The sequence below is a fragment of the Salvelinus namaycush genome, chromosome 2, assembly GCF_016432855.1.
Source record: "Salvelinus namaycush isolate Seneca chromosome 2, SaNama_1.0, whole genome shotgun sequence".
NCBI lineage: Eukaryota > Metazoa > Chordata > Actinopteri > Salmoniformes > Salmonidae > Salvelinus > Salvelinus namaycush.
In genome coordinates, this window is record NC_052308.1 from 28642259 (window position 1) to 28930616 (window position 288358).

At 43.2% G+C, this 288358-nt stretch overlaps 11 protein-coding genes, 1 long non-coding RNA gene and 1 pseudogene across 16 annotated transcripts; 5 read left to right on the forward strand and 8 right to left on the reverse strand.

The window, feature by feature from the left end:
• Positions 1 to 20443: 20443 nt before the first annotated feature.
• Positions 20444 to 29623, reverse strand: nbl1 (NBL1, DAN family BMP antagonist). Its single transcript, XM_038969632.1, has 4 exons — positions 29355 to 29623; positions 27331 to 27511; positions 22153 to 22264; positions 20444 to 21258 (listed from the first exon to the last, which is right to left on the reverse strand). Exons 2-4 carry the CDS (start codon positions 27501 to 27503, stop codon positions 21013 to 21015), a joined length of 531 nt encoding a protein of 176 aa, XP_038825560.1. The 5' UTR covers positions 27504 to 27511; positions 29355 to 29623; the 3' UTR covers positions 20444 to 21012.
• Positions 29624 to 36912: 7289 nt separating this feature from the next.
• On the reverse strand, positions 36913 to 42414 carry LOC120060973 (MICOS complex subunit MIC10-like). Its single transcript, XM_039010432.1, has 4 exons — positions 42332 to 42414; positions 37509 to 37556; positions 37281 to 37390; positions 36913 to 37154 (listed from the first exon to the last, which is right to left on the reverse strand). The coding sequence occupies exons 1-4, from the start codon at positions 42390 to 42392 to the stop codon at positions 37146 to 37148; spliced, it is 228 nt and encodes a 75-aa protein (XP_038866360.1). The 5' UTR covers positions 42393 to 42414; the 3' UTR covers positions 36913 to 37145.
• A 1488-nt stretch (positions 42415 to 43902) lies between these two features.
• On the forward strand, positions 43903 to 58502 carry LOC120060982 (F-actin-capping protein subunit beta-like). Its single transcript, XM_039010444.1, has 8 exons — positions 43903 to 44107; positions 49542 to 49631; positions 51052 to 51173; positions 51375 to 51488; positions 52034 to 52292; positions 53830 to 53895; positions 54141 to 54217; positions 57432 to 58502. Exons 1-8 carry the CDS (start codon positions 44105 to 44107, stop codon positions 57517 to 57519), a joined length of 819 nt encoding a protein of 272 aa, XP_038866372.1. The 5' UTR covers positions 43903 to 44104; the 3' UTR covers positions 57520 to 58502.
• A 1631-nt stretch (positions 58503 to 60133) lies between these two features.
• Positions 60134 to 142435, forward strand: LOC120020970 (cadherin EGF LAG seven-pass G-type receptor 2-like). The gene is made up of 33 exons (XM_038964646.1): positions 60134 to 63692; positions 96411 to 97115; positions 105462 to 105684; positions 111559 to 111674; positions 111827 to 111915; positions 117401 to 117558; positions 118307 to 118470; positions 118679 to 118804; positions 121851 to 122017; positions 123540 to 123719; positions 125314 to 125427; positions 125532 to 125706; positions 125835 to 125976; positions 126112 to 126232; positions 126387 to 126570; positions 126851 to 126952; positions 127085 to 127179; positions 131884 to 132093; positions 132530 to 132713; positions 133621 to 133945; positions 134865 to 135032; positions 135183 to 135306; positions 135501 to 135701; positions 135988 to 136162; positions 139171 to 139283; positions 139698 to 139780; positions 140078 to 140204; positions 140315 to 140425; positions 140634 to 140764; positions 141006 to 141094; positions 141266 to 141427; positions 141835 to 142083; positions 142209 to 142435. Exons 1-33 carry the CDS (start codon positions 60134 to 60136, stop codon positions 142433 to 142435), a joined length of 9099 nt encoding a protein of 3032 aa, XP_038820574.1.
• Positions 142436 to 145513: 3078 nt separating this feature from the next.
• On the reverse strand, positions 145514 to 191500 carry LOC120060990 (dual serine/threonine and tyrosine protein kinase-like). Its single transcript, XM_039010455.1, has 15 exons — positions 191133 to 191500; positions 190450 to 190666; positions 185557 to 185966; positions 174519 to 175004; positions 174172 to 174367; positions 173438 to 173676; positions 173197 to 173280; positions 172877 to 173053; positions 172218 to 172347; positions 157201 to 157357; positions 149928 to 150060; positions 149712 to 149825; positions 146457 to 146571; positions 146226 to 146360; positions 145514 to 146050 (listed from the first exon to the last, which is right to left on the reverse strand). The coding sequence occupies exons 2-15, from the start codon at positions 190652 to 190654 to the stop codon at positions 145863 to 145865; spliced, it is 2769 nt and encodes a 922-aa protein (XP_038866383.1). The 5' UTR covers positions 190655 to 190666; positions 191133 to 191500; the 3' UTR covers positions 145514 to 145862.
• A 12205-nt stretch (positions 191501 to 203705) lies between these two features.
• On the forward strand, positions 203706 to 212311 carry LOC120060998. 2 transcript variants are annotated; one of them, XR_005478295.1, is made up of 4 exons: positions 203706 to 204105; positions 207426 to 207640; positions 207785 to 208578; positions 211889 to 212311. It is a non-coding gene; the product is annotated as an uncharacterized LOC120060998 (long non-coding RNA). The 2 variants fall into 2 exon arrangements; XR_005478294.1 differs by lacking the exon at positions 203706 to 204105 and adding an exon at positions 204709 to 204831.
• Positions 212312 to 213504: 1193 nt separating this feature from the next.
• Positions 213505 to 215022, reverse strand: LOC120020981 (annotated as a pseudogene).
• A 2829-nt stretch (positions 215023 to 217851) lies between these two features.
• bysl (bystin-like) lies at positions 217852 to 221372 on the reverse strand. The gene is made up of 7 exons (XM_038969644.1): positions 220947 to 221372; positions 220560 to 220719; positions 220162 to 220300; positions 219888 to 220021; positions 219608 to 219768; positions 219024 to 219126; positions 217852 to 218779 (listed from the first exon to the last, which is right to left on the reverse strand). Exons 1-7 carry the CDS (start codon positions 221212 to 221214, stop codon positions 218425 to 218427), a joined length of 1320 nt encoding a protein of 439 aa, XP_038825572.1. The 5' UTR covers positions 221215 to 221372; the 3' UTR covers positions 217852 to 218424.
• A 181-nt stretch (positions 221373 to 221553) lies between these two features.
• med20 (mediator complex subunit 20) lies at positions 221554 to 223275 on the forward strand. Its single transcript, XM_038969657.1, has 4 exons — positions 221554 to 221640; positions 221955 to 222100; positions 222239 to 222492; positions 222602 to 223275. Exons 1-4 carry the CDS (start codon positions 221627 to 221629, stop codon positions 222821 to 222823), a joined length of 636 nt encoding a protein of 211 aa, XP_038825585.1. The 5' UTR covers positions 221554 to 221626; the 3' UTR covers positions 222824 to 223275.
• Positions 223276 to 223671: 396 nt separating this feature from the next.
• LOC120061003 (ubiquitin carboxyl-terminal hydrolase 49-like) lies at positions 223672 to 230413 on the forward strand. The gene is made up of 7 exons (XM_039010481.1): positions 223672 to 223747; positions 225031 to 225144; positions 225329 to 226801; positions 226997 to 227207; positions 227907 to 228015; positions 228278 to 228483; positions 228973 to 230413. The coding sequence occupies exons 3-7, from the start codon at positions 225398 to 225400 to the stop codon at positions 229074 to 229076; spliced, it is 2034 nt and encodes a 677-aa protein (XP_038866409.1). The 5' UTR covers positions 223672 to 223747; positions 225031 to 225144; positions 225329 to 225397; the 3' UTR covers positions 229077 to 230413.
• Positions 230414 to 234040: 3627 nt separating this feature from the next.
• Positions 234041 to 237768, reverse strand: LOC120020992 (transmembrane and coiled-coil domains protein 2-like). The gene is made up of 5 exons (XM_038964660.1): positions 237622 to 237768; positions 236272 to 236646; positions 235005 to 235618; positions 234464 to 234599; positions 234041 to 234340 (listed from the first exon to the last, which is right to left on the reverse strand). The coding sequence occupies exons 1-5, from the start codon at positions 237766 to 237768 to the stop codon at positions 234041 to 234043; spliced, it is 1572 nt and encodes a 523-aa protein (XP_038820588.1).
• An 11502-nt stretch (positions 237769 to 249270) lies between these two features.
• LOC120025201 (cyclin-dependent kinase inhibitor 1-like) lies at positions 249271 to 251375 on the reverse strand. Its single transcript, XM_038969669.1, has 3 exons — positions 251342 to 251375; positions 250303 to 250745; positions 249271 to 250144 (listed from the first exon to the last, which is right to left on the reverse strand). The coding sequence occupies exons 1-3, from the start codon at positions 251344 to 251346 to the stop codon at positions 250089 to 250091; spliced, it is 504 nt and encodes a 167-aa protein (XP_038825597.1). The 5' UTR covers positions 251347 to 251375; the 3' UTR covers positions 249271 to 250088.
• Positions 251376 to 261051: 9676 nt separating this feature from the next.
• Positions 261052 to 265831, reverse strand: LOC120061011 (serine/arginine-rich splicing factor 3). Of its 4 annotated transcripts, XM_039010502.1 has the most exons (7): positions 265724 to 265831; positions 264905 to 264967; positions 264462 to 264672; positions 263884 to 264024; positions 262135 to 262173; positions 261815 to 261901; positions 261052 to 261630 (listed from the first exon to the last, which is right to left on the reverse strand). In XM_039010502.1, exons 2-7 carry the CDS (start codon positions 264909 to 264911, stop codon positions 261603 to 261605), a joined length of 513 nt encoding a protein of 170 aa, XP_038866430.1. In that variant the 5' UTR covers positions 264912 to 264967; positions 265724 to 265831; the 3' UTR covers positions 261052 to 261602. The 4 variants fall into 4 exon arrangements, with proteins under 4 accessions (XP_038866430.1, XP_038866447.1, XP_038866439.1 ...); XM_039010519.1 differs by lacking the exon at positions 264905 to 264967 and having other exon boundaries at positions 265724 to 265827; XM_039010511.1 differs by lacking the exon at positions 265724 to 265831 and having other exon boundaries at positions 264905 to 265717.
• Positions 265832 to 288358: the final 22527 nt, after the last annotated feature.

Below are 288358 nucleotides of genomic sequence, written 5' to 3' on the forward strand. Positions count from 1 at the left end.
AATTGTTCAGAGGTCTTATAGCTTGTGGGAAGAAGCTGTTAAAGAGCCTTTTGGAGAGCTAGACTTGGCGCTCCAGTACCGCTTGCCGTGCGGTAGCAGAGAGAGTAGTCTATGACTTGGGTGACTGGAGTCTTTGACAATTATTTGGGCCTTCCTCTGACATCGCCTAGTATATATATCCTGGATGGGAGGAAGCTTGGCCCCAGTGATGTATTGGGCCTTACGCACTACCCTCTTTAGCAACTTACGGTCAGATGTCGAGCAGTTGCCATACCAGGCGGTGATGCAACCGGTCGGGATTCTCTCGATGGTGCAGCTGTAGAACTTTTGAGGATCTGGGGACCCATGCCAAATCTTTTCAGTCTCCAGAGGGGGAAAAGCTGTTGCCGTGCCCTCTTCACGACTGTCTTGGTGTGTTGGAACCATGATAGTTTGTTGAAGATGTGGACACCAAGGATCTTGAAACTCTCGACCCGCTCCACTACAGCCGATGTTAACTTCTCTAGGATAGGGGGCAGCATTTTCACGTTTGGATGAAAAGCATACCCAAATTCAACTGCAAGCTACTCATCCCCAGAGGATAAGATATGCATATTATTAGTAGATTTGGATAGAAAACACTCTGAAGTTTCTAAAACTGTTTAAATCATGTCTGTGAGTATAACAGAACTTATTTAGCAGGCGAAACCCCGAGGACAAACCATTCCGATTTTTTTGTTGTTGAGGTCACTCTCTTTTCAATGGGTTTTCATTGGGAATACAGATTTCTAATTGACCTTGCAGTTCCTACCGCTTCCACTGGATGTCAACAGTCTTTAGAAATTGGTTGAGGTTTTTTCCTTTGTGTAATGAAGAAGTACGGCCATCTTGAACGAGGGTCACTGGAAGTGTACTGTTAGTTAGAGGCGCGTGACCAGAAAGCTAGCTACAGTTGGTTTTAATCCTGTATTAAAACTTCTGCACATCTATCACCCCAGTGTTTAATTTGCCATACTGTAGTAATTTCGCCACTATGGCCTCACCCCCTTATCCTACCTCATTTGCACACACAGTATATAGACTTTCTCTATTGTTTTACTGACTGTATGTTTGTTTATTCCATGTGTAACTCTGTGTCACACTGCTTTGCTTTATCTTGGCCAGGTCACAGTTGTAAATGAGAACTTGTTCTCAACTAGCCTACCTGGTTAAATAAAGGTGAAATAAAATGCGGTTGCATCTTCCGTGTATTGAACGTCAAAGGCGGATCCAAGAAGGGCTCTGCCTATACTGTGGAGGGAAAGATCATCTACTCAGCCATTGCCCAGTTCGCTCCCCACGGAGAGATGAGAAGGGTCCCTCCGCTGCCATGCAGGTAGGCGTGTCCTTATTTCTAAATATCTCCCAGAAGCAATTCTCCATCCCAGTATTGATAACCGTGAAGGGGGTTACTAAGTGCGTAGAGGGCTTGATAGATTCGGGAGCAGCAGGTCATTTTATCGATCACCAACTAGTACAAGAGCATGACATTGATCTAACACCTGTACCCCTCCCTTAAGGATTAACACCCTGAACGGGCAGCCATTGGGCACGGGCTTCATTGCGCACCTGACACAGAGCGTCACCCTCCAGATTGGAGTCTTCCACACCGAAACCATTCAACTCATGGAACTCTCATCCCCCAAACAGCCACTCATCCTCGGACACCCCTGGCTTTGTTGTCATGACCCTGCCATCTCATGGCGACAAGGTGAACTGCTGTCCTGGTCTTCTACCTTATTCACCAGTTGTCTCAGCCTGCCCTGCAGAGCCACCACCATTGAGGACTCTGCCAGCCACGAAAAGTATAGCTGAAAACTCTCTAGGCAAGTAGTGTGGCCTGCAGTTTATCACAATATACTCTACTTCAGGCGAGCAAAATCTAGAGACTTCCTTAGATTTCGTGCACCAGCTGTTGTTTACAAATATGCACAGACCGCCCCCCCTCGTCTTACCGGAGTGTGCTGTTCTATCCTGCCGGTGCAGCGTGTATCCTACTAGCTGAATATCCATGTCGCCATTCAGCCACGATTCCGTGAAGCATAGGATATTACAGTATTTGATGTCCCGTTGGTAAGATATTCGTGATCGTACCTCGTCTAGTTTATTGTACAATGATTGCACGTTGGCAAGTAATATTGACGGTAACGGCAGCTTTCCTAGTTGTCTTCTGCGGGTCCGGACAATGACCCAACACACCTCTGATGGAGTGCTGCATCAGATGACCTGGCCACCACAATCACCTGACCTCAACCCAATGAAGATGGTTTGGGAGAAGTTGGACCGCAGAGTGAAGTAAAAGCAGCCAACAAGTGCTCAGCATATGTGGGAACTCCTTCAAGACTGTTGGAAAAGCATTCCAGGTGAATCTGGTTGAGAGAATGCCAAGAGTGTGTAAAGCTGTCATCACGGCAAAGGCTGGCTACTTTGAAGAATCTAAAATATATTTAACACTTTTTGGGTTGCTACATGATTCGATGTGTTATTTCATAGTTTATCTTCACAAAAATAAAGAAAAACCCTTGAATGAGTAGGTGTGTCCAAACTTTTGACTGGTACTGTATAATCCACATGCGAATTCACACGAGCCTACATAGTCTACTTGAACTGACTACAAACCCCCCTTCCAGCAGCCACCTGGAGTCAATTTGAAATATGAATATCTTCCTGCTGGAGGATTATTTTCCTCCTGTGACGAAATGGGTCATATTAAGATCCGACATATGTACAGGTGTAGGATCTTAATCCTGCTCCGCAGGAAATGCAGATGATCTTCATGATTTACAGAAATTAACTGAAAACCCGCACTAACACACAGTTATATCAACAGTATTGCACTTTTCATGTAGCCTGCTTTTGGCCAGCTAATAGCCTAAGCACCGATCAAGCAACATTATTGACTGAATGTTCAAATCCTGTTTCCGCAGGATTATTTTGCTGTGACAATATAGGTCAAATTAAGATCCTACATCTGTACACACCAGCTTCAAATTCACCATATTCATTACCTCATTACCCCTTTCTTCTCATAAAATGTTGTTGCCATGCAAGAGCTCAATATGACTCTATCATTGTGGTGACAAAATCAGTATTTTAATTTATTTTCTAGGTCAGTTAAGAACTATTTTTTTTTTTCAATGACAGCCTAGGAACAGTGGGTTAACTGCCTTGTTCAGGGGTAGAACAACATATTTTTACCTTGTCAGCTCAGGGATTCGATCTTGCAACCTTTCAGTTAGAAGTCCAATTCTCTAACCACTAGTCTACCTGCCGCCCCAAGTATGTTGTCTAGGTATAGGGGTGACATAAAAATGTATACATGTATTCAGAGAAATCCCTAGTATTGGCTTTACATTTCTAAACGCAGTGCACAGCATGTCCTTAATTCCGTTCATACATAGTAATTGAGTAAGACAAGCAGGCTACTTTAAAATGTTTACTTGAAATATGTCCTGTGTTACGGTAATGGCCAGAGTTAATAAAAAACTAAAACAGTTGATTATATTGCCGTGTGAAAATGGGCTACATTAAACCCCAGTTAATATGGCCACATTAGGGGGGAATTAATAAGTGCATGTACGAGTCAGTACATTTGAAGTTGGAGAGTTTGAAGTTTGATGAGGAGTCTGGAGATGACTATCAAACCCTCTCCCAGGCAGAGTGAGTCATTCCACTGCACACCCACTGTACTGGCACTCCCTCTATCACCATTCATGCTTGAAGTGTGTAAGAGGCAACATCAACACCAGTATGTCAACAGGTTTATTCTTCAATAACATACATTTACAGAATGTGGATTGGCTACAACCATCAACTGTTCTGATATAGTTCATAGTTCAAGAAGTAGAGTCTATTGAGTTCAATTCACTTCAAGTAATAATTTAAGTTGATTCAAATGTATAGCTAAATTATGAGATGGGGATTTTTGGTTGGGTGCTTATTCTCTATACACTCTGTAAATGTGTGTGTGTGTGTGTGTGTGTGTGTGTGTGTCTGCCTCAGACAACATGACTACTGGATGCTATCTTTCCATCTTTCCACGTCTTTAGATCTCTAATGATCAGGCTGTATCACAACCGGCCGTGATTGAGAGTCCCATAAGGCGGCGCACAATTGGCCCAGTGTCGTCCGGGTTTGGCCGGTGTAGGCCGTCCTTATAAATAAGAATTTGTTCTTAATTGACTTACCTAGTTAAATAAAGGTTCAATTGAAAAAAATTATAATAATCAGCGATTAACATACTATTGAGTAATGCTTTCAAAGTAGTAGACCATGTTGGGAGGAAGAGAGGCACTCTATTAAATAATATCACATAGAACCACACTGTCTCTCAGGAGCAGATTGAGGAATGTCTAGACATTATCTGATATGAATCATACCACACATCATATAAAGATCTATGTGAGATAATGACAGTGAAATGTCCATGGATTTAAAACTATATCTATTTGAACTAAGTGTTCTCACCATTAGCCTCTACTATGTTTTAATTCAATCCTTGGAGACGTTATCAGCCATTAGAAAAAGACCTACAAATAGACGGATCAAAGACTTGGCATTTCAGCTCCAATTCCTTTTACGGTGGCTGCAATATAGAGGAATTACCAGTAATGTGTTTACATATAAGTCAATTACTAGGTACATAGAAATGTAACGTTGGTAGGATCTGATAAGTACAAAATGAGTAATGATGGCTCTGTTTAAACACATCAGAATGATTTTTAGCAAGTAAATATGCCAATATACTAAAACAAAACAAAAAAACTGAAAGCAAACACAACAGAAAAAGAAAAGGCTACAATTCTGTCTCATCCCGTTCACACATGACTGATGTAGAGCAACCTAGGCTACTTTTATGAACTATACTTACATTGAGGTAGCTTACATGGCACATTTACAAGATGGTGAATATAATGAAATCAATAGAATGAACAAAATCTGCTAAATAAGTAAGCTTGTAAACATATTTTCCTTCCATTCTAGACATTCGAGTGACAGTTTATACAATACTCTATGTCGTTTTTCTGCTACATCAAGATTCACAACCATATAAGTTAGCAGATAATTGAAAATAGATCAATATACATAACCAATACAAATCCACAGAGAAGAGCTGCTAGTATATCCCACCCTTACCTCCACTGTTTCCTTCTGACCATTAACAGCCCTATAGCCACATGTAACGCTCTGTCTTTAAACAATTGGACTGGTTCACAATGTATCCATTTGATTGTATGACATTCATTACAGTTTAATAGGACACTAAATAGATTGACACTGCGATTCTCCAGGACTCGATTCTCTCTTGACTGTTAACCTATTGAACTCTTTGAACACTGGTTTATTCGAGCGTTGGTCCAATCAGACCCAGGCACGGACATCGCCCCCCCAGTCCAAGCCCCGTCCACGGTACCATGCACCTGTTATTGGCTGAAACAGCAGCAGGAGTCGCAGCCTCCGGAGCAGCCCACAGAAGATGGCCGCCGCCACCACCACCAGCGGTGACATCATCACAAAGCCCAGGATGATGAGGGCGGAGCAACTGTTGTCGTCGAGGTAACGGCAGATAGGAGAGGGGGAATCTAGGACCTGCGGGGGTAGAACGCAGACTAATGTTACATTCAGACAGAAACACACTCTAGTGATAGGGACAATTCCATTGATACAGTATGTGTTTCTGAGTTGTTTTTGTTAGTGATGGAAATGTTTGTGCTTTAGTTTAACTGAACAGAACTGAGGGGGAAGGAGAGGTGTGTGTGTGTGTGTGCGTGTGTACACAAGAGGGACCATAAGACGGAAGGTACTGGGGTATGTGACAGACTCTTTCCCAGTTTCCCTCTGCTTTCACTGTTCAGATAAGAAGCAGCCCAGAGCTGCCAATACAATCCCTAGGCTGTCAATCACCTGTAAGCACCACAGAAAGAGAAAGGGAGAAATATATATAGAGAGGGAAAGAGATAGATAGAGGGAGAGCGATAGAGGGAGGGTGAGAGAGAGAGGGAGGAAGGTGGAGAGAGATACGGATGAGACGAGAGAGACAGTCAGAGAGACAGATAGGTAATGGAGCCCCTGCTCTGTTTATTAGACTTGATAATCTGTGACATACATTACATAAACCAGGGTATGTGGACACCTGCTCATTGAACATCTCATTCCAAAATCATGGGAATTAATATGGAGTTGGTCCCCATTTTGCTGCTATAAAAGCCTCCACTCTTCTGGGAAGGCTTTCCACTAGATGTTGGAACATTGCTGCAAGGACTTAAGATTTCCCTTCACTGGAACTAAGGGGCCTAGCCCAAACCATGAAAAACAGCCCCAGACCATTAGTCCTTCTCCACCAAACTTTACAGTTGGCACTATGCATTGGGGCACGTAGCGTTCTCCTGATGTCCGCCAAACCCAGATTCGTCCGTTGACTGCTAAAGTGGTGAAGCATGATTCATCACTCCAGAGAATGCGTTTCCACTGCTCCAGAGTACAATGGTGGTGAGCTTTACACCACACCAGCCGACGCTTGGCATTAAACATGGTGATCTATGGCTTGTGTTTGGCTACTCGGCGATGGAAACCTATTTCATGAAGCTCCTGAAGAACAGGTCTGTGCTGACGTTGCTTCCAGAAGCAGTTTGGAACTCAGTAGTGAGTACTGCAACCAAGGATAGATATATTTTTTTTAAGTTACGCGCTTCAGCACTCAGCGGTCCTGTTCTGTGAGCTTGTATGGCATATCACTTCACGGCTGAGCCGTTGTTGCTCCTCGACGTTTCCACTTCACAATATCAGCTCTAGCAGGGCAGACTGACTTGTTGGAAAGGTGGCATCTTATTTCCATTTTACTGCCAATATTTGTCTATGGAGATTGTATGGCTGTGTGCTTGATTTTATACACCTGTCAGCAACAGGTGTGGCTGAAATAGCCGAATCCACTAATTTGAAGGGGTGTCCACATACTTTTGTATACATAGTGTACTATATACAGACACTGTCAGCAAGAGGGAAGAAGGAGCGATACAGATACACAGAGTGCGACAGACAGGCAGACAGACACGCTCATGCACACACAAACAGACAGATATAAAAAAAAATGCACAAAACCACTTACATACAAGTACACAAACACTCAGACAAACTCAGTGTGTTCTCTTTAGGGCTACATTCTATAAGAGCCCTCTGGCATATAATTCTCTCTTTGTCAGCATTTTCAAGAGGAATTTCCCCACCCACCTTGACTGAACTCTGCAACCTCGAGCCATCATCAATCTACACACACACACACACACACACGCACACATTTTCTCCACTTTATTCGTTCTGTCTTGTCAGCATAGGCATGGGCCCAGCTGAGGACTAATTGGCAATAATTTAACAATCATGTCTTCTCATGGATATCCTCTCTCACTGTCCAATCCTTCACTTCTCCAACAGTTGATTGACATCCCCAACTCTGGCAGGCAGCAAGGGCCTATACTGGCACTTGTTGTATTATATATAGTAATGTTCACAACATACTATTAGGCTACACCTTACACATTACACATACCACTCATATTCTGTATATTTGTACATCCTTCCCAGCCATCACTAATGAAGACGTCTTGAAAATGCCAGTGTCTTCTGGACACTTTAAGACATTAAGAATCAATTCAAATAAAATAAAATCAATTAAACAAATTGCTATTGATTTAATTAAAGGCAACTTTCCAAAGAAAGAGCAATCAGTGTGTTTGATCGTACACAAACTTCTTCCAAATGTCAAAAAAGTTAGCAAACGGCAGTAAAAGGAAGACAAAATACAACAGAGACACATTTTAATGTAACATCAATAATGGAGACAAGCAAGGCCACCTGGCACGGTGCCAACTCTACCAGACGAGGAGCTGAGGAAATATGACCGCAGAGCGCTGTCAAAAGGCGATTTGGGGAGTTTACTTTTTGCCAAGGGCAACAGCTGTAGATCTTAGAGGACACTTTGGCATCATTATGAGACTGATAGGGTTTACTGACGTGTCCGCGCCATGAATCTGGTCCTCATGGCGTGTCTAAGGAGGAACGCTTCAAAATGCACATCATCATCCTGTTTTAGACACAGTCCACCTGTTCTTAAAGGTGGTCTTAAAGTTTGTCAGACGTGTTAAAGAGATTGAAAGGGATCTTAAGCACTTACAAATCCATAACATATTGTACGAAAAGGAATTGGTAACATATCATTCTGATTACAGGATGTTTTATGTATTTTTTGCTGGACGGAACATATCATATACAAGATGGATGACGTAGTACACAATTGTGCACAATTTCCGGGGACCCGTTTTGGCTTGTGAACACTACTTTCAAAACTACTGGCTGAAATTATACAAAACCTTTATAAAACATATTTAAAGGAAAATACAGGTTCCAGGAAAACTTTCCTGTAATGCAGGAAATGTAAAGCTTGAAGTTTAATTGAGGTTTAAAAAGGCTTCTGAAGTTTGTAATTTCCACTTGATTTTCCCGTACGAAAAATGTATCACCCCCTAATAAAAAGTAAATTAATTATAATCCACATAATAATTCACATTTCCTGTTGCTGCAGGATTATTTTCATTTTGCAGGCAAAATGCATCATACTGTCACGTTCCTGACCTGTTTTTCTGTTAGTTTTGTATGTGTTAGTTGGTCAGGACGTGAGTTTGGGTGGGCAGTCTATGTTTTCTGTTTCTATGTTGGTTTAGGGTGACCTGATATGGCTCTCAATTAGAGGCAGGTGGTTTTCATTTCCTCTGATTGAGAGCCATATTAAGGTAGGTGTTTTCACACTGTTTGTTTGTGGGTGATTGTCGCTGTGTCTGTGTTTATTGCACCACACGGTACTGTCTCGTCTCGTTCGTTCGTTCGTTCGTTCGTTCGTTCGTTCGTTCGTTCTTTCCTGTTCATGCGTGCTTCGTTATATGTTAGTTTGCATGTTCAGGTCAGTCTACGTTGTTTGTTTGTTATTTTGTAAATATTCAAGTATAGTTCGTGTCAGTGTTCGTCGTGTCTAAATAAAGCATTACGTATTCATCACCCGCTGCGCCTTGGTCCACTCTCTCACCGAAAGACGACCGTTACAGAATCACCCACCAAACCCGGATCAAGCAGCGGGTTAACGGACAGCGCACGAAGCAGGATTTCTGGTCTTGGGAGGAAATCATGGAAGGAAAAGGACCATGGGCTAAAGTTGGAGTGAATCGCCGCCCATGGGAACAGCTGGAGGCAGCTCGGAGAGCGGAGGAAACCGGAGAGAGGAACCGGCGTTATGAGGGGACGCGTCTAGCACGGAAGCCCGAAAAGCCCGCAAGTACAACCCAAAAATTTCTTGGGGGGGGGCTAAGAGGTAGTGGGTCTAGGGCAGGTAGGAGACCTGCGCCCACTTCCCAGGCTAACCGTGGAGAGCGGGAGTACGGGCAGACACCGTGTTACGCAGTAGAGCGCACGGTGTCTCCTGTACGTGTGCATAGCCCGGTGCGGGTTATTCCACCTCCCCGCACTGGTAGGGCTAGATTGAGCATTGAGCCAAGTACCATGAAGCCGGCTCTACATATCTGGCCACCAGTACGTCTCCTTGGGCCGGCTTACATGGCACCAGCCTTACGCATGGTGTCCCCGGTTCGCCTACATAGCCCGGTGCGGGTTATTCCACCTCCCCGCACTGGTCAGGCGACGGGGAGCATACAACCAGGTAAGGTTGGGCAGGCTCAGTGCTCAAGGGAGCCGGTCCGGTATATCCGGCGCCACCTTCCCGCCCCAGCTCAGTACCACCAGTGCCAACATCACGCACCAGGCTTCCAGTGCGTCTCCAGAGCCCTGTTCCTCCTCCACGCACTCTCCCTGTGGTGCGTGTCTCAAGCTCAGTGCCTCCAATTTCGGCACCACGCATCAAGCCTCCTGTGCGTCTCCAGAGCTCTGTATGCACTGTTCCTTCTCCCCGCACTCGCCCTGAGGTGCGTGCCCTCAGCCCGGTACCTCCAGTTCCGGTACCACGCACCAGGCCTACTGTGCGCCTCAGCAGGTCTGAGCCATCTGTCTGCCCAGCGCCGTCGGAGCCATCTGTCTGCCCAGCGCCGTCGGAGCCATCTGTCTGCCCAGCGCCGTCGGAGCCATCTGTCTGCCCAGCGCCGTCGGAGCCATCTGTCTGCCCAGCGCCGTCGGAGCCATCTGTCTGCCCAGCGCCGTCGGAGCCATCTGTCTGCCCAGCGCCGTCTGAGCCATCTGTCTGCCCAACGCCTTCTGAGCCATCCGTCTGCCCAGCGCCTTCTGAGTCATCCGTCTGCCACGAGCCATTAGAGCCGCCCGTCTGTCCCGAGCCATTAGAGCCGTCCGTCAGTCAGGAGCCGCTAGAGCCGTCCGTCAGTCAGGAGCTGCCAGAGCCGCCAGCCAGTCAGGAGCTGCCAGAGCCGCCAGCCAGTCAGGAGCTGCCAGAGCCGCCAGCCAGTCAGAAGCTGCCAGAGCCGCCAGCCAGTCAGGAGCTGCCCTACAGTCAGGAGCTGCCCTACAGTCATGAGCTGCCCTACAGTCATGAGCTGCCCTACAGTCATGAGCTGCCCTACAGTCCGGAGCTGCCACCCAGTCCGGAGCTGCCACCCAGTCCAGAGCCAGCCATCCAGAACTGCCCCTCAGTCCAGAGCTGTCTCTCTGTCCGGAGCTGCCCTTCAGTCCGGAGTTGCCCCTCTATCCTGAGCTACCTCTCTATCCTGACCTACCTCTTTGTTTCGAGCTATCTCTCTATCCCGGTGCTGTCCCTTGTCCCGGTGCTGCCCCTTGTCTCGATGTTACCCAAGAAATCAAGTGGGTGGAATAGGAGGGTGGTCAGTCGTAGGGGGAAACGTAAGCTGGGATTGACTATGGTGGGGTGGGGACCTCGCCCAGAGCCTGAGCCACCACCGTGGTCAGATGCCCACCCAGACCCTCCCCTAAACTTTGTGCTGGTGCGCCCGGAGTTCGCACCTTAAGGGGGGGGTTATGTCACGTTCCTGACCTGTTTTCTGTTAGTTTTGTATGTGTTAGTTGGTCAGGACGTGAGTTTGGGTGGGCAGTCTATGTTTTCTGTTTCTATGTTGGTTTAGGGTGACCTGATATGGCTCTCAATTAGAGGCAGGTGGTTTTCATTTCCTCTGATTGAGAGCCATATTAAGGTAGGTGTTTTCACACTGTTTGTTTGTGGGTGATTGTCGCTGTGTCTGTGTTTATTGCACCACACGGTACTGTCTCGTCTCGTTCGTTCGTTCTTTCCTGTTCATGCGTGCTTCGTTATATGTTAGTTTGCATGTTCAGGTCAGTCTACGTTGTTTGTTTGTTATTTTGTAAATATTCAAGTATAGTTCGTGTCAGTGTTCGTCGTGTCTAAATAAAGCATTATGTATTCATCACCCGCTGCGCCTTGGTCCACTCTCTCACCGAAAGACGACCGTTACACATACTCTGACACTTTCTGTATTTTTAAAGTCTATATCTTGAAAACTTGATTGCTGACATGTAAAACATTTTTGGGATTGTATCAACAGTGGACTAATGAAACATACTAAAGGATCGTTTTTGAGTGGAATTTTCCCTTGAGTTCTTAAAAGTGATCTATTGCCAAGATGCATCCAGCAATATGTCTACCTTTCTCATTCATTTGGGATTGAGTAATATACTGTGGTATAATAGGCCAATGAAGTGATGTCATCTTCTGGGTGATGTCTAAAGAAGGGTGAGGCTGACAGAGGTTGGCAGGGATGTCATATCTTACACAGAAATGTAGGGGTATCTATCTGCCCCTGATCCAGGGTGTTCCCAGAGCCAGTGCTGAAGTCACACAAGGTTTGCCCCAGAGCTCTGTACTTGCCCCCTACTCTTCATACTCTACATACTCCCACTTGGACACATACTTGAACCTCAACGTCCTGTCCCACCCTAAGGATGTGTCTGTTTGCCTCTGGTCCAGGGTGTTCTCGATGTCGGTTCCATGCACAACAAGAACTGAATCCTACCATTCTTTCGATACTTGGACATGCCCGGTATACTTTTACTGTGTTGGGTTAGGGGGGAGAAGGAAGGAATCTTTCATTTAAACTCATGTTCAAACATCTTCATGTTGGAGCACGGCAGACAGTTATCCACTAGTGGGGTTCTTATTACTAAAGGTTATTTTAGTTACATTTAAGTCATAATGCCTGAGAAACCGGTGTTTGGAGGATATAATGGCACGGGTGTTGTTAAGCCCGAGACAGGTTACAAAACATATTCAAATAATGATTGACATATTTTCCTTAAAAACATTATTTTGATGAATTTATTCATACTATTTCATCCTTCCACAATATATAGTTCTGACACAAATCTAGGGTTGCTAGAGACGCGACCCAGTTGTTCGTTCTAAATGTTCCATTGCCATACTGGCTGGCAACATTCTTATCCCTTGCTTGCTAGCTTGCCAACTACGGCTAACTTACAGTCACGCCAAAAAGTGCAGCCAGAATAAAAGCAAAGTAGTTGCATTTGCATTTGTTTAAGCTGTTTTCTAGTGACATTTATTTGGATACATCCATAACAATAAGCTGATGAGGTGCGATTTCACCTGGCATAGAAAATGTGCTCACTCGTCAGGACACTGTCGTTCAGAGGAGCTAGCCAACAACACAGCTACAGTAAGACAATCACTTCAAACTGAAGCTGGAAGACTGCAAATGAGTTGCGTTTCATTTGACCTTTTTTCAATTGACAATTTTTTGAATATATCCATAAAAATTATGCCAGCTGAATCATGATTTTGACTGGCTGAGAAACGCTGCCTGCCTGTCTGTCTCGTCCCGACTCACAACACGTTCCTTACTATGGGACAGCAGGAGATTAAATTTGAATATTGAAACAATGTTGCAAATGTCGGAGAGACAGACAGCAAGGTTTATATAAATCTCTGCTGTTGAAAACTAAATGTTAGTCTAAAATAAATGTGAGATAATGTCTAGATGCTTTTTTATAGTGGAGATCAAGTTTATAAATTGCTTGGCTGGGCTGATGAGGCAGTGGATTGCAGTCAGATGGAACAGAGTAAATAGGCATTTTAACGTCATAGATTTAGCCAGTGGTCATTTGTGGAATAGACACCGGCTGGAATGCGGTTTTATCTAATCAGCTTTCAGGATTAGACCCACCCGTTGTAAAAATGCAAATAAGCTGTTTAAAGGGTTGCCATGGGTTACAGGGCTCAACCTCAGAGCCAATCAGCTATGATCATGATTCGTGTGTGGTTCTCTGGCAGAGTGAGCCAGTGTGCAGCTCAGCATCAGGTCACATATTAACCAGGGGTGGGAGACTGTGAGCGGTACTGACTTGACTGGAGACGCTCTGTGACCTCAATTCTGAGATGAAATCCTACCAAGCACCAGGAAATGGCTGTCATAAGGAATTGTAATTCTAACCACAATATTCTGATGTTGTCAAAGTTTGTGTTTGAGACTTTGAGTAGAGCTATAAGCGGGCCACTACTTACCCGTGAGTGGCAGAGGAAGCCGGCGTAGAGCAGCAGTGAGGCGGGCAGCAGGACCAGGGCAAACACGGCCACCAGGACCAGGACACACACCAAGGCCAGACCCACATTCCACAGCAGCAGCCCCGCCCCGCACGCCACACAGCCACAACTGCCCCGGCGGCTACCCCATGCGCTGCCCTCACTGTGGGCCGTGGGAGGAGGCAGCATCTTCACCCTCTCACCCACCCAGAACTCCTCCTGCTCCTTCTCCTCGTCACCTGAGCCCCCCTCGTCCAGATCCAAGTCCACCCCACACATCCTGATGGAGAGAGAGCGAGAGGGAGGGAGACAGTAGGAGGAGAGAGAATAATTTGATACATTTAACCATGTAGTGTTATCAGGAGGAGAATGTCATTTTTCATTGTTGTGGTTTAATCCTACTTTTCCTACAATCACTTTTTCTCTATTTCCCCACACGTTGATGCATTTACCACTGGGATGTTATGGCCCACCACACAGCTTTGTGACAAAAGTAATGCTTGAGGAACAGCTCTAAAACAGACTTTAACAAACATAACAAATGTACTATGTATTTGGTGTAAAGCTGCCTGATCTGTGATGATGAAATATGACTAATGTGGCTGATTGTCATGTTTCTCACTGTTTTGAGTTACACAAACACAACTTTTCAGGTGATTTACCTATCAAGCTCATTTCAGAATAGGAACCTTGCTAGGCTGTGAGAATGTGAAGTACTGGAGGAGGTTTGCTTGTGTAGATTGTCATGATTTGTGCCAGTGCCAGCATCCAGGAGTGAAGCTATTTCAATAATTGAAGTCTGATAATAGCACACCGAACCTCATATGAGTGGAGCAGCTGGCCTTTTCCACATTCCAATAGAGATCCAATCTCATGTATCGGTTAGATGTTTATCCTGTCATATAATTCCTTGATTTAACTCAATGCTCAGTTTTAACTGTCATGTAGATATTTTATTTAACAATAAAATGGGTTTGTAGGCCTTATGACTATTGAGGTATGCAAACAAATCCAGGAAAGGAAAGACTTATTGATCCCTCGACCTCCCTTTTGCATCTATTACAGTGGGTGAAAGTCCACTTTGTCTCACCGTCCAGAAATGTTTTAACTTCCCTTTCCTGTGTTAGCACAATGAGTCCCACCACCACACCGGAATTCATTTGGAATTCTGACCCTTTTTAAACATCATGTGTTTGAGTTACAAACTTCTGGGTTGTACCATTGGATTAGTATATTTCTTCTGCATCTGTTGATACCATTAATCTGTGTGATTAACGGTGGCTGAGCTAGTCGAGTCCGAATAGTTTGAGCTAAAACTATTAAACTATTACAACTACAATTAAAACCTATCTATGAAAAGCTGAGACGTTCACAAACACGCACATGTAACATGTGCATGACACTCACAAGCTACACAGGAGTTGTTAGAAGGTAAAGGCTTCTTCTACATAGAAGATCCAAGGACATAGTGTCTATAATACTGTAATAAGCTCACATAGTTGCTGTCACAAACTCCAAACTCCACGTTTTGCTTTGCATATTTGAGCTGTTTTTGCCATAATATGGACTTGATCTTTTACCAAATAGAGCTATTTTCTGTATACCACACCTACCTTGTAACAACACAAATGATTGACTCAAATGCATTAAGAAGGAAAGAAATTCCACAAATTAACTTTTAACAAGGCACACCTGTTAATTGAAATGAATTCCAGGTGACTACCTCATGAAACTGGTTGATAGAATACCAAGAGTGTGCAAAACTGTCATCAAGGTAAAGGGTGGCTACTTTGAAGAATCTCAAATATAAAAAATATTTTGATTTGTTTAACACTTGTATGGTTACTACATTATTCCATATGTGTTATTTCATAGTTTTGATGTCTTCACTATTATTCTACAATGTAGAAATTTGTAAAAACAAAGGAAAACCCTGGAATGAGTAGGTGTGTCCAAACTTTTTACTGATATTGTGTCAATGAGAGAGAGAGAGAGAGAGAGAGAGAGAGAGAGAGAGAGAGAGAGAGATTACTGTTTATATTTCCAACCTTGTCCTCTCCTGCTCTTGTTGTGCCACAAACACAATATAGACTGAAATAAAATGTCCCAGTTACCCTTACCATCACGTCCAGATACATTTAATGATATTGTGTCCAATAAAGGTATATGCTATCGTTCTCTTTATCATCACCCCCACAGTCCTTCCACTTAGGCCTATCCCCACCCCATCCCTGTCGCTCAGTGGAATCAATAACAGCGATCGATCCCGCCTTCACCTCCCCACCCCGCCAAGACTCTGATTGATCCGTCATTCTGAATTAAATCAGTGAGACACCTTCACCGACCGGGTGCCGACCAGCAGCACCGCAGGACCCCCAGGAAATATCACATCTTGTTGAACACATCAATACATTCTAGACATTCTCACTACTATAAATAACTTTGAAAGCCAATACTGTCACAATAAAACAATTATTTTCCTCCAATAAATGTATGTTTGTTTGGTGTTGATGCTTCTTGTCCTTCAGTTTAGCGTCATACACCTTTTTTTCTCTTAAAATACAGTATTTCACAAAATAAAACAATGCAAGCTTAATTTTATTCCAAATAGGCCTACATGGAATAACATGACATTTGCACCTACCTCACTCTGTCTGTCACTATTTCTCAGAAGTCTCCTTTGCAATTGTTGACCCCAGAAACAGGAGCAGGTGCTGCCAAACTCTCTAGAAGATGTCAGAATAAGGCGTTTGCTGAGAACAGTAAAAACAAACAAAACAGCACCTTTTAGGATACGCACCTATTGCCTTTTGCAAGACATTAGCACAGCGATGCGCGCGTTCTGCATGCGAGTGTATAGATGAGCAGTGCGCGGAGCGGTGCGCGGGGCGCGTGCTGTGAGTGGGTGTAGGTTACTATATGTGTGTGAGAGAGAGAGCGAGAGTCCACCTCATCACAATCGGAAACTGCACTGTCCTCTTCAACATTAGTAACTTCACATGCACGCGGTGGAGTGAAAGTGAAATAACGGGGACGAGCAGAGCATACCAATAACACTATTAGCCTATTCACCAGTTTGAATGACGTCCCACTTCAGGCACGTGCACAGATAGGGCTCTACCAGTGTCAAGGTCGCCACCCCCTGTCCGTTGGTTGGTCTGCCCTGTAGAGAGCTCGCACGCGCCCGGTTGCGCCCAGTTGCGCCTTTTTCCCAGTCTGCCCTGTATGTAGATTGCGCGCACCCGGTATCCAAACATGCATGGCTTGAGAAATGCGGTCACTGGTAAAGTGTGTGTAGCTATAGCTACCTAGTTTAAATATCAACAGTACTGCCACAGTAGCATAACATTTGATTAACACTTGATTTAACCTACATCATCATAATTCGGTCTGGTTGGCCGATACGCGCAGCAGAACGAGGCAGAAAGACATAGAGGTAAATCACAATCAGTAAAATAATTAGAGTTCGCTAACTAGCATATTTATATCAATCATCGACATCAACGATCATCATGAGAGCCCACCCTTTTTTCCCGATGTCAATCATGTATTTAGGAGTCACTGTGTCTAACTTGCTTTAATACCATTTGTTATGATGAGTGAGTGTGTTGTTGCAGAAATAAATAGGCCTATTCTCAGAAAAAAAAGTCTCGCTACAGAGGCATTTGGTAGGCCATGTTATGAATTTGAAGATATGAATTATGAAAGTTTAAAAAAAATCAAGCATGGGGGTGCCCTTTGTTCATTTTGAGCACCTGCCCCCTTAAAGGTCTGTGCACGGCCCTGTTCCATTTATATTCCCCTATTCTCTTTTATCCCGAATCGCCATTTCCAACCTTTACCTCACTTTGGAAGCTCATCTAACGTTTTTTAACTCTTTAAAAAAATCGTTTTATCCAAGCTCATCTACAGCACTTCCTCTCATCTACAGCTCCCACCGTATCACTATGTTAATTATCTGGCTTTTTCAAATGATTAAAAGCTCTGGTAAAGGAGGATCATATTAGTTTGAACCCTTCAAAGATGAGAAGACCAAAGCCATGCAGGGGCAGCGCAGCAGACACCCATCTCTTGGCCATACACTGATTTTAGGCAGGGATTATGTAGGTGTACAGGCTCTATTACTGGTAACCTACAGAGGGGACATGGAGGTAGTGATGAATTATCTCTGTAGGCTACGACAGCCAGACATGATGGGGTCCTACACCTCCACACAACCCCTTCTAATGTCGCACTCTCATGCTAGCGGATGCAGCAGTCCCTCCCAAACAAACAAATACACACACACACACTCACTGACACACTCACGCAATCACTAAACACATTCACTCATCTTCCGTTGCTGTCTGTAGGACTGGTCCGGGCCCAGCCGTGGAGTGATGATGACATGGTTGACAATCCATGAATAGAAAACTCTCCCTGGAGTATTTCTCTCTCGCTCCTATCCCTCCCTCATTGATTGACCACTCTGTCATTGAGAGATAAGGGATTGATCAATTTGTTTTGCACTAGAGAGTCACACAAGCAAGGCAATCCTTACAATTTCACTTAAACTGAAGTTAATCAGATGGAACAGAGAGGAGGAGAAGGGAGGAGGTAGAGAAGGAGACAGGAGAAACAGATTAGAAGGAAACTGATGTTAATCAGATGGAACAGAGAGGAGGAGAAGGGAGGAGGTAGAGAAGGAGACAGGAGAAACAGATTAGAAGGAGACAGGAGAAACAGATTAGAAGGAGACAGGAGAAACAGATTAGAAGGAGACAGGAGAAACAGATTAGAAGGAGACGATTAGATGTAAAAGAAAGGATCAGGGGAGGAGAATAGGGAGATAATTAACATTTTTGAGTAAATTAATTTATCTTGCATGCTGTTTTAAACAAAACCATGAGTTTGTGCTTGGAATAGAGGGAAGGAGATTCGAGAATGAAAATAAGCTTGACGAAAATGACCTTTTCCCTGGAAAACCACCCTTCTCTCCCACTGATACTCAGGTCAACTCCATGCAGTCACACTGACATCTGCTGGTTCGTTTGGTTATGGTTGATCTTTATTGTTCGTTACCTAATCATGCTTATTTGTCCATTGAAAGGTTAGAATTTTTTGTACTCAAAACCTGTGTGTTTATTCCTTTTCCTCTCAATGCAAAGCAGCTGTAAATTACTGGAACATTACTGGAACTTCATATCGGCCTGGATCTTTCTAGTGTCTGTGTCTCTCCCTAACCTCAGACACCCCACTGATCCCCTTCACTCCCTGTCTATTGAGCTCTATTGAGCAGAGAGTTGGATTAACGGACTAGCTCAAACTGTACTCTCTCTCTCTCTCTCTTAGAACTCCCCCCCCAGGCTTTTAGTCACTACCAAACTATATCTACAACACCCCACTCTGGGTTGCCATGACAACTCATCAGAAAGATTTCTATTTTAGTGGATATATAGGTCAAAAGCACTTTGTGATGAAATGATCAGATGACAGTTAACTATCATAATCCTGAGACCTGGGGGAAAAAAGTTTAGGATTTATTATTATGATTTACATAAAGTAGGTGTTTGGGGTGGGGGGAAAAACATGTTACCAAGACATTGTTTAGAAAAAAATGTGTTATTTATCTTTTATTGAAAGTGCAAAATTTCCCTCTGTAGTGGTCATTAGGACGTGAATATGAAAAGATGTACATTACAGTCAATGGGTATAGAAGGTAAAACACATAGTTGCAGCATCTGAGTGTTCACTACAGAGGACATTTCTTGATAAGCTCTTATTTAGATATTATTTAATGTAAAAAAAATATTACACAGGCCTGAAAACTCACTTAACCATTCATGAGATATTCACTTACGAGAAACAATTTGAATATCAAACTCACAAAAAGTATCATTAATAATTACTCACACTTCTTTTCAAATTTCCATTAAGTGTGCTAATTTTGACGGCAGCCATTTCTTTAAGAACCAGGAAGACAAAGTTGCCAAGATCACACCACCACACATGTGATAACATTGAAAATCCCAGACTGTCCTTTCAAAGGGACAACAGGACCTTAATACAGAGATATGGACTAAGAACTGATGTCCACTAGAAAGGACAAAAATGAATTGCTGGGTCTCAGGAGGATAAAGGTATAAAATACACATTGTTCATATGAACTTAAACACAGACAATTGAGCAATTAGCTGGTGGAGGAAAAGGAGTGGGAATTTGCATTCATTTACATTACATTTGAAATTGTGAAAACAGATCATTGATACATACAATAATGCCTAATTGTTGTGTGTGTGTGTGTGTGTGTTGGAGTTTTAATGCCTGCCGTTTAATGTTGGTTAAAATGGGTGGAAAGTCCTCTGTGTGTTTGCTCTGTATGTTATTTATCAGTAATCCGTTTCTGTTCTAGAACAACATCGGTGTCCATGGTGACTGCTGCAGGCAGAGAGGAGTGAGGATGAAAACCTGCCCAATACACACAAATCTAAAGTCCACAGTTAGGATCATAACACACACAGCCTAAGCCTCTGTACTTTAGTAAACATCAGAACCACTATGGTGTTAGTTGCCTATATTATTGCTAGATGAAAATGATGTAGGTGAGATGAGAAGGACTGTGGATTGAGAGGTAGCCAATGCAAACTGATGGAAAATGCTGCAACATGTTTTCATATCCTTACACTTCTGTATCCAAATGCTGCATTTGTCTCTTTTCTTCTGATCACAGGACTATTGCATTTACAGCACATGCATGCTGCTTCATCTCTAGCAAGATGCCCTCTGCAGTACCTTCTTTGCACCAACAGAGAGCAGCATAAACATGTATATGAACATAGGCAGCTGACTAGTCCAAGATCACATTCCCACCACATTATGACAATAATAGACAAAAAGGCATTAAGTAAATCATAACAGATAGAACTGCATTGATAAGATTGAACAAAAATAGCTTTATTCTCATAGGAGAAGCAATCATTGGAACATATAGCATTAGGTCAGATACTAATGCAAATTGGTGATAAACACAAATTAAGGCAAGAAACTTTGTAGCTCTACGCTTTTTTTAATACATTTTTTTAAGACAGATTTACAGATATAAGACTACAGCTTCAAAAGTCTATAGTTGCGTCAGAGTGCATGCCTGGGTGCATATGTGCGTGTGTGTAGGATTGTTATATTTGTTGTCCTCCTAAGTGAGAAGTCAGATGACAAAAACAGTTTAGATAAGCTTGTGTCTTTGTATGTGTTCACTTATACTGTGGTTGTCTTGTGAAGAGTACAGCATGAGGGAGCTTGGTTGCATGTGCTTTTATAAGCAGTTATCATGTGAAGTGAAGTTTTACTTTCAAAGTGCTTTTAAGCTGTTGAATGAAGAAACAGAGGTTGGATAGAAGAGAAGGGAAATGCATCAAGTGCTGTGTGTAGAAGAAACAACTTGTGGAGAGGTTTGGGAGAAGAATCAGGAATGGCGACAAAGGAAGTGTCAGTGGTGATCGAGCGACCTACCCTCCATCAGATGTGTGTGTGTGTGGCTCTGTGTGTGTGTGAGCGTGCTGAGAGTGTGTGCCGCTGTGGTGGCTCTCTGGTAGGATAGGGGGGTCTTGGGCACTCTCTGATGGGTAGAGCTGCATCAGTGCCCCCTCCTGGGCTCCCTCCTTACTGCAGGACTGGCAGCTGCAGTGGAGGATCCTCTCCACCAGCTTATCCACACGAGGAGCATCATCACTGCCCGGGCAGTCCAAAGTCACCTATTCACACAACGCACAATGCATTACACACATGCCACATGCGCCCCTCGCCCCGCCCCCTCAGCACAAACACACGCACACATGCATACACACACACAAAGACAAAGCACTGCCAGGACTTTCGCCTAGAGTCTTCCACACATGTCAGTCTCTGGCAGAGAGATTTAAGACAAAGCCTCTGCATCCATCTTCAAACAATGTAGCCCGCTCTGAGTAATGTTGTGATTTCAGTAAATCAGTCAAGCTTGACACAGCTGCTAGACCAACAATAGGAGGCTGGATCTGAAATAATTTGACAATGCACCGTCATGGTTGGAAACGGCAGAATATTCAATCTTGAGAAAACAATTAGCACACTTTTATGCTCAGAGAACTGTTTTTAGTCAAGCTATAAAAATCCACAAAAATGTTATCCGGCATCAAAGGCATGCCTTTGTGGATCCAAAATAGTCATAATCATAGTCATAATTAATTTATCAGCCGCTGGACTGATAAGGCACATTTCCTTTTTCAATATTGTATACAGTACATCAATCAAGTTCTTTCTCGAGGCATGAAGTCACCTCACCTGTGGTCCCAGGCCCACTCCTATCCTACCTTCTGGCTGCTCTTTAAACTACATACACCTCAACACAGGGCCTTTGTTGTTCCAGGACTCTGGAATCCCTGGCTACTAAACAGGCAGGCCCATTAAAGACAGAGGACAAGAAAAACCTCAAATGAATTAAATGCAGGACCAATTGTGGTTGTGGTCGTGTGTTTCTGTAGGCTACTGGGGTTGTGTGGTTAGGTGTACTAGGGGTTTGTGGAAGTGTCTATATTCAAAGAGTAGTGTTACATTAGCTGGTGTGTGTGTGTTTGCACGTGCATATATGTGTTTGCGTGTGTACTTACCACCTCCCACTGAGTCTGTGCAGGCATGCAGGAGTCACAGTGCACCAGGGACTCAGTGGACTGGGGGAAGGTGTTGGGGACGCTGTAGCTGAAGCACTGCCCCAGACATGCCCTGGAATGATAGGGGAGAGAGGGAGGAAAGAGAAAGAGGGAAGATGTCACCATTCAGCTTTGATATCTGTATATTTCATGGCTGATTATATTCTGGAGGTGACCATTACACACAGGGCCAGATTAGCGCAGGGGCTTGGGCCCATGACCGTGGGAGGCCCAAGAGGCAGCAAAAAAAATAACATGTAAAAATAATTAAATAAAGGAAATATATACGGTATATATTATACAAGTCATCTCTCTATATATTTTTTTTACTGCAACCGCCAACCACAGGGGGATTCAGGAGCCCGCTTTCAATGAGTGTAGACAGCCTGCTGCTGCTCTGCTAATCATTAGATTGGGGAGGAGAGGGGGTAGGGGGGACACATGACTAACTGGGGGGCTCTTGATTGGGTAACTGCATAATAGATAAATGTGACTGGTCAATTGTGAGTCAGTGGCTCACACATAATTGTTTTTATAATATTTGCTTTATCCAACCACAGGAGCCCGCTATGAATGTTCAAGAGAGAGCATAATTTAGCCACAGAGGATCAATAGTTTCTCAAAAATAACTGTGGATTACATTTTATCATAAGCGCATACAGGTAACTGCCAAAATAAAGGAAACACCAACACAACGGTGTTTAGCCACTACGAGCTGCCAGAACAGCTTCAATGCGCCTTGGCATATATTCTACAAGTGGAAACCTAAACCATGCCAGGAAAATGCACCCCACACCATGACATATTATTTGTATCCCTCATTTACTCAAGTGTTTCCTTTATTTTGGCAGTTAGCAGTTGACTACAGTCAGGAAGGCTACAATTTGGCCACCAAATATACAACTTGTTGCATTGTGGCCATAGACATATAATCCATAGAAGGGTTTTGGAACCTCTTACCCTTGCAATTTGACTATTAAACTTGTGTGTACACAGGCAATGGCAGCCAGTCCTGACTTGAATGGGAAATGCCATCTATGGATTATATTTCTATGGTTGGTTGCCTATTGTACATTTCTAAATACAATCACGTGAAAAAACATAAAGTTTGGAAAGCCAACTGCTGAAAAATGAAGACTAATCTGTCTGTAGAATCAATATAATAATTTTTTCTCAACAGCTCCCAATTTTTAGGGAACAGCAGTAGGTCTACTGTTTTTCACAGTAGCTCATCTTGAGATAGGCTATTGCCAAGACGAGCGTATCGGCCATCATTGTGAGTAGTAGCCTATGGCTTTATCTTCATCATTAGTGAGTCCGTGTGCCACAGGGAATTTTATTTAGTAGCCTATAGCCTATGATATATATATATATATATATATATATATATACAGTACCAGTCAAAAGTTACTCATTCAAGGGTTTTTCTTTCTTTTTAGTATTTTCTACATCGTAGAATAATAGTGAAGACATCAAAACTATGAAATAACACATGTGGAATCATGTAGTCATCAAAAAAGTGTTAAACAAATCCAAAATATATTATTCAAATTAGCCTCCCTTTGCCTTGATGACAGCTTTGCACACTCTTGGCATTCTCTCAACCAGCTTCACCTGGAATGCTTTTCCAACAGTCTTGAAGGAGTTCCCACATATACTGAGCACTTGTTGGCTGCTTTCCCTTCACTCTGCGGTCCAACTCATCCCAAACCATCTCAATTGGGTTGAGGTTGGGTGATTGTGGAGACCAGGTCATCTGATGATGGACTCCATCACTCTCCTTCTTGGTCAAATAGCCCTTACACAGCCTGGAGGTGTGTTGGGTCATTGTCCTGTTGAAAAACAAATGATAGTGGTAGCCATGCTGGTTAAGTGTGCCTTGAATTCTAAATAAATCACTGACAGTGTCACCAGCAAAACACCCCCACACCATCACAACTCCCAGTCCATGCTTCACGGTGGGAACCATTCACCTACTCTACGGTGGGAAACGTTCACCTACTCTACGTCTCACAAAGACACGGCGGTTAGAACCAAAAATCTCAAATCTGGACTCATCATTGCTCATGTTTCTTGGCCCAAGCAAGTCTCTTCTTATTATTGATGTCCTTTAGTAGTGGTTTCTTTGCAGCAAATCAACCATGAAGGCCTGATTCACGCATTCTCCTCTGAACAGTTGATGTTGAAATGTGTCTGTTACTTGAACTCTGTGAAGCATTTATTTGGGCTGCAATCTGAGGTGTAGTTAATTGCCGATTTCTGACTCTGGTAACTCTCATGATCTTATCCTCTGCACCACTGGTAACTCTGTGCCTTCCTTTCCTGTGGCGGTCCTCATGAGAGCCAGTTTCATCATAGCACTTGATGTTTTTTGCGACTGCACTTGAAGAAACTTTCAAAGTTCTTGAAATGTTCCGTATTGACTGATCTTCATCTTTTGAAGTAATAATGGACTGTCGTTTCTCTTTGCATATTTGAGCTGTTCTTACCATAATATGGACTTGGTCTTTTACCAAATAGGGCTGTCTTCTGTGTACCAACCCTACCTTGTCACAACACAACTGACTGGCTCAAACACATTAAGAAGGAAAGAAATTCCACAAATGAACTTTTAACAAGGCACACCTGTTAATTGAAATGCATTCCAGGTGACTACCTCATGAAGCTGGTTGAGAGAATGCCAAGAGTGTGCAAGACTGTCATCAAGGCAAAGGGTGGCTACTTTGAAGAAATTAAAATATATTTTGATTTGTTTAATACTTTTTTAGTTACTACATGATTCCATATGTGTTTTGATGTCTTCACTATTATTCTACAATGTAGAAAATAGTACAAATAAAGAAAACCCCTGGAATGAGTAGGTTTATCCAAATTTTGAACTGGTACTGTATATACAAAAGTATGTGGACTCCCCTTCAAACTAGTGGATTCAGCTATTTCAGCCACTCCTGTTGCTGACAGGTGTATAAAATCGAGCACACAGCCATGCAATCTCCACAGACAAACATTGGCAGTAGAATGGCCTTACTGAAGAGCTCAGTGACTTTCAATGTGGTATCATCATAGGATGCCAGCTTTCCAACAAGTCAGTTTGTCAAATTTCTGCCCTGCTAGAGGTGCCCCGGGCAACTTTAAAGGCTGTATTGTGAAGTGGAAATGTCTAGGAGCAACAGCGGCTCAGCCACGAAGTGTTTGGCCACACAAGCTCACAGAATGGGACCACCGAGTGTTCGGTTGTCAGTTGTCCTCTGTTGCAACACTCACTACATCAGCACAATAACTGTTCGTCAGGAGCTTCATGAAATGGGTTTCCATGGCCGAGCAGCCGCACACAAGCATAAGATCACCATGCACAATGCCAAGCGTCAGCCGGAGTGGACTCTGGAGCCGTGGAAATTGATTCTCTGGAGTGATGAATCACGCTTCACCATCTGGCAGTCCGACAGTAGAATCTGGATTCGGCAGCTGCTACAGCATACAATGACATTCTTGACAATTCTGTGCTTCCAACTTAGTGGCAATAGTTTGGGGAAGACCTATACAGAAATTATTTGTCGAGATCGGTGTGGAAGAACTTGACTGGCCTGCACAGAGCCCTGACCTCAACCACCTTTGGGATAAATTGGAACGCCGACTAAGAGCCAGGCCTAATCGGCCAACACCAGTGCCCGGCCTTACTAATGCTCTTGTGGCTGAATGAAAGCAAGTCCCCACAGCAATGTTATAACATCTAGTGGAAAGCCTTCCCAAAGAGTGGAGGCTGTTATGGAAGCCACTCCTCAGTAAAAGGCACATGACAGCACACTTGGAGTTTGCCAAAAGGCATCTAAAGACTCTCAGACCATGAGAAACAAAATTCTCTGTTCTGATGAAACCAAGATTGAACTCTTTGGCCTGAATGCCAAGCGTCACATCTGGAGGAAACCTGGCACCATCCCTACGGTGAAGCATGGTGGTGGCAACATGGGGGGATGGTTTTCAGCGGCAGAGACTGCGAGACTAGTCAGGATCGAGGGAAAGATGAACGGAGCAAAGTATAGAGAGATCCTTGATGAAAACCTGCTCCAGAGCGCTCAGGACCTCAGACTGGGGTGAAGGTTCACCTTCCAACAGGACAATGACCCTAAGCACAGGAGTGGCTTTGGGACAAGTCTCTGAATGTCATTGAGTGGCCCAGCCAGAGCCCAGACTTGAACCCGATCGACATCTCTGAAGAGTCCTGAAAATATCTGTGCAGCAACACTCCCCATCCAATCTGACAAAGCTTGAGAGATCTGCAGAAAATAATGGGAGAAACTCCCCAAATACAGGTGTGCCAAGCTTGTAGCATCATACCCAAGGAGACTCTATGCTGTAATCGCTGCCAAAAGTACTGAGTAAAGGGTCTGAACACTTAAGTAAATTTAATATTTCAGTAAATTTTTATTTGTATAAATTAGCAAAAATGTCTAAAACCTGTTTTTGCTTTGTCATTATGGGGTATTGTGTGTAGATTGATGAGGAAAATAAACAATGTAATCAATTTTAGAAGAAAGCTGTAATGTTACAAAATGTGAAAAGAGTCAAGGGGACTGAATACTTTCCAAAGGCACTGTATATATGTTGCCTCCTCATACTGTACAATATGTTACGCTTAATTGGCCTGGGCTATTGTTTGTTTGAATTAAAGACCAGATTGATCTCAGTTTGTGAGAGTAGCCACTGATTTCGGTAATTTGTGTGGTATTACAAAAGATTCAGCTAATGCCTTCTGTCATGTAAATTATGTAGAATAGCATGAAATGCTTTTTTTAAAGGCAAAAAAAACGGGCCCTGGTAACAAATGTTCCCCGTGTGTAGAAATCCTAAAACAGTTATGATGCCCTGTGTGCACATTCAAATTGGGGTGATTTTGGGGTAATTTGGCCATTCAAAGTCAAACTTCATTCCTGCTTTCAGTTATTAAAAGGAGTCATTCACCCTCTTGAAAACAAATGCCTGTGCATGTGTGCTGTGTTGTGTGGACTTGAGTTTGTGGCAGGTGTGTGTGTGTGTGTGTGTGTGTGTGTGTGTGTGTGTGTGTGTGTGTGTGTGTGTGTGTGTGTGTGTGTGTGTGTGTGTGTGTGTGTGTGTGTGTGTGTGTGTGTGCTCCACACTGACCTGTTTTGGATAGAGCGAGGCTGGCAGCCGGTGTGCCCGACTATCTGTGTGATGTTCTTGGCCTCGCACCAAGCGCTCTTGTCAGGGAACAGCGCCAGACGGTTGATGTGAGCGGGCGGTGCTGCTGAACAGAGCGCAAGCAGCGCGCAGCAAATCACAATTCTTTGCCACATGACTGCACCTTAAGGAGGATTAAAAAAAATATATATATATATATAAATATTGTTATAATAGGTCTAGCCTACTTTACCTGTTGTTAAGTATTTAATGTATATTGTTTTACATAGCAGACTGTTTATGCACAAGAAACCAAATTGTAAAATGTGTGCCATTATATGGTGGATTACATAGCTTTAATATAGCCAGTTGCTGTTTTGCAGCATTCTGTATCCTCTTCTTCAGTAATCCATTTAAACACGGTAATGACCTGCACTGAGCTGTGCTCTCACATGGCCGAATTGGCTCTGGCTTTGCCAAGTGGAGAAAAACAATTTGCTTGGTTCAAAGTAGCCCAGCAGACAGAGAGGGAGAAAGGAAGAGACCGAGGGGGAGAGAGGGGAGATGTCTGCTTGGATGTTTGCTAAGAACATAGTTTAATTCCAGTTTTTCTAATCTGTTGTGTAATGCCATGACATGTTAAATATGACAATGGCCAGTGACAGTGCCTTGTGAAAGACTAACGTGTGGCCTTGTGTCAACTGTTGTCTAGCTCAGTGGTTCTCAAACCTCTCATCAGGAACCCCCAGCCGTTCCAGAGCTAGCACACCTGATTCAACTTGACAATTAACACAATAAAGAAACCTATGCCATTTTGACCATATAACATGGCTAAATACGAAAAAAGAACCCTGTATTGTTCTTCGAAATGTTATTTCTAGCACCTTTTGAAATAGAGAACGGTGGGTTCTATACAGCACCAATAGGGGTTTTAACAAGGGTTGTAACGATAGTGAAACTTTTTTTGTGCTATATAGAACCTTAGGAACGGGTTCTTTAAAGCACCATAAAGGTTCAATTTAGATCCATATGAGCATGGTTCTTTAAATAACCTCCAAAAAAGGGTTCTAGTATAGCACCCAAAAGGGATCCGCTATCGTTACGAGTCAAATAACCCTTATTTGGCACTATATAGAACCATTTGTTTTTAGTGTGTACCACCTGACTCTAATAAACTATCAACCTCCACAAAATCTTTTCTCTGGTTTCTTTTAAAGCTGCGTAGGTCGGTTTCGTCATTTACAAACGTCTACAAAAAAACTCTCTTGTTTCTTATAAAGTTAATAGGTCACGTAATTTCGGCTACAACCCTTTCCACAAATACAGTTTTACTTCCATGGACTTTTTAGTATTGAAGACGCTTTGCTGTGCCTTCGGGCAAATAACATTCCTAAAGAATTCAATATCCCTGTGCAACGACCAACTGCCCTGCGGCTGTAAAATTGAGAGCGTGAGAGGCGATTGGTGAGGGAAGGCATTACAAGAAGAAGCGCACAAGAAACTGTGGAAAATGAAAATACGTGCTAATTCTACAGATGGGCTACTTCATGTATTCTAGCGCTTTTTTTTGCACTAACATAATTATACACATTTTGCCTTTATAGGTCTAATTACTTGAATGAGTAACACTTTTGACTCTGTTGGCCTAGTTTATAATCAGGTCATAAGATATGTATAATGCTGAACAACTATTCTAAGAACAAGGCTACAGTGTATAGCAAAATAACTGACAAACAGGCGAATTAAATAGGGTAAAACTAAAATATTTAATGATAATGTAAGACTATATGTTCAGCAAATAATCATCAGATAGCTCCACAGAACAGAACCCTAGGAAACAATTACGACGCGCTTCTCAAAAGGGAAAGGTCAGTTTTCCGGACAAATTACAGCTCTCAATAAACACTGTATCGGAGTTTGCAACGTGACATTTTGTGTTGTAACTCTTTGGCATCTCTCCGAGACAGAGAAAGAGATCAAAACTTTGCGTCTGGATAGGCTGTTAGTTTAAAAAAGCGTTCACTTACCGTTGGGAATCACCGAAATGCAGCAATATCCCGCTGAGACCCCTCACTAGATCTTCAACGCCCGTCTCTCCCAACCCTCCCTCGCCACCCGTCCCGCAGGAGACAGGAGAGATGCGTGGAGTATATGCGCTGTAGTTGCTACTTGGAAATTGAAAATATAACTGCTTTCAGAAAGGCAAGGTTCATAGAAAACAATTACATCATCCGCCAGAGAGAGACGGTCATATGGAGAGGGGTGAGGAGATAGTGTGCATTAGAAACTATCTGTCTCTCAGTCCATCAGCGCACTGGGTCCCTCCCCTCCCGTCGGTGCTCTATCCCTCCCGTCCGGAGTCCGTTTCCACCTCTTCTCCCCAAAAAAGTTTCACCGGTAGGCTGTCATTTAGGTGAAGCTGTAAACTACTCCGTTCTCTCAAACTTTATCTCGCCTTTGCTTTGGTCGCTGGATTTGGGTATAGGCGCGGCTGCGCCTCCAGAAAGGAGTCCCGCTGTGTCTTTGGACGAGCTGGAACGTGAGGGGGAAAATGAGTTTGGCAGGTCTGAATTTTAACAGTTTAACAGCGAAGGGAGCCGCTCTCAATTTCAGGTCATAGGCCTACAACACCGCATAGGCATCATGACCTGTTCTGTGCAAAACGCAGGAATAGCCCCAGTTCATTTTTCTCGTGGACCGTGTCAGCTCTCTTTGCTTTCCCTCACAAGAGGGTTTTTGGGAGCAAAATGTTTATAAGCTTATGTTGATTCATTTAGAAAATAATTGTGAGATATAGCTGCAAGCAGCAATGAACGGGGTTCACAGGATGACAGAAAGGACACAAGATCAGTTGGGTAACAAATCAAGCACTCTATCATGCAGGAACTATCTTCCTTTATGTGCATTCAGTGAAAGCATGACCATGTCTATCTCAATACCAAGGATGACGCATGTGAAGTTTAGTCTAGTGCTGCAGGGAGATTCGTTTCAGCTGGTAATCATTCTTAAAGTCATTACTTAATGTATTGAGTTTATATACTAATTCTGGGGTCAATTTGACTAATGGGTTATGTTAAGATTTGTGAAATATTTTCAGCGTTATTTTGAATGCAGCAACTGTTCATTCTCAAATTCATTAGAGACTAATTCAGTGGGGTCCGAAATTATTGACACCCTTGATAAAGATGAGCAATAATTACTTTATTAAATAATGAATTCAAATACTGAGCTATATTTTATGTAAAAAATAATTGGGAAATAATATTTTATACTAATACAATTGCTCAGAGAAAGAGATTTTGTTCAACAAGTATTATTTTCCTCTCTCAAAAGGGTAGGGGTAAAAATTGACCCCCCTACAGATTCTTATAAATAAAGTAGTAAAATGTTTAGTATTTGGTCCCATATTCCTAGCATGCAATGGCAGTGGTGTAAAATACTTAAGTAAAAATACTTTCAAGTACTTCTTAAGTAGTTTTTTGCAGTATGTTTACTTTACTATTTATATTTTTGACTACTTTTACTTCACTACACTCCTAAAGAAAATAATGTACTTTTTACTCCATACATTTTCCTTGACACCCAAAAGTACTCATTACATTGTCAAATTCACACACTTATCAAGCAGACATCCCTACTGCCTCTGATCTGGCAAACTCACTAAACACAAAGACTTCCTTTGTACAGATGTCTGAGTGTTGGAGTGTGCCCCTGGCTAGCCGTAAATTAAAAAAACAAGAAAATGGTGCTGTGTGGTTTGCTTGATATAAGGAATTTGAAATGATTTATACTTTAACTTTTGATACTTAAGTATATTTCAGCAATTACATTTACTTTTCATACTTAAGTATATTTAAAATCAAATACTTCTAGACTTTTGATCAAGTACTATTTTACTGGCTGACATTCACTTTTACACAAGTCATTTTCTATTAAGGTATATTTTATCACGTTTTAGGTAGGACCCAGATGCAGACAGTGTTGAAGAAACAAAAGTTTATTTCTAAACAGGGGCAGGCAAACGACAGGTTAAAGGCAGGCAGGGGTCAATAATCCAGAGATTGTGCAAAGGATCCAGAATGGCAGGCAGTCTCAGCGTCAGGGCAGGCAGGGGTCAATAATCCAGTTAGGTGGGGTAAGGTACAAAAACGGCAGGCAGGCTCAGGGTCAGAGCAGGCAGAACGGTCAAACCGGGATGGACTAGCAAACAGGAGCAAGAAACAGGCAGGCGCAGGGAAACAAACACTGGTAGGTTCTATGAACTGGCAACAAACAAACAGAGAACACAGGTATAAATACACAGGGGATAATGGGGAAGATGGGCGACACCTGGAGGGGGGTGGTGCCAATCACAAAGACAGGTGTGAAACAGATCAGGGTGTGACATCTTTACTTTTACTCAAGTATAACAATTGGTTACTTTTTCCACCACTGCACAATGACTACATCAAGCTTGTGACTACAAACTTAGTTGCATTTGCAGTTCGTTTTGATTGTGTTTCAGATAATTTTGTGCCCAATAGAAATTAATGGTAAATAATGTAGTGCCATTTTGGAGTCACTATTATAAATAATAATAGCATATGTTTCTGAGCACTTCTACATTAATGTGGATGCTACCATGATTATGGATAATCCTGAATTAATTGTGAATAATGATGAGTGAGAAAGTTAGAGGGTTAAAGATCAAACCCCCAAAACATGCTAACTGTTCACCATTACCAATAACAGGGGAGGTTAGCATGTCTTGGTGGTATGATCTTTGACCCTTCTAACAGCTCCACCTACAGGCCAGTCGGTGCCATTTTTTTTACCAGGTTACTCATGGCCTCTAGTTTCTGTGTGCCAATATTTTTTTAAAGTAAACAATCTATGCTTGAGTTATTTGACGATGTCAAAGATTTAAAAAAATCTAAGAATAGCTTCGCTGTGAACCCCTATATATTGCAAATAGTAACAAATGCATCACTTGTGTCAGTTCACACTTCCTTTTGATTTATTGTATTGCCTATCTGATTTACCATGTATGAATGTGTCATTCAATGTGTTTCTATAGGCTAGTAGCAGTAAGGCCAAATTCAATGTCTCATCAAATATTTGTATATATATACACACCTACAAGGGTCCTAAAATTCAAAATCAAACAGCTAAATGATCCATGGTATGACCATCTTAAAACAATATGACCATCTGTGTTAGATTAGTAGACCCCCCTCTTGCTCAGAGTGGAAGTGTAGATACAGTAGGCAGGCCATGCATGCTGTCCTTGAGGGCCAGACTGTTCAGGTTGGTTTTGTCCCAATCTTTGAATAAGCCACTGATTAATACCTTGACAACAATGAATGGACCTTCCAATAAATCTATTGAGGAAGTAAGTGCCAGAGACAAATTAAAACCAGCAGACGCTCCTTAGATCATGACTCATGAGCTGTGCACCACTCCAGTACAGTCAGTCACTGTCCCAGACTGCCAGTGGTTATTCCACATTAGGATTTGGCATAATGGAGGAATTTTGCCTCTCTATGAACAGAAATGTCTTCAACAGCCACTACAGTGATGGAACTCTATTTTCCTCAAATAAAATCTGTGCATGCTGCCCTGGCGCTGCGCTCTCTCTCTCTCACTACCTCATGTCAGTTCTGGCTGCAGAACAGACCACATCTGATGGAAAAATTGTTGTAATTATGATTTTGACATGCGTATGATATGCATGTTAGTGTTTTTTTTTGTCGTGAATCTTGTTCTGGAGGCAGCTCTGCTGAGCAGTCACTAGCTGGCACAGCCATAAAGTGATAAAATTAGATTTTAAACCTAAATCCTAACCTTAACCACAATGCTAAACCTAATCCTAACCTTAAATGAAGACCAAACATATAATTTTTGTATTCATACATTTTTACAATATAGGTAATTTTGACTTTGCAGCTGCCCTATCTAAGGGGAAATAGTTAAGTTCTGCCTCCAGGATAAGACTACTGATAATAAACGCCAACCTGCATATGATATCTGAACCAGCTCTGTGTTTTCTGATTAGTGGCAAGGTTAATAGTGATTATGATTGTCGTTCTGGAGAATCTGTCAGACAGGCACAGACAGGTACACTCTTATGCCCCAGAAATCTATCCCCACTTCCCTCCCCCTCTGCAAGTGTGCAGCTTTGATTGTATCCATAAGCTCCCATGCACTCTTGCAGACAAATACTATATTAATAGACAGGGGAAGAGTGAAATAACGGAATCTGTTTTTGAGAGGATGCCAACACATACTCCTTACTTTGTGACTAATGCATTGCAGAATGCGTGCAGGAGTGTTTACATGTACTGTATGTGTGTGTAAGAGTGTGTCTCTGTCTATCTTTGCTCGTTTGAAATAACTTTTGTTTATATACTGAACAAAAAAATAAACGCAACATGCAACAATTTCAAAGATTTTACTGAGTTACAGCTCATGGAAGTATATCAGTCATTTGAAATACATTTATTAGGCCCTAATCTATGGATTTCACAACTAGGAAGGAGTGCAGCCAAGGCTGGGCATGGGAGGGCATAGGCCCACCCACAGAGGAGACAGGCCCGGCCAATCAGAATGAGTTTTTCCCCACAAAGGCCCTTATTACAGACATGATAGAGAAATGAACATTGAATTCTCTGGCAACAGGTCTGGTTGACATTCCTGCAGTCAGCATGCCAATTACATGCTCCGTCAAAACTTGCAACATCTATGGCATTGTGTTGTGTGACTAAACAGCACATTTTAGAGTGGCCATTTATTGTCTACAGCACAAGGTGCACCTGTGTAATGAGCATGCTGTTTAATCAGGTTCTTGATACGTCACACCTGTCAGGTAGATGGATTATCTTGGCAAAGGAAAAATGCTCCCTAACAGGGATGTAAACAAATTTGTGCACAACATTTGAGAAATAAGCTTGTGTGTATGGAACATTTCTGGGATCTTTTATTTCAGCTAGTGAAACATGGGATCAACACTTTACATGTTGCATTCATATTTTTGTTCAACATACATACATACATACACAGTACCAGTCAAAAGTTTGGACACACCTACTCATTCAAGGGTTTTTCTTTATTTTTACTATCTTCTACATTGTAGAATATTAGTGAAGACATCAAAACTATGAAATAACACATATGGAATCATGTAGTAACCAAAAAAGTGTTAAAATATATTTTGATTTGTTTATGTTAGATTCTTCAAAGTAGCCACCCCTTGCCTTGATGACAGCTTTGCACACTCTTTGCATTCTCTCAACCAGCTTCATGAGGTAGTCAGCTGGAATGCTTTTGAATTAACTGGTGTGCCTTGTTAAAAGTTAATTTGTGGAATTTATTTTCTTCTTAATATATTTGAGCCAATCAGTTGTTTTGTGACAAGGTAGGGGTGGTATATAGAAGATAGCCCTATTTGGTAAAAGACCAAGTCCATATTTTGGTAAGAACAGCTCAAATAAGCAAAGAGAAATGACAGTCATTCTTTACTTTAAGACATGGTCAGTCAATCCGGAAAATTTCAAGAACTTTGAAAGTTTCAACCATCAAGCACTATGATGAACCTGGCTCTCATGACGACCGCCACAGGAAAGGAAGTTCCAGAGTTACTTCTGCTGCAGAGGATAAGTTCATTAGAGTTACCAGGCTCAGAAATTGCAGCCCAAATAAATGCTTCACAGAGTTCAAGTAACAGACACATCTCAACATCAACTGTTCAGAGACTGCGTGAATCAGGCCTTCGTGGTCGAATTGCTGCAAAGAAACCACTACCAAAGGACACCAATAATAATAAGAGACTTGCTTGGGCCAAGCAACACGAGCAATAGACAGACCGGTGGAAATCTGTCCTTTGGTCTGATGAGTCCAAATTAGATTTTTGGTTCCAACCGCCAAGTCTTTGTGAGATGCAGTAGGATCTCCGCATGTGTGGTTCCCACCATGAAGCATGGAGGAGGTGGTGTGATGGTGCTTTGCTGGTGACACTGTCTGTGATGTATTTAGAATTCAAGGCACACTTAAGCAGCATGGCTACCACAGCATTCTGCAGCGATACGCCATCCCATCTGGTTTGCGCTTAGTGGGACTATCATTTGTTTTTCAACAGGACAATGGCCTCCACAATCACCCGACCTCAACCCAATTGAGATGGTTTGGGATGAGTTGGACCGCAGAGTGAAGGAAAATCAGCCAACAAGTGCTCAGCATATGTGGGAACTCCTTCAAGACTGTTGGAAAAGCATTCCAGGTGAAGCTGGTTGAGAGAATGCCAAGAGTGTGCAAAGCTGTCATCAAGGCAAAGGGTGGCTACTTTGAAGAATCTGAAATCTACATTTGTTTAATACTTTTTTGGTTACTACATGATTCCATATGTGTTATTTCATAGTTTTGATGTATTCACTATTATTCTACAATGTAGAAAAAATAAAAACTCTTGAATGTTGATAGGTACTGTGTGTGTGATATATATATATATATATATCTATATATATATACATACATACACACACACACGCACACCACTGTTGAATAATGTACTGTATCTACTATGGAGAGAGATACATGTGAATGTAATTTTGAAATGTATTCTATGTTGCAAATAAGGGTTTGAGATTGTATATGCGGGGCTGGTCATATCTGGATGTGTGCTGTAAGAAATGTGTATAGTTTAAGCCTATGAGTGTGCATGTGAATTTCAGTACATATGCGTATGAACATGTGTTTAAATATGTGCCTTGAAGTGAAAGTGTGAATGTGTGTTCAGACGTGCACGGAGCGGAACTCACCTGTTAGTAATAAGGGCTGAGCTTCAGTCCAGAACTGGCATTCCAGAACATTCCACAAATTCTGCTGCACCAGGGGGCTGGACAAACACACTCCCAAAACATACTCCCAGACACAATCAGTACTGCCAATGAACACACAGACATAGAGGATTGTTCACAAAAGACACACAAGCTAACATGATCTCTTCTCCGTGCACCACCTACACAATCACTGCCAACACTTCCAACCGCTTCCAACATACACATACAAGCACACACACAGGTACTCTGCCATTGTCCTGCTCCCAAACACTCCCAGATGAAGAAAGTCTGCATGGTGTAGCTGTACCTGGAACAAAGTCTATTGCAATCCTTCTTACAAGCGCAACATGTAACATGTCCTACAGTTCCTCCGCTTAAACTATTCATCTTAGTGCTAGGTAGCAATATACAGTGTCGTATTGGTAGATGGTAGCAATACACAGCAGATATTGTTTCCCCCACACTTTGCATTTACCACCTGACCACATCTTCACCTGTAGTATACAGCCCTCTCACTAAACATTTATCTAACCTCTCTCTGTACATTTAGGAATATCTTTGTTCCACACCCTCTCCATCATCCAGATTTTATCCATGGCTTCATTTTCTTTAGCTCTCATTTTTCCCTGCTTTCCCTCTTTCCTTGAGGGCTGTAGCAGGACAGCAGGAGTTTAACTCTCCTACTCATTCACACACAAAATACTGTCATTCTTCCTTTCCCTCCCGCTCTCTAACACACACAGCTTGCCAAACTCATTTCAAAATAGACATGTTCTTTGTTAGCATTCAAACTTTATTCACACAGATACAAGACAGAAGTAAATCAGGAATTTTCTGTCAAATGATTCATTACTTATATATACACAAAAATACACGACTGCCCTGTGAGACTCACACAGTAAATACATTGGGTAGCAGGGAGACAAGCAGCAAAATAAAATAAAAACAAGCAGCAAAATAATGAGGACGAGACAACTTCTACATCAGCCAACTCTCCTCAGTCTTCTACTGTTCCTGAAAGAGATTAAATAGAACAGTCATTTTATTATGTGCAATTATTGTTGAGGGAAAAAAAGATGGAATACTGTGTTTCAACCTTAATGGCATCGACCTTGGTCATGACGTGTGTGATTTGCTCACCTTTACCCTGTGACCATGGAGCTGGTAAGGTGACCTGAAGTCCTGCTGGCAGTTGGAGTAGCCCATGCCCAGCCCCACACCTGATCCAAATGCCACTGGCCAAGTGCGCCCTAGAGACGAGACAGACAATTCACTTATATGAAACAAACCATAACTCCCACAAAGATCAACACATGGACAGCGTTATTATTACAATTACTGTTCTCTGCTGTCTGAGGCAATACTCACGTTTGAAGAAGAGGACTGAGAACACAATCCCCACGCCAAGGCCGGTCGCTAGAGAGAGACAGCGAGAGAGAGGAAAGAAAGAAAAGAAAGGGGGTGAAAGGAGGTGCATAAACCTCTCCACAGAGGAATAGAAACAAAAAAACAAGCCTGCAGCACACCCTATGATTAAGTATTGGGGTAATGCACACATACACACAGGTATGGAATTCCCTGTTGTGCTTGGAAGTTAGTCTGCTCTAATGAGGTGAGGTGAGGGGCAACATGGCCAAACAGCACCTGTCAGCCAGACATTGTTCATTAGAGAGAGAAGCAGAGGGGGAAAATGAAGAAAAGCATGTGAAAGTAAACTTAAGACAAAATAATAAAAAAATAAAGAGCAAACGAGAGCAAAAAAAATGTCATTGAGTGAGAGAGATGTCAAGGGGTAGGAGGAGCTAGTGCTGTAAAGGAAAGACACGAAGGGGGAGGACAGATGAGAGGCGGGTTGAGTGAGATAGAGAACTAGCAGTGTGATCTAGAGATCTGGGATGTTTAAGTTAGGGAGAGTGAGAGTCCAGTCAGGTCAAGCAGAGGGTCCAGGTGAGGTGATCTTCATGGCAGGGAGATGGACAGACAAGACACAAATAAGACACAATGATAGAGTGTAAGTGTGGACCCGAGGGGGCATTTGAAGAGATAGAATGTGTTTGTGTGCTTAGCTTCACCTCGCTGTGTGCAGCGCCCCACCCAGCTCCAAGGGCCAGCCAGCGCAGAAATACATAAAAACAACAGTTTGGGCCCCTCCACTTCTTAATTGGATTCAGAGAGCTATGCAGCATGACCGATACGCAGCTGCCAAAGCACTCAGACACTGCTCCCTCCGTCTCAATTACACAACTTACAAATGTCAAACAAGACCACAAAAACAAAGGGACAACATCCGAGACATCTTTATTGCTGCTAACAGACACATCATGCTCCTCTACAAACTCTGCTGCCCCCCCCCTTCGCTTTCCAGTCTGAACTTAATCCAAAAAAAAATAAGTCCAATGCAGCCGTTTTTTTAACCCACAATATCAAATCAGTTCCGTGTAACAATTAAGTGCATTACTGTGATTGTTGCTTGGACTGTCTGGGAGTGGTCTGAGTGGGGAGGGGGAAACTGAAAACGAGTGGTTATTGGCAGAGAGGTTTGGAACTTTCTTATTGGTCTATTAAACTACTTTACTGCCTGGTGATGACACCAGGCCGGCAAAAACTCTATCTGACCAAAACAGGGTTTGAAATTGTAGATGGTCTTTTCAAACAGCTCTTACACTAAAAAGGGAATTATTATCTTCACAATTTCACAGTATTAGTCCAACAGTGTGGAAATATATATATTCAAAAAACTTACAAAAAAATAACTAAACTTGAGACAGCAATGGGCCTTTAAGATTTACAGACAACTTCTGTCTCTTTAGCCCCACTCTCTCTCTCATTTCCTTTCCATGTCTCCTCCTCCCTCTCCCTCTCCCTGTGATTGTTGCCGAAAAGCAGTGGAGCCGGCCAAATATGAGGCCAGATCTGCAACAGATTTACTATTATGAACCTCTATACAACCACAGCTTGACTCCCTCTGTTCCTCTGATATCTTTACCTTTCCTTCCTCCTCCCCCTTTCTCTCCTGACTGTGCATCCATCATTCTTCTTTTCTGTTGTTCCCCTCTTACTGTGCAGCAGCTTTCCTGTCTGTCCTGATAGGCTGGCTATTACAGGCTCCCTGCTGGGGGCAACGTGATTTCACAACCTTTGGCCTCTTAACACTGTAAGTGTGGATTATTGTAAACCCAGCTGTTGTCAACACACATACCTTTTCGGGGAATACAGTAAATCTAAAAACAAGGAAAATATTAAGTTTGGCAGTCCTCATGGCTAGTTGCTCCAAAGCTAGCAAACATTCCTAAACCAAATACCTCTGTAAGAAAGATGATAATTCAAATCACTCTTTAAGCAAAACTACTTACAGAGACAATTTCCCCAAATATTTGTACGGGTGCAGGAATATCATTGGTTCCAGATCAGAATGTTGTGTGTCATGTTCTTAGACAATATTCCTTTATTATGGATATTGGACACCACCTTCACACTGCATTGTTGACATTGTGTTATCACCTTTATGTTGTCTCAGAGATCAATTGGTAAACTCTGATTTATCACCCCAAGATATCCCTGCACAATGTCTATTTGCGCCCCTACTGGATGTAAACTACAAGTGAAATTAATGGCTGTGCTCAATGCAATGGCACTTATAAATGTAGATCCTTCAAACACCCCCAAACAGGGAAACAGATCCCAATTAAAGGTGTTATCACATGCTCCACTAAGGCAGTTATTTATCTTATAACTTGTCCTTGCGGTAAAAATTACATGGGTAAAACAAAGGGTGAATTAAAAGTACGAATCTCGGAGCATATTAGCACCATTAGGTGCAAAAACTCGACTTACTCAGTTGCGGCCCACTTTTTGGAAGCAAACCACTCGATTTCGTCCTTACTTTATATCGGCATCGAACATGTCACCCTCCCTAGGAGAGGAGGTGACCTCAACAATTTATTGTTAAACGAGAAGTTGCCTGGATCTTTAATTTAAAGACCCTTGCTCCCTTAGGTCTCAACGTAAACTTTGATCTGAAGACGTTCTTGTGATTTTGCTATTGAAAATGTTTGTAGGCCTATGTACCCAAATTGTATCTATGATCATATGCTATCCATTCATGTTTTTATTTTTTATATAAGAAAGCCTCCTTCACTCACGCCGCCAAACTTACCCTAGTAAAACTGACTATCCTACCTATCCTCGACTTCGGCGATGTCATCTACAAAATAGCTTCCAATACTCTACTCAGCAAACTGGGTGCAGTCTATCACAGTGCCATCCGTTTTGTTACCAAAGCCCCTTATACCACCCACCACTGCGACCTGTATGCCCTAGTCGGCTGGCCCTCGCTACATATTCGTCGCCAGACCCACTGGCTCCAGGTCATCTATAAGTCTATGCTAGGTAAAGCTCAGCCTTATCTCAGCTCACTGGTCACGATAACAACACCCACCCATAGCACGCGCTCCAGCAGGTATATCTCACTGGTCATCCCCAAAGCCAACACCCCCTTTGGCCGCCTTTCCTTCCAGTTCTCTGCTGCCAGTGACTGGAAAGAATTGCAAAAATCGCTGAAGCTGGAGACTTATATTTCCCTCACTAACTTTAAACATCAGCTATCTGAGCAGCTAACCGATTGCTGCAGCTGTACATAGTCCATCTGTAAATAGCCCACCCAATCTACCTACCTCATCCCCATATAGTTTTTATTTACTTTTCTGCTCTTTTGCACACCAGTATCTCTACTTGCACATCATCATCTGCTCATTTATCACTCCAGTGTTTATCTGCTAAATTGTAATTACTTCGCTACTATGGCCTATTTATTGCCTACCTCCTCACGCCATTTACACACTGTATATAGACTTTCTTTTTTTCTATTGTGTTATTGACTGTACGCTTGTTTATTCCATGTGTAACTCTGTGTTGTTGTTTGTGTCGCACTGCTTTGCTTTATCTTGGCCAGGTCGCAGTTGTAAATGAGAACTTGTTCTCAACTAGCTTACCTGGTTAAATAAAGGTGAAATAAATAAATAAAATTAAATCTGAGAATTAACCAATGATATCAGGCCACACCCAGCCATGATTACAGACACCTGTGTGTGTCCTTTGACAGTGACACTATATAAAACTAGTCACCCTGCAGTGTTTGTCATTATACCCTGATGAAGACAGCTCGTCTGTTGAAACTTTGGTAATTAGGTTATTAAATTATTGCATCTGAGCTCCTAGAGAGTGTGCCACTCTCCTTTACATTTTTCAAGTGTTCTACTCCGCTAGCCAGCACCTCACCTAAATTGGTGTGCATTCCTTTTGCCTCTTGATCACCTTATCAAGCCCATTTAAAACTATTTATATGTGTAATGTATGCTTAACTTACTTTTAATGGAAATTGTTATAACACTTTACAGCAAAGTCAGCAAAGACGGTATAGCCCAGTTGCACTATACTGTCTTCCCTAATCTACTTAATCATAAAGTTACTTTACTATTACAGTTGCTGGATCGTGTAGGGGATGAAACACTTCAAACATGTGTTGATATGCATGATTAAAATGTTCTGTTTCAAGTTAATGTCACGTGCAGAAATTCTAACACTAACAAATGTCACTTATGCTTTATGTAGCTATATGTCATGTCACAATGTGTAATGCAGTCCTATGCTTTGAGCATGCATTTCATGTGCATCATTACGGGATAGTTTAATGGTTCAGTTAATCGTATTACCCTATTAAGACTAGAGGACTCAATGTCATATGCCAGTTTCAGTATTTCTTTGATTTTATATCAATGCAATGTAAGCAACATTTTACAGCATGTTATAGGACTAATAGTTACTGTCACTGAAAAGTTAACTCAAACCCGTAACTGACGGTGAAGGGCACAATGTGTTTCCTGGACTGGTCGCAGAATAATACAAAAATATAGGACATGAGCGCGCAAATGTTTTGGTCCGTTTCTTCGACACAATTGCCTGAAATATAATTACAACAAACCATACAAAACAAAAAAAAAGCCCTATGTTGATGGGGCTTTTGGTTTAAATTGTCAATGGACCTCATCGGGTAAGTTATGGCCCACATAAGTAGACAGGTGGCCTTACTAAGCTCATGCACCTGGTCCCCGGCTTACACTGCGCATTTTTAGGTTGTACTCTGTTTGGAATCAATTTCTTAATAAATGCAATCATGAAATATCAATATTTACCTATCTTCACAGCGCTATCAGCTAGGCATCGGTCCCACTTCTGTTCGTGTTCATTTGCCATTGTTTTCAGCTTCTGACTCACATCTTCAAAAATCGCGAGATTTAGGTCATGTGATCCCCTACGTCAACATAATGTTGCAGATATGTATTTTACGTGGATGCATGTGATGACAATATTTGCTCTATATGACTATTTAATTTCTGCAACATTTCGACAACATTGCAATGTTAGAAACTGTAGTGAAGTAGGTTGTGCCACTGAAATAAATATAATATGAAATGCAATGTATGACATTGTCACACATCCACAATGTAAATCACTGCTTTCACATACTGATTTGCATCAGCTTGGATGAAGCATTCAGAAATTAAATAATCCAAATGGCCATTATTACACCACAGTTTTTTTGTATTAGCTAAGTCTCAAACCATGATCATTAGGATATCCAGCGGTCAATGGTCATGTATCACTCCATTGCATGATAAGGTGTTGTGTATGCTTGCAATGAAATCAGTAAAGCAAACAAGCAGAATCTTTACCTGCAACCTTTGCTTAATCAGTGAACACAAAAATGTGGATCAGTGCTATAGGTGAACAAAAATCATCTATTTGCAGCAGATATCAGTCCCATATGTAGGTCTACTGCAAAAAAAATCCCCTTATCGGTCATGGGGAGAAGAGGTGCCAGCGGGTTAGAGAGATGCACTATGCAGGCCTCTCCAACCCTATTCCTGGAGAGCTATCCCCCTGTTGGTTTTTGCTCCAACCTCAGTTCTAACTAACCTGATTCAATTTATCAACCAACTAATTATTAGAATCAGGTGCGCTATAATGGTGTTGGCGTGAAAACCTACAGGATGTTAAATCTCCAGGAACAGGGTTGGAGAGCCTGGTAGACTACAGTATATCTAAGAGTACTTTGTTGAGGGAAGTTTTATTATGACCAAACTATGAGTTCAGAGGCATTACAACAATTGATATTGGGTCAATGTCTGAGCGAAGAGACTGAACTACTGTAAAAATCACCTATTTATTATCATCAATCTCAGACAAGCACTAAGCCTATTTCCCATATTATAATTCACAATTGGCACATACATGCATGGTAGTTTAAATGATGTTGATACCAACAATTGCAATAGCCTAGCTGTGTTATATTTCTGCTATTTAATGTGTCACAGATCTTTTGCCGGTTTGGTTGGCCAGTATTACAAGGTTGAGTCAGACCTAGGTTTATTCGTTAGACCACTTAGTCCTGGTGTGGTCACATACAGACTACATCAGGATCTTGTACCCTTCTTACAAATAATAAAATATGAATCTTGTGGATCAGAGTATTATTAAGACAAGCATGAGTAAATGGTGTACAGTGTATCAGCCCCGTTATCATACCTTCCCTCTATCGCCCTCTCTGTTCTTTCTGTATATAGGCTACTTTTTACCACTCACCACTCCTCTCCTCTTTCCATACTTGGCAATGCCTTACTTACTCCTCTCCGATTGGCTGCTTCAGAGACCGAGTAGCGTGACCCGGATATGCAACCGCCTCTTGTTTTCTCCGTCCCCCTTCCTTCCTTCCTGTACCCCGGTTGAGGAAGTGAATTCGCTGACAAGGCTGGGTTCAGTGAGGGAGGCGAAACAACATATATCTGGTGGGGGTAAAAACAACAGTAGCATAGACGAACAAGTCGTGCAAGCACAATACAACGAACGTGTAAAGCCATCGGCGAAAACATATTTGCCCTCCGAGATCGTCACCGAGCGCCGCAGACATGGTAAGGCCGCGGAGACGAGCTGGAGAAATGGGGATGGGTAGATTTTGGTGGGGCTACTAAGGGATATTAGCCAGCTACAGTAGCTAGCTGTCCTTTTATAGGAAGTGCTGTGTTGCGTTTCGAAAATGGCATAGACATGTATATACGCTACTCACAGTTAACTAAACAACCTATGATTGCTAGTGCGAATTTCATTGTTAACTAGCCAATTTGTTGAAGTTACAGGATGTTTTGGATTGAGAAACTAGTTCAGGGATTAGAGACTAGGGTCTCGCTCTCGCCACCCCCTCTTCCAGACACACACCCCATGGTTAAAATAGTACAAGCACCGGGTTGCTTGTCGCTAAAATCGGCCTGCTCCGCCCATTCTCTCGCATGAATTGGAGGTGACGTGTAAACCACAATTCCCAACTTTTACTTTGCTTCAACAATGTGATTTACGTGTTCAGTGACTTTTGTTGACAACACTGTCAGTGTAACTTTGTATAACACGTTTTACACCGTTTTGCGCAATAATGTAACTAACTTTTAAATACTAATAGGAAAGAATATTCGGCAGGGTAACCTAGTGGTTAGAGCGTTGGACTAGTAACCGAAAGGTTGCAAGTTCAAATCCCCGAGCTGACAAGGTACAAATCTGTCGTTCTGCCCCTGAACCCACTGTTCCTAGGCCGTCATTGAAAATAAGAATTTGTTTGACTTGCCTAGTTAAATCTAGGTTTAAAAAAAACAATAACATCCTTGAATTTTAAGCTTATTGTGGTGCACCTGACGAAGGAAATTCAACCACTGTTGTCACTTGTATGTCTATTTAACAATATAGCAAAATATTTTTAAATACCTAATGGATTTAAACATTTGAAGTAATGTGTGGCTGCCCTGTCAACTAGCAACATTCACCCTGTTCTTCACCTCTAACTCCACTGGACTCAATATTCCCCCTTTTATGAGTCCCCTTTTCAATAGTCCCCCTTTCATGCTTGGAATGAATGTCTGATACAATATTCCTATAGTGGAGAGCAGATGGTCTGTCTCCCCAGCCACCCCCTGACTTCACCTCATCCATCCTGTTGGTCCAGCCTCACCGCCGCCTCTGACTCCTGTGTCAATTGGTCCAGTGTTTACGCAAGACAGGGCCGTTGGTAAACAGTGTCAAGGAGCGCAGGTGTCGGCTGAACAAGACTATTTCATCTGCCCAGAACAGCCTAGATAGAAACCAAAAGTGTGAGAGAGGGCATGCAGTACATGATCTGAAAACCTTGGCGGTGTTCAGGAGAAAGCAGACTGAAGTTTGTTTAGGGAAAGAATGATTTTGGGTGTGTGATTCTCCTATAGCCAGCTGCTCTTATCTGGCTTGTAGTCTCTACCTTGGTTTCATCTGATGACTTGGTATTGATTCAAAGTTGGTATTTTATCGAATTTGTCTGTATTGCATATTGGGATCTGTCAGTTGGTGTGTTTTGTTTATGAGAATCAGATGTTGTTTATGAGAATGACAGTAGGAGACTTTAGATTGGTGGTCCTTACAGACAAACTGAGATATTGCCTAATCTTTACATCTTTCAAGAATGTGTTTCCTGCGCTAGATAGTATTTTTCAGTAGTTACTAGATTTCAGTTATTCTTGACTTTCATTATAATATGACTATTGTCGGAACTGCATTAGTGCATATTTGATGAGTGCGACTTGACTTGCTTCAGATATCTGCATTCCTCGGTTGAGTTCACACATGCACAACAATCCCATGTCATTGACCGTTGTATTTTATTAGGTGGGAATCAAGGAAGATTCATGGACTGTTGACTTTCCAGGTAGATGATCACATTTGTTTGGACTGAAATAGAAGTATTTTACAGTATAACTTCAATAGAGCACAGAGATCATCTTGCCTGGCTACCCATCCACAACGCTGCGACCAAACGCCATGCCCACTAACATATTGTCTCCACAATGAGGATTTTCTCTCCTTCCTGACAGCTTATCAAATGTGAACACGTTCAAACCATTCTGGTGGGTGTTTTGTACAACGCCCCTCACTTTGACGTCAGGCTCGGACTGAATGTATGTAGCTAGTAGTGATGGGGGGGTCGATACAGTTACATATCGGGATATTATTTTTGACGATATATCGTTTTGACAATATTGCAATATTATTTTTGCTCTAGTTGGCTGTACCTGCACCAAAACAGTATTTTTCCCTCATAGCTTTTTCTCCATATTCTTTTTAAATAGGGAGCCAATTTGTTTACATCACTTTTATTTCCATGACTGATCAAAACTGGTTTTCTCATGGCTCTCTCTTGTCCCTCTGCAGCAGACGTATAGTGAGCAATATGTTTGGAACATCGAAATCACAATATTGAGTAGCATGCATATTGAATCGTGAGAATTGCAATGCATCTTGTATTGGCACCAAAGTATTGTGAAAATATCGTGAGTTCCCTAATAACTAGTGATAGAGCAGTGGAATTAAATTCAGTACGAGTCGTCAGGCAAGAGATCACCTCACAGACAAAAAAAGTATCTGAAATGTTACTCTTGTTGCACAGCACAGCAGCGAGCTTCACTTACACAAACTTCTCAGATTACACTGCCTGGGGTTGCTGAAAAGTTTCAATTTAAAGCAAAAGTTGTCATCGGTCAATCAGTGCTATTATTTAGAAAGTTTAGCTCGCTTCATGTTGCCTGGGGGCCCAGAACATAACGTCATTAAAAATAAGAATCCTTCATCAGTCAAAGCACTTTGATTCATTTCCGTAATACAAAGATGAACGTTGTTTTCACAGATGTATTGGTGAAGCGCAACATTTTTATGGACCCTCTCTGGCCTGCAGCTCCTTATCTCCTTGCCAAATCTCCGTCCTGTACATTTCTCAGTGGTTTCATGTTGTGGCTGGCCTGCCCTCCACGCTAATGTTCTGCTGCTCACCGCATAGTTCAGTGAGAGAAGAACACCATCCGGGAAGGCTCTGCTATGTGGCCTTGTCTGCTAGCTCAGCTTCTCCCTATTACCCACAATCCCCTCTGTGCCCCTGCTAGATCTCCTCAGTAAGTGAACAGACAGGGAGCTTGTGGAGAGACCGACTGATGCCATGACTCAATCCATATTCATCCTTTCTGAAGTTCAGTTCAATCACATTCATTTATATGGGCTTGTCTGACAAAGTCGAACAGGCCTGTATTAAAAAAGACAAGTATGAGCCCTGAGGTGTTAGATCAAGGAAGAACTGCCTTATGACTTTCTCAATGTTGGTCTCCCAGGGCACATCTCTGGCCAGTTCTAAAAGACTAGGACAGAATCACCAAGCCAGCCATTTAGTTATCGACAATCAACTGAGACAAATTAGACAATTTCACATTACAGTGAAAAATCCTCGCTTGTAGGAGCAGATTATTGAGTTAATGGCTACTCATTCTCCACGAATGAGTCATTTTTTAAAATGAGCACTCTTTTCTTTCCTCAAAGGTTTGTACTAGCAGAAAAAGTAGAAAAGGCAGTGGAGTGAATTGTTCACATTTTTGTTAAGGGTTAGTAACATTTTCAGTTGCTGGAAACTTGTCTTCATTTATGAGCGCTCAAGCATTCAAAAAATGTTGACCTTTCCAGATACCATAAAATGACGGGCCTGTATCAATAACAGGATGATTAACAGCCTTGCCTTATATGGTAACCAGTCAATCTGTCTTCCAACTACCATGGTTAGGCCTATCAATTAAAAAAAAAAATCTTTGACCCAGTCAAAAGGTTTATAGTGTTTTATTTTGCCCCTACAAGTAAACAAAACCAATGTTTTTAGCCAAGGCCCAGTTGTGGTTTTAGACGCTCCCTAAAGGAATCTGCCATGGGGCGTTAACTTGTTGTGACCCACCAATGAGTCCAGGCCAATGATTTATATATACACTAGATTACATACTGGATGCTGTTTTGAAGCTACCGTGCCTCCATCTTGGCACTCCCCCACCATAGTCATTTTTTTTTTAAATTAGGAAGTTATAGAAATGCATTTACTAATGTCTACAATTTGTTTTTGGGCACATTTATTATATTTAACACCTTAATGCACACTGTTATAATATTATGTGAGCTAAACATGAAATACTGTAGAATTCCATTCATTCCTATGGAGGATTGCTTTTCTGAGGAGTGCTAATATGGCCGAACGGTAGCTTCAAAGCCTCTCCATGGCCAAAACATAGCATCAACAGACAGGGTTTATATACATCATTGGTCCAGACCAACTGCAGTTAGGCCCAGACCTAGTGTTGGCTACTAGATGGGTTTGTCACATGAACAACTAGGCTATTTGGGGGCAAATCCAGAACTTTGTCTCTCATGCCACTTAGTTTTACTTTGATAAAGTCTCGTGACTGAAACCATAAGCAGCTAGCTCCATGACTTTTGTAATCTCAGGATGTGTAGAGTTGGGCGGTATCCGGATTTTCATATCGTCATACCGTCCTGGGGCGTGAACTTGTTGTGACCCACCAATGAGTCCAGCCCAATGATTTATATATACACTAGATGACATCCTGGATGCTGTTTTGAAGCAACCGTGCCGGCCATATGCATAGTTTTTGCAAAAAAGACCTTGCTTTTCAATTGTAAGCTCATTTAGCCTACTTGTGGCTTCCAGACCCTTGTCAATACACAGCTGGACTCACCTGCTCCTGCTTTCTCCAGTTTTGCTATTTACAAACATGTGACTGGCTGAACTGTTCTGTGGAAGTACGGTAAGCTTCATAATGTGACAGGTGACATGAAGAACGCAATCTGCTTTATATTCTAACTTATTGCACAAGTTGCCTGCAGGTATTTACTTAAAAAGTAGCTACAAATATTAAAATGTTTAGAAAAACGATTTCCGAATACCCCTCAATACGGTTTACTGCCTAAGTGAGTGTATGGCTATGTTTGCCAGGGTTTGAATGTTCCCTACATAGCCTAGTCACTGCCTGACCTGGCTTGGCTCGCCCCTGTCCTATCCACCGTAAGAAGGTAACATGCATCCATCAATGGCTGCCCCCTCAGTCTGCTGGAGCTGTGTGAGAGGCTGGGAGCTTTGTTTGCTCTGTGTTCAATTCAATCTATTTTAGTTGATTCAATTCAGACAGTGATAGTGATGCATTTTAGCATTTAAAAGTCAATTTAATCTCAGAAGAGGAATGAAAATGTACTGTTAAAACAGCTAGCCTGTTATGTTCCAAGACCCGCCTAAACCGCTGAGAATTTTTTTGCAGGGGTGAACTTGGCAAGGTTCAAATTTGCTTCCAATCAATGTAAAATGAACAGTGAAACACACATTTTCTCTTGTGAAATGGACAAAAAATGTCAAGTACAACTTGCTTTTAGACTTTCTTTTGCAGAACTAGGCCTGTGCATTTTGTGTGCAGGAATGTGTATAAAAAAAGCTGACTCATTGTGTGTGTATTTCAGAATGACCAGCAGCTGGATTGTGCTCTGGACCTGATGAGGCGTCTGCCTCCCCAGCAGATCGAGAAGAACCTCAGTGACCTCATCGACTTGGTGAGTTGCCGGTAGATGACAACCAATCCCAGTCCTATACACAGCCCGGACTGTGCTTGAAATCTCCCATAGTGCAACCAGATCTGAGAGATGAACCTGAATCGGACATAAATCAAACCACACTTTCTCCAGTGATCGTTCTCCACCTTTTTTTATGGTAATATCCATTCTTCCCTTCAGACCCCAGTCTGCTCCTCTTCCTTCCTTCTCCCCTTTGACACCTCTCTCCCCTGGGCACCAGCACTCTCCTTGACCGCCTCAGCCCGCTCCTATGTAGCTAGTTGTTAGCGGTCATTAGAAAAGCTGTCAATCACTCTACATGGGCCTATTTAGCCCCCGCCCTCTCCTTACACTCACTCCTGATGGTTGGGAATCCAATGAGCTCACTTCCCATATCCTCCTCTAGCACCACCCTTTCCCCCTCTCTACTTTTCTTCCCCCCAACCCACTCTATTTCCTCTGTGATTCTACTTTCGACCCCTGTCTCCCCCTTCCGTCTGTCCCTGTTCCCCCTCTGTGTGTCTGGTGGTTGCCAGGTGTGTGGGGCTGTGTCCAGGGAACAGAGAAGGCATTGTGTCTGTGTGTTCTGATTAAGGAGTGGGTAGGAAGGGGGGGGGGGGTCCATGTCACTCTGAGAAGTTATTTGTACCCCTTTATCCCCTGAGACCCATTGATATCCCTTCAAATTCTTTCCCTCCTCTCCCTCCCTCTCTCATTTCCCACTTAGCAAGGAGGCGGAATGAGGAAAAAAACAGCTTAACCTTATTTCCCCCTCATATTGATTCAAGGATATCATATGCCGGCATTCTCTTGTCTCCCTGCCTCATCTGTTTCTCACGCACATTATGCCCTCTCTCTACCCCTACTGTCTAGCCCAGCATAGTTGGCAACTGTTAAAGGTGGATTGAATTGCCAAAGACAACGTTCTTTTAGTAAATTTGCTTCCTGCTACCCCCAGCACCACCACCATAGACACACACCCTTGTAATCAGTAGTCAGACTAAATTCAAGACTCAAACTATGAGTCATTGGTCTATTTATCTTAAATGGGCTTTTAGTGTGTTGATGCACAAATACATATTGATAGGTTTCAAATCATATTAGCTGTATATGAAATCGGTTGTTCGTAAGTTACTATGGTACCTGTTTAAATAAATGTTTTGTGTATGAAATTGTACAGCATGCTTTAAAAAATTGCTTTTTGGAAATATAGTTGAATGCGAGACTTATTTTAGTAAATGTTTTGGAGAACATTTGAATGTTTGCATGTAAGTTTGCGAGAAGCTTTGCGTGTAAGTTTCTTGTTGAAAGTGTGTTTGTGTGAACATGTAGAATACTATTGAAAGTGTGTTGTTGGAACATGTCGTGAAGGCTATCTCTCTCTCTGTGTGTGTGTGTGTGTGTGTGTGTGTGTGTCCAGGTGCCCAGTCTATGTGAGGACCTGCTCTCCTCTGTGGACCAGCCTCTGAAGATCGCCCGGGACAAAGTGGTGGGGAAAGACTACCTGCTCTGTGACTACAACAGAGATGGTGACTCCTACAGGTAAGACCTGACAGCCTGCAGCTCCTCTTTTACTGCCGTCCTTTCCTTCCCACATATCAATGTCATCAGGAACCATGCCTGGTATATAACAATTACTTAGAATTATTTGTTTGTCAAACATGGAAATATGACCACGCACACAAATGATAAAGAGTGACAACCCTTGATTTGGATTTACTCTTGCTCGTTCTTGTTTCTCAGATCCCCATGGAGTAATAAGTATGAGCCTCCCATCGACGATGGTGCCATGCCATCTGCCCGCCTGCGCAAACTAGAGGTTGAGGCCAACAACGCTTTCGACCAGTACAGAGACCTGTGCGTAACAGTAGTCCCCTAGTGTTACTATCAAAACAGTACAGAGACATGTTAGTAACACTAGTGGCCTACTGGTATTATCAAACCAGTACAGAGACCTGTTAATACCAGTAGGCCACTAGTGTTACCAGCAAACCAGTACAGAGACCTGTTAATACCAGTAGACCACTAGTGTTACCATCAAACCAGTACAGAGACCTGTTAATACCAGTAGGCCACTAGTGTTACCAGCAAACCAGTACAGAGACCTGTTAATACCAGTAGGCCACTAGTGTTACCAGCAAACCAGTACAGAGACTTGTTAATACCAGTAGGCCACTAGTGTTACCAGCAAACCAGTACAGAGACGTTTGTTTATCATTCTACCATAGTAATATCATTAACACATTATAAAACGGGAAGTTGGGGATCCTCGATGTTGATTGGCCAAAACAGCATTCCAACCTTTTGTATGTCAGATGATATACGACGTCTATGACGCAAAGAAATAACCTGATAAAACCACCAATGACAGTCTTATTATCAATGCCCTCTGTGTTTGTTAGGTATTTTGAGGGCGGTGTTTCCTCTGTATACCTGTGGGACTTGGATCATGGCTTTGCCGGGGTCATCCTCATCAAGAAGGCCGGAGACGGCTCCAAGAAGATCAAAGGCTGCTGGGACTCCATCCATGTGGTGGAGGTGCAGGAGAAGTCCAGCGGACGGACCGCTCACTACAAACTCACCTCCACTGTCATGCTGTGGCTCCAGACGACCAAGACCGGGTCCGGAACCATGAACCTGGGTGGCAGTCTGACAAGACAGGTACTTACACTGAACAAAAATAAAAACACAACATGTAAAGTGTTGGTCCCATGTTTCATGGGTTGAAATAAAAGATCCCAAAAATGTTCCATATGCACAAAAATATTATTTTTCTCAAATATTGTGCATTAGTAAGCATTTCTCCTTTGTCAAGTTAACCTATCCACCTGACAGCATCATCAAACAGTGTTCATTACACAGGTGCACCTTGTGCTGAGGACAAAAGGCCACTAATATCATATGTGCTGTTTTGTGTCACAACACAATGCCACAGATGTCTCAAGTTTTCCTAGGGAGTGTGCAATTGGCATGCTGATTGCAGGAATGTCAACCAGAGCTGTTGCCAGAGAATTCAATGTTCATTTCTCTACCACAAGGCACCTCCAACGTCATTTTAGAGAATTTGGTAGTACCTCCACCTGGCCTCACAACCGCAGACCACGTGTAACCACGGCAGCTCAGGACCTCCACATCCGGCTTCTTCACCTGCGGGATTGTCGGCCACCAGGACAGCTGAGGAAACTGGGTTTGCACACCCAAGGAATTTCTGCTCAAACTGTCAGAAAACGTCTCGGGGAAGCTCATCTGCATGCTCGTCGTCCTCCCCAGGGTCTTGACCTGACTGCAGTTTGGTTTCGTAACTGACTTCAGTGGGCAGATGCTTATCTTCGATAGCCACTGGCATGCTAGAGAAGTGTGCTCTTCACGGATGAATCCCAGTGTCAACTGTACCGGGCAGAGGACATATGGTGTTGTGTGGGAGAGTGGTTTGCTGATGTCAACATTGTGAACAGAGTGCTCCGTGGTGGTGGGTTTATGGTATGGGCAGGCATAAGCTACGGACAATTAACACAATTGCATTTTTTCAATGGCAATTTGAATGTACAGATACCGTCGCAGGATTCTGAGGCCCATTGTCATTCCATTCATATGCCGCCAACACCTCATTTTTCAGCATAATACAAGGCCCCACAATTCCTGGAAGCTGAAAATGTTTCTTCTTCCATGGCCTGCATACTCACCAGACATGTCACCCATTGAACAGGTTTGGGATGCTTTGGATCGAAGTGTGTTCCAGTTCCCACCAATATCCAGAAACTTCGCACAGTCATTGAAAGGGAGTGGAACAACATTCCACAGGCCACAATCAACAGCCTGATCAACTCTGCGAAGGATATGTTGCGCTGCATTAGGCAAATGGTGGTCACACCAGATACTGACTGGTTTTTGATCCACGACCCTACTTAAAAAAATAAAATAATTTAAGCTATCTGTGACCAACAGGTGCAGGTCTATATTCCCAGTCATGTGAAATCTGTAGATTAGGGCCTAATGAATTTTATTTAAATTGACTGATTTCCTTATGAACTGTAACTCAGTAAAATATTTGAAATTGTTGCATTTAAAAAATAAATAAAAAATTCAGTCTACATACAACTGTGTGGTGGGGGGGGTCCGCATGCTTTCGTGATCTATGTCTCTTGGTTTAGTAGTTGCAACACTTTACAATACCCTCATCCCTATCTTTTACTTCCAGATGGAGAAAGACGAGACAGTTGGAGAGTCCTCCCCACACATTGCCAACATTGGCCGTCTGGTGGAGGTGGGCAGAACTACACCTTATGCGTGCATGCCCTTATACACTCTCACTCATTGACATATAGAGTTACTTACGCACATGGTGGTTCACATGGATTCCTTAGCTGAAATAATTATACAGTAAACCCATGTGAACCAAGTAATACTTTAATGTATACAGTAATACTGTGTTTAGTTACAGTAAAATGACTGCGGTATATTGATATCACAAGATTAAATATTTATATGTGAATGACTTTGTAACCTCAGGATATGGAGAATAAGATTCGCTCCACTCTCAATGAGATCTACTTTGGGAAGACCAAGGACATCGTCAATGGCTTGAGGTATGCAGGGGCACACACACGTCACATTGGTAGAAAGTTAGTGTGCGCATTCGACATTGCAGCTGCCTTTTAAAGGCGAGTTGAGATTGACTGATCTACAAATCACCTTGTATCCTTAATAGCTAATCAATATTATTTGTAGATCAGTCAGTCTCACAATTTACCCATGATACACCAGTTTTGATCAGGGTTGGGCAACTTCGATGGGGGTGCGAACCACAATCTGAACTCATCGAGGAGCCCCACATTGCGAGCAAAACATCTTAGTGGCCCCCACTTGACAGCGGATAATAAAACATTTTAGAGTTCATTCTGTGCAATTCTACAGATTTTGCCATAGGGTGGAGAGAAATGTTTGCAGTTTTTTTCATATCTGATTGACACTGACTAACAAAATCAATAGGGGCCCCCTGGCTGGTAATTTGATCATGATGACAGTTTAGCGGCCAGCTATATAAACTTAGCAATCAAAAAATGATGACATGGGCTAATTGACTGACATAACAAAACTAAAACTTCTGATGTACAACCAAATCAAAAAATTGCACCCAGTGTAGTCTACCATTCTAATTTGAAACAGTAAAATCAAATCAGAGTTCCCGTTTTTTCTGGGGGGGGATTGATCCGAGGGCCTTCAAAAGAGGTTCTGTGGGCCACATCAGTTGCCCATCCCTGGTTTTGATACTCATCTACTGCATTTTTTGTTTGACCTCTTTCACCCATACTCCTTTTTTTTCTACTTTTACCCCATTTCTCCACAATTTCGTGATATCCAATTGGTAGTTAGTCTTGTCCCATCGCTGCAACTCCCCTATGGACTCCGTAGAGGCAAAGGTCAAGAGCCATGCGTCCTCCGAAACACGATCCTGTCAAGCCGCATTGCTTCTCGACACACTGCTCGCTTAACCCAGAAGCCAGCCGCACCAATGTGTCAGAGGAAACACCGTCCAGCTGGCGACTGAAGTCAGCTTGCAGGCGCCTGGCCAGCCACAAGAAGTAGCTAGAGCGCGATGTGACAAGTAAATACCGTCTGGTCAAACACTCCCCTAATCCGGACGATGCTGAACCAATTGTGTGCCGCCTCATGGGTCTCCCGGTCATGGCCGGCTGTGCCTTAGACCGCTGCGCCACTCGGGAGTTCCTCCGTACTCCTTTTTACCCATGGCTGTATCTGTTAACGGGGATTTTCCATCTTTTTTCTGACATATTGTTTTATCTGCTTCCCATGTAATTTTCTGTGTTTTTCAGTTCTACAATTCCAACCCTGTTTATTTATTTCCATTTCCCCTATTCAATCCCATGTTCTTCCTGTTCTCTCTTTCATCCCACTATCTCCTCTCCTCCTCCTCCTGCTGTCCTTCCATCTCTACTCTATATTCACTTGTCCTTCATTTGTCTGCCTGTCCCTCTCCTCTTCTACCTCCTGCCCCCTCTCCACTGTGCTTTAGATCTATTGACTCTTTGCCTGATAACCAAAAGTACCGGCAGCTCCAGAAGGAGCTGTCTCAGGTCCTCACCCAGCGCCAGATCTTCATTGACTAGGGCCAGAGGTATCGTCTGGCATGGGACAACACGCTGTGCGTGTGTCTGTGGCATTGGAGTGTGTGTGCCTGCGCGTGAGAGAGAGAGAGATTGGGCGAGTAATGTAGTGGCATGGTGTGTGGTTTTGTTTGTGGTGAATGAGTGGTTTCTCAGACAGTTGCAACCCCCTGACGTTTTCTCAAGGAGTGTTTGTTGCAGCTGTTCCAACATGGAGTTGCATGAGGAAGAGCCCTAGATTAACTTACCTGTCTAAACATTTAACATTGATTGCACCCCCTCTTAACAGTGAAAGACAGTGTGACATCCTCACCGCTTATTGTGTTTCAAAATTAATTTGCTGTTTTTCCATCTGTGTTTATCAGGCTTTCTTCAGGGTGTCCACGGGTCCTTAAGTCTTTGTCTTGAATTAATGTATCTGATTTAAAGGCCTTAAGTCTTAAAATGTATTCAATTCAGTTTTCAAAGTTCTTACAAACTACGGTGGACATGACTACAGTGTTTCAGTTTTATATTGTGTCACTGCTTAATTGTTGCCACTACGAAGAAAAAAATGAAACCTCAAATAATACTCCAGGTGCACTTTCAAGATGTTAGAGATCTAACCACGTGCTCCTCTGTGTGTGCGTGTCATGTGCCAGTGAGAGTCGGGACATTGCCAGAGATAGAGGAGAGTGCAAGGTAGCCTATACAATTTGATAAACAACACTAAGCCTGTACACCTGGTGACCTAGCGCAATGGAGTGTTGACTCTGTTTTATACAATAACAGTGCTGTATATTTGACTTTAAGGTACTTTTTCAAAGTGGTATTGAGTATCATTGTACTAAGCTGGTATTGAAGCCAGAATTCTGAACACTTAGTTTGATCTATCTAATGATTAGCCCATTGGGGTAGCCTAAACAAATGCAGATGGGCAACACCATGTTTCAGCCTTCGGTATCCTAGCCACTATGGTACTACATCCCTTAGGCTGGAGGAGAATGCTCATTGCTAAACTAGCACACCTGCCTGATATGATCCATGTAGGCTATAGCCTTTGGTGAAAATATTCCTTTTTGCCAAAATGGGCTCATTTCTGGAGAGGAATATTAGCAGGTGTGTGGTGCACGCAGACCTTAAATTGGTATTATATTGCTTTCCAAGTAGCTTTAAAAAGGTCTGCTGGCTGACCTCGGTCGTCAGGTGACTGGTGTTTCCTCCGACACTGGTGCGGGTGGGTGTTAAGAAGCGCGGTTTGGTGGGTCATGTTTCGGCGGATGCATGGCTCGACCTTCGCTTCCCGAGCCTTTTGGGGAGTTGCAGCGATGAGGAAAAAAGGGGGTAAAAATACCAATGATAATCTTAAATTCAACTTCATGGAACCTGCATATACCCTGTACCTAGGTACCTTATTTGCTTTCCTACAAACTCACTGCTACTACATCTATTCCGGAGTTTCAAATTGACCCCTATTCCCCTTGGCACTCCTGTATATCTGTACCTATTAGATAGTTTTATGGTACTTGCCCCACCTTAGCATCTGTGAGACTGAGTGGAACTCTTATCATATTGCTTAGATGAAAAATAAACATTCTACAGAAGTGCTTAGGGGGGTAGGTGTTGGGTTGATTTTGTAATCTGTTGTATATTTAATCTGCCCCACTCACTCCTCCCTCCCTCTCTCCCCTGATAGGAGTGTTCAGACCCTGGCTGACAAATCGAACCAGGAGGCTCTGAAGAACAACCTGATGTTGGCACTTAAACGCAAACAGCAAAGCTAGAGATGCTATTGTTATTTTTTCTGTTTCTTTCTCTGTCTGTTCCTCTCACACCCTCCACCTCTCCCGCCATATTTTGTCTGTTTCTGTTTGTATCTCTCCTTCCATCCCTGTATGCCTGTTTCAGTGCTGCGTCCTTGTTCATTCGGGGAAAAACAAAAAATGGAGAAAAATGCTTAGCTTTTTATTCATTTTTTTTATTTGCGCGCATTGTTTTGAGGCATCTCATTCTCTATGGAGCCATTCACCTTCTCGCTCTCTCTGACTTGTGTTATGAATATTATGACGGTTAATGGTAATCTTAGTGTGACGGCAATGTTTTTATCCCTATAGCGCGCTCACAGCTGAGTCAGTTTTGAATGAGTGACATCAGCTCTCCTATCCTCTGGTTAAGGGACGGGGCTGACGGACTGTTCTGTAGATGGGGCAGGCTGGGCATTCAAACATTACATTTTTACCAACATTTTCTTACTTGCACCCATTATATCAAAGTGTCTATGCCACCACCTTATATAACTGTCAATTTTCTGAGCGATGTATTGGAGGGAACGGAATGGAAGAGGGTGTCTCTCGATATTATGTATTGTAAGGATTGGTCAACGGTTTGCTCTTTGTCCCACTCTATCCACATGCGTTGAGAGTCTGTGGGAGCATGGGATCTTGGGATGACTAGATGGAGATGTAGACTGCTAAAACATGGGGATGGACTGTTAAATTCACTGTGTATACCCATGTCATTAACCCCCCCACCTACACTGTGTATAACATGACGATTTGCATCCCTCTGTCTCTCTCCCTCTGTCTCTTTCTCTCTTTCACCCTTGTCTATGTTGGGGTTCACAGTTTGTCTTTTTGCGTCTTGACGGAAGCTTTTGACAGTTTCTGTTTTGGGGGAAATCTTTTGTTGTATTTTGTTTTAATTTTGTAAAGCTTATGATTCATATTGTATTAGAGCCTCCAACAACAATAAAAACAGTAAAAAGCTATCTTTATTGTAATTTTTGCTTTTGTTCTGCATGTCCATCACTCACATGGATTAAATGTTTTGCTTCAGAGTGGTTTTAGGTAATCTAAAGATTATAATTTTAATAAACCTGTTTATAGAGAACTGATGTGGACACTGAGGTTACTGTGCTTTTACAGTAATGATCAGCTTCTTATTAGTGATACCAGGACTCATTGGGCACAGGAGTTCAGCTCTACACACTGCATGGGTGATTTTCACTCGCATCAATAAATGTAGGCATACATTTCTCACTCCAGGTAATCTCTGGAACTAGACCTTTGTGTGCCTTCTAAATGTGCACTTGTGCAGTCTCCTCGGGTATCTTTGACCATATGTGGATTTAAGTGCACATTGTAAACTGAACATTTCACAGTGATAGGTGGCTGGATTAAGATTATTGTATCAAGACTGTTGAATGACTACGGCAGGATCACTGTAAAAGAGATCTGTGGACTTCTCATGAAAGCTGAGTTGCAGTCTAACCTCATTCCCAGTCTCAATTGCTACCAAAATAGCTGGCTGGTAGATGTGATTAGTTGCAATCTGATTGCTGTCTGCAGTAATGCAGATGTACCAGCAGGTGGTAGGAAAATAAAGTAAATGTAGCTCACTCAGCAATTACAATGTGGGAACTAAAATATACTATTGTACACATTGATTCAGTTATCACAAACACGATCAATTTGAGAAGATCAATATAGGTCTAAAGAATGACCATGAGTAGCTTAATTGCACAGCTGCTCAGTACTTCCCTACTGCTTTGTAAGAGGCACATAACAGACATGGTATAATGCCTGTGTTTTTAATGAGGATGAAGACGCCGTTGGCATGACCACTCTCCCACATCAGATAACATCATGTCTCCTGGTACTGGAGGTCTGCAGCATCAAAATGATGCTTTACTCCATTTAACCTCATATACAAGACAAATGCATTTTCAATACCTAAATAGAACTAGAGTGCTTTTCATATAGGCCTAATGTGTAGTGTAATTAGACTACCCTATGAGGTAAGGTAAAATACCTTTTGTATTAGACAGGTATTTATAGGCGTAGGGAAACTGTACACTTTCAGGTGCCCCGGGGATGAGAACTGAAAGACCCTCACAAGTTTAGGCTTATTTTTGTGTTTAAATAGTGAGAGCGTTTGTGAAGGCATAAGGAAAATGTTTTTGCATTATAGGAAGTCTTATTAATCCATGTACTGCAAAAACACTCAAAGGGGACTAGAGGCCAGTCATCTCTTTACAGCTCAGTGTGGCCCCTGTGAGAACGTCCCCCTCCACTCCATCTCTTTCTATCTCTCTCTCTCTTTCTCTCTTTCCAACACACTGAAACAGGTTTATGGTAATGAGAAGCCTCAAGGCGCAGGGGTAGTTGGAGCCATTTTAATCATTCACGCGGATGGAGTGGTGGTGTCGGCTTGTTTGCATGGTGAGAAGCTTTGGCAAGCAAGGTGACTGCGGTTTCTCTCAATTCAATTGGATTAGCTACTGTATAGTAGTGAAAGCATGGATACGCGACAACAAAAGGGAACGACTAGACTGAAAGTTTAAGGAAAGCGGCAGTAATTAGCCTACGTTCAAACCTGGTTGAACATTATCGTGGAGCAATGCCCGTCATTAAGTGGGATTTGTTGTTTATTATTTTCGGCTGGTTTGAACTCATTTCACTGTCGAATTGCTACAATGTACACATCAGTGAGGATGCGGAGCAGCGGACGGTGATTGCAAGTGTTGAACAGAGCGGGGCATGCACTTTGGATCAGGTAATCGCTCCTAAATTCTCAAAGACCTTTATTGAAACTGATGCGTCCGCGCGCGTTGTGTTCCTTTCAGGTAGTTTAAATTGTGCCTCGCTCAGCTCCAACCCTTTCACCGTGTACACTGTTGTGGACTGCATGAACAATGTCCCAGGGTTGAGGCACCTCCTCACAAGCCAGTATGATGTTTATGTTCACGGCAGGAACTGTTCAAGTAAACACAAAAGGAAATCTCAATGGGACTTGGAGATAATCAGTTTGTTTAAAGCCCATAATCATCAGTTAGAATGCCACGAGTCTGGTACTGCGCTCCTCCGGGTATGGGATCTACTACCCGGCTCTTCAACCCACAGCAGTATGCACTGCAAGGTGATTAGGAGTTCGGTGTTATATTTTTCTGAGGGGCAGTTGTTTGTGTCCAAGACGCTGTGTTTGAAACACGACACACTTCTTGAGCTAGACTTACATTGTAACCAATACACAGGAGATGAGAGGGAATCCAAAGGGAACAGCATCTCAGTCCACTGGCGGGTGGGTCAAGGCTCCTTCAAACAGGGCCACTTGGGGAAGTTACTACAGCAGGCTGCCCAGTCTGAATCAGGCATAGTGAGCAGGAGCAAGAGGGCTGTTAACAGTAGCCCCCAGTTTCAGCCTCCTATGTACCAGGTGGCTGTGGCAGAGAATAAGCCAGCTGGAACTCCTGTAGTTGTTTTGAAGGCAGTAGATGCTGATGAGGGGGAGGCAGGCAGGCTGGAGTACTTCATAGAGGCCCTGTTTGACAGCCGCTCCAACAACCTATTTGCTGTGGACCCAGTCAATGGTGCAGTCTCCACTGTGGAGGTGCTGGATAGAGAGCAGAAGGACACCCATGTATTCCGTGTGACCGCTGTTGACCATGGCACTCCCCGCCGGACGGCCATGGCCACCCTCACCATCACAGTGAGTGACAGTAACGACCATGATCCCGTCTTTGAGCAACAGGACTACAAGGAGAGTGTTAGGGAGAACCTAGAGATCGGCTATGAGGTGCTGACCGTCAGGGCCACAGACGGAGACGCCCCGGTCAACGGTAACATCCTGTACCACGTCCTCAACAGCAACGGTTCAAACAATGTTTTTGAGATTGACTCCAGGTCGGGGGTGATCCGCACGAAGGGCCCAGTGGATAGAGAGATGGTGGAGGCCTACATGCTGTTAGTAGAGGCCAACGACCAGGGTCGTGACCCCGCCCCCCGCAGTGCCACGGCAACTGTTCACATTATTGTAGAGGACGACAATGATAATGCTCCCCAGTTCAGTGAAAAGCGATATGTGGTGCAGGTTCCGGAGGATATGGCACCCAACACAGAGATCCTGCAGGTGATTGCCACAGACCAGGACAGAGGGAGTAACTCCATGGTTCACTTCAGCATCATGAGTGGCAACACCAGGGGCCAGTTCTACATAGATGCCCAGACAGGCAAGATGGACCTGGTCAGTCAGTTGGACTACGAGGCTAACAAGGAATACACCATTCGCATCCGCGCTCAGGACGGGGGACGCCCGCCGCTCTCCAACATCAGCGGCCTGGTAACGGTGCAGGTGCTGGATGTCAATGATAACGCCCCCATTTTCGTCAGCACCCCCTTCCAGGCCACTGTGCTAGAGAATGTGCCGGTGGGTTACTCCATCATTCACATCCAGGCTGTTGATGCAGACTCTGGCGACAATTCTAGGCTGGAGTACCGCCTCATTGAAACCATGCCCAACTTCCCATTCTCCATCAACAACAGCACTGGTTGGATAGTCGTAGCCGCTGATCTGGACAGGGAGAGCATGGACTTCTACAACTTTGGGGTGGAGGCCCGTGATCATGGCCACCCGGTGATGTCTTCCTCAGCTAGCGTTAGCATGACCATCCTCGACGTCAACGACAACAACCCAGAGTTCACACAGAGGTCATATTACATGCGCCTCAATGAGGACGCCGTCGTGGGGACAAGCGTGGTGACGGTGTCTGCAGTGGACCAGGATATCAACAGTGTGGTGACGTATCAGATCTCCAGTGGGAACACCAGGAACAGGTTCTCCATCACCAGCCAGAGTGGAGGGGGCCTCATCACCCTGGCCCTGCCCCTTGACTACAAGCTGGAGCGCCAATACGTTCTAAGTGTCACTGCGTCTGACGGCACACTCTTCGACACCGCCAAGGTGTTCGTCAACGTCACCGATGCCAACACCCACAGGCCCGTGTTTCAGAGCTCTCATTACACCGTCAACATCAATGAGGACAGACCTGTTGGCACCACCGTCGTGGTGATCAGTGCTACAGATGAGGACACTGGGGAGAATGCACGTATAACCTACTTCATGGATGACAGCATCCCCCAGTTCGACATCGACTCCGACACAGGAGCTGTCACCACCCAGATGGAGCTGGACTATGAAGATCAGGTGTCCTACACATTAGCCATCACGGCCCGGGACAATGGTATCCCACAGAAGTCTGACACTACCTACCTGGAGATCCTGGTGAATGATGTGAATGACAACTCTCCTCGATTCCTCAGAGACCACTACCTAGGCTCTGTGATGGAGGACGTGCCAGTGTTTACCAGCGTCGTCCAGGTCTCTGCCACTGACCGAGACTCTGGCCTCAATGGACGTGTCTTCTACACTTTCCAGGGGGGAGAGGATGGCGATGGAGACTTCATAATTGAGTCCACCTCTGGTATTGTGCGAACGCTGCGTCGCCTGGACCGAGAGAACATGCCATTTTACAACCTGCAGGCCTTTGCTGTGGATAAAGGTGTTCCTGGTCTCAAGACGTCCGTGGACATCCAAGTGACCATCCTGGATGTCAATGACAACCCTCCTGTGTTTGAGAAGGATGAGTTTGACATATTTGTGGAGGAGAACAGCCCAATAGGCCTGGTAGTGGCCCACGTATTAGCCTCGGACCCAGACGAGGGGAGCAACGCCCAGATCATGTACCAGATAGTAGAGGGAAACATCCCAGAGGTGTTCCAGCTGGACATCTTCTCGGGAGAACTGACTGCTCTGACAGATCTCGACTACGAAACACGGTCAGAGTATGTCATCGTGGTCCAGGCCACCTCCGCCCCACTTGTCAGCCGTGCCATTGTGCACATCAAGCTGGTCGACAAGAATGACAACGTACCAGTGCTGAAAAACTTCCAGATCATCTTCAATAACTATGTCACTGACAAGTCCAGTAGCTTCCCCACAGGGGTGATCGGGCGGATCCCTGCCCATGACCCAGACGCCTCAGACCAGCTCCAGTACAGCTTTGAGGCTGGTAATGAGCTGAACCTGGTCATCCTGAACCAGAGCACGGGGGAGATCCGGCTGAGCCAGGCCCTGGACAACAACAGACCCCTGGAGGCCTCCATGAGGATATCTGTCTCAGGTAAGACCAACCCTGTCCTCAGTTGTTTTTAATACCTAGGCCCTTTTCTGGTATGCTTGTTGTTCCTACTTATGTTTCTCACTTGAACATTTTCAACATTACAATTTACAATATGTACTTTTTATGACAGAGTGAGTTGAACACTTTGACTGCTATAGCCACTTTTTTATGTATGACCTCCTCTGCTTCAGTGTTTCAATATTAAATCTTCATTAATTCAATATTAATCATGAGTTAAATTTAACATTCAGGGGGTGATCTTAGTGTGTCTCCTCAAGACTTATGTTTAATTTTTAGGGAGAAGTCATCTATAGACTAGATTGTGCGTTTCTGCATCCGGGCAGGGAGATGCAATATCACAGGTCAGGAGATTTGTTTGGTTTACTGGTGCATTTTAGTTAATCTTCTTGGGGTTTGTTTTTATGTTATAGTGTTTGTCATCTTGTTAAAGAGCAGGCGGCCGTGCCCAGGCCTGATGTAGATCAATGTGTTGTCCTGAATTTAAATAGCAGTTTATCTGTGCATGTCTGCAGCTGGATGGCCTGCTCCTGTGGGAAATACATTCCAGTGGGTCTGTATCATTTTCCATAATTGGCCAACATAAAACCTCCATTTTCAGCTAGCACACAATATTTACTTCAATTATGGACTGTTTTCTAGTCTGTGTACTCACGCTATGATGACATGCTATGATGACATTTGATGTCAAACTGAGGATAAAACAACATTTTCCCCATATATTTTGTATCACATGCCAGATTGGCATGATATTTCCCTAGTTACTCAGTCATTCTTTGTAATATCAGACTGAGCACGACACACCCTGTGTTTACATTGTGTTCTTAGCATTTGAATTGCCTTTGTTAACAAATATAGCATGAACCAAACATAGGCCTTATGGCTATATTTTATGCTAGGCCTATATGTCATGTTTCAAGCCATGATGGACAGTGCCATCTATGAACATACACTTTTTAGACCGGAAAGTAATACATTTTTGACTCACTGCAAAGATAAAGCTTTTACATTTGGAGAGTTATAGTAGCCAGCTCATGGAAACCAGTGAGCTGCGTTGTCTTCTCTAACTTCTTGTTTGTCTTTGAGTTTGCACTCTGCCCTTGTAATTTCACCTGTCAGCACTAATTACAGAGCATTTTATTTGCTACAAAATGTGACTAAACTTGAATCGCTGCGGGACAGTTGCGAGAGAGATTTGTGGCCCTTGGTTTCTGGGAGCCAGGCTATAGAGCTGGTTCCTTTATGACCTTGGCTCTAATTAAAAGAGAGGAGCAACCGCAGCAAACGGCACCTTTTTAAATGTGGCATTGCTTTTCAGTCAGGGATTTGACATCAAAGCGCCCATATAACTAGATGATAAAATAAGTTTAACCAGATGGATTAAAACTTCCCTATTTTTATCTTTACTCTGATGGATGCAGAGGTATAGTCTAATGAATATAAGTATAGCATTCCTATTTTGAGTTCTATACTAGACCAATAGACAGTGCTAGCCTGGCTGAGTTGGTCCTGAGTGCCAGATACTATATGGTCAGTAGTGGGTAGCCATTATAATGTATTGGAGCGCTGCTTTGTTTTTTTGTGTTTTTACTGCTTCTCCTCCCTGGAGCCTCTTTAAAGGAGGAGTCCCCGGTGACAGATGAGATGGCTGTCTGTCTTTCTGGGAGACAATGGCGAGCGATCGATTCAGAGGCAAGCGAGAGGAGCTCATGCTAGGCCCTTGTTGGGGGCAACAGCTGTGACTCTACCAAGGACCAATTAGACGGCCGGCTTCTCGCCGCGTCCCGCACCTGCTGGGGTATGTGTGTCAATACCCCTCCGGGTGAAAGAGGGGAAGAAGGAGGGAGAGAGAGGTGGTTCATAGAAAGGATAGGAAAATCACGTTGGCGTAAGATGGATAGAACATGTGAAGATGCAGAGGTAATGAGAAAGGTAAATAAAGAGGGATTATGGTAGAGAGATGGGGAGGGAGGGAGAGACGGTAATGAACGGTACTGGTGCCTGCCTGTAGAATAGAAGTTGTTGACCCCAATTCTGAGAGCTCTTCCCTTGACGACTTCATATCCTTCCATTATCTTCCCTTTATGCTCTCTGATTTATGAGGTGATGCCATATGATGGATTATTCCATTAACCTCAGCTAGTCTGTGATGAAATGCAACAGATTGTATCACTTCAACCACATAAATTATACTGCTAAGGTGCATCACTTCAGGTATATATTGTTACTCTATCTAGATATGCTGAGGAACAACAAAAGGTCTGAAAAGGGTTGAAAAGCGCTATACCCATCTCTACTATACTGTTTAATCGGAGTGGTGCAGGGTTGAATAGCCTTTGATTGGCATGGTGGGTCCATATTGCACTCTTTGTAGCTGCTCAGATAGCAGCCCTGGCAATTATACATTTAATTAATCCTTTGTTTAGCCAATTAGGGAGCCAGTTTTCAGCCATGGTGCTCTGCGTATGGCCTTTATCAATACATTTGGGTACGAGGGATAACCTGGCTAATGTGCTGGATTAGACGTTCCATATCGCTGGCCATGGGAGTTAAAAGCTCTGTATTAATTGCTGCTGCCCAGATTATGGTTGTAAATACAGCTGATTACAGATTTGTGGGGTAGACATTCCATGTCACTGGCCATGGGAGTTAAAATCTCTGCATTAATTGCTGCAGCCCAGATTACAGTTGTAAATACAGTTGATTACAGATTTGTGAGGATTGTTGGATCCTATTCTCCCTCCTGAGTTGAGGAACAGAACTTACACCAGATCAGCCCAACCAGGAGTTGTACCAGGCTGGCAGATAGATAATTGATGTGGCAGAAGCTGTGCTCTGTTGCTCCAGCGTTGATATACTGCTGAGCTGATCTACTGCTGCTTCTTGCATGTGTGAGCTTGCATTAATGTGTGAGCTTGCATGAATGTGTGTGTGCTTTTGATGCTGATTGGATTTATCTTCCTTCCTCTCATCCTCACTACTGAGTTTGATGGAATACTCTCCCTCCGTGTTCTTACCTGAATCTCGTTCTAGAATAAACACCATGGTATTTACTTTGGAATGTTTGTTCCTTTGATGAAATGTGTGAAGCCAGAAGCCTCTGTAGGCAACATACTGCACATACCCACTGTTATAGTCGTCAGCACTGAGATTAAATGGTCAAGCTCTCCCCTCTGACTGAACATAGCAGCTTGATTTGCCTCAGAGTGCACGGCAAGTCATGCATTAGCTCATAGATGACATGCTAATAGCAAGCATGCTATGTTGTCTACCTAGGTGGTCTCTGCCCCGGGAGGTACTGTCACTGGCTTTATCATCAGTAGTCAGTATACTGGGGATTTTCCATAGGGAAACTCCTCTCACCAACCCCTCTGTAGCGTCACAGCTGACCCCTGACCTCGAACTGTTCTCAGTTCCAGTCTTGGTCAACTCCCTATGTCATCAGACTACACATTTATCGATTTCACTAGGATTAAGGAAATGTGAAAGGAATTGGATCTGAATTAGGACTAAGATGTTGACAACAGAATCAATTTCTGTAGTACATTGCATTGTGATTATCTGTCACAAATCTTATTTCAAGACAATTACACATGCAAATATTGTTTGAAAAGACTAACTGCATTTACAATGTTCAGCTTGTTTTGAATATTCAAATATGTTATTTGAATGTGAGACAGTTCTCCCGACTCCCACACAGCCCAGGCAGTGAGTCCATATTCTGTGTTTTGTAAGGTGTCCATTTTCCCACTGTCACCATTCACCAGACTACATAACAGGACAAGAGTGGAATTTTTTAGGAAGCCACTCATTCATCACATCTAAATTTGCGTCAAGCCAGTCCCAGTTTATGTAATTCCATTACAGTGTATTAAGACTGGGCTGTTGTCTGTGGATTGACTTCCTCTGTGGCTGGTTGCTGCCAGGCGACATGGTCTGACTGGCTCTAATATTAGCTGAGGTATGGATGAATGCACTAGTGTAGCAGTTTTTGTCTCGCCCTTTTTCCCCCCTTAATTTAACTAGGCAAGTCAGTTAAGAACAAATTCTTATTTTCAATGACGGCCTAGGAACAGTGGGTTATCTGCCTTGTTCAGGGGTAGAACGGTTAGTGTTTGAAGCCAATGGGTTTTCCCCATGACTACGCAGACATGGATAAAGGGAGAGCAAGAAGTTGAGAACTTGTGCTTATACTCAGAAATACCCTTGGCCTTTACACTGTCGCGCAATATGCCATACAATTTCCATGATGTAGCACCTGTCTGTTGGTGTGTGTATGTTTGTGCTGACTTGTCTGTAATGGCCCTTTATCTCTCTCCATACCTCTGTTGCCCCCCAAGAGGTTATTAGTCACAGCCCTGCTTGGAATGTCTGTAGCACTTTGTCCACCACCTCTGCTCTTCACTCTAACATCACCTATCACCTTGATTCTTTCCCTCTTACATTTATCAGTCATCTATCCCTCCTCTTCTATCTCCCTGTGTCCATGATTCTCAGCAACCTCTCCACGGCCCCCTTCCCCATCCTTTCAAGCTCCTCCACCCTCCTTCTTTTCTCCCCATTTCTCCTTTGACTGTTGTTCCCTCTCTCCCCTGTGAAAGGAAGAATGCATAAGATAAATGCTTTGTTAAGCACCCAGTTGTCATGGTGACCCCAGCAATGCCTGAGAAATTCCTGGTGGGTGGGGACAAGGGGGAAGGTCCCTTTGTGGAGGGAATATGGGGGGAGGGGCAGCACATAAGTTCTAAAGTGCAACAGGGTTACTTTTGAGCGAACTGTTGCCCTCTCCCGCTCCCCAGTGAAGGATAGATCCCAATGAGTCTTGCTTTGGACACAGGGGTCTGTGAGGCCAGCCACAGTGACCTGTCCTGCTGCTTGACTGTTCTCTCTCACTGTTAGACCTTTTTTGAATGGGACAAACTATTTTGATACACACAATCTATTCTGCCGCTGTGTGGTTACCATCTTTTGACTGACAAAACAATTGATTGCTTTAAGTTTGGAAAAGGTGACCTAAACCTTCAAGGCACTATTTGCCTTGGGTTGTCTTCTTGAACGATACCACTTTGTTCTTGTTTTTACGGTGAGAGAGCAGGAGCTAACGTTTAATGGATGTCAACAGCTCAGAGTTTTGTAACCTCTCTGTGAAACCCTTACCAGAGTAAAGCACAGGGTGGGCAGGTTGTGTTGTCTAAACTTTTTGTTTTGTGACACAGATGTGTCGAGAGGGTATCTGATTTCCTTCCGTTGGCTGCTTTCTCTATGGGAGCGACTCCTTTGTGGGACTAGCCCCTCTCTCCCTCTTTCTCTCTCTCCGCTTTGTTGCTCTTACGGTCTGGATAAGCGGGGATGACATCATCCCAGTGTTTTGGATTAGGGCTAGTGCAAGGATGGGCTTGGGTAGGGGTCAGGCCTGGTGGCATTATCACATATTGCAGGGTCATCTGTATTGTCCCCCACTATCACTGCAGGCAATGGGGTGTGGAATTTAGCTCTGTCTGGGTCTGTACCCCTCTGTCTTTGTCCCCCTTGTTTGTTCTGGTCCTGTAGTCTTCAGGGGAGTCTGACCATGCCTGCTAGCACCACCATCAGAGTTTCTAAATCCAGAGACGCAACATCGCGAGACTTCCAGGAATGCTTGCAACACAGACCAAGCACACAATGAAAAATTCTCCCATAGTTGTTCATTTTAGAAACTAGAGCCAATGTCTTTTGTTGAACATGTTATTACTCCAACCTCGTGAAATTGTCAAACTGACATGCTTTCATCAAAAACAACTAATTTGACGGCCTGCACATGCGCAGTTCGGTGCGAGACGTTCAACCCGATGACGTGTTTCTACGCATGAGCTTAGCTAGCCAACGTTGCCATGACATCGCCTACAAGTGTGATCTGGGATTTCTATGCTTATCTTCATACTGTACTGTCTTTGCCGCCATGTTGTTAAGGTATGAGTTGGTTACTTTCAGATTAATATACAGTCTGGTGAAGATACTACTGTTTTTTTCTGAAATACTTTATATTCCATAGATTAGATGTTTTTTTTATTCATAGCTCAGCCATCCACTGCATTGCCACACATTTCTGAGCTGGGGTACTCTTTCTATTATGTATACAATAAAAACCCGTTTACCACTCCTCCTTTCCTCCTCCTCCATCATTTGAAACTGTAATTTTAGTCCGGTTGAGTAAAAGAATCTGTCACGTGAACATGTTTTGTTGCTCTAGTGCTGCTGTGAGCAACAGATATGTTTATTTAACAGATCGCTGACTTGCAAGCTACATTGCACTCATTTACCATCAAACCATCGAGAAATTATACAGTGACCTGGTTTCATGGGCTCCTTCCGAAGAGGGTAGAATGTCAGCATTGGGCCTTCAGGCTTTGGTAGTAGGCATGAAGAAATGGTTCCTAGTGTGTGAGGTGCTGAAACTCATATGGTTATTAGCACCAATTAGGGTGGCATGACAATAATCATAGACCTTCCAGCTAACTAGCCATATGTTTTTTTCTGGAGCCATGCCAATGACGATCTTGTGCCATCTAGGTTTGGTGGCATTGTTAGAAGATGGCATCAATCTTACTCTTTCAGCTGTTCCAATTAAACTATGCAGATTGTTGTCCTTAAGTGGCATGATTATCAGCCATGCCAAGAAGGACTGGGCAGAATCTGATTATTTTAGATGTTTTGTTTCAACCACTTGCACAGCATTCAGGAATAAATTATTTTTTAACAAGGTCACCTCCATTATTTATTTTCAAATTGAGGTTTTCCAAGGGTATTATTGGCTGTTTCAGAATTTTTTTATAGTTTCAGGTCCACATTTTCTAAAATCTTAAGCCATGGATTAGAAACCATTAGACTACCCTGCAGTGGGTCATTGGTCACTGTTTGAGAGTCTACTATTTGAGAAATGTCTATAATATTGGATGTTGCCTATGTTTTTCAACTTAACCAGTCTTCTGTTTGAGTCATGTGACATTGATGATCATGATCACGCCTGCATCCACTCAGTCAGTACCACATCACATCCATATTGAATGAGTATCAGTATGCTTGAATACCAGCCTTATGCTTGGCCACTTCTCTGCATGCTGTCTCTTTACTATAGCGTTGACAGCGGTTTTCCTTTTAATATGCAAATGTTTTGATTTGAACTGCACTGATCCTCTTTGGTGTGGAGCTCTCTCATAACAAAGAAATATCTGTGGAATGCTAGAGAATTAATTTATTTTGGTTTCAATACAGAGGAGAGTTGTCCACCGTGTCAGGCTGTAGTGCTTGGTGTCCAAAAAAACAGTAGGAATGGCCTAGCTCCACTTCGCCCAGATCAACCAGATCTCCCCCTGGGCTGTGAGAGTGAGACCCTGCATTATGTGGCTGCTCCAAAAATCTTCTTGATTAAAATGCCTGAGTGGTTTTAATTGTGCTCCAGATGCCCTTTCTAATTCCAGCAGTTGAAGGAAATGTGAGGCTAGGTTGTGATGCTTTTGTTCTTTTTTGATTTTCTCCTGACATAGTGTTTGGTTTGCTCTATAGGAGGAGAAAATGGATATCCAGTAATCATTCAGTAATTACACTTGATTGTTTTGATTGCCGGTTTGGATCAGATTTATGCATAGGGCTCCCGATTGCCACAGCGGTCTAAGGCACTGCATCTCAGTGCTAGAGGCGTCACTACAGACACCCTGGTTCGAATCCAGGCTGTATCACAACAGGCTGTGATTGGGAGAATTTAAAATTGTTTAGATGTTGTCACTGGCCTACACACAATACCCCATAATGTCAAAGTGGAATTATGTTTTTAGAAATGTTTACAAATTCATAAAAAATGAAAAGCTGAAATTGAATCTAAGTATTCAACCACTTGGCTATGGCAAGTCTAAATAAGTTCAGGAGTAAAAATGTGCTTAACAAGTTGCGCAGATTTTTTTCAATGACTACCACATCTCTGTACACCACACATACAATTATCTGTAAGGTCCTTCAGTTGAGCAGTGAATTTCCAACACAGAATCAACCACAAAGACCAGGGAGGTTTTCCAATGCCTTGCAAAGAAGAGCACCTATTGGTAGAAGGGTAAAACAATTTTTAAAAAGCCCACAGTAAATATCCCTTCGAGCATGGTGAAGTTATTAATTACACTTTGGATGGTGTATCAATATACCCAGTCACGACAAAGACACAGGCGTCCTTCCTAACGGCGTCGCGCCGACAGAAACAATCATCTCTCTGGTAAGAAGGGTGGGGGTGTATGCTTCATCATTAACGAATCATGCTGTAATCATAACAACATACAGGAACTCAACTCAAGCTAATTTGAGAACAAGGCTACCTAAATTCTACCAGCACATTGACTGTAGCACCCACGTGGGCAATACACTGGACCACTGCTACTCTAACTTCCGCGATGCATACAAGGCCCTCCCCACCCTCCCTTCGGCAAATCCGACCACGACTACATCTTGCTCCTACCATCCTATAGGCAGAAACTCAAACAGGATGTACCCGTGACTAGAACCATTCAATGCTGGTCTGACCAATTGGAATCCACGCTTCAAGATTGTTTTGATCACGCGGACTGGGAAATGTTCCGGGAAGCCTCAGAGAATAGCATTGATATATACGCTGACTCGGTGAGTGAGTTTTTATTAGGAAGTGCATTGGACTCTGACTATTAAAACCTACCCTAACCAGAAACTGTGAAAGCGTGAATGACCACATTCAACCATGGAAAGATGTCGGGGAATATGGCATAAATATAAACAGTGTAGTTATTCCCTACGCAAGGCAATCAAACAAGCGAAATGTCGGTATAGGGGCAAAGTGGAGTCGCAATTCAACGGCTCAGACACAAGACGTATGTGGCAAGGTCTACAGGCAATTATGGACTACAACTACAACTTGATTACCGCCTCCCGGGTGGCGCAGTGGTCTAGGGCACTGCATCGCAGTGCTAGCTGCGCCACCAGAGTCTCTGGGTTCACGCCCAGGCTGGGCTGGGTTCGCGCCCAGGCTCTGTCGCAGCCGGCCGCAACCGGGAGGTCCGTGGGGCGACGCACAATTGGCATAGCGTCGTCCGGGTTAGGGAGGGTTTGGCCGGTAGGGATATCCTTGTCTCAGTATGTAAAATGTAATAAAAATGTATGCACTCTACTGTAAGTCGCTCTGGATAAGAGCGTCTGCTAAATGACTAAAATGTAAATGTAATGTAAATGTACAACAAGAAAACCAGCCACATCACGGAGACCGACGTCTTGCTTCCAGACAAACTAAACACCTTTGCCTGCTTTGAGGATAATACAGTGCCACCGTCGAGGCCCGCTACCAAGGAATGCGCCCCCCCCCCCTCCTTCTCCGTTCCCGTCATGAGTAAAACATTTAAACCTGTTAACCCTCGCAGGGCTGCTGTCCCAGACGGCATCCCTAGCCGCGTCCTCAGAGCATGCGCAGACCAGCTGACGGGTGTGTTTACGGACATATTCAATTGCTCCCTATCCCAGTCTGCTGTCTCCACATGCTTCAAGGTGGCCACCATTGTTCCTGTACCAAAGAAGGCAAAGATAACTGAACTAAATGACTATCGCCCAGTAGCACTCACTTCTGTCATCATGAAGTGCTTTGAGAGACTAGTCAAGGATCATATCACCTCCACCTTTACCTGCCACCCTAGACACACTTCAGTTTGCATATCGCCACAACAGGTCCACAGAAGATGCAATCACCATCACACTGCCCTATCCCATCTGGACAAGAGGAATATCTATGTAAGAATGCTGTTCATTGACTACAGCTCAGCATTCAACACCATGGTATCCTCCAAGCTCATCATCAAGCTTAAGGCCCTGGGTCTCAACCCCACCCTTTGCAATTGAGTCCTTGACTTTTTGACAGGCTGCCCCCCAGGTGGTAAAGGTAGGAAACAACATCTCTACTTCGCTGATCCTCAACACTGGGGCCCCACAAGGGTGCGTGCTCAGCCCCCTCCTGTACTCCCTGTTCACCCATGACTTCGTGGCCATGCACACCTCCAACTTAATCATCAAGTTTGCAGACGACACTACAGTAGTGGGCTTGATTACCAACAATGACGAGACAGCCTACAGGAGGTGAGGGCACCCAGAGTGTGGTGTCCGGAAAAGGACCTCTCCCTCAACATCAACAAAGCAAAGGAGATGATTGTGGACTTCAGGAAACAGCAGAGGGAGCACCCCCTTATCCACATCAACAGGAAAGCAGTGGAGAAGGTGGAACGTTTTAAGTTCCTTGGCGTACACATCACGGACAAACTGAAATGGTCAACCCACACACAGTGTGTTGAAGTCGCAACAGCACCTCTGCAACCTCAGGAGGCTGAAGAAATTTGGCTTGTCACCTAAACCCTCACAAAAAATTACAGATGCACAATTGAGAGCATCCTTTCGGGCTGTATCACCACTTGGTACGGCAACTGCACCACCATCAACCACAATCAATCAATCAAATTTATTTATGAAGCCCTTTTTGCGTCAGCCGATGTCACACAGTGCTATACAGAAACCTAGCCTAAAACCTGAAACGGCTAGGAAAAACTCCCTAGAAAGGCAGGAACCTAGGAAGAAACCTAGAGAAGAACCATGTTCTGAGGGGTGGCCAGCCCTCTTCTGGCTGTGCCGAGTGGAGATTGAACATCTTGGCCACGTACTGTTATAAACGTTCATAGATGACCAGCAGGGTCAAATAATAATAATCACAGTGGTTCTAGAGGGTGCAACAGGTCAGCACCTCAGGAGTAAATGTCAGTTGGCTTTTCATAGCCGATCATTCGGAGTGAGAGAAAATCAAAAACAGCAGGTCCGGGACCTGGTAGCACATCCGATGAACAAGTCAGGGTTCCATAGCCACAGGCAGAACAGTTGAAACTGGAGCAGCAGCACGACCAAATTGACTGGGGACTGCAAGGAGTCATCAGGCTAGGTAGTTGAGAGAGAGAACTTCACACAGGACACCAGATAAGACAGGAGAAATACTCCAGATATAACAGACTGATCCTAGCCCCCCGACACAAACTATTGCAGCATAAATGCTGGAGGCTGAGACAGGAGGGGTCGGGAGACACTGTGGCCCCATCCGACGATACCCCCGGACAGTGCCAACCAGGCAGGATATAACCCCACCCGCTTTGCCAAAGCACAGCCCCCACACCGCTAGAGGGATATCTTCAAATTACCAACTTACTACCCTGAGTCAAGGCCGAGTATAGCCCACGAAGATCTCCCCCACGGCATGAACCCGAGGGGGCGCCAAACCCGGACTGGAAGATCACGTCAGTGACTCAACCCACTCAAGTGAAGCACCCCTCCTAGGGACGGCATGGACGAGCACCAGTAAGCCGGTGACTCAGCCCCCGTAATAGGGTTGGAGTCAACAAACACCCGCGAGCCAGTGGAGAGAGGGGAGGCTCTCCAGAGGGTGGTGTGGTCTGCACAACGCATCACCAGAGGCAAACTACCTGCACCCGATGTCACAGGAAGGCCAAAAAGATCATGCAGGACAACCACCCGAGCCACTGCCTGTTCACCCCGCTACCATCCAGAAGGCGAGGTCAGTACAGCTGCATCAAATCTTTGACCGAGAGACTGAAAAACAGCTTATATCTCAAGGCCTGCTAAACAGCAATCACTAACTCGGAGAGGCTGTTGCCTACATAGACTCAAATCATTGGCCACTTTAATAAATGGATCACTAGTCACTTTAAATAATGCCACTTTAATAATGTTTACATATCTTACATCACTCATCTCATGTGTATATACTGTATTTCATAACATCTATTGCATCTTGCCTAAGCCGCTCGGCCATCGCTCATCCATATATGTATATGTACATATTCTTATTCCATCCCTTTACATTTGTGTGTGTATAAGGTAGTTGTTGTGGAATTGTTAAAATATTACTGCACTGTCAGAACTAGAAGCACAAGCATTTCGCTACACTCGCATTAACATCTGATAACCATGTGTATGTGACCAATAAAATTTGATTTGATAACTCAGTTGCCGGAGAGGAAGAAAACCGCTCAGGGATTTCACCATGAGGCCAATAGTGACTTTAAAACAGTTACTGAGGATGGATCAACAACATTGTAGTTACTCCACAATACTAACCTAAATGACAAAGTGAAAAGAAGGAAGGAAGCCTGTATAGAAGAAAACATCTGTTTACCATAATGCACTACAGTAAAACTGCAACAAAATGTTGCAAAGAAATTCACTTTATTTCCTGAATACAAGGTGATATGTTTGGGGCAAATACAACACATCACCGAGTACCACTCTTCATATGTTTCAATCATGGTGGTGACGGCATCATGTTATGGGTATGCTTGACATCAGCAAGGACTAGGGAGTTTTTTGGGGGTAAAAATAATAGACTAAGCACAGGCAAAATCCTAAAGGAAAACCTGGTTCAGTCTGCTTCCCAACAGACACTGGGAGACAAATTCACCTTTCAGCAGGACAATAACCTAAAACACAAGGCCAAATCTATACTGGAGTTGCTTACCAAGACCACATTGAATGTTCCTGAGTGGCCTAGTTACAGTATTGACTTAAATCAGCTTGGCAAGACTTGAAAATGACTGTCTTGCAATTATCAACAACCAACTTGACAGAGCTTGAATAATAATGTGCAAATATTGTACAATCCAGGTGTGCAAAGCTCTTAGAGACATACCAAGAAAAACCGGTGATTGTAACGTGTTGACTCAGCTGACTCAGCGGTGGGAATACTTATGTAAATTATATTTCAGCATTTCATTTTCAATACATTTTGCAATTAAAAAATAAATAAATAACTTTGTCATTATGGGGTAATGTGTGTAGATGTGTGAGAGAGAAAAAAAGTCATCCATTTTTAATTCAGGCTGTAACACATTTGGAATAAGTCAAGGGGTATGTACACTTACTGAAGGCACTGTATAACCCCTCATTTCAGACCATTCTTATGTACACGTACGTGCACGCTGACACAGAACAAAGATGACTAATCCATTTGGCAACTGTTAAGTTTTATTGTGTAGTAAGAAGATTTGGCCGCATTCATCAGTCATTTTATGATACAGTCGAACAAATGAATTAATTTTGTGCAATTTAATTGGCTTTACATCATTCCGAGTAATAACATCAAATGTGTTGCGTAGGCGTTAGAACATGCTCTCCCCACGGTCACCCCTCCTCAGTAACACAGAGGGGCTACGTGGGCTCGCTGTGTGATATATGAAGTGCTCATGTTAATCATACAGCAGATGTCTCCCAACAATGGGACCAAGCCATTAACCCCTTCACGCTGCTGGAGGCCAAGGGCACATTGGTTTTGGACAATCACCAATCTGCCCTCTTTACAGGATAATGTATGCTTTAGTTAGTGATCCAAGCCACAGTTACGTTAGTGTAGAAAGTGTGAACAATTCCAAAAGTTTTTAAATAATTTTTATACTCTCCCATCCCTCCAGAGCTCATATGGTTTGACTGTTTGGTCTCTGAGTCAGATGTCTACATTGAGGTGGCAGTTAACTGCCTCTGCTTCCGTTCTTTGTTCATTGTGCACTTGGTGTTGTATAATGGACAATATTGTGGGAGCTTAGAGAATTAAATCAGCTATCATGCTTTGTTGTCTGAGCTTCAGTCAGTCCATTACAGGGTTGTCAGACAGCCTCTCATTGGATGTGATGAGGGTGAGGTCTTGAGGAGGATTGTGGGAATGCGGACAGTAAAGATGGTGACGTGAACCGTTGTTTGGGAGGGGGTCTGGTCGCCTGCCTGGTGGGGGAGCGTTAGGGGGACTGTATCCAGAAGGGGAGTGTCGCTTTGGCCGTTGCTGGTCCTGCGGGGATCATGCAGTGGGGGATGGGAGAGGAGTGACTGGAGCAAAGCATCAAGTACTCCCCCTCCCTCGCTCCATCCCTCCCCAAGTCGCAACCCCCACCCCCAACTAACTAACCACCATGTAGGCTGGCAGGCAGCGACCGCAGCCTGTTTCATGTTTCAGCCCTGGTTAATTCATCCAGCACATTCCCCAATGACGTTTTAATATGTTCTCAAGAGCCACTTTTTCCTTTTGATCGCCAGGATTTCAAATATCAGCTTTTTAATTAAAAGAACATCACTAAGCGAGCATGCTCGGCTGATTTAATGAGCGACCTAGCCCACTGATTAGCATGATCTAACAAATGGCTCTCTTGCTGGTTTTACTACTCCCACACTCAGCGATTTAAACCTCCCAACTCCTACCCTGCTAAAATGCCCCGTCTACAATAGCAGCATGTGGTAAACTCCTGCTCGGCTGCTCCTCCCCAAATCTTTAACCCAGGTGAACCCCACTAATGTCTACAGAGGACTGACTTCCCCACTCCTTTGATGGAATTCTGATTGGACTGTGATCCCTGCTTGCTGATTGGCTTGTAGCAGTGGATTAGGCCTGCTTTCCTGCTGAGAGCTCTCTGGTCCTGTATGTCAGTGTTCTGTTCAGGTGGAAGAGAACTGAATTTAGTTCCCATGAAACCCTAGGCAACCTCGGCCAGGCTTCAAAATACTCTCATTTAAACTTGTTAACTTCCCTTTTTGTCGATTTCACCTTGTAAACCTCAATTCCTGAAACTCCAGCAAGCCTTTTTAGAAACCAATCTTTATTTTATGTTGAATGTTCCAGTCTGTCTTTTACACAATTCCATGTCCATGGCACCAACATCTCTGAGTGGATAATTCAAAGGTAGCCTACTTCATACAGACTCAACCTTATGGACTATGGCATGCCTCCACTTTGATGTGGCTGTGCACTGACACATCTTTTTGTAAAGGTAGGTCTCTCTTTTGATTGCACTTGACTGTAATGAATGGCCACTGGAAGTAGGGCCATATAATCCTGTCAAGGTGCTGGCAGAACAAATCTGTTCCATGACTACCACAATCCCAAGCCTGAGGAAGCTTTAATAACTGTAATAAATTATCCAGGGTCATCCAAGTGCAAAAGTCCCTCTAATGAATGTATTTAATTACCACAGTGGTCCTAGGTCAGCTATGTCTAGGGCTGTGACTGTCATTGAATTTTGGATGATGGTTATTGGACAGCCAAATGACTGCCGTGACCTTAATAAAAGTTTCAATATAAAAAAAATAACATTTCGTTTTGACTCTCCTCTGCTTCTGACTGCATAGAAGTAGAATGAATAGAACGGGCGTCCCCATTCAAGTCAATAATGATGGCATATTGGGTAGACTGGCTGCCATTGCGAGGAGCAAAGTAGGAAGTAAAAGCCGGAGGTGTATCTGTCATTATACAACATGTGGGTCTAATCCTGAATGCTGACGAGCTTCAATGCCATAATTGTCTATTCCACAATTTACCGCCGGCTAAATCTGACGTTAAAATGCCTATTTACTCTGTTCCATCTGACTGCGCAATCCACCGTCTCATCAGCCCACCCATGCTATTTATAAACTTGATCGCCATTATAAAAAGCATCTAGACATTATCTCACATTTATTTTAGACTAAAATTTAGTTTTCAACAGCAGAGATTTGATACACCTTGCTGTCTGTCTCTTTGACATTTGCAACATTGTTTCAATATTCAAAATCTATCTCCAGCTGTCCCTTAGTAATGAATGTGTAGGGGTCTGGAGTCGGAATGAGACAGATAGGCAGATATCGTTTCTCAGCCAGTCGAAATCATGAATAGGCTTGCATCATTTTTATGAATATATATATACAAAGAAATCTCAATTGAAAAAAGGTAAAATTAAATGAAGTGGAGCTAGTTAGCAGTCTTTACAGCTTCAGTGTTAAGTGATTGTGTTAGCTGTGTTGTTGGCTAGCTCCTCAAGTGTCCTGAAGAGAGAGCACATTTTCTATGCCAGTTAAAATCGCGCCTCATTAGCTCATTGTTATGGATGTATCCAAATAAATGTCACTATTCTTTTTGACGTTTGCTGTGACTGTAAATTGGTCATTGTTGGCTAGCTAGCTAGCAAGGGATAAGAACGTTGCCAGCCAGTATGGAAAGGGAACATTTAGAACGAATGTCTGGGTCGCGTTCATAGATACAGAACAAAAAGACTGAACTAATGGGTTGCGTTTCTGGCAACCGAACCAATAGAACAAACGAACAGCCGGCTTGGGTAACAACCCTAGATTTGTGTCGGGACTATATCTTGTGGAAGGATAAAATAGTATGAATAAATTAATAAAAATAACGTTTTTAATGAAAATATGTAAATCATTATTTGAATATGTTGGTAACCCATTGTATAAAAGTTATAATGCGGTCGTTTGGAGGATATATTGGCACGGTTTGCCGGCATTGACTTCATCTCGGGCCTAACACCCCTGCCAATATATCCTCCAAACACCAGTTTATCGGGCATTATCACTTAAATATGTGCTGTGATTTGGTGATTCAACTCAACTGACGTTACAAAAATCAGTTGACATTTTAATGAACATTTTATGTTACCATGGAAATTATTGCATTACAATACCATGCAGCCATTGCCAGTGTACCCATGATTTAGTAGTTAGTTTTTACATGAAAAAAGGTTTTCCTTTTACTTTCTAACACTACCACCCCTCCCCTAATTGGAGTAAACTAGTGAACAACAATGCTTAGGCCTCTACTTCCAGCTTATACATACTATATACATTTTATAGACACAGTCTATTTTACAATAGTTCTATTTTGTTTGGTTTTCCTCCTGTGTTTCCTCTACCCTCAACCTCTTCCATCTATTTCTGATGTCCATCGGGTTTGATTTCTATTTGCCATATCTTTTCAAACTGTGCTCTTTCACTAAAGTTCTGAACCTATATACTTTTTACGGCACAGTATGTTTTACATTAGATATCTTGTTATTAGTTGTTATTAATCCCAACTTTCAGCTCCATTCAACCCCTTCCATCTATCTCCTAACACCATCCATATTGGATTTCTATTTTCCATATATTTTTCAACTGTGCTGTGATGTTTCACAAAAGTTCTGAACCTTTCTACTCTCATTGTTTCTACAGATAGTAAATTGAAAATATATATATTTTTAAAAGTATTTATTTTTTATTATTGTTATTGATCGATTTGACTATGACTTTTCAGATCACCCAGTAGTGCTATCTGCAGGGTTCCTGGAGCTGTGACCTAAAACAAGCTACATATGGACAGTACCAAACAAATGATCTAATGATTCTGTCTCTTCGCAGCAAAATCTGCAGAGCTGGGAAGGTTGTATCCCCCATATTATTATTATTATTTATTTTTTTCACTTTTATTTAACCAGGTAAGCTAGTTGAGAACAAGTTCTCATTTACAACTGCGACCTGGCCAAGATAAAGCAAAGCAGTGCGACACAAACAACAACACAGAGTTGCACATGGAATAAACAAGCGTACAGTCAATAACACAATAGAAAAAAAGAAAGTCTATATACAGTGTGTGCAAATGGCGTGAGGAGGTAAGGCAATAAATAGGCCGTAGTAGTGAAGTAATTACAATTTAGCAGATTAACACTCGAGTGATAGATGAGCAAATTATGATGTGCAAGTAGAGATACTGGTGTGCAAAAGAGCAGAAAAGTTAATAAAAACTATATGGGGATGAGGTAGGTAGATTGGGTGGGCTATTTCCCGATGGACTATGTACAGCTGCAGCGATCGGTTAGCTGCTCAGATAGCTGATGTTTAATGTTAGTGAGGGAAATATAAGTCTCCAGCTTCAGCGATTTTTGCAATTCGTTCCAGTCACTGGCAGCAGAGAACTGGAAGGAAAGGCGGCCAAACGAGGTGTTGGCTTTGGGGATGACCAGTGAGATATACACTGCTCAAAAAAATAAAGGGAACACTTAAACAACACAATGTAACTCCAAGTCAATCACACTTCTGTGAAATCAAACTGTCCACTTAGGAAGCAACACTGATTGACAATAAATTTCACATGCTGTTGTGCAAATGGAATAGACAAAAGGTGGAAATTATAGGCAATTAGCAAGACACCCCCAAAAAAGGAGTGATTCTGCAGGTGGTGACCACAGACCACTTCTCAGTTCCTATGCTTCCTGGCTGATGTTTTGGTCACTTTTGAATGCTGGCGGTGCTCTCACTCTAGTGGTAGCATGAGACGGAGTCTACAACCCACACAAGTGGCTCAGGTAGTGCAGTTCATCCAGGATGGCACATCAATGCGAGCTGTGGCAAAAAGGTTTGCTGTGTCTGTCAGCGTAGTGTCCAGAGCATGGAGGCGCTACCAGGAGACAGGCCAGTACATCAGGAGACGTGGAGGAGGCCGTAGGAGGGCAACAACCCAGCAGCAGGACCGCTACCTCCGCCTTTGTGCAAGGAGGTGCACTGCCAGCGCCCTGCAAAATGACCTCCAGCAGGCCACAAATGTGCATGTGTCTGCTCAAACGGTCAGAAACAGACTCCATGAGGGTGGTATGAGGGCCCAACGTCCACAGGTGGGGGTTGTGCTTACAGCCCAACACCGTGCAGGACGTTTGGCTTTTGCCAGAGAACACCAAGATTGGCAAATTCGCCACTGGCGCCCTGTGCTCTTCACAGATGAAAGCAGGTTCACACTGAGCACATGAGCACATGTGACAGACGTGACAGAGTCTGGAGACGCCGTGGAGAACGTTCTGCTGCCTGCAACATCCTCCAGCATGACCGGTTTGGCGATGGGTCAGTCATGGTGTGGGGTGGCAATTCTTTGTGGGGCCGCACAGCCCTCCATGTGCTCGCCAGAGGTAGCCTGACTGCCAATAGGTACCGAGATGAGATCCTCAGACCCCTTGTGAGACCATATGCTGACACATGCACATTTGTGGCCTGCTGGAGGTCATTTTGCAGGGCTCTGGCAGTGCACCTCCTTGCACAAAGGCGGAGGTAGCGTTCCTGCTGCTGGGTTGTTGCCCTCCTACGGCCTCCTCCACGTCTCCTGATGTACTGGCCTGTCTCCTGGTAGCGCCTCCATGCTCTGGACACTACGCTGACAGACACAGCAAACCTTTTTGCCACAGCTCGCATTGATGTGCCATCCTGGATGAACTGCACTACCTGAGCCACTTGTGTGGGTTGTAGACTCCGTCTCATGCTACCACTAGAGTGAGAGCACCGCCAGCATTCAAAAGTGACCAAAACATCAGCCAGGAAGCATAGGAACTGAGAAGTGGTCTGTGGTCACCACCTGCAGAATCACTCCTTTTTTGGGGGTGTCTTGCTAATTGCCTATAATTTCCACCTTTTGTCTATTCCATTTGCACAACAGCATGTGAAATTTATTGTCAATCAGTGTTGCTTCCTAAGTGGACAGTTTGATTTCACAGAAGTGTGATTGACTTGGAGTTACATTGTGTTGTTTAAGTGTTCCCTTTATTTTTTTGAGCAGTGTACTTGCTGGAGCGCATGCTACGGGTTGGTGTTGTTATCGTGACCAGTGAGCTGAGATAAGGCTGAGCTTTACCTAGCATAGACTTGTAGATGACCTGGAGCCAGTGGGTCTGGAGTCGGAATCTATAGCGAGGGCCAGCCGACTAGAGCATACAGGTCGCAGTGGTGGGTGGTATAAGGGGCTTTGGTAACAAAACGGATGGCACTGTGATAGACTGCATCCAGTTTGCTGAGTAGAGTATTGGAAGCTATTTTGTAGATGACATCGCCAAAGTCGAGGATCGGTAGGATAGTCAGTTTTACGAGGGTAAGTTTGGCGCCGTGAGTGAAGGAGGCTTTGTTGCGAAATAGAAAGCCAATTCTAGATTTGATTTTGGATTGGAGATGTTTAATATGAGTCTGGAAGGAGAGTTTACAGTCGAGCCAGACACCTAGGTATTTGTAGTTGTCCACATATTCTAGGTCAGAACCGACCAGAGTAGTGATGCTAGTCGGTCGGGCGGGTGTGAGCAGCGAACGTTTGAAAAGCATGCATTTGGTTTTACTAGCATTTAAGAGCAGTTGGATGCCACGGAAGGAGTGTTGTATGGCATTGAAGCTCATTTGGAGGTTTGTTAACAGTGTCCAAAGAAGGGCCAGATGTATACAGAATGGTGTCGTCTGCGTAGAGGTGGATCAGCGAATCACCCACAGCATTAGCTACATTGTTGATATATACAGAGAAAAGTAAATAACATTCTATTGGTTGCAAGAATTTTGTATAATTTAAATTGAAAAATTCTAAGTTTTGAATCAGGCGTCGTTTTGCGTATCAGTTTATAAACAATGTGCCATGGAATCGGTAAGTCAAAAATCTCTTCCCAACTATTTTGTAATCTACTGTATATGGCACGGCTGTACATTTTTTGGTCCTTAAATGAAACTGGTATACTTTTTATTTATCACAATTTTCTTTAACCAATTATGTTCTTTAATGCAGGGCCGACAAACAAGTTCCTTCCTTTTCCCCCCTTCCACTTTCCTTTTCCATTCTTGCGGTGATGTTCCAATTAGTTGGTTGTAATGTTGGGTAGAACATTTCCATATGGTTTTGTTTGCTGTGTGTGTGACAACTCCACCAGTCCTACAGTTGAATTTGGAAGTTTACATGCACTTAGGTTGGAGTCATTAAAACTCATTTTTCAATCGCTCCACACATTTGTTGTTAACAAACTATAGTTTGGCAAGTCGGTTAGGACATGCAAATTAATTACTTTAAAAATCATACAATGTGATTTTCTGGATTTTTGTTTTAGATTCCGTCTCTCACAGTTGAAGTGTACCTATGATAAAAATTACAGACCTCTACATGCTTTGTAAGTAGGAAACACTGCCGATTTTGCAGGTTATCAAATACTTGTTCTCCCCACTGTATATTATCCATACATGTCAGTTACACAGTTATACGTTAGTTGTCCCAGCCCTTCCCACTTCATATTAATTAGATTGAACTGTGTAGATCCAGGTGTCTCCCCCAATGAAACTGTGTGATCCCAAGGTCACACACAGTCTGGTTTGTTGTCAAGATAAGTGTGTGTACAAAGAAATTTCAGACTTCGTTGTTTAATGGTTGGTCAGCACTTGGTATTACACGAAGCGTCAGAAATGAGGGTTACACAAATTGCCTCTGAAATGATGATCTGTGCAAGAGTTCACACGGCGCGCCCCTTATTCAAACTGTACAATAACAAGTTCCATCGGGGAATTTTGATGTTCCTACGTTGATATAAACAAACTAGCAGCCGTAACAGAAATGCAATAGTTTATAGAACAGCTTGGCGATTTTAGAGGGTGCGAAGATATCTGTAGCCTTTTTTCTCTCAGAGCAGATTACTAATTTATGACCTTGCTCTCTATTGAACTTGGAAATGGGACCGTGGCTTTGATGTAGTCAGTTGGCACTGAACGTGCTGCACATACTCTATCTGCTGGTGTTGAAATAACCAAGATTCTGGGCTGTGGCTCTGCTCAACCTCATTACCCACTAACCCTGAGGTACCTTCTGCTCTGCCATGGCACTTGTTTCTACTGGAACAAACATCTGCTGCTTGACACAGCCCCACTCTGCCCTAGATCAGCACATGCAATGTAATGCCTGGCTTACACTCGCACATTCCTACTGTATGTAATGACAGCAGTGTGATGAATAACTGCTTTGAGACCAGGTTAAAAGGTGCTATTAATATAAGATTTATAGCAATGATGATTAATGGTACTGATGTGGTTGTCTTTTATGCTAAGTGTATGACCTCTACAGGAGCTGGAGACTAACAACAGTTGCTGTCTTGTCTCCATCTTTGGAGTGTCATATAATGTACATGTACGTAAACATTTATCCCAATGTGTCTGTTTTTTTTAGAAAGAAACGGATAGGGCAGAGGGATGGACGCGCTATAGGGGACATCTCTGTCCTCAGTGTTGTGGTGACTGCCCACATGATCCTGATCCACTGTGACTCGGCTGGCATTTTTTGGGCACCGGTGACGTAGAGCACTGTGCTCGAATTAGGCCGGGCACACTCCTTCAAGAGCTTCTCTGTTGTCTCACACTCTCGTCCTCTCTGTCTCCATCTCTCTTTCTCAGTCTCTACCTCTCCTCTTGTCCCCATCTCTCCTTTTTTTTCTCCAGTTTTCTCTGGTATTTATCTCAAGCTCTCCCTCTCTCTGCTTCTGCCCCTTACTGTACTTCAATTTCACCCAGGAAACTTACTGTCAACATTTGTAGCTACGTTGAGCGTCAACTCAATCAAATTCCACAAATCATTTCAATTCTTTGCACATTTTCAATATACTTTTTTTGAATTGTCATGCGAGCCAGGCTTGTTTGGTGACTGCCTACTTGCTGCCTAACAGGCTGGCAGCCAGGCTAGGCTCAACTGACCCAAACTGTAATTTTATCATGGTGTTGGCTACAGATGGTGGAAGTCATCCAATCCTTTCTAGCCTTTTCATTGTGTTGAGGTGACATTTCTTTAGTAATGCACCAAAGGGAGCTGAATCTGTGCCATTAAACATTTACCAGATGGTTGGAAACAGGATTCTATTAATATTTTAGACAATGAAAGTTGTCTATCTGCCTCCCAAAGTCCCCAGCCTGAGAACGTTCTCTGCTGTATGTGTAAGCCCACACACACTGTAAGTTTACAGTAGCAAACACGTCAACAGTAGACAATAATGACTAGAGATTTTGATTTGGGACTGGATGTTTTCTGCGGAGCAGTCTCTTTTTATAGATGACATATTCCAGTGAACAGAAGTTTAAACAGATGTACAGTGCACTCAAAGTATTGGGACAGTGAACAATATTAGTTTTTGACTCTGTACTCCAGCACTCTGTTGTGCCCAATATAAATTAATGTTAAATAATGTATTGTGTCATTTTGGAGCCACTTTTTATTGAAAATAAGAATAGAATATGTTTCTAAACACTTCTACATTAATGTGGATGCTACCATGATTACAGATAATCCTGAATGAATTATAAGTAATGATGAGTGAGTAAATTGGACACACAAATATCATACCCCCAAGACATGCTAACCTCTCACAATAACAGTGGAGGTTAGCATTTTTGGGCGTGTATGGCCTACATCTCCCATAAAGTGGAGAGGTCCTCTATTGTCCCACCCTCAGGCTATCAGATTAAGAGCTTTTCCCAGGGTTGATATAGTCACAAATGTGCATGTGTCTGCTCAAACGGTCAGAAACAGACTCCATGAGGGTGGTATGAGGGCCCAACGTCCACAGGTGGGGGTTGTGCTTACAGCCCAACACCGTGCAGGACGTTTGGCTTTTGCCAGAGAACACCAAGATTGGCAAATTCGCCACTGGCGCCCTGTGCTCTTCACAGATGAAAGCAGGTTCACACTGAGCACATGAGCACATGTGACAGACGTGACAGAGTCTGGAGACGCCGTGGAGAACGTTCTGCTGCCTGCAACATCCTCCAGCATGACCGGTTTGGCGATGGGTCAGTCATGGTGTGGGGTGGCAATTCTTTGTGGGGCCGCACAGCCCTCCATGTGCTCGCCAGAGGTAGCCTGACTGCCAATAGGTACCGAGATGAGATCCTCAGACCCCTTGTGAGACCATATGCTGACACATGCACATTTGTGGCCTGCTGGAGGTCATTTTGCAGGGCTCTGGCAGTGCACCTCCTTGCACAAAGGCGGAGGTAGCGTTCCTGCTGCTGGGTTGTTGCCCTCCTACGGCCTCCTCCACGTCTCCTGATGTACTGGCCTGTCTCCTGGTAGCGCCTCCATGCTCTGGACACTACGCTGACAGACACAGCAAACCTTTTTGCCACAGCTCGCATTGATGTGCCATCCTGGATGAACTGCACTACCTGAGCCACTTGTGTGGGTTGTAGACTCCGTCTCATGCTACCACTAGAGTGAGAGCACCGCCAGCATTCAAAAGTGACCAAAACATCAGCCAGGAAGCATAGGAACTGAGAAGTGGTCTGTGGTCACCACCTGCAGAATCACTCCTTTTTTGGGGGTGTCTTGCTAATTGCCTATAATTTCCACCTTTTGTCTATTCCATTTGCACAACAGCATGTGAAATTTATTGTCAATCAGTGTTGCTTCCTAAGTGGACAGTTTGATTTCACAGAAGTGTGATTGACTTGGAGTTACATTGTGTTGTTTAAGTGTTCCCTTTATTTTTTTGAGCAGTGTACTTGCTGGAGCGCATGCTACGGGTTGGTGTTGTTATCGTGACCAGTGAGCTGAGATAAGGCTGAGCTTTACCTAGCATAGACTTGTAGATGACCTGGAGCCAGTGGGTCTGGAGTCGGAATCTATAGCGAGGGCCAGCCGACTAGAGCATACAGGTCGCAGTGGTGGGTGGTATAAGGGGCTTTGGTAACAAAACGGATGGCACTGTGATAGACTGCATCCAGTTTGCTGAGTAGAGTATTGGAAGCTATTTTGTAGATGACATCGCCAAAGTCGAGGATCGGTAGGATAGTCAGTTTTACGAGGGTAAGTTTGGCGCCGTGAGTGAAGGAGGCTTTGTTGCGAAATAGAAAGCCAATTCTAGATTTGATTTTGGATTGGAGATGTTTAATATGAGTCTGGAAGGAGAGTTTACAGTCGAGCCAGACACCTAGGTATTTGTAGTTGTCCACATATTCTAGGTCAGAACCGACCAGAGTAGTGATGCTAGTCGGTCGGGCGGGTGTGAGCAGCGAACGTTTGAAAAGCATGCATTTGGTTTTACTAGCATTTAAGAGCAGTTGGATGCCACGGAAGGAGTGTTGTATGGCATTGAAGCTCATTTGGAGGTTTGTTAACAGTGTCCAAAGAAGGGCCAGATGTATACAGAATGGTGTCGTCTGCGTAGAGGTGGATCAGCGAATCACCCACAGCATTAGCTACATTGTTGATATATACAGAGAAAAGTAAATAACATTCTATTGGTTGCAAGAATTTTGTATAATTTAAATTGAAAAATTCTAAGTTTTGAATCAGGCGTCGTTTTGCGTATCAGTTTATAAACAATGTGCCATGGAATCGGTAAGTCAAAAATCTCTTCCCAACTATTTTGTAATCTACTGTATATGGCACGGCTGTACATTTTTTGGTCCTTAAATGAAACTGGTATACTTTTTATTTATCACAATTTTCTTTAACCAATTATGTTCTTTAATGCAGGGCCGACAAACAAGTTCCTTCCTTTTCCCCCCTTCCACTTTCCTTTTCCATTCTTGCGGTGATGTTCCAATTAGTTGGTTGTAATGTTGGGTAGAACATTTCCATATGGTTTTGTTTGCTGTGTGTGTGACAACTCCACCAGTCCTACAGTTGAATTTGGAAGTTTACATGCACTTAGGTTGGAGTCATTAAAACTCATTTTTCAATCGCTCCACACATTTGTTGTTAACAAACTATAGTTTGGCAAGTCGGTTAGGACATGCAAATTAATTACTTTAAAAATCATACAATGTGATTTTCTGGATTTTTGTTTTAGATTCCGTCTCTCACAGTTGAAGTGTACCTATGATAAAAATTACAGACCTCTACATGCTTTGTAAGTAGGAAACACTGCCGATTTTGCAGGTTATCAAATACTTGTTCTCCCCACTGTATATTATCCATACATGTCAGTTACACAGTTATACGTTAGTTGTCCCAGCCCTTCCCACTTCATATTAATTAGATTGAACTGTGTAGATCCAGGTGTCTCCCCCAATGAAACTGTGTGATCCCAAGGTCACACACAGTCTGGTTTGTTGTCAAGATAAGTGTGTGTACAAAGAAATTTCAGACTTCGTTGTTTAATGGTTGGTCAGCACTTGGTATTACACGAAGCGTCAGAAATGAGGGTTACACAAATTGCCTCTGAAATGATGATCTGTGCAAGAGTTCACACGGCGCGCCCCTTATTCAAACTGTACAATAACAAGTTCCATCGGGGAATTTTGATGTTCCTACGTTGATATAAACAAACTAGCAGCCGTAACAGAAATGCAATAGTTTATAGAACAGCTTGGCGATTTTAGAGGGTGCGAAGATATCTGTAGCCTTTTTTCTCTCAGAGCAGATTACTAATTTATGACCTTGCTCTCTATTGAACTTGGAAATGGGACCGTGGCTTTGATGTAGTCAGTTGGCACTGAACGTGCTGCACATACTCTATCTGCTGGTGTTGAAATAACCAAGATTCTGGGCTGTGGCTCTGCTCAACCTCATTACCCACTAACCCTGAGGTACCTTCTGCTCTGCCATGGCACTTGTTTCTACTGGAACAAACATCTGCTGCTTGACACAGCCCCACTCTGCCCTAGATCAGCACATGCAATGTAATGCCTGGCTTACACTCGCACATTCCTACTGTATGTAATGACAGCAGTGTGATGAATAACTGCTTTGAGACCAGGTTAAAAGGTGCTATTAATATAAGATTTATAGCAATGATGATTAATGGTACTGATGTGGTTGTCTTTTATGCTAAGTGTATGACCTCTACAGGAGCTGGAGACTAACAACAGTTGCTGTCTTGTCTCCATCTTTGGAGTGTCATATAATGTACATGTACGTAAACATTTATCCCAATGTGTCTGTTTTTTTTAGAAAGAAACGGATAGGGCAGAGGGATGGACGCGCTATAGGGGACATCTCTGTCCTCAGTGTTGTGGTGACTGCCCACATGATCCTGATCCACTGTGACTCGGCTGGCATTTTTTGGGCACCGGTGACGTAGAGCACTGTGCTCGAATTAGGCCGGGCACACTCCTTCAAGAGCTTCTCTGTTGTCTCACACTCTCGTCCTCTCTGTCTCCATCTCTCTTTCTCAGTCTCTACCTCTCCTCTTGTCCCCATCTCTCCTTTTTTTTCTCCAGTTTTCTCTGGTATTTATCTCAAGCTCTCCCTCTCTCTGCTTCTGCCCCTTACTGTACTTCAATTTCACCCAGGAAACTTACTGTCAACATTTGTAGCTACGTTGAGCGTCAACTCAATCAAATTCCACAAATCATTTCAATTCTTTGCACATTTTCAATATACTTTTTTTGAATTGTCATGCGAGCCAGGCTTGTTTGGTGACTGCCTACTTGCTGCCTAACAGGCTGGCAGCCAGGCTAGGCTCAACTGACCCAAACTGTAATTTTATCATGGTGTTGGCTACAGATGGTGGAAGTCATCCAATCCTTTCTAGCCTTTTCATTGTGTTGAGGTGACATTTCTTTAGTAATGCACCAAAGGGAGCTGAATCTGTGCCATTAAACATTTACCAGATGGTTGGAAACAGGATTCTATTAATATTTTAGACAATGAAAGTTGTCTATCTGCCTCCCAAAGTCCCCAGCCTGAGAACGTTCTCTGCTGTATGTGTAAGCCCACACACACTGTAAGTTTACAGTAGCAAACACGTCAACAGTAGACAATAATGACTAGAGATTTTGATTTGGGACTGGATGTTTTCTGCGGAGCAGTCTCTTTTTATAGATGACATATTCCAGTGAACAGAAGTTTAAACAGATGTACAGTGCACTCAAAGTATTGGGACAGTGAACAATATTAGTTTTTGACTCTGTACTCCAGCACTCTGTTGTGCCCAATATAAATTAATGTTAAATAATGTATTGTGTCATTTTGGAGCCACTTTTTATTGAAAATAAGAATAGAATATGTTTCTAAACACTTCTACATTAATGTGGATGCTACCATGATTACAGATAATCCTGAATGAATTATAAGTAATGATGAGTGAGTAAATTGGACACACAAATATCATACCCCCAAGACATGCTAACCTCTCACAATAACAGTGGAGGTTAGCATTTTTGGGCGTGTATGGCCTACATCTCCCATAAAGTGGAGAGGTCCTCTATTGTCCCACCCTCAGGCTATCAGATTAAGAGCTTTTCCCAGGGTTGATATAGGTCAGGGTGTGTGTAAACTATCACATAAAGTCATGTGTATGTCATGTATAATAGTTTGGGATCTGAACTGAATAGGGACAGTATTAGAAAAGGATTTCACACTCTGACATAATCAAATGATAAATGGGATCTAGATTTACAGCAACATTATCGGAATAGCTTGATCCCTGAAGAGTTCACTGTACTGTATTTAGAGTCTGGCGGACTGTGTTACCAATGACGCTTTGTCTTAATCTTGTCATATATATATATATATATATATATATATATATATATATACACACACACACACACACAGTGGTGGCCTGGCGCTCATACAGGCTCAGTGTGTGTTTAATCTCTCCCTGGCGCCACTTCTCTGCTGAGAGCATTCCTGGCACACAGAGGCCATGGGGGGGTCAGCCATAGGGCTGGCAGGGCTGTCACACTCCAGAGCTGGCACCTTGTCCCTTCACCATCCTTTCTGTCCCCCCCCACCCCCCACCCCCTTTTCCCAGCAACAACCTCCACTCCTAAAGCAGAGCTTCCTTCTCTACAGAGGCACCCCTTTTTGCAGGACGGTCTCATTTCTATTAAAGAGCAGATTCTCCTCGCATACTGTTTCCAAGTCTCTTTGTCTGTCATGGACCTCTGCCCAAGCCTTCATCCAAGAATGCCACATGGCAGAGAACATAATTAAGGGAATGTCTGCTCTCCTGATACGTAGCCTAAACTTTAAGCTTCTCAATTCCATGTGTTTTGTTTTCCTATTTTCTGGCTCTTGCTCCATTTGGGGATCAGTGGCTACATGACTGCCTGTGATGATGGGCAAAGAAAAAAGGAATCCTAAAATGCCAGGCTTGAAAATAAGTGATACGCTATTATCTTGCTTTATACACTGCTCAAAAAAATAAAGGGAACACTTAAACAACACAATGTAACTCCAAGTCAATCACACTTCTGTGAAATCAAACTGTCCACTTAGGAAGCAACACTGATTGACAATAAATTTCACATGCTGTTGTGCAAATGGAATAGACAAAAGGTGGAAATTAAAGGCAATTAGCAAGACACCCTCAATAAAGGAGTGATTCTGCAGGTGGTGACCACAGACCACTTCTCAGTTCCTATGCTTCCTGGCTGATGTTTTGGTCACTTTTGAATGCTGGCGGTGCTCTCACTCTAGTGGTAGCATGAGACGGAGTCTACAACCCACACAAGTGGCTCAGGTAGTGCAGCTCATCCAGGATGGCACATCAATGCGAGCTGTGGCAAGAAGGTTTGCTGTGTCTGTCAGCGTAGTGTCCAGAGCATGGAGGCGCTACCAGGAGACAGGCCAGTACATCAGGAGACGTGGAGGAGGCCGTAGGAGGGCAACAACCCAGCAGCAGGACCGCCACCTCCGCCTTTGAGCAGGAGGAGCACTGCCAGAGCCTTGCAAAATGACCTCCAGCAGGCCACGTTTGACCCAAGTTAAACAATGTAAAGGCAATGCTACCAAATACTAATTGAGTGTATGTAAACTTCTGACCAACTGGGAATGTGATGAAAGAATTAAAAGCTGAAATATATCATTCTCTCTACTGTTTTTCTGACATTTCACATTCTTAAAATCAAGTGGTGATCCTAACTGACCTAAGACAGGGAATTTTTACTAGGATTAAATGTCAGGAATTGTGAAAAACTGAGTTTATATGTATTTAGCTGAGGTGTATGTAAACTTCCGACTTCAACTGTATATACTTAAATAGGCTAATTATGTGACGTAATTAAAATATGACTTTCTTTTTCAATTATGCAACTTATCAAAGCTGCTGAAGGTCTTCTGACTGACATGTAACATATGATTCGGCATGCAAATGTCAAAAAGCGAAAGCAAGATGTGAATTGCCACGTTTAAGGATGAGTTTGCTGAATTGTGATGAGCTCAGTGCTGTCATGATAAAGATGGCACTGGTGCCACTCGTCACTACGTTGACTTGAAGGATAGAATGTGGTATAAGCTTTCTCAGACAATTTTTTTACTGGGCAGTTACCATTTCATGATTGATACAAGGCGTGCCAATGTACACAGCTACGCCTGTGTGGAAAAGGCACCGAGGCACTACTTTCATCTCCCCAGATTAAATGTTAAATTGAATCTCCTTTGCCCCTCTTTCCCAAAGCATCTGACTGTTTTCCATTTTTAATGTCCCTCTGACACGTTCTCCTCACCAATTTGTTTCTGTGTGTATACCTTTCTGTGTGCACAGACAACACAGATATGTGTGTCTGAGAGAGAAGTGCCCCTTCCCAGTCCTCCCTCCAGCTCTGTTCACTCTGCTCAGTGCGGGAGTGGCTTGACTGGCAGCAGAAGGATTAAAGCAGTGTCAGACATGCTGCTCAGTCTTCCTTTCTCTCTGCTCCTCGCTTCTCTACTCTCTTCCCGCTTTCTCTTTCATTTTGGCGCTGGGTGTTTAAACATGCCCTGTGCCAGCCTGGGATCCGTTAGCTGCCACAGTGTTGCTGCCTGTTTGTGTAGTTGGTTGGGTTCTCTCCTCCACCAAAGCTCAGCTGAGGGGTTCTGTTCTGTTCTCTGGCCCACATCCAGAGCCCCCAGACAAAGAGACTATTGATTACAGTGGAAAGGGAAGAGGCTGGGGCTTGTTTTCACGACAGGTTTGATTTGATTAGGCGTGTTTTATGTTTGCCCTTCAGGCAACAGACTAGCAAACACTGCTACAAATAAACCCTCTCTCTCTCTGGTGACCTTAAACACACAACGCTGTAGATAAAATGTATAACAGAGTCAAGAATAGGATTGGTTTCAGATCTTTTTTGGACAATTTTATCTATTGATTTTCACAGAGATCCAGACAGACGGAGACAGGAGACGGGATGATACTGTAACAGAAAACATCAATAACACCAGTAATACGTTGTATAAATGTATTACCTACAAATCCTTACAAATGCCTCAACCACAGAGTCTATTTGAGATGGTGAGAGGAGATGGTTGGATGATGTTGGAGAGGGCCGTGATTGTCTAACTTATGATTCCTGAACTGGGATCATGTTGACTTGTCAGGAGCAGAGGCATGTATTCACAGATGCCAAGGAAGCCAGGTTTCCCCAAAAAATGGACCAAGAGAAAAACATTTCTTTCATCTCTCTGTGTTTCATAAATGTCCTTCAATTCGCAAGAGGCTGAATGTATCTCACCGGAGAAAGCATCCGAGCGAATGAAACAGCCCCGCTTTTGTCTCTGTGTGTAGCCCATCTATCTGATGCTGTCTGATCACAAAAAGTATGACATTGTTGCTGCTCGTAGCATTGAATGCAAGGAAAGCCAGCGATCATTTGGCTTCTCTTGATAATTTAAAAAATAAAATAATAGCCCATCAACGTTGAGCTAAACTGAGTAAGCTCAGCTGTGAAGGGTCCTGGCGCGCCAAAAAAAAGGGAAGCCCGTTTTGGATTTGGCTTCACACCAATTACATCAGAAGCCAAATGTCATTGACAGAAAACTTTAATTGTTGCATCTTGTGTTGTCCTCCGGTGGCTAGCTATCTAAAATCGTCCCTTTCCTAAGTTAGCCATGGATGGAGATAGGGATTTGTACTTGTTGTGTCAAGGCATATGAACTAACAGGTTATAGAACAAACAACGCAATTATCATAACACCGGTTGTAATATAGCATTTCTTTTCTTGGCTTCCCCGGTGATTGTATCCACGTACCGCTACTATCAGGGAGTTCTGAACAACAGAATACATGATGTATTTCTGCTCTTTAAATACATTTGCAGCCTGAAGGCATCCATTTTTAATGGAGACCTAGGTTATAGCTACCTGTGATATGGTTCAGGTTCAGCCCATGTCTTTTTTCAATGCTAGCACTGATGTTGTGTAAGTTTCTCTTGATGAGAGGATCCTTTAAAATTGATGGGACTTCTCTGCTTGTTAGCGACATGGCTTACTTGTTACTCCACTTTTTGTTTCTTGTTATTTCTGATGAGTCTGTCTGGGTTTTTTTCCCTTCATTATTTCACTCACTGTGCAGTCCTCAAGATTATATTTTCTTTAAGAAGTTTTCCTCTGTATTGTCAATGTGGTTTACAGTAACTGGAATGAGTTCTGCAAATCAGCTTACTAAAGGAATCACTCAATAGGGTTTGAAGTATATAAGGTATTGGATAATTGTGGGCTGAGATGTATTTTGTAATGCAAGGCCGTGGGAAGGAATTGATAGGATGGCGTTTCAAACAACAGTAGTAAAGGCTAGAGAAGGATGAGCTGTCCTTGTATGTGAAGGGGAAAGGACATTTCAGATGTGTATAGCTCATTATACAGACAACTGAATAGCCTTATCTTATTAACCCTTTGGATGCAGGGAGATGGATATCTGTGTTGTGAATACATGCAAAAAAGGTCCAAACTGAGTTCAATTGTTTATTATACATTTTGGCGATGGAAAAATGCTTTCAGTATAAACCAGATAGTTGTATTAGCTCTTCTAGGTACTTTCCTTTTTTATATATAATATAATCTTTGAGAACTAACAATGACCAAAATAAAAGCTAAACAGTTCGGGAGAATTGAAAAATTGGGACCCTTGTTGATTTTGTCAAAATGTTTGAGCATAAGAACATTGCATTAGCCATGGCAAAATGTGTAGAATTGCAGGAAACAATCTTGAAAACTGCTAAATTCTCTCCGCTGGCAAGATGGGGGCCTCTAAAAATGTCTTACCCGGATTGAACCCAGTCGCATTGATTGCCAAGCCTCCTGCCACTCCCACCATCTAAGCCTCTTATATATCCAGAAAAAAAACTCAGTACTGTTTGTGATATAAATCCAGGTTCTGTATTATTAATACTGTGCTTCTCCTCTTTCTCTCCTGTCAGATGGGATCCACTCTGTGTCGGCCCAGTGTCTGCTCCAGGTCACCATCATCACAGACGAGATGCTCTCCAACAGCATCACACTGCGATTGGCCAACACCTCCCAGGAACACTTCCTGTCCCTGCTATTGGCCCAGTTCCTGGAGGGCGTGGCCCGCGTGCTGTCAGCTGACCGTGAGGACGTGGTGGTGTTCAACATCCAGGACGACACGGACGTCAGCGCCCGCATCCTCAACGTCAGCCTGTCTGTTGCCGTGCCCTCGCACAGGGAGGACCCGCGGGGGGGAGGAGGGGGGCGCGACAGGGTTGGCAGAGGGGCAGCAGGGGCCAGTGGCGGGGCAGAGTTCTTTGGGTCTGAGGAGCTTCAAGAGAGGCTGTACCTGAACCGCAGCCTGCTGGCCCACATCTCCTCCCAGCAGGTGCTGCCCTTTGATGACAACATCTGCCTGCGAGAGCCCTGTGAGAACTACATGAAGTGTGTGTCTGTGTTGAAGTTCGACAGCCTGGCACCCTTTGTGGCGTCCGACACCATCCTGTTCCGGCCCATCCACCCCATCGCCGGGCTGCGCTGCCGCTGCCCCACGGGCTTCACAGGAGACTACTGTGAGACAGAAATCGACCTGTGCTACTCCAAACCCTGCGGAGCCCACGGCCTGTGTCGCAGCAGAGAGGGAGGCTACACCTGCGAGTGCCTCAATGACTATACTGGTGAGTGGCCTCTCTCTTGATTTGATGTTTCATAACAGATGAAGAAATTTCACTTCGTAGATATAAACTGTCCTTAAATACATCTAAAACTAAAAGCATTGTATTTGGTTCAAAACATTCTCTAAGACCTAAACCTCAATTAGAGTTGTACATAAATGGTGTGACCATTGAGAAAGTTGAGCAAGCTGAACTCCTAGGTATAACATCGGATGGTCAATTATCATGGTCAAGTCATATTGACAAAGTTGTTGTGAAGATGGGGTACGTTTCTTATAAAACATAAAAATCAACTGTACTAGTTGTTCAGGCCTGGTCTTGTCCCATCTTGATTACTGTCTGGTAATATGGTCAAGTGCAGCAAAGAAAGACCTAGCAAAGCTGCAGCTGGTTCAATACAGAGCAGCACGCCTTGTCCTTAACTGCACATACAGAACTAACATCAACAGCATGTATGCCAGTCTTTCCTGGTTGAGGGTTGACGAGAGAGTAACTGCTTCTCGTCTAGTTTTTATGAGAAATATTACTGTGACAAATTACAGATGGTCTGCATAATCAAATAACATTCAGCTCAGACACATTACATACCCCACAACACATTCCACCAGGGGTCCAAAACCAATTCCCAGCAACTCAGTTTTATACAGAGCCATGATCGCATGGAACCCCCTTCCATCTCTAATTACTCAAGCAAACAGCAAAATTACCTTTTAAAAACAGATTCAATGACAACTCATGGAATGGCGGGGACTGTGAGGGGAAACACACAAGCGCACTGTAACACACAATTTTTTTTGTTGTGTTTGTATAATTTTTTTGTTATTGTTGTATTTTGAATTTGTGTAACTGTCCTTGTGTAGCAGTGATTTTAGTACTTGCCATGTTTTTTGTTGACCCCAGGAAGAGTAGCTGTTGCTTTTGCAAAAGCTAATGCGGATTCAAATAAATAAATGAACAAACGTACAATTCACATAGAAAACCACTTGAAAAATGTTGAATGTATGTGCATCTCCTGTATTTATAGTGAATAGCCTCATTCCGGTCATAGACACAACAATGACAATATGCAACGACATCATTCTTGCCACGTGGTCATAAAGTTAATTTTCGTATCTAATGTCCCATGGGAAATTCTATGGATGTATTCATTCATGTCATCCTACCCTCTGGTCTATATATTGACCCTAACATGTTACAGCCTGGCTAAAGCCCTATACAGTGATGAAACCCATTCAGCTGGACAGGCAGTGTGATGACTAGTTCATTTAATAATCCCTAGACCAATTAGGTGGGACTGCGATAAACATGCGCCAGCCGGTTAACTGTTCATACTTCCTACCCTTCCCCACTGTTGGAGAGAATGAAAAGTGCAGTCTGTGTGTGAGTAAAAACCCTACATCTCAATCCAGCAGGGATCAGTGAAAGATTATGAACTGGTATAAAGGAAGTATGTGTCGGAAGTCTGGATCAACGACACGTTCTGTTTTTGTTGAGCTAACATCAGGGTCTTACAATATGAGAGAAGATGGAGCAAGATGAAACTTGGCTGACATTCTGCAAATTTTCAGTATCGATTTTCAACATTCAATCTCAATACAGTTTTCTGTTATCAAAACTAGAATCTGCTATGAACAGGGTGCACTAAGATTTGTAGACTTGACCAAAGTTTCAAAAAATTGCGTTGTTCCGAGTGCAGGGGCGAATTGAGTTACTGTGCACTTCACAGAGAAGGCGTTCCCTAATGAAAATATGCAAAAACACGCCAATAGGATCTCGCGAGGTCGTCCTTGGCTCTGCCCACCACCTTGCTTTTTCTGCCCATTATGTTTAATTTGCTCCCATTGGAAAAGATGCCAACGATATATCTTGGGTTAGTTACTGGTATCTTTGGTATTGCCTTCCTGGGGCCTCTTTTGGCCTGAGATCCTGTAGAGCTTGTAGCATTATAGGGATGAGTGTGTCTGAGAGGGGGAAAACAATAGTAATTTGGCCGGTCAGCAGCAGAGTATCTCTGGGAGGAATAATGGAAGGAAGTGCTGAATTATGTATGGCTACAGATGGAGAGGGAGAAAGAGAGTGCGTCTTCCTGTCTTAACAATGCCCCCTGGTAAAAATACCTGGAATTGAAAAGTGTAACAAAGAATACGCTGTAGAGACGGTGGGCTGTGAGGATTGGTGCAAAGGAACTTTTAAAATGTTCAATTTTTTTAAGATACTGAGGTACTCTGATGTTAAGCAATTACTATCTCAGCCCCAATCTCAAATGGGTTTGCTTTTAGTCTTTTTCCACTTAAAGCAGATTTAGGAAGGAAAGATGTGCACACTGCTCCAAATATTATGCATTTCAGGAAAATATCAAAGACGATCTGGTTTCTCTCTGCTGAAGGTGAGAGAAGTAGACAAACTAAGAGTGGATGGGGAGAATGAGAAGGGAATGGAAATATGCTAATATGAGTGATTACCAGAGTTTTTGCCCTCTGCTTTATCAAAGGGTTATGGAGTTACATGAGTTAATTTGATTTCACCCAAGCCCTGTTCTTTCCCTATGTGACATATACTATGTTCTTTGAAGTTCACCGCTTTTCTAGTTGGATAAAAGCATGAAATGTGGTTGGATCCTCGCTCCTTTCTAGAAAGATGGATTCAGTTTTTAAAGGGTTGATCTTACATGTACATAATTGTTGTCACTTTTACTAGACCAGTGGGTTATCTCCATTTAATAAACAGTGTATACAGTTTAAAACCATACCCTCTTGTGTGGTTCAAATCTTGGCAAGACCAGACCTTGTTTAACCTTCTTTTTGCAAATCACTATGATAATATTGACTGTCAAGCAATGCGTTTTTGTAGATCTGTGTTTCTGGTTTAGGTTAGCTAGCTAGGTAGAGTGTGTTTTTAGTTTTGTTTGGCTTCAGATATTCTGTGCAGCAATACAGTGAGGGACTCGTATCCACCACCACATTTTGAAATGCAATGATTTCTATATATTATCATCTCTAGATATGATACCCTCAATTAACCCTGCAGTCTCCACTCCAATTTATTTCACATATAGAATGCCCCTTTCAGGATCTGCTGCCAATATTTTAGGATATCATATTGGCTTTGGAATTCCCTCCAGGTCTATGTAGCTAATTAAATGGGCCAACAGCACTGATTACAATGGTGGTCAATTATAGTGGTAGTCTCTTATGGTCTCTTCAGTGGATTAGACACTTAAGGGTATCTTCTATATTATGCTAAATCAATGTATTTATTTTTTATTTAACCTTTATTTAACTAGGCAAGTCAGTTAAGAACATTCTTATTTACAATGACGGCCAAACCCTAACCCGGATGACGCTGGGCCAATTGTGCGCCGCCCTATGGGACTCCCAATCACGGCCGGTTGTGATACAGCCTGGAATCGAACCAGGGTCTGTAGTGACGCCTTTAGCACTGAGATACAGTGCCTTAGACCGCTGAGCCACTCGGGAGCCCAATGTAAAAAGTGTTTCTGCCACTTCCATTGGACACATTCCGATTGTGTGGGAGAACATAATATGTTGTTCTAATAGTGAGTGGGTGTCACTCAGAGGTTCGGGTTGAGGACCACTCTTTTACATGGTCCATACTGCTGTGGGTGTGTGAGAGCTGAACTGTGGAGGATGATGGTGTGTGTGAGCCATGTCAACTCAGCAGAGTGATCCTCATCAATCTCACTTAGATCAGGGTCTGTACCGCGTTGAGCAGGCTAGCTCATTTCAACTTCATCTACTGGGCGTGCCTACCTGCTGGGTAATCAGAGTAGTAATATGATCGAGACATGCAGTTATGCCTGTGTTAGGGTGATTCATAAATCATCAACTTTTGCCTTGCTCTAATATTTCCTCAAACAAAGCCTCTGAGAGAACAGTCAACCTCTCCTCTCCAGATCTATCCAAGACTGGGCTGGGTTGATGGGGTTGTCCTGGATGCAATCTACAGCTCCTGTTGTTCAACATGACTGACTGTTGGATTTGACACTCCCACTGTGCTGAAAGCCACTGTGTATGGGTGTGGGGGGTCAATTGGCTGCTCTATGAGTGTGTGTGTGTGTGTGGGGGTTTTGAATTGCCTACTCCATGTGGGTGGGTAGGTAATTGCTGTGTGTGTGCTCGCGTATGTATGTGTGTGTGTTCCCGTGCTTGTGTGTGGTGTGGAACTGCTGGGGCCCGTGGGCGTTGCCAGATGGCAGTATGATGGAAAGCGAGAAAAAATAACAGAGCAGAGCAGCCATCAATTTCACTCATATTGGGAAGGACTGAGCGAATGATTAAGCCTGGCTGACTCAGTCTGGTACAGGACAAATGGACTGAGAATACTCACATACAACAACCTACTTTTAGCTCTTACCTTTAACATGTTTTATACACCATCTCCTCAGCTCCAATCTCACTACAGTATACTGCGCTGTAGCATATTTCTACACACACTCTGCCCCATATATGAAAGGAGGCCCCAGTACAACACGGTTGTTGCTGCTGCAGACTTTTACTTTGATCTAATCAAGCATTTCTTTATGTTGTCGTTAGTTCTATCAGTAGCCTATAGCACACAAATGCTGAAAGCTTTATATTTCAGTGTTTGATGTTGTATTAATCAATTAAAAAATCAAAGCATGTCGTAGGAATGCCTCATGGAAGCCTCCAATATTACCCCAACTGAATTTGAATTTGGCAGATCATAGGATTGTGTTTTGTGAGATATTAGATACTGTTATTCATATAACGCTCCTACAGTCTCGGTTTTAGTCCACTCACCTCTGGTCTAGCTAGTTATAAAAAGCATCAGTGTTGTTTCGTGTAAGCCTGTTATCTGGTCCAGGTTCATCACCTGGCCAGTGGCGTAAAGTACTTAAGTAAAAATACTTTAAAGTATTACTTCATTGTTTTGGGGTATCTGTACTATTTATATTTTTGACAACTTTTACTTCACTACATTCCTAAAGAAAATAATGTAATTTTTACTCCATACATTTTCCTCTGACACCCTAAAGTACTAGTCACACTTTTTATGCTTAGCAGGACAGGAAAATTGTACAATTCATGCACTTATCAAAAGAACATTCCTGGTCATCCCTACTGCCTCTGATCTGGCGGACTCACTAAACACAAATTATTAGTTTGTAAAGATGTCTGAGTGTTGGAGCGTTCCCCTGGCTACTTTTGATACAAGTATATTTTAGCAATTACATTTAAGCAATTACATTTACTTTTGATACTTAAGTATATTTAAAAACAAATACTTTTAGACTTTTACTCAAGTAGTAAGTACTGGGTGACATTCACTTTTACTTGAGTCATGGTCTATTAAGGTATCTTTACTTTTATTAAAGTATGATAATTTGGTACTTTTTCCACCACTGCACCTGGCCCATGCTACAATGTGTTTGGCACGGTGGGATCACAATTATGCCACTCTGTCACCTTCACTACTAGTGACTGGAATCAGTGGATGGGATATAGAATAATGTTCGACATGGCCTGGATTCACCCCTACCTGATTTTACATGGTAGTCACACCAGGTTAGCTGCAACTGAATAAATTAAGTGTATTCTTCCAGCAAATTGTCAGTATGATTGGTGGGTTGGTGTTGTGTTGAGTAAGCCCTGTCGATAGTGCCAGGAGCATGTAGTGTTGTCGTCCCAGCGTTGAGTTATCTTAACTCTTGTATGCCTTCACGTCCTCAGGGAGAAACTGCCCATATGAGGACTCTCTACCACTCTGTTTCACTTAGGAGAGGAGACCATGCGTTTCAGTTACCTAGCAGCACAGAAATGCCCGTTTCCATTTTAGATCTGTAAAGGGGTCTCAGCAGGAGGAGTTAGTTACAGCCCGCCATTTAATCCCCCTGCTTATTCACACACCATTGTTTTAAAAGACGCAGCTGAACAATTACACTAATCTAAGGATCATATGAATTAGTCATGGTAATCATTGTCTCTGTTATCACCACATTAGATAAAATCAAGATCAGTGGAGATGCCAGCTATGGGCTGAGACTGAAAGGTTTCTGTGTGTGCCTATTCTTCTGGTGACTCTTATCTATTGTGTGACTCATTGGCTGTTGTTGTGTTTGATAAGCACCTCTGTCTCACCTCTGCTGAAGAGAACAGAACCCCATTTTTTTGAATTAATCTGAGTGCCTTGTCAACTGGGGAGATTTGATATGGTGGTTGGAGACGAGGCGTGTGTGTGGCATTAGTGTGTTGTAATTAGTTTAATAAGGTTACCCTTTCAAGTCCCTCATGAAAACATGACATGTTAATATATGGTAAAATCTGAGGAGGAATCCAACAAACCTACTTTCCTTTTGGAAATGCTTGTATTTCAAAGTGCCACATGATTTTATAGGTCAATTTTGTCAAGTTTTCCACAGTATAATGCTTTCAGAGCTTTTGAATTGCCGGTTTTATGTCTATTAGATTGCCACAAAATGGTACACTTTCTCTCATTGATATTTACCATGCTTGAGTAGTTAAAGTGTGTGGTGTGTCTCCTCCTGCCTAAAACTGGTCCCTGCACATTTTGACAGCCTTAATGATTCATGTTTGCAGTAAACAGAGAGTTGGAGAGGGCAGGGGTAGTAAATGCTTCCAAAAAAATGGATTTGCAAGCTCCTCACATGGCCCAGCTCACCTAGCAACCGAGAGCTGTTGTTCCAGGACCCTGCACCTGTTGTGGGAGGGCGTCCCAGAGGGATGCCTGACAGAAAAACATTGGCCCTGTTTATTCCCAGGTTACCGTATAAACAAAAGAACAGGCTCAGGTGACTGCAGGGCGGAGACCGGATGCTCACTATAATGTCTCTTACTGTCTTCTGTACAGTTTCTGGATAGGTACTTACATGGATATAGCCAGTACGGTTAATGTGTGAAATACAAGCATTTCCAAAAGGAAAGTAGGTTTGTTGGATTCCTCCTCAGATTTGACCATATATTAACATGTAATGTTTTCATGAGGGACTTGAAAGGGTAACCTGGTAGGTGTTTTAAAGTAAACAGAACGCTACCATTTCTCCTTTCTGAGTGTTAGAAGATTTTTCTACCATAAAAAATGTCATTTTTGATCTGCGTATGATTGTAACTGTATAAAGAAGAATACATCACATTTAACTTTGAAGCCTCCTCAGTAAAAATGAGGCCCCTGTAGAGCCCAAGCTGACTTTAGAGGAAGTAGAAGACTATCCCAGTGGCCCAGTTTCCTACAGTAGCCCAGCGTTGGCTGCAGCAATGCTTGACCACATCAAGCCCTGACTAATGTCCCCTCTTTCCCTGATTTGTTTAAAGAGACAGAAGTAACTTTTTGCCTGAGGCGAGTCACTGATTTAATTTCCTCACGACTCATGCAGGTAGTTTTTTCCCACTCATGCAGTTAGTGTTTTTTCTACTAGCGGTAGCCAAGTGTCAACAAGCGCCATCAAGGAAACAACAAATTGTCATAGTTCGCCAGGGTAAAGTGACTGTTCTTCTGCCTGTGTAGCCCACCACGGTACAATGCTGACTACTGTCATGGCAATGCATCATAGGATAACATCCACATCTTATCAAAGCTTAATCCATAATGACCACAATGACCTTGCAGTTGGATGAATGAGTGAATACACCCTACAACAGTAGTAAAACAAAGGGTTCCCTTAATTGTCTTAGACTGAGAATCCTGTGATTGGCTGTGACTGGCTGTAGGATGTACAACACAAGCCCTGTGTATGTATAGTCTATAGAGATGTTGTCTTTTTCTGTGTGGTGTGAACAGTACAGTAGCTCTACACACAGTGGAAGTGTTCCGTGCTGCCGAGTGGCTCTGACACACATTCCAACTCGTGCAAGGAGGCGTGCAGTCTCACCATAGCAACTGCAGCTTCTCATCCAGAGACTGGAGACCAATAGAAGTTGTAAGCAGTGCGCAGGGCTACACGATGCATGAAGGCTTACTAACAGTTCCCCATTGCCATAGCACTCTCTCTGTCTCTCTCTGTCTGACTTTCTCTCTTTTTGTCTCGTTCACTGTCTGAAATCTGTCTCTTCCTTGCTGCGTCCTTTGACTTCTTCTCACCATCTTTGCCTCTCTCACACATTCCCTCCCTCTCGGGAAGGCTCGTGGTAAATGCTGGAGGCATAATGCATCTTGTCTTGCCCCATATTAAACCGCAGCAGTAGTCTGGTGAGATTAGACACTAGTGAAGTTGAACTGGAAGGGAGGACCAATTTATTTTTTTTACCCACAGACTGTCCAGGGCTGGCACTGAAATTTGTCACCTTGATAGTTGTAATTCTGACTGGTCTCTTTCCCTTCCCCCTCTCTCTCTACCCCTCTCTCTTCCTCCAGGCAAGTGGTGTGAGCTATCGTCCCGCTCCGGGCGCTGTGGCCCAGCTGTGTGTAAGAATGGGGGCACCTGTGTGAACCTGCTGGTGGGAGGGTTCAAGTGTGAGTGCCCATCTGGCGGATATGAAAAGCCCTACTGTGAGATGACCACCAGGAACTTCCCCCTGCAGTCCTTCCTCACCTTCAAGGGCCTCCGCCAGCGCTTCCACTTCACCCTCTCCCTCTCGTAAGTACAACTAATACCCCACACAGTGGGACATTGTGCCATCTCAATCATTCACTTTCGTAGTACAAAGTAGCTCCCTAAATATAGTACTGTGATTCACTCCTTCTCTCCACCTCTCTCGTTCTTCCTCCCACCACTCCACCCTCTTTTTCTCTCTTTTTTATGACTCCTCTCGAACATTACTCTTGCGCTCTCTTTAAATGATCACTTCATACATTCCACAACTGCTCTTATACGCTCACGCCTCTTAACGGCCTGCCTCCCCTCTCATTTACATAAGCTTCCTGGTGTTTCATAAGTTACTGAATCATTTAATAGCCGTAGTCTTTAAAAGGCTCATCTTCTCTAGCTGGGTTTGGGTTCCCTGAGCATGGTGAGTATGTATGGTGAGAGAGGTTTCTAATGGGGACTGTAGACTTACTTTTTCTGGAATGGCACCTTGTGTACCCGGGGACATTAATCTGAGATCCAGGAGTCTGATCTGATTACATTCAGTGGTCACTTTGAGCTTTGAGTCAGCGCTTGGCCTATTTCTCCTCTGTCTGTCTCTCTCATCAAGGTGTATTCAGCCATATTTCCAGACCTTTTTCCATGGTTAAATGCGTTTGTGTGTGTGTGCGTGTGCACAATCCTTGTTAGCGGGCCTCAGCGGTGGCATTGTATTATCCTCAAAGTGGGCAAAGGTGTTTTAGTTTGTCTGGAAGCGTGACTTCGGTGTCCGTGACGGGGCTGGTTTTCTTGTTGTTGTCCGTGATTTCCTGTAGACCCTGCCACATACGTCTTGTGTCTGAGCCATTGAATTGCAACTCCACTTTGTCCCTGTAATGGCATTTCGCTTGTTTGATTTCCTTGCGGAGGGAGAAGCTATACTGTTTATATTCAGCCATATTTCCAGACCTTTTTCCATGGTTAAATGCGTTTGTGTGTGTGTGCGTGTGCATATGAGATGAACTCCTACACCTAGGGGGCTTTCATCCTGGTATGCCTTGATATTTTGGGAATATGTATTTGCTCTCAATTAACGACCATCCAGTTTTATATGAGCACTAAAACATAATGGTGTCATTTGTCTGATACAGGTAGAGCAAGTTGTATTTCTAGACCAAGATCAAAGACTAGTATATTGTGCGATGTAGCCAGGGGATGGTGGTGCTTAAATAAAACAGATGAGTAACACTGAACACAGTCGATCACGGAAGTACATTCATGTAAATGAGACAAGGGTACATTAATTTGAATGAAATGCTCCATCCCAAGTGACAATAAAAGCACCACCGTGGGTATAATATCCCGTCATAGCAAAGACAATACCCCCAGTTGCTATCACTGTAAAATTACATGGCCATTTTTATATATATATTTGTGATGTTTTCTCACTCTAGTTCTTGGCAGGGCTTGAAACTAGCCATTAATGAGTAGTGGTGATAATGATATGCCTTTGTGAGTTTTATGGAAGTGGTGGCCTTTGTTTAAATGTAGCTCAGATGGCAGTCTTTTGGATCTCTTTCTTAAAAGCCTTGGCCTGTAGTTCCCAGATTGCTCCCAGAGCTGTGAAGTAGGTGGTGTGTAAAGCTGGGGATATAACAGCTAACACCCAGCAGGCTGTCTATCAGGGCGCTCTGTTACCTGAACCTGGCTTGATCAGGTTACTGTGGTAAAGAGCTTTTCTCATGGGGAACCTCAGTGAGGTGGAGCCTATAGACTGCACTACAGTAGAGCGAGAGTTAGCAGGAAGAGGAAATTGTGTGTTGGAAGTGTGTCTGTTACCAGAAACAGCCTTAGTAGCAACATTTGTGTCACATATTTTAATAATACCTCTCACATTGTTAGTATTCATGTCAGGTTTGGCCATCTGGAGACTTCCTCAATGCACATGTCTAATACAGTCACATCAACTTGCCATTATATCATGGCCCTTGGCCCTTCCATATGTCAATATATGTAGACTGGTTGTTAACTTTGCTAATGGCAGCCTAATGTGACATATAATGTTGCCAGAGGAGTCAGTTATGGTTGATTGCACTCAGTCCGGGGGGATCTGGAAGCTGTGTGAAAAAGCCTTAAAAGCCTGTGTGAAAAAACCTATTCATTGATGACAAGAAGGCCAAGCCATAGATGAAAATAAATAATATTTCTAGATGCTAACCATAATAAACAACACACGATTTTCTGTTTCAAACCAAATCCAACTGTATTTGTCATATGCTTCGTAAACAACAGGTGTAGACTAACAGTGAAACGCTTACTTACGGGGCCCTTCCCAACACAGCAAATAGAAAGATAATAACACAAGGAATAAATACACAATGAGTAACGATAACTTAGCTATATAGATGGGTTATCAGTACCGAGTCAATGTGCAGGGGTACGAGGAGAATACACACAAGTATGTGGACACCCCTTCAAATTAGTGGATTCGGGTATTTGAGCCACACGGTGCTGACAGCACACAGCCATGCAATCTCCATAGAAAAACATTGTCAGTAGCATGAACTTACTGAAGAGCTCATTGACTTTCAACGTGGCACCGCCATAGGATGCCACCTTTCCAACAAGTCAGTTTGTCAAATTTCTGCCCTGCTAGAGCTGCCGCGGTCAACTGTAAGTGCTGTTATTTTGAAATGGAAACGTCTAGGAGGAACAACGGCTCAGCCATGAAGTGGTAGGCCACACAAGCTCACAGAACGGGACCGCCGCGTGCTGAAGCGCATAGCGCATAAAAATCTAATGTCCTCAATTACAACACTCACTACCGAGTTCCAAACTGCCTCTGGAAGCAACGTCAGCACAAGAACTGTTCATCGAGAGCTTCATGAAATGGGTTTCCATGGCCGAGCAGCTGCACACAAGCCTAAGATCACCATGTGCAATGCCAAGCGTCGACTGGAGTGGTGTAAAGCTCGTCGCCATTGGACTCTGGAGCAGTGGAAACGCATTCTCTGAATCACGCTTCTGTGATTCATCTGGCAGTCCGGCGGACAAATCTGGGTTGGGCAGATGCCAGAATAATGAAACCTGCCCGAATGCATAGTGCCAACTAATGTTTGGTGGTGGAGGAATAATGGTCTGGGGCTGTTTTTCATTGTTTGGGCTAGGTCCTTTTAGTTCCAGTGAAGGGAAATCTTAACGTTACAGCATACAATGACATTCTCAACGATTCTGTGCTTCCAACTTTGTGGCAACAGTTTGGTGAAGGCCCTTTCCTGTTTCAGCATGACAATGTCCACGTGCACAAAGTGAAGTCCATACAGAAAAGGTTTGTCGAGATCAGTGTGGATGAACTTGACTGGTCTGACCACTGACCACAAACCCATCGAACATCTTTGGTATGAATTAGAATTCCGACTGCGAGCCAGGACTAATCGCCCAACATCAGTGCCGACCTCACTAATGCTCTTGTGGCTGAATGGAAGCAAGTCCCTGCAGCAATGTTCCAACATCTAGTGGAAAGCCTTCCAAGTAGCTATTTGGTTAACTATTTAGCAGTCTTATGGCTTGGGTGTAGAAGCTGTTTAGGGTCCTGTTGGTTCCAGACTTGGTGCATCGGTACCGCTTGCGGTGCAGTAGTAGAGATAAGTCGTACGCATTATGCCGTACACATTACCCTCTTTAGCACCGTGCGTTCGGATGTCAAGCAGTTACCATACCAAGTAGTAATGCAGCCAGTCAAGATGCTCTCAATGGTGCAGCTCTATCTTTGCCAAATCTTTTCGTGCCTTCTTCACGACTGTGTTGGTGTGTGTGGACCTTGTTAATTCCTTAGTGATGTGGAGACTGAGGAACTTGAAGGTCTCGACCCGCTCCACTACAGCCCCGTCACAATGGATGGGAGCATGCTCGTCCCTCCGTTTACTGTAATCCACGATCATCTCCTTTGTCTGGCTGATGTTGAGAGAAAGGTTGTTGTCCTGGTACCACACTGCCTGGTTTCTGACTTCCTCCCTATAGGCTTCCTCATCGTCGTTGGTGATCAGGCCTACCACCGTTGTGTCGTCCTCAAACTTAATGACGGTTTTGCAGTCGTGCGTGGCCATGCAGTCATGGGTGAACATGTTTGAGATATTCAGTGCTATTGTAATCAGTTGGTGGGTTTTTGTTTTTCTCCTCTTCCCTCTTGTCTGAGGTCATGATTATAATTCTCCTCAGTAAGCAGGTCAGCATTGCTGTGCCCCATGGCTACACTCTGGGATAATGCATGCACGCTCACACATTGGCGCACACACCCACACATAGCCTCGCAACATTTACCAATGTGCTCTGAGAGCATCCTGAGAGACTGTATTTAGATCTCTGGAATCTCTCCCTCATTTAAAAGAAGAAGGCTTCATCCGTCTGACACGGTCTCCATCTGAACAGGCAGATGCGGACTACAAGCGCTAACGAGTCACACCAGTAACACAGACGACAGGGCTCCGACAGGGCTCAGTTCTCCCACAGATGTTCAGAAAGTTACAAATGTAAAACGGAGCACATCCACTGTGGGGTCCCCTGGGACGTGAATGAGGGGAAATTATTTTCTGGTTCTATAATTTTCTGGCAACTTCTGCATTTGGACTGCATCTGGATCTGGACTGCCTGCAATATCATTATATAAGGTAACACGGTGTCACACATGAGCTTTTTACCTTTGTAGTGAATCAAATTAAGACACCACAGAACTCAGTGACCCAATGATTTGGCTACCCAGACTATTTGCATTGCCCCCCCTCTCCACACCACTGCCACTCTCTGTTGTCATCTATGCATAGTCACTTTAATTAACTCTACCTACATGTACATACTACCTCAACTAACCGGTGCCCCCGCACATTGACTCTACCGGCACCCCCCTGTATATATCGTTTTTTTTTTACTGCTGCTCTTTAATCACTTGTTACATTTATCTCTTATTCTTATCCTTATCTCTTGAAACTGCACTGTTGGTTAGGCGCTCGTAAGTAATCATATCACTGTAAGGTCAACACCTGTTGTATTCGGAGCATGGGACTAATAAAATTTGATTTGATTTTTGATTTGATTTTTTTATAGAACTAGTGCCGTCTTTTTTCTATGCCCTGTGGTCTTTCTGTGGTTGGAACGCGTCGTTCCTTGAATCCCAGGTTGGACGAGAGGGTTAGTGGCGTCACTTGGCGTGGCCTCTGGATGGGAGCCAGAGGTGCACTGGATTGGTTAAATGCGTCTGTCTATTAACGTTACAGTAAAAGACAACAACACAATGACCTCCAGCTCTATGGATATTCTATTTCTGTGGTTTAGTCACTGTCCACGGTATGCTGTCTGAGTTTATGGACTGTGTCATGCTCCACACCTACACTGCAGATATTACATTATTTTGTATCACTTTTCTCCATCTCTGTCAGAGAACGGTGGTCGTGGTGGTTAACCCTGTTGGGTGCTCAGTGATATGTGGAAAATTGCAGCATTATTACATTTAGTCCTCTGGTCCTCAATGGTGAATCACTAGGGACAGTGCATCAATATGCCCTCCTAGTAACCTAATGGGAAAGGAAAAACGTTTTCTGATGCATTCATAATCTGTATCCTCTGCTATAATAGGGCATGTCAGTCAGTATATTGTACGTCTGTCTGTCTTGTGGCGAGGGTACTGGATTTGGTTCTAGACATGGGTATGAGAAGGCTACACATGATATTGACCATTTAGACATGTTTTTCAGCACTGAGTGTTCAATGTGGTTGAAAATTGTTGAAATGCATTTATTGCAGCAATGACTAGTTATATTTACAGAATGCATCTTCACATAGTCACCCCCCCCCACACAAAGACCCTTCCTCAGTGAAAAGACTGTTGTTTACTCTCTCTTAGTCTTTGGCTGAGAATGGACACTCTGAGCCCTGTTTCTTTCTGTCTTCCAGATTTGCCACAAAGGAGCCAAATGGTTTGTTACTCTACAATGGCCGCTTCAACGAGAAGCACGACTTCATCGCTGTGGAAATCATTAACGAGCAGATCCAGCTCACCTTCTCTGCTGGTAGGAGGGGCTTCTTTTACTGCTCGTCAGCCAATTAATCCCAAATCTAGAGTTAGTTGTTATTAATATATTCACATGTGATGGTGACAAGTGTTGGCACTAGCCCTGATCCAATGATGTGTGAATAACCTTTGCTGACTTGTTTTTTTTAGGTGAGACCAAGACGACTGTGTCGCCCTACATCCTTGGAGGTGTCAGTGATGGCCAGTGGCATGTGGTGCAAGTTCACTACTACAACAAGGTCGGGGGAAACCTGGGCTAGGTCCTATAAAGTGTAGACTGGTTCAAACACTAGACAAAACACAGATTTGCTGGGTCTGGGCTGGGATATACAGTAACTTGAGTCAGACTAGGCTACTAGGCCCATTATAGACTTGGCTTTATCAGACCTCACTCTGAAGCACAGAGCAGGAGGACGAAGAGCAGTTCATTTCCAACATCAGTACAGTACATGCCTAAACTGAATTATGTTTGTCTTTTACCACAGACTCGAAATATGAGACATATAAATACAATACATATTTTCTTAACACGTTTGGCCTGCAATTGACTTGTATACCGGTAATTGATTTATGGATGTTGTGTAGTGTTTGTAGATCTGGATATAGATTTTTACACTGTACTTCGTGTCCTGATGACATCCATTTATACTAGATCAGCTGTACTTCATCAAGTGTCTGATGGCGACTGTCTATAGAGTGATGAGGGTCGGTCATGATTCTAGCTGGACCACACTGGGAGAAGAATACCCACGATCCTCTGTGGGCGTTTTCACTTTGCTGCATCCTGTCAGAACTGCTGCTGTGTCATTCCAGAGAACTGTTGATGGGACAGTGGAATGTGCAGTGTGCCAGACAGACATAGAAGGAATGAGAGGGAGCTAGAGAGATGGAGGGGGATGAGACAGATGGATAAAGAGCGAGAGAGACACTGGAAAAGGGTGGGAGGAATGTTTTCACAGCTATGCTCAGAGTATATGTTGGAGAAAATAGAACTCATACAAACAAGATATTTTTCATTGACGACGGCTTCAACTTTTTTATTTCCATATCAATCAGTGAAGAATGTATGGAACTATAACCCACCACCCCACTACCCCTTGTCCCTTATCCCCATCCTTTTCAGCCATCCCCCCCAGACCAACACACAGGATGTTACATTTTGGTCTATTCAGGAAGTCACTTTGCATCATAAAGCTGTTGCCAGGCAACCCCCTCCTAGTGTGGATATTCTATTCATGGTCTATAATAACAGGGCCATGTCAGATTCAGCCAGCAGAATGTGAGGGAACACAACCTCTCGTAGGCCATTGGAGAAAAAGGCTTTGGTTCCCATCAAAGCGGGGACATTATTCTTTCATTAATCACTTTGTTACAAACCAACAAGTCCAATGAAAGTCTCCATCGCTTGTTTTATTGTGACCTAGTAGTTTTTGGATTAAACAGACAATGACAGTGACCTACAGAAGTGCTTCCTCTTGAGTGCCCACTGCTCACACTGTAACGCTTTTGATGAGCCGTTTTCTTTTCTATCACATCTTACCAGCTAGTTTCCTACTCATCTTTAGCACAATACAAACATGAACTCAATAATGGAACAAGCATAATGTTAAGCAGATGCACAGACAAATGGAAGGGACATTTTCCTAGAAAACTGCTCAGAGTTTTGGTTGAACTAACCCCCCCCCATCAAAGTTCACACCCGCTGCAGCAGCATTGTCTCATTGGTCCAGATCCAGTGAGTCATAGAGGTCGAATTATGGCTCCTCCCCTCTGAGGTATCTCACGCCGTCCGGCTCACCCCGGCCTGTCCCTGTCCATGGGGGGGGGGGGGGGATGAGGTGGGGGCATTTTAGATTGAAATGTGCCTTTCAGGGGAGAGGGGGAGTGTGGAGAATGGCAATGACCACTGCTTTTGTGCTGGACTCGGCATCCAAAGGGACCATAGGCAGTGAATGATGCAGCCCCGGGGAAGGTGCCCCGCTCTCTGTTCACCAGCAAGGAGAGAAAAACTGGGCGGGAGAGGAGCAAAAGGAGGAAAAGAAAGGCGAGAGAGGTTTTGACTTGGGCTTTGAGCGGGACACTGCGCTTCAGGGCTAACCTCTCTGGTTGCTATGGTGTTTCCAGTCAGACCTAATATTACTGTTGTTTGCTCCCATGCTCCTCCTGTCATCGTGGATAACAATGAACTCATATTCCCATGTTTCCCTGTCACCCCGCTGTAATGAGGGGAACAGTTTTTTTATGTAGTCCTGAGTAAATATGCTCTCCAATCAGCTCTGACAGGCCGGGGCTTTGTGTAGCAGACTGAGCGGCTGACAGACATTAGCAGAGAGTCATTATAGCAGAGTCAACAGCCATGACTGATGATTGCTGCTGGGAGCGATGGCCCAATGCGTAGGTCAGTGAACGAACCAGAGAATTTGGACCAGTCTGTTCCGGACCTTTCTCAACTGAGGGGAACCGTGGAAAAGAGCGTGTCGGGTGATTTGGTTTGTGACCATTCTAACAGACCATCTCACACTGCAGGTTTGTTTGTCCCAACAAATTAGTTTCCCATTGCCTCACAAGGGGTCAACTAAAGGATGAAGACATTTTGGTCAACAGGTTTAGAGGTTCTTTCTACCTTTCTGGTAGCCGGTGTGTTGTGAATAATGAAATCCATCTGCACATATTTCAGACTCAAATCAGCAAAGCAAATAATCCTATTTGCCAGTTATTAGATACGATAATAATGCCTAATGGGAGACAGATGAGGTGTTTAAAGAGGAGGGCTAATATTTGATCAGTGCAGTGGAACAATGTAATTAAGTCTCCATCCTCTCAGACGCAGCCAAGCGTGATCACAAGACCCACAATGAGCTCCTCTAGTATTCAGCTCCTCAAAGACAGACCCTCAATGGGACAGCTGTATTAATAGCATGCTGCAAGCACAGATATAATCTAATCTACTCACTGGATAGGATACAGGGTTGGAATGAGAACCATGTGAGGGAGATGTGGCAGTGCCTCTGTCTGCAGTGCTCCTAGGAAAAGGGATGGGGCTCTGTCATGACTTACAATATTACAGCTGTCTAGATGTGTTATGCCAGCAGTGTGTGTAAGGTCCACCTATACTCCATTTGTCTGGTCTGTATTCTTAGCCCCATTTGATTAAAGGGCTCAGACAGTTATTATGGCTCTGCAGGAATATGTAGACAAATCACAAGTGTAATTTATGATAATCTTATGCTATGAATAAAATTAGCTAATTATATTTTTGTTAAGAAGATACCATTTAAAAAAAAAATCACAACACTCCCCCCAAAACCACATGTATTCCTCAGCTCTCAACAATCAGGCCACCCAGGAGAGAGCAACACTATTCGCTCAGCAGCCCACGCAGTAGCCCACGCAGTAGCCCACGCAAGTAGCCCACGCAGTAGCCCACGCAAGTAGCCCACGCAGTAGCCCACGCAGTAGCCCACGCAGTAGCCCACGCAGTAGCCCACGCAAGTAGCCCACGCAGTAGCCCACGCAGTAGCCCACGCAGTAGCCCACGCAGTAGCCCACGCAGTAGCCCACGCAGTAGCCCACGCAGTAGCCCACGCTACTGAGCGATTAGTGCTATTTGAGGTCAGTTCAATTTTGGTTTAGATTATTTTCTTTCAAATTTAAATGTGGGTTGAATGCTGTAACAACACAGAATAAAACAATTAAAAGTCCCATGATGGTAGTGACTGTCCATTACTGCTTATCATTGATTATCTTTTATTCACATTACTTAAATAAAATATTTTAGTTGATGACTTTATTTGGCTATTTCATTCCAAGTTATCATCTCATCTCTATAGAGCTGCTGCCTATGCTGTCTGACAAAATCACTATTTTAATAGTTTTTTATAGTCAATAAGGCATACCATCTCGATCGCGCATTCTTCCATCTCTTCTTTCCCTCTGTGTCTGCTCCACACAGACCGGACAAGTTGGCCACGCAGCAGGTTATGGTCATTGTAGTTAATTACAACGTTTTCTGCACTAAACTATGTAGAATATTGGCCTGTTGGAATCTACAACTCCAATCTACATCGCACAGTTCGGGATTGATCTGATTTCTCTCTAAAGAACTGCGCTTTGAGCTCACAGAAAAAAATGAACGTAATGGAATTCAAATAATTGAACCGATGTTGGTCAATTAGTTGTTTAAAAAACAAAAAAATAATCGACATGGCTCAGCACAAGACCACACTGCACATGGAGACTATTCTTATATGCTCTGTCCATAGCTCAGTGCCCAGGCCTGGTCAGTCAAGTGGGATGGTGGTCAGTGGTGGTTACCCCTCTCATTACAGTGCTGCTAGCCACTGCTGACACAAGCTCTAACCGGGCTGACGGTCAATATGAGCTCTGTGTGACCTCGGGAAACGCTTGTGTTTGAAAAGAGGTTGTGACCTTTATTGACGGGATCGTTATTCTACCCCTCTCCGCCCCTCCTTCTCTTGTTTCTCCCTCCATTGATTCCTCACACAATGAAAGAGATCCTTTGTGCTGAAGAAGACCGTCACTGTGCTGTTGAGCAGGGCTTTTCCGCCGTGTGTGTGCTGTTGAGCAGGGCTTTTCCGCCATGTGTGTGCTGTTGAGCAGGGCTTTTCTGCCATGTGTGTGCTGTTGAGCAGGGCTTTTCTGCCATGTGTGTGCTGTTGAGCAGGGCTTTTCCGCCATGTGTGTGCTGTTGAGCAGGGCTTTTCCGCCATGTGTGTGCTGTTGAGCAGGGCTTTTCCGCCATGTGTGTGCTGTTGGTTATGTGTCAGCCTCTGACTTAAACTGTGGGTGTTTGTCTTTAAATTATTGAAGCACTGAAAACATTGAGATAAATTGGGGTGATGTTCCAGAATACTGTAGGGCTGAATATAATAGCTAGTGGCTGACTTTTCTCTTCAGAATTGATTCAAACTTTTCATTAGGGTTGTTAAAGCTTCTTAGATTGTTTGAAGTCTTTTGTTTTTAATTGAAGTACTTGACTTGAGAAAATACTTCTCTAGGGTGAGCGTTTCAATGACAAAGTAGATGGTGAGTGTTTTTTATTTTTAATGCTAGTTTTTACACCTTAGTATTTTGCATTTGAAAAATACGTGTGATTACTGAGTTTTTTACACATTGTTAGACAGGATTGGTTATGATCACACTTATATACTGAGATGTGTGGCACAACTTCACGCTACCTTCAGACAGACAAGCAATCTATTTATGTGCTGAGCAACCAAAAATGCTTGACAGTGACACACACAAACAATAAATTTGATATTCTGAGACAAAAATAAACTTCCACACATTTACCTGCCTTTTGTAACTTGAAGAAGAAACCTAGAGTCTCAGCATATTTTTAGCATCAAGCAGTCCTTGAGATACACCTGTGATTTTTATTTTCAAAGAATCCTCTGAACAGTCCCAGAAGGCTCATTATAGCCTAACGTGTGCTTTCTTGTCCCTCTCAATCTATCTAGCCATCCATAACCAAACACTACATACTGTATGTATGTCCACGTTCTTCCCAAACACATACAGTATTGCCCATTTAGGAAGGAATAGCATAACTTATAAATGCTGTACTATTTAGAAACTCCTATCACCATGTGTTGCTATTTACAGTAGTTTGTCAGGTGACTTCCCGCTCCCTCCACCCATCTGCTGTAGGTGCTCTCACCATAACACTGGAGCCAAACTCAACAACTCCTTCTCTCCTCACAGCCAATCCTAAACCAGGCCAGCATGCCCCAGGGTCCCTCTGACCAGAAGGTCGTCGTAGTAACTGTGGACAACTGTGACACCTCAGTGGCACTGCGATTTGGTCATGTAATCGGGAACTACACCTGCTCTGCCCAGGGCAGCCAATCAGGATCTAAAAAGTAAGGGAATGGGAGGGTCTTACTGGTATTTCACTGTGTACTGTTATTTGCCAACAGTTGCAGTTATAGTAGTTGAGTAAAAGCCTTTTGAAGCCATGAATTCAGTTTTCAAAAATTTTGCCACAAGCTGAACTTACTCTTGATCTAGTGTACTATTGTCGTGATGCCAAGAGCAAAAGAGAAATCCCAATTGGCTGAGCAAAACAGGGCTCTCATGATGGTACAGATTATACATTTTTTAAATAAAGTCTGTCACGTCCAGCTTGTAAACCATCGTAAACATATTTTAGTTCAGTGGGGTGTATCTGTTATCCTCCCTGGAAAAAAACAAGCTGCAAAATGTGTCTGATAAATATTTCATAAATGCTGTTCCAGTGTGTTGATGTGTTTTGGTATAGAAGCCAAGCTAGTAGAAGCAGAGCTAAGTGTTAATGATATGTTGTGGTATAGAAGCAGAGCTCAGTGTTTTTAATGATATGTTGTGGTATAGAAGCAGAGCTCAGTGTTTTTAATGATATGTTGTGGTATAGAAGCAGAGCTCAGTGTTTTTAATGATATGTTGTGGTATAGAAGCAGAGCTCAGTGTTTTTAATGATATGTTGTGGTATAGAAGCAGACCTCAGTGTTTATATAATGTGTTGCGGTATAGAAGCAGACCTCAGTGTTTATATAATGTGTTGCGGTATAGAAGCAGAGCTGAGTGACAGATTCTAAATGTGCCTGACTCTGTCCTGTCTTTCTGCTGTAGATCTCTGGATCTGACTGGTCCTCTACTCCTAGGGGGCGTGCCCAAACTGCCTGAGGACTTCCCCATCCAGAACCGCCAGTTTGTGGGCTGCATGAAGGACCTGAGGATCGACAACCGCCACGTCGACATGGCTAGCTTCATCGCTAACAACGGCACTCTACCAGGTTAGCAACCTTGCACATTGCTATTTGACTGAACCATTCTGTGCCTGTTTTATAGCATCCACCCTTCCCTACTGTCTTAGTTGAGCGCTATGAGCTGAGTTGGGGAAGTGAATGTACCTTAAGTTTTACCTGAAGTATGAATAATTTATTACCTCTTAGCATAATGAGGTTGGCTTGAACTATTCCTCAGATGTCTTTAACTTCCCAGGATGCTCTGCTAAAAGGCACTTCTGCAACAACAACCCGTGTTTGAACGGAGGGACCTGCGTCAACATGTGGGGCTCCTTCAGCTGTGACTGCCCCCTAGGATTTGGAGGCCGGAACTGCGAGAAGGGTAAGTGAAGTAACGGCATTGCCGGAGGCTGTAAAGCTTCCTCAAATGGTTAAAACATGAGCTCAAAGCTAACCAGGTTTTGTTGGGCCCGTGACCTACCATTATAGGCCCTTTTAGTAAAGAGGTACAAGGACTTTACAGGCGTGCATTAGGAGTAGACTACTAAGTGACCCATCAGACAGACAACATCCCCCAGCTCGCCTGACCTACACTTAACTAGTGTCTTTGTAGTTGATGGACTGTACCATAACTCCACAACCAGGTGGTTACAGTGACACTGGCCATTTCATTTGCTTCTTAGTGCTGCGGTGTTAAAAGAGCATCTGCTATATTGTATTTTCTTATCATTTTGAAACATGCCTTTTTGAGTGTACAGTGTAAATGTAGTGCGGAAACATTTGCATAGACACCATGCAGAGGAGATTGCTCAGGGTGATGCGTAGAGGGAATTGGCAGGGCTGTAAATAACTGAAGTAGGCTCTTCAATCAGCAGAGTGTTGAAATATTTCCTCATCATTTTAGAATCGACTTTTTCCTGGCACAGATAAAGCCAGTCATCATTTATTTGCTGACATGATGGTTTCATAAGCATAAGGTTACCTATTGAACACTGTATTTTATTTATGTTGATTCCTGTTTGGACCCAGGAAGAGTAGCCGGCGCCTCTGCAGCAGCTAATTGGAGATCATAATAAACACTAATACTGAGCATTGCTGTTTTATGCCAGACATTTCACAAAGGTTTGTGAGGGTCCCATATGTGTATACAGTATGACAGATGCGATGTGATATCCCATAAGCTTTTATGAATCTGTCATGAGGGATCATGTCACATTTAATAGAGCTATATGTTTAAACATGTTCTCTTGAATAACACCTTGGACATGTTTAAGGTAAAGTATTTTGTTTCTCAGTTTGAGAGAGTTGTGTTTGTTAGAGCATTACTAGTGTCCATTTCTCTTCTCAGCTCCTCTGTGCTCTACAGTTGTTTGACTTGCTGGTTTACGAGCTGGGACGGCTAGAAGAGGGATGGAGATGGGAGGGGGAGAGGGAAAAAGGCCCCATAAGAGGGAGATCACGAGAGAGAAGAAAAAAAGGGATACTACTCAATAAATGGTGAATTACACAAAAGCATCCCTGTTTTAGTAAAGTAAAATCCAGTGATAAAGGACCACTTCTTTCTCATAGTTAAGGGGATACTGAGAGGATGGATAATGAACGGGGGATGGGGAAAGGGTTCCTCTCCCTCTCTCACTGAAGCAGATGAACCCATGTGACTCCTTCATTTCAAGAAGAGAGGGAGAGCGGAAGGGAAAAAGGAAACAGAATGTAGTCTAGTACCGTGCTGCTGATCTTTAATCTAGATAGTGGGTGTCGATGGCATGAACATTCATGTTCTACCAAGAACATTAACTATGCCACGCCACTGCAAAGGTCACTATCAAAATATTGCTGTTAAACTTCCAGTATGTCATAGGATTGGCCATTAGGGGTTAGAGAGGTCAGAGCAGCTAGTAACCATGGAGAAAATCCCCAGCATCTCACTTCCTTTCTGATGTTCACCACTGACTCTGGGTGGACAAGGGTATGGGGAAAACAAATACTTTCATTGTCAATCCCATGAGCATGCCTACCTTTTTATATGGACCCTGTTTAGACCAAACACACTGCAAATAATAGAAACTGAGTGTACAAAACATTATAAACACCTGCTCTTACCATGACGTAGACTGAGCAGGAGAATCCAACTGTAAACTATGATTCCTTATTGATGTCAACTGTTAAATCCACTTCAGTCAGTGTAGATGAAGGGGGTGGAGACAGGTTTAACAAGGATTGTTTTAAGCCTTGAGACATTTGAGACCTGGATTGTGTATGTGTGCCATTCAGAGGGTGAAATGGCAAGACAAAAGATTTAAGTGCCTTTGAACGGGGTATGGTAGTAGGTGCCAGGCGCACCGGTTTGTGTCAAGAACTGAAACGCTGACAACAGTGGAAAGCATTGGAGTCACCATGTGCCGGCATCCCTGTGGAACGCTTTCGACACCTTGTAGAGTCCATGCCCCGTCAAATTGAGGCTGTTCTGAGGGCAAAAGTGGGGGTGCAACTCAATATTAGGAAGGTGTTGTTAATGTTTTGTACACTCAGTGTATCAACCTCTTTTCATGAGATTCTGTTTACAATCTTTTTGTAGCTTTAGACCAGTGCCAGACTGCACCACAACCACTATCCCCTGGGTCCTCTGTTTCTCTCTTTCTCCCTCTCTCCCTCACTCGCTCTTTCTAGTGCCAATGACAGGCTTGATTTGTGTCATTAATTATGGACGGCCGTGTTTTGCATCTCTGCCACTGTGTAATGAGAGAGAAAAAACATGTCTAACACCCAGCTAAAAGTGACACTAGTGCCTGTCTGCCAGAATGGCTGTCTTCAGAATGCACAGACTGCATGTCAAATACACAGACACATACAACTGAACACACACCCCACCCCTGAGCGTTGTCTAGCCAACACTCATCACAAGTACTAGTGAATAGGGGTAGGGGGCATGTTGAATCTTCTCTGGTATTTAGCTCTGTATATGAACAGTATTTATTCAGGGGTATCTAGTTTCAAATTGCCACACATACTATTTTATTCCCATACAGCGAGTGCCAAGGTTTTCATTCCATTGACGTCTTAATTTGTTTTTTCGTAAGGTTAGGTGTAACGTGTAGCACTGCTGGCTTTGTACCCCTCATCTTTGTTTTCTGTGGTAATCATAGATTGTGTATACTCTCCCTACCAGTAACTGGAGCTGGGTTGTTCAGACTTGATCACAGAACATATTACTGTGAGAGTGGTAATGACCATGGCCATTTCCTCATTCTCGCTCTCTCTCAATTTATCTCTTTCCCATTCTCTCTTGTTCTCCCCCTTCCCTCTCTCTCTCCTCACTTTCCTCTCTCCCTCTCTATCTGCTGCCCTCACCCCCCCTCTGCCTCCCTCACCCCCCTCTCTCTATCTGCTTCCCTCACCCCCCTCTCTCTATCTGCCTCCCTGTGTTGCAGTGATGGCCAACCCGCAGCGTTTCCTGGGTAACAGCCTTTTGCAGTGGACTAACCTGGTGGCGGTGGTCACTGTGCCGTGGCACGTGGAGCTTATGTTTCGCACGCGCCAGCCTAGTGCCACCCTGCTGCACCTCACCGCCGGACAGCACCACAACCTCACCCTACAGGTACAGAGAAAACACACTCTCACCCCACACAACCTCACCCTACAGGTACAGAGAAAACACACTCTCACCCCACACAACCTCACCCTACAGGTACAGAGAAAACACACTCTCACCCCACACAACCTCACCCTACAGGTACAGAGAAAACACACTCTCACCCCACACAACCTCACCCTACAGGTACAGAGAAAACACACTCTCACCCCACACAACCTCACCCTACAGGTACAGAGAAAACACACTCTCACCCCACACAACCTCACCCTACAGGTACAGAGAAAACACACTCTCACCCCACACAACCTCACCCTACAGGTACAGAGAAAACACACTCTCACCCCACACAACCTCACCCTACAGGTACAGAGAAAACACACTCTCACCCCACACAACCTCACCCTACAGGTACAGAGAAAACACATCTAATAGTCTCGCCATACACAGTCATACCCACACACCCTCCTCACAACCACACATCACACCTTCCTTAAGCCCTACTCTCAACTTTGTTTGTCTTCTTTCTGTTTTGCCTGGCTTTGTTTAGATTTGTGTTTCTTGTTTTTCATTTCTACAACTGTAAAGCATCTTTTAAGTCCTTTGAAAAGCACTATATAAATGTATTTTCTATTTATTATTATTTTTATTATTACTACCCTATAGTGTCTTACGCCAGCAGAGGCCTGGTCTGCCATATCACAATATACTGTACAGCCCTCCTCAATCTGGCATATGCACACACCTTCAATAGCATTACCCAACAATACAGAACAGCACTACAAATACACCTCACAGGTGCAAAGGTGTTTACTGTAGGCCATTTCATATGTCATTACGTACAGTATAATACATATTATACAGGATTTCATCCAATCTGAAGCAAAGACATAGCCAAACATAGCCAATAGTTTTGATAGGAATTCCTTTCACTCATTTTGTATCAGATTATGCATGTGTTTTCCCCCTCAGTATGGTGTTGGAATAGATTAGTGCATTGTAGCATGTAACTCCAGCATGATTCCAACAGCTCACACAGAGTGACTGTGGGTTAGTTGATGTAAAGCTCCACCTGTTGGCTGTCTGGGCAGCAGCATGACTTTAAATATTTGATGAGATGAAGCCTGCCAACTAACAAACGCCTCATCCCGAGATCTGAGAGCTGCCATACCCAGGCCTTTCAGAAAGCAGCTGTTGTTTGTCTAGACAGGTGCTTTTTTTGAAGTTGTATAACAGTCCAGCAACTATTTTAAAGTTGGTACATTTAAAATAAAAAAAACAGGGCTATTTTCTTAGCTACTGTATTACCATAGATGATCTGATATGGATGATGAGAAGAAAAGCTCTCTGTCTGTGAGCATGTGATGTTTGCATGCTAAAGGTCTTTCTCTCTCCTGCCCTCCCTCACCTCTCTTCACGTCCCCCTCTCTCCCATCCTTTGCCCCACCTCTCTCATTCCATTCCATCCTCTCCCATATATCTCTCTATCCTATCCTCTCCCGACCCCCTCTCTCTCTCCCTCCCCTAGCTGCGCGGTGGCAGTGTGGTGATGGGCCTGCAGAGGGGCGAGGACTCCACCCTGTCCCAGGTAGAGGAGGTGACAGTGAATGACGGAGACTGGCACCATGTGCAGATGGAGCTGAAAGATATCCCGGGCGGCGAGCCCCGCCACAAGGCTGTGCTCTCCTTTGACCATGGCCTCTACACGGTGAGACACTGTTACATTTAAATAGGTACAGTACCAGTCAAAAGTTTGGACACACCTACTCATTCAAGGGTTGTGCTTTATTTTTTATTATTTTATTATTTGTAGAATAATAGTGAAGACATCAAAACGATGAAATAACACATTGAATCATGTAGTAACCCAAAAATATATTTTAGATTTTAGATTCTTCAAAGTAGCCACCCTTTGCCTTGTTGACAGCTTTGTACACTCTTGACATTCTCTCAACCAGCTTCATGAGGAATGCTATTCCAATAGCCTTGTTCCCACATACTCTGAGCACTTGTTGGCTGCTTTTCCTTCACTCTCCGGTTCAATTCATCCCAAACCATCTCAATTTGGTTGAGGTTGGGTGATTGTGGAGGCCAGGTCATCTGATGCAGCACTCATCACTCTCCTTCTTGGTCAAATAGGACTTACACAGCATGGATGTGTGTTTTGGGTCATTGTCCTGTTGAAAAAAAAATTGATAGTCCCACTAAGTGCAAACCAGATGGGATGGCGTATCGCTGCAGAATGCTGTGGTAGCCATGCTGGTTAAGTGTGCCTTGAATTCTAAATAAATTGTTGACAGTGTCACCAGCAAAGCACCCCCACACCATTACACCACCTCCTCCATGCTTCACGGTGGGAACCACACATGCAGAGATTATCCGTTCACCTACTCTACGTCTCACAAAGACACGGCAGTTGGAACCAAAAATCTCAAATTTGGACTCATCAGACCAAAGGACAGATTTCCACTGATCTAATGTCCATTGCTTGTGTTTCTTGGCCCAAGCAAGTCTCTTCCTCATATTGGTGTCCTTTAGTAGTGGTTTCTTTGCAGCAATTTGACCATGCAGGCCTGATTCACGCAGTCTCCTCTGAACAGTTGATGTTGAGATGTCTGTTACTTGAACTCATTTATTTGGGGCTGCAATCTGAGGTGTAGTTAATTGCTGATTTCTGAGGCTGGTAACTCTAATGAACTTATCTTCTGCAGCAGAGGTAAATCTGGGTCTTCCTTTTCTGTGGTGGTCCTCATGAGAGCCAGTTTCATCATAGCGCTTGATGGTTTTTGTGACTGCACTGGTAGAAACTTTCAAAATTCATGACATTTTCCAGATTGACTGACCTTCATGTCTTAAAGTAATGATGGACTGTCGTTTCTCTTTGCTGTTCTTGCCATAATATGGACTTGGTCTTTTCCAAAATAGGGCTATCTTCTGTATACCACCCCTACCTTGTCACAACACAACTGATTGGCTCAAACACATTAAGAAGGAAAGAAATTCCACAAATTAACTTTTAGCAAGGCACGCCTCTTAATTGAAATGCATTCCAGGTGACTACCTCATGAAGCTGGTTGAGAGAATGCCAAGAGTGTGCAAAGCTGTCATCAAAGCAAAGGGTGTCTACTTTGAAGAATCTCAAATATAAAATGTTTTTATTTGTTTAACACTTTTTTGGTTACTACATGATTCCATATGTGTTATTTCATAGTTTTGATGTCTTCACTATTATTCTACAATGTAGACGATAGTAAAAAATAGAGAAAAACTGTATCTGTTTGTGATCTGATCTACCAATCCAGGCCAGCATGGAAGTGGATACTAAACTGAAGGGGGCGAAGGTCAAGACTCTGAGTGTCGGGGGCATCACTGGGGCTGATGGGAAAATACAGCATGGCTTCCGCGGCTGTGTGCAGGTTCGTTAACCTCTTGTCACGCACGCACACACAGACGACACACACGTACTGTGTTGTCTGTCCATGTGTCTGAGTGCGTTCTCCCTGGTGTGTGTGTTCCTCAGGGTCTGCGTGTGGGGGAGACCTCTTCCAGCTCGGTGTCTCTCAGCATGTCTCAGGCCAGGAGGGTGAACATGGAGCAGGGCTGCAGCGTACCAGACCCCTGTGTCTCTAACACCTGCCCCTCCAACAGCTACTGCAGTGATGACTGGGACAGCCACTCCTGCACCTGCCTCACCGGTCAGTCTGCCAACCATCATCAGTGTCATCATCATTAGGTTTTACAAATTATTATACGACCATATAGTCTTACGTTGATCCCGCCCAGACATAACTTATGAATTCCTATTGTGTTGTTTACCTGCCAGGTTACTATGGCGATAACTGCACAGACGTATGTGCGCTAAACCCCTGCGAGCACCAATCAGCTTGCACCAGGAAGGTTAGCTCCTCCCACGGCTACACCTGTGACTGTCCCAGCAACTACTTTGGCCAGTATTGCGAGAAGAAGTTAGTAAAACATCTTAATCGTTGCTATACACAGATCATATCACTATGTTGTTTGGGTCCATATCACTATAAAGAACACTATAAGAATATATCTGTGTATCTGTTGTGTTTCTGACTATGTGTGGCCCTCCTCAGGACTGACCTGCCGTGTCCCAGGGGTTGGTGGGGACATAAGACCTGTGGTCCCTGTGATTGTCAGACAGATAAGGGCTTCGATGCCGATTGCAACAAGACAAGCGGGGAGTGCCGCTGCAAGGTGAGCCAGCTGACTACTGAGTCTCAATGGCAGGATGTTTTAAGTGGACAGGGGCGATGGGTGAAACTGCACTGGTATTATTTTTTACTTCCTCCCTTCCTTTTCTTCTCCCTCCCCCTCTATCTCTCTCTCTACCCCTCTCTCCTGCTCTCAGGATAACCACTACCGTCCAGAGGGCAGCGAGGTGTGTCTGCTATGTGAGTGTTACCCAGTGGGCTCCTTCTCACGGGCGTGTGAGAGGGAGAGCGGGCAGTGCCAGTGTAAGCCAGGGGTCATCGGGCACCAGTGTGACCACTGTGACAACCCCTTCGCTGAGGTGTCGCCCAACGGCTGCGAAGGTCAGCATTAACATACGTCACATGACAGTAAAGAAATACCAAATATCACATGCTTCAGAAATGTATCTGTAGTCCAGTCTGATTCATTTAGTTCACTGATTTAGTAAATGAATGTGATTACATGGCCTTTTAAAGTGTTTTTGTGCCAAGCAAATTCTATGTCATGTGTACAGTTACACCTGGACAATATATTTTATCAGCTTTCCTGCTCTCCCTCCTCTTTCTCCCTCCCTCTCCCTTTTCCTCTCTCTCGCTTTCTCTCCCTCTCTTTCCCTCTCAGTGATCTATGACAGTTGTCCCCAGGCAATAGAGGCAGGGATCTGGTGGCCCAGGACTAAGTTTGGTCTCCCTGCAGCAGTCCCCTGTCCCAAGGGATCTATCGGTACGATGAATCTCAGCAGTTTAGCTAATTACCATACTATAATGGAATATACTATACTATGCACTTAAACTTGCCTCGGGTCCTTCCAGCATGTTCCTCTCCTTTTATGAAGATTTCCCCTTTCTCTCTCAGGCACAGCTATTCGCCACTGTGACGAACACAAGGGATGGCTGCCCCCCAACCTCTTCAACTGTACCTCTGTCACCTTCACCAAACTCAAGACCCTGGTGTGTACAGCTCCAGTAGAGCTAGACTCATTTACCCCTCATACAGCTCCACTAGAGCTAGACTCATTTACCCCTCATACAGCTCCACTAGAGCTAGACTCATTTACCCCTCATACAGCTCCACTAGCGCTAGACTCATTTACCCCTCATCAGCTCCACTAGAGCTAGACTCATTTACCCCTCATACAGCTCCACTAGCGCTAAACTCATTTACCCCTCATCAGCTCCACTAGAGCTAGACTCATTTACCCCTCATACAGCTTCACTAGCGCTAGACTCATTTACCCCTCATCAGCTCCACTAGAGCTAGACTCATTTACCCCTCATACAGCTCCACTAGCGCTAAACTCATTTACCCCTCATCAGCTCCACTAGAGCTAGACTCATTTACCCCTCATACAGCTTCACTAGCGCTAGACTCATTTACCCCTCATACAGCTCCACTAGCGCTAGACTCATTTACCCCTCATCAGCTCCACTAGAGCTAGACTCATTTACCCCTCATACAGCTCCACTAGAGCTAGACTCATTTACCCCTCATACAGCTCCACTAGCGCTAGACTCATTTACCCCTCATCAGCTCCACTAGAGCTAGACTCATTTACCCCTCATCAGCTCCACTAGAGCTAGACTCATTTACCCCTCATCAGCTCCACTAGCGCTAGACTCATTTACCCCTCATCAGCTCCACTAGAGCTAGACTCATTTACCCCTCATCAGCTCCACTAGAGCTAGACTCATTTACCCCTCATACAGCTCCACTAGCGCTAGACTCATTTACCCCTCATCAGCTCCACTAGCGCTAGACTCATTTACCCCTCATCAGCTCCACTAGCGCTAGACTCATTTACCCCTCATACAGCTCCACTAGCGCTAGACTCATTTACCCCTCATCAGCTCCACTAGAGCTAGACTCATTTACCCCTCATCAGCTCCACTAGCGCTAGACTCATTTACCCCTCATCAGCTCCACTAGCGCTAGACTCATTTACCCCTCATACAGCTCCACTAGCGCTAGACTCATTTACCCCTCATCAGCTCCACTAGAGCTAGACTCATTTACCCCTCATCAGCTCCACTAGCGCTAGACTCATTTACCCCTCATCAGCTCCACTAGCGCTAGACTCATTTACCCCTCATCAGCTCCACTAGAGCTAGACTCATTTACCCCTCATACAGCTCCACTAGCGCTAGACTCATTTACCCCTCATCAGCTCCACTAGAGCTAGACTCATTTACCCCTCATCAGCTCCACTAGAGCTAGACTCATTTACCCCTCATCAGCTCCACTAGCGCTAGACTCATTTACCCCTCATACAGCTCCATTAGCGCTAGACTCATTTACCCCTCATCAGCTCCACTAGAGCTAGACTCATTTACCCCTCATCAGCTCCACTAGCGCTAGACTCATTTACCCCTCATCAGCTCCACTAGCGCTAGACTCATTTACCCCTCATCAGCTCCACTAGCGCTAGACTCATTTACCCCTCATCAGCTCCACTAGCGCTAGACTCATTTACCCCTCATCAGCTCCACTAGCGCTAGACTCATTTACCCCTCATACAGCTCCACTAGCGCTAGACTCATTTACCCCTCATCAGCTCCACTAGCGCTAGACTCATTTACCCCTCATACAGCTCCACTAGAGCTAGACTCATTTACCCCTCATCAGCTCCACTAGCGCTAGACTCATTTACCCCTCATACAGCTCCACTAGAGCTAGACTCATTTACCCCTCATACAGCTCCACTAGCGCTAGACTCATTTACCCCTCATACAGCTCCACTAGCGCTAGACTCATTTACCCCTCATCAGCTCCACTAGCGCTAGACTCATTTACCCCTCATCAGCTCCACTAGCGCTAGACTCATTTACCCCTCATACAGCTCCACTAGCGCTAGACTCATTTACCCCTCATACAGCTCCACTAGCGCTAGACTCATTTACCCCTCATACAGCTCCACTAGCGCTAGACTCATTTACCCCTCATCAGCTCCACTAGCGCTAGACTCATTTACCCCTCATACAGCTCCACTAGCGCTAGACTCATTTACCCCCTAATACAGCTCCACTAGCGCTAGACTCATTTACCCCTCATCAGCTCCACTAGCGCTAGACTCATTTACCCCTCATACAGCTCCACTAGCGCTAGACTCATTTACCCCTCATCAGCTCCACTAGCGCTAGACTCATTTACCCCTCATCAGCTCCACTAGCGCTAGACTCATTTACCCCTCATACAGCTCCACTAGCGCTAGACTCATTTACCCCTCATCAGCTCCACTAGAGCTAGACTCATTTACCCCTCATCAGCTCCACTAGCGCTAGACTCATTTACCCCTCATCAGCTCCACTAGCGCTAGACTCATTTACCCCTCATACAGCTCCACTAGCGCTAGACTCATTTACCCCTCATCAGCTCCACTAGAGCTAGACTCATTTACCCCTCATCAGCTCCACTAGCGCTAGACTCATTTACCCCTCATCAGCTCCACTAGCGCTAGACTCATTTACCCCTCATCAGCTCCACTAGAGCTAGACTCATTTACCCCTCATACAGCTCCACTAGCGCTAGACTCATTTACCCCTCATCAGCTCCACTAGAGCTAGACTCATTTACCCCTCATCAGCTCCACTAGAGCTAGACTCATTTACCCCTCATCAGCTCCACTAGCGCTAGACTCATTTACCCCTCATACAGCTCCATTAGCGCTAGACTCATTTACCCCTCATCAGCTCCACTAGAGCTAGACTCATTTACCCCTCATCAGCTCCACTAGCGCTAGACTCATTTACCCCTCATCAGCTCCACTAGCGCTAGACTCATTTACCCCTCATCAGCTCCACTAGCGCTAGACTCATTTACCCCTCATCAGCTCCACTAGCGCTAGACTCATTTACCCCTCATCAGCTCCACTAGCGCTAGACTCATTTACCCCTCATACAGCTCCACTAGCGCTAGACTCATTTACCCCTCATCAGCTCCACTAGCGCTAGACTCATTTACCCCTCATACAGCTCCACTAGAGCTAGACTCATTTACCCCTCATCAGCTCCACTAGCGCTAGACTCATTTACCCCTCATACAGCTCCACTAGAGCTAGACTCATTTACCCCTCATACAGCTCCACTAGCGCTAGACTCATTTACCCCTCATACAGCTCCACTAGCGCTAGACTCATTTACCCCTCATCAGCTCCACTAGCGCTAGACTCATTTACCCCTCATCAGCTCCACTAGCGCTAGACTCATTTACCCCTCATACAGCTCCACTAGCGCTAGACTCATTTACCCCTCATACAGCTCCACTAGCGCTAGACTCATTTACCCCTCATACAGCTCCACTAGCGCTAGACTCATTTACCCCTCATCAGCTCCACTAGCGCTAGACTCATTTACCCCTCATACAGCTCCACTAGCGCTAGACTCATTTACCCCCTAATACAGCTCCACTAGCGCTAGACTCATTTACCCCTCATCAGCTCCACTAGCGCTAGACTCATTTACCCCTCATCAGCTCCACTAGCGCTAGACTCATTTACCCCTCATACAGCTCCACTAGCGCTAGACTCATTTACCCCTCATACAGCTCCACTAGAGCTAGACTCATTTACCCCTCATACAGCTCCACTAGCGCTAGACTCATTTACCCCCTAATACAGCTCCACTAGCGCTAGACTCATTTACCCCTCATACAGCTCCACTAGCGCTAGACTCATTTACCCCTCATCAGCTCCACTAGCGCTAGACTCATTTACCCCTCATACAGCTCCACTAGCACTAGACTCATTTACCCCTAATACAGCTCCACTAGCGCTAGACTCATTTACCCCTCATCAGCTCCACTAGAGCTAGACTCATTTACCCCTCATCAGCTCCACTAGCGCTAGACTCATTTACCCCTCATACAGCTCCACTAGCGCTAGACTCATTTACCCCTCATCAGCTCCACTAGCGCTAGACTCATTTACCCCTCATCAGCTCCACTAGCGCTAGACTCATTTACCCCTCATACAGCTCCACTAGAGCTAGACTCATTTACCCCTCATCAGCTCCACTAGCGCTAGACTCATTTACCCCTCATCAGCTCCACTAGCGCTAGACTCATTTACCCCTCATACAGCTCCACTAGCGCTAGACTCATTTACCCCTCATCAGCTCCACTAGCGCTAGACTCATTTACCCCTCATCAGCTCCACTAGAGCTAGACTCATTTACCCCTCATACAGCTCCACTAGAGCTAGACTCATTTACCCCTCATCAGCTCCAGTAGAGCTAGACTCATTTACCCCTCATCAGCTCCACTAGCGCTAGACTCATTTACCCCTCATACAGCTCCACTAGCGCTAGACTCATTTACCCCTCATACAGCTCCACTAGAGCTAGACTCATTTACCCCTCATACAGCTCCACTAGAGCTAGACTCATTTACCCCTCATACAGCTCCACTAGAGCTAGACTCATTTACCCCTCATCAGCTCACATTTATATGAATCCATTCACTTCAATGATTTATGCTATTAAGTTGAATGATGAACTGATTTTATTGCTGTAATATAGCAGAGTTAGGTCTTTTTGTTTTACATTTATTTTAGTTACCATTGAGACCAAGGTCACTTTTACAAGGGAGCCCTGCATATACACAACTTATTAAATACAATATAAAATGGTGCTGTAAGACTGTTCTCTCTCTCCCTTGTCCAGTCGGAAAAGCTTTCCCGTAACGCGTCTCTCCTGGACTCTGGGCGGGTCCAGCAGACGGCAGCCATGTTGGCCAACGCCACGCTGCACACGGTGGAGTACTACGGCAGTGATGTGAAGGTGGCCTACCGCCTCACCCAGAGTCTACTGCAGTACGAGAGCCACCAGCAGGGCTTCAGCCTGACCGCCACCCAGGACGTCCACTTCACTGAGGTAACACAACAACACACAACACTACACAGCACAACACAATATTGCAGAGTGTAACACACCACCATGCAGTGCCGCATAAGGCAACACCTGGCAGCGCAACACAGTTAATACAGCATAACACCACATGACCAGAGGAGGCTGGTGGGAGGAGCTATAAGAGGACATGCTCATTGTAATTGCTGAGATGGAAAAATGGAACGCTTTCAACCACATCAAACATATGGAAACCAAATATTTGAATCCATTCCATTAATTCCATTCCAGCCATTACAATGAGCCCGTCCTCATATAGCTCCTCCCAACAGCCTCCTCTGCACATGACACAATACAGCATGCATCTCGGATAAACTCTGTAGGTAACTGAACACAACACATTTGCCTCCACCACCCTATTCCAGTCTGTCTCTCTGACCCTCTGCCCTCCTCCCAACATCAGAACCTGGTGCAGGTGGGCAGTGCCATCCTGTCCCCGGGCACACGGCCACACTGGGAGCTGATCCAGCAGACGGAGGGGGGCACGGCGGCCCTACTGCACCAGTATGAGGAGTACGCCAACACCCTTGCACAGAACATGAGGAAGACTTACCTCAGCCCCTTCACCATTGTCACACCACACATAGGTGAGTGTGGTCTACTTTGCTTTACACTAGGTATAGATGTTATGTCGGACAGAAATACACAATTTTATGTAGACCAGGGCTCTCCAACCCTGTTCCTGGAGAGCTGGTTGATAAGCTGAATCAGGTTAGTTACAGCTGGGTTTGGAGCGAAAACTTACAGGAGGGTAGCTCTCCAGGAACAGGGTTGGAGAGAAAACTTACAGGAGGGTAGCTCTCCAGGAACAGGGTCGGAGAGAAAACTTACAGGAGGGTAGCTCTCCAGGAACAGGGTTGGAGAGAAAACTTACAGGAGGGTAGCTCTCCAGGAACAGGGTTGGAGAGAGAACTTACAGGAGGGTAGCTCTCCAGGAACAGGGTTGGAGAGAAAACTTACAGGAGGGTAGCTCTCCAGGAACAGGGTTGGAGAGAAAACTTACAGGAGGGTAGCTCTCCAGGAACAGGGTTGGAGAGAAAACTTACAGGAGGGTAGCTCTCCAGGAACAGGGTTGGAGAGAGAACTTACAGGAGGGTAGCTCTCCAGGAACAGGGTTGGAGAGAGAACTTACAGGAGGGTAGCTCTCCAGGAACAGGGTTGGAGAGAGAACTTACAGGAGGGTAGCTCTCCAGGAACAGGGTTGGAGAGAAAACTTACAGGAGGGTAGCTCTCCAGGAACAGGGTTGGAGAGAAAACTTACAGGAGGGTAGCTCTCCAGGAACAGGGTCGGAGAGAAAACTTACAGGAGGGTAGCTCTCCAGGAACAGGGTTGGAGAGCCCCGATGTAGACAGTTTTTTTTGTCACTTGGAATATTTGTTAAATATTATTCCATAAGTTGTAGGATTCACAAACTGAACATCTAGCCATCTATCTATTTCTAGTGGTTTGTCTGATGTCTAACCTACCCTATCTGTGTTGGATGTTCTCAACAGTCATCTCAATAGATCGCCTCCAGAAGATGAACTTTGCGGGAGCCAAGCTCCCTCGCTACCAGTCTCTGAGAGGGCTGAGGCCTCAGGACCAGGAGACTGCCGTCACCCTCCCCGACTCCGTCTTCAAGCCGCCAATGGAGACCAAGGGCCACCGCCACCTGGACACCTTCCCAGAATCCTCTGTGAGAAACCACACGTCCAACAGAAACAGGCGACATCGAGGTCCTGACGACCCTGAGCAGGAGGCCATCGCTAGCGTGATCATCTTCCACAGCCTGGCCTCGTTGCTGCCTGCGAGCTACGACCCTGATAAGAGGAGTCTCAGGTGAGACAGAGGGAGACAGGGACCTGATTCCATATTGACCCCTTGCCTCCTACCTCTAGATACTTCACATAGATTTAATTGGATACATACTAGTAAAATGTTCATGGGTCTACATTTCCCTGGTAGTATTTCTGCCATATTGCTGATCCTTTCATATCTACACAAAGGTCTAAGGCAGGGGGACGCAGGTACTATTTGATAAGGTCTGGTCACACAAATTGCCTACGTGACAAAGGACCAGATTGATATTTTATTGTCGTAGTAACAAACCCCCACCTCGCAATCCATGCCAACCCCAAACTGTTCACAGCCCTCTTGTTAGCGGAGAGAAAATTTTGCAGTTTTTAAGCCAATTTCTTGCAATTCGACACATTGTTCCATGTCTTGTGTGTTTATATGATCCCAGTGGTCGAAGCCTGACCGAGTTCATAAAGAATATAGTAGTCGGTACTCGCGATACGTAATTGACCCCTTTTGGGTCCAGATCCATACCTCCGGCCACCAGTGGAGTATGGAGGGTGCAGGGCAGGGCTGCCCAACCTTCTTCCTGGAGATCTAATGTCCTGTAGGTTTTCAGTCCAATCCTAATTTAGCATATCTGATTCAGCTAGTTAAGGTCTTGTTGAGCAGCTAATTAGTAGAATCAGGTGTGTTAAATTAGGGTTGGACTGAAAACCCACAGGACGGTAGATCTCCAGGAAGAGGGTTGGACTGAAAACCCACAGGACGGTAGATCTCCAGGAAGAGGGTTGGACTGAACCCACAGGACGGTAGATCTCCAGGAAGAGGGTTGGGCAGCCCTGGTGTAGGGGTTAGGGGCCAATTTAGAATTGGAGAAAATTATTAATGAGGAGGAGGAAGAGCAGCAACAAGGTTCCTGTTGAAGAATGAATTAGTGGTTTTGTGTGATTTCCACCAGAGTGCCTAAGCGTCCGGTCATCAACTCCCCGGTGGTCAGCATCACGGTTCATGACAACGAGGAGCTGCTGCAGCACATGCTGGACAAACCCATCACTGTGCAGTTCCGCATGGTCACCACCGAGGAGCGCTCCAAACCCATCTGTGTCTTCTGGAACCACTCCATACTGTGAGTTTTACACACACACACACACACACACACACACTAGCTATTTCAACTTTGAGCTGTAGAAACAAAGACTTAAAAGTTATATAAAGGATTAGGTTGAAACCTAATAATCTGTCATCGCATTGTTTGACTGTTGTTTTTGTTTGTCAGAGCGGGGAACGGAGGCTGGTCAGCCAAAGGCTGTGAGGTGGTGTTCAGGAACAACACTCACATCAGCTGCCAGTGTTACCACATGACCAGCTTCGCTGTTCTCATGGACATCTCTAGGAGAGAGGTGAGCAAGGCCACACCACTACACAACACTAGACAGAATTACAACTTATGCTGTACGAGTCTAGACTTCACTTTATCAACCTCAATACACCTCAGACCACACCCTATAGTGGTCTTGTTCACTATAATGACCAAACAAAGCTCTTCTTAAACTAAACTTTTCCTCCACCCTCCTCTTCCTCTCTTCCTTCTCAGAACGGTGAGATCCTTCCGGTGAAGCTGGTGACGTGGAGCACGGTGAGCGTGACTCTGGGCTTCCTCTTCCTCACCACGCTCTTCCTCCTCTGCCTGCGGGCCATGCACTGCAACAAGACCAGCATCATCAACAATGGTGCCACCGCCCTCTTCATCTCCGAACTCATCTTCATCCTGGGCATTAACCTGGCAGACAACCCGGTAAACTACTGGAACAAAGTTATTTTCTGTCTACCTTTTAATACTGTATTTTACCCCCTGTCGATCTCGGTTCAGTACACCACTTTCAATATCCTACCTTCCCTCTCCTCTGTTTGGAATAGGTGTCTGATATGGATCTGATTAAAAACAAAGGAAAAATCATCAAAGCATTCTGCCCACTTTGAGCCCTGTAATATAAAGTATAATAAGTTCCCTTCCTTTCACTCTCGCTCTCTCTCCCCCTCTCTCTCCCCCTCGCTCTCTCTCTCTCCCCCCGTGTCTGTAGTTTATGTGCACAATCATCGCCATCCTGCTGCATTTTTTCTACCTGTGCACCTTCTCCTGGCTCTTCCTGGAGGGCCTGCACGTCTACCGCATGCTGAGCGAAATACGAGACATCAACTACGGACCCATGCGATTCTACTACATGATTGGCTGGGGCGTGCCCGCCTTCATCACAGGTCTGAACAATACACACACACACACTGATGGACCGACCCCAGGTGGTGAGGGTAGGCAACATCACCTCCGCTACGCTGACCCTCAACATGGGGGGCCACACAGGGTTGCGTGCTTAGTCCCCTCCTGTACTCCCGGTTCACCCACGACTGCGTGGCCACACACGACTCCAATACCATTATCAAGTTTTCTGACGACATGACAGTGGGTAGGCCTGATTACCTGCGACGATTAGACAGCCTACAGGGAGGAGGTCAGTGACGACACTGTGGTGCCAGGACAACAATCTCTCCTTCAACGTCAGTGAGACCAAGGAGCTGATTGTGGACTACAGGAAACGAGGGCGAGTACGTCCCCATCGACGGGGCTGCAGCAGAGCGGGTCGAGAGCTTCAAGTTCCTGGGTGTACAAATCACTAAGTACTTAAACTGGTCCACACACGCGAACAGGCGCGACAACGCCTCTTCCCTCCCAGGAGGTTGAAAAGATTTGGCCCTCAAATCCTCAAAGTTCTCCAGCTACACCATGAAGAGCATCTTGACTGGCTGCATCACTGCTTTGTATGGCACGTGCACCGCCCTCCATCACATGGCGCTACAGAGGGTAGTGCGTACGGCCCAGTACATCACTGAGGCTGAGCTCCCTGCCATCCAGGACCTCTATATCAGAAAAATTGTTAGACTCCAGCCACCCAAGCAATAAACTGTTCTCTCTGCTTCCGCACGACAAGCGGTACCGGTGTATGAAGTCTGACAGCTTCTATTCCAGCCATAAGACTGCTAAATAGCTAGACGAACTATCTGCATTGACCTGTCTATTTTAACTTTCTTTTCTATACACAATCACACACTCACTCTATGCACATTCTACACACTCCCTCACACTGACACTCCAACACACACACACACTTTTCTCACACACACATTACATGCATAAACATTCATACTGACTCTACACACACACACACACACACACACGCACACACACTCGCGTACAATCATATCCGCTGCTGTTACTCTGTTTATCATATATCCTGATGCCAAGTCACCTTACCCCTATACATATCTAACCCTACCACTCCAGTATCCCTGCACATTGTAAATATGGTATTGGCTCTGACTCTGGAACTGATCCTGTATATAAGTTACTTACTTTCTCGTGTTCTTATTTCAATTTCTTGTTTTTGATCAACTTGACTTAAAAAAAATATATATACACTGCTCAAAAAAATAAAGGGAACACTTAAACAACACAATGTAACTCCAAGTCAATCACACTTCTATGAAATCCAACTGTCCACTTAGGAAGCAACACTGATTGACAATAAATTTCACATGCTGTTGTGCAAATGGAATAGACAAAAGGTGGAAATTATAGGCAATTAGCAAGACACCCCCAAAAAAGGAGTGATTCTGCAGGTGGTGACCACAGACAACTTCTCAGTTCCTATGCTTCCTGGCTGATGTTTTGGTCACTTTTGAATGCTGGCGGTGCTCTCACTCTAGTGGTAGCATGAGACGGAGTCTACAACCCACACAAGTGGCTCAGGTAGTGCAGTTCATCCAGGATGGCACATCAATGCGAGCTGTGGCAAAAAGGTTTGCTGTGTCTGTCAGCGTAGTGTCCAGAGCATGGAGGCGCTACCAGGAGACAGGCCAGTACATCAGGAGACGTGGAGGAGGCCGTAGGAGGGCAACAACCCAGCAGCAGGACCGCTACCTCCGCCTTTGTGCCAGGAGGTGCACTGCCAGAGCCCTGCAAAATGACCTCCAGCAGGCCACAAATGTGCATGTGTCAGCATATGGTCTCACAAGGGGTCTGAGGATCTCATCTCGGTACCTAATGGCAGTCAGGCTGGGCTGAGCACATGGAGGGCTGTGCGGCCCCACAAAGAAATGCCACCCCACACCATGACTGACCCACCGCCAAACCGGTCATGCTGGAGGATGTTGCAGGCAGCAGAACGTTCTCCACGGCGTCTCCAGACTCTGTCACGTCTTTCACATGTGCTCATGTGCTCAGTGTGAACCTGCTTTCATCTGTGAAGAGCACAGGGCGCCAGTGGCGAATTTGCCAATCTTGGTGTTTTCTGGCAAATGCCAAACGTCCTGCACGGTGCTGGGCTGTAAGCACAACCCCCACCTGTGGACGTCGGGCCCTCATACCACCCTCATGGAGTCTGTTTCTGACCGTTTGAGCAGACACATGCACATTTGTGGCCTGCTGGAGGTCATTTTGCAGGGCTCTGGCAGTGCACCTCCTGGCACAAAGGCGGAGGTAGCGGTCCTGCTGCTGGGTTGTTGCCCTCCTACGGCCTCCTCCACGTCTCCTGATGTACTGGCCTGTCTCCTGGTAGCGCCTCCATGCTCTGGACACTACGCTGACAGACACAGCAAACCTTTTTGCCACAGCTCGCATTGATGTGCCATCCTGGATGAACTGCACTACCTGAGCCACTTGTGTGGGTTGTAGACTCCGTCTCATGCTACCACTAGAGTGAGAGCACCGCCAGCATTCAAAAGTGACCAAAACATCAGCCAGGAAGCATAGGAACTGAGAAGTTGTCTGTGGTCACCACCTGCAGAATCACTCCTTTTTTGGGGGTGTCTTGCTAATTGCCTATAATTTCCACCTTTTGTCTATTCCATTTGCACAACAGCATGTGAAATTTATTGTCAATCAGTGTTGCTTCCTAAGTGGACAGTTTGATTTCACAGAAGTGTGATTGACTTGGAGTTACATTGTGTTGTTTAAGTGTTCCCTTTATTTTTTTGAGCAGTGTATATATTGCTTCTGCATTATTGGGAAAGAGCAAGCAAGAAAGGCATTTCACTGTACTAGTGCACGTAACAATAAAAACTTGACACACACTGATGCACACACTAACGCATGCTTGCATACACAAACACACAGACACACAATGCCAACTCATGTATCCAATTAGAACGGTTGAAAGCCTTACTGTAGTTATTTGTTAGTTACTGGTGTGTTTGGTGGTTGTGTCGTCCAGGCCTGGCGGTCGGACTGGACCCAGAGGGTTATGGGAACCCAGACTTCTGCTGGCTGTCCGTGTACGACACTCTGATCTGGAGCTTGGCAGGGCCCATCGCCATGGTGGTGTCTGTGAGTACACTCCACCTCATCAGATCTCTAATACAGTGTATTGTATGATATTTACAGTACCAGTCAAGTTTGGACACACCTACTCATTCAAGTTTTTATTTATTTGTTTTACTATTTTCTACATTGTAGAATAATGCAAAGCTGTCAAGGCAAAGGGTGGCTACTTTGAAGAATCTCAAATATTTGATTAACACTTTTTTTTGGTTACTACATGATTCCATATGTGTTATTTCATAGTTTTGACGTCTTCACTATTATTCTACAATGTAGAAAATTGTAAAAAATAAAGAAAAACTCTGGAATGAGTAGGTGTGTCTTAACTTTTGACTGGTACCGTATATACTAGAGTTGTATAATAGTATGCCTTTATGTTATACAGTAATACATAGTTTAATTGTATTTTGTGTTTTCCAGATGAACATCTTCCTGTATATCCTGGCCTCCAGAGCATCCTGCTCCATGAGACACCACAGCTTTGAAAAGAAAGAGCCCCCTATGTGAGTGTCCTGCCCACTGCTGCCTGAATAAAAACAACACAAATTCTGTCATTAACACAGGCATGCTGTTGTACCCCAAGGGTACATGACTACAGCACTTTAGAGACCACAAGAGAGTGCATTGTGTCATTGAATGGAGAGTGAAGCTGCCAATTCACTAAACTGTGGTTGTTGGCTCATGATGGATTGCATAAAAGTGAAAAACATATTTCTATATCCTCTGAAAACTCACTTATCCTAATGTAACCTTTGTGATGTTCTCATCTTACGTGTGTCTTTCTGTCTGTCTGTGTCTAGCTCCGGGCTGAGGACGTCATGTGGGGTTCTCCTCCTGGTCACTGTCACATGTCTGTTAGCTATACTCTCAGTCAACAGTGACATGATCATCTTCCACTACTTGTTTGCTGGATTCAACTGTCTTCAAGTAAACACTGTTTTTTGTTTCACTTAAACCAGGATTTAAAGACTATTAGTCACTGGTTTGACTGTCAAGTATGCTTGCTCCATTGACATTATTTGGTCTGTCTATTCCAGGGTCCCTTCATCTTCTTCTTCCGCATTGTGTTCAACAAGGAGGCGAGGAACGCCATGCGCTACTGCTGCAGCCGCAAACGCCCGGATCACATGATCAAGTCCAAGCCCTCTGTAAATCTCTCGTACTGTATAGGGATGTCACCAGTCATCCAAGGCCTAGTACAGACATGCACAGCTGTAGGCCTCCATCATGGCCTTTATGCTTGTACTTATATTACTAAGGACATTAACTAAAGCACCAAACAAATAAAACAGAATTTGATATGACTTACTACCTACTAACTTATACCTCTCCTATTTTCTTCCTCTCTTCCTCCAGTCATATAACTGTAACACCAGCTACATGGATGGCAGACTGTACCACCTGCCGTTTGGAGACTCCAGTGTCTCTCTGAACGACACCCTGCAGAGCGGCAAGAGCCAGCAGAGCTATGTCCCCTTTGTCCTTAGGTAGGGTAAGCACAGAGGGACACAACAGGCCCCATTGACACATGCTGTTTAGGCCCTCCTGCATCATTGCGTACTAGAACATGTTTTCTTTCCAGGTTAATTGAAAATGTGTGGGTTTTATGATGGTCATTGTTATGTACTGTAATACAGATAGAACACCCCTATCAAAGCCACATACCAACTTACATTGAGGAGACCAGGGCTTTGTTTGTCCTGTTACAAGTCCTGTTGTGTTTTTCAGGGATGATGGTGGCCTGAATAATAGCCAGGTACACATCGCTCTGAACGAGCACGGCTCACTCTTCCATGAAACTAAAGAGCATTTAGATGGTAGGTCTCCCATTTTAATGTCATTAGGATCACTGTGACTGCCTTTAGCAGCTTTGGTGCATAGCTCAAACACAGAGAGGCATACAGAGTATTCATCTCATATGGTCAATGTATGTATATTTCTACAACACTCATTGGTCATCATCTTAACTTGTGTGTGTGCAACAACAGATCACAACTCGGACTCGGACAGTGACCTGTCTCTGGAGGATGACCAGAGTGGATCGTACGCCTCCACACACTCCTCTGACAGCGAGGAGGAGGGGCCCTACCCACCAGATGAATGCTGGGAAAGCATGGCATCCAATGTGTCCAAGAGACCACACCCTCAGGGTATGACCTCGCATCTATAATACACCGAGTCACCAACTCTATACGACCTCACACCTATAATACCTCACTGTCAGTAGACCACACGCAGGTGGTATGTGAACACAGCCCCATGCAGTAACACTCTTGATAATACCGCTCACACACTTCTGCTTTAACAGTACACCACACCCAAACATCACACACAGACCAGACAAATCTTCAATAGAATACACCTACACTGTACACAATTGTCTGGGTTTAAATGAATCCACTTCTGAGCAGAACATGAATGTTATGAATCTTACTTAAACATGTATAAATAACACCTGAATTACCAGATTCTGGTCTTGTAAGACAACAGCTTACACCACGATTTAATGCATCAAGCATTTAAGATGTAGTCTTAAAGTTGTCTGGGTGTTCGTCAGATAACAACCTGAGTAAGCTGTACTGGCCAGGGGAGTATGTGACAACAGCTAGCAACAGTGAGGGCCTGGGGGGAGCAGGAAGGCTAAAGGTAGAGTCTCTGGGCAACCCTGAACTGGGCCAGACACGGGACCACCGAGGCATGCCAGACGACAGGCCAGGGGACAAGGCAGGGGGCTATGGGAAGGACCACGTGATGCTGCTGCCCAGTCTGCCCAGTCTGCCCAACCTCAACACACACCCACAGAAAGGTCAGCAACAAACCCAAACATCAACCCTGCTGCAACATTCCACATGTTAGTTCCACTCTATATCTTTGTAGAGGTGGGATTTCCAGAACTTCAGAAATGTTTAGGATATGTCTTTTCAAATGCAGGAATCCTGAAGAAGAAGCAGCTCTCCCCCATTGCGGAGAGAAATGGTATCAACCGCATCCATAACGAGCTGTCGGAGAACGCTCTTGGCCACGCCTCCTCCCAGGGCTCCTCTTCCAGTGAGAGCCGAGGGGGCGGGGCCAAGCCCAGCTTACCAGATCAGCTGAATGGTGTCGCCATGAGCATCAAGGCGGGGACAGTGGACGGTGACTCATCAGGGTCAGAGTGAGTGTCATCACAACACCGAGCACCAAACATGACCCACGTCCAAACAGAATACACCGCTCTGTGTGAACACAACCCAGTGCAGATCACAAACACAGCAACACATATAGTACATCACAATGTCATAGAATCCAAACCAACAGCTCTTAGATAGAAGTTAAGATATTTGTTAGTACTTATGTATTGAAATGTTGCTTTGTGTTGTATACTGCATGTCATATTTTCTGCACACCAGTCTACCAGTTTGATGTGAAAGAATTGATTTCCCACTGAATGTGTCTTGCTGCTGTCTTCAGTGTGTGTCGTGCCCCCGTCACCATTGTGTGTAGTCTGTCCCCTGTTCTTCTTTGCCTATGTAGTGTTGATTTTAGCATGCTAGCTTGTTAAAAGTCCAATACATAGAGTACCGGTCACATTCTCATCAATGAGCTCAGACTCCAATGTGGTAAGATGTCAAGCAACTCCCATGATCAGGTGATTTTTATCATGTTGGGAACAAAATACTGTTAGTTCCATAAACAGAGGGACTTGGTAAAAGCTACTTTTGATGAGTTAATATAAACTGCTAAGTACAAGCAAAATCATTTTATGACCAGTGTCTACAGTGCAGAGTATTGTAGCTTACTAACCATCAATCTCTGTTCTCTCTCTCTCTCTCTCCAAAAAACATAGATTCCTATTCTTTAATTTTATTCACTGAAGCACTTGATCCTCATTTGAAATCAGGATCATTGTCTTCTTATCGATCGATCATTCAGTATCCTTCACCCCTTATAACCAAAATAATAATCCCATAATCACCTCACACTGTGTGTACGTGAATCATTCTCATTCATTGTTTTCTGTTCCTTCTGTTTTCCCCGTGTTGTGTAACGTTTGTCCCCCATCCATCCACCCTCCATTTTCCCAGCAGCCACCGCAACCCCTCCATATGAGCCGGCTGACGGAGGGGTGTGTCTTTGCAGGTCATAGAGCCTCGGCCCTCATCGCCATGCTTACTTTTCTCTGAGTAACAGGAGCTGATGTCTGAGACAGAGAGCGTTGGACTGTCCACACCTGGAGATCAATGGAGTACCCTCTCTCCTTCCCCAATTTTTTTTCTCTGCATGTGTGTGTGCGCGCGTGCATGAATGTGTGTGAGTGCCAAAACCTCAGGAGTCTCTGCAAGGGCCCAGGCTCCAGCGCACTGATGGAATGAGTCTCTCTTTTTAAATCATTGTTTGTTTACATACTTGAAGCGATGCACTTTTTAAAATAATTTACACTACCCGGCCAGATGTGCAGGTAGTCAACTGGAGCTGATTCAGTTTTGTTTGTGTTTATGTTTGTTTCAAACTCCGGAGACTAAGAACAATGAAGTCCTCCTTTGGCTGGGTCATTTAGCTGTAAGATTTTAAAAGTTCAGGGAATTTCCTCAAGAAGCTTAACTAGTTTGTAATCTCAGAAAGGGTGACCTGTACAGTTTTGTTCAAGGATTTAGTTGTTCTACTGAGGGCCATTTGAGTTTTGCTGTAGAGAGAACTCATTTCTCCACTCCAGTCTCAGGAAGCTGCCAGCCTGAGCTGGTGGACAGGAAGAGTCAGTACAAAATGTCTTTATACTGAACAGCTCCACCCAAACCACTACACTGTGCTCTGCACTGGAGGAAAGGACTCCTGTTGAAGTGTGGCTGGAGAACAGTGAGAGGCCATGGGGTCACGCACCGTAAAGTTTCTCTCACTACTGAAGGATGTTTAAAGGCAACAGCGACTAGTCAGCTGTCATACACATAGACACTAGAGGTGAGAATGTCTGCCTTTCTCCACCATTTCGCCTTCATTTTATTGCATTATCATTGGAGGAAAAGAGCCTGCGTGTGAAGAAATTTTGATATCTTTACTTTTGTAAATTGTTGGGAGCAAATTTTTGTATAAACTCTGAGAATGTTCCCATTTTCAATGTTTTTGTCCAAGGGATATATGCTTTCATTTGAATCGGCGACTAAACGACTTTGTATTTTATAGATTAGATCGTTCCATTGTTTTTGTGAAATATTTGCAAACTTCTGCTGTAAAACTCTTTGACATGTATTCCAATGTGAAGAGTTCTGTAAAAAGAAACACTAATACTTCATCTTCAATTGAATAAACTGTACACCTCTACATTCCCACTTATAAAAAGCAGTTCAAGAAATATAACCTGTTGTTTTGCTGTGTACAACATTTCTATCAGCGTTAAGTTCTTACCACTAGTTCCTGAGAACTGTTTGCACTGGTGCGCCCTAAAATGACATCTGTAAGCATTCATGATACTGTGTCAAGGTTCATTTCTGCATTGACAATTGTTCAAAAGTTTTTTTTACAACACTGATTAAGGTTAACATTTGAATATCAGGCCTACAAATGAGTGCAACCTCCCATTTTCATACTGCAGTTTGTTTACTCAACTGAAGCACTAGATAGAGAGTAGCGTGAATGTTTTTTCCCATTATCTGGATTGAGCAAAGCAATCAACTGCTTAAAACAAAGACCTGTAGTAGGTTACTGATGTGGCTTGTAGTTTTCTGTGAAACCATTTGGTAAAGGAATTCACACATTCAATGAGTCAAACAGACATGGTATTTTTCTTTCTGGGGAAATAGGCTAATAAGAGCATTCCATGGATGTCACTTGAACTGTGTAGTAGAATGCTGAGCCCGCTTGTGGCCAATGTGCTGAACTGCAACCAAAACACAGGGATCCTCTGAGCACAACAATGTTAACGTGTACTTTGAGGAATTGTGAAAATACTCAGTGGGCTGCAGCTCCCACCTAATGCGAGAGGGACATTTATACCTAAACTGTGTTTGACATCAATTGTAGAATTGTCTGGATTGGAACAAAGTTTTATTCACAACCTCTGGCCCCCCGAAAGCCATCATCCTCATCTGGGACCAGAGCACAAGTTTTGAGACTACACTTTAAGGCGGGCTTCTGTGCATTGTTAGGATACTTCAAGTCAAATAGAAAAATTATCCTTAGTATGACCTGAAAACAGAACCTTATGTAAGAGTGAAGCAAAAATTTATTATTTTGTCAAAATCATTTATTTAAAAAAAGTTGGAATTGCATAGATGCAGGAATACAATCTAAAATTATATATTTTTTTGCATTTTAAACATTTCATATCTAGTAACAATTCTATAACCAAGCAGCAATTAGCATGGAGCAAAGCATAGTATATGCTAGACTGAGTTTGTACTATACAAATACACACGGCACAAACATGTGAGTCCGGTTTCAGTTCATCTTAAATAGTGTATATTTAACTCCTTTAAAGGAAGAGGAAAACTGTCTTGGTCATCTCCTCTTTTGGCCTTCCAGAAGCACACTGTCCTTTTTCCATAAATACAACAAATTACTTTTCTTTTGACCGTAATCCTTTGCAACAGTCTGTGGTCCTCTTGGAGTGTGTCAGTTTGAGTCCTCCAGGCTGCTGCTTTTCTGATGCGAGCCACATTTACAAAGCCGTACCATGATGCTTTGCAGGCTGGGCTCTACGATGCCGAGCAGGGGCCTCTGGGAAGGGTCTCCATTCCAGCAGGCCTCCATCAGCTGCCAGCATTCCTCATCAAAGCCGGCCAACCGCTCAGGCCTCGCGCCTGAAAACATGGGCACAAATGAGGCCCTGGCAGCTCTCTAGCCCAATTCAGTCAACAAACTATACACACTAAGTCCTGGATAAAAGACAAGTGTTACAGCAAGCTGAAGTCTTGATCATATTCAGTTGAATTAGTATTTAGATGTGGGTTTGCTCGAGCTTGAATTCTACATTACCTTTTTTAACGTTATTCCACAACTGGTCCTTGCTGGAGCATTTCTCAAAGGACTCTGGGAGTTTGACAGAGCCAGTGCAGAGATACCAGAACAGGATTCCGAAGGCATAGACGTCCACAGAATTATCATACTTTCCTGAAGAAAGAGGTCAGACTTGTGGTTAAATCAAAGAGCCTAGAATGAGAAGTGGTCTATGATGCAATACTACGACTGAGTAGCAGGATATTTGACCTGTAAAGAGCTCAGGGGCCATGTGGATGGGGGTTCCTACGATGCTGCCAGACATCATGGCCTCTGGCTTACAGAAGCCCAGGTCTGTGATCTTGGCCCGGTTCTGCTTGTCCAACTGAGGGAGGGCCAGAGGACCGGAACACATTAGGAACACTTGGCAAGATGTGTACAAGACGTGACATGTCAGGATCATAAATATTGGTTTCTCAAAGCATACATTTAAGGTCTTGCACATACAGGACTCTATTTGCGACTGGCGCTAAGGAGCCGCAAGTGTCAAACGGCACATTAGTTTGCAATTTCATCATGTAAAAACTGGTGCACTGGCATTTTACCTGTCTAACATCAGCTCACTTGCGCTGAGGTTGGAGCGGTGGACATATGAGGTGTGTCCTTAACACATGCAAAACGTGACAATTTCATTCAGCGCTAATGGGAAGTTAAGACCAGCAAAAAGCAGGTCTTAACAGTAACTCAGTTGATAATAAAATTAAGAGAATGGAAGCGCAGCCTATCCAACCATGACACGCAGTGCCCATGGAAAAGAGATATGCATTCTGTGCCGGTGAATCTCGTATTTAGAAACAAACGATTGTTTCCCCCACCCCCATTCTGTTTAATTTGATTAAAAACCAAGCTTAGCCTACCCTCCCCTTAATCAAGGCTTGTTTAGCAGGATCGCATAGGTGCTTCTTTAATCAAGCCATTAGCCTCTAAAGAAAGGGGGTTTAAATGGTCTACTGAGAGTGCTTTGAAATATGTTAGGTTTTTGCTCTCATGCTTTTTCACTATTAACACAAATAATTATTTTTGCTTGTTCGAGCATTCTATCCATCCCCATTTCCAAAGAGCACACCTCGTTCAATTACCAAAGACCTGTGCTCCAAACCTCCTAGAATGCTATGTCAAACAGCAGATTTGTTTTATAATCTGCCTCACACATAGGTAACGATACAATTGACAGGAGCCGAGTATTTTGTATAGACGTGCGAATGTTGTGTGTAAAGACATGTAGGCCTACGTGTGCACACAGACTACACGTAACATAGTAAATCCGGGACAGTCAAATTAGTACGATATGTTACGTTTGGTATGGTTACATAAGACAGATGGTATAACACAAATGTCTAGCAACCCAAAGGTTAAACAACTTTAGCATTTAAACTAATTAGCAACTTCCCAACTACTTTTTAGCTACTTAGCAAAGACATTTTAGCTAACCCTTCCCCTAATAACCCTTTAGCCTAACTTCTAAACTTACCCCTAGCCTAGCTAACGTTAGCAAATTTGTAACATATAATAGAAATTGTAATTGGTAACATCATACAAAATTGATGGACATCCACAAATTAATAGGTACCATAGGAAACATAACATATACTAAATATAGTGTCCCGGATTTACGTACATAATAATGCGAAATGCTCTGAGACCATGTTGCACCACACTGCAATGGAAAAGAAGCGATTCATGATATCATGCTTCTGACCCGATCCAATTTAGAAATATAGTTGGTTTAAAAAGCAGACTGTTTTATAATGTAATTAAACAACAAACAAGATCAAACTTATTCGAAAAAATATGGCTCAAATGCAATTAAATTGTGTCTGCTATTTCTGGAGAAGTGGAAATATGATCTGTAAAATGGTTCCATGATGTTTATAAAACATTACATTTGCGAGCAGTAAAACGGTGAGTGAACATTCCCCCTTTCTATTGGATCTTCATCCAGCTTGCGTTAAATGTTTGGATGTGCGCGAAATCACTGGCCGACTTTGCTGATCACTGCCTTGAGGAAAAATGTACTTACTAATAAGACTGATATGTGGTTGTCCCACTGAGCAATCTTAAGATGAATGGACCAACTACATCGCTCTGGATAAGATTTCTGCTAAATTACTAAAATGTTAAATCCTTTTAAGTTGCCTTGTATGTATTATACGCCCACAAGGAGCACTTACGGTGCCTGTAACTGTATTTAGTCATAGCCTATTTAAAACAAGTTTTGTTATCAGAATTTGATTAGAATTATACACCATACACCATTTTCAGGCCTTAATAGCTTAGTGAATGTAATCTTGCTTAATGACTACGTTTGTCCAGACTGCAATTTACAGTATGCCTAGCCCCTAGATCAGTGTGAATGCTCTAGCCATTTACAGTATGCCTAGCCCCTAGATCAGTGTGAATGCTCTAGCCATTTACAGTATGCCTAGCCCCTAGATCAGTGTGAATGCTCTAGCCATTTACAGTATGCCTAGCCCCTAGATCAGTGTGAATGCTCTAGCCATTTACAGTATGCCTAGCCCCTAGATCAGTGTGAATGCTCTAGCCATTTACAGTATGCCTAGCCCCTAGATCAGTGTGAATGCTCTAGCCATTTACAGTATGCCTAGCCCCTAGATCAGTGTGAATGCTCTAGCCATTTACAGTATGCCTAGCCCCTATATCAGTGTGAATGCTCTAGCCATTTACAGTATGCCTAGCCCCTAGATCAATGTGAATGCTCTAGCCATTTACAGTATGCCTAGCCCCTAGATCAGTGTGAATGCTCTAGCCATTTACAGTATGCCTAGCCCCTATATCAATGTGAATGCTCTAGCCATTTACAGTATGCCTAGCCCCTATATCAATGTGAATGCTCTAGCCATTTACAGTATGCCTAGCCCCTAGATCAGTGTGAATGCTCTAGCCATTTACAGTATGCCTAGCCCCTAGATCAGTGTGAATGCTATAGCCTGTTTAACAATGTATTTCCATATTGAAGCAATGCAATTAGAACATGTGGACTGCAAAAATGTTCACCATATTTAACTAGGCTATAATGGACTAACATTGGAATTGATGAGAACGCAATACATAAAAGACCGTAAATACACTATGAAGCAACCACATTTAGCCATGGAGCATGTTCTGAGGGGCCAAGCCTCGACACACCTAATAAACAACTTGTTTATTCATTAAAACCCAGCCCTTTCGTTCCACCGCCAAACATCATACTGTGTAGGCAGGGAGGGGCTATTCTTACATAACCAAGCAAGCAGCACAGCCGGAATGTGAATGCTGAAATAATGAGCAATTCATTGGTGTGTAGTGCTGGAGAGAGTTTCTACTATGGCCAGTCAGCCATGACCACATTAGAACTACATCTAAAATTAAATCAATGTAAACAATTGAAATGATATGACAATGTGGTAAACAACACTAGTGTTACATTCAGCATGATTAGAGAAAGCACCTTTAACGCTAACTCACTAGAACGTTCTTTAGTTTGATGTCTCGGTGTAGAAGCCCCTGACCATGCAGGAAGCGAATGCCTTCCACCACATCCAGAGCGATCCGGAGTCTCTCCTTTAGTGATAAACCAGCCTGGGAGAGAGGAAAAGGAGAGACTGAGGCATGGGATCAGGCAGACCTGTGATAGAAGAGATATATTAGAGTACATGGTAGATATGCGAGTCTGCTGGTTACCTTCAAGCCTGTGTAGAGGTCTCTGTGAAGCCTCTCCATTATGAGCAGCACAGCAATGCTGGAGCCCCCACCGTACGTGTGGTCAATCACCGAGCCGTGGAGATCCACCAGACGCTCATGTTTAGGGAGGGACCTGCAGCCATACACAATAGAGAAGGTAGGAGAAATAAGGTCTTCAATCTTCATATTATTACATCCTACCCTCGTGTAAGTGGAAATGTGGTTTCCTAATCTTTTTACAGTGCTCACTAGCACACACAACCTTTTCTTTCTGCATGAAATTCTTCTGACAGCCACAGGGGGGCAGACCAGTCCCAGTTCCAACACTGAAATCTGGCCACATGAGAAGTTACTTCTCCATGACCTGCATTAGTGAGCTTTAAAGCAGCAATAAAGCGGTAGAAACCATAACAAAACAGTCTCACCCGCTTTAGTGCGGTACTAAGCTGAGGGATGGGCCTGGAGAAATAACTTCTCTAAAAATGTATAGACAGAGCTACTGACCATCCATGATATCAAAATTATAGTTTTAACCATGTTTTGAGGCCATATTGGTTACATTTTCTTTGTTTAGAAACTGAGTAAAACAAGCATATATACACTGCTCAAAAAAATAAAAGGGAACAACACAATGTAACTCCAAGTCAATCACACTTCTGTGAAATCAAACTGTCCACTTAGGAAGCAACACTGATTGACAATACATTTCACATGCTGTTGTGCAAATGGAATAGACAACAGGTGGAAATTATAGGCAATTAGCAAGACACCCCCAATAAAGGAGTGGTTCTGCAGGTGGTGACCACAGACCACTTCTCAGTTCCTATGCTTCCTGGCTGATGTTTTGGTCACTTTTGAATGCTGGCGGTGCTTTCACTCTAGTGGTAGCATGAGACGGAGTCTACAACCCACACAAGTGGCTCAGGTAGTGCAGCTCATCCAGGATGGCACATCAATGCGAGCTGTGGCAAGAAGGTTTGCTGTGTCTGTCAGCGTAGTGTCCAGAGCATGGAGGCGCTACCAGGAGACAGGCCAGTACATCAGGAGACGTGGAGGAGGCCGTAGGAGGGCAACAACCCAGCAGCAGGACCGCTACCTCCGCCTTTGTGCAAGGAGGAGCAGGAGGAGCACTGCCAGAGCCCTGCAAAATGACCTCCAGCAGGCCACAAATGTGCATGTGTCTGCTCAAATGGTCAGAAACAGACTCCATGAGGGTGGCATGAGGGCCCGACGTCCACAGGTGGAGGTTGTGCTTACAGCCCAACACCGTGCAGGACATTTGGCATTTGCCAGAGAACACCAAGATTGGCAAATTCGCCACTGGCGCCCTGTGCTCTTCACAGATGAAAGCAGTTTCCACACTGAGCACGTGACAGTCTGGAGACGCCGTGGAGAACGTTCTGCTGCCTGCAACATCCTCCAGCATGACCGGTTTGGCGGTGGGTCAGTCATGGTGTGGGGTGGCATTTCTTTGGGGGGGGCCGCACAGCCCTCCATGTGCTCGCCAGAGGTAGCCTGACTGCCATTAGGTACCGAGATGAGATCCTCAGACCCCTTGTGAGACCATATGCTGGTGCGGTTGGCCCTGGGTTCCTCCTAATGCAAGACAATGCTAGACCTCATGTGGCTGGAGTGTGTCAGCAGTTCCTGCAAGAGGAAGGCATTGATGCTATGGACTGGCCCGCCCGTTCCCCAGACCTGAATCCAATTGAGCACATCTGGGACATCTGTTTTAAGGACATTACATCAAAGTTGGATCAGCCTGTAGTGTGGTTTTCCACTTTAATTTTGAGTGTGACTCCAAATCCAGACCTCCATGGGTTGATAAATTTGATTTCCATTGATAATTTTTGTGTGATTTTGTTGTCAGCACATTCAACTATGTAAAGAAAAAAGTATTTAATAAGAATATTTCATTCATTCAGATCTAGGATGTGTTATTTTAGTGTTCCCTTTATTTTTTTGAGCAGTATATATGTGGGTTCTTCACAATAGGCTCTTAGTGGGTCAATTTTCACAATGACTATGGCATTTCCTTTCTGCATTAACTGTTTTAAAGTCACCATTGGCCTCATGGTGAAATCCCTGAGTGGTTTCCTTCCTCTCAGGCAACTGAGTTAGGAAGGACGCCTGTATCTTTGTAGTGACTGGGTGTATTGATTCACCATCCAAAGTGTAATTAATTACTTCATGTTCAAAGGGATATTCAAGGTCTACTTTTAAATTGTTTACCCATCTACCGTTAGGTGCCCTTCTTGGCGAGGCATTGGAAAACCTCCCTGGTCTGTGTATGAAATTCACTGCTCGACTGAGGAACCTTACAGATAATTAATTGTATGTGTGGTGTACAGAGATGAGGTAGACATTCAAAAATCATATTAAAAACTATTATTGCACAGAGTCCATTCAACTTATGTGACTTGTTAAGCACATTTCTACCCCTGAACAGATTTAAGCTGAATACTTAGAGTCAAGACATTTAAGTTTTTCCATTTGTAATTAATGTGTACAAATTTCAAAAAACATAATTCCACTTTGGCATTACAAGGTATTGTGTGTAGGCCAGTGACAAAAATCTCCCAATTTAATCCATTCAGGCTATAACACAAAATGCAGAAAATTACCTCCTACCCCTGCACATCAAATTGGTACTGGTACTCTATGTATATAGCCATGTTATTTTTACTTGTTATTGTTATTAAATGTGTATTTATTCCTTGTGTCACTATTTCTATTTTGTTATTGTATATTTTTTCAACTCTCCATTGTTGGAAAAGGACCCCTAGGTAAGCATTTCACTGTTAGTCTACATATTTTGTTTACAAAGCATGTGACAAATAAAATGTGATTTGATATAGCATTTTAACAAAGTAAATATAGGCCTATTTGTCAAGCCTTTGCTACTTTGACCCTAATCAAAAAGTATTTTAAAAATGCAAATAACAAAAGGTAGGTAAGTTATTTTAAGATTTATACTTAAAATGCAGCATTGCTGCATGATGTGCTAAAATGTTGTGCAGTTGTTTCCCCTTTGCATGGTGTTCTGTTGCAGGTTCTCTTTTGGTTATTCATTGTCAAGCTTTAAAAACCGAAGCCAGACGGCAACATTTTAGTAGCCTAGGATTATGGCGTGTTTGTGCACTTTCCCTCTGCCGCATGCTATAAAAACGGGACTTACTCGAAAATTGATTAAAATCTACATACAATACCCCATAATGACAAAGCAAAAACAGGTTTTTATAAATTTTGGCAAATGAATAAAAAAAGTGAAATCACATTTACATAAGTATTCAGACCCTTTACGCAGTACCTGTTGAAGCACCTTTGGCTGCGAGTCCTCTTGGGTATGACACTATAAGCTTGACACACATATTTGGGTAGTTTCTCCCATTCTTCTCTGCAGATCCTCTCAAGCTGGATGTGGAGCGTCGCTGCACAGCTATATTCAGGTCTCTCCAGAGATGTTCGACCGGGTTCAAGTCCGGGCTCTGACTGGGCCACTGAAGGACATTCAGAGACTTGTCCAAAAGCCACTCCTGCGTTGTCTTGGCTGTGTGCTTAGGGTTGTTGTCCTGTTGGAACATGAACCTTTACCCTCCAGTCTGAGGTCCTGAGCAGGTTTTCATCAAGAATCTCTCGGTACTTTACTCTGTTCATCTTTCCCTCGATCCGGACTAATCTCCCAGTCCCTGAAAAACATCCCCACAGCATGAGCTCTGTCAGACTGACCATCAGGTTCTTGGTCACCTCCCTGACCAAGGCCCTTTCCCCCAATTGCTCAGGTTTGGGAGTTCCAAACTTCCTCCATTTAAGAACGATGGAGGCCACTGTGTTCTTGGGGACCTTCAATGCTGCAGACATTTTTTGGTACCATTCCCAAGATCTGTACCTCGAAACAATCCTGTCTGAGCTTTACGGACAATTCCTTCGACCCCATGGCTTGGTTTTTGCTCAGACATGCACTGTCAACTGTGGGACCTTATATAAACAGGTGTGTGCATTTCCAAATCATGTCCAATCAATTGAATTTACCATAGGTGGATTCCAATCAAGTTTAAGAAACATCTCAAGGATGATCAATGGAAACAAGATGCACCGGAGCTCAATTGCGAGTCTCATATGAATAGCTATGTAAATAAGGTGTTTAATAAAAACTTTTTTTTTTTTTTTTAACTGTTCTCACTTTGTCATTATGGGGTAGTGTGCAGATTGATTAGGATATATATTTTTTAATCCATTTTTAGAATAAGGCTGTAATGTAACAAAATGTGGAAAATGTCAAGGGGTCTGAATACTTTCTGAACGCACAGTGTATAATTCATATGCCGTGTATTGCATTGCAGTGAATGGAGTAAGGAGTCACCAGCTCCGTATTAAACCCGGGTGGGGGCTCCCGAGTGGCGCAACGGTCTAAGGCACTGCATCTCACTGCAAGAGGCATCACTGGTTCGAATCCAGGCTGCATCACATCCGGCCGTGATTGGGTGGCGCACAATTGGCCCAGCGTCATTCAGGTTTGGCCGGGGTAGGCCGTCATTGTAAATAAGAATTTTTTCTTAACTGATTTTACTAGTTAAACAAAAAATTTAAACATTGCTCAGCAAAATAGACGAATTTAAGTTTTGTACTCTGAGTAAATCCAATTACATATATTTGTATTTTATTAAAACTGCATATCTTAACATATAGCCTACACAAAAGCGTTCAACAAACCAATATTGGTGTAAACTTTCCAAATAAAAGCTGGTATAAATACAATATAAAAAAGCCAAATTATCAATGTATTTTTTTTAAAGATGGTTGCAATGCTGTAAAAAACAGTTTAACATGTCTTTGTAGGAGGGCCCTTATTTTGAAAAAGAATCTGCAATCGTGCTGCCAGCATAATATCCTACTGCCAGAAGAACAGTAATGGAGGTGTGTGTGTGGCAATGCACCAAGTATGGGTAACTGCATACTTGGTGTTTAAAAGTGGGCGTTGCAAAAGAAGTGGGAGAATCAACAGCTGTGTGTGTGTGTGTAACATCAGTGGGTTGATCCACAGCTGTGTGTGTGTGTGTGTGTAACATCAGTGGGTGGATCAACAGCTGTGTGTGTGTGTGTGTGTGTGTGTGTAACATCAGTGGGTGGATCAACAGCTGTGTGTGTGTGTGTGTGTGTGTGTGTGTGTGTGTGTGTGTGTGTGTGTGTGTGTCAGTGGGTTGATCAACAGCTATGTGTGTAACATCAGTGGGTTGATCAACAGCTGTGTGTGTGTGTGTGTGTGTGTGTGTGTGTGTGTGTGTGTGTGTGTGTGTGTGTGTGTGTGTGTGTGTGTGTAACATCAGTGGGTTGATCAACAGCTGTGTGTATGTAACATCAGTGGGTTGATCCACAGCTGTGTGTGTGTAACATCAGTGGATTGATCAACAGCTGTGTGTGTGTAACATCAGTGGGTTGATCAACAGCTGTGTGTGTGTAACATCAGTGGGTGGATCAACAGCTGTGTGTGTGTAACATCAGTGGGTGGATCAACAGCTGTGTGTGTGTAACATCAGTGGGTGGATCAACAGCTGTGTGTGTGTGTGTGTGTGTGTGTGTGTGTGTGTATCAGAGGGTGGATCAACAGCTGTGTATGTGTGTGTAACATCAGTGGGTTGATCAACAGCTGTGTGTGTAACATCAGTGGGTGGATCAACAGCTTTGTGTGTGTGTGTGTGTGTGTGTGTGTGTGTATCAGAGGGTGGATCAACAGCTGTGTATGTGTGTGTAACATCAGTGGGTTGATCAACAGCTATGTTTGTAACATCAGTGGGTTGATCAACAGCTATGTGTGTAACATCAGTGGGTTGATCAACAGCTATGTGTGTGTGTGTGTGTGTGTGTGTGTAACATCAGTGGGTTGATCCACAGCTGTGTGTGTGTAACATCTGTGGGTTGATCAACAGCTGTGTGTGTGTATCAGAGGGTGGATCAACAGCAACTGGTGTAACATCCTGCGCTCCATTATTGGTTAGACCGGCCATAGCCAGGTGCACCTCTGGTCAGCTTAATGTTTACGTAGCAGGTTAGGAGAATTAACGTAGCAGGTTAGGAGAATTAACGTAGCAGGTTAGGAGAATGAGGTTACATTTAGGAAAAGGCCTAGGCTTAGCTAAAATGAGTCTGCCAAATTAGCTGATTCGCTTTCCATAAACCAACTTGTTGACACACCCACTTTCAGACACTCCATGTATGGAGTTACACATGACTCCAATGCACGCAGCACGTTGGCAGTGCTTGCTGGGACTTTTAGTGCAGGGCGCCAGTCAGTATGGCAGCGGGCCAAAATTAATTGACAACCCAAATCTATGGGCGTGTCCGAGCGGATCACTTTTGTCAAGTGGTCATCGTTGTTCACCTCCTTACAAAGTGTGTTGCATTATGGGGGATACAAATTGTCCAACTTGCACCTACACGACAACTACATTAACCAAAAACCATGTGATCAAAGGTCATGAAGTACTGACTGCAAATTTCTGCAGCTGCTCTTCAACTTCATCACCTGCATTGTCGGAGGGTCTATTGTCAACCAATAATTAAGGTGTTTTTGTTTAACCCACCCGAACTTGACCAAAGACGTGACAAACAGGAACCAACTTTGCCGCGATTCATGTATACAGTGGTTATGTACAACTAAATGTGATTTGAGTCTCTCTCACCAATTGATAGTACGATGCATACACATATGTACAGTTTGTGAGTGTGTGATATGGGGGTTGGAGACCTGTTTAAATCAATATTACAAAGAAAAACGTTTAGAAACAATTGCAACACTGCCATGTGGCATTGCGTCTGGATGTTGGAAAACCACATCCGTTTTCTGACTTTCAAATGTCGCAGATTCAACTCCAACTTTTGTCTAGTCGGTAGCTTGTGCCTTACTACTCAAATGAGCCCATTGCGTGTCCTAGAGGGTGTGGAGATTTAACCAGTACATGTGCTATACAAAGACCTATCACCACCAATAAAGAAGAGTTTAGTTGATGACAAATGAGTCGCACCACTGTTTATTATTGGAGGACTATTCTTCACTTGAGTAGAGACCAATTAAAAAAAAAAAAAATAAGTAAACTTTTTTTACTTTCTATTACTACCTCAGGTCTCAGTTTAAAGGCGAGCTCTTTTGAAATGCTAGGACATAAACTATGGTTGAAACTACAAACTGAAAGGGTATGGCTGAAATCCATGGCCCAGGTGTGGCCATATATGACAAGCCAAAGCAGCAGGTCATCTTTAAATCCTTCCCTCTCACCTGGTGTAGTGAAACTCTAGAGCCAGATCGTTCCAGTGCTTGTCGTCGGGCGGTACCACAGACTTCAGAGCGCAGGGGTAGCGTCCCCCCCAGCTGTCACACAGATAGACCACTCCATACTGACCCCGCCCCAGCTCTCGGCCAAGCTTGGGCTTGCCTGCCAAAAAGACGAAGAAACATACAGAGATTGCTTTATTGTGATTGGCCTGTGAGAGAGGACAACCCTGGCAGAGTGTATACTATTAGACTTCTTCCACATTTTATTACGTTACAGCCTTATTCTACAATTGTCAATATACACAAAATACCCCATAATGACAAAGCAAAAACAGGTTTAGATATTTTTGCAAATGTATTAAAAATAAAACAAATACTTTATTTACATAACTATTCAGACCCTTTGCTGAGACTCGAAATTGCGATCAGCTGCATCCTGTTTCCATTGATCATCCTTGAGGTGTTTCTACAACATGATTGGAGTCCACCTGTGGTATATTCAATTGATTGGACATGATTTGGAAAGGCACACCTGTCTATATAAGGTCCCACAGTTGACAGTGCATGTCGGAGCAAAAACCAAGCCATGAGGTCGAAGGAATTGTCTGTAGATTTGAGACAGGATTGTGTCGAGGCACAGATCTGGGGAAGGCGACCAAAACATTTCTGTAGCATTGAAGGTTCCCAAGAACACAGTGGCCTCCATCATTCTTAAATGGAAGAAGTTTGGAATCACCAAGACTCTTCCTAGAGCTGGCTGCCCAGCCAAACTGAGCAATCTGGGGAGAAGGGCCTTGGTCAGGGAGGTGACCAAGAACCCGATGGTCACTGACAGAGCTCCAGAGTTTCTGTGGAGATGGGAGAACCTTCCAGAAGGACAACCATCTCTGCAGCACTCCACCAATCAGGCTTTTATGGTAGAGTGGCCAGACAGCAGCCACTCCTCACTAAAAAAGGCACGACAGCCCGCTTGGAGTTTGCCAAAAGGCACCTAAAAGACTCAGACCATGAGAAACATGATTCTCTGGTCTGATGAAACCAAGATTGAACTCTTCGGCCTGAATGCCAAGCGTTACGTCTGGAGAAACCTGGCACCATTCCTACAGTGAAGCATGGTGGTGTCAGCATCATGCTGTGGGGACATTTTTCAGTGGCAGGTACTGGGATACAAGTCAGGATCAAGGGAAAGATTAACAGAGCAAAGTACAGAGAAATCCTTGATGAAAACCTGCTCAGGACCTTAGACTGGGGCAAAGGTTCACCTTCCAACAGGAAAACGACCCTAAGCACACAGCCAAGGCAACGCAGGAGTGGCTTTGGGACAAGTGTCTGAATGTCCTTGAGTGGCCCAGCCAGAGCCCGGACTTGAACCCGATCAAACATCTCTGGAGAGACCTGAAAATAGCTGTGCAGCAACGCTCCCCATCTAACCTGACAGAGCTTGAGAGGATTTGCAGAGAAGAATGGGAGAAACTCCCCAAATACAGGTGTGCCAAGCTTGTAGCGTCATACCCAAGAAGATTCAAGGCAGTAATCGCTGCCAAAGCTTCTTTATCAAAGTACTGAGTAAAGGGTCTGAATACTTATGTTAATGTGACAGTTTCTTATACATTTGCAAACAATTCATAAAAACAGTTTTTCCTTTTCATTATGGGTAGTGTTTAATCAATTTTAGAATATGGCTGTAACGTTCCTGGTGTCAGGAAAATAACCTCACACTCAACGTCAACAAAACAAAGGAGATGATTGTGGACTTCAGGAAACAGCAGAGGGAGCACCCCCCTATCCACATCGACGGGACAGTAGTGGAGAGGGTAGTAAGTTTTAAGTTCCTCGGTGTACACATCACGGACAAACTGAATTGGTCCACCCACACAGACAGCGTTGTGCTGCGCCTCTTCAACCTCAGGAGGCTGAAGAAATTCAGCTTGTCACCAAAAGCACTCAAACTTCTACAGATGCACAATCGAGAGCATCCTGTCGGGCTGTATCACCGCCTGGTACGGATACTGCTCCGCCCACAACCGTAAGGCTCTCCAGAGGGTAGTGAGGTCTGCACAACGCATCACCGGGGGCAAACAACCTGCCCTCCAGGACACCTACACCACCCGATGTCACAGGAAGGCCATAAAGATCATCAAGGACAACAACCACCCGAGCCACTGCCTGTTCACCCCGCTATCATCCAGAAGGCGAGGTCAGTACAGGTGCATCAAAGCAGGGACCGAGAGACTGAAAAACAGCTTCTATCTCAAGGCCATCAGACTGTTAAACAGCCACCACTAACATTTAGTGGCCGCTGCCAACATACTGACTCAACTCCAGCCACTTTAATAATGGGAATTGACGGAAATTTATGTAAAAATATATCACTAGCCACTTTAAACAATGCCACTTAATATAATGTTTACATACCCTACATTACTCATCTCATATGTATATGTATATACTGTACTCTATATCTACTGCATCTTGCCATCTTTATGTAATACATGTATCACTAGCCACTTTAAACTATGCCACTTTATGTTTATATACCCTACATTACTCATCTCATATGTATATACTGTACTCTATACCATCTACTGCATCTTGCCTATGCCGTTCTGTACCATCACTCATTCATATATCTTTATGTACATATTCTTTATCCCTTTACACTTGTGTGTATAAGGTAGTAGTTGTGGAATTGTTAGGTTAGATTACTTGTTGGTTATTACTGCATTGTCGGAACTAGAAGCACAAGCATTTCGCTACACTCGCATAAAATTTGATTTGATTTGAAATGTGGAAAAAGTCATGGGGTCAGAATACTTTCCGAATGCACTGTGTATATATAATAATATACTGTGTATATAATATATACACACACACTGAGTGTACAAAACATTAGGAACACCTTACTAGTATTGAATTGCACCCCGTTGCCCTCAGAACAGTACATTATTTGGGGCATGGACTATAAGGTGTCGAAAGTGTTCCACAAGGATGCTGGCCAATGTTGACTCCAATGCTTTCCACGGTTATGTCAAGTTGGCTGGCTGGATGTCCTTTGGGTGCTGAACCATTCTTGATTACCCATGGGAAACTGTTGAGTGTGAAAAACCCAGCAGCTAGTGGCAGGGGACTTTAATGCAGGAAAACTCATATCTGTTCTACCTAACTTCTACCAACATGTTAAATGTGCAACCAGCTTACTCCACACACAGAGACACGTACAAAGCTCTCCCTCAATTCGGCAAATCTGACCATAATTCTATCCTCCTGATTCCTGCTTACAAAAACTAAAGCAGGACGCACCAGTGACTCCGTCAATAAGAAAGTGGTCAGAAAGCAGATGCTAAGCTATAGGACTGTTTTGCTAGCACAGACTGAAATATGTTCCAGGATTCTTCCAATGGCATTGAAGAGTACACCACGTCAGTGACTGGTCAAAAAAGCATCGATGACGTCATCCGCACAGTGACTCTACGTACATACCCCAACCAGAAGCCATGGATTACAGGCAACATCCGCACTGAGCTAAAGGGTAGAGCTGCCGCTTTCAAGGAGTGGGACTCTAACCAGGAAGCTTATATGAAATCCCGCTATGCCCTCTGACAAACCATCAAACAGGCAAAGTATCAATACAGGACAGAGATCGAATCGAACTACACCGGCTCCGACGCTCGTCGGATGTGGCAGGGCTTGCAAACTATTACAGACAAAGGGAAGCACAGCCGAGTGCTGCCCAGTGACATGAGCCTACCAGATGAGCTAAATTACTTCTATGCTCGTTCGAGGCAAGTAACACTCAAGCATCAGCTGTTCTGTACGACTGTGTGATCACGCTCGCCGTAGCCGATGTCAGTAAGACCTTCAAACAGGTCAACAGGGCCGCAGGGCCAGAAGGATTACCAGGATGTGTACTCCGAGCAACCAACTGGCAAGTGTCTTCACTGACATGTTCAAACTCTCCATGACCGAGTCTGTAATACCCACATGTTTCAAGCAGACCATAGTCCCGGTGCCCAAGAATACAAAGGTAACCTGCCTAAATGACTACCGACCCGTTTCACATCTGTAGCCATGAAGTGCTTTGAAAAGCTGGTTATGGTTCACATCAACACCATTATCCCAGAAACCCTAGACACACTCACTCCAATTTGCATACCGCCCCAACAGATCCACAGATGATGCAATTTCTATTGCACTCCACACTGCCCTTTTTACACCTGGACAAAAGGAACACCTATGTGAGAATGCTATTCATTGACTACAGCTCAGCGTTCAACACCATAGTGCCCTCAAAGCTCATCACTAAGCTAAGGACCCTGGGACTAAACACCTCCCTCTGTAACTGGATCCTGCACTTCCTGACGGGCCGCCACCAGGTGGTAAGGGTAGGTAACAACACATCCGCCACGCTGATCATCAACACGGGGGCCCCTTAGGGGTGCGTGCTCAGTCCCCTCCTGTACTCCCTGTTCACTAAAATCAAATTTTATTGGTCACATACACATGGTTAGCATATGTTAATGCGAGTGTAGCGAAATGCTTGTACTTCTAGTTCCGACAGTGCAGTAATATCTAACAAGTAATCTAACAATTCCACAAAAACTACCTAATACATACAAATCTAAGTGAAGGGATGGAATAAGAATATGTACATAAATATATGGATGAGCGATGACCGAGCGGCATAGGCAAGATGCAATAGATGGTATAGAATACAGAATATACCTATGAGATGAGTAATGCAAGATATGTAAACATTATTAAAGTGGCGTTATTAAAGTGACTAGTGATCCATTTATTAAAGTGGCCAATGATTTCGAGTCTGTATGTAGACAGCCGCTTCTTTGTGGCAGTGTTGGGTGTTCAACAGTATGATGGACTTGAGATAGAAGCTGTTTAGTCTCTCGGTCCCAGCTTTGATGCACCTGTACTGACCTCGCTTTCTGGATGGTAGCGGGGTGAACCAGTCTATCACATGGCCAGGCACGACTCCAACACCATCATTAAGTTTGGCGATGACAACAGTGGTAGGCCTGATCACTAACAATGACGAAACAGCCTATAGGGAGGTCAGAGACCTGGCCGTGTGGTGCCAGGACAACATCTCCCTCAACCTGATCAAGACAAAGGAGATGTCTACAGGAAAAGGAGGGCCAAGCACACCCCCATTCTCATCGACAGGGCTGTAATGGAGCAGGTTAAGAGCTTCAAGTTCCTTGGCGTCCACATCACTAACAAACTAACATGGTCCAAGCACACCAAGGCAGTCGTGAAGACAGCACGACAAAACCTATTCCCCCTCAGGAGACTGAAATGATTTGGCATGGGTCCTCAGATCCTCAAAAAGTTCTACAGCTACACCATCGAGAGCATCCTGACTGGTTGCATCACTGCCTGGTATGGCAACTGTTCGGCCTCCGACTGCAAGGCACAACAGAGGGTAGTGCATACAGCCCAGTACATCTCATTCCAAGATGGCGTAGCAGTCGGACGTCTGTTTTGTCTTGTCCCGTCCTGTGTATTTATCGTTTTCTTCGTATATATTTTTTATATTTTTAATCTCAATTTCCATCTATGGACTGAACATACTCTCCTGCAACCCGTCTATTTTTTATACTTTAGAACCGGAACCCCCATCAGAAGCTAGCCAGCTAACTAGCTACTAGCTGGTAGTCGGTTAGCCACTGCTAGCGGTCATCACCGTTAACTCTGATATCAGCCAGCCAGCCTCAGTCCAACAAATTCCTGCCAATCTGCACAGCATGATATCAACCCAGAGCATATCGGACTGCTTTTTCTCTACCACATCTCCGGATTCCTACCGTAAGCTCAAACTTTACACCGGATCATCGCAGCTAGCTAGCTGCTATCCGAGTGACTACTCCTGGCTAACGTCTCTGTCCCGAAGCAAGCACCAGTTAGCTTGGAGCTAGTCTCAAGCTAGGCCCATCTCCCGGCTAGCCAAAGAGATCCATCAGACAATTCCTGGGCTTCAATACCTCTTTTGCCAATTGGCCTGGACCCTTTGCTTCCGGCACGGAGCCCCGCTGATCCAGCACGACTGGTCTGCCAACGTAACCGTCCTAGTGGGTTTCAACAGGCTCTGCCGTTGTGACGTCCCCCTGAGGCCTATCTGCTAGCCCCGGCCTGCTAGCTGTCTGAAACGCTGTGTTTCCAGCTCGCCTAGCTACTCACTGGACCCTATGATCGCTTGGCTACACATGCCGCTCCCTAAATGTTAATATGCCTTGTCTATTGCTGATTAGGTTAGTGATTGTCTTATTTCACTGTAGAGCCTCCAGCCCTGCTCAATATGCCTAGGTGTTATTGTGTTCCACACCCCACACATGCGGTGACCTCACCGGGCTCTCTCATCGTCACTCAATGCCTAGGTTTACCTCCACTGTACTCACATTCTACCATACCCTTGTCTGTACATTATGCCTAGAATCTATTCTTCCGCACCCAGAAATCTGCTCCTTTTACTCTGTTCCCGAACGCACCAGAAGACCAGTTCTTAGCCTTTAGCCGTACCCTTATCCCACTCTGGTGATGTAGAGGCTGACACAGGCCCTGCAGCCCCCAAGCATCACTCCCATTCCCGCTCTCATTTGTTAACTTCTGTAACCGTAAAAGCCTTGGTTTCATGCATGAAGCCTCCTCCCTACGTTTGTTTTATTCACTGCTTTAGCACACTCCGCCAACCCGGATGTCCTAGTCGTGTCTGAATCCTGCTCAGGAAGCCCACCAAAAATACTTTAAAATGTCCATCCCTGCCTCCCGGGTGGCGCAGTGGTCTAGGGCACTGCGCCACCCGGGAGCTGCGCCACCAGAGTCTCTGGGTTTGCGCCCAGGCTCTGTCGCAGCCGGCCGCGACCGGGAGGTCCGTGGGGCGACGCACAATTGGGCTAGCGTCGTCCGGGTTAGGGAGGGTTTGGCCGGTAGGGATATCCTTGTCTCATCGCGCTCCAGCGACTCCTGTGGCGGGCCGGGCGCAGTGCGCGCTAACCAAGGGGGCCAGGTGCACGGTGTTTCCTCCGACACATTGGTGCGGCTGGCTTCCGGGTTGGAGGCGCGCTGTGTTAAGAAGCAGTGCGGCTTGGTTGGGTTGTGCTTCGGAGGTCGCGTGGCTTTCGACCTTCGTCTCTCCCGAGCCCGTACGGGAGTTGTAGCGATGAGACAAGATAGTAATTACTAGCGATTGGATACCACGAAAATTGGGGAGAAAAGGGGATAAAATGTAAAAATAAAATGTCCATTCCTAACTATAACATTTTCCGACAAGATCGAACTGCCAAAGGGGGCGGAGTTGCAATCTACTGCAGAGATAGCCTGCAGAGTTCTGTCATACTATCCAGGTCTGTGCCTAAACAATTCGAGCTTCTACTTTTAAAAATCCACCTTTCCAGAAACAAGTCTCTCGCCGTTGTCGCTTGTTATAGACCCCCTTCAGCCCCCAGCTGTGCCCTGGACACCATATGTGAATTGATCGCCCCCCATCCCCAAGGAACCTACCAGGTACAAACCTAAATCCATAACCATGGGCACCCTCTTAGATCAAATCAAAATTATTTATATAGCCCTTCTTACATCAGCTGATATCTCAAAGTGCTGTACAGAAACCCAGCCTAAAACCCCAAACAGCAAGCAATGCAGGTGTAGAAGCAAGTAGATATCATCCTGACCAACTTGCTCTCTAAATACACCTATGCTGTCTTCAACCAGGATCTCAGCGATCACTGCCTGCGTGCGTAATGGGTCCGTGGTCAAACGACCACCCCTCATCACCGTCAAACGCTCCCTAAAACACTTCAGCGAGCAGGCCTTTCTAATCGACCTGGCCCGGGTATCCTGGAAGGATATTGACCTCATCCCGTCAGTAGAGGATGCCTGGTTGCGCTTCAAAAGTGTTATCCTCCCCGTCTTAAATAAGCAATCCCCATTCAAAAAAATGTAGAACTAAGAACAGATATAGCCCTTGGTTCACCCCAGACATGGCTGCCCTTGACCAGCACAAAAACATCCTGTGGCGTTCTGCATTAGCATCGAATAGCAACTTTTCAGGGAAGTCATGAACCAATATACTCAGTCAGTTAGGAAAGCTAAGGCTAGCTTTTTCAAACAGAAATTCACTTCCTATAGCACTAATTCCAAAAAGTTTAGGGACACTAAAGTCCATGGAGAATAAGAGCACTTCCTCCCAGCTGCCCACTGCACTGAGGATAAGAAACACTGTCACCACCGATAAATCTACGATAATCGAGAAATTCATTAAGCATTTTTCTACGGCTGGCCATGCTTTCCACCTGGCTACCCCTACCGCGGCCAACATCTCAGCACCCTGTGCAGCAACTTGCCCAAGCCCCCCCCCCCCACGTCTCCTTCACCCAAATCCAGACAGCTGATGTTCTGAAAGAGCTGCAAAATCTGGATCCCTACAAACCAGCGGGGCTAGAATATCTGGACCCTCTAAAAAATATCAGCCGAAATTATTGCAACCCCTTTAAACTAGCCTATTCAAACTCTTTAGTATCATCTGAGATCCCCAAAGATTGTAAAGCTGCGGTGGTCATCCCCCTCTTCAAAGGGGGAAGACACTCTAGACCCAAACTGTTGTAGACCTATATCCATCCTGCCCTGCCTTTCTAAAATCTTCGAAAGCCAAGTCAACAAACAGATCACCGACCATTTCGAATCCCACCGTACCTTCTCCACTATGCAATCTGGTTTCCGAGCTGGTCATGGGTTTACCTCAGCCACGCTCAAGGTCCTAAACAATATAACCGCCGTCTTCATCGACCTGGCCAAGGCTTTTGACTCTGTCAATTAGAGGTCGACCGAATATGATTTTTCAATGCCGATACCGATTATTGGAGGACAAAAAAAGCCGATACCGATTAATCGGCCGATTTATTTAAAAAAAAACTTTTTTTTTTATATATATATATCTCATACACACACACACATTTTTGTAATAATGACAATTGCAACAATACTGAATGAACAATGAACACTTATTTTAACTTAATATAATACACACACACACATCTCTGAAGTGACAATGATACTGAAGAGTCTGCTTAGGAGACAAATACTCTCAACTGTTTGAATAAAAATAGAGTTTAAGTTACCTGTGATGAATGTTGAAAACAAAAACTGTCATTTCTATATGCAGGAAATCCTATTTTAATAATGGGCATGGTAAGAATTGACAACCAAAGTGCGAGTCATAATTCCCATGACACCTTCTAGCAAAATCTGAAAAGCGGTTCCTTCATTTATTCCATAGGATATTTTTAGATTCACTTAAAATAAGGTCTGTGTTTCGTGTAGGCTTACATCACCGTGCCAATTTTATAACTGTGTAGATATCCATAGGATAAGGTAACTCTGATCAATATTGGCTAAATATAAGCTTAGAAAAAAAAAAAATTGTAGTGGATTTATGAAAATATGTTGACAAACGTTACCTTATCCTAGTGAGATTTACACGGGTATCAAAACGTCGAGGCGGTTTAAGCCTGCACGAAACACAGACCTTATTTGAAGTAGATCAAGATATTCTCTATGGAAGACATGAACGGTAAAATAACGAAGTGACCCCTTTCAAGTTCAGCCGCAAGTTATTACAGGAATTATCGACTATTTCTCTCTAAACCATATACCTTTGACTAATCCGGAAACTATCACCTCGAAAACAAAACGTTTATTCCGTTCCGTATTTTATCTAACGGGTGGCTTCCATGAGTGTAAATATTCCTGTTACATTGCACAACCTTCAATGTTATGTCATAATTACGTAAAATTCTGGCAAATTAGTTCGCAAAGAGCCAGGCGGCCCAAACTGTTGCATATACCCTGACTGCGTGCAATGAACGCAAGAGAAATGACACAATTTCACCTGGTTAATATTGCTAAATATGCAGGTTTAAAAATATATACTTGTGTATTGATTTTAAGAAAGGCATTGATGTTTATGGTCAAGTACACATTGGAGCAATGACAGTCATTGATTGATTGTTTTTATAAGATAAGTTTAATGTGAGCTAGCAACTTACCTTAGCTTGCTGCATTCGCTAACAGGCAGGCTCCTCATGGAGTGCAATGTAATCAGGTGTTAGAGCATTGGACTAGTTAACTGTAAGGTTGCAAGATTGGATCCCCCGAGCTGACAAGGTTAAAAATCTGTGTTCCTAGGCCGTCATTGAAAATAAGAATGTGTTCTTAACTGACTTGCCTAGTTAAATAAAGATTAAATAAAGGTGTAAAAAAACAATCAAATCGGCGCCCAAAAACACTGATTTCCGATTGTTATGAAAACTTGAAATCGGCCCCTACTGTCAATCACTGCATCCTTATCGGCAGACTCAATAGCCTTGGCTTCTCAAATGACTGCCTCGCCTAATTTACCAACTACTTCTCAGATAGAGTTCCGTGTGTCAATTTGGAGGGCCTGCTGTTCGGACCTCTGGCAGTCTCTGGAGGTGCCACAGGGTTCAATTCTTGAGCCGAATCTTCTCTGTATACATCAACGATGTCGCTCTTGCTGCTGGTGATTCTCTGACCCACCTCTACGCAGACGACACCATTTTGTATACATCAGGCCCTTCTTTGAACACTGTGCTAACAAACGTCCAGACGAGCATCAACACCATACAACACACCTTCCATGGCCTCCAACTGCTTTTAAATGCTAGTAAAACTAAGTACATGCTCTTCAACCGATTGCTGCACGCAAACTCCCGCCCGACTAGCATCACTACTCTGGACGGTTCTGACTTAGAATATGTGGACAACTACAAACACCTAGGTGTCTGGTTAGACTGTAAAATCTCCTTCCAGACCCACATTAAGCATCTCCAATCCAAAATTAAATCTAGAATCGGCTTCCTATTTCACAACAAAGCATCCTTCACTCATGCTGCCAAACATACCCTTGTAAAACTGACCATCCTACCAATCCTTGACGATGTCATTTACAAAATAGCCTCCAACACTCTACTCAACAAATTGGATGTAGGTTATCACAGTGCCATCCGTTTTGTCAACAAAGCCCCATATACTACCCACCACTGCGACCTGTATGCTCTCGTTGGCTGGCCCTCACTACATACAATTGAATTCGGAAGTTTACATACACCTTAGCCAAATACATTTCAACTCAGTTTTTCACAATTCCTGACATTTAATCCCAGTAAATATTCCGTTTTAGGTCAGTTAGGATCACCACTTCATTTTAAGAATGTGAAATGTCAGAATAATAGTAGAGAATGATTTATTTCAGCTTTTATTTCTTTCATCACATTCCCAGTGGGTCAGAAGTTTACATATAGTCAATTAGCATTGCCTTTAAATTGTTTAACTTGGGTCAAACGTGCCGGGTAGCCTTCCACAAGCTTTGCACAATAAGTTGGGTGAATTTTGGCCCATTCCTCCTGACAGAGCTGGTGTAACTGAGTCTGGTTTGTAGGCCTCCTTGCCCGCACATGCTTTTTCAGTTCTGCCCACAAACGTTATGGGATTGAGGTCAGGGCTTTGTGATGGCCAATCTAATACCTTGACTTTGTTGTCCTTAAGCCATTTTGCCACAACTTTGGAAGTATGCTTGGGGTCATTGTCCATTTGGAAGAACCATTTGCGACCAAGCTTTAACTTCCTGACTGATGTCTTGAGATGTTGCTTCAAATATATCCACATAGATGGCATCATGAGGAAGTGAAACTATTTTGTGAAGTGCACCAGTCCCTCCTGCAGCAAAGCACCCCCACAACATGCTGCCACCCCTGTGCGTCACGGTTGGGATGGTCTTCTGCTTGCAAGCCTCCCCCTTTTTCCTCGAAACATAACGGTGGTCATTATGGCCAAACAGTTATATTTTTGTTTCGTCAGACCAGAGGACTTGTCTCCAAAAAGTACGATCTTTGTCCCCATGTGCAGTTGCAAACCGTAGTCTGGCTTTTTTATGGCGGTTTTGGAGCAGTGGCTTCTTCCTTGCTGAGTGGCCTTTAAGGTTATGTCGATATAGGACTCGTTTTACTGTGGATATAGATACTTTTGTACCCGTTTCCTCCAGCATCTTCACAAGGTCCTTTGCGGTTGTCCTGGGATTGATTTGCACTTTTCGCACCTTAGTACGTTCATCTCTAGGAGACAGAACGAGTCTCCTTCCTGAGCGGCATGACGGCTGCGTGGTCCCATGGTGTTTATACTTGCGTACTATTGTTTGTACAGATGAACGTGGTACCTTCAGGCATTTGGAAATTGCACCCAAGGATGAACCAGACTTGTGGTCTACAATTTTTTTTCTGAGGTCTTGGCTGATTTCTTTTGATTTTCCCATGATGTCAAGCAAAGAGGCAGTGAGTTTGAAAGTAGGCCTTGAAATACATCCACAGGCACACCTCCAGTTGACTCAAATGTCAATTAGCCTATCAGAAACTTCTAAAGCCATGACACTATTTTCCGGAATTTAAGATGTTTAAAGGTACAGTCAACTTAGTGTATGTAAACTTCTGACCCACTGGAATTGTGAATTATACAGTGAATTATAAGTGAAATAATCTTGTCTGTAAACAATTGTTGGAAAAATGACGTGTCATGCATGAAGTAGATGTCCGAACTGACCTGCCAAAACTATAGTTTGTTAACAAGAAATTTGTGGAGTGGTTGAAAAACGAATTTTAATGACTCCAACCTAAATGTATGTAAACTTCCGACTTCAACTGTATTCGTCGCCAAACCCACTGGCTCCAGGTCATCTATAAGTCTTTGCTAGGTAAAGCCCCGCCTTATCTCAGCTCACTGGTCACCATAGCAACACCCACTCGTAGCACGCGCTCCTCAAGGGAGGGACAGAAAAGTAATGTTTGGGAAAGATTTTGCGAAGTGGTAAAAGAGGATGGTCGCAGTGTGATGATTGTGAGGCTTCAAATATGCCTGTCACATCAAAAGGGACTGCAGTATACTGTTCAGATGGGTTAAATGGAAACTGAAATCTTTAGACCTACAATCACTCACATAGCCTGCAGAATTAAGCATTTCTTGCAGTAAAATTATACAAATGTAGGCAAAATGTTGACTCTAAAAGGAGTGGAGAAATATGATATCTTTCAGCATCTTGAGAGAATGTGAATGCTCAGTTATATACCATCTGTAGCGGCACCATATTTATCAGCATCATAAAAGCTGATAGTATTTCAACCACATTACATATGCATCCAAACCGAACTGAAATCTTATCAGAAACATGTTGGGTCGTTTTAACAACTTTCCATTTTCTTAAAACCGGTCAAACTGATGGCATTTGAAAATTTAGCACGGAAAATCTTTCCCGTTTTTTTTTGTGTTATTGCATTTTGTCCCCGGTCCCCAAACATCTTTGTTCCGTTAAAGAAGATCACAGAAAACTTTACCGATGTCAACTAGATTGAAGCATTCATTCTATCAATTTATGACATTCTCGTGAGTAAAGGTTTATCTAGTCTTCTTGGGCAACATATGACAGAAGAGAATATGCATGTATCTAATTATACACAAGGCCTACCAAAATGTCGGAAATTATAGGCAGAAACATCTAAAAATCAGGCCCAAAAAATCCTGCCCCCCTGTCAAAAAAAATAATTCTGCTGTCTTTGACTGTAGCGTATAGTGTATTTTCTATATTTGCGGGTAAGAGTTGGGTGCAGGACTCAGATTTTCACATATAGTCGGGCGGTTGTGGATGGGTTATTAGCAATTGTGGGCGGGTGCGGGTTTACAAACATCTAACCCACGCACCACTAGTGTGTGTGTGTGTGTGTGTGTGTGTGTGTGTGTGTGTGTGTACGGTACAGTGCCTTCGGAAAGTATTCAGACCCCTTGACTTTTTCAACACTTACGTTACAGCCTTATTCTAAAATTGATGAAATGTTTTTTCCCCCCCTCTCAATCTACACACAATACACCCCATAAATGACAAAGCAAAAATTGAAATATAATATTTACATAAGTATTCAGACCCTTTACTCAGTGCTTTGTTGAAGCACCTTTGGCAGCGATTACAGCATCGAATTTTCTTAGGTACGACGCTACAAGCTTGGCACGCCTGTATTTGGGGAGTTTCACATTCTTCTCTGCTTATAATTTCCGAAACATGTTTCTCATGGTCTGAGAGTCTTTAGGTGCCTTTTGGCAAATTCCAAGCGGGCTGTCATGTGCCTTTTACTGACGAGTGGCGTCCATCTGGCCACTACCATAAAGGCCTGATTGGTTGAGTGTTGCAGAGATGGTTGTCCTTCTGCAAGTTTCTCCCATCTCAACAGAGGAACTCTGGAGCTCTGTCAGAGTGACCATCGGGTTCTTTGTCACCTCCCTGACCAAGGTCATTGTACCCAGATTATTCAGTTTAGCCAGGCAGCCAGCTCTAGGAAGAGACTTGGTGGTTCCAAACTTCTTCCATTTAAGAATGATGGAGGCCACGGTGTTCTTCAATGTTGGACCTTCAATGGACCTTCAATGTTGCAGAGATTGTTGTCCTTCTGGAAAGTTCTCCCATCAATCCTATCTCAGAGCACTATGGACAATTCCTTCGACCTCATGGCTTGGTTTTTGCTCTGACATGTACTGTCAACTGTGGGACCTTATATAGACAGGTGTGCCTTTCCAAATCATATCCAATCAATTGAATTTACCATAGGTGGACTCCAATCAAGTTGTAGAAACATCTCAAGGATGATCAATGGAAACAGGATGTACCTGAGCTCAATTTTGAGTATCATAGCAAAGGGTCTGAAAAACTACGTAAATAAGGCATCTGCTTTTAATACATTTGCAAATAAAACAATCTAGGTTTTCGCTTTGTCATTATGGGGTATTGTGTGTAGATTGCCGAGGTTGTAACAAAATGTGGAAAAAGTCAAGGGGACTGAATACTTTCTCAAGGCACTATGTATGTATGAGCGTGTGTGTGTATATGAGAGAGAGGGAGAGAGAGAGAGAGGGAGAGAGAGAGAGAGAGAGAGAAAGAGTGTGTGTGTGTGTCTCACCATGCAACAGCACGTCTCGGAGGGAGCGGCTCTCCAAAGACAGGCGGGCCAGCCGTGGGGCGTGGTCTTTCCTCACACGCAGCCACAGGTCCTCAGTACGCTCCAACCGCCCCGTGTGACCTTCTTCCAGCTACACATATACATGTTATTGGTTGAAATCTCATAGGCAAATGTACAACAACAAAAAACACAGCTTCTCAGTATGCTCCAACAAATGTTTACGACATTCCTCCACATAACATAAGAGCATCAGGAAAAAAAAGCACAGTGTGGGTCTTTATCAATAATGACAATCACATTGTCAGTCGTGGTGACAACCCTCACAGCAATTTGATCATTGAGATCAAAGAAGTTCAAACAGAAAATCAGACTTGTTGCAAAACAAAGCCATGACTGGCGAGTGGCAAGTAAGCATTGCAAGTAAGCAGACAGAGTCCCAAGACATAGCATGAACAGAACCTGGCAAAACTGGTTGAAATGTCATCATTATCACAACAAGAAAATGGTTGATAGGTCATTTTAACATAATTGCAAACCGTTTTCCCTGCTGGGAAAGAAAGTAGCAGCCAAGGCAAAACCAGATGGAGAGTGTGAAGGTGCATGAAAAACAACGTTTCCAGTTTGAGACAAAAACGTTAGCCGATGCTGGGTTGGTGTACCTGTCGCAGGGAGGCAGCAAACGCGTCGTGGGAGCTGTTGAGGCGTGTTCTGAACTGGGAGCAGATACTCTTCGCCAGCTTGGCAGCACTCAGGCTCTCTATGGCATCCTGGGCCACATTTCTCTTCCACTCTGGTGTGATGGCAGGAGGGTTCACAAACGTTATCCTCTGGATGATCTTCATAGGGGAGGAGAGAAAGCGGGAGAGAGAGCGAGAGCATTTGTGAGTTGCTATTTTGCTAATGACAAATCAAGGTTGTTGTTATTCCAAAGAACAACAATTTAAAATCAGATTCCAGAGGCTTGACTGGGAATGGTTACTTGTTTGATCTGCTCCCAGACGAGTCTCGTAACAGAGGATCCTGAATGGAAGGTCACCTCCACGTGATAGGCAGCGTTAAGTATCTGACCAAGACAGGAAGAGAGATGGAGAGAAAACAGAACAATATGTTATCATTTAAGTTAAAACAACTGTCTCGTGGGAAAAATATAATTACATACATTGTCTTTTACATCATCTTTTGAGGAATCCTATTAGCTAACGTTGTGACTTTACACACACCTGTTTGAGGTGGTTGGAGGTGACGTTGTGGACGGAGGACTCCATGTTGGACTTCTCCAGGCTGTTTAGACAGCGCTCCAGGGTTCCTACAAAGCTCTCCCTCAGGTAGTCCACAGAGCTGATCAGCTTGTTGGCCACCGCTTGGTTTAACCTCACAACTATCAGCTCCTGGATCTGGTGGATGCAGGATTTTATAACCTTTGAAGTAACAGGCTCTCCGTTGGTCGCCACTATGAGGTCTGTGAGGTCAGAGAAAGACACATTGAATGAAAGCATGAGTGAAAGATAATGTAGTTCGAAAGCGTGGTGAAATTTCACGGTGACATTTTTCAAGTAGGCTAAATGGTCTTTCTTACATTAAATGCATCATTTGTAACCTGTCAAGTGGTATTCAATGTTTTTGGCAAAGTACCATATTGACACCTGCTGCTGACTGAACAATGGATCTTCGTCCCCCTCTCCCCCCCACCATGCCAACCCTTTGACACTTCTGCATTGTGCAACTAATTGTGTCTTTGGTTGCATCTACTTATTGTGCCAGCTGTATGCCCCACATTAACAATTAAGGTCATTTACTGAGTTCCTACACAGGTCACCTCAAGATTGTGTCTTGTCAACTCTGTCATCCATCACCAACTGAAGGTCAGTTTAGGGTCAGTAGTACAGCTATTGTATGCTATTATCTCAGAGACATTTGACAGCATCAGTCTTTAGTTGGCCTTTGGCCTGTGTACCTGTGAACTCCAGGTTGGCAGCATCCTCCAGCAGCTGTTCCTTCATGCTGCTCAGCGTCTCCACGATCATTTCCTTCATCTCCTCCTGTTTGCGGTTGGCAATGGCCATCAGGGAGGTGAACAACTCGCCCTCCTTCTCCCGCGTGTACTCCAGCCGCCGTGGCGTGATCTGCAGGTCCCTCTGCATGTCAAAGGCCTACAGCCAGGGAGAGGAGGATAAGTCAGTCTCTGCCACCACTATCATTTTTCTCTACTTAAAATTAAACAAGTTTCTGTTACACATTGTGACACTATATAGATTGAATTAGCTAATTGATTGATTCCCACACAGAAGTCCCTCTACTCACCTGGTTGATGAAGAGGTCGAGGCAGCGGCAGTGCACCCCGTTGAGCAGGTTAGCAGCCTCCACATGCTGGTAGTGGAGCACCTGGCGGGCGAAGGGCACCAGGAGGCGGTGTAGCCTCTCAAAGGCCTCCCCCAGTACACTCTGGGGCTTGGTGGCCAGGCTGGGCGTCTGGGAGGGGGCTCCGCAGGAACAGTTCCCTACTGGGGTGCTGAGAAAGCCTAGGGACAGCAGTTGCTTGTAAAGGGGGCTCTTCTCCCTCTCCAGGCGCCGGCTGGGCTCGGGGGAGGCCTCGGCTGGGATACGCATGAAGAAGATGGGGAAGGGGAGCGTCTCTTTGACTTTCCTCAGCTCGGCCACCTGCTCGGCAGTGAGGGTGTCCTGGTTGAGGGCATAGAGTATGATGGGAACCACGTTACGCGTGCAGTCCTCCAGGGCCTCCTCGATGGGCTGGACACTGGGGCACGGCACCACCATGATTTTCGCCTCCTGACAGAACAGGGAAGATACTTCAGTCATTCAAATGGTCCTAGCAGCACTCATCAACACTTATATAAATGTGGAAAAATCTATCAACAAAAAAGCTAATTCTCTGGGATTAATTTTTTAAATCAAAAGATTTAAGTTGAGCAAACATACAGGGGAGTACACAATATTTCTCCAATCCCCATTGGCTCCAACATACACTACTACCTCCATCTAGTTCATGACTGTAAAACAGTCACATAACAGTTTCTAACTAGGACATAAACGAGTGCCATCCCCCATAAACACAAACAGTCTGGTCATGGGAAAGGGTATGGGAGGGCAACAGAAAACCAAGCAAGAAAACATTTTTGCTCCACTTTTGATGAATTATACAGTAACAGTCACAGAAATAGAACGAGAGAGAGAAAGAAATGGGGGAGCAGTGTAAAAGAGAGAGAAATGACTAACGCAGCCACACAAAGGAGGCAGTTAGTCCTGTCTCCAAGAAACAAGCGCTGTGGCCAACTGAGCAGTTTCTTTGGAACAAAGATCGGTTGTAAACAAATTTTTCTAGGTTATCAAAATAAATAGAATGTTTAAATTTTCATAATGTAATCAATTTCCAAACATAGTCCAACAGCTGAATATCTGTGGGCTACTTTATCACAGCTATATCAGACAACGGACTGTTTCAACCCGCAATCTGCATATGTTAATCGTTATTTTTCTCCCTTTCAGTCTGACAAGTTGTCTAGATTGACAGCATGTTAGATGTGTTCATGATAAATGTGTCACATCAAACGGTATGCTCCAATAATAGCATACTTGGATAGTCTATGCTAAAGATGTCTCGACCTATTGTTGAAAACAAGCAGGACATTCTAGGCTATATGAACTTGTGGCAGACTAATGTCGGGAGGTTACGTAGCTCTGAAACACGCATCCATAGGTTAGCACTATCCCAGTGCTGTGTATCACTGTGTGGGGAGCCCAGGGGAGATGGGGTGGGGAGGTAATTAGAGAGTTAGTGCTTTCCTCTACTGGCCTCCCAAAATGGGGCGTTACAATTCTGCCATGGCTGTGTGAATGTCACAGTGAGCTGAGAGCTGCTTCCCTGCCTGCCTCTAGCCCCTGAGTAAACAGCAGCTGGGTACATCTCTGAACCACTGCTCTGACTACATTATTAAACCACATCTTAGCCCACCTACCCAACCTGGCACATGCGTTTGCATTATCATGAGAAGTTTAAACCAGGTTGACAAGTGTATAAAATGTTACATTATAGCCCAATTTGACAGCTTCTAAGGTCTTTTTCATTGAGTAAACAATAGCAATAGCTCCCCATCTAGCCTACCATTTATTTTACTAGGCAAGTCAATTAAGAACAAATTCTTATTTACAATAATTGACTAGCCTGGCCAAACCCTAACAACGCAGGGCCAATTGTACACCGCCCTATGGGACTCCCAATCACAGCCGGTTGTGATACAGCCTGGAATCGAACCAGGGTCTGTGAGGCCTCTAGCACAGATGCAGTGCCTTAGACCGCTGCGCCACTCGGGAGCCCAATCTGACTTTCCTTTAAGACTGAAAACAAAACAGGAAAAATAAGATGGGTACAGGAGCACCTCTACTTAATATTTACTCATGTGTGTGCGTAATCACAAGGGTCGTCACATATTGACTTACTCTGGCTCTGTCACTGCTCCAGTCACACTCAGAATCCTGCCTTGCCAATTTAACACAAAAAAGAGACCAAAACCAATAACAGGGCAACCTGACATATATAAGCTCATTTTTGGCTCCAAATAATAAGCTTGCTATTAGAAATAACTTGGCAAAACACCGAAAAATAAAAAGGTAAACCATGACATGCGCTAATAAACAGTGCCTTCAGGGAGGCATCCGGGCATAACCATGGAAACTTCATCACAGCGAAGGGTTTGGAAGTTATGTACCCTGGTCATGTGAATCGCATCAGATCAGGGCCATTAAGTGGTGGAGGGTGGGCGGGGGGCCAGGCGGCCTACAAAGCAGTGCAGGCAAGGCCTGCAGGGCTGTCTGGGGCCTGTCGACGACAAGCTAAGCGAGGCCTTTGTTTGAAGGATTAAGCGCTACTTTTTTCGCCCAGCACGTGACAAGTGAGCACAGTGCACTCCACCCACCAAGGCATGTTGATCAGCCGAGCAAGATGGGCTACATGTCTTTCCACCTGGTACAGGAGTCAACGAGTCCTCTGTATGCAACACCACACCACATTTTCTTGGTACCACAGAAAGAAATAGAACCCAGAGAGGGAGAGTTCTGACTAACATGAAAAATCTACTCTGTGCAGTAATCTGTGTGTCAGCTAAGCCATGTGTGAGAGCTATATTTCCAGCCTGGAGAGAAAGATTAAAAACAAGCCTACCCTTCTAGTTCCCATTAGAGAACGAACTAACGTATCATCAGTGGGATGACTAACGGCAAAGTCAAAAACTCACTCATGTGCAAACAAAACACGCATTTATAATATCAATGCTGTAACGTCAATGAGCATACCAAAAAGTAAAAGGACCCTTTACCATTTATCCTACTACTCTGTGCTATTTGTAGGCTTACATGGCAAACAGACTCCCACCATCAGAATCCTCCTCACATATCCAAATTGCATCCAAACAAGAACCTCTCTATAGCCAAGGACCCCATTCACTAACTTGTCACCCCTACAGTCCATCAGGCAATCTCAAACCACCTGGCTGGAGACTGTTTCTACCCGCAGGCAGTGCAGATATTGAATAGCTGACTGTATGGCTAATGTTTCTTCCGTAAGTACATGGAGTAGCCAGCCAAATAAAAAAAGTAGCCAGCCAGGGAGTTCCGTGCTGGGGGGGGGGGGGGGGGGGGGGGGTAATCCAGAGGGGCTTCCCCCCCCAGGGTAAATATTAGTGGCCTCTGGAACATTCTAATGCTTTGATAACATCCAAAATATACTTAAAATTATAAATACTTTAACGACATGGTAAAATTAGTTTCGGTATTGAGTAGAAAGACATGACTTTACAATTAAAATGACTGAAAATAGATGAATGTGTTAGTTCTGGATATTATGTAGACCTAGGTCTATATTATCAGCACAATTTTCTACGTAAGATGACTAAAGAACGACCGATAATCGTCACTCGATATATCAGGCTGATATTAGCCTAGAAAAGGCCAATATCAGCCATCGGCCCTTCTCTACCAGCTTTGCTATGTAGAGGGACTATGCCAGTCAGCCACCACTCATCGCCTGAGCCATGAGCACTGCACAATGCTGAGGAATGTCTAGCTGGGAAAATCAGCAGCAGCAAGATGGCTCATTCTCCAACAAAGGTGCAGTATTGAGATATTGATGAATTGACAGTGACCAAAATCAAACTCCTGTTACAAATATTAGTGAATTCACTAATAAGGCTTGTGTCAACATGCAATAAGCAAGCTAGCTAAGCATATGTGACCTTTTAGCAAAGATTATCAGAACTAACCCTTTCATCTGTGGTGATAGCTAGCTAGCTATATCAGCTACTTTGGGAGCAACCCGGCTAGATAAACATGGTGCTAAGATGTAAGATAGGAGCTAATAGCCAACGTAGCTAGCTAACGTTAGCTAGTTTTCAAACACGGAACCATTTTCGGCAAAGAGACATCTGACTTGCGGTGTAACATTAGCCACACTGAATAAAAAATATACAATTCAGCAATTTCAAAGATTTTACTGAGTTAAAGTTCATATAAGGAAATCAGTCAATTGAAATAAACTCATTAGCCCCCAGTCTATGTATTTCACATGACTAGGAATACATATGCATCGGTTGGTCACATAACGATTAAAAAAACAAAAAGTTGGGGCGTGGATCAGAAAACCAGTCAGTATCTGGTGTAACCACCATTTGCCTCACACAGTGAGACATCTCCTTCGCATAGAGTTGATCAGGCTGTTTAATGTGGCTGTGGAATGTTGTCCCACTCCTCTTTAATGGCTGTTGCCATTAAACACTACTTAACGGAAGTTGCTGGATATTGGTGGGAACTGGAAAGCGCGTTCAAACACGCCAATGGGTGACATGTCTGGTGAGTATGCAGGCCATGGAAAAACAGACATTTTCAGCTTCCAGGAATTGTGTACAGACCCATGCGACATGGGGCCGTGCATCCTTATGCTGAAACGCAAGGTGATGGCGGTGGCTGAATGGCACGACAATGGACCTCAGGATCTCGTTGCGGTATCTGTGCGCTCAAATTGCCATTGATAAAATGCAATTGTGTACATTGTCCATAGATTATGCATGCCTGTACCATAACCCCACCATGAGACACTCTGTTCACAATGTTGACATCAGCAAACCGCTCACCCACACGAAGCCATACAAGCTGTCTGCCACAGACAGTTCAAACCAGGATTAAATCAGTTTAGAGAAAACTTCTCCCCAGTGGCCATTGAAGATGAGCATTTGCCCACTGAAGTCGGTTACGACACTGAACTGCAGTCAGGTCAAGACCCTGGTGAGGATGACAAGCACGCAGATGAGCTTCCCTGAGACGGTTTCTGACAGTTTGAGCAGAAATTCCTTGGGTGTAAGAAACCAGTTTCATCAACTGTTGGAGTGGCTGGTCTCAGACGATCCCGTAGGTGAAAAAGCCTGATGTGGAGGTCCTGGGCTGGCATGGTTACACTGGGTCTGCGGTTGTGAGGCTGGTTGGACGTACTGCCAAATTCTCTAAGACGACAGAGGTGGCTTATAGTAGAGAAATGAACACTAAATTCTCTGGCAACAGTTCTGATGGACATGCCTTTTATTGTCCTCAGCACAAGGTGCACCTGTGTAATGATCATGCTGATTAATCAGCTTCTTGATATGCCACACCTGTCAGGTGGATGAATTATCTTGGCAAAGGAGAAATGCTCACTAACAGGGATGTAAACAAATTTGTACACACCATTGGAGAGAACTCAACTTTATACATATGGAACATTTCTGGGACCTTTGATTTCAGCTCATGAAACATGGGAACAACACTTTACATGTTGCATTTATATTTTTGTTCAATGTATTTACTGGTGTGCTGATCTGACCAGCCATAATTGTATCTGTAAATTGACAGTTGATAGTCAGATTAGATTGTCATAATAGGGAAAGAAAGTGCTTAAAAATTACTAAATAAAAAGGTAGAATGTTTATGGACCAAGAAAGCTGTAGATCAGCGTGCCTGTGTGCGTTCTCACTTCTCAAGCTACGGGCAGATTTGAGTCATTCAGACAGAACTTCCATCGTCGTTTAACCTTATGAACATTTATGGCTTGGTAGCAAACGGCATCGCCATTGAGTTAGTTCTCATAGAGATGTGAAAGGAAGCAGAGTTACAGCTTCACTCTATCCAGTTGTAGCATAGGATCAAGTTACAACACACCCATTTCTTGACAGATAGCGTTACTATCCAATTGAGTTGTTTCAAATTTCATCCTGGCAGCTGAGTTGTTTAGAGATGCTTCCTGACCGCTGAAGGAAAATGACAAAAACAAATTAAGTTGCATTGAATAGATGTTATTTTATATTCTCAAACGAACAGCAGTGGCTATATTATGTCCTATGCAAATGTTGATCAGCAGATTAATATAAGTCCCAAATGGAAAGCAAACAGATTGTCATCTGTAGAACCATATACTGTACTTATCAGCCAAAACAAGCTCAATAACAATGCATGCACAATCCTATTGAATATGCACACACCCGTATTGTGAGGAGGCCTATGCCATCTTAATTTACCCAGTTTATTATTACCATTATGTTGTTATGTAGTTTGTTTTCATCAATCTAAGTCACAATTATTGTTTGATTTTAAAATGAATGCATACATGGCTGTTGCTGGGAAACGTTGTCATCAAAATGTATTCAGACCACTTTCCTTTTTCCAAATTGTATGTTACAGCATTATTCTAAAATGGATGAAATAAAAAACCTTTTCATCAAATCTACACACAATACCCCATAACAACAAAGCGAAAACGGGTTTAGACATTTTTTGCAAATGTATTACAAATTAAAAGCTTTGTATTCAGATTCGAAATTGAGCTCAGGTGCATCCTGTTTCCATTGATCATCCTTGATGTTTCTTCAACTTGATTGGAGTCCACCTGTGGCAAATTCAATTGATTGGACATGATTTGGAAAGTCACACACCTGTCTAGATAAGGTCCCACAGTTGACAGTGCATGTCATAGCAAAAACCAAGCCATGAGGTCAAAAGGAATTGTCCGTAGAGCTCCGAGTCAGGATTGTGTCGAGGCACAGATCTGGGGAAGGGTACCAAAACATTTCTGCAGCATTGAAGGTCCCAAAGAACACAGTGACCTCCATTCTTAAATGGGAGAAGTTTGAAATCACCAAGACTCTTCCTAGAGCTGGCAGCCCGGCCAAATTGAGCAATCGGGGTAGAAGGGCCTTTGTCAGGGAGGTGACCAAAAACCCGATGGTCATTCTGACACAGAGCTCTATAGTTCCTCTGTGGAGAACCTTCCAGAAGGACAACCATCTCTGCAGCACTCCACCAATCAGGCATTTATGGTAGAGTTTCCAGGCGGAAGCCACTAGTCCGTGAAAGGCACATGACAGCCCACTTGGGAGTTTGCCAAAAGTCACCTAAAGGACTTGCAGACCATGAGAAACAAGATTGAAGTCTCTAGCCTGAATGCCAAGCGTCACTGGCAACATCCCTACGGTTAAGCATGGTGGCAGCATCATGCTGTGCGGATGTTTTTCAGCGGCATGGACTGGAAGACTAGTCAGGATCGAGGGAAAGATGAACGGAGCAAAGTATAGAGAGATACTTGATGAAAACCTGCTCCAGTGCGCTCAGGACCTCAGACTGGGGCGAAGGTTCACCTTCCAACAGGACAACGAAGAGCCCGGATCTCAATCCCATTGAGCACATCTGGGACCTGTTGGATCGGAGGGTGCGGGCTAGGGCCATTCTCCTCAGAAATGTCCGGGACCTTGCAGGTGCCTTGGTGGAAGAGTGAGGTAACATCTCACAGCAAGAACTGGCAAATGTGGTGCAGTCCATGAGGAGGAGATGCACTGCAGTACTTAATGTAGCTGGTGGCCACCCCCCCTTGTTCAGAGACACATTATTCAATTTTTGTTAGTCACATGTCTGTGGAACTTGTTCAGTTGATGTCAGTTGTTGAATCTTATGTTCATACACATGTTAAGTTTGCTGAAAATAAACACAGTTCACAGTGAAAGGACATGTATTTTTTTTTGCTGAGTTTACATTTGCAAAAATTCCAAAAAACTTTTAGATTTTTCATTATGGGCTATTGCTTATAGATTGAGGGGGGGGGAACAATTTAATACATTTTAGAATAAGGCTGTAACGTAACAAAATGTGGATAAAGTCAAGGGGCCTGAATTACTTTCCAAATGCACTGCGTTTTCAAAATGCTTACTGCCTCCAGCTCACATTGCAAAGTGTTGGGTGACGTGCTGATAGTCTGCCTACCACTGCCTATGTTCTTGAATGGAGGAGCTCTTCAATTACCATTTGAGAAATTCAAAAGGCTCTTGCACATCTGAGCTATCTTTTAAATTAGCACCCTTATGTAGACCTAGCCTCACCCACATCCGTTCCACGCATCGAATGGGGTTGGAGTCGAAGAAAAACAAATAAGTGCTACCAAATATAACAATATGCATTTCATAAATATTCAAATAAAGTTGAGAAATGAAAAGTAGTTATTTTAATCATGGCCATCAAAACTAGGGATGCACGATATATCAGTGAACACATCGGAAGTGGACGATATTTGCTAAAAATGCCAACATCGGTATCAGCCCGATGTCTAGTTTTAAGCCGGTGCAAAACTGATGCCAAAGCTGACGTGCATACCTATAACATAAGTACATGACGTAATGACACCACATAAAATTTTGCGCCACACGTTCAACACAGCATTCCTAACCTAGCCCAAAATGTCTGCTGTGTGGATCGAGCAGTCAACAAGTCGAGCAGTCATTTGATAAGAGTAAGAAAACTTCAGCGAGACAACTCAAAGGCGAAATCCATTAACGCCAAGATAATGAATTTATTGCCCTTTACAATCAACCGCTCTCTGTTGTGGGTGATGTTGGCTTTCGCGACTGGTCGAGCACCGGTACACACTAACGTTACCAAGTGCGCTAATTTTCCAGATGTTGCCCTACCGGAGTTACACAGTGATAGCGTCACTGCTATTAGTTTCACGACATACTATGGAACGCCGTTTGGGTTTTTGCATGTCAAAAAAGATATGTCAAATAACAGTTCTATTATAGAATGTTGTGTGTTCTGAATTTGCACGAGCAAGCCAAGCGCCACCACTACTATCAGTAGCACTGTCAGAGCTGTACAAAAAGTCTGCAAACAAGCAAACACCGGCCACGAAGTGTTAACAATACCACGTTGGTAATAAAGCATTATTTGTTTGACCGCAACTTCTGGGGTAGCTAGCTAGCTTTAGCTTGGTACCTAGCTAGCACCAATACAACCAGCCTGAAAACAATGACCAGTAGAAACTGCAGTCATTTTCACTATTCTTAGCAATGATTTAGGAATCCTTGTGAGTAAGTACTAGCTAGGTAGCCACTTGTTCGCCTATTGAAATTGTACTTCAGTTCATGAAAATAAATAGCTAGCCAGCTACTTAACCCTGTTGCCCAAAGCTAACATTATAAGCAGCCGGCTAGCTTCATCTGGCTTGTGAGGCTCACCGGACCGGGTTACGTGTTGTGAAGCTAACCACAATAAGGATAGGGCACAATAGTGGAATTTGCGGTTTGCCTTCAAAATAAAAGTACCTCTTTGAAAGTGATGCAGAAGGAATCATGTCATATTTAGACTATATAATGTTAAACAAGGTTGGAATGTGAAGCAATGAAATGGGGTATCAGACTACTCGGTGACACCCACAGAACACAACTGTTTAGAGTTAACACAAATATTAGCATTGTAGCTTTTATCTCGGGACTGTGACTGTGTGAAATCACTTCCCCAGTCAGCCTATGGTGTGTATTGACATTCATATTGCACATCTTTACCTAAGGATTGGGGATCAATGAAATGGGGTATCAGTCTACTCAATACTCAAGATATTTTTTCCCAACATCCTTCTCAGACTCCAAAACATTCACACAGTATTGTTTTTCCTCAGGAATAGTGTTCAATACACATAGGTTGACAATAAATGTGGCTCAATTCCCAGTTGTTTCAGAGTCCCGCAATAAGAACTACGACAGTAATGTTCTCTGGGTGTCACTGAGTAGACTGATACCACATGTCATTGATCCACAGGCAAGACTGCACAGTGAAATAAGTATGCCCACAATGCAATTCAAAAGTATAATACATCCAGTGTTACGTCAACAGATTGTAAAAATGAACAAAATTGTATTTTGTTGATTTTATATAACATTCCAACCTCGTTTAGCATGATCTATTCAATTATGGCATAATTATACTATTTGCGTCACTGTCAATGACATACTTTTATTTTGAAGGCTAACCACAAAATTCACTATTGTGGATAATCCATATTGTGGCTAGCTTCACAGATGGTTCCGACCACCATTAATCAAATAAGAACTGTCTTATAAATTAGGGTTATTTTAGATGACACAGCTATTAAGTTAGCTAGCCAACTATAGCTACTGAAACAGATTTTCGTTTTGCTATGTTTTTGTGGAAGAACATTGTTTGCATCCATCAGCTAGCTAGCTTTTTTTATGACCAGTACTGTAGGTGCGCGAGACAACTTTACCAGCATCATAGCATACGTATCAATGAATCGTTGTGACATATGAAATACGAGTTAGTGTAATCAATTTGTAATAACTACGTAAAAGATGTATGAACGCGTTAAATGATTATGTGACGTGCAGTCATATTCAGGTCAACAAGCTTATTTGACACGTCAAACAGTGTTATTTGACATATCCTTTTTGACACGCAAAGACCCAAATGGCGTTCCATAGAAATCCTGGATGAGACAAACTGAACAACGCACAGCAAGTAAGTGAAAGAAATAAGTTTTGATTATGTTTTACTGGTAATGGGGACATGCGTAAATGCCAACAAAATAACTTTTTGGTCAGTGTGGTGTGTGTGTGTGTAACCTTTATTTAACTAGGCAAGTCAGTTAAGAACAAATTCTTATTCACAATGACGGCCTACCCTGGCCAATCCCGGACGACGCTGAGCCAATTGTGCGCCGCCCTATGGGACTCCCAATCACGGCCGGATGTGATACAGCCTGGATTCGAACCAGGGACTGTAGTGATGCCTCTTGCACTGAGATGCAGTGCCTTAGACCGCTGCGTCCATGTGTGTGTTTACTATTTAACTGCACAAGAATGCTTAAAAGGCCACTAAAATGTTTTATAATATTGGCATTGTTTTTTGCGGCAAGGAAAATATTGGTTTCGGTCAAAAATGTCATATCGGTGCATCACTAATCAAAACTGTTTAACACATTTCACACCAGCAGAAACAATTAAGGATAACGGAAAACCTGGTGTACCTGTAGCAGAGGGTGGTGCAGGGTGATCTCCAGCTCGGCCAGTCTGTGGGCTGGGTCCTCACATTCCTCCTGGATCTCCAGATCCTCCCTGGGCACCGTATCCCAGCGCCCACAGTGGGCCGCCAGCTGGTGCACCAGCTCATACTGGCCGGGCAGCGCCAGGCTGAGCCGCGTCTGGCGCCCGTGGGTGAAGCACAGCTTCCTCCTCTTGCAGGCCGTGCCATGAACGCCATTGCAGGCCTCGCCCGCCACGGGACCTAGGGGCAGGAGCCGTTCCCCCAGCAGGCAGTTGAGCAGCTGGTAGCGCGCGGCGCAGTCCTGGCCAAGTACCAGGATGTAGGGGGCGCTGCCCACGCTGCTGTGCAGGAACTCCTCTTCATGCGGGGGGAAAAAGATGCAGCTCAGCTGACCTGGGAGAAGAAGGTACAACATGTAGAAGGTACAACATCGCCTGGTAAAGCAACTGCTCAGCATCTGACCGTAAGGCGCTACAGAGGGTAGTGCGTACAGCCCAGTACATCACTGGGGCCAAGCTTCCTGCCATCCAGGACCTATGTAATAGGCGGCGTCAGAGGAAAGCCCATAAAATTGTCAGAGACTCCAGTCACAGACTGTTTTCTCTGCTACCGCACGGCAAGTGGTACCAGAGCACCAAGTCCAGGATCAAAAAGGCTCCTTAACAGCTTCTACTCCCAAGCCATAAGAATGCTGAACAATTAATCAAATGGCCACCAGACTATTTACATTGCCCCCCCCCACCCCAATTGTTTTGTACACTGCTGCTAACTATCATCTATGCATAGTCACTTCACCCTTACTTACATGTACAAATTGCCTCAACTAACCTGTACCCCCGCACACTGACTCGGTACCCCCTGTATATAGCCTCGTTATTTTATTGTGTTACTTTTTACTTTAGTTTATTTGGTAAATATTTTCTCAACCATTTCTTGAACTGCATTGTTGGTTAAGGGCTTCTAAGTAAGCATTTCACAGTAAGGCCTACACTTATTCGGGCATGTGACAAATAAAGTTTGATTTGATGTATAGAAGGAAATAGTGGTGGTGGTCAGGGGGGGCTTGAGTCATTGTGCCTCTCCCTTCTGAGGGGTAAGGAAGGAACCTTTATTCTTCAGGTATTAGGCCTAGAAACAATCTGCATATGTTGATAATACAATGTAATGTTATATAACACCAAACACTCCACTTTATCTTTGAGCAAATTCCAATGATTGGCTTACAATACAGAAATAACTTGCTTCAGCTTTAACTGGACCTGTTGTGAACTGGTGTCTGGCATCGCTCTGTCTGCACTTCTGGCATATGAAAGGCCTGAGGGATAATCTATTGTGTTTACTTCAAAGCCCCTCAGACTCATCTGTTATCTCCTGACCCATCTCCGTGGCAACCCATATTAACAACAAACAATTCATCCTGGCTCATCACAGGAAGTGGTCATAATCCTCCATGATGCTGAGTCATGGTCTATTGCAGTTAAACAACAGACAAAGAACAGAGGCCAGAAATGGAATACCACTCCTTTCTCCCTCCCCACCCCTTCTTTTCTCCCTCTTTCACCATCCTGTTGCTCTGCAACTGTTAATCTGGTATTACCCTGCCTAGTGTTTGACCTAAAACATTATACATGCAGGAACAATCCAATGAATGAACCACAGGAAATGCATTAAAAAAATATATACCTACTGTACTGTAGTCTACAGGGCAATTGCACAATAACAGACTCCGATTTTTCACTTTAAAAATGTCAAACTATTACTAGAGCTTGAAGCATGTCATCTAGCATGACAACCACTGTGGTTTGTTGTTAGCCTTTACTATGAAGGTTTGACAAAGATACATACATATTGTATAGGCCCACTTGATGGGAAGGGTATGGTTAGATGGGCTTTTCCCATGAAATTTGACATTCTAGATGCACTAGATTTACCAATAATGTTTTTCAACATTCTCATTATTTCAATGTGGATGTAAGTGTGTGTGTGTGTACTAGTGGAGATACTAAGCCCAAACACACCTTAACGCAGTGGTTTTCAACTGGTTTTACCTCGGTACCCAAATTGAACCAGGTTGTCTCAGTCGCGATCCAATATTCGCATCATGATTTTATTTGTTGCCAAAATGCAATCCGAAAAACTACTTTTAATGCTATATTGATAGTAAATGTACCAACTGTATGACAAGGGAACAACATTCCCCCCTTCTTCATGTCAATAATTCCACCAGTTGAGAACCGCTGCCTTAAAATGGACAACTAGCGGTCCTCCTACTTTTGGGCAGTCAATTAGCCCATGTCTGCTAACATTTTTTAGATAGTTTAGCCAGCTAACTTAACAATCTAAACCTATAGTAATCATGGCCAAATTACCAATCGGGGGCCCCCATCAATTACGTTAGTGACTCTCACTCAGATATCATATTCCAAACATTTATCTCCGCCCCATGACAGAATGTGTAGAATTGCAGCAAACTTGCTTTAAAAACAGCAACATTCTCTCTATGCCCCATGGCAAAATGTATAGGCTTTCAGGAAATTAACTCCAAAATGTATTCTCTCTGCTGTCAAGAGGGGGTTGTTAAAATGTTTTGCTCACATGATGAGTACAGATTTTTTTGTGGCCCCCACCCCCATTAAAAGTTGCCCATTCCTGCTCTACAGAGTAGCTCTCTACATAGTTCTACAAACTTTGGCGCAGTAGAATTTTTGGAATGCAACACAAACAGAGCTCCGTAGCTCAGCTTTCGTAGACTGAAATCCCTTTGGGACAGGAAGGTTGGGCTTAAATGACAGCCGTATACAGTGGTGAGGAGGAACTCAGTAGACCCTTTGTGTCCGGAAGTAATTTAGCCATTAATTGTAGCCATTGACACTCTGTAGAGTTGCTATTTTCTCAAGTCAATTAACTTGACATTCCTGGATTACTCATTATACTAATAAAGTCTGATTTAAATCAACAAAGAGTTTTTTTTTTAAAGAAGAGTAAAATACTGTACATATCTGGCTGTGTGGGCAAAATCAATACATATCCCATTGAACCAAGCGGGGAGTGTGTCACATTTCCAAGACCAGTAAGAAACATTCAGCAAAACCTACGCCAATGACGCCGCTGGATCTCAAAACTGAACTTGGATCTGTGTTAAGTAGCAATGATATCCTTTGCCACCATTGTCTTACAGATAGCTCGAACCAGTCATGACTTTTTAACAAAATAAATCATTTTCAAGTACATTTCTTTGTTTGATGATTGTATAACTAGGAAAGGAGTATTGAAGTTGAGGGTGCAGTGTTTATGAAGTTTGGCAATGAGGACAAAAACTAGCATAGTTCAGCTAGTTCAGCCAGGGAAAATCTTGGGTCCGGATATAGCTGGGCGCACATGCACACTAGGATAATTCAGGACACAGATCGTAGTTTTTATGCCCTGATATCAGGAGCTGGCAGCAAAAAGTTTGATTAAACAATTCAGAGACAAACTAATACATCAGTTGACACATTTATGGACAGCAAATCGATATACAATCCCGAAATCAGTTGCACCTGTCAATAGTAAAACAAAGCTTCAAACAATGTTTGAGTGAAACCAAATCCAGAAAATGGATGGTGAAGTGGCTTCCGGACATGGTAAACTCCTCCTCACCACCAGTAGACCTTGGCTCAAAATAACTAATCTCCTAAACAGGAACGTGAGAATCACACCCACACCCTGCTCATCAGCGCAATCCCCAAATCAACTAGTGCAGTGACTACTTCTATGTTTATCACCACCAGTACATGTTTCCTTTTAGCCTCAGTTCCTTAAGTGGTAATCTCTGCATATTTGTGGCACTTTATCATATCCTATTGTTGAGAAAGACTAACTGGTCCTAATCTCTTCATTTTCCCCCTCTAAGTCCTATTTAATGCATTTTCTACAGTCGACATGTTGGCAAGGAAATCTCTTTCCGGGAGAGAACAGTCTTGTTTTTTTTCCCCCAGGGGGGAAACAAGACATTTAAGCCTACCTCATCACCCATTCAGAAGACAGTTTAGCTAATAGCTATCCACCTGTTTTGCCATCCCACCACTGTATATAGATTGAGTACAGGTCGGAACTCTGTGGGCCCTTTAGGAAATGCCCTACCTCAGCAGAACTTGCACACATTCCCAATTAGAACATTATGGGATGTGTATCAAGTCTGCTGTGCCATTTCCAATCCTCCTTGAATGACCACAATCAGAAGAGTTTCCACTCAAACTATGGCTAGTATAGAGTGACAGACCTTCCTATGTTTGTGGTCGGATATGTTTACGGGGCTTGTTGATGGGCTTTATGCTGGAAGTAACAATCATATTACAATTCAAGAGCTTGTTGAGTGGTCACTCAAAGGCAAAATCTGTATTTTTTTAGTGTGAGATTTTTGGTAATTTAGCAGACACTCATATCCAGAGTTAAATACAGTAAGTAGTAAATGCATACTTTTTTTTCTGAATGTAAGTTTCTCAAATGATAGTCAGGATTGGCCTACATGTGAATAAAATATTAGTTTCTCATGTTCTTTATCATTTGTATCATTTGCTTCCTTTCCCAAAGGATCACTGATTGCGATCCAAATGTAAGATAATAAAATGATAATTACTGTAGAATGTAAAATAATCACAGGGTCATTCAATGACAGGCATATGATGAAGTACTGTAGCTGCATGAAGCCACCATGGATAAATGTAACCTCAGGAACTGAAGTGTGTGACATTCAATAAGGCCTAACCCTACCCCTGTTTAGTTAAGCACGATGTATTCTGATAAATGTGGGAGTTTTACTCTACATTATGTTGTGATGATGCCAAGGTTAATTATAATTATATAGGTAACAAATTCGAAGAGGTGCACATCTTACCTGCCTCCAGAGCAGCTGCCTCTGAGCTGGCGGCTGATGCGCAGGCATTACTGTAGTTCTGTTTTATTTCCCGGAAAAATGCGTTGGTCTCTTTCAGATTATTTTTTAGTTGTATGGAGTGTTTATTGTAGCTGTTGAAGATCCGGGTTAATTCTCGAGCTAAAGGAGTCACTTTCTGCAAATTTCCGCCACCGATCCCCTCCATGGCAATTCGAGTCTGCAATGAGACACAAATGGGAGAACGTTCTTCTCTTTAATACTAACGTAAAGTTACCACCCTATGAACCGAATATAGTAGCCATTTGGGTCCCAGTCTTCAAGTTTAAATTGACATTGAAAGTTAACTACTGGACAAGGGTGCAGGGAGTGATCGTCAATATGTGATTTACTGCTCAGTTTCAGTGAGTTACCTGGTCTCACTTATTTGGATTTCCAATATTGTTCAACTACTTTCATCAGCATCCCAAATGTTTACTAACCACCTCCAGCAGAGGAAAAAAGACTAGGGAGTGCCCCGGGCCATGAATGACAGACACAATCAGTCCAAAAAATCCACAGTGATTCAAACGCACGGTTTTGCAGCCAAACCCGCAGTCGCGGGTAACGTTAATTTACTGCCGTGGGTAACTAGCGAATTCCGTAGCAAAATCACTGCATCACAGTGCACAAATAAACAAACTCACTTTGAACGGAAGATATCTTGATAGCCAGTGTCCTCCAAAATAATTGAGCAAACGATTGGTTTAGCTAACATTAGCTGTACACTGTTCCTAGCCCTAACTAGCTAGCAGGGTCTCAAAGTTAGTGAATTGAGATGGCCAATGTTAACTACGCTAGCTAGCTCCGTAGCTTAAATTTACCTTCCTATCCTAGCCAGCAAACCAGGCATCGTATTCCATGCCAATCTGTTTTAAAATAAATGCCACATTACCCCAACCGACGTCATTACGTGAGCTCCCTCAAGCATTTTTTTCAACTGGTGCTATCTACCGAGACCCTGCTAATTTGATGGCTAACCCGAGATACTTTTAAGAAATGAAATTGTAAACTCCATTCGAATGGTATTAACGCCCGCGCGGTGCATTCTGGGCGATTCTGGGACAAGGAGCGCACATCTTCAAGGAGTGAATGGGAGTCAATTGGGTGCGAGCTCAAAAAAACAACATTAGCATAAATTACTGGAATAAGACACACAACATTACACATATTGTGTGAGATAATTAACTTGTTCTCGTATAGCTTTGAAATTGTGACATTACGAGGAAAATAGGCAGGTTTCTCGACTCAATCTTTGATTTCTGGAAGGGATTGCGTGACGCAGCATGACAACGTGACCATTCATTGGCCATTGAAATCTCTATTAATTCAATTCAAGGGCTTTATTGACATGGGAAACATATTTACATTGCCAAAGCAAATGAAATAGATAAAACAAAAATGAAAAAAACAATACAAAATGAACAGTGAACATTACACTCACAAACGTTCCAAAGGAATAGCGACATTTCAAATATGGCTATATATAGTGTTGTAACGATGTGCAAATAGTTAAAGTACAAAAGGGAAAATAAAAACATAAATATGGGTTGTATTTACAATGGGGATTGTTCTTCACTGGTTGCCCTTTTATTGTGGCAACGGGTCACATATCTTGCTACTGTGATGGCACACTGCGGTATTTCACCCAATAGATAGAGGCATTTATCAAAATTGAATTTGTTTTCTAATTCTTTGTGGGTCTACGTAATCTGAGGGAAATATGTGTCTCTAATATGGTCATACATTTGGCAGAAGGTTAGGAAGTGCAGTTTCAGTTTCAACCTCATTTTGTGGGCAGTGTGCACATAGTCTTCTCTTGAGAACCAGGTCTGCCTACAGCGGCCCCTGTCAATAACAAGGATATGCTCACTGAGTCTGTACATAGTCAAAGCTTTCCTAAACTTTTGGGTCAGTCACAATGGTCAGGTATTCTGCCACTGTGTACTCCCTGTTTAGGGCCAAATAGCATTAACATTTGCTCTGTTTTTTTTGTTAATTGTTTCCAATATGTCAAGTAATTATCTTTTTGTTTTCCCATGACTTGGTTGGGTCTAATTGTGTTGCTGTCCTGGGGCTCTGTGTGGTCTGTTTGAATCACCAAGGTGAAGTTTGTTTTATATTCACACATTCAACAGACATTCATCAGACATTCATCAGACATTTAACAGACATTCACCAAAAGTAATTTAAAAATGTCAAAATCAATAACTAACTCACAGTTTGTCGCAGAATCATCAAACTAGATATGATTTAATCTAGAAATGTCTAGCATACTTTTACAACCGTTGTTTTGAGTAGAACTTCCAGTTTTGACTTGATAGAAATACATCATCTATAAAATGCCATTTAAAGAGGTATAAATCAATAACTAATTCACCGTTTGTCACAGAAACATCAAACTAGGTGTCACGCCCTGACCTTAGTTCCTTTTTTATGTCTCTATTTTGGTTTGGTCAGGGCGTGAGTTGGGGTGGGCATTCTAGGTTTTTGTTCTAGGTTTTATATTTCTATGTGTTTGTCCGGGTGTGGTTCTCAATCAGAGGCAGCTGTCTATCGTTGTCTCTGATTGAGAACCATACTTAGGTAGCCTTTTCCCACCTGGTGTTTGTGGGTAGTTGTTTCCTGTTTTGTGTTGTGTCACCTTTCAGGACTGTTTCGATTTTCGTTGTTTCGTGTTCAGTTATATTAAATTATCATGGACACTTACCACGCTGAGTTTTGGTCCACTCCTTCTTCCCAGGACGGTTGTGACACTAGGTATGATTTATTCTATAAATGTCTAGCATACTTTTACAATATTTGTTTTGAGGAAAAATTCCAGTTTTGACTTGATAGAAATAAATAACATCTATAAAATGCCATTTAACGCTATAGAAATCAATACCGTTTTCACTGATTATGAAAGAATGATCAAACTAGGTATGATTTATTCTATAAATGTCTAGTAGACTTTTACAACCTTTGCTTTGAGTAGAAATTCCAGTTTTGATTTGATAGAAATACATAACATCTCAAATTGCATTTAAAGATGAAGAAATCTAATTCAGTGATTGTCTCAGAAAAAAAGTGAAAATATGCATTTATTTGCAATACCTTTAAAGAAATGTTGATTTCAAGTGCAATTTGATCTGTGAAGTTAGACAATGTTTATAATCTTAAACTATATACCAAATCAATGTTTGCATTTTTAGTGCAACAGTTCCACATTTTAAAGTAGTTACAAGGCACAACAATCATTTATTTATATGTCTCTAATTTAACAGCAAAGAGGCCCCTTCCAATCATTTTCTATTTTGGCTTTGTTGAAGTCCTTCTTTGCCATCCCCAGACAAGCTGAATGGTACCATCTCTGGCACACAGAGCATTCTATCTGCAGCATTAAACACATAAAACAGGGTTATGTTTATTTACATGTAAATTACAGTTCTGGAATACCCATTCTGTTACATGCTTTTGCAATTAGGAACATTTTCAAATTGGATTTTTGTTCAATTGCTAAATTGACTTTAAATGACATGCATTTGAGAACAACCCTGATAGAAGCACTCATAACTGAGGTGTTAATCATCGTTGAGTATTCAGGCAATATAAATCATATAGTAATAAAGGCATACATTTGCAAAAACATATGCGTTGATAAAAAAGATATCACACATCAATGTTGTAATATCAAACATTACAACAATGTCAGTCTTTGAAATCCAAATCAGTTTACTCGTCACTTGTGCCAGATACAACGTGTGTACCTATTACAGTGAATTGCTGTCATAGTATGTATCTAGTATCTCTCATAGTAGAATAATAAAATAGCGTAATGATAATAGAACATTAGAGCAATAATAACACAAGGATAACCCTGACAAATGTTTCAAGACAAAGTTTCATACTTCTAAATGTATTGAAGGATGAAACTACATGAGTTTTCATAGCCTACTGATATATTACACAAAGACAAACTCAGTTGGTCAGATCATCATTTTTCTCTGGATGATGCAAAGCACACATTGAGCAGTCTTGTGTCTCATTGAAGACTGGAAAAAAAGAGGATATATTTTTATGCATTGTTGACACATTTAAAGATGCTTTCTGGAACCCATAGTTCTAAAGGTTGCGCTTCGAAGACAAAATCTGTCCCTCACAGTTGCGTACTACATTGTTCTTTCACTGTCTGTGCTTTGCCCCCTTCCCACACCCTGTAGCAAAGGGTTCCCCAAAGATCGTCTTTCTGCTTTACACAACCAATTGGAGCCAAAGTTTACCTTTAAAACACCTAGTCAACCTTGTTGTAAACTACTGTAAAGGATAATTTCCCTCCTTTTTTTCTGTATTTCCTGTTAGCATTAATGCAGATTAAAAATAACACCTCCCCCTAGTGACCAAGAAATAAAAACTGCAAGGTTCCATGAGTTCACCATGTGGGATTTAGAAAAATGTATAACATGAATTATAATAACTACTGTAGGTACATCAAACCTACATCAAAGTACATTAAACCTCCCAAAATGTATTTTCTAGTATCAGTATTTCCTTTTTCAGGCTTTTTTCCTGAGGTAATAGATTCAACTGTTCAACACTTACAACCAAATGTTTAATACCCGGGTATTCCCAGAACACATTCTGGAAAGTCTATAGATTCAGTGGTCACTTTATTAGGTACAACCCCCTTTGCATCTGGAACAGCATGAATTCAAAACTGTTGATGAATCTGGGAAAGGAGATAAACTCCAACTGGACTTAAACAGTCTATTACAGTCAGTACAAGCTGAGTGTTGGAATTATTAAAAAACAGTTTTGGAACTTTTCTGAGTTACAAAAGACCATCACAGACTGTGCTGTCATTTTGCACATTCTAAAGTTTAAACAGTAACAGAATACCTGAATACTTCTCTGCATGCTTTAGTATCTAGCAAGCCAAGACCACTGGACTTGGTGTATGTAGGAGCAATTAATTTTCGTGAATAGGGTGGTGAACCTAATAAAGTGGCAACTGAGTGTAGATATCACAAACAATTCCTTTTGAGCAGTGTCTGTCTGTTATACGTTTAGTCAATGGGTATAATGGTAAATCTGATCCAAGGTCCTCATACTGTAGGCTCACTTGGATATATAGAGTTGAAGGTGAAGAAAAAAATATGAAACTAGGACATTAAAACACTGGCAGAATTCTTTCATCCACATCCATTCACATAACCTGTCTTTTAAAGTATAAATACCTTTCTAAGACCACTGTCTTTCTGGACATTTTAAAAGGTTTGCAAACAGTTCCTGCAAAGAATGAATTGAATGAGATATGGTAATACCTATGTAGGTGACGTAGTTTCTACACTGGTATAATGTGTGGTAGTTGCACGCCTCCCTGCTGAATTATGTAGAGCTGATTTGGGCAAGTTTATATATATTTTTTCATGATCTTTTATGAAAAACCACTTTCACATAGGCTTTGTGCTAGCAGTTTAAGAGAGCAAATAGCATATTTGAAGTCCTAGTTTATAATGGTTAGTGCCAGTAAATTGAAGAGGGGTTCACATAGTTGAGAGGCAAATCATAATGTATACATTTAACCCAAAAACCAAACATTGTCACGCCCTGGCCATAGAGGCTTTTATTTTCTATTTTGGTTAGGCCAGGGTGTGACTAGGGTGGGCATTCTAGTTTCTTTATTTCTATGTTTTCTTTTTCTATGTTTTGGCCGGGTATGGTTCTCAATCAGGGACAGCTGTCTATCGTTGTCTCTGATTGGGAATCATATTTAGGCAGCCTGTTTTTCCACCTTAGTTGTGGGTAGTTGTCTTTGTTAGTGGCCTGTATAGCCCTAGTAAGCTTCACGTTCGTTTTTGTTGGCGACATTTATAATAAAGTAAAATGTACGCAGACCCCGCTGCACCTTGGTCCGGTCATTTTCACCCTGACGACGATCGTGACAGAACTACCCACCACAAACGGACCAAGCAGCGTGGTAAGGAGGACTGGACATGGGAGGACATCCTGGACGTGGGAGGACATCCTGAATGGGAAAGGATCCTGGACGTGGGAGGAGATCCGGGCGGGAAAGGATCGCCTGCTGTGGGAGCAGGTGGAAGCAGCGAGGAAGGCAGAGGCAGCGAGTAAAAGGGCCCAGGATTACACAGGGTCACGGATGACACGAAAGACCGGGAGGCCCCCCCCCACAATTTGGGGGCACACGAGGAGATTGGCTGAGTCAGGTTGGAGACCTGAGCCAACTCCTCGTGCTTACCGTAGGGAGCGTTCTACTGGTCAGGCACCGTGTTATGCGGTGGAGCGCACGGTGTCTCCATTGCTCGTTCACAGCCCGGTGCACTACATTCCAGCTCCCCGCATCAGCCGGGCTAGAGTGGGCATCCAGCCAGGACGGATGGTGCCGCCTCAGCGCATCTGGCCGCCAGTGCGTCTCTACTAGAGGTCGACCGATTAATCGGAATGGCCGATTTCAAGTTTTCATAACAATCGGAAATCGGTATTTTTGGGCGCCGATTTGACGATATATATATTTTTTACACCTTTATTTAACTAGGCAAGTCAGTTAAGAACACATTCTTATTTTCAATGGGGGGGCAGGACGGCAGATTTTTAACCTTGTCAGCTCGGGGGATCCAATCTTGCAACCTTACAGTTAACTAGTCCAATGCTCTAACACCTGATTACATTGCACTCCACGAGGAGCCTGCCTGTTAGTGAATGCAGTAAGCTAAGGTAAGTTGCTAGCTAGCATTAAACTTATCTTATAAAAACAATCAACCAATGACTGTCATTGCTCCAATGTGTACTTAACCATAAACATCAATGCCTTTCTTAAAATCAATACACAAGTATATATTTTTAAACCTGCATATTTAGCTAAAAGAAATCCAGGTTAGCAGGCAATATTAACCAGGTGAAATTGTGTCATTTCTCTTGCGTTCATTGCACGCAGAGTCAGGGTATATGCAACAGTTTGGGCTGCCTGGCTCTTTGCGAACTAATTTGCCAGAATTTTACGTCATTATGACAACATTGAAGGTTGTGCAAAGTAACAGGAATATTTAGACTCATGGAAGCCACCCATTAGATAAAATACGGAACGGAATAAACGTTTTGTTTTCGAGGTGATAGTTTCCGGATTAGTCAAAGATATATGGTTTAGAGAGAAATAGTCGACGCATTATTAATTCCTGTAATAACTTGCGGCTGAATTTGAAAGGGGTTCCTTCGTAGACGTGTGGAGGTCTACAATTTTTTTCTGAGGTCTTGGTCCGTGCATGCTCTGAGTGCACGCCCTGGTAATCCGTCTGGCCCCCCGGCCTTGTGAATGTTGACCTGTTTAAAGTTCTTGCTCATATCGGCTACAGTGAGCGTGATCACACTGTCATCCGGTACAGCTGGTGCTCTCATCTATGCTTCAGTGTTGCTTGCCTCGAAGTGAGCATAAAAGGCATTTAACTTGTCTGGTAGGCTCGCATCATTGGGCAGCTCGTGGCTGGGTTTCCCTTTGTAGTCTGTAATAGCTTGCAAGCTCTGCCACATCCAACGAGCATCAGAGCCGGTATAGTAGGATTAAGTCTTAGTCTTGTATTGACGCTTTGCCTGTTTGATGGTTTGTCTGAGGGCATAGCGGGATTTCTTATAAGCGTGCGGATGTTGCCTGTATGGCCTTATAGAGCTCGTTGAGTGCAGTTTTAGTGCTAGCATTGGTTTGTGGGGGTAAATAGACGGCTACGAATAATATAGATAGTGTGGTCTACAGTGTACCATGAGGCACTCTACCTCAGGCGAGCAATGCCTCAAGACTTCTTTAATATTAGGCATCGTGCACAAGCTGTTATTGGCAAATAGACACACACCCCCGCCCCTCATCTTACCAGACGTAGCTGCTTTGTCCTGCCGATGCACAGAAAACCTAGCCAGCTCTATATTATCTGTGTCGTCGTTCAGCCACGACTCGGTCAAACATAAGATATTACAGTTTAATGTCCCATTGGTAGGATAGTCTCGACCGTAGATCATCAAGTTTGTTTTCCAGTGATTGCACGTTGGCCAATAGAACCGATGGTAATGGCGATTTACTCACTCACCTACGAATCCTAACAAGGCACCCCGACCTTCTCTCTCTATCTCCACCTTTTCTTCACGCAAATGACGGTCTCCAGAGAGCAGTATATCCCTTGTCGGACTCATTAACTTCTTACGGCTGAGATCCCGTTAACGGGATCGACTTGACAACAGCCAGTAAGTGCAGGGCGCCAAATTCAAACAACAGAAATCTCAATTAAAATTCCTCAAACATACAAGTATTTTACACCATTTTAAAGATAAACTTGATGTTAATCCCACCACAGTGTCCGATTTCAAAAAGGCTTTACGACGAAAGCACACCATCTGATTATGTTAGGTCAGTACCTAGTCACAGAAAAACACAGCCATTTTTCCAGCCAAAGAGAGGAGTCATAAAAAGCAGAAATAGAGTTAAAATTAATCACTAACCTTTGATGATCTTAATCAGATGAAACTCATAGGACTTCATGTTACACAAAACATGTATGTTTTGTTCGATAACGTTCATATTTATATCCAAAAATCTTAGTTTACAATGGCGCGTAATGTTTTGCCTCAAAACATCCAGTGATTTTGCAGAGAGCCACATCAATTTACAGAAATACTCATAATAAACATTGATAAAAGATACAAGTGTTTCACATGGAACTTTAGATAAACTTCTCCTTAATGCAACCGCTGTGTCAGATTTATTTTTTTTAATTACGGAAAAAGCACACCATGCAATAATCTGAGTACGGCGCTCAGACACAAAAACAAGCCATACAGGTACCCGCCATGTTGTGGAGTCAACAGAATTCAGAAATAGCATTATAAATATTCACTTACCTTCGAGGATCTTCATCAGAATGCACTCCCAGGAATCCCAGTTCCACAATAAATGTTTGTTTTGTTCGATAAAGTCCATAATTTATGTCCAAATACCTTTTTGTTCGAGCGTTTAGTTCAAAAATCCAAATTCATTACGCGCATGCCAGACAAAGTCAAAAAATTCCATTACAGTTCGTAGAAACATGTCAAACGATGTATAGAATAAATCTTTAGGATGTTTTTAACATCTTCAATGTTTTAACCGGAGAATTCCTTTGTCTGTAGAAATCTGACGGATCATTGATTTTATTTACTTATTTCAACAATTAAGGGCTTTCTATATAGTTGTCTAATGTTGGTGGGGCATATTAACCTGTTTTAATGATACTCCTGAATCACTATGATCAATAAAATATTTTCTTGATTGTACATGTAACAGAGCTGAGATCTACTTAAAAGTGCATTAACCCTATTGCTTACACCAAGTTGTTTCAGATCTACACAAGTGCCCAGGGAGGAGGAGTTAAGGCAGGGGTAGTCAACCCTGGTCCTGGAGTGAAGCAGGCACTTAATGTTTTTGATTTAACCAAACTGGACGACTAGGTGTGTCGAATTTAAACGATCACTGAACTGATCAATTAGCTCAGTTGGTCAGGTGTGGTGCCTAGTTGTAACAAAATCCTGCAGCACTCCAGGAACAGGGTTGCCTACCCCTGGGTTAGGGTTTTTCTGGACAGGGCCTAACTATAATGGTCAGAGGAGGCTGTTGGGAGGTGCTATAGGAGGATGGGCTCATTGTAATGGCTGGAATAGAACTAATGGAATGGTACCAAACACATAAAACTCACAATGAGCCTATAGCTCCTCCCACCAGCTTCCACTGATACTGGCCCAATAAGCACATGCCCTAGAGATATCCCTTTTTGGGGCAGTGGTTAGAGCGTTTGTCATTGGTGCTGGAGGCCTGGGTTGAGACCCGCCAGGGGAATCACCCTACTCTCTCATTCTTAGCAATATGTGGTGTGGGATACTCTAAAGACTTTTGGCTCGATGCAATGTAAATGCAATGTTTAAAGGCAATGTTTCCACATTCACGGAGACAACATTCACGGTAAACGCTGCATATGTCAGCTCAATCGAAAATGACCTTTACATTTCAACAACGTTACATTGCAGATCTTCTGCCCTATAGATTGAATTGAGCCCATAGTGCTGATCAGTAGCGTGCCAATTGGCGATATACTCAGATTCACATCTTACCCACATTTTCAGCATGCCATTTAATAGTCAAAGCTTTTGACAACCTTTTGATCTTTATAGTCAAATACACTTAGATCCCCAACTTGAGTGATGCCAAATAGATTGAGACGAGACACAGGTTGAAGATCCTCACTGAAATTGTTTACACAAGTCATCTCAACTGTGAGTGGAAATACCTCGTAATGAGTGAAGAACTGACATGCATGAATGGAAGCCTATATATATATATATGAAGGTTGTGTAGTTTTTTTATCTAGAGGCTAGCAGCATTTGTATTTTATTTGGAACAGCCTACCTTCATCATCCATGCAGACACATTACAATTCAATTAAGCCCTCAAACTCAGAGGGGAGGCTAAATGTGCAACAAAATGTCAACAAAGAGGAAAACACCCTTTTTAACATTTTATATTTTGCATGTTAACACACTAGTACTTTACATACACAACATTGTCATTTGAAAGCTTCTTGTGAATTCTACAGACCGACACCACCAAGTGGTACATTTTAATCATGAAATGTAGGACTACTTTTGCCACGAGAGAGCTCTTTACATAAAAATGTATAATCCATGTTGCGAGTTGGAAAATAAATGGTCCTTATCAGCTACTGGCAGAGATTTGTTTTTTTTGTGACAGTTGATCATGCCATTACATTATACCTCATGTAATGATTGTAGTGGAGTTCCTGGAATATTGCATGAATCATCAAACACAACAATAATCAAATGAATTGGGGGCATTTAATGAGTCTTTGCGCAGGTCTCTGAAATACACCAGTATTATAAATCTATTAGGGCTATGGGTAAGGTTTGCAACATGCGTCACTGTCTTGGGACACAATGAATGACAAGGTGAGGATTTGATGAGCCCCTAAAGTAGTACAGCTGACTAAAGCTTCGGAAGGAGCACGTTATATGTGGATTGGAACATATGTTAAACAAACACGACTCAAACTCAACAAAGACGAACCCTACCAGGCTGACAATAGTGAAAGAATATGGGGCATGAAAGGGGGTCAACTCAGTTGAGCTACCCCCCAAATTTGCTACATGGTGTAAGAAATGGGAAGTCTATTGAAAGCTTACTCCGTCGTAATGGGTATGAGGGACTGCACGTTCCAAAGGAAGGGGGTAGTTTAGTGACCAAGAAATCCACCCTCTTGGTGTCATAAAGTGTTCAACTGACAGTCGCAGGGACCCAGGTTCAATTGTATTTTAAAATAAAAAAAATCATCACAAATACCACTTTTCACACATTGCCCTGTCAGAGAGAGAGGATGGAAAACCTGAGCCTTTTTGGCCCTGTCTATCCTAACAGGCAGTGAACTACATATCCCAGAAGGCAGTAGAAAAATATTGTTTTTCTTTTTTTATATATTAACAAATATAACAAAATATACAAACATATTTGACAAAACAGTATACCAAATAAAACAGACCAACTTAATACACAGGGAGAAATACTGTCCCCCTCTCCTTTCTCCAACTACTTTCGCACGGTATGTGCGCAATGCAAGGTCTTTCGATGGGAGTGCAGTTAAACTGTAACATACCAAATGTTGATACCCTGGAGTGATAGTGACTTTTCTTTTACAGCTAGTTAAAGCTGCACTGTGTACCTATGTGGATACAGGTGTTTTTTGAGACCCCTCTGGCAAGAATGCGGTATCTTTTCTAGATTTCAACACAATTTGTTGAGAGCTCAGACTTTCCGACCTGAAGGTCAAGGAGTCATGGTTTGACCTATTTTTTTCCCCCAGAGTTCCCAGTTGTCTTGAAAGCACAAAGTCTAGGCTGTTGGAAATTCTAGACTGGATGCGATAACAGCTACACACAAGATTGAAAAGAAGATACATCAATTCCATTTTACAATGTCTTCACAACAGGTATCAAAATACATTATACACTGAATACAGCTGTCCTCAGGCAGGCTAAAAGCACAATATTGTTCCTGTTGCATTACATTGGGTGACCACTAACGACATATTGGAGCTTTCGAACATAAAAAATAGATGAAGTTGCAGCTTTAACTGATAAAGGATTGACTGAGAAGTGTAGTGCCAGCGACCGACATGTCGGTAGCGTTCACCTGCTCAGATGTCCCCTGCTCAATGGTTGCATGCCACTCATGAACTGACAGAGTTCGATAACATATCGGGCGTGTTCCTCTACCTAGGCGTTAATGACACCTGCCAGATCTTACAACGCCAGTCAGTGGATGATATAGTCGATGACGTGGCACGCAACCATTGGTTGATGCATGCAATGTCTGAGCAGGGGAATGCGACCATGATGTGGTATTTTTATTTAACTAGGCAAGTCAGTTAAGAACAAGTTCTTATTTACAATGACGGCCTAACCCGGCCAAACCCTTCCCTAACCCGGATGACGCTGGGCCAATTGTGCGCCACCCTATGGGACTCCCGATCATGGCCGGTTGTGACACAACCTGAGAACGAGCAGGGTCGGTCGTGACGCCTCTAGCCAGTGTTGCCAACTCCTCAGTAAGGAAAGTAGCTATTGGCTGTCCTAAAAGTTGCTAAATGACATCACCTAATTTGCATAATTGGCCATGTAATTGTGATGGACACTGTAGGAGAGATGAATAATGTTGTGGGAGAGACAAAAAGTGAGTAAAAAACACCCTAAATATGTTTAGAACTACAAATGAACTTTGTGTTGATTCTTGTTTTTTTAAAGTCACAATTCCAACCCTCCTCCTTTATCCTGGGCTTGGGACCGGCAAAAGTGACCCAAGAGAGACACTCTGGCGGAGTTACTTAGTTTTTAATTTTATTTTAAATTTTGTTTGGTTATTAACATGATGGTCCATTTAGGAGCCTACAACAAGTCACAGTAAAACATGAACATTTTTAACCATATCATTTAAAAAAAAAATGTATACAATCTACATGAACAATCTAAATGGACCAAAAAGAGATAATAGAAAAAACTGTCAATGGCAATGTGAGAAAATTATGGTAACTAGTCTGGCCCTAATTCAGTTTAAAAAAATTTTTTTTATGTAAGCCAGGGCGGGCTCAGCCAGCGGCGGCTTCCCGCATGCGCGATTCATTTGCAGTCTGGACGCGGAGGGGTGAACATCTCCTGCTCTGGCTGCAGCTGGGAGGGACTGCTGCATGAGGACTGGGCCGCCTGTGAGTGCTTTGGGACGGACTTTCACGTCAGTCTCCAAGAGCACCAGGAAAAAGTCGCTAGATTTGTCGCTAGTCGCTTTTTTGAAAATGTGTCGCTAGAGGAGTCTGAATACTCGCTAAATATAGCGACTAAATCGCTAAATTGGCAACACTGAGTGTCTTAGGTTATGAGATTGCGTGTGTGAGAGCAAGCAATTTGCACTTGAGAGCTGTTGAAATCCACCGTGGGTCCAACGTTACTTTAGATTGACATGAGAACGTTAGCTTCTTGCTAGCTGAATACCAGTGCTCTCAGAACCACGTTGTGGAGTTGATAACATCATTTGAAGCTGCTGAATGGGTGAGTTAGGATCTACTGTTCCATGTGGGGTTAGGGTATCATGTGGACAGTGTGTTTATAGCAGTGCCACTACCATTTATGTATTTCACTTTGTACTTATTGTCCTCAGATTGTTTTTTATGCACTTTACTGACATTTATTTCACTTGATTGTGATTTAGACTTAAAATTACTTCGCCTTGCGGTGATTTCCTTTCTACATTATCCTATTTTAAATGTAAGCGTTGACAGAATAAACAACCCCAAATTAGTTTGTGTCCTGTGCTGGGTTTACTTTCGCCAGGCTACACTTAGATCATGTATTTTCAAGTAGAGATCGTGTATTCTTCTCTATTTTACACAGCAGGCAAATGTGCGCAATAAAACGAATGAAATGGAATTCTAATAATTTAACTGATGTCCAATTAGTTGTTTAAAAACCGAAAAACAACCAAAATGTAGGTCTTGTAAGATCTGGCAGGCGTCAGCAACGCCTAATCAGAGGAGCGAGCCCACAATCTTCTGGTCTGTTGACCAACTCAGAGTTCTAACTCGGAAACTCGGCACTCTTTCTAGAACTCCATAGGGCGGCGCACAATTTGCCCAGTGTCGTCCGGGTTAGGGTTTGGCCGGGGTAAGCCGTCATTGTTTTGTTCGACTTTGTTAGAGTTCTCAGTTGTCCTGGAAGCACCTATAGCTAGCTACCCATCTCTTCCTTGGAATCTCGGACGGAGATTCAAACACCGAGGTAAAGTTCGTTTTATATTCACACATTTGGACATTCAACAGACATTCGCCAAAAGCCATTTAAAAATCACTAACTAATTCACTGTTTGTCACAGAAACGTTAAACTAGGTATGATTTATTGTCACGCCCTGACCTTAAATGTAACGCTTTCTTCTGTGGACAAAGGAGAGGACCAAAGCGCAGCGTGGTTAGTGTTCATCATGTTTAATAAAGAACATAAACAACAAATGTGAAAAACCGAAACAGTCCTATCTGGTGCATAGACAGAAGACAACCACCCACAAAACCCAACACAAAACCGGCTACCTAAATATGGTTCCCGATCAGAGACAATGACTAACACCTGCCTCTGATTGAGAACCATATCAGGCAAACATAGAAACAGGAAAACTAGACACACAACATAGAATGCCCACTCAGCTCACGTCCTGACCAACACTAAAACAACGAAAACACAAAAGAACTATGGTCAGAACGTGACAAGAGAGCCTTTTTATGTCTCTATTTGGTTTGGTCAGGGTGTGATTTGGGTGGGCATTCTATGTTCTTTATTTCTAGGTTTTGGCCGGGTATGGTTCTCAATCAGGGACAGCTGTCTATCGTTGTCTCTGATTGGGAATCATACTTAGGCAGCCTGTTTTGCCACCTTAGGTTGTGGGATCTTGTCTTTGTTTGTTGCATGTTTTGCACTACGAAGCGTTACGTTCGTTTTATTGTTTTTGGTGGAACATTAATAAAGAAAATGTATGCCTATCACGCTGCACCTTGGTCCGGTCATTTTACCACCAACGACTGGACGTAACAGTTGTGATGCAAAAATATTAGCAAAATGCATAGCACGCAGAATTTAAAGGGTTTTACCAGGTATTGTTCATCCTGATCAGACAGGTTTTTTACATGGACGATACATTGGAGATAATATACGACAACTACTAGAAATAATAGAAGATCATGAAACATATAAGAAGCCAGGAATGGTATTTACAGCGGATTTTGAAAAGGCATTTGATAAAGTAAGACTGGATTTTATTTATAAATGCCTTGATTTTTTTCAATTTCGGTAATTCTCTTATAAAATGGGTAAAAAATAATGTATAGCAACCCCAGGTGTAAAATAGTAAATAACGGCTACTTCTCATAGTTTTGAATTGTCAAGAGGAGTTAAACAAGGGTGTCCGCTGTCACCACATCGTTATGGCCATCGAAATGCTAGCTATTAAAATCAGATCCAATAACAACATTAGAGGATTAGAAATCCAAGGCTTAAAAACAAAGGTGTCCATGTATGCCGATGACTCAAGTTTTATGTTAAGTCCGCAAGCTAGATCCCTGCAATGTCTCATTAAAGATAACTTTTCTGTACTCTCTGGACAAAAACCTAATTATGATAAGTGTACAATATTATATATTGGATCCTTAAAAAATACAACTTTTACATTACCTTGCAGCTTACCTATAAAATGGGCTGATGGTGAAGTAGACATACTCGGTATTCATATCACAAAATATATAAATAAGCTCTCCACAATGAATTTCAATAGAAAACAAGAAAACAAGATCCTGCAACCATGGAGAGGTAAATACCTGTCTATTTATGGAAAAATTGCCCTGATTAACTCCTTAGTCATATCTCAGTTTACTCACTTATGACGCTGCCTACTCCTGATGATCTGCTTTTGAAATCATATGAGCAAAAAATATTTCACTTTATCTGGGACGCTAAACCACATAAAACGAGCATATCTATATAATGAATATGAATTGGGTGGGTTGAGATTACTAAATATAAAAGCACTAAACCTCTCTAAAAGCTTCACTCATTCAAAAGTTTTATTTGAACCCTGAATGGTTCTCTGAATGGCCATTAAAAATGGCCTTTTTGCCTTTGTGCAGATTGCCATGTCTCATTTTCGATTAATTGAAAGTGATACTTTTTTCAAAGTATCTGTCTTTTTCAAACAAGCATTGCAGAGCTGGCTACAATTTCAATTTCATCCCCCTGGAAAGATAGAACAAATATTACAACAAATATTATGGCTGAACTCAAATGTGCTGGTTGATAAAATACCTGTATTTATGGGAAAGATGTTTGAAAAGGGTATTTTGTTCATAAATTATATTGTAAATTGTAATGGTAGAGTTATGTCCTTCATGGAGAGAAAATGTTACTAGATGGAAACGCAAATATTAAGGTAAGGACAAAGAGCAACTGTCTCAGCACCTGTGACAATCTACAACCTTTAGCATTTGCACGCCTGAGGCATTCACACGTTCATACTCCAGCAGGGTTGGGTCAATTTTCCATTTAAATTCCAGTCAATTCAGAAAATAAACCCAATTCCAAATTTTCCCAATTGAAAAGCATTGTAGATAATTGGAAATAGAGTTTCAGTGCACTTCCAGAATTGACTAGAATTGAAATGGAATTGACCTAACGCTCCACTAGTGTGCTTGGAGAATTTACACATGAACAACTCTCACATACGGGTGGCAAATGATTCCCGTCATCTACTTTCACTTGTATTTGTAGTTCCTAGTATTCATTGTTTAGTGAATGTACCTAATGGTAAACTTCTATTTTAATGATGTTCCAGATTGCTGTCTTTGGGCTGTCCAACCTGTACTGTGATGATGAGTACCTGCAGATGTTTGTGGAAGCCCTATATATGCTTCTCCAGAAATTTTTAACAGGCAGCCATACAAGGGGCTCGATGTGGACACGGGTCCATGCCCTTCGATGGGCACAACCACAAGAACCTGGTCTAGCAGATTAACACTGGAAACTACCACAAACCCACCAACACTTCAGGTGAGTCTTTTACAGAGTACAGCCTCTCCTCACTGGGATGTATATCTGCCCTGAAGTGGTGTGTTTTAGTTATATCGTATTGTAGCCCAGCAGAGCTGTATCTCAGTTGTAATCACTGGTATGTTTTCTTTCTCCCTGTCTCAGATGCCTGTGGGTTGATTCGCTGGATGCTAATGGTGGAACCTGAGCGCAGAGCTACCATAGAGGAGATCACTGGACACTGGTGGCTCAACTGGGGTTATCAGAACATCCTACTGGCCGAGAGTGAGACTGCGACATTGGTACAACAAAGTGAGAAGACCTCTGCATCCGTACAGCAGTCTGGAGGCCCAGCCAGCATTGACAGTTGGCTGCGTCGAAACTCCCAGCCCTTACTGGAGAAAAGCTCCAAGGTGCGCTGCCTGCTGCAGTTTCACGGGAGTGCAAGGAGAGCAACATCTCCCAAACCATGCATTATGCGACCACCGTTCGGCCCTCCAAGGGCATTCTGAAGAGACGAGGCAGCCTGAAGCAGAAGGTCCTCAGAGAGGCTCCGACCCCAGTGATATAGGAACTAACGAAGGTCTTCGACATCTCCCCCCTGGCCCAGCCCCCACATGTTGCATCGCTGCCCCGCAAAGGCATCTTGAAGAAACCAGCCAAGCGAGAGTATGGCTACTACTCCTCCCAAAACAACAGTGACTCTGCCCAGACACCCCAGGCCCAGCTCTGCCCCTCAGCACGCCCCACCGGAAGGGCATCCTGAAGTGCCACAGCAAGTTCTCCTCAGTCGGACTGCAGGAGTTTAGGGCCTCTGGACCAGCTGGCGGTCTCCCTGGCAAGAGGTGGCATCAGAGCACAACCCAGCGGAGAAATAAGCGAGGACAGCATCCTCTCCTCTGTCCTTTGACCAGCTGGATCTGCCTGACTGCGTGGGACCAGTGGCGTCACTCATGGAGGTAGCTGTTAATAGTGACATTTGTCTGGATTGAGTTCCAATTGGCTTTGGGGGGTTTTCAATGTTGACTTTGGGATTTTGATTTCTAAATTGTGCACTTTTGTTCAGGATGTTAGGGACTTTATCAGGGCTCGGTATCCCAAAAGCATCTGAAGGCTAAGTTCATCATTAGAACCTTCGTAGAAGAATCGTTAAATCTCAGAGCTGTTTCCCAAAACCATCGTTATTAATATTGCACTCAAACACTTGTATTTTAACTTGCGGACTAGACCGGACGCGTGTGCACGTTTATTTTGTACATCCAGACATGATCAGAACACGCAGGTTGAAATATCAAAAGGAACTCTAAACCAACTATATTAATTTGGGGACAGGTCGAAAATAATTAAACTTTCATGGCAATTTAACTAGCTAGCTTGCTGTTGCTAGCTAAATTGTCCTGGGATATAAACATAGGGTTGTTATTTTACCTGAAATGCACAAGGTCCTCTACTCTGACAATTCAATTCATCTTTCAATCACCCACGTGGGTATATGCTTCTAAAAAACAATCAGGCAATGGGAGAGGCGGGACTTGCATTGCGTCGAGCGTCACAAATAGAACCAAGTTCTATTTTAGCGCCTGGCTATGCAGATGATTGTTGACCCATGCGAGCAGTGTGGGTGCAATGATTGAATAACATGTGTGTAAATTTATTTTTGCAACGCTCGTGCACGTTACTCGAGCGGTGTGGTCAGCATCCTGATTGGTTTTTAGGAGCATATACCCACGTGGGTGATTGAAAGATGAACTGAGGTTCACACTTCAGTCCAGTTGGTGGTTGTAATGCACCTTAAAGTTGGTTGCCAACCACCATATAAAAAGTGCATCATTAGATGTTTTTTTGCCCTCGCACATCACTTTATACACAGAAGATCTCTGCTAAAAGAATCACATGCTTTATCCTTCTCTCTGTGACCGCCGATAACTTCAGAACAAAGTTGACAACAAATAAAAATACTTTGCAATTGATACAAACCAGCGACTTATAAAATGAAAACCGAGATGACTGCATTAAAATATAAACAGTATGCTAGGTCTAATTCAATCATATTGAAATATGGTCATTTCCATGTAAAAGGACCCATGAGCACCAGTATGTGATGTTCATAGGAGCATGTCAAAATGAGTGTCAAATGAAAGCTAAGAATCTATATTTTTGAGAAAGGAAGGTATATATACATTTTTAAACCATTTTCCATCCTTAAAATGTGGAATAAGCGAAGACTTTGATTTCTGGTCAAACAGATGAAAAAGGGTTATTTTTTTACTTTTTACCAGAAAAAGTCTTAAAAGGTATTAGAAATACATTAAAACACAATAATGACCCCTGCCAACTAATATCAACACTTATATTAAACTTTTGAGAAATGTTTCTGCCTTCTGTAAGTTTAAGAAACATTGCCTTGTGCCTTGAAATTCTGTTTCCAAAAACCAACATATCTTTAAGATATTTTCAAATTTCTCTCCCTCATGAGGGAGGATAATGAAAGTTCACAGAAATAACAAGTAAAGGTAGACCTATCAATTAGTTAGTGTTTTTAGTGATGTATATTTTGTTTATGAATTATTAAGTGATTAAAACTCGAAATTCAGTATCTACACATGCTACAACGACGGACTTAGCGACTGTTCTCTCTTTATGTTCAATCACCATGTTGTAGGCCGTCATTGTAAATAGAATTTGTTCTCAACTGACTTGCCTGGTAAAATAAATAATCAGACAGATTCATCTGGGCCTGCAGAGCTGCAGGGTCTACAACTGACTTTTATTGTCTTTTGCATGTATGGTAACTAGTTAATGTGTAACTTCCCCAGTGAACTGAAGAACTAGTCCAAACCAATACATGGGACATTTTTATGAGTTGACTAATTTACAAGGATGTGTTTTTGTTTCCCTGTAACAGCAGGGTGACAGCAGGTGGCCAAAGACTGGTATTTATTATTTTATGATGTGCCCTCTGGGCATTTCATAATTATGACCAGGTTTGATTAACTTTATTCCATTTTAACATTATTTGTGTTATTAAAAACAGTGCCTAGGAGCTGCCTAATCAGACTATTGAAACCTGATGATTATATCAAAGGTTTATCAGGGTTCACTTGAATGTGTAACAAAATGCACACAAAGCTTCGCACAAGGGGCTGCAACATCAAGTTGCTATTCAGTGACTGGAATCTGATGAATACTTAGTTGCATTTTTAATAGGATGCTTTTAAATGTAAAGGGAAATACAGTATAACTCTTGGTTTTAGATGTATACAAGAGTGGTCGACAAAGGAGGGTAACATTTTTTTCCAGTATTATACAGGAACTACAAACCTTTCAAACAATTCCCTTAAGTGACCTAAATACGTTTTTGTCAATTTTTTGTCCACACAACCTTAAAAATATGTTGCCAGGTAATAGATGCAGCATGCAGGTTAATCTAAGCAATGATATGTAGGTTGTGATCCATGTTTGCCAAAGTTCCCAGCTTATCTTTTGCGTCACCTTATGCTCTATCCCACTGATTAATCATTTTAAAAAACGGAAATGAAACTATACCCACATGAATGATTCTATCATTGTCTTTGACCTCGTTTGCGACATGATAGTTGTGGCATTACTATTGATTTAGTAGGCTGATTATAGTAGAATGCTGATACCAGAAAACAATGCATGTTTGTGCTGATCAAATTCTGCTGGCATTAGTCAACATAGAGGTGTATTACAACACCCGTAACAGTCCTGACTTACTGATGTTCGCAGGATGAGAGAGATGTCAGAAGGGGTACAAAATTAAAAGCAGCATTTTAATAATAGTGAATAATGTCTTCTCTTCACCAAGCTCACACAGCGCAAACATTGAAATAAAAATGTAGTGCAAAACAGCTGGCAAAATCACAAATAGCATATTTCAGTTAAAAGGATAGCCCTCTGTGGTAACTCTTCAGAGAGCTTCCCTGAAGCTAACAACAGTAACTTCAAAGTTTTAAAATGTCCTTAAAACACCAAGTGCATAGCAATGAAATAAAGAACTCAAACAAATGTCAACAGAAAGACACATGGACATCTTATCAAAAAGATCACAATTCATCTCAAAAGACATGTTTCTTCATATCACATACATTGTTATAGTGACTGAGCTAGTACTTCTCTGCCAACAATTGTCGTAGGGGGTAGTTAAGACACCTTTCTCATTATGGTCACTATGGTAAAATAAGTCAAAGTCATTGTTAAGAAAGACCCATTAAAGTGATTGTCTGCTTGGTGTCATCTCTATCCCAGTAGGTCTTGGATGTTAGTGGCGGTCTAGCTGACCTCTGGGACGGGCATCCCTGAACGACAAGCCCCTGGTGCCTGGGGGGAGGGGGGCAGGCTGAGCTCCAGCACACCCTCCAACTGGTCGGAGCAGCAGCAGAGAGACTCCTGTTTGAGGACAGAGCAGTAAAGAAATTGTCTAGGAAGGGTGAAATGAAAAGCTGTAAAACATCAAACTTAGAGTCCTCACCAACCAAGGCCCAGAGAAAACAATTACATTTGTACTATGTTTTTAAACCAGTTTGCTTCCTTATTGAATAAAGGAGGCCTTTTTTCTTTACCTTGTGGAATGAACGACTAGATTGTACTTCCAGGGAGAAGCCAGACAAACAAGGAAAATACAAGTATATATTTTTTTATCAAATAAAATGTTATTTGTCACATGCTTCTTAAACAGAAGGTGTAGGCTAAGTGTGAAATGATTCCTTACGGGTCTTTTTCCAACAATGCTGAGTTGTGACACGAGGAATAAATACACAGTGACTCACGTATAATAGTAACGAGTACAAATAACATGGCTATATACAGGGTGTACCACTACCGAGTCGACGTGCAGGGATACGAGGTAGGGGTAAAGTGACTAGGCAACAGGATAGATAATAGACAGTAGCAGCAGCGTATGTGTATGTGAATATGTGTATGACGTAAGTATGCATGTGTGTGTATGGGCATGTGTGTGTTGGTGTTAGTGTAAGTATGTGTGGGTAGAGTCCAATGTGTGTGCATAGAGTCAGTGCAAGTTACTGCAAAAAATGTATTGTTTAGCTTGGGGGTAGAAGCTGTTCAGGGTCCTGTTGGTTCCTGAGTTGGTGCGGTGGTACCACTTGCCATGTGGTAGCAGAGGGAACAGTGTATGACTTGGGTGGTTTGAGTCTTTGACAATTTTTTTGGCCTTCCTCTTACACTGCCTGGTATAGAGGTCCTAGATGGTAGGGAGCTCGGCCCCAGTGATGTACTGGGCCGTACTTATCACCCTCTGTAGCGCCTTGTGGTCAGGTGCTTTGTAGTTGCTGTACCAAGCAGTGATGCAGCCATTCAAGATGTTCTCAAAGGTGCAGTTGTATAATTTTTTGAGGATCTGAGGGCCTATGCCAAATGTTTTCAGTCTTCTGAGGGGGAATAGGCACTGTCATGCCCTCTTCACAACTATGTGGGTGTCTGTGGACCATGTTAATTCCTTAGTGGTGTGGACACGGAGAGAACTTGAAGCTCTCGACCCGCTCCACTACAGCCCCATCAATGTTTACGGGGGCATGCTCGACCCTCCGTTTCCTGTAGCTCACAATCAGTTGCTTTGTCTTGCTGACGTTGAGGGTAAGGTTGTTGTCCTGGCACCACACAAGGTCAGGTCTTTCACCTCCTCCCTATAGGCTGCCCCATTGTCGTCTGTGATCAGTCCTACCACCGTTGTGTCAACAGCAAACTTGATGATGGTGTTGGAGTCGTGCGCGGCCATGCTGCCGTGGGACTTTGTGAATGTTAACCTGTTTAAAGGTCTTACTCATATCGGCTACGGAGAGCGAGATCACACATACATTTGTTTGATGAGGAAACAGACAAGGTTTAAAGAGAGTAAAAGGTTTCTAGTTAAATATTGGCCTCACCAGATCAATGGCCAAGATGTTTGCTAGCAGCTGCATGAGTGAATCATTGGATAGAGCTCCATCCAGGAGCTTCAGTCTATGAATGGCAGTGCCCACACTGGCATAGGCAATAGTGGAGGGCAGGAACACAGAGAACTTATACTCTAAAGACAGGGAGATACTCAAGAGATCAGCGGAAATGGAATACCTATAGGTTTGACCAGTCTTTTGTACTAATGTGTTTAGATGACAGAGCAGTTGACAGACCCACTTTGTGGACAAGGAACATAATACCAGGTTGTGCAACAGAAAATAATGTATTTAACAATTGAGGGTTAGTGATTTGGGAACAGCATACATTCTTAATCCCTGAGGCAGGATTCCATAGGAGTAGAGGAATAGGTTTCAAATTCAGGAGTCAGGAATGGGCCGAATCCAGATACAATGAAACAGCGCAGTCAAAATGGCTTTGACTGTATCCCAGTGACTAGTTGCCTCTGGCAACATCGTGTGAGATTTGTGGGAAATCAGGCAGTTGAATGTACGGGCATGGGTCTATCACACCGCATAACACAGGATTACACAAACTCAGCCCCCCGTCTCCCAAATGAACCGCTGACACATCATAATCAAAGTTATGGCTGCTGTGTGCCCTTTGCCACACACAGGGCTGCATGATTTCTTTGAATAAATGAAACACAAGCTATTATCATCATTCATCAAAGAAGTGCCATGCACCTATTACATAGAATAACAATGAGATGCTTGTTTTTCTATGCTAAAACTACTGGTGGGTGCTTCCTAAAATACTTGACTTGTAGGCCTAAATGTTTCTGCATTGCTAGTATCAACAGTCACACTTCGCCATGAGCTACCAAATGTCTGCCCCTACTTGTGGCTGCCAGTGCAATGTAGGAGTTGACATGCCTGCGCAAGGCATGGATGTTGTGAGGGATTATGGGTATGCCATGAAGAATTGGCTCCAGGAAGTCAGAGGGTAACACAGAAGCCAGGTCCCACTCTAACCCTGCCACCACCACAAGTTCCCACTGCTGCAAAACACACACATTACATTAAATCAAGCATAAGCTCCAACTGCTGCATAACAGATAAATACATATGTAGGCTATTACATCAACAGAAAACAGGCTTCCACTGACTGAAAAGCAGAACATAGAACCAAAATGACAGTATATTCAACCTGCTATAACAAACAAAGTAATAACACACTTTTTGAGTCAAAACTCATTCTTATGGCAAAAGCAAATGGAACTTGAAAACAAATCTTGTGTTTACCAGAAGCTCTGACACTGTAATGGCATTTTCAGCATAGATGCATAGCTTGCTGGCACTCAGGGGTACTGTCTTTTAAAGTTTTGAGGCCAGGAACATGTAAACAGCACCTAAAAGCTGCAGGTTTGCCCATTGAACAGGGAAGAGACTCAGGTAATGGTCCAGTTAGTGGATGGACAAAGGAAATAGCTCAACCTCACACTTCTGCTCCCTGCAAACCTGTTGGAGGAAAGAAGTATGTTAAGCAATGATAAACTGTGACTACACTGGCTTCATGGATGGATTTGTTTCTATCCTCATGCATTAGTATCTAGGCAAAGGAGCTGATGAATATGACCAGATGTTCTCTCTGCCCAGAAAGCTACCATTCACCAGCTCTGCAAAGCGTTATAATGTCAAAACACATTCGTCACATATGCATATTGTCATTTACTGCGTTACGCCGTGTACTTCCCATAGGCCTATCAGCAGTGGGGTAAAGTACTTAAGTAAAAATTATTTAAAGTACTACTTAAGTAGTTTTTTGGGGTGTCTACACTTTACTATTTATATTTTTGACAACTTTTACTTCACTACATTCCTAAAGACAATAATGTACTTTTTACTCCATACATTTTCCCTGACACCCAAAAGTATTCGTTCTATTTTGAATGCTTAGCAGGACAGAAAATTGTTAAATTCACACACTTATCAAGAAAACATCCCTGGTCATCCTTACTGCCTCTGATCTGGCGGACTCACTAAACACAAATTCTTTGTAAATGTTTGTAAATGATGCCTGAGTGTTGGAGTGTGCCCCAGGCTATCTGTAAATTTAAAGAACAAGAATATTGTGCCATTTGGTTTGCTTAATATAATGACTTTTTATTTTATTTTTACATTTAGACTTTTACTCAAGTAGGATTTTACTCTGTGACTTTCACTTTTACTTGAGTCATTTTCTATTAGGGTATCTTTACTTTACCAAATTGTCATACTTGAGTAAATTTTTCCACCATGTTTAAATAAAATGTACAAGCAACCAAAAAAATTTAAATTTATTGTTTTGACCGAAGGAGCGGTCAAATACAAAACATTTTAAAAATAGGTTGCTTGTATTTTGACATAACTCTTGCAGAGCTGGTGAATGGTAGCTTGAATGGTAGCTTTCTGGTCAGAGAGGAGATCTCATCATATTCATAATCTGTTTTCACTGTAGTCCTCCAATGTGTCTCTATTTTGTGATACTATTTAGAGATGATGGTGATGCCCGACTGGTCTTTTCCAGGGACAGAAAGTTATACAATGTTCGAAGCAAACCAGATGGCAAACCATTTTCTTGCTTTTTATTTATTTACGGATAGCCAGGGACACACTCCAACAAAAGGAGGCATGTGTTTAGTGAGTGCGCCAGATCGTGGGTGTTTGTGTGCGGACGTGCGTGAGAGAGTTTGTGGTGATATTATTCCATATTAATGGATTGGAGAGTTTTTTTAATGTGAATTGGTGACTGTTTGATGACATCAGGATGATTCAGGATGAGTCAATTCCTGTCTGTCTGACAGGACCCGTCCATTGACGTGGGCCTCATCCCTCTGGAGCAGGGAAAGCAGACGAGACACCTCCATCACTTCCCAGAGGATCTCCTATGTGCCCTCCTGCAGCCAGGAAAACAGAGTCTGCAGGTAGGCCTGCAGAGCCACTGGGGGCTATGAAGTCCCGCTGGCGGCTTCTGATGGCCTGTCAGCCTGGTAGCCCCGCTCACGGGGGTGAACAGTGCCAGCATCACCCCCCAGGAACAGCCTATCACTGGCCAACAGAGAACAGCTGTCCTCGCCATCGAAGCTATCCATGCGCCCTCCGTTCAAGGTGGTCCCAGCGGCCCGACTCATGCCCCTGTCCAGGACTGGTAGCAGACGGGCTCTGGCCACGCTTCCTGGGAGGGGTACTGGGTCCAGTAGAGACTAACAGCTCGCTGACGCACCACTCCTGAGGGAGCTCGTCCCCAGCCTGAGCCCGAGCCTGGCTGACCCACTCGCGCATGGCCTCCAAGGTGCAGGCGTTCTGAGAACACCACACAAAACAGGCATCCAGTAGGGCGCTCCACCGCCCTCACCGTGACTCAAACCCAGGAAGTGCATACACTAGGTATGCGGATCCCCAGTGGGGATGCCACCATCATACCTGTCACAAAGGGAAGCCATAAGTTCAGCCAAGCCAACAAGGCCACGGAGCAGGGGTCCGACGTTTTAAGCCAACTGCATTATTACCTACCGGTTTAATGCACACGAAGTCGTAGTGTATTGCTAACGAAACGACAAACCACGGGCAGAAGATACAGATCAACCGCACGCAGCACTCAAGAGGGGCTGGGCATGTGGCCAGCTGCTCCAGGCTGCAAACAGCCAGTGAATATACATCCACGCAAGATATTACACTTACCAGTGACATACCAAGCGAACTTCAGAAAGTTTATACCTCAAACCATACGGCCATCCGCCGAGAAAATGAAAGAGAACGTGTGTCGCGGCCATGGGGTCTATATATAGGGGCGGACCCCAGCCGTGACACAGGAGTAAATCTGTAAATCCTCACCTCAGATGTATCCCTCCACCGCAGAGTGATACCAATATATTGGAGTGATCCATATCGTGAAACTTAACTATCATTTTGATCTCATGGATAGTCAGTCCTTGTATCCATATGTGAGAGTCCTTGTGTATACTATGTATTTGAGAGTGGTTACATTTCTCCTGCCCCATTCCTCAGCTGTTTACCAAATAAAGTGGCATGGTGAGTGCTTTGTTAGTTTGAATCCCAGATTGCCCCTTTAAAGGGGGCAGATCTGCAGGACTATTCAACATCCATGATCCAGACTTACTATCTCATAGTCAGATTTGTTTTTGGGTAGCGGGAATAGGCATCCATCGGAACGAGTTCTAGCTAGCTGTGAAATGTCCTCTTGCCCCCAACACTGTGGGAATTTCGGAAACGCTGGAGCTGTCACACCTGGCCAGGATACCAGTCAGCATCTCTGGGATTTTTTTGTGAATGTTAACAATGCAACTTCAGACATTTCACTTTAAACCAAGGAAATCATTTATTCAAATTGTTAATTTTTACAGTAACATTTGAATAGTATTTTGTATAATTTTCCTTCATTAGCTACTTAACCATGTTACAAACATACACTCACTGAAAATAGTTTTTTTCCCACCAAAAGGGTCCGTGTGCTGTTGCTTCTCTAAATTTATTTGGAAATGTAGGTGTCATACAAACAAGTCAGCTGTACATTATCTTTACTTGTGAAACCGACATTGCTTCAAAACTGGCAAACACATCTCTATCATTTCCACTCAATAAATGTAATGTATGTTTACAACAGTTATGTATTTCAGTTTGTAAATGGCATCCTCACTTGCACATCAGAAAGGAATTCCATAATATCACTTTGATAGTCAGGATGTTGAATGAATGTTAATCTGTAATCCATCTCGTGGCCTTTACTCTTGTCTCCATAGCAATGATAGAGCATTTGGCAGGGGGAAAACAGTTCATATGTGTATGTGTTGTGGGCAGTTTAGTGAATGATGGTACGCTGGGGAGAAAGAAGGGAAAGAGAGGGTGCGGCCTTGCTCAGCTCCATACTCAGTCCATGGCCATTGTGACAGGCATAGCGGTTTCCAGATCACGGGACTCTGAGTTCTGCAGCTCCCGGCGGATCTCTGCAGAAATCTGGGGGTGTGTCTGCACCTTAAGTAGCTCCAGTAGAGCAGCCTTCTGTTCGGACGCCAAGTCGGCCTTGTAGCGCTGTGCCAGGGTAAGCAGACTCTGGTGCCACAGCACAGGAAGGACACGCTTCTCACTGCGGAAGGACAGGAAGTGGCCGACCAGGGCATCCAGGACACGGAAGGGCAGGGCATATTTTTTATCCAGTAAGAGTCGCAGGAAGATGCTGTTGGCTCCATTGTATTCCATCTCTGCCAGTTTCAGCATGGCAGCGCTGCAGAGAGAATCAGTCATTTGTTTACTACATTATTTTCTGACAAGCCATGCTGTTCTACTACCTTATTAAATACTGTTGTACCATACATTCACATGAATTCCCACTTAAATGATCAGCAACAGTCAAGCTGCCACGGTTAAAAACCAAGTCCCTAGCCAAGTGGCAAGCCGAGCAGTCACATTAGGGCATCATAGACCTTACAAAATTGCACACATAACGCAGGTAAAATAGTGTCTCTTACCTGGAGTGCAGTACAGGGATTGAGCACTTAGTGAGTATGCTGCCAATGATGATAGCCTCCCTCAGAGTACATGTTCCAGATTCACAGAACGGGATGAGGATGCCTGAGTGAGAAAAATAGAAATGTGTGAACACACAAATAGAAATGTGTGAACACGCATTAATATGCTGGGTTAAGGGGTACAAAGTCATTATCTGGAAACAAATAGATAAAATACTGTACAACACATAGTACAAATGCACAAGAAATGTTAAAGCTGCAATATGTAACTTTTTGGGCAACCCAACCAAATTCACAAAGAACCTTCTAAATCTGGTTCAGTCTGTGATCTGGTTAGATAATACTGCCACCTAGTGACAATGACTGTCTTTTGGCTGATTGCCAAAGTGAACTCAGAACAAAACCCACTAAGTAGTATCCCTGGCAAAAATGTTGAATACCTGACAGATAATGTGTATTATCTTAATTACTTTCACCCCCCATTATTACATCCTGGCAACCATACATTGATTATCAACCAAGCTTTTAAATTATCTACCTGACTATTTCTCTCCCCTTTGATACATGTTCTTGATTTGTCTCACCTTTGAACCATGCCCCTGGCTTGAAAAGAGCCTTCTTCAGGGCCATGTACAGGTGGAAGTTTAGTTTTTTATATTCTGCAATGTCATCTCGTATCCTTGGCAGTAGCACCAAGTTGTAGAACCGTTGGGCCATTCGCTCCTTCAGATTAGATGAGAAGATTCTGTTCAGAAAGAAGAAAAATCAAGAGTCGGTCATGAATATCCATAAGGTGCTTTCTAATAATTAAATTAAGGTTTTTGATAGATGTTAACAAATCATCCTGTAAATTTTTTATCAGACCTTGTTGCCTGGTACATAGCAGCAGCAGTCCAGGTCTCAGGCTCTGTCAAGTACAGAACCTGCTCCCAGTTTGACAGTGCTGGAATGATCTTGAAAGCTTTGGGCAGCTTGCCGCTACGATATCTTGACAGAACCTGGACCAACGGAAAAAAAAACCAAGTTAATAATAGTTGGTAATATTCCGCCTCTGACTGTTCTGACTGAAATCTGATTAAGTGGACAATAACATGTGGCCAAGCAAATTAATACAGGAGGACGCAGGTGCACGGCTTACCTTGTTGACACCTTTGTACACTTCAATGATCCTTGGGTCCAGTTGGGGCATGGGTCTTCCTGACACCTCAGACATCACTGTCCCCACCTCTGTCTGCTTCTCTGTGATCTTCTCCATGATGATGTCTGCTAGAGTTCGCCTGGGGAAAAACAGAACAAGGACAACACTGAGGAAATCCATATTCAGCTACAAAGTTATGATTCTTTTTTGGAAGAGACAACATGAAATTCCCTTTTATGGCATGATAGTGCTGTTGTCATTCAATTGAATCTAAGTGTCTAACACACAAAATAAAAAAAGACAAAAAATGGCAAATCATTCATCATCACGATTTTTCACTGCAATAAAGGTTTTTAGCTCAGTGGTTTGGCTCAGAGTTTTGGGGCCTCATGCTGTACCTCATGGGAGGATTCTTGTTCATGAACATCTGCATAGCTTTCTCATCCTCTGGGTCCACCACCACTTCTGTCCCACAGTTAGCCTCTTCCTCCTCACCGGCCCCAGCTTCACCCAGTGCCGGCCACTCCTCATCAGAGTCTGCATCCTGAGAATCTGGCCCTGCAAGGATATAAGACAACATCCATATCCCATGAAACTGTACCACCAGTATAACTGAGCATAGCACAACACTTCAAGAATAACAATGACTGGAATTGACCTCCATGCAAAAGTTCTCAGTAGTCAAGTGTAAAGTAATGTGTGGTTGTTGTGGATAGCTAGCTAGCAAGACAAAAAAACAAAAGCAGATAGGCATTTTCTGGCTTGCAAATCCACCTCAACGTTACCTAAAACAGTGGCTTGCTTTTTCTTGACCTCTGGTGCCAAACCATATTCTGTCTGTAGTTCTTCTTGTTGGATTCGTGCCTGCTCCAGGATCTTCCTTGATAGGCGTTCGTCCACGTACTCGTCTTCATCTTCTCCCCGTTGATCCCTGGTCTTCACTCGGCCATGTACTCGAACCATATCCCCTTGAAGAATCTGGTCAGCAAGCGCAACCATTCCGTCGCCACTTTTCTCCCCACCTCCACCTTTGGGTTTCTTCACTTTCGGCATCTGTGCTAGTTTATTATACAGACCTGTTCGAAATGTACTATTAATCTAGCTAGTTAGTTTAACAATTCATAAAGTAGCTCATTTGGAAATTCTCACCAAAGTTCCAGTGAACACACGTGCTTTTTTTTATCCAACGGAAGTGACGTACTATCGGAGACGAAACATAATACCAGAGACATTTAGAAAAGGAAACAGCGCATATGTCTTTGGTAGGTATTACTGGATATATTGGAATTGTTCCATCTTCAAAAAATTTATATGAACAAAATGAGTGTATTAAAATGTTCTTCGCACGAGAAAAACGCAGGCGCAGACAGATTACCTAATTTCCTCCTAATACCGGAAACAGACCATTTTTCAGCAGGAAGCGTGTTCATTTTCGTAGTAAGAAAATAACAAACGTCTTGAATCAATGGGGGTGACTTGGTGAGATTCTATTGTTTGCTTTTTTTTTTATCAAACTTGTATCTAACAAAATATAAATTGCTAGCTAGCTACGTTACTTATCACACTTGGTATTTTACATGGCCCTAGATCCCATGTGGATCCACATATAACAGTACACAACTCAATGATCTGTTACCTGGTTGATTTTTCTTCCAAGCTTCCTATCATCTTACATCACCATTCAGATCTGACATTGTTTCAATATGTGATTTTTGGAAATCAGTAAGTTAATGCTGAACAATATCTTAATGTTATTAACAGTTATACTCTTGTGTGCTGTCTCCCTTGCTTAGTGTGTGTCAGGTGCCTTTGGCAGAGGGAAAGAGTGTGCAGCAGACAATAGACATTCTGCACAAGAAGTTGGAGCAGTTGGGCGCTGTGAAGCAGGGAAACTTTACTGTGGACTGTGAGACGTACCATGCCACAGGAAATGCCAGTGGTAACTAAAGTTGTACTGCAAAGCTATGACATAAACAAAATTGTCTTTCATATCATGTCATGTAATCCATTGGACTACATCCTTCAAATACCCACAAGGGAGCAACAACCGTCTTTCTGTTCTCTCTGTTTGTCACAGGCCAGCCCACCAAACTCCTGTATGTGATGCATAACTCAGAAACCCCCCTGAGCTGCTTAGCCCTGTTCGAAGGAGGTCCCTGCCTCACAGCAGATGGAAACTTTGACGTGCTCATGATTAAGCTGAAAAGCCACTTCCAGAACGCCAAGGGGCACAAGGTAGAGAGCCGTGGTTCCCGCTACCGCTATTGTGATTTCCTGATAAAGGTTGGAGCAATAACAATGAGCTCCAGCGCAAGGGGCATTTCAGTAGAGGTGAGTGGTCTGTACAGCCAATGATCAAAATGGAGGGTAAAGGTTTTTTTGATCTGTGTTACACTTTTTCTAAACTGATGTTCACGATCAAATCTCTTTATTTGTTTAGGTGGAGTACTGTCCCTGTGTGGTCCCTGGGGACTGCTGGAACCTGATGAAAGAGTTCATGCAAAGCTTCCTGGGCCCCAGCATCCCGGAGCTGCCCTCTGTGTTCGCCACCAAGCCTGAGGGCCTCTATGTGCCCGCGGACTGTGTTGACACCATGACCCAGTACCTGGAGTTGTTCAGCAAAGTGCGCAAACAGCAGGTGCTCCCAGGGACCACACGTTGACATCTTCATGGCAGCAGGAATGTCCTGGATAATCTCAGCTGATAAAGAAGCACCACCAAGAGGACAGCAGTACTTCCTCCACACCCCAACACAAGCAACATGTAATCTTAAGATACAATGTTGTGTAATTTAAATTGTACTGAGTGTCAGTACAGCAACTCAAACTGATCAAAGGATTTCACAACCACCACTGCAAGGAATATATCATGGCAAAAATTAGAACAAAACCTTACTGGTTGAAGTCTGAACTCTTGAAGGAATAATGTTGTGTCCCAAATGTCTTGTGGATTATCCTTGTGAGTAATCGGTTTAAAGGACCTTCAGTTTAGATACCAATGTTGTATCTGGGCATTATGGTCATACTAATAGTTGGTTATTTTGATTTAAAAATTGCCTGACAACACTTTGTAACACTGTTTTTTTTAAACTCAATAAACCTATGTTTACCTTACTTGATTAAGCTCCTCTTTTTCATAACAGTATTTTTGGAAATATATTAGACTTATTAACCATATGCATATTTTGTATACTGTTGCTGGTGTTTTTCACCAAGTACAGTCCTGTCATGAATGGTTTATAGGGGACTTTGTCAGCTGTTATGAATGGGAAAAGTATACCAATAATGTATCAATCTCCAGGTGAAAAGCCATGACTTGTAAAAATGACATAGGATTTACCAACTGAGCTCATGAAGACTACTATGGGTAATAACAAAAATGGTTTGGTATGGTAATAATAACCATCCGATCAGTTTGGATCTTTTCATGACCATAGAAATGAACGCTACATCCTGGCTGTACCAATGAGAGCTAAAGCTCGACGGAAGAGGGATCAGTTCAATCCAATCAGAATGACTTGATTCCAGGACCGAAATAGTTCGGTTGTCTCGAGGTCTAAAACAGCTTTCGCGTGCAGATGATGGCGGTAAATAGAAGCGAAATTCATTTTGTATTTTTTTACAAATACAACAAACAGTTATTTTATGGATCAACTACTGACATTGTCGTGTACTGTTTTGTCAACCTCTGAAAGTTATGGGTTCATGTTACCGTTAGCTAGATAGCTACATTGCAGGTTTTCTGAGAATCTATGACTTTATTTGTATGTTGACCTCCCGGTGTTTTGTTTTAAGATGTACTCAAAAGTTTATATACGACACATTTATCTTTGTTTACATTGCGGCTCGGTGGATTCTAGCTAGCAAGCTAACTAGTTAGATGACAAAACCGCAGTGATTTTTTTCCCTCCGTGTAGTCAACCATATTAACTAGAAGTTGTTCAGTGTTCACAAGAGTGGATTTCAGACTAGTCTTTGTTCTGATGGCTAGCAAGCCTAGCTAGCTTAGCAAATGCTAGCCATCAGGCTATTGTTTCTCTGCAATGTGTTAAACTAAATAAATACATTACACCTGTATAAGGGACGCCATTATGAGGACATTTTACATTTTCTTTATTTGATCACAATGCCGGCTATTGTACCATTAGCCAAATGATTGAAGAAATACAGTGAATGTGTTGTAAAACTTAATCGCCCTAGCTAGCTAACCTTCATAGCTAGCTAGCTGGGTAGTTAACGTTAGCTAACGTTACCAACAAGTCGCTAGATATCTGTCTATTGGCGAGCTAGGTAACGTTATAGCTAATTAAACATGACAATAAGTTGGAACTTGCTAGTTAAGTGAACAAGAACACACTCTCTAACCCGCGTCGAGTGGTCAGCTGGAGGGAGTAGCTAACGTTACATTTTCATTGTGGCACGAGCCGAGACGCCACGTTATATGGCAAAACTGGTGCCATTTGCAAGCCAAGATGGAAAACTTCTAACCTAAGTTAGCTAGTTAGTAGTTTGAATCGAACGAAATGATTGGTCGCCAAACCAATGCATGTTGACCAGCAGAAAAAAAGTATGCAGTTTGATCCCTTTGTTTGTTGTTATGGATAAATCGATTGTTTCTTCATTTTAAGTCAGACTAATAGTGTTAAACTGCTCAACTCAATTGCCTAACATGATTATGATTTGTTTATAAACTGTGTTAAATTCTGCTAAGAAACTGTCGAGTAAATGTTCAGACATAGTGAACTAGCAACATGCTTTAAGTTTGTTAGAAACGTATTTGCTTTGCTCAAATTAATGTCTCAATCTGTCAACTGTTATGTAAAAAAAACTCGCTATACAAGCACAACCTCTTTTCCGATTTTATTTTCAGTTTATTCAGGATCCTGAACCAGACATGAGTGAAGCTGATTGATTGCACCTGTGAAGGTCCCTTTGCTTATGTTGAAAGAACACTGATTTAAATCAGCACACAGTGTTTTTTACAGTAAGTAAAACAAGCTTACATGGTGTGCAAGTTCATATTCTTGGTCCTCAATTTTTTCCACACGCTACACCAGTCAGTTTACTTTCAAATAGAGAACACATTTTGTATTTAGCATATCTGAAATGAAGCGGTTGATTTCTATCCCTGTGATTTACTGAAGTTGATCTCCTTTTCCCTCCTGCAGGATGAGCTGCTGCTTGGCACAGAGGCGTGTGTCCTGACGCTGTGGGCAGGCACATGTGCATCTGGAGAGATGGACCGCTGTAAGCACGTGGGGCGTCTTCGCCTAGGCCACGAACACTCCATCCTCAACTCACAGAAATGGCGCTGCATGGACTGCTGCACCACCGAGTCAGTGTGGGCCTGTCTCAAGTGCTCTCACGTGGCCTGTGGCCGCTTCATGGAAGAGCACTCCCTCAAACACTTCCAGGAGTCAAACCACCCCCTGGCCATGGAAGTGCGGGAGCTGGACGTCTTCTGCTTCGCCTGTGGAGACTATGTGCTCAACGACAATGCTGAAGGAGACCTCAAGCTCCTGCGGGGGGCGCTCTCCACTGTGCGTAGCCCTGGCAGGCGCTCCCTGCGCTCCTCTGCAGGGGGTGACTGCAACCCCTGGGTGGGCGAGAGCGGGCCCCAGCCTGCCATGCAGACGGCCCTGTGGCACCGAAGGAAGGTGCTGCTGGGGAAGATGCTGCGCCGCTGGAGGAACCGGCAGCAGGAGGAACAGAGCCAGCGGGAGGAGAAACTCGAGCAGGAGAAGGAGGAGGTCCGGCGCCAGAAGAATGAGATGAAGAGGAGACTCATGGGAGAGCTGGCCAATGTGCCGCCCAGGAAGAGTGCCAGGTTGCTCACCCAGGCGCCCCGCTCAACCATCACACTTATCCCCCTGAAGTTCCGCGACCCTCCGGAGCGTCTGCCTCCGCCCAAAAAACCCTCCCTTCTATCCCTGAAGCCCCCCAGCAATGGCAGGACTCGTAAACTCAAAGTACGGAGGTACTACTCCTCCCATAAAGCGACCCGTCGTAGACTGGCCCCGGGGGTCACTGGGCTACGCAACCTTGGGAACACGTGCTACATGAACTCTATCTTACAGGTGCTGAGCCACCTGCAGAAATTCAGGGAGTGCTTCCTCACATTGGACATGTGTGAGACTGAGGAGCTGCTGGCCAAGACAAACCAGGGTGTGGCTGGGGCTGTGGTGGGGAGTGGTAGTGCAGCCACACCAGGCTGCCCTCTGGGACGTGGCATGGGGAAGGCAGCCAGTGGGGGTCTCCCTGCTGTCAGCAAGCAGAGCTCGCCCCCCGGCCTAAACGCAGCAGAGCTGGTCCAGCCCAAGGAGCCGCGATCCTCCACCCGCCAGCAGATGTCACTGTGCCACGAGCTGCACACACTGTTCAGGGTCATGTGGTCTGGCCGATGGTCGTTGGTGTCGCCCTTTGCCATGCTGCACTCTGTGTGGAACCTGATCCCAGCGTTCCGCGGCTACGACCAGCAGGATGCCCAGGAGTTCCTGTGTGAGCTGTTGGACAAGGTGCAGCAAGAGCTGGAGTCAGAGGGCAGCAAGCGCAGGATCGTCATCCCTATCACCCAGAGGAAGCTGTCCAAGCAGGTGCTCAAGGTCCTCAACACGATCTTTCACGGACAGCTACTCAGCCAGGTAAGGGACTCTACTCATTCCCATGACAACAGTACTCAACACATTCATTTAGGTTTGACCTTCAACACCCTATCATGGCTGAGGGTAGTCACTTGTTTATTAATCACAGTTGCAAACCAGGACTTAGATGGCGGCTCTGTCTGTTTTTTCAAACAATAACCCCTTGGTGAAATGTTTGCTTGGTTATCCCTCCAGGTGATTTGTCTGTCCTGTAAGCACAAGTCGAACACGGTGGAGCCATTCTGGGACCTGTCCCTGGAGTTCCCGGAGCGCTACCACAGCACGGAGAAGGGCTCGGCTGCGTCTCTGGCCTACCAGCGCAGCTGCTCCCTCACTGAGATGCTGGCCAAGTTCACTGAGACAGAGGCTCTGGAGGGCAGCATCTATGCTTGCAACCACTGCAACAGTTAGTACTGGGACAGAGACTAATGTCTGTTAATGCAATAGACAAATCCTCCTGTACTGTGTTTTGCTGTTCTTTTTATTCAGCTATTCGACCAGAATCATGGTTAGGGAAGTAGGCCTATAGAGAGCAATAGTAATGGCGTCTTTTTGTAGGCACTAATGCCGCCATGGTTTGTTAGACAAAGTCTATGGGGAAATTAATGGAGTTTTTGTAGGTTTTGGATACATGCTGAAAATAAGGTCTGTGATAAGCACAAGCTTAGGAGATCTTATACATTTTGTTCTGTGAGATCTTAATCAACTGAAGTCACTTTTTGAATTTTTAAGCATTTAATTTTTAAAAAGCACAAAGGCGTCATAATTCATAAAGATCATGTTCACTGACTGATATTATCTCATAGAACAAAACCTATAAGATCTTCTAAGTATGTGTTTCCCCATAGGAATGGCTGAATGAACCCGAGGTAACTAAATTCCGTTTTCTAGGACTACAAACTGGGGAGCACTATTGTGTGTGTGTGTCTCTTTTCGGGCTAGATTTTATTTGACTAATTTGCCAATTGATTGATATTGAAAGTGAAACTGAGTTTTTGCTTTTTGGGTAATCACAATATAGTTCTGCTTTTATAGTGGTCACGTCCTGTACCTCCATGTCACACAAATGTTACACGTCTGTGACCTGTATTTTTATAATTGTCAGGGAAAAGACGGAAGACGTCCCACAAGCCCCTGGTTCTGTCAGAGGCATGTAAGCAGCTGCTGATCTACCGCCTACCTCAGGTTCTACGGCTGCACCTCAAACGCTTCAGGTTAGCCCCTGAACTTTAGTACATACTGGTCATTCAGAGCATTTATTACAGTTGCAGGAAGCATGTATTCAAACACCCAGTTTGTCTACTGCATTTGAAGACATAGTCTGCTTACACAGTCAAGATTTACACCCACCAATTGTCTGTCCTTCTTGGTTTCCAAATGTGTGTTATGGTTTAGTTGATAGGATTGTATATTTCTGCAAGGGGATGTCTTGTAGCAAGGACAAGCATAAGATAACCAATCCCTGTTCTGTGACAGATGGTCAGGCCGGAACCACAGGGAGAAGATTGGCGTCCATGTGGCCTTTGACCAGGTTTTGAACATAGAGCCCTACTGCTGCACAGACTCGGGCCAGTCGGTTCACAGAGAGGGCTACACCTACGACCTGTCTGCTGTAGTCATGCACCATGGGAAAGGCTTTGGCTCAGGGCACTACACTGCATACTGCTACAACACCGAGGGAGGTAAGTGGGACCAAGATACCAGAAACTTGCATCCAAGCTAACAACTCTGTCTTAGAATAGCCTATAGTTTAGGCAGGATTTTCACTTGGTCTTTTCAGATTTAAAAACATGAATTGGTCAAATGTTTAGTTGTGTAGTGCAGTTGACTCTCATAAACGTTTTGCTCCGAGTGTTTAAATTTTTTTTTTTTTTTTTTTTTTAACCTTTATTTAACTAGGCAAGTCAGTTAAGAACAAATAGTTATTTTCAATGACAGCCTAGGAACAGTGGATTAACTGCATTGTTCAGGGGCAGAACGACAGATTTTTACCTTGTCAGCTCGGGGATTTGATCTTGCAACCTTTCGGTTACAAGTCCAACACTCTAACCACTAGGCTACCTGTTGCCCTGTATAACCTGATACTGTGAGATTACATGAGTTGCTGTTGGGACTGTAGGTGGCACAGTTTGCCAAGCTGTAACCAGCCCTCTCCCTGTGTGTGTTTCCAGGTTTCTGGGTCCACTGTAATGACTCTGAGATGAACGTGTGCAGTGTGGAGGAGGTGTGCAACACTCAGGCCTACATTTTGTTCTATACCCAGAGGTCTGCCTAGGCCCCTCTCCCTCCTACACCCTAGACCAGGGTGTACTACCTGGTCTGGGGGACTGAGACCTATATCTGTGTCTGTTACCTAGAGGTCTGCCTGGGCATGTTACACTCCCTCTACCAGGCTAAATCCTGGTTTACACCTAGATTTCCCTTGGCTTGAAACAACTCAGCCCACATTTGTTGAGTCTGGTATGCTAACAGCCATGTGAGAGCTACTGAACGTTGTACCACAAGGGAAGGCAATGTTGATCACGGTTAGTTATATATTTCACCAGGTGTCAAAGTGCTTTACATTGTACAGGAGTTAAACATTGGTGGAGGATGACGCAAGTTATCTCCCTCCTGGGGTGATGAACACCAGCCATTTGGAACGGAATAGGAATTCTTCTGTGGCTAAACTAATTGAGTTTCCCTTTGTGGCTCAGGATCAGATATTATTAATTGCATCAGGTGATTCAGAGCCTGGGTGGATTACGGCAAGCCTGCAGATACTATCAGACACTCCATAACCAATGTTGCCTAGCCTACCTCTGTTCTGTATTCTCAACCACAATGAGATGTCAGCCAAGGGCATTTTAGTCTCCAACCCAGTGTCATCTGTATCTCACTATGACCTCTCTCGTTCTGCTGTGGATATCTCAGGCTTTAAGGCCTTGGTCTGGGCCAACAGAATGAACGGTATAGATGGTGTGTAGATATTCCTGTATGTACTCCGTTTCCCTACCTTGAACAGAGGTATGGAGTTGTGTGGTAGAAAGCTACTCTGGAGATGGATGGGAATTGTATTGGGCCAACTGGCGTCATGCTGCACCTTTATGGAGGAGGGGCTTAGTTCGTTGATCCCATGATCAATGGGCTCCTTCTGATCTTTTATTGACTTCTATGTCATGTGGCAGCTCTCTTCTCCTCCTACCTTAATTGTAGAGGCTAGTTTAGGCTCTGGTTGGAGTCCGGTGCACTGTAACTCTGTTCATGGGTAGAAATGGATGGAAGAATGAACAAAGGACTGAGATATTGGAGAGTGTGTTTTTGGGATAATTGTTTGGGTTAAGAGGGGTATCCATTTCACTGGAGTGGAGCACCTGCAAGCAATATATGTGTGACATCATGACATGAAATCAAGATAAAATCAGGAATTCTTCAGCTTTGTAATATGTAGTTTTTTTCTACTTTGCTGTTTCTATTTGGGGTCTTAGTTTGCCAGGTTCTCAAGAGTTATTGTACTGCTGGTCTTGATATGAATCAAATACACGGAACAAAAATATAAACGCAACATGCGACAATTTCAAAGATTTGACTGAGTTAGAGTATATATAAGGAAATCAGTCAATTTAAATGAATTCATTAGCCCCTAATCTATGGATTTCACATGACTGAGAATACAGATCTGCATCGGTTGGTCACAGATACCTTTAAAAAAAAAAGTAGGGGTGTGGATCACAAAACCAGTCAGTATCTGGTGTGAACACTATTTGCCTCATCTCAACACATCTCCTTCGCATAGAATTCATCAGGCTGTTGATTGTGGCCTGTGGAATGTTGTCCCACTCCTCTTCAATGGCTGTGTGAAGTTCCTGGATGTTGTCGGGAACTTGAACACGCTGTCGTACACTTCAATCCAGAGCATCCCAAACATGCTCAATGGGTGACATGTCTGGTGCGTAAGCAGGCCATGAAAGAACTGTGGCATTTTCAGCTTCCAGGAATTCTGTGCAGATCCTTGTAACATGGGGCCGTACATTATCATACTGAAACATTAGGTGATGGCAGCGGCTGAATGGCACGACAACGAGCCGCAGGATCTCGGCACGGTATCTCTGCATTTAAATTGCCATCGATAAAATGCAATTGTGTTCCTTGTCCTAGCTTATGCCTGCCCATACCATAACCCCACCGCCACTCTGTTCACAACGTTGAAATAAGCAAACCGCTCACCCACACAATGTCTGCCATCTGCCCGGTACAGTTGAAACCGGGATTTATCCGTGAAGAGTACACTTTCTAGCATGCCAGTGGCCATGGAAGATTATCATTTGCCCACTGGTCGAGTAACGATGCTGAACTGCAGTCAGGTCAAGACCATGGTGTGCATGCAGATGAGCTTCCCCGAGACGGTTTCTGACAGTTTGTGCAGAAATTCTTTGGTTGTGCAAACCCACAGTTTCATCTACTTTCTTATAGTCAGCATGCCAATTGCAATTACGTTGAGGCAGCATGCCAATTGCATACTGCCTCAACGTAAGACATCTGTAGCTTTGTGTTGTGACAAAACTGCACATTTTAGTGGCCTTTTATTGTCCCTAGCACAAGGTTCACCTGTGTAATGATCATGCTGCTTAATCAGCTTATTGATATGCCACCCCTGTCAGGTGAATGGATTATCTTGGCAAAGGAGAAATGCTCACTAACAGGGATGTAAACCAATTTGTGCACAGAATTTGAGAGAAATATGCTTTTGTGTGTATGGAACAGTTCTGGGATCTTTTATTTCCGCTCATGAAACATGGGACCAACACTTTACATGTTGCGTTTATATTTTTGTTCAGTGTACAAAATTCATTTATGTGAACTGTAAAAGTTGGAATAATCTAATGACGATGAATGTCTTACTTTTTAAGGTCAGGTATGGCCTTTCCATGGGCCTGTCATGATCTCTTCTGTATTGTAAAAGCACCTGTCATCAATGTAATTGTCATATGGGGTTTGCCTGACAATGATTAAAAAACAAGAAAATACTTACATTTGTGTGTCACTTGCATATTTTGTTAATGTACTACCAGCTGTACCCTCTTACATTGATGGGCTGTCTTAAACTGTCAGTGTTTCTCACTATATTAGCTTACTGTGTTTTTCTAGAGTACATTTTTCAGGTTCAGTAAAGTTCTTGATTTTGTCACGGTAACTACTAGCACATCCAATAAGAATTCCCTTGAACATGTAAGACCTCCCTTGATCAATTTACAAAAATAATATCCATATCCACAATCCCATAGGTGAGTTTCATCTGCACAAAGGCACCTCCTGGTGGAAAATATGGATATTATTTTTGTAAATTGATCATGGGAAGTCTAACTGCACCTGGCAACCATGACAAATCATTTTTTTGGGGCTCAGTCTTATCCTTTAAGTGTTGCATAGTTAGTTTATTTTGTACTGTTGCTAAGAACAGTGAACTCTTACATTTTGGCAACAGAACAAACATATATGTGTTTATCCCAAACCATTTGAAATCCAATTGGTTACCTTTCACCTGGTCACATATGTGGATTAAAGGATTACAGAATTATTTTTAGAGGCTGTTCACTGCATGTCTAAGCACATACAGTATTTTAGAAGTGAAACCAATTGTAAACTCAACCCACACTGAATTGTTTTATTTATTTTGTACCTTTATTTAACTAGGCAAGTCAGTTAAGAACAAATTCTTATTTTCAATGACGGCCTAGGAACAGTGGGTTAACCGCCTTGTTCAGGGGCAGAACGACTGATTTGTACATTGTCAGCTCAGGGATTCAATCTAGCAACCTTTCGGTTACTAGTCCAATGCTCTAACCACTAGGCTACGCTGCCGCCCCATGATGGACACTCGATTAGTAAAAAGATGCACTTATTATAGGTTACTGCTTAAACAAACTGTCTCCTACAGGGAGTTGATATACAAACCTTAAGCTTGAACCAGCCTGGAGTTCAGGCTTTTTTTTTTGCAGGGGGGTACGTTGAGGGATTGTCTTTGAAATTAGTACATTTTTCATGATACAGATTACAGGTTATCACTGATTACTTAGTATTATTATTATTCTCTCTAGTCGATACTGTTAGATATACACAGTTCCATGAAAACCATCCGACTTTCCAATATCATGCAACATTAGCATCGTTTCAGAATTGATTTATTAAGAATGGAACAGAGTTGTGATGGAGTTAGCAAATTGGATAGAAATATGGAAGCAATGGTCAAACATGCTGTGGATCTGACGTTACATAGATTCTTAGCTGCTCTACAACAGTGGTTATGAAATGGCATTGATGCTCAGAATAGCTAATAGATAATTCAGTAGTTGTGAGGATCCATCTCACCAGAATACGTCCTGGCCCTCCAAAGTTCTTCTTTACATCACATAAGAGACGAAAACGATTGATACACCCAAAAAGTGTAGTTTAAATACCAGAAGTGATTTAGTTGACTGTTTTAGAATGAATATGGAGAAGAACATTTAGGTACAAACTGTCTATAGACAACAGAATAATGATAAAAGAGCAACGTGTATTTCTGTTGGTGTTGGAATGTTACTCATGCCAAGTGCATCACACAGGTATAAATGCACAAGTGAGGACATGCATGAGTAGTACATACCTTAACATTCAGCAAAAAAGCAATCCTTTTGCTTAGCCATGTCCTCCAAATATACAATTGGCTCAATACAAAGGAACTGTAACAGCAAACATGGTTTAGCAAAGCATAATTTGTTATTCTATCTATTATCACTTCTAAGTGTAGGCCTATACTACAATTTTTTGAGATGTGTCAAAGAATTTCAACATGAATTCTCAAATTGTAATGAAATCATAGTGACTATGATGGTGAGTTGACGCCACTAGATTAGTCAAGAGAAAGAGCAAATGCTTGAGTTGCCAAGCGACCAGGCAGATAGTTTCTCGGGTTCCTTGTAATCACCATTAAATCACCTCCTAAAAAGTCTCTATCTCAACCAAAAATGGCCACCATCTGCCATCCAAAGGGAGTCTTCTTCAGTTGCTTTGTAAAGAAAGTTATGTGCCTTACAACACTCATAAGTACAACTCTCCAAGCATAAACCCTATGAAAAAAGTGCAACGGTTCCCTTTCAGAAATATGACTGAGTTCCAGACTTTTAGTTTGTCTGGGGCAGCTTAGTGTATCAATCTGGTCCCTCTGTCCACATCCTGGTCACTCAGACACAGGGGAGTGGGTGATTGGCTGTGGGGAGCTCAGCTGGGCAGTAGCCACAGCTCCAGGAAGTCCCAGTGCTTCCAGAGGATGAACAGGAAAAGGGCCAGCATGACCGTGGCGGCCACCCGTGCTCGGGTCTTCATGAGTGGGGTGATGAAATTGGCCAGGGTGGAGACAAAGACCAGCACTACAGCCATGAGTGCCAGGATGATGTTGATGAGTTTGCCCAGTAAGGCGCGGGCGTTGGCGTTCTCCACACCCTCCAACTGCACCACCTGCTGCTGCTGCTGCTGGAGCTCCAACTTAGTGATGCGAGTCAGGCACGACTCCACTGCTTCCTGCATGTATACACACCACACAAACACAAAGTTACAACAGAATTAGGGGTTAATTTCTGGAGTCATACAGAAAAAGTATTGTGCTATCTTACTACATATTATACTGTAAATCCAAGTATCTACCTGAATGTCTCTGGCTCTCTCATAGGACTGGTAGGCCACTTTCTCCTCTATGCTGGCCAGCTCCTGTTTCAGATTAGTCATCTCGTTCTGGTGCAGCTCTGTCAAGTCATTCAGCTGCTCTTCCAGTCGCTCGTACCTAAAAAGAAAGATAGATAAAAAAATCTATGTATAATTTAGACCAGCAAAGTGAAGACCAATTCAACGAGTTAGAGAAAGATTTGTACATATTTATGGTGTTTTCAAGGTGTCACTCAATCCACTTAATTTGAGAATCGATTTGATGTGTTATAACAACTACTTCTGATTTTGACAATTTGAAATGTACCAAACCTGTTGTACCAGTTTTACTGACCTATTTAATTATCCTCTTGAATATCATTCAGCATAAATCATGTAGAGTGAAAACACTGGACATGATTTACACTGCTGGTCTGAAACAAGCTAAAAGCAAATCAGCTTGTTCAGCAGTTAGTGTGAGAACAATGTATACCAACAACTCTCATTTCATGCTCTGTGTCTTGGCCTAGGTGTTGGTCTGTACCTGTATCTCTCCTCCTGTAGGCACTGGGTCATGTAGGAGTAGTCACTCTGCAGCTGACTCTTCATGTCCTCGATGGCATCCTCCATGTGGGCCTGGCTGGCCTTGATCTCCTGCAGGCCTTCCAGCAGAGTGTCCCAGGAGCTGTGGATGTGGTGGTGGTGGTGGTGGTGCCCTTCCAGTCTGGGGCTCCCCAGGCCAGCCTGCCCATGCCCCGACATCCCACCTCCTCCCCCAGCCCAACCTGAGTGACTGCCTGGCGCTGAGCCAGAGGAGGCACTGGAGCACTCGTCGTCGCTACCGTACTTGGGGCTGGAGACCAGGGTGGCACTGCCACTCAGGGCTCTTTGAGCAGGCACGTCCTCCGAGTGCCCTCCCACCCCGTCCTCTATGAGGTGGGAGATGTTGTCTGCACTGCCAAATTTGTTGCGGATCAAGCTGGCGAACTCCCGTGGCTTAGACACCACAGCTCCTTTGACCCCTTCCACCCCTCCTTTGACCCCATCCACCATACCCCCGCCAAAGCCATGGAACCCTGCTCGTACATTGGCCCCCATGTCCTTCAGCCCCTGTTGCATGTCCCGCAGCACATCCTTAGGCTGACGAGCTGGACCATTCTATAAGGAGGGTAGGGAGGACGGGGGATGGAAGATGAGAGGGAGAAATGAAAAGAAATGGGGCAGGAGGAAGAGGAGGGAAATAGATTGACAGGATGTGAAGGAGCAGTAGATATATGGATGGAGAAGTGATGAGGGATGGAAATAAAAGTGGAATGGTGGAGGTGAGATAACAGAGGATGGCGATCAGAGAACATAAACACATCAATAAGAGGTAACAGTCTGAACCGAATACTCAGATAATCTAGTTAGGAATAGGGTTGGGCAAGTATATGATAATACTGTATACCAAGGTATTTTGAAGTACTGGTGATATGATTTACAATACCATGGAAACAGTCAATATTTGCACTTTTTAAATAAATACCTGCAATCAATGTGTGTAGTGGTTGAAAGATAAAGCTAATCATTCTTATTTGTTTTTCTATTATACAAGTTTTTCTTTCGATAGTGAATAAGTGACATCTCATGTCTTGTTTTTTCAAACCCAGGTATTGAAATAGGTATTTTTGACTACCCGCTGTTACGGCACTACTTCCACAAAAATGATATGGGAATCAACATGGTAATGTAGGTACCGTCCAACCCTACTCAGAAAGTGACAACGTATCATCTCGTCAGAAAGCAGCAGTCAGGGTAAAACACACACTCACCTGCTCTATCTCCTTCAGCTTCTTGTGGTAGTGATCTAGCTTCTTGTGCAGGTGGGCGATGGTCTGTGCAGACCTCTGGTTCTTCTTCTCAAACACCTGTTTGATGCGCGAGGCCTGCAGCTTGTCTGCGTTGTGGGCCAGCTTCAGGTACTCAGCTACGTTGTCATCTCGCGCCTCCTGTTCTATGCGAATCTGCTCAGTGATTTTCAGGATCTTCTGCTGCAGGTGCTCCAGAGCGAGCCGCGTTCGTTGCGGATCGACGACCCCTGAACCTTCAGCCCCCACCCCGGCCCCATCCAAGCTGATGTTACTGTCAGAGCCACCATGGCTGGCTGAGGGAGGCAGGCACAACGTTGTCACTTCGCTTTTATCCAGCTAAGCAGGGAAGGGGGGGGTAACAGAGTGCACAGACAGAAAGAAAGTGGTTGCCATGATTGATGTGAAGTAACCACTCTCAAATTCATAAACAGTGCTATGGATGCAAGGACTGACCATCTAGCCATGAGGCTATACAGTGTTTGTTTACATTTACATTGTTTTCAAACATTTGGAGTAAAACAAGTTAATGTATATTTTGGGTTCTGATAGGGAACGACAGTTGAACCAAACTCATGAGGCATTTATATATTTTATCTTCAAGAAATCAATGGGTATATATCATTAATTTATAATACCAAAAATGGATGTAGTAACTAAGGACACTAGCTTTAATAAACAGATCTCATTCCCATCACGGTTTACTCAATAAAAGTGTTTTCACAGTGCATACTGTACATGTAAACGCAAAATATATACACTACATGACCAAAAGTATGTGGACACCTGCTCGTCGAACATCTCATTCCAAAATCATGGGCATTAATATGGAGTTGGTCCCCCTTTGCTGCTATAACAGCCTCCACTCTTCTGGGAAGGCTTTCCACTTGATGTTGGAACATTGCTGCAGGGACTTGCTTCCATTCAGGCACACAAGAGCATTAGTGAGGTCAGGCACTGATATTGGGCAATTAGGCCTGGCTCAAAGTCGGTGTACCAAATCATCTCAAAGGTGTTCGATGGGGTTGTCAAGTCAAGTTCTTCCACACCGATCTCGACAAACCATTTCTGTATGGACCTCGCTTTGTGCACGGGGGCATTGTCATGCTGAAACAGGAAAGGGCCTTCCCCAAACTGTTGCCACAAAGTTGGAAGCACAAAATCGTCTAGAATGTTATTGTATGCTGTAGCGTTAAGATTTCCCTTCATTGGAACTAAGTGGCCTAGCCCGAAACATGAAAAACAGCCCAAGACCATTATTCCTCCTCCACCAAACTTTAGTTGGCACTATGCATTGGGGGTGAACTGCCAGACGGTGAGGCGTGATTCATCACTCCAGTGAACGAGTTTCCACTGGTCCAGAGTCCAATGGCGACGAGCTTTACACCACTCCAGCCGAGACTTGGCATTGCGCGTGGTGAACTTATGCTTGTGCACGGCTGCTCGGCCATGGAAACCCATTTCATGAAGCTCTCGACGAACAGTTATTGTGCTGACATTGCTTCCAGAGGCAGTTTGGAACTCGGTAGTGAGTGTTACAGGCGATTTTTACGCACTATGCACTTCAGCGGTCCCGTTCTGTGTGCTTGTGTGGCCTACCACTTCGCAGCTGAACCGTTGTTGCTCTTAGACATTTCCACTTCACAATAACAGCACTTACAGTTGACCGGGGCAGCTGTAGCAGGGCAGAAATTTGTCAAACTGGCTTGTTGGAAAGGTGGCATCCTATGACAGTGCCACATTGAAAGTCACTGAGCTCTTCAGTAAGGCCATTCTACTGCCAATGTTTGTCTATGGAGATTGCATGGCTGTGTGCTCGATTGTATACACCTGTCAGCAATGGGTGTGGCTGAAATAGCCGAATCCACTAATTTTAAGGGGCACATACTTTTGTATATATCGTGTATATTTTTAACACATGAATATCTTAACACATTGCCCTGATGATGGTGATGATGAGGGTTAGGCCTAAGCCAATGATGCATACCATGATTATTAGCTATTTTAGTTAATAAAACACAACAGTCGCCTGCTTTGTATAAAAATCTGCACTACCAATTCTATCCTTTTGAAACTTGTGTGATGTATGATTTAGTGGTGTGATGCTGCATGACATAAGCCTGGGAGGGTACTCCATCACTTCAACCCTGCAACGTGGCAGGCAGCTCAACAAACAATGGAGGTCTAATCTCCCTCAGTGATGAACCTCGTAACAAGATCTAACTGAAAGACATAACCATCTGTGGACTGTTTACATAGGATGAAAAAACATCTAGTTGTTTCTGATGGGGGATTTGTTGTGTTTAATTATTACCCCCTGTTGACTGGGCAGACATCACAACATTACTGTCACCAACCCCAGCAGAGCAGACAGGAACCAGGGAAGACAACTGACAGCACACATCTCTCAGTGAGTGCTACCCTAATTCACCTAGTCAGGCCACTGAGGCTTTAATAGCATTTTACTAGCATGTGAAAGAGGTCTCAGATAAGCCCAACGGCCCTGAACTATTTTCCAACAGATCCACTGACAAGCAAGGCGACACTTTAAGAAAGTAGGTTACAATCAGGTAGCTGCATTAAAACATAAGCATATGATTTTAAAGGACAAATGACTGCAGGCACTACAATACCAGGCTATTCATCTATTATTTTTATTCCAATGAGAGCTAATGAAAAGCTTATGTAGTTACAGACTTGATGAAGAGAGGAATAAATACACAATGTTCCTTCCTCTCTGGATGGATAATAAGACAAAAATAACACACACACACACACACACACACAGAGAGCAATGACCGATGTTCCTGGAAACCAGAGCAGAAGCAGGGGGATGACAGACGGCGGTGGCATAAAAAAAGGGGTCTTCACATGTGAGGAGGAGACATGCACCGTGTCAATGAGAATGGACGTCAACATAAAAGGATGATGAGACAAAACCTGTGCAGTGACAGATTAATTTGAGAACATTACCATACTGTTTAATCCAAGATTGGCAGTACCACTGCAGGTCTATGTTGGAGGCCCATCCCCCCCACCCTCCCCGTGGTCACACGAGACCCCCTCTCCTCAATGTCACTCCCCTCCCCAATGTCTGCCTATCGCCTTACCAGAGCTTCATGCTCCATTGTTGATAGCAAAGATGTCTGCAGCCTCCCTGTCTTCCATCTCTCTTTCTCTCGTTCTCTCTGCTCTTGCTCTCTTTTGTATATTGTACGCTCGCTCTGTCTGCCTCTGCGTCTCTCTCTTTCTTTCCCTCCCTCTCTTTCCCCTTCTCAAACGTTAGCCGCCCTGCTCTATCGCAGCTGTGTGAGCTGAGTCACAGATGATGGGGGGACAGTTTAGCGCACGCGTGCATGTGACTGTGTGGGCTGAGACCAGGGAAGCATAGAGGGGGAGGGGGGATGGGAGAACAGAAGGGCTTGTGTCAGGACCTATCGCAGCCTCTTCATCCCTTAAACCCTGAATATACACCGCCCCACGCATGTTTATGGAGGGCTGCTGCAGTGGTTTGTAAAGAATGTGGAGCTACGGCCAGGCTTAAAAATGAGTGCCCTATCTTCAGTGTCCCACGATACAGCATTATACAGGCCGATATACAATGAAAACCATTGGGGAAAGGGGTTGGGGAAAGGGGGATGTAAACGAGTTATTGTCATCTTGACAACAAGTTGGTCACCAAGACACAAGTAACTTTAGTACCTGGCTTGAGGATTTCACCACTTTGATGACAATGCTTTAAATACAATATTTTTCTCTCTTTTTCAGATTGACAATGGATGACTTTGACTTTGTCAAATTATTGAATTACTCTAACATTTTGATACATCATGTTTGATACATTATTTATTACTGATAGCCTATGTCTCACACAGTCATACTTACATTCTCCGTTATGTTTATAACATAATTCGTTTTTATTGAGGGTTCTTTATGAATAAGCACCATAAAGGTTTTTATTTTTTGGATTAACATTTATTTTCAACAATATACAATAACCTACACACATACTGGAGGATCATATCACAGATATCAGCAATCATGAAAATCCACACAGAACTAAAGTTCACATCACCATTCCTTGTTCCTTAACAGATTCTACCCACAATCCATAAGACTGAACAATTAATCAAATGGCCACCCAGACTATTTACATTGACCTCCCCTCTCCATTTGTTTTTACACTGCTGCTACTCGCTGTTTATTCTGTATGCATAGTCTCTTTACCCCTACCTACATGTACAAACTACCTCTAACCTGTACCCCCGCACACTGACCCAGTACCGGTACCCACTGTATATAGCCTCGTTATTGTTATGTTTTTGTGTTACTTTTTATAGTTTTTTACTTTAGCTTATTTGGTAACTATTCTTGAACTGCACTGTTGGTTAAGGGCTTGTAAGTAAGTATTTCACAGTGAGTATTTCACAGTGAGTATTTCACAGTGAGTATTTCACAGTGAGTATTTCACAGTGAGTATTTCACAGTGAGTATTTCACAGTGAGTATTTCACAGTGAGTATTTCACAGTGAGTATTTCACAGTGAGTATTTCACAGTGAGTATTTCACAGTAAGTATTTCACAGTGAGTATTTCACAGTGAGTATTTCACAGTAAGTATTTCACAGTGAGTATTTCACAGTGAGTATTTCACAGTGAGTATTTCACAGTGAGTATTTCACAGTGAGTATTTCACACAACACCTGTTGTATTCGGCGCATGTGACAAATAAGGTTTGATTTGATTTACATCCCCCTTTTCCACAACCCTTCAATTCAGGAAGTCTGAGGAGAGCTCCTGACAACCCTCTAAATCCCTACAGACTCCACAACCCCTTACCACAGAGAAATAAATACATATATAAGAAATATGGGCATCAAATATGATTCCATCCATCACAAAGAGACTATTATTAGTTCTCTGTTTTAAGAACTATAGAACTATTTGCAAACTGTCAAGAGTTTATGTCTTAGTTACACATACACATAATAATGATCGTACAGGGAGGAAGTAGGAGTTAACAATGCAATTTCATCATGGTATATTACTATAGAAGAAAATGTCATGCACCCTCAACAAGTAGGTGAATAAATGTTTTGTTAAGATCCATCCCACACTTCAATTGTGGCGGCCTGAGCTTTGTTAATCACAGTCACTGACTGCTCTATACGAGCAATATTTTATGAAATATAATGGATTGTGGATATGATAACCACCATAAAGCTGTTGAACAAAGAAGGAAATCAAATTGTGGGTTATCGATATCGCCCAATCTAGATACACTTAGGTTCCGTAGATTTTTCACATCACCATTGCAGGTAGCCTAGTGGTTAGAGCGTTGGGTCAGTAACCGAAAGGTTGCTGGATCACCCGGGCTGACAAGGTAAAAATCTGTCCTTCTGCCCCTGAGCAAGGCAGGTAACTGTTCCCTGGGTGCCAAAGATGTGGATGTCAATTAAGGCAGCCCCCACACCTCTCTGATTCAGGGTGGTTGGGTTAAATGCAGACGACACATTTCAGTTGAAGGCATTCAGTTGTACAACTGACTAGGTTACCCCCTTTCCTTTCCCGTTCCCAGTTATTCATTAATCAGAAGTGAGGAGCAGAGCAGAGGCATAAGAGCACCTCACACAACAAGAAGAGACAGGATCAGAAACATGAACAACACAAAGTAGGTCATTGCTCTTGCTCTCTTTCTTTCACTCTTCCTCCCCCTTAGTCATGTCCTTGAAGCTCCAATGGATGAAATTAACAGCTGCACCCCCAACATCTGGACTGAACTCCTGGCTGTCAGAGACATGGTAGTGGAGCAACGCATAGTGCTGAGAGACACAGATGTCAATTTGAGCGCCACAGAGGGTGTGGTGGACAAACTCAGCATATACTGATTAATGAAGGTACAGTCAGATATATATAAAGTCAACTACTGTTGTCATTGGTTTGTTTTATTTTATAAATATCCTTCAATTATTTCTGTCATTATAGCCAGGCTGAAAGTGAGTGGGGGCTTGGTAGCTGGACTGGAGAAAGAAATGCCAGGTACTGTAATGCACAAAGCTAGATTTGGATAACTATTACGTTTTTTTGTCTGCCAGATGGAAGTAACTAACATTTCTTGCTATTTCGTAAAAAGAAGTGCTGCCATCAGTACAGTACTTTTTGGTAAGGGTCCTTGCCCTGAGTCCACAGAGAGGTCAGCAGTGGTGTTCTTTGCTGCACTATGTAGCACCATAGGGCCTTCTGACCAAGATGGACCTTGATCAGAGAGGTGACCAAGAACCCAATGACCACTCTGACAGAACAGAGTTCCTTGACTGAGATGGGAGAACAGTTTCTACAGCACTTCACCAATCTGGGCTTTATGGGAGAGTGGCCAGACGAAGCCACTCGTGAGAAAAAGGCACATGACAGCACACCTGGAGTTTGAAAAAAGGCTTGTGAAAGACTGAGGTCATTAGGCAAAAGATTTTGTGGTCTGATAAGACAAAAAATTGAACTCTTTGGCCTGAATACAAATCACTATGTCTGGAGAAAACCAGGCACAGCTCATCACCCGTCTAACACCACCCCTACTGTGAAGCATGGTGGTGGCAGCATAATGCTATGGGGATGCTTTTCAGAGGCAGGGACTGGGAGACTGGTAAGGATAGAGAGGAAATATTAATTGAGCCAAATACAGGCAAATTCTTGATGAGAACCTGCAAACAACTTTAGACTGGGATGAAAAACAATGCTCCAACAGGACAATGACCTCAAGCATACAGCCAAAGCAATGCTGAAATGGCTTAAGAACAAGAATGTTAAAGTCCTTGAGTGGCCCAGCCAACGCCCAGATTGAATCTGTGGAAAGACTTAAAGATTGCTCTTCACCGCCACTCCCCATCCCGAACTTAACAGAGCTTGAGAAAGGGAATGGGAGAAAATCCCCAAATCCAGATGTGCAAAGACATACCCAAGATGACTCAGTTGTAATCGCAGCCAAAGGTGCTTCCACAAAGTATTTACTCAGGGGTGTGAATAATTATGTAAATAGGATATTCCTGTATGTCATTTTCAATACATTTGCAAAGATTTCATTTTCAATACATTTGCAAAGATTTCTACAAAAATGTTTTCACTTTGTCATTATGGGGTACAGTGTGTAAAATCCATGTAATCAATTTTGAATTCAGGCTGTAACACAACACGTTGTGGAATAAGTCAACGTGTATGAATACTTTCTGAAGTTACTGTAGGTGTGTTCACTGAAAAGGTTAAATGGGTTTCCACTTTGCGATTACTGGATTTGGTCGTGGAACACAGCACATGATTTTAAGCATTTGCAAGAATTCCCAGAAGGTCCTATCTGCTTTCCATAACACATCTGATGATACTACACTAACTTCCCAATTCAGTCTCCCTGAAGCTAGAGGTTGGGGAGAAGGTGTATGTTAAACTCAGGAGTGGAGCAGTTGCTTTTGATGATGTTACCACTTTTAGTGTCTATCTTCTGTTTCAAATGAGAAAGGGGACACTCCTTGACAAGATTCACTACACACTCAAAGCCACAAGAGGGTAGAACACATTTCATACTTTGCTTGTTTTTCCCCCTGATTTACAATTGCCATTTTCCAGGTTTTACTATATCATGTCTTATACAGTATACAGTATAGTCAAATTTCCTCATCTGCTTGTATGCCGTCTATCAAGGTGTTTTGGTACTTCCCTTATGCACAGTGCCCCTGTGACAACAATTTTGGACCCCCTTGTGGCCCCCCTAAATGTGGAGTATGAAATAATTTTTACATAACTAATTGTTGCTATCGTTCTTTTTTTACATCCGTTATTAGACAGTGGCAATGAGGAACATGGTCTTTTGCCTGCTAATGCCTGCAATGCAGTGAAGAAAACGATATGACAACAATAACGTCTAATGTAACTGGCCCCTCTAACAGTACAACTGGCCCCAGGTTGGCCCCCCCCAGTTGAAATGGTCTCGAACCGCCACTGGTCTGGCTGTATTTTTACTTCTGATACTGTTGCCGATCATCATTCTCCGAAGTCGTCCTATAGTGTGGCCAAAGATTTTTTATAACTAACCCAAGATAAACCACAGTCTGTCGTTTCTAATCGGGACAAATGAGTCATATTGGACAGAACAAGCAAGGAGGTGGGCAGAGCCAAGCACAACCTAGCGAGATTCTATTGATGTGTTCTAGCAAACATTTGTGTATTTCCATTAGGGAAGTAAGCGTGTGCAGTAACTCAATTTGTCTTTGCACCCCTTTGAAATAACACGATTTTTGAACACTTTGGCAAAGTTCTACAAAACTTTGTCCACTCTGTTCATAACATATTATAGTTTTAGGAACAGAAAACTGTATTGAGATCAAATGTTTAATCAATGAGAAAAGTTGCAGGATGTCGGCAAAAATCTATTCTCCCACTGCCGACCACAGGGCTTCCTCTCACTACCATAATTGGTAGTGAGTGTAAACGCCAAGCGTTTGCTTCACTTTTATACATCCGGTAAAATATCTGTCTCATTGTTCTATGTGTGGTGTGGCCACACAGGCCTATGCCAGTGGAGGTTCCTCAGAAGAGGAAGGGGTGGACCCTCCTCCTCAGTGAATTTCTTCATCAACAAAAACATTTTCAAACATTTTAAAAGTTATCCTTTTTAGATAAAACTTTACTTAATATATTCCCGTCACCAAATAATTTATTAAAACACACTGTTTTGCAATGAAGGTCTACAGTAGCCTCAAAAGCACTCTGTGGGGTAGCACCATGGTGTAGCCGGAAGACACCTAGCTTCCGTCCTCCTCTGGGTAAATTGACTTCAATACAAAATCTAGGAAGCTCATGGTTCTCACCGCTTTCTATAAACTTACACAGTAATTATGACAACTTCCAGAGGACATCCTCCAACTTATCAGAGCTCTTGCAGCATGAACTGACATATTGTCCACCCAATCAAAGGATCAGAGAATGAATCTAGATCTGAAAGCATAAGCTACAGCTAGCTAGCAAGAGAGAGAGATTTAGTCATTTTTTTCCACTTTCAGTTTCACTTACTTAGCTAGCAAATGCAGCTAGCTAGATTAGCCTACTCAAACACCCTGTTCAAACAGAGCGATGCTATGTTAGCTAGCTGGCTATGACTATCCAACACAACACATGATTCTTCCAAGTCAAGGTAAGCTATTGGTTTTACTAATTTATTGCCACCGGGGCCTGCCAGTGTAAGTGCTAAACTGCTTACACTGTAATGTTACTGCATGATTGTAGCAGGTTTACTAACTTGGTAGTTGAATTAGCTATGTTGACTATGATGTTACTTTAGCTAATACGGTGACAACGATGTAGGTTGTGTGTAGCGGTTATGATATGGTTTGGCTTGGAAAGGTTTTTTCACCTGGACACATACAGGCGATGTGTTGTGCATTGAAGTCCACAAGCGATTTTTATTTTATTTAACCTTTATTTAACTAGGCAAGTCAGTTAAGAACAACTTCTTATCCACAATGACGGCCTAGGAACAGTGGATTAACTGCCTTGTTCAGGGGCAGAACGACAGATCTTTACCTTGTCAGCGCTGGGATTCGATCTAGTAACCTTTCGGTTACTGGCCCAACGCTCTAACCACTAGGCTACCTGCTGCCCCAAAATGGGAAAAGGTGAGAGGAGGAGAGCGCATAGATGCAAGAAGGAACACAACGTGGCTGCTATGAAAGTGAACTGTTTACATGTGATCAGGGGTGTATTCTTTCCGCAAATTCTGTTGAAAGAAAATCTTAAACAGAAGCAAACGGAACGAAGCGGGGATAAACAGACCTGAATTTGTCCAATAGAAACTCTCGTTTGCAACTGTTGGACTAATGATTATGCCCTAGATCAGCTAGATGCAGGCAAGAGTGTGCAAGGAGGTATTGAATGTGGCACTGTCTGTCACGTTGTAAACTATCATTCATAGGCTAGGTTGTAGCTACCTCATGATGGGTATAGGGAAAATGTTAGTATGATGTAGTAGCAGTGGTGTAAAGTACTTAAGTAAAAATATACTTTAAAGCGCTACTTAAGGAGTTTTTTGGGGTATCTGTACTTACTTTACTATTCATATTTTTGACTACTTTTACTTTACTACATTCGTAAAGACAATTATGTACTTTTTACTCTATACACCCAAAAGTACTCGTTACATTTTGAATGCTTAGTAGGACAGTAAAATGGTCTAATTCACAGAACATCCCTGGTCATCCCTACTGCATCTGATCTGGCAGACTCACTAAACACATGCTTAATTTGTAAATTATATTTGAGTGTTGGAGTTTGCCCCTGGCTATCTGTAAATAAAAAAACTCGAATATGTGGTCATCTGCTTAATATAAGGAATTTCAAATTATTTATACTTTTACTTTGATATTTAAGTATAATTTAGCAATTACTTTTGTATCTGTATTTATTATGGATCTCCATTAGCTGCTGCCAAGGCATCAGCTACTCTTCCTTGGGTCCGGCAAAATTAAGGCAGTTTTACAATACATTCATAACCGATTTCACAACACACTAAGTGTGTGGTGTGTGCCCTCAGGCCCCTACTCCACTACCACATATCTACAGCACAAAATCTATGTTTACATGTGTATGGTGCATGTTATCATGCGTGTGTTATTATGCGAATTTAACGCTTCAATATAGCCTGAATACTTGTCATTTCACATTTTCTATGTATTACCTTTTACGTGTGGCATAAACACAACTAGTCACAATGTATATTTTTGTTCAGTATAATTCCAGCATCCAAACTGCGCAACAGCCATTCGATTAATGGAAAGAGACATCTGTTACAAAATACCGAAAGGTTTAATGACATTCTGGGATTGTCAAACCAGGCCTTCGATATGGAGTATGGAGGGATGTATTTTCTGTTCGTCAAGATTGACATACTCTACTTGATTGTGTTGTTGACAACTCAAACCATGATGATATACGCTCGAAGTTGTGAATCGGTATGCAGTTAGTTATGCATTGCTTATTGGTTGTGTGTGGTGCATTGGCACAGAAACCTGTTGGCGGAAAATTCGTTGAATATATTTAATTTAATTATAAATATAGCATACAAATGTTGAATATCTGATTTTCCACAACTGATCATTGTCTGCAGCCAGCTATGATAGTAGTCTAATGTGGCAGGCAGGGAAAGTAAACTCGTCCATTGAGGAAGGCGCACCCTCAATCTTCTGGCCCAGTAGCCCTGTGTGGCGTCGAATGTGCTACAAAACCATGCTGAAGTGGTAAAGTCGATATCCACGTTTATAAACAGGGTTGCTACAGCTTTCATTGATGGTGGTAATAATTATTTTTGTAGTTAATTTTACGAGGCGGGAGGGTGAGCAAATTATTTTACAGCAGGGGGGTGCTTTTTTTATGACACCTGGAGTTCGACCAGCTATCAATACAAAAATAGCAGTAGTTTATTCTTATGATCTCTCTAGAGGTAAATAAATAGTCTACAATTGATTAGTCTGTTTTTTTTCTAACTAGTGGAGGTGCATAAGCGGCACCCATGCACTTACCACAAGTTCCTTATTTTGCTAAGTTCGCCATATTGTATGCACATTGCTCTCCATTACTCTATTTTTGTATAATCATTTGCAAAATGCATTCGGAAAGTATTCAGACCCCTTGACTTTTTCCACATTTTGTTACATTACAGCCTTATGAAAGAGATTTGCGTCAATTCAAATCTGGTATCAGGACAAAATGTGATTCTGAGTCACCGAATATACTTTTAATACTACTTTTAACTAAACTCAAGCGATAAATGCAATTTTCGTATATACGGGTTGACTGTATCACCGCGCAGGGTAGAACAGGGAACTCTGGAATGTGCTCAAACAACAGTTTTTATACTATGACAGCTTTAGTTCCAACCCGTCCGTTGGCCTATCACAGTAGAGGCTGAGCCTGGTTTAAACTTTGCTCAGCCTATCGCTGGCACTCAGACTTGTCCCAGTCTCTTGGTGCTCGCATCTGGTCGTTAGGTAGATTAGATCCGTCTTGTGTCTCACCCCAGATTCTACCCTTATTTGCTATTGTCCAGTGTCCTACCCTCCCTGGTTGGCCTAGAGATATGCACCCCTCCCCTCTCCAGATTGACCACAGCTTTTGCATCAAGGCACTCTATGTTGCTCAATCTTTACACACATACACATCTGCATTGTTTATGTGTGTGTGTAACAAAACAATATTCATCTTCAAACAATATGGTAGCGGGCTATAGTGCATAAACATAAATCCTAACACTTATTATAAAATTATTTAATTGTTTTCCTCCCTCATTAATCTACACACAATACCCTATAATAACGAAGCAAAAACATGTTTTTTTTAAAGCAAATGTATTAAAATTTAAAAAACTGAAATATCACATTTAGATAAATATTCAGACTCTTTACTCAATAGCTTACAGTTTGAGGCAGATAAAAACTTCAAATAGAATAGAAAACAGAGGCTGTAGCTTAGTCAAAAATAGCTATGTTTCTGAGGACACAATTTCTCTCTATTTAGAATCAAATACCATACAGGCATTTGTACCTGCTGTTGGCTACATGAAAAAAACAATTGTGCAATACCGCAAGAAAACTTGAAATGTTTCACTGCTTAACAGTGTGATATTAACATCAAGATAAAGCTGATACTTATCAAAGGAAGCTTGAATGCCTGGCTTTGTGTTCAGATGGCCAGATGCTAAATAAACTTTGTAAAAAGTCTTGAAAAGCTTGAAAGAACATTGCGGAGGTCCCTATCAACAAATTCCCAAGAGTATTATAGCAAGAAGCCCTAGTTAAGTAGAAAGGGGGACATTGAGCGACAGGTAGCCTAGTGTTTAGAGCGTTGGACTAGTAACCGGAAGGTTGCAAGATCGAATCCCCGAACTGACAAGGTAAAAATCTGTCATTCTGCTCCTGAACAAGGCAGTTAACCCACTGTTCCAAAGCCGTCATTGAAAATAAGAATTTGTTCTTAACCGACTTGCCTAGTTAAATAAAGGTGAAAAAAATTAAATAGGTGCCATTTCTATATAGGAGTTTGCATAATTTTATGCACGGCGGTACCCTTCAAGTAGATTCCTATGAGTACATGTTGAGATACATATTTAAATTGTGAGACACAGCATAATGAAAAAAACATCAATCCATACATTTGAACATTTTAACTGGAAAGACTATTGTGTTGTTGTGGTCATTTTTTCAAGAGTCCTCTCAATGTGACACTATATTACAGTAGATTAAAACTCAGCACCGTAAACAGTATGGTTTCATTATTTCAAGATATGATCAAAACAAGACGATTTATGCGTAGACCGAGGCATGGTTTCGATTGGTCTATTTCAGTGCTGTGGAATGCAGAACCTTAACTGTCCAGACTTTGATTTTCAAGTCTTCCTTACACTAAACGGTCATAAAGGTTTAGAGGATGTTCTTTCATGACTCACAAATGGTCATGGATGCACCATTAGAATGTCCCTCCCTTACCACAGGGAGAACACAAGCCCCCTTACATTGAAATCATTAGTACATCGGTTAACCTACATGGATATAAAAATAAAACAGTATGCATCGGTAACGGATGCAATAAAATAGGTTGTTTCATTTTTCACTGCGTTTGTTTAGAGGATTGGTTATGTATTCCTCCAGGTAAGTGTACTGTATGTACTCAGAGTCTGTTCAGCGTGTCGGTTCCCGAGAGAAGTAGTGCTTGCTGTGGTTTTGTCCAGCTGTGACGGTGTCTCTGAAATCACCGGCCTGACTTAAGCGACGTACCCACCACTCTCTTCTTGGCTTGGTAGAAATCTGCAGACGCCAATAGATATTTTATTAGCATTGGACTCGGTGTTCAAAACTTAATTGAAGTAAACCAGCAGTTCAACCCTAACAACTTATAAACCCTCCCCCCAAAAAACATCCCCCACCCAAAAAACATCCCCCTACATCCACACCAATCCTCCTACCTGTGAGGTTGGTCTGTTTCCTCTTCAGTTTGTTCTCGTCTTGCGGTTTCTCCAGGTTCTTGAGGTTGGCTCCGTTCTTCTCAGGGGTGCAAGGGATGTTTTCCTTGCCACGGTGCCATGGCCCCGCCCTGACCATCCCTGTGGATGCTGCCGGCCCTCCGATCTTCTGTGCCTCCCCCTGACCCAACAGGCAGGGCAGGTAGAGGAGAGGCACCATGGTGCCCGGAACCTCCTCCCACTGGAAGTCTCGCCCAGCCAGAGGCTTATCTGACAGGAAGTCGAAGCCCCAGCGGCGACAGGCGTCCTCCAGGTCTCTGCGCAGGGTGTCCTGATACTCCTGCTGCAGCTGCTCATGGTCAACTGGGCCAAACAGGTTCTGCCTGGCAGGACTTTTCTCCGGAGAGCTCAGGATGCACTTACAACTGGCCATGGTTGTTCTGGTTCTAGATTGCAGGGGACATAGGGAGAGGATAGCATGGTTAATTGACTGGGCATACAGAGCACAGCAAGAGGATAGTGGTCTGAGCCGCTGTCCAGGAAACAGTAACGTCATCAGTAAGATCATGTGAAAAGAAGTCATATCAAATGTAGATACCGGATGTACTTTGAGTATGTCACATTACTGAGTCCCCTTCTTGAGTGGGTCTTCTACAGAATAGCAAAACTATCTAAAAGCACTGAAGTGGTAAAAAAAAATAATCATGCAATGTTCTACTGCAACCAATCAGATACTTCTCTGAACATAGGTAAAGATGATAGCAAGAATATATGTAAGACCAAGACTGTTTCTCGCAGATTTAAACCTCAACTACTAAACTAACATAATGAAATGATCTTAATCACCCTGTCCTATCACCCCCAAAAAATTGTAAATGGCATCCTATAATCTGATATTCCAATATAATTCAAAAACGAACTATCAAACCATAATCACTTAAACAATACTAAATGTAACAAGTTGTATAGCCTACCACAACCAATAAAGAACGTATCATTTATGTACAAGTAAACCTCTCTCAAAATCTTAATTGTACCTTACTTCATATGTGTAACGGAGGAACTGGACTGTGTATTGAGGACGCTGCAGTTGTATTTAACAGCCAGTCATCAGACAGTGATTCATAAAGCCTTCCTACTTTCCTGATCTAGTACATGTCTGGGCAAAGCTCTATGGACATGTAGAGACAAGTCCTGAACATCAACCCTTATGACTGTAGTACAATAACTACTAGGCACCAGTGTTCATCCATAATTTAAGCAAAACATATTTCATGTAATTACATAACTAGTCTGAATGTACCACTACTATCAACTGACACGATTATCATGTTTCATAAATTAGGTGGTTTCACAATTTTCTATCTATTTCCCTGTCAGACAGTGGTTAAATAGGGGTTTAGGTGTGTTGAGTGTCAAATCCCAGCCCTCATATTCTTGCTCTATGACCACTCTCATGGTAAAGAACCTTCCCTTGCAATAACAAAGTTTACCCTGGGGGAAGCAGAGGCTTCTATCATTCCCTTAGGAGATAATTATGCAAGCTGTATTTATGTAACTGTAAGCTAAATGTAGCAATTTTTGACAAGGAACCCCTTTCTTTACCATTCATTGCCATGCAAGAAAAATCTGTTCTATGATCATTTTTAATCTAGAAGAAAAAGAAACGCACACCTATTTAGGCGAGGTGCTGGCTAGCGGAGTAGAACACTTGAAAATAAAGGAAAGCCGCACACTCTAGGAGCTCAGATGCAACAATTTAATCTCCAACGTTTCGACAGCAAAGCTGTCTTCATCAGGCTATGATAATTTTTACACTTATAGAGTTGCAAATGTTTTATTTCCTTGAAGTGCATGAGAAGTAGGAAGTGGGGGAAGATGGGATCCCGTTTACTAAATTGTAGGAGATATCTGGGATGGGGTCCTTTGAGACATGCAGGGCGAAATTTGCCAGAACAAACTGGAAGTAGATCTGGTGCAGTCAGTCAAGTTATTTACACAAAATTCCACTCAAAGCATCCTCATGAGTTGGACTTTTCTGTTCTCATTTTGTTTTTAAAAATCCTGGGAGAGAAAAAATCATATCCCAAGGGGCTCAAAACTGCTGTGAATTGATCTACTCTAGCCTACTTCTTTCTCTGTGTCTCTCTTTCCCTGTCTGTCTGCTGAGAGAGATCACCTGACAGGGTGGGCAGTCACACATAGGCAAGGCTGCAGAACAGACTGGCCTGAAGTCATTACATGAGACATGTCTGAGAATTTGAAGGCATGCCCCATGACTAAGACATCAGTGTAGTTGGAAGTTACATTACAAATCATATAAGGCCTCAGTTTGATTTTACATAACTAGACTCTGAGGGAGACATTAAAATCCCTGTATTATCCATTATCACATTACTAGGTATTTCTGTTATAAGTACTCAAAATTACACTTTTCAAAATGTTAACTTATGTGAAGTGAACATATCAAACAGAGGGTTGAGTATGGGGGTCGATGTGGGTCTAATCTTACAGTATATTCATAATACCATGTCTGATGTCATTCAAAACAATACAAACCGAGTTAACTAGCTACAGTAAACGAATAGTCTACAAAAATAGGGTAAATATATTGAAAAGTGACAGGAGAAACCCTTATTTCCTCTTTCCACCCAAAGAGCTCTCCGTTGACGTCACTGAAAGGGGCGGATTCAAATAAGTGGCGGGAGAAATATAGCAGACGCACATGACTTCAGAACCTGCCCACTTACTACTACAGCCCACGTGAATCTGAAAATCGTTTGAACCGGTAACTGAGGAAATCAATACACACGGTTTCCAGTGGACAGATGTTGTTGACCCAGTGAAAAATGACAAAAATGTATGACTAACAAGCAAATACATTGCATCATTGACAAAAACGTATCTTATCAAACCATAGCCACCAACAGCAAGGTTAACTGTGAGGATGATTTCAACTTGCCTTCGTTCAGTTGTATGAAATAATACATTTCCATCGGTCTATAGCCTACAAATCGTCAGGCCTTTTCAATTTACATAAAACATAGCATGCATAGATATTTTAAGATTTTACTTACATTGAAACTAGCCTAATGTAAAGGTCCCTTTTTAGGTTTATGCAGGTTACTCTTTGAAGATAAAATGAAAGAAACGACGTTAGCCAACGTTAAGTAAACTTTTTCTTAGCATATCAATTTTCTCAAAACGAAATCCTTGTGACACAACTAAATCAACTCAAACCCTCACGGAGGTTTGCTTCTCTTTGCTCGGTACCTTTCTCAAAGTGTTCTAGTGATGCAGAAGTGGGGTTTTATAGTAGAGAATGATAGAGGCCTCTAGTGGGCAAAAGGCAATTTTAACATCAGCAGCACCTTCCCCCATGCTTCAGCCATTTTAAAGTAGTAAAAGGCTGCGGTTCAAACTTATAAAAAACACACCCTCGTCCACTTTATTTATTTAATTTAACTAGGCAAGTCATTTAAGAACAAATTCTTATTTACAATGACGGCCTACCAAAAGGCCTCCTGTGGGACGGGGCTGGGATTTAAAAAAATATATATATAGGACAAGAGGAAACACAACACTACATAAAGAGAGACCTAAGACAACAACACAACATGACAATAACATGGTACAAACATTATCGGGCAGACAACAGCACAAAGAGCAAGAAGGTAGAGACAACAATTCATCACGCAAAGCAGCCATAACTGGCATTAAGTGTCCATGATTGAGTCTTTGAATGAAGAGATTGAGATTTAACTGTCCAGTTTTTATGCCCTTGGGGTAATCCCCGTCACCATTTTGGCGGGCGGTCCAAATTATTAGCCAAGCAAGGTAAATTTGCAACGTAGGCCCCTCATCCCTCGTTTTTAGTCGAGTTTGTGAGTGTATTGTACAATTATGTTCACTTCGGGGCCTGAAACTCCCCATAATTCAATTCGCGACGATTGTACATCCGCTAAGAACAGCCCGCCAAAAATGAACGTCAATGTCAATAGAGTCAACATACAAGTGTAAGTAAAAACGAATGTAAATAAATTAGAAATCTGCTACCAATGCACGTGACGGCACAAACACGTCTCGTAAAAGTAATGATGTTTTTGTTTGGTTAGCTTTTGGAAATTGTATAAATAAAACATGTTCCAGCTAGGCAAGCTAACGTTATTTAGCTAGCTATCATACAGTAGGCGTATATTAATAATTATATATGTAATGTAAGTAGACATGCAATCATAATTGACTGTAGCGCATATAAATCACTCACAAGCTACAGTGGCTGAAAACACAATCATCGCGTTGAACGAGTGACGAATTTCTAAATGGGCGGTCCATTTCAAAATCTGTCCTTCCGTTCTTGCCCTGCAAGTGTATACTCGTCAGACGTCATGATATGATAACAGAAGTGTCCACTTAATTTGATGTCTGAGGGGATAGGGTGTTTCTTTTTAAGTCTTTGGACTGTAACCAAAGTAGTCAAATGGGTGGGGATTCGTATGGGCCTCAATAGCGCTGCCCATGTTGTCATAGACGCTATAATGGCTGAGATATAAAAATGAGTCCTCTATCTATCCCAATCGGTTTTTTCAATTTTGGGGGGCATGATCAGTGTTGCCAACTATTTTTCAGTGAGAATCGATTTTGGTTGCTTGATTTGGCGCTCGAAGTCGCTAGATGACCCAAATGCTGAGCATGCAAAAATACATTTAGAAGTACATGTGGGTCATTCTATGAAAATGGTGGCTTTTTGAACAGCCAACTTTTACAAATAGTAATTCTTAAAAATAAAAAAAATCTTAGTCAGATAATAGTTAACCCCTTAACATTATAAATCAACATAAATTACAGCTTAACATATTTATATTTTTACTACATTACATAAAATGCTTGTGCTGCCTTTTTGTCACTGGTGTTACTTATATTTTAGAAGACAATTCAGGCTTTCTGGAATCTAATTCAGTCTTTCATTTTCATATATAATCAAAGACAGAAAATGTTAATGATAATATTAAGAAATTGTTTGGATTAGTAATAATTTACTTTAAACATGCATGTGTAAAGTTCGATTGTCTGACATTTTTCCATTAATACTATTGTTTTTTTTATTGTAACATTAGAAATAGAGGTTGAGTCATCAAAATCGAATGATCATATCCTTAAAATGTTTGCTAATGAATGTAGCAACAGTTAGGTAGATACAAAAAAACATATTCAATTTAATTGGGCAACTGATGCCAGAACACCAATATGCCATACAGTATAATACCAATGACGCAATGTAACACCATTGACACAATGTGAAACCAATGACAAACATATGATTATTTCAAACAAATGTTATCAATTTATTAGTAATATTTTTAATTACAAATTCTTTCAGATTTCATAAAATGGGTTGATTTAATGAACAATAAAATTAGGATTATTGGTCAAAGATTAAGACCAAAAGATGAAGCCTATTGACTAAAATGTATTTCATAACACAACATTGTATAAGGGCACAAGCGAGACCCAGATGCAGACACGGGAGTCAGATGGTTTGAGTCTTTGATATTTATTAAATCCAAAAGGGACAGGCAAAAGGTCAAAACCAGTTCATTTGGAAGACCCATTTGCGACCAAGCTTTAACTTTCTGACTGATGTCTTGAGATGTTGCTTCAATATATCCACATAATTTTCCTGCCTCATGATACCATCTATTTTGTGAAGTGCACCAGTCCCTCCTGCAGCAAAGCACCCCCACAACATGATTCTGCCACCCCCGTGCTTCACGGTTGGGATGGTATTCTTCGGCTTGCAAGCATCCCCTTTTTTCCTCCAAACATCATGATGGTCATTATGGCCAAACAGTTCTATTTTTGTTTCATCAGACCAGAGGATATTTCTCCAAAAAGTACGATCTTTGTCCCCATGTGCAGTTGCAAACCGTAGTCTGGCTTTTTTATGGCGATTTTGGAGCAGTGGCTTCTTCCTTGCTGAGCAGCCTTTCAGGTTATGTCGATATAGGACTCATTTTACTGTGGCTATAGATACTTTTGTACCTGATTCCTCCAGCATCTTCACAAGGTCCTTTGCTGTTGTTCTGGGATTGATTTGCACTTTTCGCACCAAATTACGTTCATTTCTAGGAGACAGAACGCGTCTCCTTCCTGAGCGGTATGACGGCTGCGTGGTCCCATGGTGTTTATACTTGCATACTATTGTTTGTACAGATGAACGTGGTACCTTCGGGCGTTTGGAACTTGCTTCCAAGGATGAACCAGACTTGTGGAGGTCTACACTTTTTTTTCTGAGGTCTTGGCTGATTCCAACCTCACTCATGTTCTTGTGGCTGAATGGAAGCACGTCCCCGCAGCAATGTTCCAAAATCTAGTGGAAAGCCTTCCCAAAAGAGTGGAGGCTGTTATAGCAGCAAAGGGGGGACCAACTATATTAATGCCCATGATTTTGGAATGAGATGTAAGACGAACAGGTGTCCACATACTTTTGGTCATGTGGTGTATGACATATTAAAGTAGACTGTCAAATCCTTTCAAATAAAATCTACATTGTTGAGTGAAGAATTGAAAAAAAAGTAGATTTTTGGTAAGCCCTGTTCCTTTCTTTGTCAATTACACATGCCACGCTGTTCATCAGTCTCTTCATTCACAAAACATTTGATAATATTGTCACCCTACAGCCTATTGTCGATTTAATCTTGTATTCCGGCTACATCTATTATATATACAGTGTACAGGAGGTTGGTGGCACCTTAATTGGGGAGGACGGGCTTGTCGTAGTGGCTGGAGCGGAATGGGTGAAATGGTATCAAATACATCAAACACATGGTTTACATGTGTTTGATTCCATTCGCTCCGTGTCAGCCCTTATTATGAGCCGTCCTCCTCTTAGCTGCCTCCATTGACAGAGAGGTCCATCATTTTTGGCACCCTTGATAAAGAGGAGCAAAAATGACTGTATAAAATAAATAATTAAAATACTGAGCTATATTGCATGCACATTTTTTAAATTATTTTATACTAACACAATTGCTCAGAGAAAGAGATTTTGTGTAACAATTAATAAAAAAAACTCAAAAAGATAGGGGACACAATTATTAGCACCTGTTTCAGTACTCCAGCACCCTCCCCCTTGTGAGGATAACAACACTGAGCCTTTTTCAAACCTGTTTTATGGGTTTGGAGAACATATGGGGAGGGATCTTAGACCATTCCTTCAATAAGAATATTTCCAGGTCCTTGAAATCCTTTGTTTATGGAATGCCCTTCTTCAATTCAAACCACAGGTTTTCAATGGGGTTCAAATCCGGAAACTGAGATTGCCATTGCAAAATGTAGATTTTGTGGTTAATTAACCATTTATTTGTGGATTTTGATGTGTGCTTGGGGTTATTGTCTTGTAATACACTCCTGCTTTGTAATATTGGAGGGAATTCAACACAAGAACTTTGAATGTAACCACCAACTTTATGTATACAGTATATACCTCTTGGGGATGTCATTCGAAAACATAATGTTAACTTTCACTGCTATGCGGATGACACACAGCTGTACATTTTGATGAAACATGGTGAAGCCCCAAAATTACACTAGCTGGAAGCCTGTGTTTCAGACATAAGGAAGTGGATGGCTGCAAACGTTCTACTTTTAAACTCGGACTAAACAGAGATGCTTGTTCTATCTAGGTCCCAAGAAACAAAGAGATATTCTGTTGAATCTGACAATTAATCTTGATGGTTGTACAGTCGTCTCAAATAAAACTGTGAAGGACCTCGGCGTTACTCTGGACCCTGATCTCGCTTTTGACGAACATATCAAGACTGTTTCAAGGACAGCTTTTTTCCATCTACGTAACATTGCAAAAATCAGACATTTTCTGTCCAAAAATGATGCAGAAAAATGAATCCATGCTTTTGTCACTTCTAGGTTAGACTACTGCAATGCTCTACTTTCCGACTACACGGATAATGCTCTAAATAAACTTCAGTTAGTGCTAAATGCGGCTGCTAAAATCCTGACTAGAACCAATTTTTTTTATTATATTACTCCAGTGCTAGCCTCCCTACACTGGCTTCCTGTTAAGGCAAGGGCTGATTTCAAGTTTTTACTACTAACCTACAAAGCATTACATGGGCTTGCTCCTACCTATCTTTACGATTTGGTCCTGCCGTACATACCTACACGTACTACACGGTCACAAGACGCAGGCCTCCTAATTGTCCCTAGAATTTCTAAGCAAACAGCTGGAGGCAGGGCTTTCTCCTATAGAGCTCAATTTTTATGGAATGGTCTGCCTACCCATGTGAGAGACGCAGACTCGGTCTCAACCTTTAAGTCTTTACTGAAGACTCATTTCTTCAGAAGGTCATATGATTGAGTGTAGTCTGGCCCAGGAGTGTGAAGGTGAACGGAAAGGCTCTGGAGCAACGAACCGCCCTTGCTGTCTCTGCCTGGCCGGTTCCCCTCTCTCCACTGGGATTCTCTGTCTCTAACCCTATTACAGGGGCTGAGTCACTGGCTTACTGGTGCTCTTCCATGCCGTCCCTAGGAGGGGTGCGTAACTTAAGTGGGTTGAGTCACTGACGTGGTCTTCCTGTCTGGGTTGGCACCCCCCCTTGGGTTGTGCCGTGGCGGAGATCTTTGTGGGCTATACTCGGCCTTGTCTCAGGATGGTAAGTTGGTGGTTGAAGATGTCCCTCTAGTGGTGTGGGGGCTGTGCTTTGGCAAAATGGGTGGGGTTATATCCTGCCTGTTTGGCCCTGTCTGGGGGTATCATCGGATGGGGCCACAGTGTCTCCTGACCCCTCCTGTCTCAGCCTCCAGTATTTATGCTGCAGTAGTTTGTGTCGGGGGGCTAGGGTCAGTCTGTTATATCTGGAGTATTTCTCCTGTCTTAGCCGGTGTCCTGTGTGAATTTAAGTATGCTCTCTCTAATTCTTTCTTTCTCTCAGAGGACCTGAGCCCTAGGACCATGCCTCAGGACTACCTGGCATGACTCCTTGCTGTCCCCAGTCCACCTGGCCGTGCTGCTGCTCCAGTTTCAACTGTTCTGCCTGCGGCTATGGAACCCTGACCTGTTCACCGGATGTGCTACCTGTCCCAGACCTGCTGTTTTCAACTCTCTAGAGACAGCAGGAGCGGTAGAGATACTCTCAATGATCGGCTATGAAAAGCCAACTGACATTTACTTCTGAGGTGCTGACCTGTTGCACCCTCGACAACTACTGTGATCATTATTTGACCATGCTGGTCATTTATGAACATTTAAACATCTTGGCCATGTTCTGTTATATTCTTCACCCGGCACAGCCAGGACTGGCCACACCTCATAGCCTGGTTCCTCTAGGTTTCTTCTTAGGTTTTGGCCTTTCGAGGGAGTTTTTCTAGCCACCGTGCTTCTACACCTGCATTGTTTGGGGTTTTAGGCTGGGTTTCTGTACAACACTTTGAGATATCAGCTGATGTAAGAAGGGCTATATAAATACATTTGATATATTATTTATATTCCAGACTCAGGTCCAGAAGCCAATTTCCTGCAGTTCTATCCATTTTGCTATGGGGTTTTGCACTGTGTATTTACAGTAAACTGTATTCTCGACATAGTTCATTCTAATATGCAGTATATGAATGGTGTATAAACAGTATGTGAATATACAAGGTGTGAATAGCAGTAGTTATACAGGATGAGCCATGACTAGAATGCAGTATACACTGTGCACAAAACATTAAGAACACCTTCCTACTACTGAGTTGCGCCCCCCCCCCCAATAACAGCCTAAATCGGGAAATGGACTCTACAAGCTGTCTATAGTGTTCCACAGGGATGCTGGCCCATGTTGACACCAATGCTTCCCACAGTTGTCAAGTTGGTTGGATGTCCTTTGGGTGGTGTACCATTCTTATACACACAGGAAACTGTTGAGCGTGAAAAACCCCAGCAGCGTCGCAGTTCTTGACACACTCAAACCAGTGCGCCTGGCACCTAATACCATACCCTGTTTAAAGACCCTTAAATCTTGTCCTGCCCATTTACCCCCTAAACGACACATACACAATCCTTGTGGTCCCGTGTGGCTCAGTTGGTAGAGCATGGCGCTTGCAACGCCAGGGTTGTGGGTTCAATTCCCACGGGGGGACCAGGGTTCAATTCCCATGGGGGGGACCAGGATGAATATGTATGAACTTTCCAATTTGTAAGTCGCTCTGGATAAGAGCGTCTGCTAAATGACTTAAATGTAAATGTCTCAAGGCGCATTTTTTTTAACCTATCTACACAGTTTGAAGTGGATTTTACAAGTGACATCAATAAGGGATCAATGCTTTCACCATTATTCACCTGGTCAGTATTTAATGGAAAGAGCATGTTTTGTACAATCAGTGTAACTAGAGGCCATAAAGGTGAGCTGTTAAGAGCAGAAATGTATGCAATACAACAGTAACCTATTATGGTGCATTTCAGAATACCCCCAAAATGTGTGCATGCAAAGAGCAAATGTTGTTCTAACAATGTTTGCTCAAATGTCTCATGTTTTCAGACCTCAAATTAAGGTTCACATAGCACATAAAATATACAGTAAGCACTGCCTAATGTCATAATGACCCCCAGCATTTCCCATTGATTTGTGATTTAGTAGTCAGCGTTTTTCTTCTCTCTATTTGCTTCAGGACGTCAACATGACACCACCTTTGAGTTGTTTCCTATTTTAGAATGAATCATTTAATGAAAGAACTGCCACAAAAGAAATGTCAGAAGCCTTTTTACAACTAGTTTAATTCTGAGAACATAACAAGTAGTACAAATATCAAGGAAAAGAAAAACAGTGGGCTATTGTAGTCAAAATAAGGGTGCCGTTATTTGCAAAGACAAACCTTTACCAACAGGAACTGGAAGAATAGTGGAAGTCCTAGAGGTCAATTAGAAAACATCGGTATATTAACCGACAATAGGATAGCCTTCCACCACATCGACACACTAATCTTGCTGACATGGAACATGACTTGAGCACTAGACTACTTAGAATGGTGTGTTTCCGTGAGCTGGTACTTTCATGGACAAATAGAGAACGCTTATAATGATTGATGAAATACTGCTTGCGGACAACTACGGTATGTCTTGGCATTAACAGGACTAACAGCCATTTTAGTCATGCGTTACACCTGCATACCAACTTATTTACAAAATACAGAGGAATTGGATACCTTACATGTCACAGAGAAGCAAAAACGAAACCGCTAAAATATTAAAAAAAAAAAAAAAAATCATTCATCTTCTTCGCCGTCAAACTCGACTGCCATGCATTTCCTTACTTTCTCTCCGTAGACCTGGAGCGGCTGCGAGGGGAAAAACAGTTATGCCAGAATGTTAATATAAACTTCCCCTGGAGCATTCATGTACTCCCTCAGAAAGATGTTACACCACTGGCCTGTTACTGTTCCATAAAAGCCACGATTAAAGTGGTTTCACTGTTGCTAAGATAAGAAATTCTTGCTGTCTGTTAAAACCCCTCCTGCTTACCTCCTTGATCGAGAAAATGATCTTGAAGGTTTGTGGTTCCTGTCCCGGGACAAAGATCTCTCCCTCTTCCTGTCTCTGGAGAGAGACCTGCATACAAAAGGAACAAGAGAATTAACCAAAGCAACCTGAATCTTACAGAGGCCCCTGTTGACAAGAGGATCTAATCATTGACAACTTTGGAAAGCTGTGCTGGGGTGTGTTAAGAGATCAAATACTTGTCAGAACCATACACAAGGTTCAAAATTGGGTCCTTCAGTCCATGCAAACTTGCCCACAGTACGGCTGTTAACTTTTCCAATCTCTTATGGCTGTCAACATACCTGCTTCGGCTGCGGCTGAAGCTCCTCCTACGTGGGGATCTGGGGAGGGGGGAATAAGAGGATGTTAAAAGCAGAGCATGATACATTGGTGGCCCATTGATTCCAAACCCATCCAACCCCCAAATTACCCTGAAGTAAACCCTACAGTCCCCACCAAAAACTGCCCCTCTGGGGAAACCAAGTTATTGTCTATTACACCCCCCCCCCCAAAGGGATGGGAATGGGTGACTGCAGATAAGGCATTTGTAATCTGAAATTCAGTCATCGCCTCCCATAAAAGGCCATGGTTAGTTAATACTGCCAGCTGAGTGAATGACAAAAAATGCTTCGGAAAGAGAAGTGCAATTATACCAAATGGGAAGGGGTAAGAAAATGGAGGGCTGTAACACAATTAATGGTAAAAAATTGGGTAAGAATGCTCTCAATGCTGCAGTAAATTCAAGGCTACATATTGAGAACAAGTACAAGCACACACAAGATGGGACCACTGCGACCTAAACCAGGGGAAGCACTGATCAGAATAGCTCCTTTGAACAATTAGAAAGACCTTCACAGATTAATAATTAATGTTTCTCAAAATGTCCATTTCCCTTTAAATCAACGGATTACAGTAATGAGGGAGAAATACCAATCCTGTTTGATTCAAATAAAAAAGGATAACCTTTTTTTAAAGCAGCTTTCTCTTCACTTTTAAATTTGTAATCAGCAGTGTACTGTATGAAGCAGGTAAAACTTACTAGTCGTTTGGTTTTCAACAAGCTAGAAATGACGAAGGGGAGGTAGACTGTAGGCCGGGTAGGCAGATTTGGCTGAAAAGGACTGGCCAGATGCTGCGAGGTGATTAGTTGGCTGGTGGATGGGGGCTGGCTGTGGATTTTTCCTGCTTTTATTGGTTAGCCGAGGGCTGCTGCTGGTAGGTTGCAGTGTAGACATTTGGGGACGTAAAACGCTGATTGGTCGGGAATGTGAGGAGGGCCGCTGCCGATTGGGTTAAAGTTGGAGGAGGAAGAGGCTGAGAACTGCATGCGCAGGAACCAATGGGCTGGTGCAACCTGACGACTGGCCATGTGACACGACATCAGCCAAGCTGATTGGGGCACGCTGGTCAATGGTCACATGATGCTGAAAGAGGACTAGTTGACTGATTCAGAGGGTGGTGAGAAGAGGCATGGTGATGACTCTGTAACGGGGTTCATTTTTATTAATATAAATGGTCAATAAAAAAAGCAACCTCAAATTGTAACAAAAACAACCAACCTAGCATCATTAAGCTTCCCTCCCACCCGGTTCATAGTGAGGTACTGGTTTGAAATATGAATCACCTACTTCCAAAACACGTTCAGTGCTTCAGGTAACAGTGAAAAGCTTGCAAGCCAAATTTAGAGAAAATGTGGTAGAGAAAACGCAAATGTACTTATTACTTAAACTTGGCATACAAATCAGCACACTTCATTTCACACTGTACCCACCCCCTGGATCTAAAGTACCCCGGAAGTCATTAAACAATGATAATGAAGATGAAAACTGCATGCCTTCAGCACATTACACTAACCACTGTAGACTACCATGGAAAAAGGGTTATCAAACAGTCAGTGCTAAACTATCAATATGGTGCAGCGAAACAGGAGATGCAGTTTGGAAAGAGGACACAGGAACAAAACAAATAGTTTAACTAGTAAAAGGGACAGAAAAGGATTAGTAGTCTGTTGGGCATTGCTATCATAAAGCCCTGTATGGGAGATGGGTTACCTGCGCCTGGCGGGCGGGCTACCACGACGCCCACGATGTTCATCTCGAGGACGTCGGCTCCACGATGGAGGAGGACCCCGGTTGCGGGTGCGTTTCTCACCATTGGACAGCTCCACTCGCACACGGGAACCACTTAGTGTCCTGTGCAGAGCAATACAGTGTTACCGCAGAGCATGCTGTTAAACAGTCACCAAAACATTATGGCATGCATGGCCTTAGTTCACCCCCTTTCAGGAAGTTAAATGGAGGCAAGTGGCAACAAAAATGAATAGGCAGTCCTTCCAAATACCAGAGTGGAAACAAATATTTCCAAGCAAACTAGGCTCTGTCAATAGGTTATTTTATACCAGAATATAAAGCACATGTGGATCATTTGAATTCATATGGACAAACCAGAAAAGCTACTTCAAACAGTTCTGGAACACACCTCTGAAATTATCTGCATTTATTTTGTCAAACTGTCAAGTGTATTGGCATGCAAATGATGCAAGGAACAAAAACCTGAAAAATGACCTCAATTTCCTGATTCTATCATTCAGTTTATTTTTACACCAGAGGAACTTGTTCTTAGGCTTTACCTTCCATCAAGTTCTCTCACTGCGTCAGTTGCATCCCTTGGATCTTCAAATTCCACAAAGGCAAAGCCTGGGGGGTTCCTAGCTACCCAGACACTGCGAAGTGGCCCATAATAGCCAAATGACCGCTCCAGCTCTGTCTTATTGCCATTGTTCCCCAGGTTTCCCACGTAGACCTTGCAGTCGAGAGGGCAATCTCGGTGCATGGCTGGATCTTTAAAAATATTAAACAGCATGTATGTTTTGCTTTCTAGGAATCATTATTCAAAAGGCAGCCTATCAACAAATTTACTTAACTTTAAAGTCATGCACCTGTAAAAAGAAACTGGGGCTCAATTGCATTCAGATAGACGTGAACCAGAAAAGCTACTTCAAGCAGTTCTGGAACACACACCTAATTATGTTAATTGTATTGGCATGCAAGGAACAAAAACGTAAGTAATTACCTCCCATTTCAACAGGCCTCAATTTTCAAAACAAATTGATACTCCGCAAACGTGAATGAGAAACTGAAAGAAGATTTGTCCATTTAGATGTTCATGTAGTACACATTTTCCACACAACAACAATGTATATTCAAGTAGGCCAATAGTCTGTTCATAACACTTAGATAAAAATGGTCCTCCACATACAATTAAACCCACATTCAAACAGCCAAGTGTGTTTATAACAATCAAGCAGATGTGTATCATTATGGCTGAATTTGGGGTAGGCTACAATAGGGCATAAAGCCAGTGGTGTGGAAATACGTAGCACATGGAAATTGCGGGATTTCTTATTTCCGTGAAATAGCTAGTTGGTTCTGCTATACTGCAATAACAAACTATAATAAGAGGGTAAAACAACTAGCTAACCTTAGTAAACACCAATCACACCTCCAGCCTTTGTTCACTTACGTTACTACGCAAAATGGAAGAGGGGGCCTTGCTGAGATAACCATAACCCTAAACATTTGCTGGCTCCCTCCCCAGTCCCTGTACTGACTAGTTCACCATTTGCACATGCCATGGCTACGTGTGAGAGTATAATTGCTTAGAGTATAATTGCAAATGAACTGCAACATAATCAGTTACTTGCTGCGATACAGTTGGGTCTAGCCATTTCAGCTACACGTTAGCCATTTATTTTCCTCAGGTAGTTAGCTATCTAGGGCCAACTAGCTAATATGAATACAAGAGAAAGTTCGAATAAATATCAAAGAAACAATACTCACTGCTAAATAGAAATACGTGTAACATGTTGTATTATTTAGAGGTGTTATTTACCGTAATGTATTTTAAAACAAACACTGATAGTCGATTCGTTTCCTGTCCTTCGTCGAACCGCCTGTCTGTATCTGCAAGCTACAATAAAATGGAGACCGGAAATCTTTATGGATCGTGTGTACCATCTATCCGTCTTACGTAACTGACGGATATGTTCTTGTTCTACTTCTAGGATATCCTCGCGGTCCGCAAACAATCGTTTCAGTGCATGCCGCCACCTACTGTGTTGGAATGTACTATCGATCATGATCTGCCCGATTCTGTACTACCATGAAAATAAAATTAAAAACCAAATAAATCCCTAACTTCTATCACACCCTCCCCCTCCCCATTAAACTTGCTCTATATCATGCTGAAACACTCCACCCTTAAGATTGTTCAGCATGTCAACAACCATTTCAACAGTAACATCTGTTACCCCCAGTATCTCTTTTGCCACAATAAACCCAACCTGGCATTTCTGCTTTCCACAACCCGAGTCGTATTGATAACCTTACCAATAAAAGCTATTAAGGAAACTTTATTAATTATCAAAGTGTCCTTTGACACCGCACATTCATGAGCACAAGATTTCTGAACAAGCCTCGAAACCATGCCAGGACCATCAGAAGCACCATCCCCGACAGTAGGTCCATTTACTACAGGTACATCCATGTAAGCTCCATCAGTCCGCACTAGTTCTACCAATCTGTTTTACGGCCTCTGCATATGATACATCAGGACCTATCCTATATCTCTGAGCCTCTCTAACCTCTCTCTGTACCTGGCATCCACCAAATGCTGCACTGTGTTCTCACCCACAATTACAGCATTTAACCTTCAACATTGCTTCCACATTCACCGTAATAATGTGCCCCTCCACACTTGGCACATCTTTTCTTTCCTTTACACTGAGTAGCTACATGTCCCATTCTTTGGCATTTAAAACACTGCAATGAATAAAGGGTCAAATTCTCTCAAGTACCCCTGACTGCAGTGTGCAGTTCGGGGCGGGGCTCAATGTGGACAGAGTCAAATGTTTGACCTCGCTCACCATTTTTGTTGTTGTTGCAGTGTGTAGTTCGGGGGCGGGCTCAATGTGGGTGGAGTTAAACATTTGACTCTACCCACATTTGACCCTGCCCACTGTTTTTTTGTCCATCTGAGGTTTGACAGTCACACACTGAATACAAACACACACGTTTGTGCAAGGCACACATTGAATACAAACATATTTCATTTTTGAAGATTGTAAGAAATATTATATAAAGTGGTACAAGCACATGTTGTAACACTTTCTGCTTCATGCTATATTTGAGACAAGCTACTGATATTGTTGCAGTGAACAACAGACTTGTTATGGATGTCATGTACTGTTAAAATTGTGTTGATAAATGTTGTAACTTTGTAATTATATTATTTCATTGAGCATATATACAGTTACTACCTATCCTGATTTATAATGCTTTTTATTTTCCTCATGAGAATGGAGACAGACTATACCATATAGACATACTGACAAGCTGAATGTGCTCTGTACATTAAGTTATACCAGCTCCAGTAAAGAGATCAGAGACTCGGGTGACTTCTACATCATCTTTACTAAACAACACAATTCATAATTGAAACAATTAACACAGCAGACAAAAACAAGGTTTGACCACTCTTCAAATGGCTTCACTCCTGCTCAACATTTTCTTGTTGTCAACTGCCTCCACATAGAACATCTCATAATCTCTCTAACTGGAACGAGAACATGAATGGTTCCTTGAGGAGAATATTTTCCTCTTCATCCAGGCCATCATACAACCGTAGTTCTTTAAGAGTTGTAATACGGTCTTCCCCGTCCATCCCAATTACACTAGGGAGGGACACGGTGCCTTTAAATGTTTGGCGTTCGTACCACCTTGCTGCCTCTAGGCTGTCCCTGAGAAGAACATCTGCTTCCTTGAAGAAAAAGGAAGAATAAATATTAAGAGTAGTGTCTCATTGGGTGATCAAGTCAAATTACACCCCACTTTCACAATACCACCATGCAAACAAAAGTCACTATTACTAAAGGGTTTTTCAGTGATATCTATAACTACTCAACAAGTCATCACAACTATTATATCTTGCCATGCATCAAGCCTTCAGCTTTACACACAGTAGACTACATACCCAGTTCACAGCTCCCAGTTCGCCATGCATTTTGTTTTCAGTATCGTCTAGAACGAAAACAGATTGTGGTCATTAAGTAATATAAGGGAACCTCTAGGGATGTGTGTAAGAGTGCACCTTACTTTAGCTAATAGCCTAGACAGTATCTGTTCTTGCAGAGCTGGATGCTGATGTGTCATGCTGTGACTTCTTAGGGGGGACGTCTTCTACATCCTGAAATATATTGGGGGGGGGTTAAGTCTTTAAACACTGGTTTAAGACTACACCACTCATCATTAGAGGGGGGATTTAAGTCTTTAAACATTGGTTTAAGACTATACCACTCATCATATGACACCTACCTATAGTGTGTTTTTCCTTAAGCCTTTTTCCTTAAGGTGGAGGAGGTTCTGCTCGCGGTCAGTGAACAGGTAGGAGCTGAATTTTATACATTCTGCATCCAGAATGAACAAAGCTTTGGTTCTGTTCATGAAAAGAGTAAATTTAGTGTGTAGATTGATTGCTAGTGGAATATTTGTAAGGGATGTGGTGGTGCCGATTTCTCCTCTTTCGACTCCTTCGACTAGGGTGGTAGTTGCGAATCTGCCTCCATTTATTACGGATGATCAAATCTGGAAAGAGCTGAGTCGGTTTGGTAAGTTTACTAGTTGCTTTCGTGTACTGTCGGCAGGTTTTCAGGCAGATGCCGTTAAGCAATGTTTCGTTCCGGAGGCAAGTGTTCATGTTTCTGAATAACAATGAGCAACAGGTAAATGTGCATTTTAAAGTGATGCATGGGGAGGAGCTCTACGCGGGGTATGGCTGCACAGATAGTCTACGTTTGAGGAGTGTGAGGATTTGGGGCATAAGAGCTTTCCGTGCCCACATAAAGACCGTAGACAAGGTGAGGGTACAAGCGCCAGTGGGGGAAAAATCGAGGTCAACATTTAGGGGGCCATGGAATCGCAGGCCGCAGTGGCTGGGCCTAGTCATGCTATAAGATGGTGGTATAGATGAGGCTGGGCCTAGTCATGCTATAGATATTGGTGTAGATGAGGCTGGGCCTAGTCATGCTATAGATGGTGGTGTAGATGAGGCTGGTGGTGTCATGGTGGTGTGGATGAGGCTGGGCCTAGTCATGCTATAGATATTGGTGTAGATGAGGCTGGGCCTAGTCATGCTATAGATGGTGGTTGGTGTAGATGAGGCTGGTGGTGTCATGGTGGTGTGGATGAGGCTGGGCCTAGAAAATAGGGCAAATCAAAAAACGTGAATGTTAAATATATTCAATAAACAAAGAAAGAAATAGTACCTCTGCCTCACTGAAACAGGACCTTTGATGTGGTTGTTGACCATATATTGTTCAGCCTTATATGTGCAGAAGGGACAGTGATGAAGTTGACTGCTGCTGCATTTTTTATTTTTGGACTCTCGCCCTCCAATAACACACTAACGTGTTTCTATACATCAAAGAAAATAAGCATAGACATAAAAGGCATGATAATTAGAATTAATAATTAGAATGAGACAAGGACATCCTGGCCGGCCAAACCCTCCTCTAACCCGGACGACGCTGGGTCAATTGTGCACCGCCATATGGGTCTCTCAGTCACAGCCGAGCTGAGACGGATGATATGCCTATTTGTTCAGCATTTTTTAAATGGACAAAGACAGAATTCAGAACATGGGCCGTTCTTACAGTATCCTCCCTGTACACCAAGTCAGAAACGTAGGATAAATAACTGGGGCATATAAGCAGACAATGAAAGCTTATACAATATTTGATGATGACATTTCTCTAAATCTGGCTATAGTCTACATGTGTACCACCAAGTCAGAACAGTAGACCTATAGTCTAAGTTCTGAGGGGGAGAGGGAACTAATTCTCAGGGTGAGACACATGGGATACTAACAGCTTACTACACAACATACACTAATTATTACTTTCTTAGCTACAGTATACATATATCCCTGGCATATTACATAATTTATGTAGCAGCATACAAGACATACAAGACATAGGCCTATTTTTGGACTCACAGTTGTTGTGCTGTGCTCACTTGAACAGGAAGGTGGCGCAGCGGTACTTGTGGGCAAATTTAGTCATCATCTGGATTTATGGTGCTTTCAAGACAACGGGGAACTCTGAAAAAAAAACGAGGTTGAATCACAAGAAAAAGACCAAAGTTCCTGACTTGGAAATCCAAGTTGGATGACCGTTCAAAACCTATTTTCCCAGTTGGAGCTAGTTTTTTCCTCCATGTTCCCAAATATCTTGAACTCACCGAAGTCTGAGATTTCCCAGTTGTTTTGAACCTGGCAGAAGTCATGCTGTATTGATAGCATGGCCAATGTATTCAACCTTTTCTGGCCCATGGTGTTGTGTGTGAATGTGTATCCTTTCAAGCTTGGAAAACAGACCCTTTCGGACAGATATTTTAAATCCTTAAACCCAGACTTGGACCACACACCCTCTCCACCGAATAGCAGGCAGGGAAAGCAAAATAGTGATTGCTTTGCATCGCAGTTAGCCACTGATTCCTTCCAAACCACTCATTGTTGAATTTGCGATTTCCGACTGGTTGTGTAATGTTTATGTCCAATGGCCTATTATTAGCACCAATACGTTTTATCTATAATTTCTCTTCATATGACAAGGATTGAAAAGAATTTGCCAGTAGATTGTCAACATGATTCATGATGATGACTGCTTGTCTAGCTAGCTAGCTAAGATTTTGATATAACGTGATTTGACATAATTTTATCTGTGGCCAATGACCTTGAGCCTTCTTGGATGGGCACTTCTAGTGTAAATCTATGGCAGCACACAAGGGGACTTGAATTGCCTAGCTCTCCCTGAAGATTCTGTGGTGACATAGTGTCCCCATGAGTGATAGAACACTGAGCCAATCATGGCGCAACTAGAGAAAATTACCAAAGCCTATGCTCCAGTCTTTCGCCGGCTGCCCCTCCTACACAGAAAGCTTGAGTTAGGCTGAAACGCCTGCATTTTGTAGCTCAAGAGCCATATTTGTATGCAGCTTCATTAACTCAAGGATTGTATAGATTTTTTTGTCATTGTTTACATTATTACATTGTAACACAAATATATGCCAAAATAACTTGCAAAATAGGCAATTTTTTTGCTAAACAGGTAGGGCTCAAAACAGGTAGAGGTCTGACTGGTCGCCACTGCTGCTGAGTTTGCAAGATAACTTTTCTTTCATTTAGATTTTCGGCACAAATGAAAAGGAGGTACTGACTCCCCCATGGATTGATGTTTCAGCATTGTCTCGTTTTCTTCCTGTTTGGGATTGGGTTGGCGGATCGCATCCAACTTTAAGGTGCATACACTGCCACCTACTGTACTTAAGTGTGAGGCCAGTCACGGCTTATCTACATTATTTCTGTTGCTAAAAGGAAAAAATTGGACCAATAACTAACCCTTCACCTATATACCTCTATTTCATAAAAATAAAAATCACCACCCCACTTACTCTTCTGCAGTAAAATCTCATACACCCAGGTCCTTCTCTGCAGCTGCCACCTATATTCCCACTACCCCATTCCACTACTTTGACTCTATCTGCTCCTGCACAATGACAACGGCCTGGGAGGATGAGATTAAGGCCGGCCCGCTCATTAGGTGGCAGATTGACGAGGGCTGCATTTTCTGAGCTAAACTGTCCAAGACATCTCCAACAACACATAAAACCTCACATAATTCTGCCCCAAAACAATTACAATTTCTCTCAATCAATGGCATATGGGGTTTTTAGTAGCAACTGATGTTGCCCTATGATAAGTGCCCACTTTGTCAATGGCAGGGACGCAAAATATTTATCTTGTCCATTCCCAGCGCGCCTCTCCAGGGTGCTGTTGGAGAGACACATCGCTGTGGCGCTCCACCAAAATTCAGTCCAAAAAATTAACATAAATCATGTAACAGACATAGCATATGGTAGAAAGAGTATGTGGCCTTTTCTGTAACCTAAAGGTTGGAGATAAAATGTATGACAAAACGGAAACTTTTTACATCATGCAGTTTTCTCCGATCAAATAGCCTAACCTAAATGGCGCCCAATCAAATAAAAAATGTTAACAAACAACATATCCTAAAAACAGGACAGATTAAAGTAAAATGGACAATATGGAATGGACAATCAGGCTACTCACAACTGCTGTCCAGGAGTTTCATCCGGTGGGCGAAATTGACATGATCATGGTTTCAAGTTTGTATCTGTCAATTTTTTCTGAGCTGATCATAGCAAAAACCAAAATACTTCTTCTTCATTACCCGCTGTGTAAACACATTGCAAATAGGCTCAGGATAACTCTTTCTGATAAAGTTGGGTAGCTGATATTCAGAGCTCAGAGTCACAGGAAGCAGGACTAATAAAGCCAATGCAATGGCCTGTTTGCAAATGGTGGGCCTACAACATGGATGGGCATTCATGAAATTCCATTGCAGGCCGATATGGCAGGCTACACCGGCCGTCTTTCTTTGTGTGTTTTACAAACGGTAGGCGTACCACATAAAATTAAATTTCAACACTATAGGCCAGAGATAGGGAGCTCCAGTCCTCTGGGACCAGGTTGGTGTCAAACTTTTGCCCCAGCCCTAGCTAACACATCTGACTCCAATAATCAACTAATCATAATCTTCTTTTTAGAATGCAATTAGTTTCAGCAGCTGTGTTTGACTAGGGATGGGGAAAAAGTGTGACACCACTGCAAACCCCGAGGACTGAAGTTGCTCAACCCTGCTGTAAGCTATAACTCCGTAAGCACGAACCGACGCTGACACATTTCTGACGTCTTTTTTTGGTGCAGTCCAGACTGCACGGATGTTGGTTTTTGGTCTGGTCCGGACCAAATCTGCACCAATCATAGACATCGATATTTGGTTCAGATTTGTCCGGTATGGACCAGCCTTGATTTGGCCCAAACATAGATTTCTATAAATTACATATTGATTTCAAAGTCTGGAAAATACACATTTTCACCTTTCATTCAGAACCTAAATTCAACCTAACTTCAATGTCTGGAAAAAATACGTATTGTGGACGTCTTTTCAACGTCATTTTGCTTACTGGGACTATTCCTCTAGGTGTGGCATTTTTTAGTTTTTGTTGCCTAGGGTGGCATAACAGCCAGGGCTGGCCCTTAGGGGACACCACCACTCAACACACCCTGTAACACTTCTTAAGACAAATCTCGTATACCCAAATACTTCTCTGCAGCTGCCACCAGAACATCTATTTTCCTTGATTTACGTCCACTGTAATATCCACTGTGGTAGTACAGATGAAGACTGAGCTGGAATATCGCAAACTATTGAATAAAATTCCATATTGTATTCTGTCTCTGTTGTCATTCAGTTAAGCCTGTACTTGATTGAACCTGGTAACCTTACCACATGCAAACATTTGGTGGCAACGGAAAAGGGATTCCAAACAACTTATTGACTAAGTTTTCCTCTTGCCACCACTATCTGACTGGGTTATTTTTTTATTAGGTTAATGTGGATCCAGTGACTTAGACTTGAGCACTTAGACCAGAACTTGAGCACTGGGACTTGGAATTCAGCTACAGTGACTCGTTTCTTGACCATTGGTGACTTGGATTTGGACTCAGATTGGAGCACAAGGGACTTGGGGCTCAACTCGGTTCCAAGGTTTAGTGACTTGACTACATCACTGGTGGAGTATACCTCCGACTACATTGAGCCGGTATCAGTTGATGCATGTAAAAATGTCAAATGTTTTTATGTGTACCTTGTACCTGTGTTTGGGTGCTGCAATCTGTAGTTTTTGTTAACTTCAATCCTCTGTTTTCCAATGGAGTATGAAGTTAGGGACTTCAAACATGCACTACCACTCAATACTTTTATAAATATCAATTATTTAACACTTACTGTGTACCTGTGCTTGTCCTGATTACTATAGTTGTCTGTGGGAGTTGGAATCGATTGTAAAAAAAATAACAAATAAATTGCATTCTATGCATCACTGCCAAAAAAATAACAAATATGCCGTGCAATGACGGGGCTGCTCTGTTAACAAACAACTGCTCCCTTGGCAGGGGTAGCGTAAATTGATATTTCTATCAAAAACTACAGATTGCAGTAGAAAAGAACGTAGTTACACAGGACAAAGGTACAAGGTATGCATTAAAGAATATACATTTTTACAAGTATCGACTGATACCGACTAAGGCTGGGAATTGCCAGGGACCTCACGACACGATATTACCACAATACTTAGGTGCTGATATGATATGCATTGCGTTCCAAACATATTGCTCACTATGTCAGCTGCAGAGAGACAGGAGAGAGAATTAGAAAATGTGTTTTGATCACTCATGGAAATAAAAGTGCTAAAAACATGTTGACTCACTATTTAAAAAGAAGATGGAGAACAAGCTATAGGATGAAAAAAAATGTTGGGAGACTTTAAAAAGAACAAGCTATAGGATAAAAAATACCAGAGCTTTGGCGCAGGTACAGCCGACTAGCGCTAGCAAAAGCTACTTTGCAAATGGATACTTGGAGTTAGGGCTGTGGTGGTCATGAAATTTTGTCGGCTGGTTATTGTCAAGCAAATAACTGCCTATCTCACGTAATTGACTGTTAATTAACATAAACTCGTTGAGCATCTCCTGGCTTCCACGCATAGCCTACAAGCCACTGTTGCTATAATGGGTGTGTGTCGGTGGCAGGGAAGTCAGGCACAGGGAAACGAACTTGGTAAAAACAGAGTTGTTTAATAAGTGCTCATACAACTCCAAAAACCAAAATAACATAAGTGGGTACAAAACCCGTCGCACACCGACACATGACTTGCACAAACATACAATAAAATAATCTCCAACAAAACATGAGGGGAAACAGAGGGTTAAATACACAACATGTAATTGATGGGATTGGAACCAGGTGTGAAGGAAGACAAGACAAAACCAATGGAAAATGAAAAGTGGATCAAAGATGGCTAGAAGGTCGGTGACTTCGACCGCCGAACACCGCCCGAACAAGGAGAGGGACCGACTTTGGCGGAAGTTGTGACAGTTGTAGACCTTTGGAACATCTACATTATAAAAAGTCTAATAAATCAATTTAATATAGCCTACACCATCACAATAAATACTTTTTATTTTATTTTAGACAGGTCTAAAGAAACATGACATGAAGAAAATGTAGTCTATTTCAGAAGAACAGAATAGCTTACACTGAGCTGCCCTTATGTTAGGCCCTGATATGGCTCTGCCATATGGCTGTGGGCTACACTAGTTCATTTAGCAGGCAAGATTTGCTTAGAATTCCGTGGAATTATATTTATTATTTTATAGTATGAAGAATACAATTGAAAGACACAGGTCCTCCTACATGCTTAATTTAGAGTTATTTATGCAACTTTAGTTGTGATACAAATGTTGGGCTATATGTTTAGATTTTTAATACATTCTAAGGCAGCATGATGCAAATCTAATGATGATTTGAAAAAAGTCGCATGAAAGGCATGAGCAAGTCCTCAACTGGCAGCTTCATTAAATAGTACCCGCAAAACACCAGTCTCAACGTCAACAGTGAAGAGGCAACACCGGGATGCTGGGTACTATTTAATGAAGCTGCCAGTTGAGGACTTGTGAGGTGTCTGTTTCTCAAACTAGATACTCTAATGTACTTGTCCTCTTGCTCAATTGTGCACCGGGGCCTCCCACTACTCTTTCTATTCTGGTTAGAGCCAGTTTGCGCTGTTCTGTGAAGGGAGTAGTACACAGCATTGTACGAGATCTTCAGTTTCTTGTCAATTTCTCGCATGGAATAGCCTTAATTTCTCAGAACAAGAATAGACTGACGAGTTAGACTGACTTTCAGAAGAAAGTTCTTTGTTTCGGGCCATTTTGAGCCTGTAATCGAACCCACAAATGCTGATGCTCCAGATACTCAACTAGTCTAAAGAAGGCCAGTTTTATTGCTTCTTTAATCAGGACAACAGTTTTAAGCTGTGCTAACATAATTGCAAAAGGGTTTTCTAATGATCAATTAGCCTTCTAAAATTATAAACTTGGATTAGCTATTGGAATTGGAGTGATGGTTGCTGATAATGGGCCTCTGTACGCCTATGTAGATATTCCATAAAAAATCTGCAGTTTCCAGCTACAATAGTAATTTACAACATTAACAATGTCTGCACTGTATTTCTGATCAATTTGATGTTGTTTTAATGGACAAAATATGTGCTTTTCTTTCAAAAAGAAGGACATTTCTAAGTGACCCCAAACTTTTGAACGGTAGTGTATGTTTGGGAAAAGTCACCAAAAAAAGGCATGTGCTGTTCCATGCCTCGACATTCACAAGTGATCAAATCAAATCTTATTAGTCACATGCGCCAAATACAACAGGTGTAGACCTTACAGTGAAATGCTTACTTACGAGTCCCTAATCAAAAGTGCAGTTTCAAAAAATACGGAAAAGAATAAGAGATAAAAGTAACAAGTAATTAAAGAACAGCAGTAAAAAATAAAATAACAATATATACAGGGAGGTTCCAGTACAGAGTCAATGTGCGGGGGCACCAGTTAGTTATGTACATGTAGGTAGAGTTAATTAAAGTGACTATGCATAGATGACAACAGAGAGTGTCAGTGGTGTCGAGAGGGGGGGGGGGGGGGGGGGGTTAATGCGAATAGTCTGGGTAGCCATTTGACTAGATGTTCAGGAGTCTTGTGGCTTGGGGTAGAAGCTGTTTAGAAGCCTCTTGGATCTAGACTTGGCGCTGCGGTACCGCTTGCCGTGTGGTAGCAGAGAGAACAGTCTATGACTAGGGTGGCTGGAGTCTTTGACAATTTTTAGGGCCTTCCTCTGACACCACCTGATATAGAGGTCCTGCATGGCAGGACGCTTGGCCCCAGTGATGTACTGGGCCGTTCGCACTACCCTCTGTAGTGCCTTGCGGTCGGAGGCTGAGCAGTTGCCATACCAGGCAGTGATGCAACCAGTCAGCGATGCTCTCGATGGTGCAGCTGTAGATCCTTTTGAGGATCTGAGGACCCATGCCAAATATTTTCAGTCTCCTGAGGGGGAATAGGTTTTGTCGTGTCCGCTTCACGACTGTCATGGTGTGCTTGGACCATGTTTGTTGGTGATGTGGACACCAAGGAACTTGAAGCTCTCAACCTGCTCCACTGCAGCCCCAACGATGAGAATGGGGGTGTGCTCGGTCATCTTTTTCCTGTAGTCCACAATCATCTCCTTTGTCTTGATCACGTTGAGGGAGAGGTTGTTGTCCTGGCACCACACGGCCAGGTCTCTGAACTCCTCCCTATAGTCTGTCTCGTTGTTGTCGGTGATCAGGTCTACCACTGTTGTGTCATCGGCAAATTCAATAATGGTGTTGGAGTCGTGCCTGGCCATGCATGTCACATCTGCTCCTGCTACGCTATCTTGTGTTCATTCGTTGTCTCCATGACCCGCAGCCACTCCCCCAGTACACTCTCTCTCTCCCTAACCTTCTTTATGTGTATGATTGTGTGGTTGGAGACAGGTGTGCTGGAGTCAGAGCAGATCCCCACCAGCTGCAACCCGTTCCATAATCAAGACCTCTACAAATACTCAGTCCTGCCACTTCCACTCTGGCAGATCGTAATCTCTGTTCAGTCAGTCATGCGTCTCGCTACTTTGTTGTTATTTAAGATCCTGTATCCTGCTGTGCCTGTTTCCCTGCCTGCTGCTGTTTATCCTCTCACTGCAGTTTTACCGCTCTGACTCTGGTTCCTGTCTAGTGTTCCTCTTCTCACCACCCTGCTACCCTGTTCTGGATTCAGCTCACCACCACTCCCTTGGATTCCCCTCCGGACCCGTTTACCCTGTCCCAACCCAGCTCACTCCAACCTCAGCTTCCACATCTGGTTTCCTACAACTCATCCAAGCTTCCCCGGATCTGCACTCCATCTCTCCCTGTGTTACAATAAATACCTTGGTTCATTCATCCCTGTTTCTTTGTCTGAGTCTGCTATTGGGTTCCCCTGTGCTGCTCCGCCTAACAGTGCAGTCATGAGTGAACAGGGAGTACAGGAGAGGCCTGAGCACGCACCCCTGAGGGGCCCCTGTGTTGAGGATCAGCGTGGCTGTGTTGTTACATACCCTTACCACCTGGGGGCGGCCCATCAGGAAGTCCAGGACCCAGTTGCAGAGGGAAGTGTTTAGTCCCAGGGTCCTTAGCTTATTGATGAGCTTTGAGGGCACTATGGTGTTAAACGCTGAGCTGTAGTCAATGAATAGCATTCTCACATAGGTGTTCCTTTTTGTCCAGGTGGGAAAGGGCAGTGTGGAGTGCAATAGAGACTGCATCATCTGTGGATCTGTTGGTGCGGTATGCAAATTGGAGTGGGTCTAGGGTTTCTTGGATGATGGTGTTGGTGTGAGCCATGACCAGCCTTTCAAAGCACTTCATGGCTACAGACGTGAGTGCTACGGTTCGGTAGTCATTTAGGCAGGTTACCTTAGTGTTCTTGGGCACAGGGATTATGATGGTCTGCTTAAAACATGTTGGTATTACAGACTCAGACAGGGAAAGGTTGAAAATGTCAGTGAAGACACTTGCTAGTTGGTCAGCGCATGCTTGCAGTACACGTCCTGGTAATCCGTCTGGCCCTGCGGCCTTGTGAATGTTGACCCGTCTAAAGGTCTTACTCACATTGGCTGCGGAGAGCGTGATCACACAGTCTTCCGGTACAGCTAATGCTCTCAGGCATGTTTCAATGTTATTTGCCTTGAAGCGAGCATAGAAGTAGTTTAGCTCGTCCGGTAGACTCGTGTCACTGGGCAGCTCTCGGCTGTGCTTCTCTTTGTAGGTGGTAATGGTTTGCAGGCCCTGCCACATCCGACGAGCGTCAGAGCCAGTGTAGTACGACTCGATCTTAGTCCTGTATTGACACTTTGCCTGTTTGATGGTTCGTCGGAGGGCATAGCGGGATTTCTTATAAGCGTCCGGGTTAAGTCCCGCTCCTTGAAAGCGTCAGCTCTAGCCTTTAGCTCAGTGCGGATGCTGCCTGTAATCCATGGCTTCTGGTTGGGGTATGTACGTACGGTCACTGTGGGGACGTTGTCATCGATGACCTTAATGATGAAGCCAATGACAGATGTGGTGTACTCCTCAATGCATTTGGAGGAATCCCGGAACATATTCCAGTCTGTGCTAGCAAAACAGTCCTGTAGCTTAACATCTGCTTCATCTGACCACTTTTTTATTGATCTAGTGACGGGTGCTTCCTGCTTTAATTTTTGATTGTAAGCAGAAATCAGGATGATGGAATTATGGTCAAATTTGCCAAATGGAGGGCGAGGGAGAGCTTTGTATGCATCTCTATGAGTGGAGTTTAGGTGGGTCAGAGTTCTATTCCCTCTGGTGGCACATTTAACATGCTGATAGAAATTTGGTAAAACTGATTTAAGATTCCCTGCATTAAAGTCCCCGGCTACTCGGAGCGCCGCCTCTGGGTGAGCGTATCTTGTTTGCTTATGGCGGAATACAGCTCATTCAATGCTAGCTTAGTGCTAGCCTCTGACTGTGGTGTTATGTAAACAGCTATAAAGAATATAGATGAAAACTCTCTCGGTAGGTAATGTGGTCTGCAGCTTATTATGAGAAACTCTACCTCAGGCGAGCAATAGCTCGAGACTAGCTTAGATATCGTGCACCAGCTGTTGTTTACAAAAATATATAGACCGCCGCCCCTTGTCTTACCAGACGCCGCTGTTCTATCCTGCCGCTACATCGTATAACCAGCCAGCTGTATGTTGATATTGTCGTCATTCAGCCACAACTCCGTGAAGCATAAGATGTTACAGTTTACAGTTTTCAATGTCCCGTTGGTAGTTTAATCTTCCCAATAACCTGTCCATTTTATTGTCCAAAGATTGTATGTTTGCTAGCAGAATTTGGGGGGAGTGGGAGTTTATTCGATCTCCTCCGACTTCTCAGAAGGCAGCCCGCCTTCCGGCCTCTCTTTCTCCGCCTCCTCTTCACGCAGATCACTGGGGTTGGGGCCTGTTCCTGAGAGAGCCGCATATCCTCCGCCTCGGGCTCGTCAGAGTCGTGAAAGAAGAAAAAAGATTCTGCTAGTCCGTGGTGAGTAGTCACGGTCCTGTTGTCTAGAAGTTATTTTTGGTCATAAGAGATGGTAGCGGCAACATTATGTACAAAAAGAGTTAAAAAAATTGTTAGAAACTACGCAGATAAACGAACAAAAAAACACAATCGGTTGGGGGCAAGCAAAACGTCTGTCTTCTGCTCCGGCGCCATTATAATAATTCTATAAGATATCAATTCAAAAGTGATAGGCTAATATTGTCACCCATCAGACTATTCTTAATTTAATGTTGTCTTTAGATATATTAAATCATATATGTGAGAAAGTAGTTTTGATTTAGAATGGACCGTTATCATGCACCTGTCTCAGAACAGGGGCATGGACGCTTTTCCAGTGGTTAATTTTCATTCCAGCCATGTAGGCTATACTCCTGTTTTAAAGCAAAGCAATGTGCTTAATATTAGGAAAGTTGATAAATAAATCGAGTAGGCCTAGCCTATAGAAAGCTGATGGGATCCTCCTCTTTTTAAGAGGCCATGAAAACAGTTTTTTTCATATAATTGCATAGCCTATAGAAATTATGTGCAACATGAGCACATGGACTGTCATGAAGTGTTTGATTAGATTTTCCAAAACATTTGCATTGATGTCAGAGTGATTAGAGGGACAATAGAGTGCTGAGTTCCAGGCAGTTAGCAAGTTTGGTAGGCTACTAATGACCATCAGCAGTATCAGAGCTTGGAGAAGCCTACCATCGTGACTAAACGGTCATATGGAAGTAATATGTCACCATAATAGCCCTACTTGGAGCCCAAAATAATATTGCAATGTGTAACTGTATCAATATTTTACCCCATCACTAATACCGACTCAATGTAGTCGGAGGTACACTCCGCCGACACACACCGCAATTCAACTCCATCAAGATGTAATTTATATGGAGTTGAGTTTACTCAGCCAGGTGAAAGCCTGCCTAATGTCGAGCCATTTTATTTTTACCTGTCAGCAAGTTTTTTACAATCAGTGTAGATCAAGAGAAAGGATAATCAAGGGAAAGGGGATACCTAGTCAGTTACACAACTGAATGCATTCAACCAAAATGTGTCTTCTACATTTAACCCAACCTTTCTGAATCAGAGAGATGCGGGGGCTGGCTTAATCAAGTTCCACGTCATCGGCGTCCAGGGAGCAGTTGATTTTGGCGGTTAACGGCCTTGCTCAAGGGCAGAACAGCAAATTCTTCCACCTTGCCGGCTCGGGATTCAAACCAGCAACCTTTCGGTTAGTGGCCCAATGCTCTTAACTGCTAGGCTACCTATCAAGGGAAAACAAGGTGAGGACAATTGAAAAAGAGGAAAAAGTTTTTCCTGACTGCGTCATTTGGGAAAAAGTCATGGCCTTTGTCATCATGATACTGAAATGCAATTTAAATCTGGATTGGCACGATTATTATGAGCCAACGGGCTGTAACATATATGCCCTTTCAAGTCAGATAATTTTATAAAAATAAGATGAGAATTGACCACCTATATTTGTCCCACCACCTAGCCCAATAAATTAGACCTTTTGATGAATTATTTAATTAAATGTAAGTAGGGCTGTATAACTATGTGTAACAGTTTAACTTTAGTCCGTCCCCTCGCCCCGGGCACGAACCAGGGACCTTCTGCACACACCAACAACAGTCACCCACGAAGCATCGTTACCCATCGCTCCACAAAGGCCGCGGCTCTTGCAGAGCAAGGGGAACCACTACTTCAAGGTCTCAAAGCAAGTGACGTCACCGACTGAAAGGCTGCTAGCGCGCACCACCGCTAACTAGCTAGCCATTTCACATCGGTTACATATGTACCGACGGTTATGGATGAAGACCATCATTACACCCTCTTTTTGACTGATGACTGACATTAGAGTATGTACATGATATGCCTGGCTCATATGATTATGATGGTCATAATGCTACTTGATAGTGTCATAAAGTGTATTATCTTAGTCCAAGTAGAGTGCCAAAGGATGGTCATGCTTCTTGACAGTGTCATAAAGTGCATTTTCTTAGTTCAAGCAAAGTGCCACAGGATGGTCATAATGCTTCATGACAATGTCATTACATGTGTTTTCTGCAAGGTATTTTAAATATGATGGAAAAAACATCACTGCAAAGAATTCATTACAACAACAACAAAAGACTTAGGAAAATTTCTTGTCAGGGAAAAAATAAATTTGAATAAATGTAGGTGTCATAACCAGCCATAAAATATAGCAATATATGTCACAACAGGTGTACATATAGGGGTCATGACAGTGTTATAACCATATTATGACATGGTTATGACCGGTTTGGACACTGGGTGTCAAGTAAAGTGTTACCGAATTGGTAAGCCTTGAGACAATTGAGACATGGATTGTGTTTGTGTGCCATTCAGTGGGTGAATGGGCAAAAGGGAAATGGTAGTAGGTGCCAGGCGCATTGGTTTGAGTGTGTCAAGAACTGCAATGCTGCTGCGTTTCCAGTGTGTATCAAGAATTGTCCACCACCCGAAGGACATCCAGCAACTTGACACAATTGTGGAAAAGATTGGAGTCAACATCTCGTTGCCTGGCCCTCGCTTCATATCCGTCGCCAAACCCACTGGCTCCAGGTCATCTATAAGTCTTTGCTAGGTAAAGCCCCGCCTTATCTCAGCTCACTGGTCACCATAGCAGCACCCACCCGTAGCACGCGCTCCAACAGGTATATTTCACTGGTCATCCCCAAAGCCAACTCCTCTTTTGGCCGCCTTTCCTTCCAGTTCTCTGCTGCCAATGACTGGAACGAATTGCAAAAATCACTGAAGCTGGAGTCTTATATCTCCCTCACTAATTTTAAGCATCAGCTGTCAGAGCAGCTTACCGATCATTGCACCTGTACATAGCCCATCTTTAAATAGCCCACCCAACTACCTCATTCCCATATTGTTATTTATATTTTGATCCTTGGCACCCCAGTATCTCTACTTGCACATTCATCTTCTGCACATCTATCAAATCAAATCAAATGTATTTATATAGCCCTTCTTACATCAGCTGATATCTCAAAGTGCTATACAGAAACCCAGCCTAAAACCCCAAACAGTAAGCAATGCAGGTGTAGAAGCACGGTGGCTAGGAAAAACTCCCTAGAAAGGCCAAAACCTAGGAAGAAACCTAGAGAGGAACCAGGCTATGAGGGGTGACCAGTCCTCTTCTGGCTGTGCCGGGTGGAGATTATAACAGAACATGGCCAAGATGTTCAAATGTTCATAAATGACCAGCATGGTCAAATAATAATAATCACAGTAGTTGTCGAGGGTGCAGCAAGTCAGCACCTCAGGAGTAAATGTCAGTTGGCATTTCATAGCCGATCATTAAGAGCATCTCTACCGCTCCTGCTGTCTCTAGAGAGTTGAAAACAGCAGGTCTGGGATCTATCACTCCAGTGTTTAATTGCTAAATTGTAATTATTTCGCCACTATGGCTCATTTATTGCCTTACCTCCCTAATCTTACTACATTTGCACACACTGTATATAGACTTTTCTATTGTGTTATTGACTGTATGTTTGTTTATTCCATGTGTAACTCTGAACGAGGGTTCCCAGTCCGGGGTCGGCAACGAGGGTCCCCGCACCAGAGGTGCCACCAAAGTGGGGTGAGCCAGTGGTGGAGCGGGGTCTGCGTCCCGCACCTGAGCCGCCACCGCGGATAGATGCCCACCCAGACCCTCCCCTATAGGTTTAGGTTAGGTACTGTCACGCCCTGACCTTAGAGATCCTTTTTATGTCTCTATTTTGGTTTGGTCAGGGCGTGAGTTGGGGTGGGTATTCTATGTTCTATGATTTGTATTTCTATGTTTTGGCCGGGTAGGGTTCTCAATCAGGTACAGCTGTCTATCGTTGTCTCTGATTGAGAACCATACTTAGGTAGCCCTTTTTTCCACCTGTCTTTGTGGGAAGTTGACTTTTGTTTAGGGCACTTAGCCTTTAGCTTCACGGTTTGTTTTTGTAGTGTTTATTGTTTTGTTCGGCGTCATTTTTATTCAATAAAAGAAAATGTACGCTCACAACGCTGCACCTTGGTCCTCTTCTTTTCACGGCCGTGACACAACTGGCCTAGCTGGTTACATAAAGGTGAAATAAAAAAATAAATAAAAAACATGGGCCAGCACCTTGTAGAGTCCATGCCCTGACGAATTGCGTCTGTTCTGAGGGCAAAAGGGGGTGCTGGTCAATATTAGGAAGGTGTTCCTAATACGTACGTGTGCGGTGTGTTTGCATATTGGAAGGGGGTTAAGAAAAATGTACCTACGTAAGAATGTTAATTCCATGTGTTTGGGCTAGGTTGTATTTTTATTCATGGTTTGGTTAAAGTGCCAGGTCTTTGGCCATAGTAGCTACGTATGTGTGTGTGTGTGTGTGTGTGTGTGTGTGTGTGTGTGTGTGTGTGTGTGTGTGTGTGTGTGTGTGTGTGTGTGTGTGTGTGTGTGTGTGTGTAGCATTGAGTCTGTAACACCTACACTATATATACAAAGTATGTGGACACCACTTCCAATTAGTGGATTTGGCTATTTCAGCCACACCCGTTGATGACAGGTATATAAAATCGAGCACACAGCAATGCAATCTCCATAGACAAACATTGGCAGTAGAATGGCCTTACTGAAGAGCTCAGTGACTTTCAACGTGACACCGTCATAGGATGCCACCTTTCACCTCCCAGCTAGTGCTGGGTCAACTGTAAGTGGGTCAACGGTCAACTGTAAGTGCTGTTATTGTGAAGTTGAAACATCTAGGAACAACAACAGCTAAGCCGCGAAGTAGTAGGCCACACAAGCTCACAGAACGGGATCGCCTGTCCTCGGTTGCAACACTCACTACTGAGTTTCAAACTGCCTCTGGAAGCAACATTAGCACAAGAACTGCTTGTCGGGAGCTTCCTGAAATGGGTGTCAGTGGCCAAGCAGCCACACACAAGCCTAAGATCACCATGCGCCATGCCAAGCATCATCTGGAGTGGTGTAAAACTCGCCGCCATTGGACTCTGGAGCAGTGGAAACGTGTTCTTTGGAGTGATGAATCTGGGTTTCACTTCACCATCTGGCAGTCCGACAGACGAATCTGGGTTTGGCGGATGAAAGGAGAACGCTAGCTGCCCGAATGCATAGTGCCAACTGTAAAGTTTGGTGTAGGAGGAATAATAGCCTGGGTATTCTGCTAATTTTGTCGGTCTGTATATATACATTGTAGGTATGTGCCCTATTTACTATTAGTTAACACATTTCATTAGAGTCAATGTGTTCCACAAACTCTATATAATATATATGTTTATAGATATGTGTTGTTTATTTGATGTATTGGTGCAGGGTTCACCCCCTGCTAAAATAAAGGTTCAATAATATAAGTCATAGTAAACTTGATATCTAACTGAATTTTTTAAATCTTCTGTAGTGCTAGAGACTGACTCAGATGACCTCTGGGAGCCAACAGCAAAGAGACCAAATTCAAGTCCTCCAGTAGAAACTGGTTCATTAAGTCAGACCACTGCTGCTGTCTCTGGCTCCACACTCACCCCGTCCGGCCATCTAGATGCGTGAAGGTTAGTGTCTTATGTAGGGAAGCTAATGATCCATCATGTATGACATTCCTGGGAGTGTGTCAACTTGTATTTTTATTACCATAGCATTTGTGTATGTTCTCTATAGTTATGTACTTGAAAATGTATAAATCTACCAATTCGGACACTTGGAGGCCACTTGGGTACATTTGGGGAAACTCGTGAGGTACACCTGGGTGACTTCATACTAAATGATATGTAGCTCGCTCATTCGTGAAGATATCAGTCTGAAACTTTGCACATACACTGTTGACCTCTTGTGGACAACATCTAAATGACCTCCATTCCTATCTGAATGTATGGCTTATTTTTCATGTCAAAGATGATGCAACAAAAATAAAAATAGAAAACTTGTGTTTTTTTGTTTTGTTTTATCTTTTACCAGATCTATTGTGTTATGTTCTCCTACATTAATTTCACATTTCCACAAACTTCAAAGTGTTTCCTTTCAAATAGTATCAAGAATATGCATATCATTTCTTCGGATCCTGATTTGGGTATGTCATTTTAGGCAGAAATTGAAAAGAAGGGTGTAAATAGCAATAGACAAACAACACTAAATCAATCACAAATTTGATCCAATGATTGTATATACAATTGCATTGTTTACTTCAGTCGACAGCTGCAGCTCCCGTCCATACAGCAGGCGACAGGGTGAGTACTCTGGAGGCCTGGATGCTGCTGTTGTGTGCAAAGAGAATGACCTTCAGGTTGTCCTCCCACCATTCCTGGAACCCGTCAAGGGACTTTCCCGTGGCAGTCTTGAGGGTGTGGTTGGTCCGTTCTTCCAAACCTGGAGGAGGGAGTAGGAAAGGGATATCTATTGACAATGGACGATATTGAGAAATTTCTGATTATGAACCATGGAAAAACCAAAACAAATTCTAAAAAAAACCAAAACAAACCATTGGTGACAGAACATAACCGATAACATCCGTAACTTGTTCCAGAGTTCACGACCTCGGTCACTAAAGATGACCTCAGGAGAACTGTGGGTGTTGAAGATCCATCATCATCCATCATCGCCTTAGAGGTGTCCTTGCCAGTCTTGTCCTTAATGGGTATCATACAAAAGAAAATACATTTTTGGTTCCAAGCACCCTTTTTAAATGGTTTACAGAAGGGAATTTAGAGTTAAGCACGTTCTTGTCCTTTACAGACCTTAATGGGTATTGCCTCCACCCACTTGGTAAAGTGATCGGTCGCCTTCAGACACCAGCTGTTGCCATTCCTGGATTTCGTGAAGGGTCCGATGAGGTCCACCCCTAATATATAAAGTGTTAGAGAGAAGATTACTTAATTCTTACCCGTATCTGTGTCATTCAGTATGCAGATTTTTATATTTGTAAGGATAATTTACACACAATCTATAATATTGAACTCTGCTGTGGTCAAATAAAGCAACCATTACAAAACAATTTATCAGGGCAAAATTTGAACTGTGACACTTACCAATCATGTGCCATGGTGAAACAACTGATGGACTTCAACTCCTACGCCACAGTCGTCACCCTCTTAAACTTCTGTCAGGCTAGACAGGTACTGACCTTTAAGGTGACAAATTGAAACATTGTGTTCTCTCTGATATGACATTCATTGAAATCATAATAATTTGAGATATAATATAATGTGATCGAGAAACAAAAGGTTATTTCACATGCCCAGCTGTCCACATCCTTGTGGACAGCTGTAGTACATCCTCTCTGTCTGTGTGTCTGTCTAGCAAAGGACTTAGTTGAGGGCAGTTGGAATGACCATAATTGCTTACACCTATCCATTTGATTGATCAGGGTTAACATATAGCTAGATACCTCAATATGACTGACATATAACTAAATGTATAACTAGCTAATTCTAGATGACCAACTACCTAGATGGGAAAAAAACTACAAAAACAGTTAGCTAGTTTGCTAACGTTAGCTAAACAAAACTGTCTGGCTAGCTAGCTAGCTGACTAGGCAGGCTGATGTAAGTAAATAAGTAATGTTACAGTAGCTAGCAAAAACAGCTTAAATTATTTATTCCTATTTAACAATTTTTGTAATACAAAGACAAATATGTGGTAAAGAAAAATAAACACTTGTCGTCTTCGTCTTCTTCTAATGTTTATGTTAGACTACATACGGGGTCTTCTTCTTTGATACTATACTCCTGACTGGCTGGCGTTCCATGGAATTCCTGGGGTCACTGACGCCAGGAGAGGTGTGAAGACAGATGAAAACGTGAATCAACTAAATTAATGTTACTGTGTGAATTAAATTGTCATCTTTGAATTTTTAAAGAGTTCACAAAGATCTATTCATTTTTATATACACTGCTCAAAAAAATAAAGGGAACACTAAAATAACACATCCTAGATCTGAATGAATGAAATATTCTTATTAAATACTTTTTTCTTTACATAGTTGAATGTGCTGACAACAAAATCACACAAAAATTATCAATGGAAATCAAATTTATCAACCCATGGAGGTCTGGATTTGGAGTCACACTCAAAATTAAAGTGGAAAACCACACTACAGGCTGATCCAACTTTGATGTAATGTCCTTAAAACAAGTAAAAATGAGGCTCAGTAGTGTGTGTGGCCTCCACGTGCCTGTATGACCTCCCTACAACGCCTGGGCATGCTCCTGATGAGGTGGCGGATGGTCTCCTGAGGGATCTCCGCCCAGAACTGGACTAAAGCATCCGCCAACTCCTGGACAGTCTGTGGTGCAACGTGGCGTTGGTGGATGGAGCGAGACATGATGTCCCAGATGTGCTCAATTGGATTCAGGTCTGGGGAACGGGCGGGCC

Excerpts from the sequence above, each read along its gene's own strand:
- LOC120025201 (XM_038969669.1), bottom strand. Across the intron at positions 250,145-250,302 it reads GAAACAGACCAACCTCACAG|ATTTCTACCAAGCCAAGAAG; the intron begins GTAGGAGGATTG and ends TGGCGTCTGCAG.
- LOC120061003 (XM_039010481.1), top strand. The coding sequence starts at position 225,398 with ATGGACCGCTGTAAGCACGTGGGGCGTCTTCGCCTAGGCCACGAACAC. Across the intron at positions 226,802-226,996 it reads ACGGACAGCTACTCAGCCAG|GTGATTTGTCTGTCCTGTAA; the intron begins GTAAGGGACTCT and ends TTATCCCTCCAG. Across the intron at positions 227,208-227,906 it reads TGCTTGCAACCACTGCAACA|GGAAAAGACGGAAGACGTCC; the intron begins GTTAGTACTGGG and ends TATAATTGTCAG.
- bysl (XM_038969644.1), bottom strand. The coding sequence starts at position 221,214 with ATGCCGAAAGTGAAGAAACCCAAAGGTGGAGGTGGGGAGAAAAGTGGC. Across the intron at positions 220,022-220,161 it reads TGTACAAAGGTGTCAACAAG|GTTCTGTCAAGATATCGTAG; the intron begins GTAAGCCGTGCA and ends CCGTTGGTCCAG. Across the intron at positions 219,127-219,607 it reads GCCAGGGGCATGGTTCAAAG|GCATCCTCATCCCGTTCTGT; the intron begins GTGAGACAAATC and ends TTTCTCACTCAG.
- LOC120061011 (XM_039010494.1), bottom strand. The coding sequence starts at position 264,694 with ATGCTGTTTAATATTTTTAAAGATCCAGCCATGCACCGAGATTGCCCT. Across the intron at positions 262,174-263,883 it reads AGCCCGCCCGCCAGGCGCAG|ATCCCCACGTAGGAGGAGCT; the intron begins GTAACCCATCTC and ends CCCCCTCCCCAG. Across the intron at positions 261,631-261,814 it reads TCATTTTCTCGATCAAGGAG|CCGCTCCAGGTCTACGGAGA; the intron begins GTAAGCAGGAGG and ends TTCCCCTCGCAG.
- nbl1 (XM_038969632.1), bottom strand. The coding sequence starts at position 27,503 with ATGTGGCAAAGAATTGTGATTTGCTGCGCGCTGCTTGCGCTCTGTTCA. Across the intron at positions 22,265-27,330 it reads CCTCGCTCTATCCAAAACAG|GGCATGTCTGGGGCAGTGCT; the intron begins GTCAGTGTGGAG and ends CTATCATTCCAG. Across the intron at positions 21,259-22,152 it reads CACAGACTCAGTGGGAGGTG|GTGACTTTGGACTGCCCGGG; the intron begins GTAAGTACACAC and ends TTGTGTGAATAG.
- LOC120020992 (XM_038964660.1), bottom strand. The coding sequence starts at position 237,768 with ATGGGTTTCCATGGCCGAGCAGCCGTGCACAAGCATAAGTTCACCACG. Across the intron at positions 235,619-236,271 it reads AGCTGAAGGAGATAGAGCAG|AATGGTCCAGCTCGTCAGCC; the intron begins GTGAGTGTGTGT and ends CCCTCCTTATAG. Across the intron at positions 234,341-234,463 it reads AGAGAGCCAGAGACATTCAG|GAAGCAGTGGAGTCGTGCCT; the intron begins GTAGATACTTGG and ends GTATACATGCAG.
- med20 (XM_038969657.1), top strand. Across the intron at positions 222,101-222,238 it reads TGCCACAGGAAATGCCAGTG|GCCAGCCCACCAAACTCCTG; the intron begins GTAACTAAAGTT and ends TGTTTGTCACAG. Across the intron at positions 222,493-222,601 it reads CAAGGGGCATTTCAGTAGAG|GTGGAGTACTGTCCCTGTGT; the intron begins GTGAGTGGTCTG and ends TTATTTGTTTAG.
- LOC120060973 (XM_039010432.1), bottom strand. The coding sequence starts at position 42,392 with ATGGCAAATGAACACGAACAGAAGTGGGACCGATGCCTAGCTGATAGC. Across the intron at positions 37,557-42,331 it reads TGATAGCGCTGTGAAGATAG|CGACCGGCCTTGGCGTGGGG; the intron begins GTAAATATTGAT and ends GTCTCTCTCTAG. Across the intron at positions 37,391-37,508 it reads CTCAGTCCTCTTCTTCAAAC|GGCGCACTTGGCCAGTGGCA; the intron begins GTGAGTATTGCC and ends TCTCGTCTCTAG.
- LOC120060982 (XM_039010444.1), top strand. Across the intron at positions 49,632-51,051 it reads TCAGTGACCTCATCGACTTG|GTGCCCAGTCTATGTGAGGA; the intron begins GTGAGTTGCCGG and ends GTGTGTGTCCAG. Across the intron at positions 54,218-57,431 it reads GACATCGTCAATGGCTTGAG|GAGTGTTCAGACCCTGGCTG; the intron begins GTATGCAGGGGC and ends CTCCCCTGATAG.
- LOC120020970 (XM_038964646.1), top strand. The coding sequence starts at position 60,134 with ATGCCCGTCATTAAGTGGGATTTGTTGTTTATTATTTTCGGCTGGTTT. Across the intron at positions 118,471-118,678 it reads TAACAACGGCACTCTACCAG|GATGCTCTGCTAAAAGGCAC; the intron begins GTTAGCAACCTT and ends TTAACTTCCCAG. Across the intron at positions 125,428-125,531 it reads GCTTCCGCGGCTGTGTGCAG|GGTCTGCGTGTGGGGGAGAC; the intron begins GTTCGTTAACCT and ends TGTGTTCCTCAG.
- LOC120060990 (XM_039010455.1), bottom strand. The coding sequence starts at position 190,654 with ATGGAGGGGATCGGTGGCGGAAATTTGCAGAAAGTGACTCCTTTAGCT. Across the intron at positions 173,677-174,171 it reads TGCCAACCTGGAGTTCACAG|ACCTCATAGTGGCGACCAAC; the intron begins GTACACAGGCCA and ends CTGACCTCACAG. Across the intron at positions 150,061-157,200 it reads CTAGAGTTTCACTACACCAG|GTCCCTCCCTAAACATGAGC; the intron begins GTGAGAGGGAAG and ends GTATGGCTGCAG.